The sequence below is a fragment of the Crassostrea angulata genome, chromosome 2 (genome assembly GCF_025612915.1).
Source record: "Crassostrea angulata isolate pt1a10 chromosome 2, ASM2561291v2, whole genome shotgun sequence".
Classification (NCBI taxonomy): Eukaryota; Metazoa; Mollusca; class Bivalvia; order Ostreida; family Ostreidae; genus Magallana; species Magallana angulata.
This window is the reverse complement of record NC_069112.1, coordinates 25,955,198-26,201,048: the sequence shown is the minus strand read 5'-3', so window position 1 is coordinate 26,201,048 and position 245,851 is coordinate 25,955,198. Positions and strand designations below refer to the sequence as shown.

The 245,851-nt window shown below is 31.8% G+C and overlaps 11 protein-coding genes, 1 long non-coding RNA gene and 3 pseudogenes across 13 annotated transcripts; 6 read left to right on the top strand and 9 right to left on the bottom strand.

Annotated features, from left to right (window-relative positions):
- Positions 1-11,071: 11,071 nt before the first annotated feature.
- On the top strand, positions 11,072-18,072 carry LOC128174086 (multiple epidermal growth factor-like domains protein 11). Its single transcript, XM_052839723.1, has 7 exons — positions 11,072-11,298; positions 12,277-12,531; positions 14,836-14,973; positions 15,780-15,920; positions 16,230-16,364; positions 17,729-17,863; positions 18,044-18,072. The coding sequence occupies exons 1-7, from the start codon at positions 11,106-11,108 to the stop codon at positions 18,070-18,072; spliced, it is 1,026 nt and encodes a 341-aa protein (XP_052695683.1). The 5' UTR covers positions 11,072-11,105.
- Positions 18,073-29,484: 11,412 nt separating this feature from the next.
- Positions 29,485-53,505, top strand: LOC128174085 (laminin subunit beta-1-like). The gene is made up of 11 exons (XM_052839721.1): positions 29,485-29,551; positions 30,295-30,528; positions 31,632-31,886; positions 33,297-33,434; positions 33,899-34,039; positions 39,264-39,398; positions 40,733-40,867; positions 46,377-46,511; positions 52,801-52,938; positions 53,033-53,065; positions 53,180-53,505. Exons 1-11 carry the CDS (start codon positions 29,485-29,487, stop codon positions 53,452-53,454), a joined length of 1,686 nt encoding a protein of 561 aa, XP_052695681.1. The 3' UTR covers positions 53,455-53,505.
- Positions 53,506-56,650: 3,145 nt separating this feature from the next.
- LOC128172933 (laminin subunit beta-1-like) lies at positions 56,651-78,530 on the top strand. The gene is made up of 11 exons (XM_052838669.1): positions 56,651-56,717; positions 61,305-61,538; positions 62,661-62,915; positions 65,210-65,347; positions 66,148-66,288; positions 66,602-66,736; positions 72,894-73,025; positions 77,265-77,397; positions 77,903-78,042; positions 78,137-78,169; positions 78,271-78,530. Exons 1-11 carry the CDS (start codon positions 56,651-56,653, stop codon positions 78,528-78,530), a joined length of 1,668 nt encoding a protein of 555 aa, XP_052694629.1.
- LOC128172932 (zinc finger MYM-type protein 1-like) lies at positions 70,306-72,793 on the bottom strand. The gene is made up of 2 exons (XM_052838668.1): positions 72,387-72,793; positions 70,306-71,820 (listed from the first exon to the last, which is right to left on the bottom strand). Exons 1-2 carry the CDS (start codon positions 72,611-72,613, stop codon positions 70,443-70,445), a joined length of 1,605 nt encoding a protein of 534 aa, XP_052694628.1. The 5' UTR covers positions 72,614-72,793; the 3' UTR covers positions 70,306-70,442.
- A 7,340-nt stretch (positions 78,531-85,870) lies between the features above and the next one.
- LOC128172931 (receptor-type tyrosine-protein phosphatase alpha-like) lies at positions 85,871-103,453 on the top strand (annotated as a pseudogene).
- A 16,970-nt stretch (positions 103,454-120,423) lies between these two features.
- Positions 120,424-122,908, bottom strand: LOC128171790 (uncharacterized; annotated as a pseudogene).
- On the bottom strand, positions 120,787-121,341 carry LOC128174084 (uncharacterized). The gene has a single exon (XM_052839720.1). The coding sequence runs from the start codon at positions 121,339-121,341 to the stop codon at positions 120,787-120,789; it is 555 nt and encodes a 184-aa protein (XP_052695680.1).
- Positions 122,909-133,123: 10,215 nt separating the features above from the next.
- On the top strand, positions 133,124-138,234 carry LOC128171761 (uncharacterized). Of its 2 annotated transcripts, XM_052837540.1 has the most exons (6): positions 133,124-133,768; positions 135,046-135,592; positions 135,750-136,001; positions 136,108-136,659; positions 136,844-137,062; positions 137,497-138,234. In XM_052837540.1, the coding sequence occupies exons 2-6, from the start codon at positions 135,047-135,049 to the stop codon at positions 138,004-138,006; spliced, it is 2,079 nt and encodes a 692-aa protein (XP_052693500.1). In that variant the 5' UTR covers positions 133,124-133,768; position 135,046; the 3' UTR covers positions 138,007-138,234. The 2 variants fall into 2 exon arrangements, with proteins under 2 accessions (XP_052693500.1, XP_052693499.1); XM_052837539.1 differs by lacking the exon at positions 133,124-133,768 and having other exon boundaries at positions 134,817-135,592.
- An 11,175-nt stretch (positions 138,235-149,409) lies between these two features.
- Positions 149,410-154,809, bottom strand: LOC128174083 (uncharacterized). Its single transcript, XM_052839718.1, has 3 exons — positions 154,524-154,809; positions 153,237-153,410; positions 149,410-149,651 (listed from the first exon to the last, which is right to left on the bottom strand). The coding sequence occupies exons 1-3, from the start codon at positions 154,807-154,809 to the stop codon at positions 149,410-149,412; spliced, it is 702 nt and encodes a 233-aa protein (XP_052695678.1).
- Positions 154,810-162,717: 7,908 nt separating this feature from the next.
- Positions 162,718-166,484, bottom strand: LOC128171791 (uncharacterized). Its single transcript, XM_052837581.1, has 3 exons — positions 166,199-166,484; positions 164,672-164,845; positions 162,718-162,992 (listed from the first exon to the last, which is right to left on the bottom strand). Exons 1-3 carry the CDS (start codon positions 166,482-166,484, stop codon positions 162,751-162,753), a joined length of 702 nt encoding a protein of 233 aa, XP_052693541.1. The 3' UTR covers positions 162,718-162,750.
- A 9,610-nt stretch (positions 166,485-176,094) lies between these two features.
- LOC128174082 (uncharacterized) lies at positions 176,095-181,402 on the bottom strand. Its single transcript, XM_052839717.1, has 4 exons — positions 181,315-181,402; positions 179,224-179,487; positions 178,891-179,070; positions 176,095-176,336 (listed from the first exon to the last, which is right to left on the bottom strand). Exons 1-4 carry the CDS (start codon positions 181,400-181,402, stop codon positions 176,095-176,097), a joined length of 774 nt encoding a protein of 257 aa, XP_052695677.1.
- A 15,945-nt stretch (positions 181,403-197,347) lies between these two features.
- LOC128171798 (uncharacterized) lies at positions 197,348-213,377 on the bottom strand. The gene is made up of 4 exons (XM_052837587.1): positions 213,275-213,377; positions 211,210-211,383; positions 206,198-206,326; positions 197,348-197,463 (listed from the first exon to the last, which is right to left on the bottom strand). The coding sequence occupies exons 1-4, from the start codon at positions 213,375-213,377 to the stop codon at positions 197,348-197,350; spliced, it is 522 nt and encodes a 173-aa protein (XP_052693547.1).
- A 6,759-nt stretch (positions 213,378-220,136) lies between these two features.
- Positions 220,137-223,931, bottom strand: LOC128171792 (uncharacterized). The gene is made up of 3 exons (XM_052837582.1): positions 223,646-223,931; positions 222,125-222,298; positions 220,137-220,424 (listed from the first exon to the last, which is right to left on the bottom strand). The coding sequence occupies exons 1-3, from the start codon at positions 223,929-223,931 to the stop codon at positions 220,183-220,185; spliced, it is 702 nt and encodes a 233-aa protein (XP_052693542.1). The 3' UTR covers positions 220,137-220,182.
- Positions 223,932-228,175: 4,244 nt separating this feature from the next.
- Positions 228,176-233,911, bottom strand: LOC128171794 (uncharacterized; annotated as a pseudogene).
- A 1,250-nt stretch (positions 233,912-235,161) lies between these two features.
- Positions 235,162-237,840, top strand: LOC128171815 (uncharacterized). The gene is made up of 3 exons (XR_008242145.1): positions 235,162-235,241; positions 236,266-236,366; positions 237,370-237,840. It is a non-coding gene; the product is annotated as an uncharacterized LOC128171815 (long non-coding RNA).
- Positions 237,841-245,851: the final 8,011 nt, after the last annotated feature.

Sequence of the window (245,851 nt, the reverse complement as noted above, 5' to 3'; positions counted from 1 at the left end):
GATAATAGAATAACGAAATTCTGTGTGAACTTTTTGAACTTTTCAATGACATCACGTGTATAATCACACGAGCTTATCGTTTGACGGTATTATTGTTTGGTTTCATTATTGTAAATGCAACAAGAAGCCTTTGGGCCACATCGCTCACCTGAGCAATACTAGGCATGATAAAATCAGCTTAATGGAGTCATAATAAAAAATATCTTGACAATGTAATTGTGTGTATTTAGGTCTTGTATAAATAAAAATTCATTTTCCCCTAATACATACTTTTATTTATAAGCAAGTCCCTTTTCTACTTGAAACATGATGATTGTATAGTCATATCGCATGTTGAGCATTGTGATTCTTAACAAGATTCTAAACAATTATGATATACTAGTTATATTTATCACATTCAATATGTTACATAAAGGACTCCCCCCCCTCCCCGCCACACACACACACAAACAATTTTCTCATATGTGCATAATATATAGTATATGCAAATTAGGCCTACATTATATTCGTTTTCCTTATTACATGGTGAGAAATGTGTACTTGTATCCCCTGTATCTTGTTCTAGTGTCTTTGTAAATACATTTTGTCCAAAAAAATCAATTTTATATAATCAGCAATTTGTCAAACGTTTTGCATATTAGTAGACCATATATAATAACATTTCCGTTTTTTTGTAATTTTAAATGTTTCCTTTGTAAAAATGGATACCCAATGGGGCCCCACCCTACACAACTTTGTTTAAGGGTGTTTTGTGCCTAGTTTGGTTAAAATTGGCAAAGTGGTTCTGAAGAGGAAGTTTAAAAGGGGGGAAAACTACGTACAGATAGACAGACGGTCTGACCTACGACAGACAAAATGTAATCAGTTAAGCTCAATTGACCTTTCAGCGCAGGTGAGCTATAACAACAACCGTTGTCTTGATGAGTCCGGTCGATTTGCCTTTCCCAAACGTAAATAAATGTAATAAACAGCAATGTTAAATCAACAATCAATTATTATTCAGAATGAGTATTCTTGTTTTCAAAACGCCAAAATTATAAGAAAAAAAATCCTAACAACTTTAAAAAAAAAAAATAGATATTTGAAAAACAGGGTTCTCTATTTAGACGCATGGTAAAGCAAAAGCTTCTAGCATTCTTTTTTTTATTTCATTTTTGTTTTTTGTTTGTTTGTTTTGCCGTTTGTATGTTGAAAACCTTACATTCCAATAGCAACCTTTAATCAAAGATGCCTAAACATAGGAGTAACAAGAATAAGAATACAAACATTACTTCATCATGATTTTATTGGCCATTTAGGCCACGGCTGCTTACAGTAAGGGAGCCAGGCATCAATTATTGCCCTTCTTGGCATCCCCAAACAATACAAACAAGAATGGTGAGCCTTGGTAACAGATGCTCACCTGCTTAATCACTTAGTAAAGATTAAAATGCAAATACAATGTCAAAAAGGAAACAGTTGAGCACTACTGGTGAACCATATAGACCTCTGGATAGCTCCCATTCCTTGTAAACTTGTTTACAGCCGTGACGATTGGGTTGGTGGATGATCAGATGGAAAAATGAAGAATGTTTCTCTGAAATTATATCAAGAAAAACACCAGAGAGTAGTGGAACTGGGTATAGCAAACGGTTAACATTTAAATTACATAGAGAAAAAATTGACGGGTTTTGGAGGGAGTTGTGATTTTTTTTCAAGAAGACTGACGAACTTGCGTATGACGTCACATATTTGGTTGAGGTTACTAATATCCGAAAGGCCAAAGAGCCTGAGGACACTTAAAATGCTAAATTCAGGACAAGAACCATTTGAATCTCGAAACAAGCTTATTGGCCCTTCGATAAATGGATTTAACCTTGGATGGTTAAATCCTAGTATCAAAGATGCCTAAGCATAGGAGTAATAAAGATAACAATACAAACATTACCTCATCATGATTTTATTGGCCATTTAGGCCACGGCTGCTTATAGTAAGGGAGCAAGGCATCAATCATCGCCTTGTTGGGCATCCCCAAACAATATAAGCAAGACTGGTGAGCCCTGGGAACAGATGCTCACCTGCTTGATCACCTAGTATAGATTGAAATGCAAATACAATGTCCAAAGGGAAACAGTGGTGCACTACTAGTGAGTTAAATAGACGCCATGAGACTTTGCCAAAGCATAGGCTGCCCAGTAGGGCATTCCTCCAACCGTTAAGCTTGGGCCCAATAAAGGATAAAGTCAATATGAGAAAAAATTTACATGAATACCATATAAAAAATAACGAGTTGTAAAAGATAAAATCAAAATGGCAATTATGCCACAATAAAATGAAATAACTTGCCACAAAAAATTGTAATAGATGCAAAATCTAATACTTAATCATGTGACCGAAACAATAAAACAAAATATACTAGGTGTGAAGTTACAATATCATATACCTTCAATAGTCTATGAACAAATAATCTATGACCCAACAATTAGTCATAGCGCACCATGGCCATTTTTCCCAACTCTAGGTGACACTTGGACACTTGAATCATTCAAAAATGCATGCAATGCCTGATTCAATCTATACAAAAACATGTCATTTTCCTTTCCAGAGAGGTGGTGTGAGGATTTTCCTCATACCGCATACATTTTGACACATTATGTGGTCATATGTGAGAGAAGAGTTTGTTCTTCTACAGCGTATGGTTACAAGAACGTCATGTTTTGGTAAACTTTTAATCATTGTTGGTGTTTAGAAATATATAATTTCTAATCGATTTTTCAAAATGTAATTTTAATTTGTAAATTTGTTGCTGTCGAAAGGGAAATAAGCTTGCTATCGTCTGAATAAGCTTGCTTTTCCTGAAATAGGTATTATTATTTACCGAAGAAAACCTTTTTTTTTAAACTATGTTGATTTTCATATTGTTAACCAATTAAAATTATCGGACTTAAGATTTAGCTTAGAGACTTAAATTACATTTATAGAGGTGTTCCAAGTTTAAAATGAGGGGAATCGATCGTAAACTGTTTTGATGACTTTTCACCAGATAGCACGGAAACTACTTCACGTTTGTATATCTGTAAAATAGCATTCGTTGTAATTTTACATAAGATAATCAAAGACGTATAAAAGTCATTTATATGTTTTGTTGAAGCTAGTAAATATATATTTATCTGATATTCACAAGTTTATTTACATTTTTACAACGATTCCAATAGTTACTGTGGATGTATTTCATTAGATTTGTGGTGTAAAGTCACATTTTTTTGCTGGCAAAATGCATCTGTATTTGAAAGGGTGAACATCAAACAATTGCAATTCTTTCCTTCAAATGATAATTCAATTTTGACACTTGCTTTTAAAATTGCAAAATTTCTTTTCTGATAAGTGTCATGCATTATAATTTAAAATGTATATACACTCTTAAAGTATTGGAAATATTTTGCTTAAAGGCACTACTTTGTTGTCTTACCGATTCTAAAAGTAGTTAAAATGATATACCTGTTAACGTAAAGTATTATTTAAAAGAAAAAATAATGAATCGCCTGCAGATACGATATACTAATTGGAAACGCCAACGTCGTTTTCAAAAAATAAAACCACTTATTAAGTTTGCCTCGTCCTACTAAAATTTAAACATCCCAACATATATCTGAACAAAGTCAGTACATAATTTGATAAATAATGATTTATCTTCACATATTATTGTACATGTACAGATACGTTTGACGTTGAATTTCTTGGCTAACCCATATACCACATCATACCAAAATACTTTTGTTTTATCTATAGCCCCATATTGATAAATAAAAAAATGATGACTTTCAAATCTCGCTTTCGTAACATTCATGTCTTTTCGAAAAGTTTGTAAAAAACAAATTTTATCTACAAAAAGGTCAAAACTTATTTACAATTGTCTCTCGTTTCATTCAAATTGTTGTTTATTCGTTTGAAAAATATAATACATAAACGAAAAATAAACCAAACTAACACAAACAGTTTTCAACGACATTAGCATTCTATACATACATTGTACATGTAACTGTTAACAATTCAGAGTGGTGAAGACCATGCATTAATGGAAGGAGTTTGTATATCCGTAAGAGCATACTGCATTGTTTAAATTAATGTAAACCATTTAGTTGTTTTTTATTCATTCTAAAATATAACTGAAATTTCATTTGAGTGAGAAAGGTACAGCCTATTTAAAGTTTAAATGAAAACTTTCATATTATTTCGACATTGACTTGGCAAAGAAAACGAGGAAGGTAAAACGTGTCTACTTGCCAGAAATAATAGGTGCAGAGCGCACCATTTTTCCATTTTCATGATTGCTTTTCAAATTGAAGACACTTTGAAATTTTAACCAAGCGTATCAACATTTGCGTTTTACTTGTGGAAAATTTATTTTTGAACACGATCGGTGACTTTTGATGGGCCAATTCACGCTTGGTATATGTGTTTCTGTTAAACATTATCTAAATATCAACATGTACAAGACGTCGAATTTGATGTTCACGATCCTTTGTTTATTGTATGTTGTAGGACTTTTGGGTGAGGCAACGGTGGGCGGTCCTTGTAAGTGAATTATTCATTTCTTATTCGTTCCAAATTGGTTTTAAAAATCAAAGTACTGAGAGTAATGAAAGACGGGGTCTTAAAAGTTTGAATTTGTAATTGTCCACACTTGTTTTCCTCGAATATGTTTCCAAAAATTTTGTGTTTGAATAAGTTGTTTCAATTTAGTATGTTTAAATTCGGCTTTTTGCAATTGCCTGATACTTTGTCTAAATTTTACTAATTCCCAGCCGGGACTGTTTTTCAGAATTGTAGAAAATTGACACAACGGTATTTTATATAAAACATCTACAACTAACCGGGAAAAACAGAACAACTATATTTTGGTAGATAATTTAAATCATTAGATTTATTTTAATTTTGTGATCCAAGGGAAAATCCACAAGTCGGACGGTATATGTTATACAACGTTTATGAAAACTCCGAAAACACTCAAACTGTTGAATTACCGAACAAAGTTAACATTTGTATTCTGATAACAAACACAGGTACCTGACGTTAGAAATATTCCTTTTTACAATAAGATCATTCCAAGTACTATAGCAATAAATAAAGTTGGTCACGGTAGCCATTTTGATTTTTTAGACCGACTTATCTGTCACGATTTTCTTGTAGCGATTCATATAAAATTTATAGGTAAAAATAAATTCGTTCGCCAATTACTACTTTTTTTTAGTAAACTCGTGCATCATCTACACGAATTACGATACAACCGTTCCTTTCGTTAAAAATCATACTTCAAAATCAGTCAACTGCTTTTAAGGAAAATTGAGACCAAAGGTGAATGAATCACGTCATATTTTGGGGTAGACCTTTCCTGATTGACTGTTATTGATGTCGTTAAAAATGAATCAACAGAATAATAAGGACATTAACTGATAAATGTACAAAGATAAGTCAGTCAAAGGACTGGTTAGACAAAAAAATAAGAAAAATGTCCAGATCAGATACTTAAAGTGCTAATGAAGGAGAGTTGGTTTCATGTCTATGAAAAAAATATTCACATGACGGTAATATGTTTATTGACATTGTTATTTGTGGGTTAATCACATTTTTACTAAGGTTTTCAGTGTAATTTTGAAATGTGATTGGATAAAAGAGAGGTCTAAAAAAAGGTCTAATTGTTGTCATTAATCAGTAAACAAAATTAATGTTGGTATACAAAGAATTGTCCTTTTTAGACCTTTAACCCAAAAGTAATTCAGAAGACACAGTTCTTATTCTTTTTCAAAATATTCTCCGTTGTGCTCAATACACTTAATATGTCGATCAATCCATTTTTGATACACATTTTGAAACCATGCCTGATCTTATCGAGCGAGAATTCGTAATGTCTCCTCTTTCAATTCCTCAAAATCTGAAAATCGTTGACCCCTTAGCTCAGCCTACAGATAAGGGAACAGAGCAAAATCCATCGGTGCCAAGTCTGGACTGTAATGTGGGTGACTTATTCTGGTGAATCCGAGTAAGTCGAGTTCTAGCTTTGTCTGTTCAGCAGTATGACTCGGTGCATTATCCTGATGGTAAATTTTATTTTACTTATTTGCAGCCAATATTGGTCCTTTTTTCTTAGTGCATGCATAAGATCCCGTCGCACAACCTTAGAGTAATAGGCGGCATTAACAGTTTGTCCAGAGGGAACAGCATGGGTGAGAATCATGCCATGTCTGTCCATAAACATGATGAACATACTCTTACCGACAGATTTTGAGACTTTTGCCTTTTTTGGTGGTGGTGTTCCCGGTGTTTTCCAAACACTTGACGCTCGCTTTCCCTCTGGGTCATAGTAATGAAGCCAGGTTTCGTCTGTTGTTATGATACGATCTAAGAAATTTTCCCGGCCTGATCGAACACGGCGAAGGAATTCCCGGGAACACAAAACTCTCCGTTGCTTTTCTTCTTCTTTCAAAAGTCGAGGAACCCAGCGTGCACAAACCTTTTGCATCCTTAAATTATCAGATAGAATGCGATGAATGGATGATTTACCAATCCCCAAAATTTCTTCCATCTCCCGCACTGTCCGACGTCGGTCATCACGAATAGTGTCATTTATTATTTCCACTACGTTGTCGTCGATATCCTTTGGTCGGCCTATTTTTTCCTGCTTAGTTTCTTCATACCCATCCGTGTATCTCTAATGCCACTTAAACACCAGAGCACGAGAAACATTTCTGTGAGCTTCTGTTAGTTTTAACTTTTTGTGGGTCTCCGTTGGTGTCATTCCGAGCTCTTTACAACAATAAATCACGTTCCGGTGCGCCGCCTCTGACGTTGACGCCGACATTTCTCTTCAACCAAATTTATCGAACCGTCGCAAAATACATCATAAAATCTTTAAAAATTACGTCATAATTACGAATGTTTATGGGAAATTAAACCACGATTTTAAAAATATTCTTAGATATTTTATGTTTAAAAAAGCGTTTAGTGTTTACTTTTTTAAAAGATCATTCTTTTCATAGGAAGAATTTAATTTTGTCATTTTGGCGTTGCGCCGCCTCTCAATATTTTTACATTAAAAACGCTCACTTAAAGTATTTAAAGTTAACCGATTTTGTTAAACTATTTTATTTTTCTTTAAAATATTGTCCTTTTTAATGTGTACAAGTTTCATTTGTTTGTGACTTTAATTTACGGGAAAATACCGCTTGTCTACTTTATTTTAGGACAACCCTCGTATATGCAAAATTAACGCTTTTAACAGCAAAATTAACAAAAGTTGTAGGAGATTGTCATTTCAGGGATCTGTGTCCTTTTCATTTTCATGCGTGTCTTGGAAAAAATGAACTTAATTTCGAAAGCGTTTTTCGAAGAGCTACAATAAAGGATTTGTAAATCAGATCTTAAAACTACGATAAAAATTTGTATTTTTAATCTTTTTAAAATTGAGATAAGTACTATTTATTTACATGTACTACCACACAGTAAATTGAAAATTTAAAACATAACAACCATGCATTATCTCTGAATTCATAGGTTTAATATTGGTGCGAGATATTTACCTATGGGAGAAAGATCAGCTGAGTTTCTGATGAGAGACATTAAGATATTGATGAATAATTCTTTTTAATCATGAATATGACTGGTTTTGTCCGTTATAAAGTATAGAAAAAAGTGTAAACTTATGCCTCATATCATTAAAAAAATATTATATATTCCAACTAAGCCGGACAACATAAACATTAACATTTAACTTGGTTCTTCAATCGATAAGATTGTATATATTATTTTATCTATTGGTCACACAAAATGTATAATCTTTAATGATTTTGCTTACAATGCATTGTTCAAAATCTAAATTCAGTTTAATTAATTAAAGAGTCAATAAACGAGAATGCAAATTTAGACTTGTTTTTATTTTCTATGTACAAAATTCCTTTAGAGATGAACAGCAGTCATACCGCAAGTTGACTCAAAGCCAATGAAACACTTATTAAATATGTAAGACATCTGTGTAAAACCTGTCTAGATTTTAATCTTGGCTCGCGCATAAAGTTCGGTATTTTTCAGGTGATAGATTGTTAAAATAGAATTCACAACCTTCAAAAATGTCACATTGCGTTTGGGAACTTTACTTTCGATTCAACCTTCAACCTCTTTTATTGATTAATGAGCTGGTCAACCAACTGAATCGTCGACGGCGTTGTGCATTCAGTTACGTAACTCATTCCACAGATCGCTACAACTATTGAAGCAAGAATATTTTGATCAATAAAGCTATTTGTTTGTTTTCTTTATAGAATTTAATTTATACATAGATGACTTAAAACGATTTAATGCGTGTTTTTAAAGTATATATTTACTGAAATGCATAAAAAGTTTCTGCACTATTTTCTTACGCGTAGACTCAATTTATGTGTTCTACGCGTGCCTTCCGGTTTGAGACTTCGGCTGACAGTAAACTAATAGACGGGGCCACGTGACCCCGTCTAAAAAGCCGCATAGCTTATCAGTTGCTCAAGGACGGTATAATTTTAATACCGACCTGGAATATTTAAAAAAAATTTATCTTAGCCTTCTACCCTGGATTCAACAAACATGCACCGTGTCAACGTAGTAATCCCAAACCCCTTGAGGACACAGGTATAAGGATGTAATGGTCTGTGTCAGGAACAACCACTGTTAGACACTTGATTTTTTTGTTTGGTGAATTTCATGGAGTGCAAGATAACAGGATTGCGGACACATTTTACCAGCGAACAGTACATTTTAAAATGTAACATATTAAAATTTTAAACTTCCTAAGCTTACACAAAAATGTGTTACAAAAAATAGCTTTATCTTGTATAACTATAAATTGGTCTTTCCGTTTTCAAATATGTGCTTGTCTTTATCTAAATTCAATAAATCAAATTTAGGTAATATCCTTTTGCAGATATATCTCTGTGACTTGTACGTTTTAAAGACCAATCGACACTGTAAAGAAACGATACCCATTTGCCGCTAACTCCGTGGCCAAACATTTTCGCAATGAATAAGGTTGTTTGCAGAACACTTTCATTATCGATGTTTACAGAAGTCTTTAGTTTTTGAATGGTGTTTGTGGAATGCCGTTATCCAAACAGTATAGCTCGTAAAACGTAATAATAGTTGTCTTTAATTTAATTCAAATCTATATTTAATAAATGAATAAATACCTTAAAATCTATATGACTAATATAGGTACTATTGAAACCGAATTTTAATCATTCTTACCATTTTATAATGTTGTTCATTTGTGACAACACGCTTGCAATGAACGTACAGCCACCGAGTAAACATTTCACATCAAGTCAGTTTCGTACATTTCAATTTGATTGTGAAATGAGTTATTCTTATGAACCTCACCATATAGTAATTCTTGGTTCGTAAAACTAATCTCTCTGATATCCATATAACTATGAAGTATTTATTAATGATTTTTTAATACATTTCTGTCGTAGATCATCAGGGTTTTTTTTAAAGTCAAAGACTATCCATAAACTTGGAACTGACATTGTAGGTACTCTGAAAGAGCAGATCGTGCTTAGAATTTGTGGTTTATTCAATAAGTGTACACATGAAAGGGGAATCGCGTTTTATTTCCCTTGTTTATAGGGGCAGGTCACGATTTTGGTTAAATCCTTTTTTCTTTTTTTTTCATTTACAATGCTTAAGGAATGTATTTCTAAATTTTAGAGTCAGCAGTAGATTTATAAGCAAGATAAAGGGCTCATAATTATTTGAAATGTAAAGAAGGATCATGTCCTGTTTTTGTTTACTTCGGTTCAATATACCAGTTAAAATCTTTTTTTTTCAACCTGAGTTTCTCTGTTTTAAGTCATTTTTATCTTAAATAAACAGTTCCTTGCGTATAATACATTCACTTAAGGACAAAAACTTAAGTTTTCACTTTCATTTTGAATCACTTTCAGCATTCAAAATGTACACAAAAGTTTTATTAACATTGCAAATAATGATAAGCTTTATATCTCGCTTATAATTCAAAACAGAGCACTCAAATTCTGGTTGCCTTTCAAATGCTCTTCTTAAGCATTGTAGACAAAAAATTTGGGAACAATTTTTTTGACTTAAATCTTGACCATGCTCCTTTAAATCAAATATAGACCGTGATACTTTAAGGTATTTTTCATGAGTCCTTTATTATGAAGATGCTCCTTTCTGCCTCATGCTGTTATAAGCAGTATTGATAGCGTTAATTTTATGCAATCAGGTCCAATAGTGACACAACCCGGAAGTAAAACATGAACACTTTCCTCATACCGCATACATTTTGACAAAGGATGAGATCGTATATTAAAGTAGAGGTTGTTCTTCTGCAGCTTATGGTCACAGGAGCGTCATATTTTGGTAAGCTTTACAATTTTTAAATCAAAGTGTGTGTTTAAAAATAAATATATTTAATTATTCGTTCATTGATTTGTCAAAATGTAATATTTATTTGTTCACTTGTTAATCATGATTTATATAATTTTTGCTCTCGAAAGGGACAATAAACTTGCTATGTCTGAATAGTTAGTAAATATTTTTTTATACCGAAAACTTTATATGTGATATATAGATTTTCTTAATGGTAAACGATTAAAGTAATCGGACTTTCAATTTAACGTAGCGACTCGATTTACATAAGAGGAGTTCCAAGTTTAAAAACGAGGGAAATCGAATGGCTCCGGTGAATAGTTTTGATGACTATTCACCAGATAGCTCGGAAACTATTCACGATTGTATAAATGTATAACAACATTCGTTTTAATGTTACATAAAATATTCAAAGACATATATTAAATATTAATATTTTCATGTAATGTGCAGTGCAAATGTGTAAGCAAAATGCACTGTCTTCACCCATTACATCAGACAACATCAAAATGCATTTATACCGAATGTTATATTACCTATAGAATTTTCATGGACCTAATCGAAACGAAGTCAATAACCATCTTTTTGTTCTGCATTACAGACTTTGATTAGTACATGCAGGTATATATAGTTGAAGCATGTTTTTTGATATGAATATTTTGCTGTTTCAGTTAATCTAGTTTTCGAACAAGGGTTAAAAGGAAATGCCACAATGGGTGCAGATCCTGATCAATCAGCCTGGAACGCCAATAAAGCTATAGATGGCAATCCATCACAGGACTACAAATCAAACTCCTGTGCTATAACAGATGTTGAAGGAAACCGTAATACTTCTATATGGTGGAATGTGTGGTTACAAAAACAATTCAACGTAGCATATCTTGAAATATATTTCAGATCTGACAGTGAGTTTACAAAGATTATTTTGATATTAGTTCATAAACGAATTCATATATATATATACATTTGCAAATATTCTTCCTTATATCAACCTTCAGAGCAGCGATAGCGTTCAATTCGTTATGTTATTTGCAATTATGTTTCTTTACATAAACCTCCAGAATAGCAAGCACATTCAATTCTGTGTAAACTATTTCATAACGTCACAATGATAATCGCACGCGTCTATCGCTTTACGCTTGGATTATTGTAAACATAAAATTTCGGTAATTTTGTACGTTCTGAACAATTTGCCAATCTCGTACATATAAGAATTTTAAAAAGTTCAACAGGATATATATATATAAACTTGGTTAGTACATGATCAATTTTTTTAAAAAAGCCCTTTGGACATCACATGATTTTATTACGAGACCAACCAAGTTAATGATAAACTTTTAAAATTGCAAAGTACAATCATTGCCACACACGCTTATCTTATGTGTAGCCCTCCGAGCTGAGGGCTTTTTAGAATATTTGTTCATGCATTAATTAAGTTCACACCTCGGTATATTTTTTTTTTACTTGTATATTTTTCCTTAAGTAGGCCTATATCGTAAAACATTACTTGCTGAACCTAAAAAAACGACCCGCATCAAGTGTGAGTCTGCTTGTGATTGCGTTTCAATATTGTACATCTTTACGTCATTCTATGAAAGACGGGCCTTTTATTCTGATTTTAGTCGTCGAGAATCAAATACTAAGAAATAAAATTATTTTCTTCCATTGTTATACGAGTAAAGCATAGGTTAAAATGCAATTCATTCAAATAAAAAAAAACCAAGTATTCAAAGCTAAAATAAAAAAAAATTCATTCAATTTTATTACATTTGTTTAGTCGTATGCGTTCAATGAGTTTCAACCTTATTTATCTTAATCATTAGTTAATGAAGTATTTACTTATTCCGGTTTGTTATTATCAACAATAACCATTTACTTTCAAGAATATGCAAGATCAGCTGGATTTTCTGTTTACACGTATGTCCCGCAGGATTTTAATCCACTGCAAGATCCTAAACATCTTGTATATCATCAGGATCCCAAGTCTGGATGTCCAACGTCTGTTATGAATGTAACCGTCAACAACGTAACACAAGGGATCGCATTTATCAACACACGTCCACCGGAATATATATCTACCTGTCCAAATGATAACACTATGTATACTGGGATAGAAATATGTGAAGTTAAAGTCATGGGTCAGTTTTGTATAAATGCTAAAATCTTTATTTTTTTCGTATCTTTTTTTTTATTTGTTTTATCCTTAAAGTTGTTCATCATATATAGGACAAGGGGATATAAAACATGAACTTTTTTAAAATAACAAGCTGGCAGTGAATTGTATGTATTATATAATCGTTACTTTATAGATATAGTATTTCATACTTGTACATACTGTATCATATACACCCATCTAGAACCATACACTTATATACATAACAATATGTGCAAAATAGCTTGCATATTTTTTTTTAAATTGCACCACTAATAATTATAAATCTGGAATTCATTTTATTTCTAAGGTCTTCCATTTCCAACTGGATATTTTTTTTTTGCTTTCGTACTGCTTTTTTTTTTTATATTTCTACACATCGTATCTAGTTAAAGTCTTACGTTCTAAGCGTAGACCTTACTGTTTTCGCACTCTTAATTTTTTTTCTCAAATTTTGGGCACGCGACCTCTCGGAAACATTTCAAACGTTCTCAAAACTTTTCCACAAAAAATTAGAATTGATCTTAACTTTCTAGGTTTATGAAATTTTCGTTGACATCATTTCCGATATTGTATTTTTATGACCTGTGCACAACTAATCATACAAATTGTTCGAGACATGACTTTGAAATTGTCATGAAAGGTAGACTATAGATTGAAGATATGCACTGTTTAGTTGTTTTACGCCACTGGTGCCATTTCTTTGAGTTCGCCTTGGCACGAAAACTGGGTATTGATTTTTAATCAAAACTGTCATACGTTTTTATATGTATTTTCTTAAGTTGATATTTTGTTAAGACATACATAACAAAAATGGTAGAGTATTAAAAGTTCTTTCCACCAAAATGAAAAAGGGGATGACATTTTTAATTAGGGTCGAAGAGACTCGAAAGTTCTATTTCCAATAAATATTAAACGATCAAGATTTTGGTATGTAAAAAAGAAAAGCTTATGACCGTTATAATAGTTGTTTGAAAAAAAACAACCCAGATATTGGCACGCCCATTTATGACGTTATAACAGTTTGTTTTTTGACCCAATTTCTCTAGAGAAGGAATCATATTCTGTTAAACATTGTAAATGGAAAAAATGCCTGCATGAATGATGTTAACTGATTTCACTAATTATAACACCGATTTGTGTCCCCTTAAGGATTCTATACGGGTCGCCCTTAAAATATTCAATCATTTATATTTAATTATTGAACAACAATTTTAGATAGATGTAGGACAAAACATGTGTGTATTCTGGAGACCTTCGTATGATATCATGAAAAAGTGGCAAGCCTCTTTAATTTGGGGCCAAGAGACTCAAAAATCTATTACAAAAACGATCAAGATTTTGTAATACATTATGGAAGCACAGTTGTTGATCGTAACAATATATGTGTGGTGAAATCATTGCCCACTCATTTATTACGTAATTGGACATTTTTGGGGATTAAAGTCAGCTTTAACTTTGACCCAGTGTATACATGCGGTATAGAGCAATGTACTTATTGTAAACTGACCATTACACTTTTATAACATTCGAGCAGCCCTCATGTTTACGATCATTGTTGACATCTTTACCAATTGAATCAATACATGTATACTAATAAATATTTAGATCATACTTTTTGTGTATTATGTGATGGACACATTGTATTCAAAACGTTGAATTTCAATAAATATCAAATAAACTTCTAAGTGTTAGTAAACAACATTAAAGGCACACTTTAAATCTTTATAATGCTGCTCTACGCGAATCAAATTTTGTTGATCACTAAAAAAAATTACTAAAGATTCCTAAGCAAAAACATAATCGAGACCATGTCCCTTCAAGAGTATAAGAATGTAAAACAAAAATCCTTTTTAGCACTGTCGTAGACTTTAGAACCTATTATGGCACAAGACACATGTTGAGAACTTGTAGTATATGACTTCGACACCAGTCCAACATATTGATATGCCCACTTGTCACAAGACTGTGATTTTGTCTGCTTTTGGCTTTCCCTTATTTTTTATTGTTTGGTTCAGTTTCGTTAAATTTCGTTTGTTCGAATTTTTTTGAAGTTAACAACACCATTGCTACTTCCAAACAATACTTTAGAACTACCAAAATTTGTATTAGAATTAAAATTTAAGAAAAATAATAAAGGTCATTTTTTGCTGATAAAATCTCGTAAAGCTACTATGCATAATAAACGGAAAATGCAAGCAATGAATCAATATGAGTCGATATTAGAACTTGATTTTCATTTTCACCTTCATTTTCAAAAATATTAATATTAAACTGTTTACATTTGTAGGTTGTGACTCCATTAGATATTCACCCAGCTGCGAACTACTGTGTCCAGATAAATGTAAAAACCATCACTGTGACGCATTTAATGGATCCTGTATTCATGGATGCTCTGATCCAAACGCTCTCACAATTGACTGCATTGGTATTTTTTTAATTACAAAAGACCAATCTTGAATGCGTTTTATGTTACATAAATAAATCTTTGATATTCACAATTTGGAGACAAAATGTGTACCAAATCAAATTGAAATATATCTTATCCTTTATAAGCCAACTTTTTTACATCGACTTTGATTTTTTTAAATTTTACCTGTTATTAATTTGTTTGCAACGATTATTAATCGCGATAATGGAAACCACAATACCATAGTATTAGTCTAAGGTATTAAAAAGAAATTTAACAACGTCAATGCCACATATACAGCACTCGGAAATCAGTTACAAAATATTTCTAAAGATAGAATATACACACTATCTATAAACTATCTATAAATAAAATTATACCAATTCTTTTTTTTAAAAAGTGTCTTTTGCAAACCTTTTACAAAAAATCGTGATATATTTTTTTTAATTTTTATTTTGCGCAGCTAGTTATTTCGGAATAGTAATACCGTACATGTATATATATATATATATATATATATATATATATATATATATATATATATATATATATATATATATATATATATATATATATATATATATATATATATATATATATATACCACTTTTTCCATAAAGAAACAAATCATGACATATTACTTTTGACCTAATATCCCACTCAGTTGTTACTTCAATCTCACTCGAATTTTTGAAATATCGAAATGTTTAGGGTTAAAAGGAGGGGGGTATGTATAACAAGGTGTATAAATTTATGCAAATCATTTAATACAGTTCACAATTTATTAGATATTTGCTTTGTGAATTGATGTTTATATATTACAGTATGCCCTAATGGAACATTCATATTAAACAAATCGTGTGTAGACTGTCCTGGTCATTGTAAAGATGGAGAACATTGCAATAAGTTGACGGGGATGTGTGATAACGGATGTGCTAATCACTGGAATGGAACTTTCTGCAATAGTATGCATCAATATTTCATTTAATCTATGTCAACAATTCCAATTATTTCATAATATGTATTTAATGTTGTATATTTGTTCTAGGAAACCGCACACGACACGCTTTTCAGTGAGATTCCGTTATCGAAAAATCTAGAGTCATTTGCACATATTTAAAAATTTATTATCAATCAAATAATCGAGCAATCTGAACAAAATAAAAAATATTCTTTTGGGAAAATGTTAAATTCTTTATTTATTCAATATCTTTTTAATTGTATGCCTTGTGTTGTATATCAGCAATAAATATTAATACATCTATTTGTTTTAGTTTGCTCCGATCACTACTACGGCACTGACTGTAACACTCCATGTGGACACTGTAAAAACAACGGCGTGTGTGACAAAAGGACTGGTTCCTGTCCTAATGGGTGTCAGAATCACTGGCAGGGAGAGAGGTGTGAGGGTAAGTGTGAAATACTGTAAGAATCCAAATTGTAATGAGAGAGATACGGGCTTCGTGGGGCTTGACACATTCATAGAGGTCTTAGTATAACAAACACTTTCATATGTCATGTAACTGCAACAATGTACCTCGCTACAATTTGTTTGATCTAATTTTACGGAGATGGCTACAATACTGGAGGATCTCAGTAATGGAGTGCAGCTGAAATTTATCTGAAAAGATCCTTTTCTGTTATATTTCGTTTCAATGAAATTATTGTTTAAATCATGCAAAACCAAAATACATGTAAATTGTATATAGATCAAAACTAAATCCAACATGTTTACTAGTCGTCATTTTCTTCAGCCATGGAAAGTCCGCGAAATATGATAGAGGATAAGCTTGGAGTTTGAAATAACCGACCCCATACGTTAAGAAGTACTTCTTAATGACGTTGGATGCTGCATGTCATGCAGTTGAGCTATTGCAATTAGACTTCCTCCGTCGTCGTGCGTAGTGTGTTGTGCATAGTGCGTTTACATTTTTATTACATTTTTAACATTTTCTTACAAACTGCATACCCAATTGTTATAATTTTTGTGTAAAGCATCTCTATGGTTAGAGAAACATAATTTGTAAAATTCATAGCTCGACATGTACCACCACGGAGCGCTATTGGCGGGGCGAAATATTCAAAAAGTAGAAATTTTCAAAAATCTTCTTTACTTCAACACATGTGGGGAAAAAACTACATGCATGATAATGACGTCCATGAAGGCCTCTACCTACAGTGTGAAATGTATTGCCTCTTGGGTGCGGATTGAGGCCCTAGGATGGGGCTTATACATGTATGGCTAACTAGTAAAAGTGCAATAATTCTTAGAAGATCTCGTCTACTCCCATATGTAGTTGAGAAAAACTAAATGCATGGTGATGATGCCCATGAAGCTCTTTACCAAAATTGTGAAATTTGTGGTCCCTGGATCAGGGTTAAGAGTGGCCAAATTGGCTACATCTTGAAATTCCAAAACAATTTGGTATTCCAAATAATGCTGGAAAAGATTACAAACGGTATAATTGGAACAAAGAGAAACAATCCTGCATTTTTCAACTTATAGATTGGAATATTGAAGAGTCAGCTAGCGATCCAAGACATTGTAATGTTGGTTAGAAAGATAAATAATGTTGATTTACCGGAGAGTTGGTTCAAAATGGTGCAGCAATTGTTTAGAAATATCTCTATTGTTTATGGAGATGAAGCAGAAGTTTTCTGATATGATGGAAATAATAAACTATTCAAAAATTTGAAACTATTTAATAGTTATTATTTACTATCCCCTCGGTTGTACATCAGCAATGACTTTTATTACATGTAATTGTTTTAGTTTGCTCCGATCACTACTACGGCACTGACTGTAACACTCCGTGTGGACACTGTATAAACAATGGCGTGTGTGACAAAGGGACTGGCCGATGTCATGGTGGGTGTTCGATTCACTGGGAGGGAGAGGGGTGTGACGGTAAGTATGAAATACTGTGGGCACCCAAATTGTATTGAGACAGATACTGGTTTTGTAGGGCTTGACAATTTCATAGAGTTGTCAGCATAAAAAACACTTTTATTAAACCCAAAACACATCACATGTCATGTTACTGCAACAATGTAGTCCCCTTTAATTTGTTTATCTAATTTTACTAAGATGGCTACAATTCCGTAGAATCTCTGTAATTGTGAAAATTAATTTAGTGCAGCTGAAATTTATTTGAAAAGACCCTTTTCTGTTAAATCGGATATGGTTCAAAACCAGATCCAACACATCAGCACGTTTACTAGTCATTTTCATCAGCCATAGACATTCTCACAAAATCTGATAGAAGATACGCTAAGATTTTAAAATGTCCCTCCTCATATGCTGAGACGTACATCTTAAGGACATTGGATGCAGCATTTCATGCAATTGACCTATTGTAATTAGTCTTCTTCCATCGTCTTGCATGGTGCGTGAACAGTTTTACATTTTAAACATTTTCTTAAAAACTGCATAACCAATTTTTACTATCTTTTGGTGTAAAGCATTTCGTTGGTAAGAGAAACTTAAATTGTGAAATCCATGGCTCTACCACCCCGAAGCGCTATTGGATGGGCGAAATATCTAAAAAAAAAAATAGAAATTTTCAAAAATAGTTCAACACATATGGGGAAAACTAAATACATAGTATTGACGTCCATTGAGGGCTCTATCTAAATTGTTTAATACATGGCCCCTTGGTCTTAGAAGATCTTCTCTTCTCTTATATATATATTTAAGAAAACCAAAATGAATTGTGATGATGTCCATGAAGCTCTCTACCGAAATTGTGAATTTCGTGGTTCCTGGATCAGGGTTCAGAGTGGGGCCAATTTGGTCATATATTGAAATTTTAAAAACAATCCTGTAATTGAAATCATGCCGAATAAGATCACAGAATGTAAATTGGAACAAAGAGAAACAATCGTACATTTTTCAGCTAATGAACTGGAATTTTAAGAGTGAACTAGTGATCCAAGACAGTGCAATGCTGGTGAGACAGATGAAGACTGATGATTTACCGGGGTGTTTTTTGAAGAATGTGCAGACATAGTTCAGAAATATCCGCACTGTTTCCGCAGACCAAGTAGAAAGTGTCTGATATGGTGGAAATCATAAACCATTTGAGATTTGAAAATAAAAAAGCATGCTTACGTGTAGGCAATGCATTGATTGAATAGAAGTGTCGATTCCGCAGGTGCGGGTTGCTTTTGTAGTTTGTTGGTTTGTCATTTCTTATATACATAATTAAGTGTGCACAAGTAAATTTAACAATGAACATAAACAAAAAGTAGTGATCAATAAGGAAAATATCAACAAAACCGGCATGATCCTTCAATGATGGCTACCGTCATAATCCGCATGTATCATCAGATTAAGCATGTTATTGTTTATACATAATAAATTAAGCGATTTGATTTATCGTAAAAAGTACGTAAACGAAACTAAATTATTGTTAATGATCATCAGTGCGTAAAATAAAGGAAATTTAGCCAAAGCGTCTTATCTATAAATTTGACTCTTGCATTTTCATGATTATTTTGTGCAACCCTTGATTTTTCTTAGGATGCTTATGGTTTTCACGGACCGATCAATAAAATGGTTAAAACTGTATCAGGTAGATTTTAGTCCTGTCAGTTTCTGTACAGCTGTGAATTACAATCTATTTTTGTAAGAAATAGAGTTAATCATGAAAATATATTGTCATCTATTGAGTATGATTCCCTTTATTTCTTTCTGAAACATAATTAATTCATAGCTCTATGTAAACAGACAGGACTGAAATCTACACGTCCTTTCTATCGATTTGTCGAAACCTTCAGCGACCTAAGAAAAATCACGGACTGCACGAAGTAATCAAAATGAAGTCAAATTCAAATTCCCGTAGAAGACGATTTTGCTGTGTCTTTTAGCTAACGTACTGATCTACATAAACATTTATTAAGTGTATTTTTATTTAAAATAAAAACAATAAAATGCGTTCTTTGATGATTAATGCGGGTTATGAAGGTAGCGGCCATTGCAGTACAAATCACTTAACATGCTAATACGGGTTATGTATCTGCAATGTCGTTACCTCCATCACCTGAATCAATCACCAAAGACAATATTTTATTGTTTAGATAAGCCTATAAAAAATCATAAGGCATTTTAGATATAAAAAAAAATTCCTTTTAAAGTATTTGATTCATGTTAAGACCTGATTTTTGTAAAATTGAATATCAATTTTGTACTCAATACTTTATTAATTTAAAGCATTTTGGAAAAGAAAAAGATTTACCGTGATAAAATTTCCAAAAATATTATTAACTAAGTAATTAGCGATTACTTAACAAAAATTGCACTAAGGTCTATGAGCACAATCACAAATGCTTTGGCGGAAAGGCTTATTTTATCATTAGGAATAAAAAAACAATTAAAAGAAAAAATTCATACCGTATATGTTTTTAGAATTAATTTTTATAGATTAAAAGCAAAATAGGGGGCAACTCTTCAGAAAAAAGAACAGGTAATTAATTAGGACACATCCCGCTATTACATATTGACCCCTAAGCATTAAAATTATTTTCAAGTATACAGAGCATCAAGCCCATACATGTCAGTTTTGCATCCAGATTTCTTGAATTTGAGGCTAATACGGATCGGATACCTTAAATAAACTGTCCACATTTGTGTTGTTGTTACAATACAGCGAGGCATGTTATTCTGTTATTTTATGAGAAGTGTTTATAACTAACAAAAGAGAAGAGAATAAATCAAAAATAAATCAGAATCATATTGCTTTTAAATTTCAAAAATTAGCTAATATTTATTTTAAACCTGCTTCAGAGCTATAAAAAATACTAAAAGCTATATCCACAAATATGAGAAAAAAAGTATGTGCAATAAGTTAATCAAAAGTATGAATGTTTCTCTTTTTGAAAATATGTACTTAAAATTGTGAAAACATAGGGATTGAATTTAACCATCTTTGTACCTGCATTTTCTAAACATGTTTGCCAATCAGGTTCTCGCCATCTTAAACTACTTTGATTTACTTAAAGGTCGGGGAGAAAATGAATATTTGATTACTTTTGATATCCTTTATTTATATATTAAATCATATTTTCGGGGGGGGGGGGGGGGGTAATTTATCGCTGCAGAACTGTAGATTTATCTGGATATTTAAAATGTTTTGTTCTTTTTTTGTTCATATTGTATGACATTTACAATTGTAGACCAACACCAAAATTTGACGTTTTTGAAAAGCTACTCAAAGAAGTGATAACCTGTCTAAGTAGAATTGTCATAAAATGCTTAAAACACAGAAAAGCTTAGATATCTCTGTATGTTTGTAATAAAACGAAATGTCTAATTGGAATTGGACAAAAATGTTTGTGAAATTTTGACCTAAAGGGCCCCTTTTTTACGGCAATCAATTAAACACTGTTCGACCAAGTTGAATTCGTCATTCAATAACTGACATGAAGCTTGTTTGTTTTCGTATCAAAAGTATAAAAAAAAATAGCAACAATATGAAACAGCATTCATCAATAATTACACATTGATTAATTAATTAATGATTTTCCAATATGAGTCATTTTTTACTTTTATTTATGATGAAAGTATGTATGACATTAGTATTGTTTGACGTGTGGCATGGATTTCAATTTGTTCGCTTGATTAGAAATGCAAATACAAAAAAAAATAAAAAAATCAACCAAAAAAAAAAAAAAAACCAACCCCCCCCCCCCCCCCACAAAAAAAAAAAACCCGACTCACCCTAAAAATTCTAATTATGAATGCCTCCACTGATGTATATCATAAAAATTCTCTAATTAATATAAGAGGAGCTATAAACCGCCATCTTCAAGATATCAATATAAATATTGATATAGTGAGGAACAAAGAATTTAAAATGGCTAATCGAGCACTTGATGGTTTGTTGAAAGAAAGAATGATGTCCGGAACTTCCCTCCCCACAAATCACAAAGAAATCATAGAACCAGCTGACCTTCCAAAAATTTTCACTTACTTGAAAAAGGGCTCCTCTTCTCCAGTCATTCTGAGACACGCTGTTTGGTTCCTCACATCGATTCATTTCTTGTCAAGGGGGCTGGAATTGGACCACCAACTCAACTTAAAGTTTTTGGAATTTAAAAATGATGAAAATGGCGAATACGTAACTTTATCACACGACACACAGCAGAAAAATTTCCAAGGTGGAATCAAAAGTGCAGAAGCACCATTCGACAAGAGGATGTATGCTGATGATACAGAATGCTGTCCGGTTAAAATGTTAAAACTATTATTAGAAAAGACCCCTCTGATGCCACATCACTGTTCAACCAGTATGATAAAGCTGCCCTGGCCAATTCAGAAAGAGCAGTTTGGTTCACATCCAAGCCATTATCCAAACACACCTTTCAGAATTTTTTACCTGAAATGCTGGTGTTGAAAAGAGGTACACGCCACACTGCATCCGCGCCACAACTGTTCAACAGCTTAATGACTCGGGATGGGAAGCACGTCATATTTTGTTTTTATCAGGCCACAGAAACGAATCTTCATTACGATCCTACAGCAGGACTGTCTCAACATCCCAAAAAAAAGAGCCCTAAGTACGACATTATCTTCACTGAAGACACAAACCTCGTCAGTAATCATGTGCGATGCGCAACATGCTGTAGTTCCTCGCCCTGCTATCCAAAATGAACTTATTCCCGTAGAAACCACCACTGCCACTTCTGTTTCGTCCCAAATGTCATATCAGCTGTCCATGCAGTCGGTCACACAAACTTCTGGATTTTTCGCAAATTCAACATTTACAAATTGTAACTTTCATTTCAAATGAAGATATTTACATCCGGTTGGCAGTCATGCGCAGATAACGACGCGTGAAAATATAGTTCTCAATTTGACATTTAAAATATTCCTTACATTAACATTTTAAGGGAGATACTGTTTCATCGTATCATTTTTTATATTAACAAATATAGTCTTGACTATCTATGTGAGTTGAAAAATAAAAAAAATACATTGCAGTCTTAACGTTTTATCTAAATGTCAAGGTCTAATACAGGGGATCTCCAAGGGGTAAAATGCAAATATAAGTAATAAACAACGATTATTTAGTGAACATGGCGTTATGAGTAGCAATTGCTCTGCTGGCATATTTACCATGATGCGCTAGCGCGCATCATGGAATATGCCAGCAGAGCAATTGCTATCCATAACGCCATGTTCACTAAATAACGTTGTTAATTTCTTAATAAATATTACGTTTCTTTAAATACTTTATCTAAGCAATGTCATAATCAGGTATTCTTTATAAAAAAAATATTGATTGAATAGACCTATCAGCAAATGAAAAAAGAAAACTAACCAAAACAAAACAGCACAAATAATGATAATTATGACTAATCAAATATACTTATTATGATTTGCTAATTATATATATCAAAAACGCAGAAAATCAATCGAAAAAAATATCTTTGATAAGCAAGTTATCGATCTAAGAAATTTATCCTTTTTTGGGGTCTTCGCCGTGTTGGAAAACGGTGCGAGCAGTCAGGTCAGTCATTTACATGTTACACCAGTACATCGTACATGCCGTTTACATATTACTTTTTCGATATTTTTGATATTTTACTCGATTGTTTTCTTTAAAACTGATGTAAAACCGCACGACAACAACTGGGCAACATTTTATTAAAATGATATTAAAGCAAACTTTAAGATAATGACCAATAGGTTACTTTTTTATTTGACGCAGTGGCGGATTAAAAGGGGGCACCCGGCGTGCTCATTTCCTAAAATTGTGAAAATAATGTATAAACATACTCCTTCTGGCAAAGAAAATGTACAAAAGCCAGTCTTAATTATCACTTTTCTGGAAACTTGAGGTGTTTCTCTACATTATACAGATTTCAACGGTGTACATGTACTATGAACAAAACATGTGTGCTCAATTGTGTAACGTACAAAGAAAGCGCATTTAAGTTACGCCATTTTAAATGGGACCAGTCACCCAACTTTAAGTAATTGGTTATACTTTGTATACTTCCATGTTAGGTATGGTTTTCTATTTTTTAAATTTCATTTACATCGTCTTATTGAATTTTATATTTAAACTGACAAATTTACAGCCATTTGTAAGAAAACTTCTAATATATCTGCGACGCACAGGGTTTAACAGTATGGGATTACCGTACTGCAGGCCTCCAATCAACAAACCTTTAAAATTGTAAGTGATTTTATTACTATGAAGTATCAATGCAAGAAGAACAAAATTCTGAGTTTTAAGACTTCATTTTTACTAAAACAAAATCTATACAATCCATGAGCTCTGTCCCCTGAACCCCAAACAGGGCTTTGCTCTAGACCCATTGGAGGCCTTAGGCGGCCCCCAGACCCCCTGCCTTAAACAGGTGGGGCACCTGTTTTAGCCTAAAAATCTGGATCCACCCATGCTATGCTATATTTTCGTTATCGACATAGGTATGCAACAAACTTTATCCCATGAATAAATTGTTTTAAAAAGAATAATCGGCTTGCTATACGGTTTTCACTATTGTTTAGACAAAAAAAGAACAACAATTGTAAAACGATCATAAATTTTAATGTGTTTCCTTAATTATATACTAATCGTACTTGGTGATATCGGAAGAAACTCATAAACTCATATTCGGTAAGCCGAATTTTTGGATTTGGTTAATCTTATCAGTATAAATCGCATAATGCTATCAGCAACCAAAGTGTGATTATCATAGTAAAAAAAACGAACACAACTTTTTTTTTCTTTGTATGTTTCTTCTAAACTACATAACTGATATGTTGCATATTTAGTATGCCAGGACGGGTTTTACAATGCTACCTGTTCTGCTAAATGTGGTCACTGTATCAGAGAAGAAATTTGTGAAAAACACGATGGGACTTGCATCAATGGCTGCAGTCAAAACTTCAAACCCCCTCTTTGTCAAGGTATGATGTAAATGAGTTCAAAGATCCATTGATCTTGCTTTACATACAAACAAACGAATAGCAAACTCTTGCTTTCAGCATGTCAAGACGAATTTTTAAACGTTATTGCATCACGTTTAGTTTTTTTTTTATATAGAATTACGTTGTAAAAATGAATAATACTAATCAAAGAAAAAATGACAGAGTATCAAATGGACAGTGAAAAAACATATAATTTATTTTTTCTTGGAGATGTAGGTCATGTTAATCACATGTGTAATACATAAAATCAGGACCCTAGATTTACTTTGAGCGATAAAGAAATTTAAGCGATCGATGTTCGAGCCATCAAGAGTTTCCTGTATACATAACATATTTGCTCAAAACTATCTTGTATGGACATATATTTCTATCAATTTCCAAGCAACAACAACAAAATTTCAAACAATTAAAAACGTATTATCAACTTCTTGTTTTTGACTTTACTTAACAATTTGCAATATAGTATAACTTCTTTTTTTGTAATGTCAGAATGTGTTTCCTATAAATATGGCCCAAACTGTGGATTTGATTGTGGACATTGCAGAGATGGTAAATCGTGTGCCGCAGATAACGGAGTTTGCACCGAAGGTTGCAATTCTGGATGGATCGGTGTTCTTTGTGTAACAGGTAAATTCACAACATTGAATCGAATTGACAGAATGGTAAACTCAATACATTGTCTTGATATCTACTTTCACACTAGTAAGATCGTTTTTGAGAGCCAAAATTAATGCGCCTGAATTCGACAAATAGAGTAAGTATATAAAATAATTAAAACTAAATTCTTATCTTTTCCTGAAAAAAATTGCATATATCAACCAAACATAGAATACAACATGTTACTTTTTTTTCTTAGAAAACAAGCTAACAACAACAGGAGTAGCAATCATAGCAAGTGTCTCAACAATGTTAGCTATCAGCCTTTTTGTAATCTTCTTCATGGCACGCCATATCATAAAAAATAAAACCAGCAGACACCATACAGACGCATTTGTGCCAGAGAACAAAACATCTCCTCAGACGTACGTCGACTTATCAACTGTGGATGAGAACCATGCGTACTCAACGTTAGGTTCTACGGTATCGGATACTCCATATAACGTGATTAATAATCAACGTAACAATATTTAACCACGTTTTTATGTTCCACGCTGCGATGGAAACTTTGACTTTATCTTTGAAAATGCTATAGAATTACACTATCTGTATTAATGGTAAATCTTTTCAAGTGATGTTCAGATAGCATGTAGCATTTTTCTCTTCATACTTTGGAAAGTGTTTTGTTCAAAACGTTATACTAACATTTGCAAAGATATTTCCTAATATGAAATTATAAAATAGGACGTCACAATAAAAATCGTATGCGCTTATCGTTTGACTGCATTATTGTTTGGTTTTATGGAGAGGGCTAAACTAGGCTGTGCCTTCTGCCAAATCACCTTCAATATTTTGTATTGAATCAAAAATGCTTAAATCAAATCACACTTTGACGTCTTGTGAGACCAACGAATAGTCTAGGGGCCAAGGCTAATCGGTTTTATAGAATCGGCAATTTGTCAAAAGGTTTGCATATAAGTAAACAATATATCTTAACATTTCAGTAGATTAAAACGTTTCCTTTGTAAAATTGGATCTCCAAATTAGTACCACCTTATTTAAGATTTTGATTTTAACGAACCTTAATTTACACTATCTAAGGTTGCTTTCATTTAAGTCACAGCTCTTTGGTAAAAGGTTTTTTTTTTCTCTATACATGTATATACTTTAAAATGTGTCCCATTTCAGATTTCCTAACTGTCTTGTTTCTATGAAAAAGATTTTTAGTGATTTACTCAAAATATTCTTTTGTAAAATTCAACTCCCATTGTGGCCCCATCCTACTCCCAGGGATCATGGTTTGAACAAACTTGAATTTACTCTACCTGAGGATGCTGCCAGATAGGTTTCAGTTTTCCTGACTGATTGGTTTCTGAGTTTTAAAAAAAAATTACTCTACATATCCCTATGTAAAAATTTGACCCCCATTGTGACCCCTCTTTACCCTACCCTTTATTTACACTAGCTGAAAGGATGCTTTCCTGACCAAATGATCCTTGAGAAGAGGATTTTTCAATATTTCTCATCTTTTGTAATTATTTCAAATTATCCTCGTTTGAAAAGTGGTCTATTTTCAGAATTTTGCCCAAGGGTGTTCCGTGACAAATCTTGTTGATATTGGTAAAGTGGTTCTGGAGATGATGTTGAAAATGTAAAAAAACAAATATCAACAGACGGACAAACAGACAGACGGACAGACAGACAGACAGATAGATAGAAAAAATGTAATCAGAAAGGCTCAATTGAACCTTCAGCTCAGGTGAGCTATAAAGACTGTTGTGTTAATGATTCTGATCGATTGGCCTTTCTCAAACGTAAATCTAAGTAATAAACACCAATGTTAAAACACAATGTTTGAAACAAGTGTTATAAAATCAATAATTATTCAAAATGAATATCGTGAATATTCTTGTTTTCAAGACCCCTAAATAAAATAAAAACTTCTCGCAATTTTTTTCGCAAGCAAAACATTATCATACGATGCTTATTTTTAAAAAAAAAAAAATCAATATTGAGTTACTACGCTTACATTACACAGTAGTATACTTGTGTTTATAAGAACTTTGAGAAAGGCACAAGTATTTTTAATCATAATCTTCATGGCATTATTTCGTCAATACACTCAATTTAAGAGTTTACCTTAGAATCATATTTTATTCTATTGATTTCTATAAAACTGTCAAGAACATTAGAATTTTATCACCGACCAAGAAAATTACAATAAATATTCTTAGCCATCTATCCTGGATTGAACCAATAAACATGCACCGTGCGTCAACGTCTTAATCCCACACTCCTTTAGGACACACGTAGGAGGATATAATTGGTCTGTTCAAGCAAAACTCAAGTTTGACACTTAAATCTTCGTTTGATGATTTCAATGGAATGCAAGATAAAAGGATCGTGGACACATTTCACAAACGAACAGTACATTTTTAAATGTAACATATTTAAATTTAAAACACCCTAAGCTTACACAGAAAGGTGTTACAAAAAGGAAGCTTTATCTTGTATAACTATAAATTGGTCTTTCCGTCATCAAATATGTTCTTGTCTTTATTTCAATTCAATAAATCAAATTTAGGTGTTATCCTTATGCAAATATATCCCTGTGACTTGTCCGTTTTATAGACCAATCGACACTGTCGTAAGTCTTTAGTTTTTGACTGGTGTTTAAGGAATGCCGTTATCAAAACAATTTAGCTCGTGAAAGGGAAACAAATTTGTCTTTAATTTAATTCAAATCTACATTTGATAAATACCTTTAAATTTATATGACAAATATAGGTACTACTGAAACCTTGTTTTAATAAATTTTGATTTAAATAAGAAAACTGTTTTCAATTTTTCATCAGTAAGTTAAATACAATGTACTTGTATTGTCTCTAGCTAACGGACAACGCTGTAGTTTCTGAAGTTGTTGTTACCAAATTTTATTCATTCTAACCATTTTATCATGTTGTTCATTTAAGACAAGACGCTTGCAAGGAAAGTACAGCCACCGACTAAAAGCTTTTCACATTAAGCCAGTTTCGTACATTTCATTTTGATTGTGAAATGAGTTATTGTTATGAACCTCGCCCTCTAATGCGGCTTGGTTCGTAAAACTGAACTCTCTTAAATCCATAAAACTATGAAGTATTTTTTAATTACTTTTTTTAATACATTTCTGTCCTTGATCTTCATGATATTTATCTCGTCGAAGACCATCAATAAACTCGGAACTAATATAGTTAATGCTCTAAAATGATGTTGCTTAGTGTCTGTACTATATTCAGTACATGTACACATAAAGGGGGAAAAACGTTTGAAAGGGCAAGTCACAATATCGGTGAAATTCTTTTTTTTCTGGTTTTATCATTTACAATGCTTAGGGAATATGTTTCTAAATTTGAGAGTCAGTAGTAGATTTATAAGCAAGATAAAGGGCTCATAATTCTTTGAAATATAAAGAGAGTCGTGTCCTGTTTTGTTTACTTCGGTTCAATATACTAGTTACTTTTTTTTCAACCTGATTTTCAACCTGATTTTCTCTGTTTTTTATCTTAAATAAACAGTTCCTTGCGTTTAACACATTAACTTAAGGTCAAAAACTGGAATTTTCACATTAGCATTCAAAATGTACACAAAAGTTTTGTTTACATAGGAAAGAATGATAAGCTCTGCAACTCTTTTAAAACTCAAAACATAGCACTCAAATTCTGGTTGCCTTTGGAAATGCCCTACTGCATTGTAAACATAAAATTTGGAGAAAAAAATGTTTGACCAAAATCGTGACCATGCCCCTTAAAAGTATTAATCCGGAATAGACACTGATGCTTCTCTTGATTATTCATGAGTCTATTATTATGAAGTGGTTCCCATCTGCCACACACTGTTATCAGCAGTGTTGATAGCGTTAATTTAATTCGATGCAATCATGTCCAATAGCAACACAGTCCGGAAGTTAAAACACGATGAATTTCCTCATACCGCGTACGTTTTGACAGAGGATGTGGTCGTATGTGAGAGTAGAGTTTGTTCTTCTACAGTTTGTGGTCACAGGGGCGTCTTGTTTTGGTAAGATTTGGAAATTTTTAACCCTATTTTCGAAATCTTAGTGTGTGTTTAAAAAAAAAAGTTAATTTATTTTCTTTTAATCGATGTGTCAAAATTTCATTTCAATTTGTCAGCTTTTTAGTCATAAGTTGTACAATTGTTTCTGTTGAGAGGGACAATATACTAGCTATCGTCTGAATACTCAGTAAATGAATATTTTATTATACCGACAAAAAACAAAAAAATGTGGGCTATATGTAGATTTACTAGATAGTAAACAACAGAGTTCTCGGGCAATAATTTTAACTTAGTAACTTGGTTTACATAAGAGGATTTTAAAAATTTTAAAAATGAGGGAAATTGAATGTCTTCTATAAGAAAAAAACATTTGATGACTATTCACCAGATAGCACGGAAACTGTTTAACGGTTGTATACATGTATATTGTAGAATAACATTCGTTATAATTTTACAAGAAGAAATATTTGATAACGTATATTATATATTGATATGTTCATGCAGTTTACGGTGCAATTATCTAAGCAAAATGCATTGTTTTGCCCATTACATCAAACACGATGATCAAAATATATGTATAACAAATATTATATTAACTATAGCATTTTAATGGACCTAAATGAAAGGAAATCAATAACCATCTTTTATATGATTGTTTTTTTTACATAACAAATTTTTATTCGTACTCGTATATGCAGTTAGATGTAAATGAAGCATTTTTTATCGTTTATGTTTTGCTGTTTCAGTTAATTTGGCTCTCGAACAAGGATACAGAGGAATAGCCGACATGGGTGCAGATCCTCAAAAACCATCTTGGAACGCCAGTAAAGCAATAGATGGCAATGTCGCACAGGACTACAATTCAAACTCCTGTGCTATAACGAATACTGATCAAAACCGTAATACTTCTATATGGTGGAAAGTGTGGTTACAAAGGCAATTCAACGTAGCATATATAGAGATATATTTCAGATCTGACAGTGAGTTTACGAAGAATAATTTAATTTTTGTTGTAATGCATCATAAACAAATTCAAATATTTACATTTGCAAATATTCCTCCTTAAATCTTTTTTTTAAGCATCGATAACGTTCCATTCGGTATATTTACATTTTCAAATCTGTCTCCTTATATGAACCTACAGAATAGCGAAAACGTTCAATTCTGTATGAACTTTTTCACAACGTCAAAATAATGCTCGCACGTGCTTATTGCTTGTAGCGTGGATCATAAACATAAAAACTCGGTAATTTTAACAATTCTGAACAATCTCAAGCGTAAATATAAGTAACAAACAGCAGTGTTAAAAAGTTCAACAGAATATGAACTCGGTTTTTACTTGATCAAATGTTCTGAGAAGCCCTTCGAGCCTCCGGCTAAAGAAGAAGATTTGCTCATGTAATAATATTAGCGCATATGCTTATCGATCGCCGGTTTGATTATTATTTACATTTAAATACGATTAGTTATATAATTTTGAACAATATTATCTTTCAAACATAAATATAGGTTATAAACAGCAGGTAAGAAATTTCACCGTGATGTGAACTTTATTTGTTCGTGATCAAATCCTTAAAGAAACCCTCGTGCCTCTGGCTTCTTAGACGAGACCATTATTTCGGTGATTTTTTTAAGTTGTTGCTTTTTCATTAGGCCTATATTGTCAAACAATATTTACGACACACGAACAAAACATATTAAACCATTTGACATTGCGATCAAATTTTGTACAAATTACCGTCTTTTTAAAAAAAAATCGCCTTATATAGATCTTAGTCGTTGAAAATAAATAATAAGAAATGAAACTATTTTCTTCCAATGTTGTACGAGTATAGCATAACTTCGGACAGTTTACCTCTATGAACCGTGAAATTCGGTTATATCGCATAGCATAGGTCGAATTTAAACTATTTCTAATATAAAAATAACAAAGAAATATAATAAACCAATTTTATTCGATAACAATTCATCTTTTTGGTCGTATGAGTTAAATGAATTTCAACTTTGATTATCTTTATCATCATTTGATAAATTTTTTACTTGTTGAGGTTTTTTAACGTAAGCATTAACATTGATTTTCAAGCATATACAAGATCAGCTGGATTTTCTGTTTACACCTATATTCCGAAGACGTTTTATCCTCTGCGTGATCCCAAACATCTCGTATATCATCAGGATCCCAAGTCTGGATGTCCGGCGTCTGTTATGAATATCACCGTCAACAACGTAACTCAAGGGATCGCATTTATCAACACACGACCACAAGGATATACATCTACCTGTCCAAATGATAACACGATGTATACTGGGATAGAAATATGTGAAGTTAAAGTCATGGGTCAGTTTTGCATAAATTGTTACATCTTGGAATGTTTGCTTTTTTCACCTTTACTTGTTATCTTTTTATATCATACATGTAGGCCTATATCAGACATGGAAATACAAAACATAAACCTTTTTACAGATAGCAAGTATGCAATTTGGTGTTTGAATTATGGGTTATTTAAACAGTAAAATGATTCCTATGGTACATGTAGGTGGCCACATTGCAGAAAAATACATGCCGGTAATCCACGTCAGCATTTATCAACATTGCCAGAAATTGCAAGCAACTTGAACAACTTGCATATGATCGACAATCACATAGGATAATTAATTATATTTGTAAAGCGTGTCAGTCGCAAAATACATAATATGAGTGTATACGTAGCTTTCCTTTATTTTAATTCGTGGAGTACATAAACACATAGTGTTCAACATGAAAATGGGAGTCATACGTATGTCTTCGGTTAAATTCTTGTAACTGAGTAAGTTTTCGTTAATAATGTCGTATACCGTCACATACACATTTTATGAACTAACCAGTACAGGATTATAACCTAAAAGCAGCGTTCTTTCTTACATGTATGAACACTGTTGACATTTATAACCAAAAATTAAATATTGTTAAAATTGTTTGAATCATCTATTGATACATTGTTTTCAATTACTGGATTTTGATTACTATCAATTCAACATTAACAACACTTTAAGGCAAACAATTTAAATTACCTTTACATGTACATAATGGCATAGTACGCAAGTCAATTGTGGTTGATAATTAGAAAAGCTTTACTAAGCATCATAAATAATTAAAAATGAAATCTAAAATTGTGACTATATCCTTTCATGGTATACGAAAGTAAATAAATCCTTTTGAAGCACTGTCTTAGATTAGGGAGCAATTTTATGTTATTTGCCCATATTGACAACTCGTAATGCATGTCTTTGATATCAGTCCAACGTGTGGATTAGCGCTCTGCATACATGTATACGACTTTAATTTTGTTTAATTTGGTAAGGTCTTATTTCCTATTGTTTGGTACTGTTTCGTTATTTTTTTCAACCTGGTTTTACAGTTAACAACAAAATTGTCATGTTGTTTTAATACCAGTTTTTGTATTCAAAAAAAAATCTTGGTAAAACAAAATTTATAATATTTTTGTTTGTAGTACAAAGCTAGTTAGCGTATCTTATAAAAATAAAATATTTTAAAATGAGTCAAAACTTTATTTGGATTGTGTTTATAAAAAGTTTAAAGCAATCAATTTTACCAAAAAAAAAACATTGCAGTTGTGACTTAACAAGTTTTCTCCTGGCTGTGGGCAATTTTGCACATTAGAATTACGAGGTTTTATATTATAATTAAATGTTGGTAAATAATAATGATAATAATAATAATTATTATTATTATTATTTACATTTGTAGGTTGTGACGCGAGAAGATTTTCACCTCGCTGCTTGTCTCTATGTCCATATAAATGTAAAAACCGACATTGTGACGTATTTAATGGATCCTGTATACATGGATGCACTGATCAAAACGCCCTCACACTTGACTGCATTGGTATTTTTTTTAATTACAAATAACCAATCTTTAATGCGCAAACATTAATTAATCTGTAATATTTACATTTTAAAGTTTATCTTAAGTATCTATTGTAAACAATCTTCATTTACATGTAACATCGGCTCTGTTTTAAATTTTATTGGAAATTTACTTGTTCTTAATTATCGCAATAATGGAAAACACAATGCCATAGTCTTAGTCATACAGTTAAGATCACGAAATGGATTTTTCACAAAGTCATTGCCACTTATACAGCACTCGGAAATCAGTTTCTTTACAATATGTTTGTAGAGAAAGAAGGTACAAAATGTCTATCAAAATGTTTTTACCCATTTTTGTATATATATATATATATATATATATATATATATATATATATATATATATATATATATATATATATATATATATATATATATATATATATATATATATAGTATATATATATATATATATTACAGTATGCCCTAATGGAAAATTCATATCAAACAAATCGTGTGTAGACTGTCCTGGTCATTGTAAAGAAGAAGCACCTTGCAATAAGTTGACGGGGATGTGTGATAACGGATGTGCTAATCACTGGAATGGAACTTTCTGCAATAGTATGTATTAATTATCAATATAATCTATGTCAACTGTTTCAATCATTTTCTTATATGTTTGTATGTTGGATATGTTGATTTTTGAAACTGCACTTCAGACAATGCTAAAAAAGGTTCTGTTATCCATAGAATCCAAATTGTAATGAGACATATACGGAGGTTGTAAGGCTTGAAATTTTACAACGGTACGGTGTCAGCCAAACAAACACTTTCATTTATACACAAAACACATAACATGTGATATAACTGCAACAATGTAGCCTCCTCCAATTTGTTTATCTGATTTTACGGAGATGGCTACAATTCCGTAGGATTTCTGTAATGGCGCAATTTTTTTTTTTAGTGCGGCTGATATCGACCTGAAAAGATTCTTTTCTGACATATTTAGTTAAAATAAAATTGTTTGATTCATTCAAAACAAAATACATGTAACTCGTATATAAATCAAAACCATATTAATCAAACAAGCATGTTTACTAGTTGTCATTTTCAGCAGACATGACAATTCTCGCAAAATTTTATAGAAAGTACGCCCAGAGTTTTAAATACTCCTCACTATACGTTGAGAAGTACTTCTTAAAGGCGATTGATGCTGCAAGTCATGCAGTTGACCTATTGCAGTTGGTATTCTTCCGTCGTCGGGCGTGGTGCGATGTGCGTCGGGCGTTAACAGTTTTACATCTTAACATCAATTCTCTGTAAAGACCAAAATATAACTATAGGGTTATGGCACACACCATCTCAGATTTTCATGAAGCTTTCTCAAGTGATTGGTACCCATAAGGTATGAGATTATCCACCATCAAAATAATGCCTATTACCTTCGTTGCCATGGTAAGCAATTTCATTCATTTAGGGCCCAAATACACAATTTTTAAGTTTAAATAAGGTAAACTCAAAGTCACAGGATAGGCTTATTTATAAATTTTCAAGATATTTCACACATTATATACATCGTACAAATATAGATGTACATGATGCAAGAGAAAAAAAATCTCCATGTCCTTGTTCATTTTAAAGCTGGTGACTCAAAGATGGTCAACATTTCTTATTTTTGATGTTTTAATTTTCACCCTGTATTTTTGAAAGTCTCTCAAAAATTGCAGGCAGAGAAACAATAAATCAATTGCAAATTGTAAAACATTATATTTGTATAAAATATTATTTATAAAAACCAGAGCGGGTATCTTTCTCGTTTTTGTTTATTTTTCGTCCAAATTTTGGAATTTGACACCTTCCCACTCCCTAAAAAATTTATAAAATATTTTTTTTAACAATAACTATATCATAAAACTTCTTTAGAAATACTTTTTCTGCTTAAGTAAATGAGAAACTGATTAAATATTTCAAAATATTTTAAGTTCAATGTATCAGGATAAATATAATTTGACTTCATAAGAATTGTTTCTATATGGGTTTTTTTTTGCAAAGGGCAGATAACTCCAAGCAAGAAAACCCTGTAAAATGGAGACTTACTCTTAATACACTAAAACTTAAATCACATGCTTTCTCCACCCCATTTGATCTATATTTTTCCAACGTCTGCTTTTGATATGTTGTTGTGACGTCTTTTTTGTACTTCAATACAGAAGAGTCAACAAAGGGAAGTAACTTTAAGTTGGATTTTGAGGGAAAGCGATAACTTCAAATAGTTGTATGTGAAAGGCAGTGAATATACCCAAGCCAATTTTGGTTGTATTTATTAGACCAAGGTCTTATCTTATTTTAAATGTTTATCCCAATTTGCAATTGCCTGCTTAAATTTAAATTGTTATTATTTAATGTGCCTGTGTTTCACTATTTTATAAGCTAAATATATGAAACACAAACCAATGGTATTGTTATCTGTACATTTCACTGATATCAATGTATGTGTACAAGTACATTAATTACTTGCTTATAAATTTAAACCAATGTCATGATCAAACCTTCATGCATTTAGGGAGCATACCAGTTACTTATATAATAGTACTCAATATGTCATTTTGGCCAGAAGCAAAATGTTTTAATGTCGTTGCTATGGAAACTGAGTATGAACTGTCAAAAATATACCGACAGAGAGTCTTCATATGGAACATTCTTTCAAGTCAGAGTGATAACATTCAATTCCATGATAGTGCGTGGCCACGTATTTTTGGTATTTACAGAGAATTGATGTTAAATATTTTCTTTAAAATTGCATTAACAATGGTTACTATTTTTGGTGTAAAGCTTTTCTATGGTAAGAGGAATCTAAATTGGTATTGTCGGGGCGGATTATACAGAAAAAAATGTTTTAAAATCTTCTTTACTTCCACACATATAGGGAAAAAACTAAATGCATGGTTATGAAGTCCATGATGGCCTCTACCTACATTGTGAAATTCATTGCCCCTGGGGTCAGGGGTCGGGGCCCTAGAATAAGGCTTATATGGCTTTATAGTACAAGTGAAGTAATTCTTAGTAAAACCCTTTTACTCCCATATATATTTTAGAAAAAAAAACTAAATGCATGGTGATGATGTCCATGCAGCTCTTTACCAATATTGTGAAATTCCTGGTCCCTGGATCAGAGTTCAGAGTGTGGCCAATTCGGTTACATATCGAAATTTTAAAACAATCCTTTAATTCAAATCATGCCGAAAAAGATCACAGAATGTAAATTGGAACAAAGAGAAACAATCGTACATTTTTTAGCTCATAATTGGAATTTTGGTCACATATTAATTCCAGAACAATCATGTAATCAAAATAATACCGGAAAAGATCATAGAGGATAGTATTGGAACAACAAGAAACAATCGTAATTTTTTTTCAACTTATGAATTGGAATTTTGAAGAGTCAAATAGTGATCCAAGTACAAGGCTGCTGAGACAGATGGAGAATGTTGATTTGCCGAGAAGTTTGTTCACAAGTGTGCAGCAATAGTTTAGGATTATCCCCATTGTTTATGCAGACCAAGCAGAAGCTGTCAGATGTGGTGGAAATCATAAACTATTCAAGAGTTGAAAATCTAAAGCATGCATACATGTAGGCAATGAGTTGATTGAATATAAGTGTTGATTTATCAGGTGGGTGGCTTTTGTAGTTTGTTGGTCTGTCGTATTTGATACACTTAGTTTAGTGTACACGAGTATATCTTAACACTAAACATAAACAAAACGTTACGATTAATACCTTAAATATCAACATAACCCTAATCCCGCAATGATTGCTACCGTCATCATTCGCATGCATCTTCAGAAATAGCATTTTATTGTTTATACATGTATCTAGTATATTAAATGATTGAATTGATCGTAAAGAGTAAGAAAAAAAAATATTGTTCATGTCCATCAGTGTGTAAGATAAAGGAAATAGCCAAAGCGTCTCTTATGGGAATTTGAGTCTGGCATCATCATGATTATTTCGTGCAACTCGTGATTTTTCTTAAGTTGCTGATGGTTTCGACGGATTGATCCATAAAATGGTAAAACCTGGTTCATGTAGATTTTGGTCTGATCGGTTTCTTTACAGCTGTGAATTACAATCAATTTTTGTAAGAAATAGAGGTAATCATGAAAATATATTTACATCTACTGAGTATGATTCCCTCTATTTTTAAGGGTAACATAGTTAATTCCTAGCTCTATGTAAACAGTCACAGCTGAAATATACACGTTCTGTTTATCGATTGGTCGAAACCTACACCGACCCAAGAAAAATCACGGACTGCACGAAGTAATCATGATGAAGTCAATCTCAAATTCCCATTGAGACGATTTTGTTGTTTCTTTTAGCTAACGTTACATTAACAGTTTTTTTTAATGAAATTTACTTATTATTTACAATAGAAATTTGTTAAATGAAATTTGTAAGGCCACATTTATTTGATACTCTGTTACTAATTTAAAGCATTTTAGAGTAGAAAATGATTAACCGTGATAAAATTTTCAAATATATTATTAACTAAGCAGTGATTAATCAAGGAACATTGCAATAAGGTCTATGGGGACAATCACATTTTTCAAAATGAAAAAAAGGATATACAAAGAATATCAATAAATGCTTTGGTGGAAATTTGTATTTTGTTCTGTTTGATTTGTTTGTTGTTGGTTTGTTGTTTTTTTGTTGTATTTTTTGTGGGTTTTTTTGTGGTTATTTTTTTGGTGTTTTTTTTGTTAACATGTAGCTATTTTATAAATTGCATTCATGTTTATTTTTTAAAAAAATAAGTTCTTTTGCTTTTTTCAAGGGAGGTTTGATATGATATTTTGATATTTCGTTATACAATTTTATCATTTTAAAGATAAAAGTCCATGCTAAGAGAATTGCCATATGAATTTTTTCCATTATTGTATATTGATTGTATTTTATTTATTGTTGGATACAATTTACGTTTTCGTGAACAAAATAAACTTGAAACTGCTTGAAATTGTGTTGTTTTTACATATATTAGAAACATTGCTGAGATTTGGTGAAAACAAAGAAAAAAAATAAAGTTTCAATAAGTTCTGGTTTTCAAAAACATTTTGTAAACAATATGTATCCATTGGCAAACAAGTTATGGAGATAAACTATGCAGAAACTTGAAGTTTCAGTTAGTTTAGGTGAAAACAAAGAAAAAAAAATAAAGTTTCAATAAGTTCTGGTTTTCGAAAACATTTTGTAAATAATATGTATCCATTGGCAAACAAGTTATGGAGATAAACTATGCATAAACTTGAAGTTTCAGTTAGTTTCAATTGCAGAAAACCCTTTGTAAAGTTTCAGCACTGAGGAAACTTAACGAAACTTGAAGTTTCTGTGCTGAAACCTGTCGTAAACTTAAAGTAATCTTAAGTTTCCGCAAAGTTTCCAAAAGGTTTCCATAGCGCTAAAACCAGATTTTTCATCTAGTGTGACTTATCAAATAATGATATGATGATTTACTAATCATATATGTCAAGAATGCACATAACCAATCGATAAAAATTTCTTTGATAAGCAAGTTATCGACCTGAGAAATTTATCCTTTTTGGTCTTTGCCATGTTGGAAATCGGTGACAACAGTACGGTCAGTCACTCAAAAGCAGAGCGACGTACATGCCGTTTACATACCGCTTTTTTTTTTATATATTTTACTGGATTTCTATTTTGTAAAGCTGATGAAATATCGCATGACAACAAAGGGGCAACCTTTTTTTTAAAATGATATTAAAGCCAGCTTTAAGATAACGACCTATAAGTTATTCTATACTTTGACGCAGTATCTATTTGTTTTAGTTTGCTCCAATCACTACTACAGCATTGGCTGTAACACTCCATGTGGACACTGTAAAAACAATGACGTGTGTGACAAAGGGACTGGTTCCTGTCCTAATGGGTGTCAGAATCACTGGCAGGGGGAGAGGTGTAACGGTAAGTATGAAATACTGTAAGAATGAAAATTGTAATGAGACAGATAGGGGCTTTTAAAGAATAGACACTTTCATTACGGTGTCAGCATTACAAACACTTTCATTCATACACAAACCACATATCGTGTCATGTAACTGCAACAATGTAGCCCTCTCCAATTTTTTTTTTTTTGATTTTACGGTGATGGTAAAAATTCCGTATGATTTCTGTCATGGTGCATTGCTATTATATTGCGTCTTCAATTTATCTGAAAAGATCTTTTTCTGTTATATTTCGTTTCAATAAAATGATTGTTTAATTCATGCTAAACAAAATACATCGTATATAAATCAAAACTTAATCCAACAAATTATCATGTTTACTAGTCCTCAATTTTAGCAGCCATTAAAGTTCTCGCAAAATCTTATAGAAGATATGCTTAGAATATAATATATTCAACCCCATACGTTGAGAAATACTTCTTAAGGACGTCGGATGTTCCATGTTATGCAGTTGACCTATTGCAGTTAGTATTCTTCCGTCGTCGGACGTTTTGCGTTGTGCCTCGTGCGATAACAGTTTCACATTTTCTTAAAAACTGCAAAATCAATGGTTACTATTTTTGTGTAAAGCATCTTTATGGTAAGAAAAACGTAAATTGTGAATTCATAACTCTGCTACTCCAGATTGCTATTGGATAGGCGAAATATACAAAAATAGAGATTTTCATAAATCATCTTCACTTCCACACATATGGAAAAAACTAAATGACATCCATGAAGGCCTCTACCTAAATTGTTCAATCCATGGTCCCTTGATCTGGGGAGGAGATTATATGGCTTTATATGAAAAGTGCATTTATTCTTAGAATGTATTCTCTACTCCAAGATATATTTGAGAAAGAAACTAAATGCATGGTGATGATGCCCATTAAGCTCTCTACCAAAAATTGTGAAATTCGTAGTTCCTGGATCAGCGTTCAGATGGGACCAATTTGGTCATATATTGAAATTTCAAAACAATTCTGTAATTTAAAACATGCCGAAAAAGATCACAGAAGGTAAATTGGAACAGAGAGAAACAATCGTACGTTTTTTAACTTATGAATTTGAATATTGAAGAGTGAAATAGCGATCCAATACAGTGCATTACTGGTGAGACAGATGAAAAATGTTGATTTGCCGAGAAGTTTGTTGAAGAGTCTACAGAAATAATTTAGGAATATCTTCACTGTTTATTCAGTCCTAGCAGAAGCTGTCTGATATGGTGGAAATAATAAACTATTCGATAGTTATTATTTAGTATGCCTTTGGTTGTATATCAGCAATAAATATTGTTAACTGTATTTGTTTTAGTTTGCTCTGATCACTACTACGGCACTGACTGTAGCACTCCATGTGGACGCTGTAAAAACAATGGCGTTTGCGACATAGGGACTGGCCGATGTCATGATGGGTGCTCGATTTACTGGGAGGGAGAGGGGTGTGACAGTAAGTATGAAACTGTGGGCTTTAAAGGGCTTGACACTTTCATAGAGGTGTCAGCATAACAATCACTTTCATTTATACACAAAACACATCACATGACATGCAACTGCAACAATGTAGCGCTCTACAATTTGTTTCATCTAATTTTACGGAGATGGCTACAATTCTGTAGGAACTCTGTAATGGCGCAAAACTATTTAGTGCATCTGAATTGATCTTTAAAGATCCTTTTCTGTTATTTCGTGCTAAACAAAATACATGTAAATCGTATATAGATCAAAACCAGATCAAACACATCAGCATGTTTGCTTGTCGTCATTTTGAGCAGCCATGGAAACCCTGAAAAAATCTTATTGACGATACGTTAAAGTTTTAAAATATTCCTCCCCATATGCTGAGAAGTACTTTTTAAGGATGTTGGATGATGCATTTTATGCAATTGACCTTTTGTAATTAGTCTTCTTCCGTCGTCTTGAATGGTGCGTTGCCAGTTTTACATTTTCAACATTTTCTTAAAAACTGCACAAGTTTTACTATCTTTTGGTGTAAAGCATTTCGTTGGTAAGAGAAACTTAAATTGTGAAAACCATGGCTCTACCACCCCGGAGCACAATCGGATGAGCGAAAAATACAAAAATAGAAATAACCGAAAATCTTCTTTACACATGTGGGGAAAAACTAAACACATAGTAATGACGTCCATGAAGTCCTCTACCTAAATTGTTTAATTCATGGCCTGTTGGTCTTGGGTTGAAGCCTTAGGGTCAGGCTTATATGGCTATATAGTAAAAGTGCATTACTTCTTAGAAGATCTTCTCTTCTCCCATATATATTTAAAAAAAAAACCAAAATGCATGGTGAGGATGTCCATGAAACTGTTTACCCAAATTGTGAAATTCGTGGTTCCTGGATCAGGGTTCAGATTGGGACTAATTTGGTCATATTTTGAAATTTTAAAAACAATCCTGTAATTCAAATCATGCCGAAAAAGATCACAGAATGTAAATTGGAACAGAGAGAAACAATCGTACATTTTTAAGCTTATAAATTGGAATTTTTTAAAGTGAAATAGTGATCAAAGACAGTGCAATGCTGCTGAGACAGCTAAAGACTGATGATTTACCAGGGAGTTTGTTGAAGAGTGTGCACAACTTAATGATTATTTCGTGCAAACCTTGATTTTTCTGAGGATGCTAATGGTTTGGACGGACCAATCAATGGCATGGTTAAAACTGGATCATGTAGATTTTAGTTCTCTCAGTCTCTATACAGCTGCAAATTACAATCAATTTTTTTAAGAAATAGAGGTAATCATGAAAATATATTTACATATTATGTGTATGATTCCATCTTTTTCTTTCGGAAACATGGTTAATTCATAGTTCTATATAAACAGACAGGACTGAAATCAACACGCCCTTTCTATCGATTGGTCGAAACCTACAGCGACCTAAGAAATATCACGGACTGCACGAAGTAATCAAGATGAAGTCAGATTAAAATTCCCATTGGGGATGATTTTGGTGTTTCTCTTAGCTAACGTACTGATCTACAATAACATTTATTTACTGCATTTTGATTTGAAATATAATTAATAAAATGCTTTCTTTGATGATTCATGCGGGTTATGAAGGTAGCAATCATTGCAGGTTTTGTATCTTTTCTTCAATGTCGTTATCTTCATAACCTTCATGTCACCAAAGACAGTATTTTATTATTTAAATAAACCTATGAAAATTAGAAGGCATTTTAGAAAGATTTTTGTATTTTATGGTATTTCATTCATGTTAAGACCTGATTTTTCGAACCTTGAATTTCCATCATGCATTAACAATTTTATTAATTTAAAGCATTTTTAAGAGAGAAAAAATTTACCGTGAAAAAATTTCCAAAAATAATTTTTACTAAGCAGTAATTACTTAATGAAAATTGCACTAAGGTCTATGAGGACAATTATTAATGCTTTTGTGGACAGGCTTATTTTATCATTAGGAATACAAAAACTATTTAAAAAATAAATTTGTTACCATATAATTTTTTTAAAACTATTTTTTATAAATTAACACAGGGCGAAAAACAATCTTTAAGTAAGTCATTAAAGGTGACTTAAAGGTGGCGTAAAGGTGGCCTAAGAATATACAATCTGTAAGCCACCTTTAAGTCACCTTTAAGTTGAGCTTATAGGTCCTTAATGTCCATACTTCTTTATGTCACCTTTAAGCCATCTTTAAGCCACCTTAAAGCATTTTTCAGTGACATTTACGCTCCCTTCAATTTGTCTTTACACCATCTTTACGTTCCCTTTAAATAAATTTGATCAAGCTGAACACATTCATCTTGAAAACATAATTCTTTTTTTTCACCGGTATTTTTATGAGAAGTGTTGATAACTAATGAAAGAGAAGAAATAAATAAAAAAAAAGCATCATCATATTGCTTTTAAATCTTAAAAACAGCTATTTATTTTAAATTTGCTTCAGAGCTAAAAAAAAAATTATATCGACAAATATGGGATAAAATATCGATGCAAAAAGTTAATCAAAGGAAAAACATTTCTCTTTTTTGAAAAAATACACCTAAAACTGTAGAAACATAGGCATCGAATTAGCCTATGTTTGTCTCTGCATTTTTTAAAAATGTTTGCCAATAAGGTTCTCGGCAGTTTAAACTACTTTGATGTGTTTTAAGGTTGGGGAGAAATTGAATATATGTTTGCGTTTAGTATTCTTATTATATCATATTTTCTGGGGTTTTATTTATCGCTGTAGAACTGTAGCTTAGTCTGGATATTTAAAACGTGTTGTTCTTTTTTGTTCATATTGTATGACATTTACAATTGTAGATAATTATTAATTAAGTTTTCTCCAAACAATTAATAACGATAAAAACAAGTTTTCCTTTTAAAGGAATGATCGGCAATAATGATGTACATGTATTGATAAGCAAGAAGCAATCAACATGATCAGTTTGATGTAGAATAATTTAAAAAGTATTGTATTTAAAAAAAAATATAGAATATTTTGAATCTTTACACCATGATTTCATATTAATTTTGAAATACTAGTAAATTTTGGGAAAGCCGTTCATAAACTCCTCGTCTAGTTTAATATTTTTAACGTAATTATTAAATGTTAACGTATCTTCTTCTCCTTCAGAATACTGAGTTAGGCTCTAAAAGAGGATTAACACGTATACAAAGAAAGAGTTGTATAAAAATAATTTATTGCGACTGAAAAACATTGAATGCCATCATAACTTGCTATTGAGGTCGCATTATAATGTAACCTTGTTTATAAATCAAGCCGTCTTCCTAGCTACTACTATGCAGCATCAATTGATCGAGGTCAGTTCATGGAGCATCTTCTTATGATTGAGGTCAGTTCATCGAGGTCAACTGCATTACTGAATGAACCTTTTGATCGAAATTCTTACGCGTGAGACAAAATGTGCATTCTTGAATTAACAGTTCGAACTGTATTTTATGTATGTTTGCATCTCGTAAGGTAAATGAATTGAAATAAAACTGAGTATATGTTATATAAATACTCAACAAAACTTCAAGTTTTTATAAGAACTACTTGTGCAAGCGGAATGTGTGCGCACGTGGAAGCATTTGCCGGATGCCTCATATGGACATATTAGTGATCGGCTGAAGCCGATCACAAAAAAACAATACAAAACGTTACTTCGCAGCGTTTTCAACAAGCTACTCAAAGAATTGTTAACCTGTCTATGTAGAATTTTCATAAGATTCTTAAACACAGAAAACCTTAGATATCTCTGTATGTTTGTAATAGAAAAATGTCTAATCAGAATTGACAAAAAAGTGAGTTTGTGAAATTTTGACCTAAGGGGCCCTTTTTTTACGGCAGACAATCAAACATCGTTAGATCAAGTTTTGAATTCGTCATTCAATAACTGACATGAAGCTTGTTTGTTTTCGTATCAAAAGTATAAAAAAAACAAAAATATAAAACAGCATTCATCAATCATTGGTATTGTTTGACATGTGGAAAGAATTTCAAATTGATAGCTTGATAAGAAATGCAAATACAAAAAAAAATCCAAAAATCAAACAAACAAACAAACAAACCAAATCCCCCCCCCAAAAAAAAAACCGACTCACCCTAAAACATCTAATAATTATGTCTACACAGCCATGTGATGGTATCTAAAAATCGGCATCCAATGCTTATTAATATTACGTTTCTTTAAATAATTTATCTAGGCAATGTCATGATCATGTATTTTTTATTAAAGAAATATTGATTGAATAGGCCTAACAGCAAATGAAAAAAGAAAACAAACCAAAACAAAACAGCACAAATGATAATAATTATGACTTACATGTATCAAATATAGATATTATGATTTGCTAATATATATATATATATCAAAAACATAGAAAATCAATCGAAAAAAATATCTTTGATAAGCAAGTTATCGACCGAAGAAATTCATCTTTTTGGGGGTCTTCGCCGTGTTGGAAAACGGTGAGAGCAGTCAGGTCAGTCATTTACATGTAACACCGGTACATCGTACATGCCGTTTACATATTACTTTTTCGATATTTTTGATATTTTACTGGGTTTTTTCTTTAAAACAGATGTAAAACCGCAACACAACAACTGGGCAACATTTAATTAAAATGATATTAAAGCAAACTTTAAGATAATGACCAATAGGTTACTTTATTATTTGACGCAGTGGCAGATTAAAAGGGGGCACCCGGCGTGCTCATTTCCTTAAATTGTGAAGATAATGTATGAACATACTCCTTTTGGCAAAGAAAATGTACAAATGCCAGTCTTAATTATCAATATTTTGGAAGCTTGAGGGGTTTCTCTACATTATACTGATTTCAACGGTGTACATGTACTATGAACAAAAACTGTGTTTTCAATTGTGTAACGTATAAAGAAATGGGACCAGTCACCCAACTTTAAGTCATTGGTTATACTTTGTATATTTCCATGTTAAGTATGGTTTTCTATTTCTTAAATTTCATTTACATCGTCTTATTTAATTTGATATTTAAACTGACAAATTTACAGCCATTTGTAAGAAAATATCTAATATATCTGCATTGCACAGGGTATAACAATATGGGATTACCGTACTGCAGGTCTCAAATCAACAAACCTTTAAAATTGTAAGTGATTTTATTAATATGAAGTATCAATACAAGAAGAACAAAAGTCTGAGTTTTAAGACTTCATTTTTACTATCTATAGAATCCATGAGCTTCGTCCCCTGACCCCCCGCCTGGGCTTTGCTTTAGACCCACTGGGGGCATTAGGCGGCCCCCAGACCCCCTGCCTTAAACAGGTTGGGCACTTGTTTTAGCTTAAAATTCAGGATCCACCCATGCTGTGCTATACCGTTTTCATGGTTTTGTTCTAAACTATCAGCAACCAAAGTGTGAAAGTAAAAAAAAAACGAACACAACTTTGTTTTTCTTTGTAATCAATGTTTCTTCTAAAACTACATAAGTGATATGTTGCATATTTAGTATGCCAAGACGGATTTTACAATGCAACCTGTTCTGCTAAATGTGGTCACTGTATCAGAGAAGAAATTTGTGAAAAACACGATGGGACTTGCATCAATGGCTGCAGACAAAACTTCAAACCCCCTCTTTGTCAAGGTATGATGTAAATGAGTTCAAAGATCCATTGATCTTGCTTTACATACAAACAAACGAATAGCAAACTATTGCTTTCAGTATGTCAAGGCGAATTTTTAAACGTTATTGCATCACGTTTAGTTTTTTTTTAATATAGAATTACGTTGTACAACTGAATAATACTAATCAAAGAAAAAATGACATAGTATCAAATGGACAGTGAAAAAAAATATAATTATTTTTTTCTTGGAGATGTTGGTCATTTTAATCACTTGTGTAATACATAAAATCAGGACCCTAGACTCACTTTGAGCGATAAAGAACTTTAAGCGATCGAAGTTCGAGCCATCAAGCGTTTCCTGTATACATAACATATTTGCTTAAAACTATTTTGTATGGATATATATTTCTATCAATTTCCAAGCAACAACAACAAAATTTAAAACAATTGAAATTTTATTATCAACTTCTTGTTTCCAACTTACTTAACAATTTGCAATATAGTATAACTTCTTTTTTTGTAATGTCAGAATGTGTTTCCTATAAATATGGCCAAAACTGTGGATTTGATTGTGGACATTGCAAAGATGGTAAATCGTGTGCCGCAGAAAACGGAGTTTGCACCGAAGGTTGCAATTCTGGATGGATCGGTGTTCTTTGTGTAACAGGTAAATTCACAACATTGAATTGAATTGACAGAATGATAAACAAAGTACATTGTCTTGATATCTACTTTCACACTAGTATGATCATTTTTGAGAGCCAAAATTAATTCGCCTGAATTCGATAAACAGAGTAAGTATATAAAATAACTAGAACTAAATTCTTATCTTTTCCTGAAAAAAAATGCATGTATCAACCAAACATAGAATTCAGCTTGTTACTTTTTTTTCTTAGAAAACAGGTTAACAACAACAGGAGTTGCAATCATAGCAAGTCTGTCAACAATGTTTGCTATCAGCCTTTTTGTAAACTTCTTCATGACACGCCATATCATAACAAATAAAACCAGGAGACACCGTACAGACGCATCTCTGCCAGAGAACAAAACATCACCTCAGACGTACGTTGATTTATCAACTGTGGATGAGAACCATGCATACTCAACGTTAGGTTCTACATTATCGGATACTCCATATAACGTAATCGGAGACTCACATCACAATATTTAGCTATGTTCCTATGTTCCACGTTGCGTTTGAAATTATCTGTGAAAATGGTAGACAATTACACTATCCGTATTAGTAGAAAATCCTATCAAGTGACGTTCAGATGGCAGGTAGCATTTTTTTCTTTATACTAAATAAAATGTTTAGCTCAAAACGTTATATTAACATTCGCAAATGATTTCCAAATATAAAATTATAGAATAAAAAATTGTTCAATTCTGTGTGATTTTTTCAATGACGTCACATTTTTTGACGCACGCGCTCATCGATTGACTGCATTATTGTTTGGCTGCATTATTGTAAATGCAACAAGAGGTCTCAGGGCCACATCTTTCACTTGAGCAACAATGGGCATGATAAAAGCAGCTTAATGGAGTCATAATATACAAAATCTGGACAATGTATATTATGTTTAGATCCTGCAAAAATAAAAAAAAGAAATAGTTTCGCCTAATACATTCTTAGATTTATAAGCAAGTCCATTTTTAACAAGCAACATGATGATTTTATAGCCATATTTTTACTGAGCGTTGTGATTCTCAAAAAGATCCTTAACAATTGTTAATATATGGGATATAAACCTACCTCAAACCCTAACCCCTTGTGAGGTCCAAGAATCATCTAGGGGCCAAAGTCTAATCAATTCTATAAATCAGCATTTTGTCAAAAGTTTTGATATAAGGAAGCTATACATTATAACAGTTCATTTTTTTCAAAATTAAAATGTTTTTCTTTGTAAATTTGGATCCCCAATGTGGCCCCACCCTACTCCTAAAGATGTTGATTTTAACGAAACTAAATATACACTATCTACGGTTGCTTTCACGAAAATTATGGCTTTTCTAGGCAATTGGTTTTTTTTTTCTTTACATATTCTTATGTAAAAAATGTCTCCCCTTTCAGCTGTCTTAACCAATTAGTTTCTCTTAAAATTTTTTTTACAGATTTACTCAAAAAATTATTAAGTAAAATTCAACCCCCATTGAGGCCCCACCCTACTCCCAGGGATCATAGTTTTTAAAATAAAAGTCAATATACTCTACCTGACAATGCTGCCACATAACTTTCAGCTTTCCAGGCTGATTGGTTTCTTCGAAGATTTTTTTTTAAATTGACTCTACTCCCCATGTAAAAAATTGACGTCTTACATTGTGGCCCTACCGTACCCCAGGGGTAATTAATTTCACAACTTGGAATTTAAACTAGCTGAGGAGATGCTTTCACATAAGTTTTTAGATTAGCTTTCTTGAATATTTTTCCATTTTTTCAATATTTTTTAAATATTTTTCTTTGAAAGGTAGGCCTTTATTTTCACAACTTTGCATAAGAGTGTTTAGTGCCAAGTTTGGCTAAAATTAGTTAAGTGGTTCTGGAGAAGATGTTGAAAATGTAAAAAGACGGACAGACGGACATACAGACAATGTAATCAGAAAAGCTCAATTGAGCTTTCAGCTGTTTGTTTCGCCGATTGTGTGTTGAAAAACTTACATTCCATTAGCAAATTTATAATTTGGCAAAATACGATCCGTCCCATTGTTCTTGCCTTTTGCTTGTCAGCCTGGTGAACCCTTTCAAACGCTAATTAAAAATAAATCCTGCCATGAAATGATTATTAATTTTAACCATTATTGAGTTACTTAGCTTAAATTACGTAATGTCATAATTGTGTTTATAAGGACTTTAAAAAAGTTACACACATTTGAAATTGTAAGGACCGAATTGCCCAATTTGATCAAAACACTCAATGAAGGTCCAAATCTAGTTAATGGTTTCAGAGTGTCCTTTTGGTGATGGATCCATTATGACGTCATAATTCATTTAAATAATAGTTTTCCGTACTTAACGGCTCTTAAGGAATCATGTAGAAAATTAAAAAAAAAAATTGACATTTAATGTTAAATCATGGAAAAAGTTATCCCGATACCTATATTAAATTTGACATCATTTTAAAAAGGACGTCAAGAGCTTCTTTCGTTTTGTTTTTGGAAAGACTGTAGGCATTCTAGATACATGTATATATTATTAGTCAAATATGGACAAAACTCCGAAATTTGTTCCTTATTTCCTTCATATTTCATTGATAATGACAGTTTAAAACATTCTTTTTTTCATTGTGTTTACCAAATATTTTCGCCCTGGTACACCCTATCAAGCAAACTATTGTAATGAAACATCATGGAAAGAATTTATGTCTTAAATTTTATAAACATGTAACCACCTTTCATTTACTACATTTCGACCTTAAAGGGTTTACCTTAGAATCAATTTTAGTTCTTTTGATTTCTAAACAGCTGTCAAGGACATTAAAATTTCATCACCGACTGAAGATTAAAAAATAATCTTAGCCTACTACCCTGGATTCAACAAACATGCACTTTGCGCGAACGTATTAATACCAAACTCCTTGAGGAAACATGATGAGGATAAATGGTCTGCGCCAGCAAGACCCGTATTTTGACGCTTGAATCTTCGTTTGATGAATTTAATGGAAAGAAGATAAAAGGATTGCGGACACATTTCAAAAACAAACAGTACATTTTAAAATGTAACATATTAAAATTTAAAACATCCCAAGTTTACACAGAAATACGATGCAAAAAAGGAAGTTTTATCTTGTATAACTATAAAGTGGTCTATCCATCATAAAATATATGTACTTGTCTTAATTTCAATTCAATAAATCAAATTTAGGTAATATCCTTTTGCAAATATATCCCTGTGACTTGTACGTTTTGTAGACCAATCGACACTGTACAGAAACGATATCCATTGGCCGGAAACTCCGTGACAAAACATTTTCGCAATAAATCAGGTTGTTTGCAGAACACTTTTATTATCGATGTTTACAGAAGTCTTTAGTTTCTGACTGGTGTTTGTAAAATGCCGTTATCCAAACAGCTCGTGAAATGGAAATATAGTTGTCTTTAATTTAATTCAGATCTATATTTGATAAATTTCTTTAAATTTATATGACTAATATAGGAACAACTGAAGCCTTTTTTTAAATTTTGATTTAAATAAGAAAACAGCTTTCAAAATGTTTATCAATAAGTTAAGTACAATGTACTTGTATTGTCTTTAGTTTAACGGACAATACGGTATTTTCTGAATTTGTTGATACCGAATTTTAATCATTGTATCATGTTGTTCATTTAAGACAAAACGCTTGCAAGGAAAGTACAGCAACCGAGTAAACATTTCACATTAAGTCAGTTTCGTACATTTCATTTTTATTGCGAAATGAGTTATAGTTATGAACCTCGTCATCTAATGCAGCTTGGTTCGTAAAAACTGAACTTTCTGAAATCCATATAATTTATGAAGTTTTTATATATTACTTTTTTTTAAACATTTCTGTCCTAGATCATCAGTATTTTTATCCCTTCAAAGAATATCCATAAACTTGGAACTGACACAGTAAGTTCTCTGAAATGCGCAGATGGTGCTTAGTGTTTGTGGTATATTCAGTGCATGTACACATGAAAGGGGAAACACGTGTTATTTCCCTTGTTTAACGGAGCATATACTTTATCACACCAAAATACATTTGTTTTATATATATAGCCCCATATTATTAAATTAAAAAAAAAAGACTTTCTAATCTCACTTTTGTAACATTCACAACATCTTTTCGAAAAGTTGTTTTGAAAAATTTAATACATAAACGAAAAATAAACCAGACTAACATAAGACGTTTTCAACGACATTAGCATTCTATACATATACTGTACATGTAACTGTTAACAATTCGAAGTGGTGAAGACCATGCATTAATGGACGGAGTTTTACATCTGTAAGAGTATACTGCATTTTTTTAAATGAGTGTAAACAATTTATTTATTTTTTAATACTTTTAAATTAAAACTAGAATTTCAATCGAAACATTCACAACATCTTTTCAAAAAGTTGTGTAAAGAAAATAAAATATCTACAAAAAGGTCAAAACTTATTTACAATTGTCTTTTGTTTCATTAAAATTGTTGTTTCTTCATTTGAAAAGCATAATAAATAAACGAAAAAAAAAACCAAACTAACACAAGAAATTTTCAACGACATTGGCATTCTATACATATACTGTACATGTAACTGTTAACAATTCAGAGTGTTGAGGACCATGCATTAATGGAAGGATATATCTATAAGAGCGTACTGCTTTTTTTTAAATGAGTGTAAACCATTTAGGTTTTTTAAATTCATTCTAAATTAAAACTGGAATTTCATTTAAGTGAGAAAAGTACAGCCTTTCTAAAGTTTAAATGAAAAATTTCATTTCGTTTCGAAATTGACTTGGCAAAGAAAACGAGAAAGGTGAAACGTGTCAACTTGCAAGAAATAATAGGTGCAAAGCATATCATCGTTCGATTTTCATGATTGCTTTTCAAATTAAAGACACCTTGATTTTTAACCACGCGCAGCCGCATTTCCTTTGCTCTGAAGTGCGTTTTACTTGTGGAAAATCATTTTTGAACACGATCGGTGAATTGTTAAGCAAATTTACGCTTGATATATGTGTTTCTAACTCGCTGTTAAACATAATCTGAATATCAGCATGTATAAGAGTTTTTAGACGTCGAATTTTATGTTCACAATCCCTTGTTTATTTTATGTTTTAGGACTCTTTGGTGAAGCAACGACGATTGATCCTTGTAAATAACTTACTCATTTCTTATTCGTTCCAAATTGGTTTTAAAAAATCTGCATATCTTATCAGTTGCTCAAGGACAGCATAATTATAACACGGACCCGGAAGATTTTAAAATAATCTCAGTCTTCTACCCTGGATTCAAATACATGCACCGTGCGCCAACGTCTTAATCCCAAACTCCTTGAGGACACAGGTACCAGGATGTAATTGGTCTGTGTCAGCAAGTCCCCTAGTTTGACGCTTGAATATTCGTTTGATGAATTTAATAGAGTGCAAGATAAAAGGATTGCGGACACATTTCACAAACGAACAGTATATTTTAAAATGTAACATATTAACATTTTAAACATCACAAACTTACACAGAAATGTGTTACAAAAAAGGAGCTTTATCTCGTATGACCATGAATTGGTCTTTTCGTCATCAAATATGTGCTTGTCTTCTATTTCAATTCAACAAATCAAATTCAAGTATAACATCTTTTTTGTAATGTCAGAATGTGTTTCCTACAAATATGGCCCAAACTGTGGATTTGATTGTGGTCATTGCAAAGATGGTAAATCTTGTGCCGCAGAAAACGGAGTTTGCTCCGAAGGTTGCGATTCTGGATGGATCGGTGATCTTTGTGTAACAGGTAATCCTCAACGTAGAATTGAATTGACAGAATGGTAAACAAAGTACATTTTATTTTTATCTACTTTTACACTGGTATAATCATATTTTGACAGCTAAACTTAATGCACCTGAATTCGACAAAAAGGGTGAGTATAAAAAAAAGATAAATGAAATAGTTCGCCTATTTTTTTTTTAAGAAATATTGCATGTATCGACCAAATATGGAATAGAGCTTGTTTTTTTTTATATCATTTCATTAGGAAATAAGCTAACAACAACAGGAGTAGCAATCATAGCAAGTGTCTCAACAATGTTTGCTATCAGCCTTTTTGTAATCTTCTACATGTCACGACATATCATGAAAAATAAAACCAACAGACAACGTACAGATGCATCTGTACCGGAGAACGAAAAAGCTTCCAAGACGTACGCCGATTTATCAGCTATGGATGAGAACCATGCGTACTCAACGTTAGGTTGTACGGTATCGGATACTCCATATAACGTGATCAGAGACTCACATCACAATATTTAGTCACATTTCTATGTTCCACGCCGCAGTCAGAACTTTGGAAATTATCTGTGAAAATGGTATAGAATTACACTATTGGTTTTAATAGCTAATTCTTTTTAAGTGACGTTCAGACAGCAGGTTCAGTTGCTACTGACTGTTTACTGAAATGTGTGGGGTCGGTAATGTCTATAGAAGGCGAGGCGAAACTAAGCCTTCTATGTACTTGCATATCCCACAAATTCCTGTAAACAGTCAGTAACAAAACTAATAAATGTTTTGCTTTGTCGAGGACCCAATGATTTGATATGTAAACAAACAAAAGATAGTATATAACAATTAAATTCATAGCTTAATTCTCTAATTTTTTACTTTCCTTCCTCGTCAGCCGTCTGTGCAAACCTGGATGCTATTGAAGGATCGTTTTATTACGTCACGGGCAAACGGGGATCACTCTTGATAATTTGGGGCTAAAAATTAAAGGTATGGTCGAACGTTTGTGTAAAAATTCAGCTCCAATAACGTTACGTCCGCCATGTTGCGTAAAAATGTTCACGCTCGCCGTGTTAAGAAATGTATCAGCCAATCACGTGACGCAATTCATTCAATGACGTCGAGACAACCTAGTCCGAGGCAAAACAAAATGTTTTGTTAAAAACTTTATATTTACAATTGCAAATATATTTCCTAATATGAGATAATAGAATACCGAAATTCTATGTGAACTTTTTGAACTTTTCAATGACATCACGTGTATAATCACACGAGCTTATCTTGACAATGTAATATTGTGTATTTAGGTCTTGTATAAATAAAAATTCATTTTCCCCTAATGCATACTTATATTTATAACCACGTCCCTTTTCTACTTGTAACATGATGATTGTATAGTCATATCGCATGTTGAGCATTATGATTCTTAACAAGATTCTAAACAATTATGATATACTAGTTATATTTATCATATTCAATAGGTTACATAAATAACAGCCCCCCCCCCCCCCACACACACACACACAAACACTTTTCTCATATGTGCATAATATATAGTATATGCAACTTAGGCCTACATTATATTCCTTTTCCATAAGAGACAATCTATTACATTGTGAGATATGTGTACTGGTATCCCTTGTATCTTTTTCTACTGTCTTTGTCAATAAATTTTGTAAAAAAAAATCAATTTAATAGAATCAGCAATTTGTCAAAAGTTTTGCATATTAGTAGACCATATATAATAACATTTCTGTTTTTGTAATTTTAAATGTTTCCTTTGCAAAAATGGATCCCCAATGTGGCTCCACCCTACACAACTTTGTCTAAGGGTGTTTTGTGCTTAGTTTGGTTAAAGTCGTTCTGAAGAAGATGTTTAAAAAGGGGGAAAAATTACGGAAAGATAGACAGACGGTCTGACCCACGACAGACAAAATGTAATCAGTTAAGCTTAATTGACCTTTCAGCGCAGGTGAGCTATAACAAAAACCGTTGTTTTGTTGATTCCAAACGATTTGCCTTTCCCAAATGTGAATTTATGTAATAAACAGCAATGTTAAATCAGCAATCAATTATTATTCAGAATGATTATTCTTGTTTTCAAAACGCCGAAATCATAAGAGAAAAAATCATAACAACTTTAAAAAAAAAAAAAGCCAAAAAAAACCCCAAGATATTTGAAAAACAGGGTTCTCTATTTAGACGCATGGTAAAGCGAAAGCTTCTAGCATTTTTTGTTTTATATCATTTTTGTTTGTTTGTTTTGTCGTTTGTATGTTGAAAACCTTTCATTGCAATAGCAACCTTTAATCAAAGATGCCTAAGCATAGGAATAACAAAAATAATAATACAAACATTACTTCATCATGATTTTATTGGCGATTTAGGTCACGGCTGCTTACAGTAAGGGAGCCAGGCATCAATTATTGTCCTGTTTGGCATCCACAAACAATACAAGCAAGAATGGTGAGCCTTGGGAACAGATTCTCACCTGCTTGATCACTTAGTATAGATTAAAATGCAAATACAATGTCAAAAAGGAAACAGTTGAGCACTACTGGTGAACCATATAGACGACTGGATTGCTCCCATTCCTTGTAAACTTGTTTACAGCCGTGACGATTGGGTTGGTGGAAGATCAGATGGAAAAATAAAGAATGTTTCTCTGAAATTATATCAAGAAAAACACGAGAGAGTAGCGGAACTTGGTATAGCAAAAGGTTTAACATGTTGATTATATGGAGAAAAAAGTGACGGGTTTTGGAGGGAGTTGTGATTTTTTTTTCGAGAAGACTGACGAACTTGCGTATGACGTCACAGATTTGGTTGAGGTTACTAATATCCGAAAAGGCCAAAGAACCTGAGGACACTTAAAATACTAAATTCAGGGCAAGAACCATTTGAATCTCGAAACAAGCTTATTGGCCCTTCGATAAATGGATTTAACCTTGGTTGGTTAAATCCTAGTTTCGAAGATGCCTAAGCATAGGAGTAATAAGAATAACAATATAAACATAACCTTATCATGATTTTATTGGCCACTGCTGCTTACAGTTAGGGAACCAGGCATCAATTAACGCCTTGTTGGGCATCCCCAAACAATATAAGCAAGAATGGTGAGCCTTGGGAACAGATGCTCACCTGCTTGATCACCTAGTATAGATTAAAATGCAAATACAATGTCCAATGGGAAACAGTTAAGCACTACTAGTGAGTTAAATAGACGCCATGAGACTTTGCCAAAGCATAGGCTGCACCACCAGTAGGGCAATCCCTCAACCGTTTAATTAGCTTGGACCCAATAAAAGATAAAGTCAATATGAGAAAAAATTTACATAAATACCATATAAAAAATAACGAGTTGTAAAAAATAAAATCAAAATGGCAATTATGCCACAATAAAATGATATAAATTGCCACAAAAAATTGTAATAGATGCAAAATATGATACTTAATCATGTGACCGAAACAATTCAACAAAATTTTACTAGGTGTGAAGTTACAATATCATATACCTTCAATAGTCTATGAACAAATAATCTATGACCCAACAATTGGTCATTGCGCAGCAATGGTCCATTTTTCCCAACTCTAGGTGACACTTTGACACTTGAATCATTCAAAAATGCATGCAATGCCTGATGCAATCTATACAAAAACATGTCATTTCCCATTCCAGAGAGGTGGGGTGAGGATTTTCCTAATACCGCATACACTTTGACAAAGTATGTGGTCATATGTGAGAGAAGAGTTTGTTCTTCTACAGCTTATGGTTACAGGAACGTCATGTTTTAGTAAACTTTTAATCATAGTGGGTGTTTAAAAATATATAATTTCTAATCGATTTGTCAAAATGTCATTTTAATTTGTAAACTTGTTGCTGTCGAAAGGTAAAATAAGCTTGCTATCGTCTGAATAGTCAACAATTAGGTATTTTTATTTACCGAACAAAACCTATTTTCTTCTGGAAAATATGTAGATTTTCATAATGTTAACCAATTTAAGTTATCGGTTTCAAGATTTAGCTTAGAGACTTAATTTACATTTATAGAGGTGTTCCAAGTTTAAAATGAGGGGAATCGATCGTAAACTGTTTTGATGACTTTTCACCAGATAGCACGGAAACTACTAGTATATATGTAAAATAGCATTCGTTGTAATTTTACATAAAATAATCAAAGACGTTAAAAAGACATTTATATGTTTTGTTGAAGCTAGTAAATATATATATTTCTTATATTTACAAGTTTATTTAGATTTTTACAACGATTTCAATAGTTACTGAGGATGTATTTAATTAGATTTGTGGTGTAAAGTCACATTTTTTGCCGACAAAACGCATCTGTATTTGAAAGGGTGAACATCAAACAATTCCAATTCTTTCCTTCAAATGATAATTCAATTTTGACACTTGCTTTTAAGATTGCAAATCTTCTTTTCTGACATGTGTCATGCATTCTAATTTAAAATGTATATACACTCTTAAAGTATTGGAAATATTTTGCTTAAAGGCACTACTTTGTTGTCTTACCGATTCTAAAAGTAGTTAAAAGGATATACCTTTTAACGTAAAGTATTATTTAAAAGAAAAAATAATGAATCGCCTGCAGATACGATATACTAATCGGAAACGCCAACGTCGTTTTCAAAAAATAAAACCACTTATTAAGTTTGCCTCGTCCTACTAAAATTTAAACATCCCAACATATATCTGAACAAAGTCAGTACATGATTTGATAAATAATGATTTATCTCCACATGTTATTGTACATGTACATGTACAGGTAGGTTTGACGTTGAATTTCTTGGCTAACCCATATACTCATCATACCGAAATACTTTTGTTTTATATATAGCCCCATATTGATAAATAATAAAATGATGACTTTCTAATCTCACTTTCGTAACATTTACAACATCTTTTCGAAAAGGTTGTAAAAAAAAAAGAAATTTTATCTACAAAAAGGTCAAAACTTATTTACAATTGTCTCTCGTTTCATTGAAATTGTTGTTTACTCGTTTGAAAAGCATAATACATACACGAAAAAAAACCAAAAAAGTTTCCAACGACATTAGCATTCTATACATACATTGTACAATCATGTAACTGTTAACAATTCAAAGTGGTGAAGACCAAACATTAATTGAGGGAGTTGTGTAGCCGTAAGAGCGTACTGCATTTGTTGAATGAGTGTAAACCATTTAGGTTTTTTTATTCATTCTAAAATATAAATAAAATTTTATTTGAGTGACAGAAGTACAGCCTATTGAACGTTTAAATGAAAACTTCCACATTATTTCTACATTGATTTGGCAAAGAACACGAGGAAGGTAAAACGTGTCAACTTTGCCAGCAATAAAAGGTGAAGAGCACATCTTCCTTCCATTTTCATGATTGCATTTCAATTTGAAGACCCCTTGAAATTTTAACCAAGCATAGCAACATTTCCTTTGCTCTTTTGTGCCTTTTACTTGTGGACAATTTATTTTTGAACACGATCAGTGGCGTTTGTTGAGCGAATTCACATTCGGTAAATGTGTTTCTGTTAAACATTATCTGAATATCAACATGTACAAGACGTCGAATTTGATGTTCACGATTCCTTTTTTATTCTATATTTTAGTACTTTTTGGTGAAGCAACGGCGGTCGATCCTTGTAAATAACTTACTCATTTCTTATTCGTTCCAAATTGGTTTTAAAAAATCTGCATAGCTTATCAGTTGCTCAAGGACAGTATAATTATAACACCGACCCGGAAGATTTTTAAAATAATCTTAGTCTTCTACCCTGGATTCAAATACATGCACTGTGCGTCAACGTCTTAAGACACAGATACCAGGATGTAATTGGTCTGCGCCATCAAGACTCCTTGTTTGGTGCTTGAATATTCGTTTGATGAATTTAATGGAGTGCAAGATAAAAGGATTGCGGACACATTTCACAAACAAACAGTACGTTTTAAAATTAACATATCAAAATTTAAAACATCACAAGCTTACACAGAAATGTGTTACAAAAAAGGGGGCTTTATCTCGTGTGACCATGAATTAGTCTTTTCGTTATCAAATATGTACTTGTCTTTATTTCAATTCAACAAATCAAATTCAGGTAATATCCTTTTGCAAATATATCCCTGTGACTTGTACGTTTTGTAGACCAATCGACACTGTACAGAAACGATATCCATTGGCCGGAAACTCCGTGACCAAACATTTCGCAATAAATCAGGTTGTTTGCAGAACACTTTTATTATCGATGTTTACAGAAGTCTTTAGTTTTTGAATGGCGTTTGTGGAATGCCGTTATCCAAACAGTATAGCTCGTAAAACGTAAATATAGTTGTCTTTAATTTAATTCAAATCTATATTTAATAAATGAATAAATACCTTTAAATTTATATGACTAATATAGGTACTACTGAAACCTCTTTTTTTTTTTTTTTTATAAATTTTGATTTAAATAAGAAAACTGCTTTCAATTTTTTATCAGTAAGTTAAGTACAATTAACTTGTATTGTCTCTAGTTTAACGGACAACGCTGTAGATTCTGAATTTGTTGTTACCGAATTTTAATCATTCTTACCATTTTATCATGTTGTTCATTTGTAACAACACGCTTGCAAGGAAAGTACAGCCATCGAGTTAAACATGTCCCAGTTAGTCAGTTTCGTACATTTCATTTTGATTGTGAAATGAGTAATTGTTATGAACCTTGCTATCTACAGTGGCTTGGTTCGTAAAACTGTGAAGTATCTATTAATTAGTTTTTTTTATACATTTCTGTCCTAGATCATCAGTTTTTTTTATCCCGTCAAAGACTATTCATAAACTTGGAACTGACATTGTAAGTACTCTGAAAGAGCAGATGGTGCTTAGAATTTGTGGTTTTTTCAATGAGTGTACACATGAAAGGGGAATCGCGTTTTAATTCCCTTGTTTATAGGGGCAGGTCACGATTTTGGTTTAATCCTTTTTTTCTTTTTTTTTCCATTTACAATGCTTAAGGAATGTATTTCTAAATTTTAGAGTCAGTAGTAGATTTATAAACAAGATAAAGGGCTCATAATTCTTTGAAATGTAAAGAAGGATCATGTCCTGTTTTTGTTTACTTCCGTTCAATATGCCAGTTAAATTTTTTTTTTTTCAACCTGAGTTTCTCTGTTTAAAATCATGTTTATCTTAAATAAACAGTTCCTTAGTTCCTTGCGTATAACACATTCACTTAAGGACAAAAACTTAAATTTTCACTTCAGCATTCAAAATGTACACAAAAGTTTTATTAATATTGCAAATAATGATAAGCTATATAACTCGCTTATAATTCAAAACAGAGCACTCAAATTCTGGTTGCCTTTCAAATGCTCTTCTTAAGCATTGTAGACATAAAATTCGGGGAAAAAAATGTTTGACTTAAATCTTGACCATGCTCCTTTAAATCAAATATAGACCGTGATACTTTTAGGTATTTTTCATGAGTCTATTATTATGAAGATGGTCCTTTCTGCCTCGTGCTGTTATCAGCAGTATTGATAGCGTTAATTTTATGCAATCAGGTCCAATAGTGACACAACCCGGAAGTAAAACATGAACACTTTCCTCATACCGCATACATTTTGACAAAGGATGAGATCGTATATAAAAGTAGAGGTTGTACTTCTGCAGCTTATGGTCACAGGAGCGTCATGTTTTTGTAAGCTTTACAATTTTTTAAATCAAAGTGTGTTTAAAAATGAATATATTTTATTATTCTTTCATTGATTTGTCAAAATGTCATATTTATTTGTTTACTTGTTAATCATGATTTATATAATTGTTGCTCTCGAAAGGGACAATAATCTTGCTATCGTCTGAATAGTCAGTAAATATTTTTTTATACCGAAAACTTTATATGTGATATATAAATTTTCTTAATGGTAAACGATTAGAGTAATCATATTTTTAATTTAACGTAGCGACTCGATTTACATAAGAGGAGTTCCAAGTTTAAAAATGAAGGAAATCGAATGGCTCCGGTGAATAGTTTTGATGACTATTCACCAGATAGCTCGGAAACTATTCACGGTTGTATAAATGTATAACAACATTCGTTTTAATTTTACATAACATATTCACAGACATATATTAAATATTAATATTTTCATGTAATGTGCAGTGCAAATGTGTAAGCAAAATGCAATGTCTTTACCCATTACATCATACAACATCAAAATGCATTTATACCGAATGTTATATTAACTATAGAATTTTCATGGACCTAATCAAAACGAAGTCAATAACTATCTTTATTTTTTTTCTGCATTACAGACTTTGATTAGTACATGCAGGTATATATATATATAGTTGAAGCATGTTTTTTGATATGAATATTTTGCTGTTTCAGTTAATCTAGTTTTCGAACAAGGACTCAAAGGAAATGCCGCCATGGGTGCAGATCCTGATCGATTAGCCTGGTACGCCAATAAAGCTATAGATGGCAATCCATCACAGGACTACAAATCAAACTCCTGTGCTATAACAGATGTTGAAGGAAACCGTAATACTTCTATATGGTGGAAGGTGTGGTTACAAAAACAATTCAACGTAGCATATCTTGAAATATATTTCAGATCTGACAGTGAGTTTACAAAGATTATTTTGATATTAGTTGTAAAGCCTCATAAACAAATTCATATATATACATTTGCAAATATTCTTCCTTATATCAACCTTCAGAGGAACGATAGCGTTCAATTCGTTATGTTTGCATTTGCAATTATGTTTCTTTACATAAACCTCCAGAATAGCAAGCACATTCAATTCTGTGTAAACTTTTTCATAACGTCACAATGATAATCGCACGCGTCTATCGCTTTACGCTTGGATTATTGTAAACATAAAATTTCGGTAATTGTGTACGTTCTGAACAATTTGCCAATCTCGTACATATAAGAATTTTAAAAAGTTCAACAGGATATATATATATATATATATATATATATATATATATATATATATATATATATATATATATATATATATATATATATATATATATATATATATATATATATATATATATATATATATATATAAACTTGGTTAGTACATGATCAATTTTTTTTTCAAAAAAGCCCTTTGGACAACACATGATTTTATTACGAGACCAACCAAGTTAATAATAAACTTTTAAAATTGCCGTTTTGTTTTCTTAATTGACCTTTTTAATCAAAGTACAATCATTGCCACACACGCTTATCTTATGTGTAGCCCTCCGAGCTTAGGGCTTTTTAGAATATTTGTTCATGCATTAATTAAGTTCACACCTCGGTATATTTTTTAACTTGTTTATTTTTCCTTAAATATGCCTATATCGTAAAACATTACTTGCTGAACCTAAAAAAAAAACGACCCGCATCAAGTGTGAGTCCGCTTGTGATTGCGTTTCAATTTTGTACATCTTTACGTCATTCTATGAAAAATGGGCCTTATATTCTGATTTTAGTCGTCGAGAATCAAATACTAAGAAATAAATTTATTTTCTTTCATTGTTATACGAGTTTAGCATAGGTTAAAATTCAATTCAAATAAAAAATAACAAGTATTCAAAGCTAAAATAAAACAATTTTATTTGATTTTATTACATTTGTTTAGTCGTATGTGTTCTATGAGTTTCAACCTTATTTATCTTAAGCATTAGTTAATAAAGTATTTACTTGTTCTTGTTTGTTAACATCAACAATAACCATTTACTTCCAAGAATATGCAAGATCAGCTGGATTTTCTGTGTACACGTATGCCCGGCAGGATTTTAATCCACTGCAAGATCCCAGCCATCTTGTATATCATCAGGATCCCAAGTCTGGATGTCCAACGTCTGTTATGAATGTAACAGTCAACAACGTAACACGAGGGATCGCATTTGTTAACACACGGCCACCGGAATATACATCTATCTGTCCAAATGATACCATTTTGTATACTGGGATAGAAATATGTGAAGTTAAAGTCATGGGTCAGTTTCGCATAAATGCTAAAATCTTTATTTTTTCATATCTTTTTTTTGTGTTTGATCCTTAAAGTTGTTCATCATATATAGGATAAGGGGGTATAACACATTAACTTTTTAAATATAACAAGCTTGTAGTGAATTATGTGTATTATTTAAGTCTTACTTTATAAACATTGTATTGCATAATTGTACATATCAGATACACACATCTAGAACCATACACTCACATACATAACAATATGCACAAAATATATTTCATTTCTAAGGTCTTCCATTTCCAATTTGGATTTTTTTTGCTTTCGTACTGTTTATTATATTTGTAAACATCGTATCTAGTTTAAGTCTTCCGTTCAAAGCGGTAGACCTTACTATTTTCGCACTGTTTTATTTTTTTTTCTCAAATTCTGTGCACGCGACCTCTCGGAAACATTTCAAACGTTCTCAAAACTTTTTCCACAAAATATTAAAATTGATCTGAACTTTATATGTTGATGAAATTTTTGTTGACATCACTTCCGATATTGTAATTTTTATGACCTATTTTGTACACAACTGATCATAAAAATTTTCCGAGATATGACTTTGAAATGTTCATGAAAGGTAGACTATAGATTGAAGATATGCACTGTTTAGTTGTTTTACGTAACTGATGCCATTTCTTTGAGTTCGCCTTGGCACGAACACTTGTTATTGACTTTTAATCAAAACTATCATGCGTTTTTATCTGTACTTTCTTAAGTTGATATTTTGTTAAGACATAGATAACAAAAGTGGTAGAGTATTAAAAGTTCTTTCCACCAAAATGAAAAAGGGGATGACCCTTTTAATAAGGGTCAAAGAGACTCGAAAGTTCTATTTCCAATAAATATTAAACGATCAAGATATTGGTATGTAAAAAACAAAAGCTGATGACCGTAATAACATTTGTTTGAAAAGACAACAACAGATATTGGCACTCCCATTTATGACGTTATAACAGTTTTTTTTTTTTAGGTTTTTTTTGGGGGGAGGGGGGGTGGGGGGGTTAGAGTCCTTAAATTTTGACCTAATTTCTCTAGAGAAGGAAACATATTCCGTTAAACATTGTAAATGGAAAAAATGCCTGCATAAATGATGTTAACTGATTTCAATAATTAAAACACCGATTTGTGTCCCCTTAAGGATTCTATACGGGTTGCCCTTAAAATATTCAATCATTTATATCTAATTATTGAACAACAATTCTAGATAGATGTAAGAACAAACGTGTGTACTCTGGAGACCTTCGTATGATATCATGGCAATCCTCTTTAATTTGTGGCCAAGAGACTCAAAAATCTATTACAAAAACTTAAAAACGATCAAGATTGTGAAATGCATTATAAAAGCACAGTTGTTGATCGTAACAATATATGTGTAGTGAAATCATTGCTCACTCACTTATTACGTAATTAGACATTTTTTTGGGATCAAAGTCAGCTTTAACTTTGACCCAATATATACATGCATTATAGAGCAATGTACTTCTTGTAAACTGACCATTACACTTTTAGAACATTCGAGCAGCCCTCATGTTTACGATCATTGTTGACATCTTAACCAATTGAATCAATACATATATACTAATACATATGTAGATCATACTTTTTGTGTATTATGTGATGAACACATTGTATTCAAAAGGTTTAATTTCAATAACTATCAAATAAACTTCTAAGTGTTTGTAAACAACACTAAAGGCACAATTTAAACTCTTTATAATGCTGCTCTACACGAATCAATCGTGTTGATCACTAAAAAAAATATTACTAAAGCTTCCGAAGCAAATACATAATCGAGACCATGTCCTCTTAAGAGTATAAGAATGTAAAACAAATCCTTTTTAGCACTGTCGTGGACTTTAAAACCCATTATGTTACAAGACACATGTTGAGAACTTGTAGTATACGACTTCGATACCAGTCCAACATGTTGATATGCCCACTTGTCACAAGACTGTGATTTTGTCTGCTTTTGGCTTTCCCTTATTTTTTATTGTTTGGTTCAGTTTCGTTAAATTTCGTTTGTTCGAATTTTTTTGAAGTTAACAACACCATTGCTACTTCCAAACAATACTTTAGAACTACCAAAATTTGTATTAGAATTAAAATTTTAAAAAAATAATAAAGGTCATTTTTGTTGATAAAATCTCTAAAAGCTACTATGCATAATAAACGGAAAATGCAAGCAATGAATCAATATGAGTCGATATTAGAACTTGATTTTCATTTTCACCTTCATTTTCAAAAATATTAATATTAAACTGTTTACATTTGTAGGTTGTGACTCCATTAGATATTCACCCAGCTGCGAACTACTGTGTTCAGATAAATGTAAAAACCATCACTGTGACGCATTTAATGGATCCTGTATTCATGGATGCTCTGATCCAAACGCTCTCACAATTGACTGCATTGGTATTTTTTTAATTTCATAATCTTGAGTGCGTTATATGTTACATAAATAAATCTTTGATATTCACAATTTGGAGACAAAATGTGTACCAAATCAAATTGAAATATATCTTATCCTTTATAAGCCAACTTTTTTACATCGACTTTGATTTTTTTAAATTTTACCTGTTATTAATTTGTTTGCAACGATTATTAATCGCGATAATGGAAACCACAATACCATAGTATTAGTCTAAGGTATTAAAAAAAAATTTAACAACGTCAATGCCACATATACAGCACTCGGAAATCAGTTACAAAATATTTCTAAAGATAGAATATACACACTATCTATAAACTATCTATAAATAAAATTATACCAATTCTTTTTTTTTAAAAGTGTCTTTTGCAAACCTTTTACAAAAAATCGTGATATATTTTTTTTAATATTTATTTTGCGCAGCTAGTTATTTCGGAATAGTAATACCGTACATGTATATATATATATATATATATATATATATATATATATATATATATATATATATATATATATATATATATATATATATATATATATATATATATATATATATATATGTACCACTTTTTCCATAAAGAAACAAATCATGACATATTACTTTTGACCTAATATCCCACTCAGTTGTTACTTCAATCTCACTCGAATTTTACAAATATCGAAATGTTTAGGGTTAAAAGGAGGGGGGTATGTATAACAAGGTGTAAAAATTTATGCAAATCATTTAATACAGTTGACACTTTATTAGATATTTGCTTTGTAAATTGATGTTTATATATTACAGTATGCCCTAATGGAAATTTCATATCAAACAAATCATGTGTAGACTGTCCTGGTCATTGTAAAGATGATGCACCTTGTAATAAGTTGACGGGGATGTGTGATAACGGATGTGCTTATCGCTGGAGTGGAACTTTCTGCGATAGTATGTATCCATATTTCATTTAATCTATGTCAACTGTTCCAATTATTTCATAATATTTTTGTAATGTTGTATATGTGTTTTAGTATACCGCACACGACACGCTTTTCAGTGAGATTCCGTGATCGAAAAATCTAGAGTCATTTGCACCTTTTTTAAGGATTTAATATCAATCAAATAATTGAGCAATCTGAACAAAATAAAAACTATTCTTTTGGATAAATTTTAAATTCTTTATTTATTCAATAACTTTTAATATGTATATGCCATCGGTTGTTTATCAGCAATAAAATTTTATAACATGTATTTGTTTTAGTTTGCTCCGATCACAACTACGGCATTGACTGTAAAACTCCATGTGGACACTGTAAAAACAATGGTGTGTGTGACAAAGAGACTGGTTCCTGTCCTAATGGGTGTCAGAATCATTGGCAGGGGGTGAGGTGTGACGGTAAGAGTGAAATACTGTAATAATCCAGATTGTAAAGAGACATACACGGAGTTGTGTATGGCTTGACACTTTCATAACGGTGTTAGCCTAACACCGACTTACATTAATACGTACATTTAACGCATTACATTTCATGTAACTGCACAAGTGTAGCCCTCTGTGATTTGTTTTATCTGATTTTACGGAGATGGCTACAATTAGAATCTTGAATGTTCTAAGAATATTTTAGTGCGGCTGAAATTGGTCTGAAAATGTCCTTTTCTAGCTGATATGCCTCTTTTAGATTAAATTATTGTTTATATAGATTCCGATATCGAAAAATCTAAACCAATAGGCACCTTTTTACAGAGAAGCAAGCAAATAATCGAGTTATTTGAAAACCAAAAAAAGAGTCTTTTCTGGATAAATGTTAAATTGTATATTTATTTAATTACTTTTGATTTTTTTATTTTTGGTTGTCTTTTTATTATCACTTTATGTATTCGGTTGTATATCAGCAATTAATAGTATTACATGTATTTGTTTTAGTTTGTTTCGATCACTACTATGGCATTGTAACACTCCATGTGGTCACTGTAAAAACAATGACGTGTGTGACAAAGGGAATGGTTCCTGTCCTAATGAGTGTCAGAATCACTGGCAGGGGGAGAGGTGTGAGGGTAAGAGTGAAATACTGTAAGAATCCAAATTGTAAAGATTAACATAAGGAGCTGAGTATTGTTTGACACCTTAATAACGGTGTTAGCGTAACAACGTCTTACATTAATACGTACATTAAACACATAACATTTAATCTAACTGCACCAGTGTAGCCCTCTCTGATTTGTTTTGTCTGATTTTACAGAAATGGCTATAATTAGAATCCCTGTAATGGTCTAAGATTACAATAGTGCGTCTGAAATTGATCTGAAATTGTCATTTTCTTGCTGATATGCCTCTTTTAGATAAAATTACTGTTTAATTCACGCTGAACAAAATTCATGTAAATCATATATAAAGCAAACCCAGGTAAAACACACAAACATGTTTATTAGTCGTCATTTTCTGCATCCATGGAAATTCCCACTTAATTTTATAGACGATACGCTTGAAGATAAAAATGTCCCTCCCCATACGTTGAGAGGTACTTCTAAAGGACGTTTGATTTTGCGGCCAAAAGCATTGTTGTTGTAGTATTGTTAGGTCATCTGAGTCACTCAACTGACCTTTTGTAAGTTGTTGTGTGTCGTGCGCTGTGCGTTAAAAAACTGCGTACCAAAGGTGTAAGCACTAACTCTGGTGCAGGCATATAAAAGTTTAATGGCAAAATGCCTTCATTTATGGATAAAGATTCATCACTCTTTAAACATATATATTCTTGTTACTTATAACGCTCTACGAGAAAATTTGATTTTATGTTATAGATATTTGCTACCGATGCATGCTTATGAAAGAAGCGCTATGTTTCGTTACCAATCCATGATTACATACATGTATTTAGTTATTTTTGTTTAACCATATAAACGGATTTAACCATTATCTCTTATATGATACATTACTCTAACAAAAGCATATACACAATCAGGAACTGTTTGATATGAACCTTGAAGCAAAACCAAAAACAAAGCGATGCAGCTTATAGTAAATAACTTCGTAATATAGCCCCAAGAAGTTTTTTTATTGATTTCATATCGTAAAAAAAAAGAATATGGGTAATGTCAAAATTAAAAAACATAATAATCTATTGCCACAAGCCTCATTTAAAATGACAAATGCATTAACATAAAAATTCAAAGTACTGAAGTACTGTTAGGAGTTGATTTTATTGATTATTATCAATTTTAAAATCAACGATATGTTATTTTGCCTGGCAAGTAGTTTCTAATCTGTATATGAACTACGCACACTTTTATTATATAAATTCTCGAATTTTTTCAACAAGAGTTTCGAGAAAACTCCATATGAATCATGTTGTGTAATACTTAAAGATTGTAAGAAAGATTTGAAGATCTGAAAATTGTACACCTCTGGATCCCAGCAATATTGAACTCTAGTCTCGTTCAATCAGACGCTCGGCTGTCACCGTTCATCTCAGACTACCAAGAGAGACTCTCTGTTTTTCGGAGATTTACGGAGACAGCCGAGCATCTGGTTGAACGAGACTATATTAAACTCTGGTGTAGGAATACATGCAACTACAAAAAAAATGTTCGTACCATATTAAATCTGACTATTTTAAGGTATTTATAAATACGTTTCTTTTGAAAAACAACGGTACAGCATTCAGTACACTGAATTTATTTATTATTATTTTCAAGATCTACGTCTTGTCAGCGGTGATGATTTGTGCTTAGGTCCAAACACTGTTTCACTTTCGGTTTGCCAGAGTAACTGCGTGGGAGAGTTGATTAAAATCAACTCCCAAAAAGTGTTCAGTTATAAAAACTTATAAGAGAATTATAAAAATACAGACAATTCCAGCTTTGGTCACATATGTCATAACCATTTAATTACCATTTTACAACTTAGGCGGTCAGCGGCGTAGCGTGACCCAAATATAAGTGTAGGCAAAAATTGTAGCCCAAGGCTTCACTGACGCGCGAAGCGCGGAAGGGGGTAGGTGCGGGAGGGGGTACCCCCCTCCCGCCGGGGGGGTTAGGGGGGCCTCCCCCTAGAAATTTTTTTAAAAAGGACGCAAAAATACCACTTTTGAGAGTAAAAAATTGTTAGTTTCAACAAATTAGTAATGAGTGTTTTTACGGAATATTATGTATATTTAAAATATTTTATTTTCTATTATCAATCACTACATTCATTTCGAAATAAAAGCAAACTAAACTTATATGTTTCGTTATTGAAATATACACCGTATCATTAACCATACTCTGCATGTTTTTGTAAACAAAACCAACAACCTATATCAACTTCTTTATAAGTCATAACTGATACGCCACATGTACATATATTTCTAGGAGTAATATGTTTTTAGTGATAAAAAAACTTCTTGGTTAGCTTTTCGTGGGTTCCAGACACAGTTTACAGCAATCGCATGCATGCAAAAAAAAAAGTCGATTGATATTACATATGTTTACTGTAATATCATTCGGCGCTTTTTAGCGTCAATAAAGGTTCTGATGGCTTCGTCGTAATCAAAATTGAAAGTTTTGTGGACATGCATCAGCGCAAGGCCAGAAAACCTCTCCTGTCCCATAGTGGCCCGTAAATACGACTTTATTCTCTTCATAGCACTGAATGAGCGTTCAGCAGAAGCTGTGGAAACGGGCATTGTAATGAGGATGAGCAAAACTTTATAGATGTTTGGAAAGAGGACAGGATTGGTATGTTCAAGGGTGGTTGAAAGGTTATCAGGCTTAACATCAGTCATCTGCCATCTGGTTTTCCATCTTTTGATTTCTTCATCCAGTTGGTTAAAGTGCGGAAGATGGACAGCGTAATGTTGAGCAATATCAGCTTGTTTTTGGTTTGTGAGTTCTTGAAGTCTGGAAGGGATCAGTGCCTGTGCATGAAATCTATTCTCTGGCACAAGAAGGCGATCAGTGATTTCCGCAACCAAGTGGTCAAGGAACGGATAAAACACAGCCCGTTTATAGTACTGGGGAACATTATCTGCTGGGACATTAACCCTGTGTCGCTGCCTTTGGGCATTACGTGGACTCTGTATTACTACATCATGCTTATTAGCAATAGCTTCAGCCTTCGCATACAACTAATCCCACACGGTATCATCATTCCTTTCAGATTGTAGGAGCTCTTTGACAACATTAGCCTCCTTAACTGCTTCGACCAGATCAATGGATTTCAACTGCAACAACTTCGACAACTGTGTTGTGCTCTGGATGAGATGTTCTGCCGTAACCAGACAAATGATAAAAGGAAACGAAAGCATGTTGTTCAAGTGGGATTGGGCTTTCGTGTCTCCTTCGTCGATGAGATTGGATAAAGCATCAACGACCACGTCAAAGCTAGCTAGGAACGTGTAAAGAGCATCACCTCTAGCTGACCAGCGAGTCTCACATAGCTCCCTCAACTTTGTCCGCTTCTCAAGCTCATGTGGTGTTGCCTCTAAGCTAGTTCGGAATTGGTGTGTACGTTTTGCAGAATACGAAAATGCAAAGTTTATTTCTTGCACCGTGTCCATCATGTTTCTTATCATCATTTCATTCGATGCATGTATAATGGCCAAGTTTAAGCAGTGCGCATGACAGTGAACATAAATTGCCTCTGGATGTAGTTCTCGAATTCTAGCTTGAACTCCTTTGCGACAGCCTCTCATGTTTGACGCGCCATCATATCCCTGACCTACCATATTTTCTACGCTTATTCCAAACTCTCGCAGTGCCCTAAGAAATAATTCTGCAAGGGCTTCTCCTGTTGTAGACTCCGCTTTAACAAATCCAAGAAATTCCTCCCTCATGACATTTTCATAATAAAACCGAACGCAGATAGCTACTTGTTCAGCAGTGGACCTGTCTGTTGCTTCATCTGCAATTAAAGAAAAGCATTTAACAGAGTTGCATTCATTCACAACTTTACTTCTAATCTGTTGCCCAAGGTGAATGACAATTTCATTTTGAATATCGGGACTAGTATATTTCATAACAGTGGAGGGATTGCTTAGATGTTCTGCTAGGTCTTTGTCGTCTAGTGCCGAGAATGTCAAAATCGCGTAAAAATTACTGTCGTCCTGGGTATGCCCTCGAAGTGGAATGTTTTGCGATCCACACAAAGCGATAGCCCTCATTATTTTCCGGAGGATTCCTCTGTTTTTCTGGACAGTTTCGTGGTGTTTTGAAGAGATCTGGTCTATGTTGCTCTTTTTTTGTTGGAGTTCGGTTGCCAGGAAGTGATCTGCCAAGGACATACAGTGATTATGGGGTGATCCATATCGAGTGTGCCTTAATATCAACGAACCAAAATTTTTCCAGTCAGATACAGGTGTTCTACTAAACGTTTTTTCTTTAGGATCATTGGAAAAAAGAAAGCAAGGCGCACAGTAAACGGCGTCTACAGAAACTGAATACCTCATCCAAGAGTTCTGAATGAGAACATCTTTATTTAGTCGTCTCATGGAACTGCCAATTTGCCTAGAAAAAAAATACCCCGTTTAAAATTTTACGATTCATGTTCATCTTCTATTATATACATAATCAGACGGTGTATTGAAAACAATTTTTGGTTATTATAATTTGCTTGTAATTCACATTTCCGGTACTTGTTCTATTCATTTAGTACTAATTATGAAATTCAAAATAATCTAATATTAGATTACACCTCCTGGAAAAACCCCCATATAATTTCGGCCTAAGAAACATGCAAACAAACAAAAATGAACCATTACATATCTTCCTTTTTGAATACGGATATTTTAAATATTCTTGATTAATCATAAGCCTATCTAATATATTATTTTTAAACAACGGACATTGTTCCCGATGTTAAAATCTATGAGCGGATTTAGTGGGGAGATGAAGTTGAGGACTCTACCTCTTTTCTTATAAAACTGTTTTATGTCTGGATAGTCACCCCTTCCCATGAAAAATATCTGGATCCGCCCATTTTGATAATGTACAGTTTACGTTTGATGTCAAAAGTTAAGTTATAAACTAAGTGTGTGTGAATTTTAACATAAATATACTAAATATATACATACTTGGCCGGGAATGAAACATCAAAGGGTTCCCATTTTGCTGTTAGAAACTCGACTTTCTCTGTATCAGTCATGGATAACGGCTTCAGAGAGTACGGGTCTTTGTATGGGGTTGTAATCTTGATAGATTCGGAGGGCCCAGCACTCTGGGTAACTGGTTGACTGTCAATCGGAGTTTCATTCTCCAAGGATTTAGTTTTTGGATAAAAAAAATCGTTAATTTTTTGCATTTTCCCTCGAGTTTAAAAGAAATTAAATCGGAAGTATAATTCTAATGCTAATTAAAGAACCGACCCTGTGCAAGTATGACAATTACTGCTTTCGATTTGTTTTATAATTTTTTAACTAATCAAAGTTAATGTCAACTTTGTTTTAAATTTAAAATTGTACACAAATTTTAAATTTTGCTTTACAAAATTGCCTTTTTGCCTTATAGTACGCTACGCCACTGGCGGTTGGCGAAAAATAAACTGTTTGATTTTAATTTTTCTATATCAAATTTTATTGAAGAATGCAGGGATGGATTTTACAGTAGTTCGTGTACTGAAGTTTGTGGTCAATGTGTAAATGGATCAGCCTGTAATAAAGATACTGGATATTGTACAAAATGCTTAAACAACTTTATACTTCCATTTTGCAAAGGTATATTGCTTTACGTTTTCCTCAGATTAACACATCGAATTTACATACCATTTGCATTTTTGCTTGAATTTACTTGAATTTTGTACTAGTTTAAGATTGTTTGTGATTGTTTTTGGTATGCTAAGATGGATTTTAACGACAGCAATTGTAGCACCGATGTTTAAATGAGACAACTTGTAAGTAATGTCACAATTATACATTCTTTATAAAATAAATATTGACTGAATAGACCATAACTGCAAATGAAAAAGAAACAAAGCAAACCAAAACAGCACATATTAGAATAATAATGACTTATCAAAAAATGATTTACTAATTCTATATATCAAGAACGCAGAAAACCAATCGAAAAAAAAAATCTTTGTTACAAGTTATCGACCGGAAAAATTTATCCTCTTAAAGTCTTCACCATATTGGAAAACGATGACAGCAGTAAGGTCAGTCACTAACATGTAATACCAGTGCATCGTACATGCCGTTTACATATTGCTCTTTTGACATTTTTTATATTTTACTGGATTTTTTTCTTTATAACTGATGTAAAACCGCAAGACAACAACGGGGCACATTTTATTGAGATGATATTAAAGCAAGCTTTAAGATTATTACCAATAGGTTATTATATACATTGACGCAGTGACATATTAAAGGGGGGGGGGGGCACCCAGCGCGCGCCCTTCCTAAAATTGTCAAAATTATGTAATAACATACTCCTTCTGGCAAAGATAACGTACGAATGTGAGTCCTAGTTATCAATTTTTTGGAAACATGATGGGTTTCTCTACACTCATTAGACTGATTTCAACAGTGTAGTATTAACAAAACATGTGTGTTCAATGGTGTAACGTACAAAGATATTGCAATAAAATTACGCCCTTTCAAATGTGATTAGTCACCCAACCTTAAGTAATTTTTTATACTAGGTATACTTCCACGTTTATTATGGTTTCATTTTTTTTAAAATTTCATTTACGTCGTCTTATTGAATTTGAATTTAAACTGGCAAATTTACAGCCAGTTGTAAGAAAATTTCAAATATATTTGCAAGGCAGAAGGTTTTACGGTAAGGGACTACCATATTTCAGGCCTACATTCTACAAACCTTTAAAAATTGTAAATAACTTTATAACATTAAAGTACATTCACAAGAAGAAAAAGAGTCCGAATTTTAGGACTTAATTTTTACCCTAAAATCTCTAGAATCAATGAATTTCTGGGGGCTTTGCCACCTGAGCCCCAACTAAGGCTTTGACTTAGACCGAACGGGGGCCTCATGGTAGCTCTCGGACCGCATGCCTTAAACATGTGCCCCCTCTAACTTAAAATTCTGGATCCAACCATGGTATGATGTATGTTCTTTATCGAAATAGGTATGCAGGAGAGTGTAATAATATTTATACCATGGTTATATCGTGTTAAAAAGAATAATCGGCTCGCTATTTGGTTTTCACTATTGTTTAGACAAAAAAAATACAACAATTATAAAACAATCAGAAATTTTTATGTGTATGTTTTATTATATACTAAACGTACTTGGTGTTTTCGGATGAAAATAAGAAATTATCTCATAAACTCAATTTCAGTCGGCTAAATTTTTGGCTGTTGATTGTGAATATGTTTACTTTTTTTCGAAAATAATAATTTAAAGGAGGTTCAACAAACATTTAGTTTTTCATACTAAAATGGTTATGATTGGATTTGGTTAATCTTATCAGTATAAACCGTTCATGTTTAAACAGGTTAGCATCATTTTTTTTAATTCAATTGAATTGTAATGTTAAATAGTGTAATGTGGGATATTACGGGGATATATGCAAACACTGTGAAAATGGAGAGACGGGTGATAAATACAAAGTGATATGTTATCGTGGTTTTGTTCCAAACTATCAGCAAGTGTGAAAGTAAAAGAAACGAACACAACTTCCCCATTTTTAAAGCGCTAAGCATAGCTGCAGCGCTTTTTGTTGCCAGATTTTTAAACCTACTTCCACTTTCGTTTTTGCGTTTCCTATATATCGCCACCTACTGGCGGATGCTGAAGAAGTCGTATCATGGAGAAGTCGTGCTCTGGAAAAATCAAAATTATGCAATTGGGAGAACTTTATTATCTTCAAGTTATCCTGCATACAGATGCATTTGTTCTACCAGTATTAAATTAACAATAAGTTTTATTTAAATGTCATTATTATATATCAGATACGGGTGCTACAAAAGCCATATCAGGATGATTTATTTTGAGAAAAAAAATGGATGTTATATGTATTTTTTTTCTATAAACTCAATTTCAAATTGAAAGAAAAATATTTCTGAAATGTTGCATACAGGAAAGCCTAAAATAATGTTTATAAAAAGCACCACAAGTTATCGTGGAAAGGGCCCAGTGTTAATCGAAAAATGTTGTATATAAAACTATTGCATTTTTATATAAAACATGGTGTTCATAACTTTAACATAGTACATTTAAAAACACTCAAAACCTATTGATATTGTAAAAATTATTCCAATTATTACTAAACACCTAATACATTGTTTTATATTTATAACATATACAATAAGTTGTGTTTTAGGTGTTTAGTAATAATTGGAATAATTTTTACAATATCAATAGGTAATAAAAACACTGTGCAGTATGGACAAATTACGCAGTAATAAAAACACTTAGTAACAGTAAAAATTGAAAGTGATGTGTAAGATTCAACATTGCTATGAATTAAATATAACTTTCAGATATTTAAATGAATTCGAGTATTATGAGATAACTGTACCGATTATAGTGGCATATATGAAATGAAACTTCTTGCCAATTCAATATTGCTTGATAGCGTCGAAAATATACTAAAAGTTTTCTATTTGAGTTCAGTTTTTCTAAAAGAACCCGTACTCTATTACATGGTTACGGGTTTTCATTAATGCGACCTCTGTTACGCTGGTGAAAACAGTTCTTCCATCTAATGGCAACTTCTCTGGGCTTTCCGGCAGACCTTATATGTATTGCAGGTGTCACCACAGTATTAACGTTTACTTTATATCCCTACCATAAATGCTCATCTTTAGACACAAATTATAAATTCAAAACAAACTTCTACAAAAATCCTTTTTGATATTTTTTAAAACAACACTTCTTCTCCAATTTAGTATCAAAAACACAAGCAAGGCACAAGCGTTTTTTATTTTTTTCGTCGAAGTTACACGTGTGCTTGAAAAGCACAAGACCACAAGCCAAGAACTTATCACCCCTCTTCCCATAAAAAACAACACACATCCCAAAAATGACTTAGCTCGCATTATTTCAAAACGTGAATAGTCAGATATCTTAAACATTTGTTATTCATCCATAAAAAGGTAGCCTCTATCGCAGGCGGAAACGGCCCAAATTCGAAGGAGGATTCAGGAATGGTTTTGCCTCAGCTAGGTTTTGACGTGAACCTAGTACGGTGAAATTCTGTTGTGACATCTGCATAGGCGTCCATGACAACATCCTTTTAATAAAACTTGTTAAAAACACGAAACTTTTTACGTCTGATGAGATGTGAGACTTCATCAAATTCAATTATAGACCCTAAAATATACCTCAGAAGAGACCGTCTAGTAGATGCTTAAATGAAAAGAAGCGACTCCATTTTGATATTCTAACATCAGCGAATGTTAATACATTAGGGGTCTTTGCATGGTGTATTGTAAAATAAGGCCGGAAATACTGTTCAAATACCAAAATTTATATTTTGAAGAATAAATAACATGCCCTGCAAGGCAGATCTGTAATGCGGTTAGTATTGAATTCCTTTTGTCATAACTTTTTGGCTTTTTATTTTGCGATAATATTGGTATCGTAATTTGCCACTTTGTTTTAGTGTTCATTAATTTTTTTTTTCATTTTTTGGTTTGGAAGTTGTCAAGTCTAAAAACAAAGAAAAGATGAAAATTATCAAGTAATTTAAACATAGATATATATCAATCATCATTTGATCGTTGTTATTGGTGACAATCTTATTTTACTTAATTTTCTTCATAAGAGGCATGCACTCTGCAACTCTGCTTAACAGTTGCGATATCTGTTTTAAACTAACAAGCAATATCATTACAAAATTACTACAAATGATCTCGATTTCCAGAAATTGCTTTAATCATTAAAAAAATATGCATCCTATAACTGAGACATATCCAAATTCTACATCATTTCTGAATTCTGAGTAAGTGCATTTTTGCTAAACTACAAAAGTGATACATTGCATATTTTAGTATGTCAAGACGGGTTCTACAATGCTTCCTGTTCTGCTAAATGTGGTCACTGTATCAGAAGAGAATTGTGTGAAAAACATGATGGTACTTGCATCAGTGGCTGCAGTCAAAACTTCAAACCCCCTTTTTGTCACGTTATGCTGTAAATGAGTCCAAAGATTTTTGATCTTGCTTTACTTACAAACAAACGATTAGCATCTTAAAGTATTGCTTTCAGTATGTTAAAGTGAATGTTTAAACTTTGTTGCATCAAGTTTATAGTTTTATTGAACAGAATTAAGTTATAAAAGTGAATAATATCAGTCACAGAAAAAGGTTAAGAGTATCAAATGGACATTGGAAAATAATTCTAAAATTCATTTTCTTGGAGAAGTTTGTCATTTTAATCAGATTTGTTATACATAAATCGGTACCCTTGACTCACTTCGAGCAATCAAAACTTCGAGCGATCGAAGTTCGAGCCATCACGAGTTACCTGTATACATAACATATTTGTTCAAAGCTATCTGGTATGAAAAAGTGTTTCTATGAATTACCAATCTACATAATTTCAAACAATTGAAATATTATTATAAATTCCTTGTTTCAAATTGTTTTCAACAATTTGCAATATAAAATAACATCTTTATTGTAATGACAGAATGTGTTTCCTACAAATATGGCCCAAACTGTGGATTTGATTGTGGACATTGCAAAGATGGTAAATCTTGTGCCGCAGAAAACGGAGTTTGCACCAAAGGTTGCGATTCTGGATGGATCGGTGATCTTTGTGTAACAGGTAATCCTCAACGTTGAATTGAATTGACAGAATGGTAAAGAAAGTACATTATATTTTTATCTACTTTCACACTGGTATAATCATATTTTGACAGCTAAACTTAATGCACCAGAATTTGACAAAAAAGGTATGTATAAATGAATAAGTTTTTATATTTTTCTCTAAGAAATATTGCATGTATCGACCAAATATGGAATAGAGCTTGTTTATTTTATATTATTTTATTAGAAAACAAGCTAACAACAACAGGAATAGCAATCATAGCAAGTCTCTCAACCATGTTTGCTATCAGCCTTTTTGTAATCTTCTTCATGGCACGACATATCATGAGAAATAAAACCAGCAGACACCGTACAGATGCATCTGTTCCAGAGAACGATAAATCTCCTCAGACGTACGTCGATGTATCAACTGTGGATGAGAACCATGCGTACTCAACGTTAGGTTCTACGGTATCGAATACTCCATATAACGTGATCGGAGACTAACGTAACGATATTTAGCTATGTTCCTATGTTCCACGTTGCGATTGAAACTTAAGAAATTATCTGTGAAAATGATAGACAATGACACTATCCGAATTAGTGGTAAATCCTTTCAAGTGACGTTCAGATGGCAGGTAGCATTTTTTGTCTTTATACTTAAGAAAATGGTTAGATCAGAACATTATATTTACATTTTCAAAAAATTTCCTGATATAAAATTATAGAATAACGAAATGTTCAATTCTGTGTGATCTATTCAATGACGTCACATTTTTTATCGCACGTGCTCATCGACTGACTGCATTATTGATTGGCTGCATTATTGTAAATGTAACAAGAGGCCCCAGGGCCACATCCTTCACCTGAGCAACGATGGGCATAATAAAATCAGCTTAATGGAGTCATAATACAAAAAATCTGGACAATGTATATTATGTTTAGATCCTGCATAAATAAAAAAAAACATTTTCGCCTATTGTATTCTTATAATTATAAGCAAGTCCAATTTTAACATGTAACATGGTGATTTTATAGCCATATTTTTACTGAGCATAATGATTCTCAAAAAGATCCTTAACATTTGTTAATAAATGCGATATAAACCTACCTCAGACCCTGACCCCTTGTGAGGCCCAAGAATTATCTAGGGGCCAAAGTCTAATCAATTTTATAAAATCAGCATTTTGTCAAAAGTTTTGATATAAGGAAGCCATACATTATAACTTTCATTTTTTCTAAATTAAAATGTTTTTCTTTGTAAAATTGGATCCCCAATGTGGCCCCACCCTACTCCTAATGATTTTGATTTTAACGAAATTAAATATACACTATCTACGGTTGCTTTCACGAAAATCAACGCGTGGCTTTTATCTTTTTTTTTTGTACATATTCTTATGTAAAAAATGTGTCCCCTTTCAGCTGTCTTTAGCAATTAGTTTCTTTTAATTTTTTTTTTTTAGATTAACTCAAAACTCAAAAAAAAAATCAAAAGTACAATTCAACCCCATTGGGGCCCCACCCTACTCCCAGGGATCATGGTTTAAAAAAAGTGAATCTACTCTGGGGATGCTGCCACAAAAGTTTCAGCGTTCCTGGCTGGCTGGTTTCTCAGAAGATTTTTTTAAATATACTCTTCTCCCTTTGTGGCCCTACCGTACCCCAGGGGTAATTAATTTTTCAACTTGGAATTTACACTAGCTGAGGAGATGCTTTCACAGAAGTTTTTAAATTAGCCTTCTTGAATATGTTTCCATTTTTTTTCAATAGTTTTTAAATATTTCTCCTTGAAAGGTGGTCATTTATTTGCCAACTTTGCATAAAAGTGTTTTGTGCCAAGTTTGGTTAAAGTTAGTTAAGTGATTTTGGAGAAGATGTTGAAAATGTAAAAAAAAAAACCCAGACAGACGGACAGATATAATGTAATCAGAAATTCTCAATTCAGCTTTCAGCTGTTTGTTTCGCCGTTTGTGTGTTGAAAAACTTACATTCCAATAGCAACCTTGACAAAATACGATCCGTCCCATTTTCCTTGCCTTTTGCTTGGCAACCTTGTGAAATTTACCCTTTCGTCTTGTTATTTCAAACGCTGATTAAAAACAAACCCTGTCATAAGATGATTATTAATTTTAAGCATTATTGAGTTACTAAGCTTAAATTACATAACATTATAAATGTCTTTAGAAGGACTTTAAGAAAGTTACACACATTTGAAATCGTAAGGACCGAATTGCCTTATTTCACCAAAATACTCAATTAAGGTCAAGAACTAGTTAATGTTTTCAGAGTGTCTTTTTGGTGAGAGATCCATTATAACGTCATAAATCGTTTGCCGTACTTTACGGCTCTTAAGGAATTATGTAGAAAATTAAAATATTTCTTGACATTTAATGTTAAATCATGGAAAAGGTAATAACGATATCTATATTAAATTTGACATCATTTTAAAAAGGAAGTCAAAAGCTTGTTTCGTTCCGTTTTTGGAAAACTGTAGGCATTCTAGATTTATTTTATTAGTCAAATATGGACGAAACTCCAAAATGTGTTCCTTATTTCCTTCATATTTCATTGAAAATGACAGATTAAAACATGCGTTTTCAATGTGTTTACCAAATATTTAACCCCGGTACACACTATCAAACAAACTACTGTAATGAAGCATCATGGAAAGAATTTATGTCTTAAATTTTATAAACATGTAGGCACCTTTCATTTTCTACATCTTGACCTTAAAGAGTTTACCTTTGAATCAATTTTAGTTCTTTTGACTTCTAAACAATTTTCAAGGACATTGAAATTTTATCACAGACCTAAGATTAAACGAAAATCTAAGCCTACTACCCTGGATTCAACAAACATGCACCTTGCGTGAACGTATTTATACCAAACTTCTTGAGGACACAGGATGAGGAAAAGACCCCTATTTTGACGCTTGAATCTTCGTTTGATGAATTTAATGGAATGCAAGAAAAAAGGATTGCAGAAACATTTCGCAAACGAACAGTACATTCTAAAATGTAACATATTAGAATTCTAAATATCCAAATTTATACAGAAATGTGTTACAAAAAAGGAAGCTTTATCTCATATAACTATAATTTGGTCTCTCATTCATCAAATATGCGCTTGTCTTTATTTCAATTCAATAAATCAAATTTATTTAGGTTATATCCTTTAGCAAATATATCCCTGTGACTTGTACATTTATAGACCAATCAACACTTTACAGAAACGGTATCCATTACGCGGTATCAGGTGACAAAACCGGGTGGGGGGGGGGGGGGGTGGCAATGAATTTGGTTGTTTGCGATGAACTTTCATTATCGATGTTTACAGAAGTCTAGTTTTTACTTGTGTTTGTGAAATGCTGTTACTGAACCAGTTTACCTCGTGAAACGAAAACATAGTTGCCTTTGATCTAATTCGAATGTTTATTTGATTTGATAAATATCTCTAATTTTATATGACTGATATATGTACTACTTAAACCTTTTTTAAATTTTGATTTAGATTTTTAAGAAATGTTTTCAGACGTAAACCGCTGTATTTATCAGTAAATTAAGTACTTGTATTTTCTAAAGTTTAACGGACAATGCGATATGTGCTGATTTTGTTGTTACCGAATTTTAATCATTATTAACATTTAAGCATGTTGTTTAAAAGAGCATGCCTGCAAAGAAAGTACAGCCATGACTGGAAGTGTTCACAGTTGTTTAGTTTAGTACATTCCATTTTAAATGTGAAGTGAGTTATAGTTATGCACCTCGCCATCTAATGCGGCTTGTTTTGTACAAAGTATACTCTCTTAAATTCATATAATTATTAAGTGGTGCAATATATTTTAAGTCAATTAATAGATTATACATTTCTGTCCTATATCTTAGGATATTTATCTCATCAAAGACTATCCATGAACTCGGAACTTTTACTCTAAAATGATGTTGCTTAGTGTTTGTATTATATTCAGTATATGTACACATAAAGGGGGAAAACGTTTTATTCCCCTTGTTTGAAGGGGCAATTCACGATTTTTGTGAAATTCCTTTTTTTTGGTTTTATCATTTACAATGCTAAGGGAATAGGTTTTTAAATTTGAAAGTCAGTTGACTTTTTATAAGCAAGATACAGGGCTCATAATTCTTTGAAATGTAAAGAAGGATCGTGTCCTGTTTTGTTTACTTCGGTTCAATATACTAGTTAAAATCTTTTTTCTTTTTTTTTTCAACCTGATTTTCTCTGTTTTTTATCTTAAATAAACAGTTCCTTGCGTTTAACTCATTCACTTAAGGTCAAAAACTTGAATTTTTACTTTAACACTCAAATAAGCTCTGTAACTCGCTTATAACTCAAAACGTAGCACTCAAATTATGGTTGTCTTTGGAAATGTCCTACTGAAGCATTGTAAACATAAAATTTGGAGAAAAAATTGTTTGACCATGCCTCTTTAAAGTATAAATCCACAATAGACCTTGATGTTTCTCTTGTTTGGTCATGAATCTATTAATATGAAGTGGTTCCCATCTGCCACATACTATTATCAGCAGTATTCGATGTAACCGTGTCCGATAGTGACACTACTCGGAAATTTAAACATAAACACGATATTATATCCAAAGAAAGTTTTGCATCTTTATTATATTTACCAAGATAGTATTATCATCGAAATTGTATGACACTAAATATTGAAATTGATACATATTTTGTAACCTCATATTCATGACTAAGTAAAAAAAATGTTTAAACAAGCTGGAAACATTATCATTTTGTAGTAAACTTTATCAACTACAGGTTTATGTTAACATAGATTTGTTTTCGATATAAGAATAAAAGTTTTATCCTTTTTTTTTCTTGTTTTTTTTTTTCTTGTTTTTTGTTTTGTTTTTTTTTCTATAAAATCTTCATGAATGAATGTTATAACTTGATTATTCATCAAACAATTGCAATTCTTTCCTTCAAATGATAATTCAGTTTTGACACTTGCTTTTAAAACTGCAAATCCTCTTTTCTGAGATGAGTCACGCATTCTAATTTAAAATGTATATACACTCTTAAAGTATTTGGAATATTTTGCTTAAAGGTACTAATTTGTTGTTCTTCCCATTCTAAACATTGTTAAAAGGATATACCTTTTAACGTAAAGTATTATCTAAAAGAAAAAAATAATGAATCGCCTGCAGATACGATATACCAATTGGAAACGCCAACGTCGTTTCCCAAAATCCATTTATTACGTTTGACTCGTCCTACTAAAATTTAAACATCCAAACATATATCTCAGCAAAGTCAAGTCAATAGATAATTTGATTTATAATGATTTCTCTTCACATATTACTGTACAGGTGCGTTTGATGTTTAATTTTTGGCTTACCCATATACATTTTTTATACCACACCGAAATGCTTCTTTAAATTTATAGATAGCCCAATATTGATAAATTTTAAAAAATGACTTTCTAATCTCACTTTCGTAACATTCACAACTTCTTTTCGAAAATTTGTGTAAAAAAACAAATTTAATCTATAAACAGTCATAACTTATTCACAATTGTCTCTCGTTTCATTAAAATTGTTGTTTATTTGTTTGAAAAATATAACATATAACGAAAAATAATCCAAACTAACACAAGACGTTTTCAACGACATTAGCATTCTATACATACATTGTACATTTAACTGTTAACAATTCAAAGAAGTGAAGACCATGCATTAATTGAGGGAGTTTTATATCTGTAAGAGCATACTGCATTTTTTAAATGAGTGTAAACCATTTAGTTTTTTGTAGTCATTCTACAATATAAATGAAATTTCATTTGAGTGACAAAAGTACAGCCTATTTAAAGTTTAAATGAACACTTTCATATTATTTCGACATTGACTTGGCAAAGAATACGAGGAAGGTAAAACGTGTCAACTTGCCAGAAATAATAGGTGCAGAGCAAACCATCCTACCATTTTCATGACTGCTTTTCAAACTGAAGACACCTTGAAATTAAACCAAGCGTAGCAACATTTTACTTTGTTACTTTTGCGTTTTACTTGTGGGAAATTTAGTCCCTGTAAGTGACTTATTCATTTTTTATTCGTTCCAAGTTGGTTTTTATAAAATCTGCATAGCTTATCAGTTGTTCAAGGACAGTAATTTTATCACCGACCAGGAAGGTTTTAAAAATAATCTTAGTCTTCTACCCTGGATTCAACAAACATGCAACGTGCGTCAACGTATTAATCCCAAACTCCTTGAGAACACAAGTATGAGGATGTAATTGTCTGTGCCAACAAGACCCCTAGTACTATTGGCCTTTTAATCATCGTTTGAAGAATTAAATTGAATGCAAGATAAAATGATTGCGGACACATTTCACATACAAACAGTATTTTCTAAAATATAACATATTAAATTTCTCAACATCTCAAGCTTATACAGATATGTGTTACAAAAAGGAAGCTTTATCACATATAACTAATATAACTATAAATCTTTCTGTTATCAAATATGTGCCTGTCTTTATTTTTATTCACTAAATCAAATTTAGGTTATATCCTTTTGCAAATATATCCCCGTGACTGGTTCATTTATAGTCCAATCAACACTTTATCACAAAAACGATATCCATTGAGCGGTGTCTCTGTGACAAAACCGTCTTTTGCAATGAATTAGGTTGTTTGCAGAGAACTTTCATTACAATGTATCGATGTTTACAGAATACTTAAATTTTATACTGGTGTTTGTGTGATGCTGTTTATTGAACCAGTTTAGCTCGTTAAACGAAAATATAGTTGCCTTTGAATTAATTTGAATATATATTTAATAAATATTTCTAATTTTATGACTAATATAAGTAATACTAAAACATTTTGTTTTTGAATATTTAAATTTAGATAAGAAAAATGTTTTCAAATATTTATCAGTAATTTAAGTATTTGTATTTTCTTTTGTTAACGGACAACGCGGTATGGTCTGAATTTGTTGTTACTGAATTTTAATCATTCTTACCATTTGATCATGTTGTTCATTTAAGACAACACGCTTGTAAAAACTGAATTTTCTGAAATCCATATAATTATGATGTGTTGAAATATACCTATTAATTACTAGATAATACATATCTGACCTATATCATCAGGATTTTAATCCCGTCAAAGACTATCCATAAATTTGGAACTGACATAGTGAGTGCCATGAAATGAGTCCATGCTGTTTAGTGTTTGTAGTATATTCAGTGCATGTACACATAAAAGGGGAAAACGTTTTATTTCCCTTGTATAAAGGAACACGTCACGATTTAGGTTTAATTCTTGTAATGTATTTGTAAATTTGAAAGTCAGTGGTTGATTTTTAAGCAAGATAAAGGGCTCATAATTCTTTGCCATGTAAACAGGGCTCGTGTCCTATTCTTTGTTTGCTTCGGTTCAATATACCAGTAAAAATCTTTCTTTTTTTTTCAACCAGTTCTAAATCATTTTAAGTTTAAATAAACAGTTCTTAACGTTTACATTGTAACACATTCATTTTGAGTCAAAACCAAGAATTTGTACTTTTCAAAATATAAGCAAACACTTTGTTTACATAGCAATAATGATAAGTTCTGTTACTCACTTATAACTCAACGAATAACACTCAAACTTTGATTGCCTTTTGAAAATGTCTTACTGAACCATAAGGTAATGTTTGACGAAAATCGTGACCGTGCCCGTTAAAAAATAAATTTACATTAGACGGTGATGCTTCTTGGTATTTGTCATGAGTCTATGAAGTGGGTCCTTTCTGCCACATACTGTTATCACCAGGTTGATAGCATTAATTCGGTGTAAGCATGTCCAATAGCGACACAGCCCGGAAGTTAAAACATGAATACTTTCCTCATACCGCGTACGTTTGACGAAGGATGTGGTTGTGTGTGAGTAGAGATTCTTCTACAGCTTATGGTCACAGGAACGTCATGTTTTGGTAAGCTTTGCCAATTTTTAATCATAGTGTGTGTTTTAAAAAAGACATTTTTTAAATCGATTTGTCAAAATGTTATGTTTATTTGTTAACTTGCTTTAATCATGAGTTATATAATTGTTGCTGTCGAAAGGAATAATAAACTTGTCATCGTCCTGATAGTCAATAAATAATTATTTAATTATACCAAAGCAAACCTTACTTGTTGGCGATATGTAGATTTTATTGATATTAAAAAATATAAATTAGCGAATTAGTTAACTTTTGAGGGGGTTTAAGTTAAAAAAAAACCCCAGAGAAATTGAATGCATCTGGTGAATATTTTCTGATGATTATTCACTAAAAAGCACGGAAACTATTTCACGGTTGTATACCTGTAGAATAACATTCGTTGTCATTTTACATTAAAATATTCAAAGACATATAATAAATGTTAATATTTTTATGTAAGGCACAATGCAAATCTGTAAGCAAAATGCATTGTTTTCACACTTTACATCATACAACATCAAAATATATGTATACCAAAGGTTATACTATCTTTAGAATTTCCATGAACCTAAATGAAGCGAAATCAATTACCATCTTTAATTGAATTGTTTTTCTACATAACAGATTTTGATTCGTATTAGTATATGCAGTTACATATTACTGAATCTTTTTTTTTTTTGTTATGAATATTTTGATGTTTCAGTTAATCTAGTTTTCGAACAAGGGCTCAGAGGAAATGCCGCCATGGGTGCGCCACCTCAAGTGAAAGCCTGGTACGCCAATAAATCAATAGATGGCAATGTATCACAGGACCACAAATCAGACTCGTGTGCTATAACGGATGTTGAAGGAAACCGTAATACTTCTATATGGTGGAAGGTGTGGTTACAAAAGCAATTCAACGTAGCATATCTTGAGATATATTTCAGATCTGACAGTGAGTTACGAAGAGTAATTTAAATTTTGTTGTAACCCCTCATAAACTAACTCAGATATTCACATTTGCAAATATTCTTCCTTAAATCTACCTTTTGAACAGCGATGACGTTCCATTCGGTAAATTTACATTTTCAAATATCTTTCCTTATATGAGTTACAGAATAGCAAAAACGTTAAGATCTGTATGAAATTGTTTTTAACGTCACAGTGATAATCCCTTGTCGCTTCGATAACTGTAAACATAATATCTTTGTAATTTGAACAATTCTGAACAATTTACTATTCGCAAACGTAAATATAATAGCATAAACGTGAAAAAGTTCAACGTGATATGAACTTGGTTGGTACGTGATCAAATCTTCTAAAAATCTATTCGGGCATTTCAGAATATTCCCTCATGTGCGAACCAAATTCATATCTCGATTTTTTTTTTAATTTGTTTTTTTTTTCTGAAATATGCCTATATCGTAAAACATTACTTGTTGACGCCAAAACAGGACTGGCGTGCAAAACAAATCAAACCACTTGACGTTGCCTTCAAATTTTGTTAAAATTCATGTAATTCTGTTAAAAATGGGCATAACATGTATCATCTGATTTAAGTCGTTCAAAATCAAATATTAAGAAATGAGATTACTTTTGTACAAATGTTGTACGAGTATAACTTAGGACTGTACACACTTTATAAACAGCAAAGTGATATCGCATAGCATAGGGCAAAATTAAATTTTAAATTCATTCCAATAAAGAATAACAAAAAAAGTACTAGTATTTTCTAAGAATAAAAAAAAACTATTGGATAGCATTTCATCTGTTAAGTCATATGAAGTCATATGTGTTAAATGAGTTTCAACTCCAATGATCTTAATCATCAGTTAATAAAGTATTTACATGTTTTTCTGACGTAGGCATTAATCATTTCTTTTCCAGCATATAGAAGGTCAGCTGGATTTTCTATTTACACCTATATCGGGGAGACATTTAATCCACTGCATGATCCCAAACATCGTGTATATTATCAGGATCCCAAGTCTGGGTGTCCGACGTCTGTTATGAATGTAACCGTCAACAACGTAACTCAAGGGATCGCATTTATTAACACACGACCGCTGGGGTATACATCAAGCTGTCAATATGATAGCATAATGTATACTGGGATAGAAATCTGTGAAGTTAAAGTCATGGGTCAGTTTTGCATGAATGCTAAAATCTTCATTTTTAGGGTTTTTCTTTTTAATTTTTTTGTTTTATCCTTTAAGCTGTTCATCATACAAATGTATAAGACAAAGAGTTATAAGAACTTTAACTTTTCAAAGATAACAGGCTGGTAGTGAATTGTATGTATTATTTAATTGTTACTTTATACACATAGTATTGCATACATGTACATATCATATACACACATCTGTAACCATACACTTACGAGCTTATACATAACAATATGCGTAAAATATGTCGCATAGTTGTTAGAATTGCATCATTAGTAGTTATTACTGAAGTATGTATCTTTTAAGGTCTTCTGTATTAAACTAGACACATTGTTTTTTTTACTGTTAATGATTTTCATTTCCAAATGTTGTGCTCTCAACCTCTCGGAAACTATTTAAACACCATCAATGATTTTTTCATAGATGATAAGAGGTGATCTAAAATGTCAATGTTTTTTTTAAGTTTTTGTTGTCATCACTTCCGATCCCGATATACAGCTGATTTTGTAATTTTAATGACATATTTTGACATATAAAAACAATCAGAAATATCACTTTTGAGTTGTACGGAAAGGTAGACAATTTTGAAGACATGTACTATTTCGTTGTTATATGCCATTGGCGCCATTTCTTTGAGCTCGCCAAGGCACACAAAAATGTGTACGCATTTTAAAATCGAAATTTCCAGACGTTTTGTTTTGTATCTTTTTATTAGTAGATATATTGTCAAAACATATAGAGCAAAAGTGGTAGAATATTAAATGTTTTTCAAACAATATCAAGAAAAAGGGACCGCCTCCTTTATAAGGGTCCAAGCGACTCGAAAACTCAATTTCCAATAACGTATCAACGACAAAAATTGTGTTATGCATTATATATATATATATATATATATATATATATATATATATATATATATATATATATATATATATATATATATATATATATATATTTGTCACCGTTAAGGATTCAAAGGGGTTGCCACTAAAATATTCAATCACTTGTAACTAAAAATAAATGTACAAAAAAGCCACATAGATGTTGGAAAAACATGTCAGTATTCTAGATACATGGTATGAAATGAAGAAAAAGTGGCCGGCCTCTTGAATTAGGGGTCAATAGACTAAAAAGTATATTACAAAAAACGTAACACGATCAAAATTTTGTAATGCATTTTATAAGTTCATTTCTTGATCTTAACAATATCTGTTTGGAAAAAAATGATTGCCACACTCATTTATTACGTAATTAGATTTTTCCGGCTTAAAGATCATAAACTTGGACGCAATATGTCTATAGAAAGAGTCATAATTTGGTAAAAGAATAAAACTACATTGACAAATTTAATCGATTCCATTACTCGAAACACCAATGCCTGTCTCAATTAAGAATATATAGGCCTGGTCCCTGAAATATTCGATCTTTGTATCTAAAAAAAGAAAAACAACTTAAAATAGATAAAAAACGTTAAATGATTGTATTCTTGAACCTTCTTCTATGATATCAAAAAGAGATCGACCCTCTAATTATTGCCCAAGAGACTTGTAAAGTATATTACAAGTAACGAGAAAAAAAAGTATTTAGATTTTGTAATGCATTTAAAACCAAAGTTTTTGATCGTACAAATCTCTATTTGAAAACAAAAATATATTTTTTCACGCCCATTTATGATGTAATTAGGGAGCTTTAGTCATTATTTGAACTTGGGAGAAGGGGGGGGGGTAATTTTTCAAATAAATCGTTTTTTCATAGTCTCATGAAACACTCACTATTGGTAACGAAATAGTATCTACATGTACATATTATTTTTCAAAAATTATTAAGCCGCTTTCAACGATTTTTTCACAGATAATCCAACGTGATATGAACGGAATATTGTTTTATTACGTTTACTTCGTCATATCATGTAAACTGACCAGAACACAATTATAACCTTTAAGCAGCCCTAATGTATACGACCATTGTTGAAATCTTCATCAATATAATCAGTACATGTATATTGGTAAATATTTAGATAATAATTTCTGTGGGTATTGTGTGATAGATACATTGCATTTAAACGCTGAGTTTCAATAACTATCAAATAGACTTCTAGATGTGTGTAAACGACACTGAAGGCAAACTTGAATTACATCTACGTGTTACAATGTTGCACAGCGCTAATCAAATTTTGTTGATCTATAAAAAGGCATGACTACAGCTTCGTAAGCCAAAAAAGAATAATCTTGACCATGTTCCTTAAAAAATATAAGAATGTACATAAATTCCTAATAAGCACTGTCGTAGACTTTAAAACACATTATGTTATAAGACTCATATTAAGAACTTGTAATATAACTTTGATATCAGTCCAACATATTGAGACGCCCACATGTTATAAAACTTTGATTTTTGTATGCTTTGGCTTTTTTTTAAATTTCTTATTGTTTGGTTCAGTTTCGTTAAAGTTTTCTTTGCTTCGAATTTGTTTTGCAGTTAACATCACCATTGCTACTTTTGAACAATACTTTAGAATTACCCAATTTTATATAAAAATGAAAATTTGATAAAATAATGAAGGTTATTATTAGTGATAAGGTTGTACAAAACTGCTATGCGTAATTACGGAAATTGAAAGTTATGAGTTAATGTGAGTCGATATTAAAACTTTATTTTTTTTAAATGTTCATAACAATCATTTTCAAAAATAACGATACTAATAATATACACTTGTAGGTTGTGATTCAAATAGGTTTTCACCTGGCTGCAAGAACTTATGTCAAACTAAATGTAAAAATCAACACTGTGACGCATTTAATGGATCCTGTATACATGGATGCACTGATCCAAACGCTGATCTCACACTTGACTGCATCGGTAATTTTTTAAATTACAAATAACCAATCTTGAATGCGTAAACACAATTAAATCAGTGATATTTACAATTTCGAGAAAAAATGAGTACAAAATCTTGTTTGAAATATCGTATGTATTACCGTAAATCAATATTTTTTTTTTTTTTTTACATCGGCTTTAATTTAAATTTTATCAGAAATTTACTTGTTCGCGGCAATTAACTATCGGGGTATTGGAAAACACAATGCTATAGTCTTAGGCAGTTTAAGTTTAGATCGCTAAAAGGATTTTTTTCACAACGTCAATTCCACTTATAGAGCATTCGGAAATCAGTTTCTTTTAAGATATATTTGTAGAGATAAAAGGTAAAGACTGTCTATAATAATAAATTTGCTTATTATTATTAAATGGTGTCTTTTACAAATCTTCTACAAAACAACGTGATATTTTATTTTGAAAATTGTTTTATTTTGGGGCATGAGTAAGTTCGATATATGAATGACGAATATACATGTGCAACTTATATCAGAAAGAACTAATGTCGTTAAATCAATTACAATAAAATTGTTGAAATTTTATCAATCTGATTAGGGTAAAAAGGGTCGAAACATTGTTTATATTACAGTATGCCCTGATGGAAAATTCATGTCAAACAAATCGTGTGCAGACTGTCCTGGTCATTGTAAAAATGGAGCACCGTGTAATAAGTTGACGGGGATGTGTGATAACGAGTGTGCTAATCACTGGAATGGAAGTTTCTGCAATAGTATTTACTAATGATTTATATAATTTACATATCTGTTAACTGTTGTAATTATTTAAATACATGTTTGTTATGTTGTATATGTTGTTTGCTTTGTTGTTTTTTTTTAACTGCACACAAGACGTCGTTCATATTGATTCCGTTATCGAAAATTCTAAACCTAATATCACTTTTTTAAAGATTTTAAGCAAAGAATCGAGCAGTCTGAAAAAAAGGAATTATTTTTTGATAAATGTTTGACTGTTTCTCTATTTTATTACTTTTTTGTTTTTGTTTTTGTTTTTTTTTATAGTTTATGATGCCTTCGGTTGTATATCAGCAATAACTAATTATTACACGTATATGTTTTAGTTTGCTCCGATCACTACTACGGCACTGACTGTAACACTCCATGTGGACACTGTATAAACAATGACGTGTGTGACAGAGGGACTGGTTCCTGTCCTAGTGGGTGTCAGAATCACTGGCAGGGGGAGAGGTGTGACGGTAAGGATGGAGTTCTGTAGAAATCAAACTTGTAAAGAGACATATTAGAAGCTGTGTATGGTTTGCCACTTTCATAATGGTGTCAGCATAACAACAACTTTCATTAATACATAAAACAAATAGTATGTCATGAAACTGCACCACTATATCTCTCTCTGACTTGTTTTATCCGATTTAACGGAGATAGCTACAATACGGATCTCTGAGATAGTCTAAAAATTATTTTTAGTCCCGGTGAAATCGATCTAAAAAAATCCTGTTTTCAGCTGTTTACGTTTAGAGGTTCTTCTTAGGGAAATTTGGTGTTTCGACCAAAAGCATTTTTACTGTAATAGTTGATTTGGTCACCTTAGTCAATCAGGTTATCTATTGCAATAAGTATTTGTCCGTCGACTTACGTGCGCGGTGCGTTAACAGTTTTAGATTTTTAATTTCCTCTTTAAAAATGCATACACAAAATTTAAGCATTTACTCTAGTGCAGGCATTTAAAAGTTTAATGGCAAAATGTCTTAATTTTTTAGGTACAGATTCGTCACTTTACTAACATGTATATCCTTGTTATTTGTATAGCTCTACGATTAAATCCGTTATTTTGCTTTAGATATTTGTTAGCGATGCATGCTTATGAAAGAAGCACTATGTTTCGTTTACAATCCATGTTTACATATTTAAGTATTTTTTTTTATAAACGATACAAATTTTAACCAATTTTCTCTTATAGTGATACATTACGCTAAAAAAAGGATAATATACACAATCAGGAACAGTTTGATATGAACTTTGCAACAAAAACTAAAACTTAGCTACAACGCCCTGTGATGTTATTGTATTATTGATTTCATATCTGAAATAAGAAAAAAAGGAGTTGGGGTAACGTCACAATCTAAAAAAAATCTCCCTTTCCCGATAAGACTCATCAAATGACAAATGCATTAATATAAAACGTGTTAAGTTATAAAAACACAGGCAATTGCAGCTTTAGTCACATGTAACATAATCATTTAATTGCTATTCTTTTTAACTAAGGCAGTTGGCAAAAAAATATAATGTTTGATTCTAATTTTACTAAATCAAATTTTATTGAAGAATGCAAGGGTGGATTTTACAATAGTTCGTGTACTGAAGTTTGTGGTCAATGTGTAAATGGATCAGCCTGCAATAAAGTAAATGGACATTGTACAGATTGCTTAAACAACTTTATACAACCATTTTGCAAAGGTATATTTCTTTACGTTTTGCTTAGGTTAACACATTGAATTTACATCCCATTTGCATTTTTGCTTGAATTTGCTAAAATTTTGTAGTAGTTTAAGATTGTTTGTGATTGCTTTTAGTATGCAAGGAGGATTTTTACGACAGCAATTGTGGCGCTGAATGTGGAAAATGATTCAATGAGACAATTTGTAATGACTTCACAAAGCTGACAAAATTTAGCTTTTATATCACGAAAAACAAAATCTTTCCGTTCAAAACTACAACAATAAAGGTTGACAGTTTCACTTTTAAATTGTATCTTACAATTTAAAATATGTATTTAAGAAATTAAATAGAGGTACACTGTACATTTGTAGATTGCATTGAGGGTTATTATGGGAAAAATTGTAATAAAATGTGTTCAAACTGCAACTCAAGCGCACCAAGCTGTAACAAAGACACTGGAACATGTTTCTTTGGATGTAATGATGGGTGGGAAACTCCTAGTTGTGCTGGTTTGTACAACATAAGATGCCTTATTATATTGCTTTATTTTCAATAAAAACAGCAAGGAATTACAGTCCATAAGTGTCATTTTTATTCAATCAATCGCAACGAAAAACATTAACAAATTGTGTTATAAAACATTTTTTAACTGCTTATTAAATCACACTGACATTTTTATGAAAATGGAAGTTAAATACTTGCCGTAGAATTATTCTAAAGGCGTGTATTGAAAGTTAGCATGGTGGTTCTTTTTAGTACAAGTACCCCTGGGACGCATTAAGCCTGAGTCCAATTCTGGTGCAGTAGCTGGAGGGGTGGTTGCAATTATTATTGTATTAGTGGCTGTGGGCGTTCTTGGTGTTATTTATACACGGTAAGAATTTCCAAGCATTATAAAAAATCTAAATTGTTTTTTTCATAGTACCCATGCAAAATATACATTTATATTGATTAACATTATTAAGTTTTAAAATATATTTTTTTTACATTAACATCGTTAAGTAATATGTTTCTGTATTTCATATCCCTTTCTTTTGTTACGATGTACTTTTTTAAGAAGTTGTTTTCAATGTTATATTATCCCTTAAATAGACGTAGAAGAGGCATGAAAAATGCGAGCCAAAAAAAGGAACAATCAAAATCAAATATTCCTCATTCGAAACATTCTAGTAAGGAAAGGAAGTATGCTGATTTTAAAGGTAAAATCAATAAAAATTAAGTGATTACAAATTGATCAATAATATGAAACGAAATACGGCCCACCAAAAGATAAAATTATTAATCAGAAATTAGACTCTAAAATAAGATGGTAAGCAGTCGTCCAAAAGAGATGCAGGTGAGATTTGTGTATAAATGGGATTGGTTATAGATCAAAATTGTCCATTTCATGTACCAATCTTCAACAAATTATACCTGAACAACAAATTGGAATCAGTCAAAATCGATAGGGTTTCTTGTAAAAATCGAAACAACAGGATAATTCATTTCACGTTTTTTTTAGTTGAACACAAATTCGTTTTAATGAGTGCATGATTGAGCCAATTCAAACGAGGTATCGACAATCTAACTAAAGAAGGCAATGAAGCATTTTTTTCTAAACATGTTTACTAAAAAAATGAATCAACTTTATTAACAAAATAGATAAGAGTGACGCCATATAACAATCAATTTTCATTTTTAAACAACCTATTATGGTATTAAAAAATGAAGAATTCTGCACTGTAGATAATTTGAATGATACATCTCCTGGTGAATATATGAACGAGGCATTGGTAGAAGATGACGGGGATTACTATAATACAGCAGAAGTCAACACAGCTATTCGTCTTGAAGATTTACAGCGTGTGGTGTCCGAAAAAAGTGCCGGAGAAAATAACACATTTCAATCTGAGTACAAGGTGCATGTAATAGATTCAATTCAATTGCAATATATAACCATATCTACTATTTAAATCGGAAACTAAAGATTAATCTTTATCAATGAGTAATGTGCCCTCTTGAAAGTGTTTGATTAAGACAATCATTGTCGGCATTATTGTATCCTATTTATCGTATAGTGAACGTATCATTATGAAAGTTGACAAGGATAGGATGGGATGCAGGATGCAAGGTATACGGTCGAAATAATTAAGTTAAATTCTACCCCATCCAGTCTTATCCTATTCTGCATTCCGTAGCCAATCAGATTCCAGTATATATTTCAGAGTTACTTTGCAAAACGAAAATAATGGAATAACTAATTAAAAACATACAAAGTAACCTACCAAACAATTATTGATAATGTGATATATTCACAAAACAGTGGAGAAAATTGATGCGCGCTACATTTTTGTCGATTCGAAAATAGCGAATATGCAATGACTGTAAACATTTAAGGCTTCATAATACAGTGTGAAATTACTACATAAATGATTTTAGTTTTCGTTAAGTAAAGACGTTTTAGTTTAAAACAGAAGAATTCATTTGAGGAAAAAGTGGACATATAAATTATAAACAACAAAAGAAGAAGCTTACGTAGTATGTGTGTGACTATTCACGATTCTTTTATCTTCGATGTTCGATCACTTATACCCCTGCCCGATGATAAATTGAACAGATTTAATTATGAAGTACTATTAATGCAAATGATCCTATAGATCCAAAGTAAATCCAAATGATATAACAACAAATGCGATATATTTTTAATGATTCATAAAGTAATTGCAATTTACCGAATCGTGTTTACATTTTTCACAGAAAGAATCAGCCGATTACCAATTAGCTCACATGGTTATAATATTATGAGGAATAGATCGATTTTGATTTAAAAATCTTTGTTAAAACGATATGTAAAAGCTCTTCGTCTGCTTTTCAATATTTATAACACATGTATCTAGTAAAAACAAAAATCCATAACCTGTTTGTTTACTTGAGTTTTTACACTCCGCGTACGATTTAATTATACCGATGCACAGGTAAATATATTTTCTCGTTTTGAAGATTTGTTGATAGACTATTTCGACTTTTTTTATCATTTAATTAGTCAAAATGTTGTCGATAAAAGTATTTTTTATCACAACTTCTCTTTTATTAATTCCTATTTCTAAATATAGATGGTATGGTAGAGAATAGATGATAGGATAGGATAAAGCTTAATTGCAGGATAGGATACAGAAAACCGGCTATAGGAAAACAGAGACAAGTTTTTCACCTTTCACGTTGGCAACACTGTAGTTTCAGGAAAAATTAAGAAAACAAAAAGTGACTTCTCGTAATTTTACTGTCAAATTCTTTTACATGATTCTATATTTCGCATCAAATTGCAATAATATAAATTCCGGAAAGCCTTTTGTTTTATATTGCTTGATATACTTCACGTTTGTTGATAAAAAGAAATTTTCTTTAAAGTATGTTTCTAATAATATTTGCATTCAATTTGATTATTACTTGCAAAGCTAAATCGATAGTGCTTTTTTATTTGTTTTGTTTTGGGGTTTTTTTTGGGGGGGGGGGGGGCGGGGGGGGGGTTGTTGGTAAATGATAACCATTTATTTAAAGATTCTGATTTACGTTGTTTAATATTTTTGTTTTGTAATTTTGCAGAGACTTCCAGTTGGAAATACTTCTTTATGTAAGGAAGGAATGAAACAAGAAAACATGGCAGAAAACAGATTCAAAACTACCTTCCCATGTACTATTTTTTCTTTATAAATTAATTTTTACTTTCATTTGTATAATGTATCGTGATTTTTCTTTCATGAAAGCCAAGCTGTAAAAATACCTTTCTGTTGATATTTTTTATGTAGACGACCACTCAAGAGTAATTCTGAAAGAAATTTGGAATGAAGGAGATAACGATTATATCAACGCTAACTTCATAAAGGTGGAATATTTGTTAATTTTATCATTGAAATTTGTCTGAATAACTTGATTTCGACAAAAAACGTATACAATTATTTATACATGTTTACGTTTTATTTAGGACTATAAAGGCCAACGAATGTACATAGCTGCCCAAGGTATTTCTGTGTCTATTGGTTTTTTTTCATTAAGTACTTCTTGTTATCAAATGGGAGTGGCTCATTAATACGATTAAATATGATGTATTTGAGACCTTAAAATGTGTTCTTAAGATGAAAATGATAATGACACCACCCATTTCTCTGTTCTATACAATATGTAGGTCCTAAGAACAACACCCTGACTAACTTCTGGAGAATGGTTTGGCAGGAAAACGTCAGGTTCATTGTCATGCTAACGAATATTATCGAAAACGGGAAGGTATATCCATTTATATAACGAATGTTCATTAGTAAAACAAAACATTTTATTTCTTTTCTTTTGTTTATCTATTTTTTATTTTTTATTTATCTATATCTTATTTTTTTTGTTGAATATTTTTAGAATTTTATTATTATTAAAATGCAAAATCTGAAAAGCAGATGTAACCTTTTACCTTTAGAACAAATGTACCCAGTATTGGCCTACGAACGAGAAAATACTAGAAGTTGGTCCATGTAAAATGAAGCTACTGAAAGAACAAGTTTACGCATTTTATATGTATAGGAAATTTACAGTCCAGAATACAAAAGTAAGATGATTTTTAAAATAAGTTTTCTTTTGAGAATCGTTAATTATATGCACTTTGCATTATTTTTTGGCACTATTGTTTACCTAAACAAATAATTTGCTTGCAATATAATTCGTAATATCTGCACATTGTGCCAAGATCATAACAGTTTTTTTAAGATAGTCGAATACTAACATTTATTTCGACACTGGGCTCGCATCGTTCACAGTCTTCTGAAAAAAGAACGATAACCCAATTCCACTACACTGCTTGGCCAGACCACGGGACGCCAGAAGAAATAGGATTGGGTCAGTTCCATAAAGCAGTCACTACAAGATATCAACCAGGGGGACTGATGTTGGTTCATTGCAGGTCAGAACCAACATTGGTTTGCATAAATGAGTTTATTAAAATGGTACTGTGGTGTCTCAAAGTAAGGGAAATGAGTTTGCAAAATAATTATATCAAAGATTATAAACAAAGGATTGAAAACACTCAACGCCTTTTCTTTTTGGCGAAATAGAAACATTGTTAATTACAAGGCAAATCTTAAAATATACTAGTATAAATATTCAGATTTCGTTTACTCAGTTTGTCAATCACTGGTGTCATGCTACCTACAAAAACTCAACGACGGAAATAATCTTTGGCAATATGACTATAATAGGGTGACTTAAGAACCATTGATGTATATATCAACAACAAAATAGGAAAAACCGAATTAAAACAAATATTTGTTTACATACACATACGATTTATTGTTTTATTGTTTCACTTTTTAAGCGCTGGTGTCGGGCGGACAGGAACATTTTTAGGTCTGGACTGCTTGCTAAAACAAGGAAGAGAGACAGGGGAAATCAATGTGTTTGAATTTGTTAAACAAATGAGAGAGGACAGAATGACCATGGTACAAACAACGGTGAGAAAATAATTCTAAATAAGGAACATTGTTTTAAAACATGGTACATGTAAATGCGATTTGTTGCGATATGGTTTCCTATAAATACCCATGTAAATAAATACTCGTTATTTTTTTTTTTCAGAATTAATTTACGTACAAAAAATACGTATCTATCTGAAAACCATTTGCAATATACAACTGTGAATTCTTTAAAGAAAAAAACCAAATTCTTTTCTTTACTTGTTGAAGTATAAAAAGCTAATACTTATTTTTCTCAAAGATAAATTATGTTTTGTTAAGAAACAAAGACAATCAGATAAACCACGACGTGGAAAACACTTTTCCACAAATCAAATATCTTTTTTAAAATGAAACCCTTAACAAGTATGTATGCATATAAAGATATAAAGAAGTGTGTATTAAGGAATGAATTTAACTTCTTCGTATGTTAACGATATAACATGACTTAGGGCAGTTCACACTTCCTAAACCACAACGCGGTTTATAAATAAAAAGCGAAAACTGTCCCAAGTTATGTTATGCTCGTTTAACATACGCATAGATTTTAAGAAAATCATAATAATTTAATTTTCTACGACTACAGTCATAAAAAAGACCCATCATTTAGTAAAATAACGATTTGCACACGTTCACACCTAACGTCAAGCGGATAATATATTTCGTCCACGTTTCCTGTTGTGACTTAGGCATGTTATGTTTTACGCTTAAATAGAACTTGTTTAGCCCATCAAATGTTTAAAGTGTGACAATCAGAATTAAATTATTTCTTTATAAATTACAAATTTAAACACTTATCAACTGCATTACTAAAATTCATCAATTGCATTAATATATAAGTGAAAACAAAATTTATTATAAATCAGTTGTTTTATAAGACGAGAATAATAATAGCTTTGTGGTAGGGTAGTTGCGGTTTTATTTTGAATCCATTGCTGAGCTACATGTACAACAATGGAAGCGAACATTACATGCATGTTATAGTTCAATCTAACGATGAACTTTTTTTTAATATTGCAATTGTAATACATATTTTAGATTATTAGCACACTTTAATTTTTTTTTGTTTTTATTTTTCCTAGGACCAGTACATATTTCTTCATAAAGCATTGCAGTTTGGATTCGAAGACAAAGATACGGTTATACGTGAGAGTGACATACCGACCAAATTGATCACATTGTTGCAGGACTCGTCACCATTAAATCAGAGGGCTCTATACAAAGAATACAAGGTACGGCCTGATTATTATAAGATAATGTTAAGTGTTTCATGTCTATGAAAAATAAAACAAAGATATGCATATGTATTAGATTTTGAATCCTTGCAAATGTATTGTGAAAAATATAATTAATATATACACGAAGTATAAAATCAAAGTAAAAGGGACCATTTGTGTGTTATTGCTAAATGAGGCTCTGTGTACATTTCTTCATATTCATAAATGGTCTGTAATTGGTAAAACTACCCATGTGTATAGCTCATATTGAAAAGTTGGTTATACAAAAATATAATATCATAGAATATATTATTTTAGTTCCTGCAAAGTGTGAAACCAATTTTTGAAGACGAAGACAAAAAGGACGGAATGAAGCCAGAAAATAAAAACAAAAACTCAAACATGAATGTCATACCTGGTTTGTTGTTCCATGAATTATAATTTAATAAATTTCAGATAATGTTATAAGCTATTGGCAGTTGTTTATGCACAACTATAATAAAGGTACTATATACGTTTATATTTTACGTTACGGTATGTTTGGTATATTTGACCAGGCTTAGAATATTCGTGTACTTTGCAGCGGTTGACTATTTTGTTTTTATTAGATTGAAATTTGTACAAAAATGAAGTGTAATTACATATCGTAGTGTACAAAAAAGACTCCAATTGGCTGTTTTTCATTGTTTTAATTTTCCAACTTTAAGAATATAGAATTCTTATAATGGTTTTTGTAACGTGGCAGTTTTTTTTTCTTTTATTTAATTTTAGTTTCCAAGTATCGTCCTTACTTGACGTCATATGTAAAAGGGAGAAACGACTACATAAACGCAGTCTGTGTTCCTGTAGGTCACAACGTTATATAAACATACTATTCTATTAAAAAAAAATTATTATCACAAAAAAACAAACATTTCATACGTATCTTCCTGTATTTAGTAAAACATGTTTTAAATTCAACATCAGTAGTTACTTTTAACACAGATTTGCTGTATTATATCAAAGTCTCGAATGCACCTGCTATGATATTAATTAATATCAATCTATTTTTCTTTTAGTCTTTCTTGAACCGTGGTGGGTTTATACTCACACAAGCCCCTCTTCCAGAAACAACTGTTGATTTATGGACACTGTGTGTAGATCATGATGTCAAGGCAATTGTTGTACTAACTGAAAACAGAGAGGTATAGTCTTTAATCTACAGATGTCAACATGTATTTGTTGAGCGCAGTATCAGGGTGTTCTAGTCATTGAGCATGACCAGATTGCCTCGTTACAATTCAAATCATAATTTAGATAGTTAGATATCAGTGTCTTTTTTAGGAAATACAATGGATTCCAAAGAAGGGTTGTTCAGGCATATATGCTCCATATACTTTAACTTCCGGTAATGCAGGAAGTAGTATTAGTGGAGTTACACAGGATACATTAGCTATTCTCAAGGACGTGAGTTTGTGTTTGTTTTTAAAATTTCAATATTGTATTGTGTTCATAAAAAAACGGAACACAATGTGTTACATTGTTTTAGGATAACTACTACAGACTGATAATAAATAAATTGAAATAAATTGAAACATACTACACTGAATAACCAATCTGTAAATTACTGAAATTGCACATTTAATAACTCAGTTAAAATGTAATGAAATCATGTTTAATGTAACACAGGGTATCAAACAGGATGTAGATGTTTTCCATATACCTTTTGAATATGATAATGCCATGATAAAAGGTGTAGAATTGCTGCTTGAAAAGGGAAAAGAAAGCGAGTTTACCTCAGTCGTCATCAGCAAGTAAGTTGAAGTAAATGTTAATTAAAACTGTCGTTAACAGAAAAAAATGGTTTACACCCAAACAAAAGGCAAAAAGAAAACATCGTTCACAAGCTTACGTTTGTTCGATTCGAAAATTCAACCTTTTACATTTTTATAAATTAAGAAGATCAAAGAATAAAACATTACTGAAGTTTATTTTTTTTCGTTTCCATAATTAAATGATATTTTGATTGAAAACGAAAAGAAATATCATTGATTTATTATACACTTCCAATCATTGTCTATGAAATATGTTATAAATCATCGCTTTAGATAGTTGACACACACTTGAGCAATAATGACGATAATTCCTATCACATTTGTATAAGTATATTGTCTTTTTACACATATCGGATGATTCATGCTCTTCAGACGCGTTCTCTTTTCTGCACATAACCATTTCTGTTGATTTGGATCGCCCTTTACAATATAAAAATGTTCATTACAGGGAAAGTGTCAGTCCAACTATCTTATGGTGTGTTTAATAAAATGCCTTTTAATATTCATGTATATAACTAATAGAGAGGTGTCAGGTGTATTATGTTATATTCTATGATTTAAATAACGCCAATGTATATTTTAGTTGTTATCTTACAGGGACGGTGCCGGCCCTTCTGGTATATTTTGCACTTTACATAATGTCATCCAACAGTTACGTATTGACAGAGAGGTAGACATACTGTCTACAGTGAGACTGATCCACACAAGGAGACCGGAAGTCATCACTAAGCTGGTGAGTAGGGTGATCAGCTGATATGTAACCAACAAAAATCACACACACACACACACACACACACACACACACACACACACACACACATATATATATATATATATATATATATATATATATATATATATATATATATATATATATATATATATATTGTTGTGCTGTTGTGCTATATATATATATATCGATTTATTAACTAACATTTTTTTGTCTGTAGGAGGAATACAGGAGATGCTATGAACTCTTATCGCTCTCTGTATCAGATGATGGAATATATGCCAATACGTGATCACCGCCGTTTAAAACTACCCAGGTTTGGAACAATACAAATTACATGATCAATTTAAAAAGAATATTGTTGTGCTAAATGTTTATGCTTATATATCAAAACTTGATTAATTTAGTAGGTGTCAGTATATATATAAACACAAACTAAAATTACAATTATTTGTTAAATAAATCGGTGGTTTATAAAACATTACATAACAATGAGACAAATTTAGAACGGGAGTTCTGCCCTTAGCATAAAAAATGTATGTTAAAAATAGTGAGTTTGGAAAAAAATAATTTCAAAACATCTTGAACTAAATTATACTTTTAATTACTTCTGTATGGCAATAATTACACAAACTATTTTGCTCAAATTTTAAAGGATTCTATGTTTTATGAAGACGTATGACAACACAAAACACTGGATCTACTTTTATTCGAAAAGTATCTTAAAATAAAATGTAAATTAAATATAAGCATTCATTGCAACTTTTGTAAATTGCTATTATCACACTTGTATACGATACCCAGTCTAACAATATTAAACATTAAAAAACTGATCGTTGTATTTCCTTTGTTTTCATTGACAAGTACGTGAATACCTCCATGCACAAACCAACTCCAAAAATTGCAAGTTTTTTGACGGTGTATTTTTTTTTATTTTCTAACAGGAGAATTTATAGCGACACGCTTTGTACTTAACTAATCGTTATTAAACTGATGATGTAAATACCTTAAAAATTATAGACAGATATAAAATAAAATGCTTCAAAATCTGATTTTGACGGAGAGCCTTCACAAGGGTCTTCTTCAAGTTTAGCGTGAGATGTAATCAATCAGGATATGAAATATTTTATAAATCATTTTCTTTGATGTGACATTATAAATTCAAAACAAAATCTATATGTATTTATGTTAAAATCTTCGTCTACTAATGTTTACTTACAATGTTTTGTTGCTATTCATTTTCAGACTTTTTTCCCCTTTCCTCTGCAGAGATGTGAGGAAATCTCGACGTTGCTTTTTGTTCTGATTCAGACACAACAATGTGACGTCAATAGTCAACGGACAACTACTCTAACTTTTACAAATTATAAAGGGCAACTACTTCAAATATTGTAAAAACTTACGGCATGCAGTTATTGTACAATATATAATGAAATATCGCTTTGATACTCTTTGATGTTTTCACAAACACTTTCACAGGCATGTTGCATCAGTCTTACGATTTAAAAAACACTTTCTGTTCAGTGTAGCTCTAAAGTAAGAAACAGAAATGCATATGCATGTAGTGTGATGTGAGAGTCCAGAGATTTTCCCATAAATTAACAAAATACTGTTTTCGTGAATATCGTACGCAACCAATATGCTTTTCATTTTACGGTTTTGTTACACTGGTGCAATAACAACAGGAATTCTGAGAGTATTCCATAAGCAATACACGTCCCCTTCCAGTTTGTAGAAATTTGTGAAAACAATGCACTGTTATGCAGAATATCGTTTCTCACCGTCTTCTGTAACCCGAATCGACAGACCAACCCGATAACGAACCTAATTGTAATTATATAAAAAAAAAACCCTGTCGATTAAATTGACAACACAATGCTTGACACAATTTTACAGAACTTATTTGTTTGTGAGAAACAATAAAAGGTATTGTCCAAACAATGCACGATATTAATTCTGACTACATACTTTCCTCGTTTATTTAATACACACCGAACCCTATATCGAACCCAAACATTAATAAATTGGAAAATTAATTTTCTCGAAACATTACAAAAGTGTAAATTTGATCTGTTGTTTGACATTTTGAAGCTGTTCAGCAAATTTCATATTATTTCTCAAACGCAGAAAGAAAAAAAGTGTGGAAAACTGAAGTAATTCAGACAGACGGACGGACGGACGGACGGACTTCGAGGAAAGCTATAGTCACCTCCGGTGAAAACCGGTAGGGGACTAATAAGAAATGTGCATTTTGTCACGCTATGTATTTTTTTTTAAAATTGGCTAAAGTCTGTCCCAAGTCATTGCATCATTCACATTTTAAATAAGCAAAACGTTAGTCGAGGATATATTTAGACAGATTGTAGTTTATTTTATGTGATTGTCAATTGCCTTATCAACTACATTTCAAAGTTACGAGCGCATTCATATGGATACTAGTAATTAATATATCCATCAAGGTGAAATTCAACGTGACAACTACAATAACAGGTAAATTCTTTACTTAAGTCCCTCTCAAAAAGAAGTGCAATTATCTGATTATTAATGAGGTTTACTAGAGTTCATAGAGCTATTTTATATTCATCATTAAAGTACATTATGAACATTATGGTAACTAAAGTACATCGAGTATCGTTTAGTTAATTATAATATCATTTATCAAGGAGGTGCACACAAGTTCCTTGTTTAATAATCTTTTATGTTGATATCTGTGATGTTTATTGTTCACCCCCCCCCCCACCAACAACAAAAAATTTCAAAAATGCCCATGTACATGTAGCAGTGCCTCACGGCAAATGGCTAATGAGGGTTTTTCCCATTATTGCTGATTTCATGCAAACCCATAGAAAACCTGCTACTTATATAGTTTCACCGTTCCATTTTTATTCATTCCAGTCATATCTTATTGCGAACTATAATATTTGTGTTAATATTTTGCAATGTTTGACATCATGTTAATTATTTCATAATATATTTATATATAAATAAGAATCGACTAAGAACCTCAAAAGGGTAAAAACCATGTGTAAAATTCATGAGTGAAATTGCTCTGAAGCATAGTAGGTGTTAATAAGTATAAACACAATATATTTCATTTGCACAAATATGATACTGGTGTAAAGCAGAATACTGACCCCCTGGAATAATGCCCATGGGTCATAATTTGACGTAAAATAATGACTACCCTTTTGCCTGAAAAATAGGTCATTTTCATTAAAAACGAGTGCACCCTACGTAAAAAAAAAGTGACTACAATAATGAATTCCTTATAAATTTAAGCTTTTCAGTATCATTTTTGTTACACGTATAAGCCTTTTATTACGAGCGTAAACACATTGAAATCATTTCGAGATATAAGTCACTATATAATAAAATTACGTTTATTTGCGATTAAAGAGTAGACTCTATATTGTTCATGGATTTTACTTGTACTTGCATTGACGATTTAAATGTTACCCTTCTATAAAACTGTGTACTGGATATGCAAGAGCAGATGTTTGTCAAACAATGCCCCAATATTTAAAAATGTCTTTAATACTCTTTAAAGACCGGACAATTTGTAACAACAGGTTTTCAGGCGGCACGAGTTCCATGTCGAAAATGACCCGTCTAATCGTTGTTAAATCCTTTTTATATTTAACGATATAATTTATTTAACGATTTCATTTCGAAGATGTATAAAAAAAAAGTTTTTCGGTTTGGATCCCGCTTACATACCCACTGTGATTTTCTAGTTGTTTTTTTTTAAATATTTGCTAAGAACAAGCGATCGATCTGCAGATTCCAAACATGCCCTATATTACTTGTAATATATCATCTCTCTTTCTGTATTTTGTCTTTCATATTAACTGAATTAAAGGACGAGAGTGCACAAGGCTAGACAAATCTTCAGCACCCAGAATGCTGAAATGGCATAAGTATAGGCCAAAAAAAATGTACTTTTAAAAGCGTTCTTCGATATATATGTAATATAAAACTGCATTCTCTGGCAAATTAACAAATATGAATTTAAACTTTGTATCAATCATCTTTTTTAATTAGTTTATTTTCTAAACACGACACTGTTAGCATGATCTCATTCCTGTGCTAGCGCTACCTTTATGCGACATTGTGTATACAAAACATGAACATTACGTATCTTTGAATTAAATTACGGTTTTCCTATCTTTTTTCACTCGTGATGTCTAAGAAGGTCAGTCCTTGAAATGAATGGGGTTTTTTTTTATCCAAAAACTATTTGTCAAAATAGTTGAAAATATTTTTAAAAGCTAAAAATTTAAAAACATTCTTAGAATGATTTTGACAGAGACATTAACGAGCGTCAATTTTGTATAATTTAAATGTGTACGATAAGTTAATTAAACAGCTTCGTATAAATACTGCATACATTAAATTGTCACGTTGACAGATCTCGTGAATCAAAGCAGGGTTCTATTAAAAGTGGGTTTTAAAATATTCTTAGAAATACATCGTTATAAACAATGCTTGTTTTTATTCCTTTCACAACAAGGCCATTTTTGTAAAAAAAAAAAAAAAAAATATAGAATATTTTTTTCACCGTCTTTTTTTTTTCACGAGATGGTATTCACATCTTTTATCGTGTTTTTCCTTTTTCTTACTAAAATATGTTGGGTTTTGTTAATGTTAAAATGGTTGTAAAATATATTTTATCTTATTTGATTTTGGATCGATATAATGTCATTCATATCATTTGTATACTGATGGAATATTTATTCAACATAAACGCTACATATGTACATGCAACAATGTAAGAGATTCGAGAAAGCGGCCTTGTAATGCCACATAATTTATGTACTTTAATTTTGTGGCATTTATTATGAACAATCGTTTTGTTAATCACAATATTATTTATTGTCATATTTGTTGCATTATATTTTAATGGTTTTTTAATTGTTTAAAGATTAACTTGGAACACTTCAGACTTTTATAAACAAATCTATATTTTCAGTACATGCATGTATCATGTGTTTCTTTGACATTATGACTGAACAATTTTTTTTAATTGCTTGCTGTATATTAATTTATACAAAAATAATGGTTATTTTCGACATTAAATCAATATGTGTATATCTTCATTAAAGGTGTGCTTGACTAATCTTATTATTTACATTTTTGTCTCCTTAGTTGTTAAAAAAATAATGTGTTTTTTATCATAATCGAAAATAATTATTTGATATATTAGAGATGTTTAACTAATTAACTATAGTTGTATTGTTATTTCTGAGAAAAGCAATTAGTCAACAATGAAACGTAATGTACCGATTGCTAGTTGTTTTTGAATAATTTACGCAGTTATCATTTATTAGGTAAATTCTTGTTAATATTTAAACATGCAGAAATATTTCATTTATGCACAATAAAACTTTACTTTTCAAAGCATTCCCTTCTCTGAAAATTTACGTAAAAACCTGGGGCATTCAGTTGGCAATATCGCTCACCTGAGCAAAATATCGTTTAGAAGAAGTACTAAATGTATTACTAGACAGTTTGGCTTTGCTATGTTACATTACATTTTAATTCTATGGTACATTTTATGCAAACGTTAAACATTTTAATCTCAAAACTGTTCAGCCTTTTTTCATACTAGATTTTTTTTTGTTCAATTAAAATCTTACCTTGATTTTAATTGAACAAAAAAAATCAAGTATGAAAAAAAAGCTGAATAGTTTTGAGATTATATATATATATATATATATATATATATATATATATATATATATATATATATATATATATATATATAATGGTCCGCTTTAGTTATTAGAGCTTTGTGCCGTTATCTTGTATCCCTGTAATACATATGTCTAATTTGTTTCGATTTATATATAGCTTTATTAGATTGCTTCTCTATGTCATTTCTGTTAATCAAGGATGCTATTGCAGAGAATTTCGTTTATTAAGGCTGGTTTCTTCTCGGAAATGTTTCGGTTAAAGTAATTTTTTTCTCTTGAAATCATTAGTTCAACACCTTATCTGATCAAAAAATTAAAATAAGATATGTTTACTCCCTTTTCATACCACGTTTACAACCAATATCCATTTTTGCATTTTTAATACATATTTCGGGTATAAGTAACTTTAAACATGATTTTGTTTAGTATGAGAAATCAAATAGATGTGATCATTTTTATTGATACTCGGGAGAAAAACGACATTTTGTTAGGTAAGATTTCTAAATGATAAATTAAAAAAAAACTAATACGACATTTGAAATAATTTAACAATTTTGTATTTACAGTCCACAATCTCAAAAAAGTGTAGCTGTAGGTTTGTTGCACCTAAAAGAAATCGGATGAACGACCTGGGGCTGCGGTGCATCCCATAGTAAATAAAAAATGATATTTACGGCGCCGAAAATATTGCGCTAGGGTTTGCAATAACAAGATTTTCCGTTGGAAACGATAAACAAATAACGATTAAAAAATGACGTATAATTTTCTTGAAAAGTTTGTTTTCAGTTCTGAAGGTTTCATCGAAATCGGTTTTCGAGAAAACGTCCATGTTGAAACGGAAGACCTTAAAAATAGAGTAAATGAAACAAAACAATAACAATAGTGTCTTTCGTTAGAAATGAAAGACCTTACTAATAAAAGAGAAAAACACAAAACAAACAACGATAGCATCTTACGTTGAAACAAAATACCTCAATAATAAAGGAAAATAACTAAGCAGCTGCTATAACTAGTATGTCTTTCGTATGAAACAGAAGACCTTAATGATAGAGGAAAAGAAACAAAGCATTTACAACGACTTGCATTGAGAACAGAAAATAACACTTTTCCAAGAAATTATAGACAGCAATTAAGATTAATTATAAGAACGTTTTTTAATTGTTTTATCTTCCGTTGCCATTATAATTCATTGTTAATGACATTTTGTGTCGTTTTATTCTGTAAGTCGGACCATATATAATGACCCTTTCTTGTGCAAGTTGAGAGGACAGTTAAGAGACAGTCAAAATAGAAAAAGGTAGGTTCTTGGCTGTTGTTTTTGTTTTTGTTTATACTAATATTTTTTTTAACGTTTTCATTTTTTCTTTCTATGACAATAGTTATTCGGCGCGTAATTTTTCTTTTGGCGAGTAAATATAAACTTTTAGATGTTGAATTGTTTTGTCCTTTATTAAGCTAAAATGTCCAAAGTATCTTAATGCTTTCGTTCGGTGAATATTAATTTCCATGGTAGGTTTTTGACCATGGTTTCCTTATAAGCTAACAAAACTGAATATGAAAGGAACAATACAAAAAAGGAGCTGTAAACTGATTGTTTTGGTAACTATAAGAACCAAAAAAAAATTTTTTTGGATCCAGTTTGAGTAAAACCCTAGTATAACTTCAATGACCCTTTAGGATGAAACATGTTGTATCAAATTATCTTTTCATGTTGCATCAAATAAAATTTTAAGTGGATCCAGTTGGAGTAAAAACCTGGTAGTTCTTTAAGGGCCCCTTGAAAAGGAAATATCTTGTGTCCAAAAGTACTAGTCTTGATATTGGTCTTCTGTCCTATAAAATCAGACTTTGTTAACATTATTTTCACTTGTGATGTCTAAGAAGGTCAGTCCTTGAAATGGATGGTTTTTTTTATTGTTTTTTATCATTTGACAATATGATAGTTAAGTAGGGCATTTCTACAGGATCATGTCTGAGCTTATACTATTTTTGCTAATATTTAATTAAAGTTTTAAACTGAAATGTGATGTTGGTTTTGAAAATATCATTTATGCAATAGTTATATTATGTCTATTCTGGTTTGTGTGTTTCCGTCACTTATTGACGAACATTAACGAAAATACACATACTTGTTAAAGAAGTACAATTGAAATCGATACGAAGGGTAAATTTGATATTATTTTACATTAACACTTCATCTATTTTTATCCGAGAAAATTAACATAAACAAAATAAATTTCTGACGGAGATTAAAAATAGGCAGTGTTTACATTACCAGTCAGGAGTACCCCAGGACTCCTCACAATTTTTCAACGTTATGATTCTTATGGCTGGGACAATACCGTACTTAGCCGATTCGGTACGTATCACCTTACCTGAGGTGCGATATGATACATGTTAATATAACCCATAATCAACACTACTAGACATCCTCTTGAGGTTTAATCCTCTACTCTTTTAAAGTATGAAGCAAACAAGGACCACATAAACTAATTAACAATGTTGTTTAAGAGCGTTCAATCGTAGTGGCTTTTTTTAGTTTTTATACTTTATGAGTCTTCTCTAAAAAAGAGCTTTATATAAAAATAGAGAAAATACCAAAATTTAAAAGGTGTATTATTATTACTTATTAGGTTTGCTACTGACTGACTCTAGAAATATATTGGATTATTCAATCTTTTAGATGACAAGGCGAAGCCGAGCAGTCTATGCGATTGATCAACCCAATATATTTTTGTAGTCAGTAACAAACTTTATACATGTACGTGTTTTGTTTTCCCGAGGACTTTCAAGTGACACATTTATTCACAAATAGCGATGATCTATGCAAACCCATGTACGAGATGCCTAACATTCAATTCATTTAAAGTCTTCAAAATTATCAATATCGCCTTTTACATACTCTTTTAAAATATTCGCTTCACCCGTGTTTACTTACAATTATTTGTTGCTATTCAATTTTAAACGTTTCTCCCTTTCTCTGTAGAGATTTGAGCAAAGTTCGACCCTCTCATTTTTTTCTACTCCAGATACAACAATGTGGCGCCAATATTCAAAGGGCAACTATTCTAATATTTATAAAAAAATTTCAAAGGGCAACTATTCCAACTATTTTAAGAACTTACGGCATGCGGTTTCAGTATTAAATAACATAAAATATTGAAGTGTAAAGCCTCGGCCTATGTCGGCCATATTGCCTAATATAAATTCTCACCAAACTAACATAGAGATATATGAGGCAGTCACGTGCTGTGTTGAAAGTGAGACATTTTCGTCTAAGGGAAGAAAACGGATTTTTTCTTTACTTTAAAAGTTCATGGTTAAACAAGTCATATCTGTTAATTTTAGTCAACTCTGATAGTTGACTTGTTTATCATCCATACTCCTCAATGAATTGTTGGGCAAGCTTGATTTATAAAGAATATTCTAACCTTGATTTACAAAGAATATTGTAACCTTGATTTACAAAGAATATTCTAACCTGATATCGAACTATGAATACCTAATTCTGAAAAAATATGTTGTTTACCAGTTAATTTGCATTAACCGAAAATAATTTGCTTATAAAAGGAAAGCTATGAAGCATATTTTAAAAACTCGTCATTGCACCATGTTACTTGATGATTTCATTTAAGGAATAAGGAATCATTCTTTGAGTAGTATGAGGTGATAATTTCGGTCGGGGCGTGATCAAATCCAATAAAGCCCGAAGGGCATTATGATAGAGTTGATCACACACCTACCGAAAGTATCACCTTATAATATTCAAAGAATGATTCCTTATTACTTATATTCATAATTTTAAGCCATTTTACGATTAAATATTCAAATATTAATAAGCAAACCCCGCTGTGGCGCCCAAACTGTACGTCGTTTGAAGTCATGGGTTATACAGTACAAAATCGATACGTAGTGTTATCACGGGCAAAGACAAAGGAAAATGTAAATGTAACATTATGAATGCTCAGGGGCCACATTGCTGATGAACCTGACTTACTGTAATATATTCAATCTTATATATTCATAGTGTGAACTGTCTAGTTAAACATTTTAACAAAATTATGAATAAGTTAAATCCGTTGACATTTTCATTAAACAACATAGCATTTGTTAGTGGCATAGTTATTTGTTTTGCATAAGAAAATCATGGAGTTTTCTGGTACTTCACAATTTCCAGCACCACTGCCCATAGAATATGTTCATTCAGATTTTTTGTCCGATCAATCGATCCCTATTTACCAACAACTTATATATGTGACATTTTATACGTTGTAAAGTTATTCTTATTTCAGAGTGTCATAAATATACAGGATGGCAGCAATGAGGCTCTTTTTACAGCTTGTTTTAGCTTTCGTATTGTCTGCAAACCATAAATCTGTAAGTTGTCATACATATATTTTCAAATATTACCATTTTGGTTTTTTTCATTAAAATAGTATTTATTGAATTCTATCTATGGTCATGTATTTTTCATACTGCCACGTCCAAGTTTCTTAATTTTGTATAATAATGATTTTAAAAAGTCATGTACAGTGTAATTGTAATATGTGCAATAATGCTTTAAGTTTTTGTCTGAACATCATGTTCTTTTTATTATAATTATCATTTTTTTTTAGGAGAAGGGTGTTGTTACTCTTAAAGTGGATTAATATTTAACTCATTTTTTAAATAAAAATATCACCATCTTTTAATTTTGATTTATGATTGATAAAGAAAGTTTGTTTCTATATTATTTTTGCTTATTTTATATTTTTAGTTGCATTTTTTTGTTGAACTTCGATTTTCAATAATATTATCAAGAATAGCAAGGCAATTATTGACTTTATAGGTACAATGAATGCCAAAACAAAACATTATAGTACAGTTATGATCAACCTAACAGGAAGTAAACCCCAACTAAACCCTGGGTTTACTTTACTCTAGGTTTACTCTAGGTTTACCCAAGGTTTACATCGGTGGACCCGAAGGAAACTGAGACTGAACTCAGAGAGTAAACCCCGATCAAAAGTATATTCCTGAAAGCAGACGCTACATGTGTATTTGAAAAATACAAGGGGCAGACATTACAGGCAGTAAGATGAAACACAGATTTGCTTCACATCTCAGTGCGTACACACCTCAATGTGCGCACAGTGGACCCCCCAAGCAAGCCTCTAGTTAACCTAAAATAAACCCCGAGTAGACCCAAAGTAAACCCCAAGTGGACAAATTTTCAAAACACAGACCAAGAGTAAACCCCATTTAAGCCTGCAAGTAAACCTGGGGTGTAGTTGAGGTCTGTTCTGTTGTAAGGTTTGGTCTGATCGGTACTGTTAGTTGATCTATTACTGAAACCTATTAAAAAAGTTTATAAAAATGTAATTTCTTTAACCTCCGGAACAATATGAAGTTATCATTGTTACTCATTGGAATCTTTTATTCAATTTTTCTCTTTTTACAAGATTGTACATGGGTTGCTTGATTTTTCGATCTTAAAAGCCAAATTCTAGCGGGTTTTTCTTTCTTGCAAGTTAAATAGATGTAAAGAATATACGTAGTTAGTGTATTTTAGAAATAATCATATTGTTCATAATTTGAATTTATTTATTTTGTGTTAAAGGAAGCTAAAATTGTGCGAAAACTCGGGAAACCTGCTCTACAAACATTATCAATGTATGAAACAGTTTCCTGCTTTACGGGTGTGTTCAATGGACCAGCTGATACAGAGTTTGGCTTTAAAGGCGCCGTATTTAAGGTCAAAAAAGGTCGGTAAATTAAAAAAAAAAATTATATATTTTTAAATTCACTTAAAGTAGTTAGAATTTAGGTACATGTAAATGTTTAAAAACATTTAATGCATCCACAGTTAATAGATATGAAAATAAAACTGTTATTTAAAAACAGTAAACAAATTGAATATGACAACTGATATAACAAAAATTAATATAAAATAAGATAGTGAAACAAAAAAATGTGAAACTTGTAAAATTTTTTACCAAATTGTAATTTCTCTTATTAAGACTTGTAGAACCCCCCTCCCACCTCTTTTTTGCAATTTTTCAAATCGGACTTGTTTTTATATATTAAATGTACATTCAAATATATTTTAGATCTAGTTACATTTTTTCTAATGACAAATGCATGAACTGTATATAATAAAGAGTGAAATATGATCATCAAAATTGTAAAACTAAAGTACAGTATATCGTACCATAAGATGATAATTCTGTGCCACATTAGAGAGGCATGGTTTTTTTTTTTTTTGGTTTTTTTTTTACTTTTGAATTGATTGCCTTTCAATTCAAAGATAGTTCAACATTGTAAATTACACTAATAGCCAATTTCTTACTTAAAGAGTTTCTAATATATTTCAACAAATGCACAAAAAGACAGACTCCCCAAAATTATCAGTTAGTTTAAAATAAACTGAAACCGATTTAGGAATATGACTGTTGTTTTTTTTTCTATGCCCACAGTAAAATATTTGATTAAAATCGCATGAACCCCACTTGAGACTTTGAATTCTCCTATGACTTTCAATCTATTAATTCCTTTATTACTTAAACTGTTAGGAGATGTAATCAAAATGTGTTTAAGTTGTTTTGAAAAACAAAGCTATATTTTCATATATTTTCATTTTTGAGTCAAGTAAAGCATGGGACATATGATAATTTATAGCATGTAGTTGAAATGAAAAATACATATGTCAATAATTATCTAACTAGCTACAAAAAAGATAAATCCATATTCTCTCTCTCTCGCTCTCTCTCTCTCTCTCTCTCTCTCTCTCTCTCTCTCTCTCTCTCTCTCTCTCTCTCTCTCTGTGTTACATAACTGTTACCTTTTTTCTGAGGCATTGGAAAAACAAATTTGTGATAAATCATGTATATCCTTATTTAGTATACAAAAAAGAAGTCTAAAAAAGAATAAATAACAATAAGTTTTTGAAGAATGTTAATTCAATATTTCAAATTTTAACTGCATTTCAAGTAGATTGATATTGATTTTATTTAAACAGGGATATTCAGTTACATTTAAGAAATGTGTTGCAATAAACATGTTGTTGATATTTTGTAGAAAAAAACAACGTTTTAACAGCCCATTATAAAACAGATGATGTCTGCCATTTAGTCATGAAGTCAAACTCCACGAAAGAAACCGTGAAAGTTTTAATTTTCCCGGAAACGAAATCACGCACACAGATTACATTTCCTATAAACGACTGCCAAATTGGAATAGAAAAGTATGAGCATGGAACCCAAACAATATACAAGGCTAGAGTAAAGAATTGTGACGGATTTCATAAGTATTGGTATATTATCCTTCTACCATCGGGGTCAGTCCGTGTTGAGTGGGATGCATTTTATAGCTATAACCCCAAATACGTCAAAACATTGACCAGCAACGACAAAGATACTTATTCCATCATCCTAAATAATAGTGCATTGAAACATGACGGAATTACCATTAGAAAATTTAACTTTCATATTTCACACCGGCTTATGGATACATCTCCTGATGATATTGCTGCAATTTACTCGTTGATTTTCGAGATCTGAATACAAATCACCATCGTGAAGGCTCTTCAGCTCAAAAAACTCTCCTTAATTAGTTAGGCGTATCTGCAATTTTTTTTAAAATACCTTAAATCCTTCTGAAATGTAAAATAAAATTTATCACAATTGAACAAAATATTATCATCTCATGAACCACACTATAATGTGTTTTCTAAAAAGTCCATACAATATTATGTTCAATATGTACTACTGAAAATAAAGTAGTTCATTCTCTAAACATTGTTTTGAGTTCTTTGTTATTTACAGACTATTATCTACGTTTATCTAGGTGAGAACAAATCAAACTTTTGTTCTTTAAGCCGCTGGTAAATTTGAATTTTAAAACTTTTTAGATTGTTAAAGTTTAAAAATCTTTGATTTTTTTTCACTGTTTTATTTAACAGGTTTTAGATTTCCAAAAGTTCTAAAGTTAAAATGTCCCTAAATAAGAATAGTTTCCATGATTATTCAATTTCAAGTTAAAATAAAATGTTCTGTTAACCAGCATTTATTTGTGTTCGAGGAAAAATCACGAATTCTGTGAGGGTGTCTTCGTCGTGACTTTTTCTCGCATTGAACAATTATTTGCCAATGAAACACCTTAGGAGTGTGGGTTGTTGCTACAATCTGATAACTAAGTTAGAGTATAATGAAAGTAAACTCAAACTCTTCATCGTTTGAAGTTTGAAAAGTAACGTTTTTCTATGGAACGCCATAGCTGCCTTAAGGTTATTTCCATATGATATGAACTGGTATATCTATGCTGTAGTAATGTAATTATATGCAGTGGTAGCATCAATATACGCAGCGACTAACACCATTACATTCCTGGTAACTTCATTATATACTGTGATTAAATCATTTAATTCAGGTGTAAAATCGTCTTCCCACGATTTCGTCTGCTTGAGATCAATCAACATTACTGCGAGGCCGGTTGTTCCTTTTCCAGAATAATTATAACGAACATATAGGCCTCTACACTTTCACGGTAACACGGCTGTTCAGATTTGGTAACTATGATTTTTAAATTTACACACGTACATGATCGTTCATCAGAATAAACATCGTAAAGCAACGCAAAGCTATGTAATGCATCAACTCCTCCGGCGCATTCCAAGCGGCAGATCCACCATTTACTGATTACATCACTGGCTATCTAGTTACCACTGCGTTTAAAGAAGTCGCTTATACATACTATTCTTTGTCGACATATCAACTATTTTCGTCCACCATCGCCTCTCCTTGTATGGTTAGGTCCAGTTGCATACTTCAGCGATCTCACATGAAAACTAGATTAGATTACAAAACTAGTGCATAATATCACAAGCTATAGCATGTATTTTCCTTTTGTTTTCAATTCATTCGGTTCAGATTTTAACTCATTATTTGTGTTTAATCCATAAAATTCAGCTCAATAGCTCTGCATCAGCTGAAGGCGCATCCATTTTGAATATTGTTGCTGTTGTTGTTTTGTATTCATACGCGCCGCTTCATTTACATTATTTACATTTTTGATCAATGACACTTCACATTTTTTGATTTGAAAATGTTTTATAAAATGATAAGAAATGAAGATAATAATTTTTCTATTGATCGACGCAGGAAAGAAAAAATTGACCGGAAAACTTTTCCATCAATGCGCGTAGCGCAAGTTTTCCAGTAAATTATTTCTTTGATACGTTGATCAATAGAAAAAACAAGTTGCTGTCCTTTAAAAAAGGACTACAATACGTGGACCATTTGCATGTATTTCCAACGAAAACGTGAAAGCCTTAAGGTAGCAAGGGACAGTTTCGAATAAAGTACCCGTCAATATTTTTGTAAAATTGAGAGTTGCTGTACTTGAAGGCTTATGAGTGTTGCTAAATTTCATGAAATGATTTTTAATGATTATCATTAGGTAGAGGGGTGTCTCTTGATGAAATTGATATGCAATATGTAGGCCCCTTATGTTAGGTACATGAGAATCAGAAGTAAAATGCGAAACCTGCGGCTATGACTGTTGTGCTGACTTTGCACAGTGAAATTGCAAGTTACAGACGGGAGGTAAAATAACACGAAAAGTAGGTGGATGGGACATTGTAAACTATACACCGGTAAGTTTCTGACATGTAATAGTGCAACATGCATGCGGTACGGAAGGTCAACCCTCTGCAGGGAATTAGCTGGGGGGGGGGGTCTAAAAAGCTGAAAAATCATGAAAAATTAGCAAAATATGAAAGGGTCAAAATCTCATAAAAACCAGCATGTGGAGAATTTTACAGGTTTGGATTAGTAATTTTCTTCAGAAATTGGTGATTGGCCTTATAACGAGTGAATTAAAGGTATTTGTGCTGAATGGGAACTGAGGAAATTCTAGTTACAGAGTTCTGAAGACATGCATCCCTTGGCTACAATGAATTGTATCAAAAAAACTGTCCCCTGCCACCTAAGATTATCAGAGATTCCACCGACTCTAGCCCTCTGCTTTTAACCACTAAATTTGTACGTTGTATTACGTATACATGTATGTATAGCCTGACTTTTTCTCTTAGAATTTAAAGGATTCTTTCTTCTAAAATAATTATGATCTATTTATGAATGAAGGTTGCATGTATAGTATCAGGCATTCGATCGGTGAATTCTACTATTTGCGCACACATTACGATTCGCACTACTTTGTTAACTATGCAGTGACAGCTTTGTGTAAATTAAAAATTTCATATTCATATGATGCATTTTTCTTGAGATTTAAACTTTTATACAGTGACATAATTATTCGATCATACTTAAACGCTTAAAAAATTTAATCGGGAAGTACTCTAGCCTCGCCTACTATAAAAGTAAAGTAAAGTTACTTGTGTATTCGGAAAACAACAAAACATTGCAAATTATGTTATTTGATGCATGTTGTAGTTTCGGCATAACATTAACTTATTTCATAATACTGATAGTTCATATCACATGCCAATCATTTTTCTTAAAAGGAATACTTTGTTTCTGTACTATTTACCGACAACTTTACAATTCCGTCGTTTCGATTGACGAGTTATCGCTCTTGAATGCAGGTATAAACACTTCCGGTAGAATTGAAAGTAAGCATAATTAACTCAAATCCCCGCTATAATTTGAACCAAACATTATGCATTTAGATAGTAAAACAACGATAGAAGATATTCTTAATTACAAGAAAACCGATATTCAGTCGTATTTAAAGAGTAAAGGTAAAACAATAAGCGGCACGAAGCTTGAACTGGCGAGAAGAGCGTACGAAACAAACAAGGATGAGGATGTAAATATTAAGTCTGTTGCCAATTCTGAGCCCAATCTAGTCGATGAAAAAATAGTTTCAATAGACTCTTTAAAAACCGGCTGGACTTCTGAAATACAATTAATTCCAAAAATATCTCACAATGATGTTGAAAATTACCTATTACACAGCAGTCACAGGACGGAAGACAAGGAAAAGATGGAGTGTTATCGTCAATTTATCAGAGGTTTTAACTTTTTTAAGGAAGGATACGTACAAAAAATAATGATTAACTTAATTTCCGAAGAAAGCAAATTTTGCTATATCCGTTCAAAATGCAGCCCATCTATGAAACAGGGAATGTACAACCAATGGATATTAGTGTCACGAGATTCTCCATGCACTATAACAAAGGCATATTGCTCGTGTCCTGCAGGGTATAGTATTGTTTATTTTAATTTTTTGAGAATTTTCCCCTAAAAATTAATACTAACGTCATTTTATGTTTAAGTATGTAGTAACCAATTGAATTATACAGTTGTTTGTTATCACTAGTATCAGCACATATTATACATGTAGCTATATGTATACATTTACACCGCATATCATTATTAATTTAAGGCATTTAAATTTTATTGACATGTTACTTTAAAACTTTAAATTCTTATCAAAATTATCAATTTCAGACTTGGTGAGGGGTGCACCCATATTGCAGGCCTTCTCTTTTCCCTGGAAGATATAAACGCAACAGACAAAAATGAAGAGCCATGTACATCAAAGCCCTGCGAGTGGTCAAAGCCAAGCAAGAGAAAGCGAGAGGCGGACATGGTGAAAAACATTCAATTCAAAAAACTTAAATATGGTAAAGAACCTTCAGAAAAATCAAGATGTGAATTCCCCCCTCCTGTACCAAATGATTCTTTCAGAACACAATTGTGTTGTAAGTTGAGCAACATCAATTCAAATGCTGTTTTATTGCAAATGATAACACCTGAAAAAAAACTGTGAAGTTCATAGCGATTTAAATGTTGCTCGATTTGAAGAGGTGGAAACCTCTGAATACATAAGTTACAAGTCTGACAAATACATTGATATCAAAGAGTTGATAAGCCCCTGTTCAACAGCTAAGGAAGCAATAGAAGCAATATCTAATGTATCTCTTGACATAATTAAAGAGTTAGAAATTAGAACACGTGGTCAAAATCAAAATGAAATGTGGAAAACTGCAAGTAAATGCAGAATAACTAGTTCTAACTTTCTTGATGTATATGTCCGTAAGGATTCAACATCCCCTGAAAAACTAATCGAAAAATTTTGTCTGGAGCCTGGAGGATGTATTAAAGATCCATGGAACATGTTATTGAATTCAAGTACCCGGTCCTGATGAAATATTAAATTAATGGACATTTCGATGTAAACCTTATATCATTATCAATGAAATCTATTATTACTATAGAAATATGTACTGGTATTGCAAATTTTATTTATAGATACATATGTGAACAATGAAATTGATTAAATTGATAATGATATGCAAATTCAATAAACACATGTACAAAAAATTTCATTTGTCTTCTTATTTTCATGTTTGTTACATAAGATTTTATCAAAAATGCACATTTTAGATTTATAACAATGAGATGTGTGCATGTTTTATTTATAATAACATGATTATCACAGATACAACATATATCCTAGTACTTAGTCCTACTTTACAAGAGGTGGTAAAAGATTTGTCAGAGATGCACACACACAAAAAACTTCATCTACAATGTCACATAAGCTTATTGGTATAACTCCTTGCAGAATACGAAAGTTCTTGATCTGCTCCATTTTGCGCTCAACATGTATGCGTGCAGATGCAATCCTCCTGGTGCTTTCAACTTCCTTCTTGGTAAATTGATGTTTGGTCAGAAAAGGAGGGCAGTACAATTTAACTCCACGTTGTGATAAATCGCCCATAATATGTATAAATCCTTTGTCCACCATAACAGCATCACCCTCCTCTAGGAGATCATATAGTCCACTTTCTCTGGTTATCTGGGTATCCGATACTGATCCACCCCAAAGACGAGATACAAAAACTACTGCTCCAATTTTGTCGATGCCAATCAAAGACTTCAGTGTATTATGGCCCTTGTAGTTGGAAAAAGTCTGACTCTGGGTTTGTAGAGATGAAGGAGTTTGAACAAATATTTCTGTACAGTCCAAGACAATACGAGTATCTCTGAACTTCTCAAAACACTTAGGAATCGCTTTCATCTCTTTCAATGGTGGTAAAAACACAATTGTCTGCAAACACTGACACATTAACTGAATCCATGCCTTGAAGATCCTTGATATTCTTCCAGACGAAATTTTAAATCTAAATTCCAAATCTTTGACCAAGCCTTAATCGCATGAGAACCATAAAAAATTCATCCTCAATTCTAAGCTTCCTCTTGGCTCCCCCTTTCTTTGCATCAGTTTCTGTTTTCATAGCTGAAGAATCCAACACAAGCTTGTCTGCTCCTTGTATTAGGCTTTCAAATAATGCTTTATATGTGCCATAATCAGGGAGTCCAGTATAAAACAACATTTTGTCATTATTGTCCTTAATATCGTCAATGGTTATCTCTGGGAATTCACACTTCGAAAAGTTGTCCAAAGTGGATGGCAGAATATCCTTGCTAGCTTTGCTATCAGTAGGATCGATATCTAAATTTCGATGTTGGGGGGATGGTCCTTTCACTATTTGATGTACAGAATAACTGAAAAAATAAGACAATTAATATTAAAATTTTCAATTCAATTTTTCCAATAGTAACGAACACTTGATTTTGTGTAAACTTTTCAACTACCATAGTCAAAGGATCATATTTCTGACATTCTCAGAATAATTGCATAGTTATGCTCATTATCTGACTTTTATAATAAATAATAAATATAAGTAAATAACACTGTTAAAATGTTCATTCAGGTTATTATGGTTACAAATATGTGTACTTGATTTTTTAAATAGAATATTTTTTTATATACATGATAAAGTATAACATGTTATTATGATACAAAGTGTTACAGTACTCACTTGTGGTCATTGACATCTACTGCCTGGGCTGGACTTTCTATGTTCAACTTATTACTGTTCGTTGACAGTCTTACTTTACTGATTTCACTGTCTTGTGAGGAAGGAAAAGGGTTGGAACTTGGTTGTTCCAAGTCCTTCCATTTCCTTCAGGGAAGTGGTCAGAATACACCTGAATTCAATGAAAAAGTTCATAATCAATAAGCATTTGGAGAGAGAGAGAGGGGGGGAAGCATGGAAGTGGGTCTGATTTGTTGAGGAAAGTGCGTTTTTTTATAACATGTAAGGTGGCGGCGATTTGTATGTGCCTCCAATGAAAAAGTTCATCATCAATAAGCTTTCGGGGAGAGAGAGAGAGAGAGAGAGAGAGAGAGAGAGAGAGAGAGAGAGAGAGAGAGAGAGAGAGAGAGAGAGAGGGGAGGAGGCAAGGGGGAGGGTCCTGATTCGTTGAGGAAAGTGCGTTTTTATAACATGTAAGGTGGCGGCGATTTGTATGTGCCTACAATTTACTGAGAGAAATTCTAACCTGAGTTCGCTTGGGATTAAAGTGTTTACGGCTTATAGCTCTAAGCCACGCAGTGCGAAGGTGTTGTTTCTTTGGTAATTCATGCAGTTTTACCGGTTTACCAAATCTACCAATACGCCCAGAGACATTGTGACAGTCTTTAACGGCACAGTAATTTTTCCCCATGTTATTGTTTATAACCGGAAGTGAACAATACCTGCATTCACGAAGGATAACTCTTGCATGACTTGACTATCGAAAATCGGGAATTACAGCGCCTTTGAACTTATTTGTGCATATGGCACGGAATCCCGATCCCGATTCAGAAAAACGTGTGCTAGCCTGGTTCCCTGAGCTACCCATTACGCACAGGAACCAGGCTAGCTCATGCGCAGGCTGAATTTTCCCCATAGCATCCGGTTTAACCTCGCTTTTATATTTTCTGCGTGGACCTCAGGGTCCACGCAATTATTATCTTCATTTCTTAATTACATTTGCAAATATGCTTCTTTTAATGAACCTATATAATAGTGAAAACGTTCAATTCTGTATGAACGTTTTTGTGACGTCACGATGATCATAGCACGGGCTTATCGTTTGTCGGTTGGATTTTTGTAAACATAAAATCTCGGTTATTTTAACAGTTTTGAACGGTTTGTCTTGTTCAAACGTTAACGTAAATATAAGTAATAAACAGCAATGTTAAAAAGTTCACCGGGATATGAACTTGGGTGGTACGTGATCAAATCTACTGAGAAGTCCTTCGGGCTTCACAGGTTTTGATCACAAAACCATCTAACTTCATATCCTGGTTAATTTTTTAAATTGCTTTTTATTTCTTAATTGTTCAATCGTTGTGCGATGTGCAGCTCCTTGGCATTGGGTGATAGCTTCAGTATATACCGTACTAAATTCATGTTATGGTTTGTTTAAATCATTATAGAGGGCGAAGCTCTCCCTATAGACAACACGTGTATATATATGTCTGTAATGATGGTGTTATTGTAGATAAAGACAACAACTCCAACGTAGGGTTCTCTATTATGACTTTATATTATATCATAAGCTCTGAAATATTTAACAATACATGTATCACAATGATTAATTTATCAATATCACATCATCATAAAAATAAAATAGATCACACATAATATATCATTGCATTGTATAAGAATCAAAACATCCATTTCATGATTTTGCCAAGCACAGTTTACAAGCAAGAGTTATTCCCCTTATCACAGTGCTAACTGATATATAAAGAGTTCAATAATATTTATCCTGTGTAATTAATAATTTAGATAGTTATTAATGTTTAATAGATAAAACATATTAAACTTAACTTAGGCAATAAGTATCAAATCTGATATTTATTTATATATATGCATACCTATGTGTGACACAAAGCCTAATTGATCTGCATCTGCATGATCCTTCTATATTCTTCAGGTATGGAATCTATATACATATAACAATACTCTTAAAACTACATTTAGGTTATCTAGCTTAAGATTGTTAAAATAACTATAATGAGTGTTGCTCAAACACTAAGTTTTCACTCATGATAATTTACATTTAAATAGATTTACATTTCACTATATATCATTGACTTATCTAGCAAATATAATATACTTTATTAATAAGCAGTAATCTTAATAGCATAAAATATAAAACAATTACTTACAGTCTATAGATTTCTTCTTGGTCTTAATATAAATACATCTGGTCAGTATGAAGATCAGATCAAAAAGGACAAAGCAAAGAGAGGGAATTTAAAGGACCAATGAAATGGAGAATTCAAAAATAAAATTGACCATGTGATAATAATTAACTAAAACAGGTTTACACTGACCATAATGACCATTGTGATGTCATACTATATAAATAACTGTAGCTATTTACATACTGTTAGGTTGTACATAAAGTTGTTTATATTGACAACTTTTATAGTAAATACTGTAAACTTATAATTTATAGAACTATTAATTAATAATTTCATGATAATGAAATTATGACTTAATTAATATGAAATATCACCCTATCACATGCTTCCCCTCTTCGTGAAATGACGTCCTCGTCATTTATTACTTATCAAAACAAATATCTACGAGTAATTTGAATTACTTTTAAACCTTCATGACTGCAAGAAAACTGTAAATAAAATATCCTAAAAACTATAAAAACGCACTATATCTCTCCTCATAATTCTATAGACTTTATCACTAATTTAGTGATAAAGGTAGTCTGCTCTTATCTTCCAATCTGGTTGTTTTGTTAATACCTGTTGATTTACTATATAATCGCCACTTGTAATCCATGATGTTGTGTTTTCTTTGCTCTCTGAGATCTCCTTGGTAATGGTTCTGTCTGCTGTTCATAAGCTGGATTTTCTCTAGAATTGGTATTATCCAAATCATTATCATCATCATCATCATCTTCTTCAGTATCATCTTCAGCATCATCACTATCTGTAGATGTATCTACTTCTACCGGTACTTCCTTTATCTGAGTATCTTCTTCATTTCTATCTTCTTCATCATTGTTATCTTCTTCATTGTTGTTATCTTCTTCATTGGCCAATGAATTCTCTATTCTCAAAGCAACAGTATCGTCGTTGCTATGTGCAATGGAATCTGCTTCATGCACCATTATCTCCTCACTGTTGGTATCTGAGTCAGAATCTTCATATTTTGAAGCATTCAATTGAGATCTTCTTTTCATTTTGATTGATTTCCTTGGTGCTGGCTTTGGTTTTTCTTCTAGCAAATCAACATGTCCAATTGGAAGTAGCAAATTTCTATGTAAAGTTCTTGATTTTGAAAAGTTATTTTCCTTTTTAACTATGTATACAGGAATGTCCTTGTTAGGTTGACTAATTACAATGTATGGGTCTTCTTCCCACTTGTCTGACAACTTATGTGGGCCATCGAAAGCAACTATCTTCACCAGTACTTTATCCCCGGGTTGAATAACAGCACCTCTTGCTTTGATATCATAGTTTTTCTTCTGCTTTTCCTGAGCAATTTGGATAGATTTCTTTGCCAAATTGTATGATTGTTCTAATTTAGATTTCAAAGATTTTATATAAGTGTTGAGATTTTCTGGTTGATTTTGTTCTTCTGTTCTGAATAGTAAATCTATTGGAAGTCTCGCTTCTCTGCCAAACATTAGAAAGAAAGGTGATTGACCTGTTGTTTCTTGCTTCATAGAATTATATGCATGAACTAAACTTGAAATATGTGACTTCCAGTCTTGTTTTTGTGAATTCTCAAGAGTTCCCAACATCTTTATTAAAGTCCGGTTAAAGCGTTCTGTCAATCCATTGTCCATTGGATGGTATGGCGTTGTTCTAGACTTGTTAATGCCCAATATATGACAGAGTTCCTGTATAATCTTAGATTCAAAAGGTATTCCATAGTGGACTATGAAATGGTTAAACAATGCCTCGGCTGTAGTTTTGGCAGTTTGATTTCTCGTAGCTATAGCCTGAGCATAACGAGTGAAGTGATCAGTGATGACCAACACATTTTCATATCCTCCTTTTGATTTCTCTAGTTTTAAGTAGTCCACACATACAAGTTCCAAAGGCTGTGAAGTTTTTATGTTGGTAAGTGGAGCTCTTTCTGTAGTTGGTGTTTTTCTGAGAAGACATCTCCTGCAGTTGGATATGAAGTGTTCAATATCTTTCGTCATGCCATACCAGTAAAATCTATCTCTGATTAGACTGGTAGTCTTCTCGCGGCCAGGGTGTCCCATGTCCGTATGAAGGTGGTACAGTACTGTTGGAATACATGATCTCGGTATAATGATCTGTGTCTTCTTATTTTCATTGACAACTGTCTCTCTGATCAATACACCATCTCGTAGTCTTAGCTTTTCAAAATTCTTGTGAAGTAAAGCATGGTACTGTACATTGTTGTATGGTAGATGATGTTTCTCTGGCTTATACCCATCTCGCACATATGGTATCCAGAATCTTAGTACTGGGTCATTGTACTGATGACGACAAACATCAATCTCTGTTTGATCACTCAAATCCGGTTGGTTGTCAACTGCTGATGAAGATAGGGATAAGCATTGTATATATGGACCATTGTTTCCAATTGAGTTGCATATGGTCTTTATGGAATCAGATGTAATGATTTCTTGGTTTGGTATTCTGCTTAATCCATCTGCATCTGCGTTAAGTTTTCCAGGTCGATACAGAATCTCAAAATTAAAGCTGGCTAGATCTGCGATCCATCTCTGGCTCGCTGCATCTAGTTTTGCTGATGTTAATACATAAGTGAGCGGATTGTTGTCTGTGTACACTTTAAATGTGCCTCCATATAGATAATCTCGGAATTTTTCACATGCAGCCCACTTTAATGCCAAAAACTCCAATTTATGAACAGGATAATTCTTTTCAGATTTTGACAAACTCCTGCTTGCATAAGCAATAACTCTCTTGAAATTATCTTGCGTCTGATATAATACAGCGCCAATGCTTGATGATGAGGCATCTGTATGTAACTCGAATGGTAATGAGTAATCTGGGAATCCTAAAATTGGATAAGTAGTGAGTTTCTCCTTTAGTTTTCTGAATGACTGTTCTTGTTCATCTCCCCATTTCCATTTGTCATCTACTTTTAATGTCCTAACACCTTTTCTTGTTTTCTTCTTAGTATTAGGAAGGAGGTCATTTAATGGACGAGCTATTGTTGAAAATCCCTCAATGAATCTTCGGTAGTATCCAACAAAACCCAAGAATTGGCGAACTTCATCTGAATTTCTTGGTTTCGGCCAATTCTGTACCTTGCTGATCTTATCTGGGTCTGGCTCTATCCCCTCCTCACTGACAATATTTCCTACATATTTGACTTTCTTTTTAAAGAATTCGCATTTCTTTGGTGATAGCTTCAAATTTACTTCCCTAAGTCGCTGAAAAATCTTTTCCAAACGTTCTACATGCTCTTCATAGGTTTTGGAGAAAATTATCAAGTCATCAAGATAGATGAAACATATGTCTAGGTGAAGTCCATCAAAGCATTCTTCCAAAAGCCTTTGATAAGTGGCAGGAGCATTGACAAGACCAAATGGCATGCGATGGTATTCATAAAAGCCTAAAGGTCCAACAGTAAATGCCGTTCTCTCTTTGTGCTTTTCATGTAACTCAACTTGATGGTAACCACTCTTCATGTCCAATATGGTAAAGAATCTATTTCCTGCCGATGCATCCCAAATTTCCTCTATACGTGGCAATGCGTAGGAATCTTTCTTTGTTCTCAAGTTCAGTTGTCGATAGTCTACGCACATGCGCAATTCATTATTCTTCTTTCGACAAAGGACAACATTACTCGACCATGGCGACTTAGATTTCTTTATAATTCCTCCTTCTAACAGCTTTCTTAAGTGATCTTTAACCTCTTCAAACATAGCAGGTGGAATACGTCTTGGACGTTGTTTGAATGGTGTGTCGTCATGAAGATCAATCCTATGTTTTACAATGCTAGTATGTCCAATATCTATATCTGACTTGGAGAAAACATCCTCATACTTCCTCAATAAATTCTCTGCTTGTTGTTTCTCTAAAGTCGTGAGTCCCTCATCTTCAATTGTAACTAAACTCAGGACATCTTTTGCTTGTTGGAGATTAACACAAGGTATAGCTCTTTGATCTGGTTCAAGTTTTACAGGCTGCAACTCACACAAGATAGATTTTGGTGGAACTTGTACTGTCCTGGTAGTGATATTATCAATGTCCACTCTTATCACATGATTTGCTGGATAGCAGTAGTCTGTAAGTGATGGTACAATATCCAGGTCTGATGGAATAACAGAGCGAGATGTAGCTTGTAGAACTGCTGTTGTAGATTGATATGGTATTGCTTTATCAATGTATCCAGATATTGAGACTGTTGAATTTGGTGGTATAGAAATACAAAAGTTTTCAGCTGATTTTACAATTCCAAGTCTATTGTTGTTGCGAGCAAGTTCTTTATCTCGTATGGTCATGCCTCTAAAAGCTAAATACCAAGGCGTAAACAATGCAGCTTCCTGCAGATATCTGTCTCCGTATTTGTCTTTGACAACATCTAGCATGTGTTGTAATATGTTGGTCCCAATAAGAAGTGGTACTTGGCTGTTGTAATTGCTGGTGGATACAACAAGTAATGGAAAATTAAGTGGCTGTTTCAGTGATTGTGGTATTCCAGTACTTTGGATATTAGCCTCGATGTAACCATAATATGGCAACTGTTGACCATCAGCGCATTCCACTTCTAAAAGTTCTCTTATTGGGTGGAGTTCTAAATGACGAAGGTGGTTTGTATAAAAATCATTGCTGACTGTTGAAACAGTAGATCCAGTGTCAATCAATGCTCGAACTAAGTGTCCTTCTATACTTGCTTCAACTTCAGAGGTATTTCCTACTAGTTCAAGTGGTCTACTCTGGTAAGGGCGTTTCTTGTAATGACCTATCGTCTGCCCCGCAACGAAGGTCTTCTGATGTTTAAATTTCTCCGGCTGTGATCCATACGCACAGTACATCTACGTGCTATATGGCCAGGTTGTTTGCATCTATAGCATATTGGTTGTCCATCTTCGGTCTCTTGTAGATTAGATCCTTGGTCACCATAGCCATACTCATATTGGCGGTAATATCCTTGATTATATCTTGGACTACGGCTATAGTTACCATATGAACTTCTGGATTGGTAGTTTCCTCTACGGTATTGTTGTTGCTGATCCTTATGATCCCAACTTGTTGGTTGTTGTTCGAATCTCTTGAACGTACTTCCTTGTTCAATAGCACTGACTTTGGTGGTAAGCTGTTGAATCATTCCTTTGAGTTCCTTGATCTCATCTTGTGTCTCAGGTTCACTCGATGTTACAGCTATGTTTGATTGTGCTCTTTTCGTTACATGTTCTTTTTCTACAAGTCTGATTTCCTTCCTAAGTTCATCAAAATTTGTGAGTGCATCAAACTTGTATCCTGTGATATCCTTAATCCATTGATGCAATCCATTCCAGAATTTGGATCTTAATTTCTCATTAGCATCTGCCTGTGTCGCAACTCCTTTAATGACCGCTTTTCTATAAATCTCTTCTAACCTACAACTCCAACTCATGCTATCCTCGTCTTTTGTTGTCGAGCACTGTAAAATTGTTCCATAATTGTTTCTCCTCGTTTTATTGTTCCAAATACACTCTCCATCTTGTCCAGTATCTGAGTTACAGTGGCTCCAGAACCAAGTCTCATTGCAACTTTTCCAGCATCTCCTCTTAGTGATCTTCTAATTGATTGAGCGATAGATTCCTCTTTGTATTTCTCTTTAATTAAACAATCCACTTCATATCGCCAAAGATCATAAGTAGTGTCGTTCTTGCTGCCGTCTCCAGAAAAGCAAGAGATCTTTGGGATATAGGAGCTAGTGTTGCTTCCTGATGCTGCTGATTTAACAATTTCAGTTTGTTGTTCTGTTTTAACATTAACAAACTCCTCTTCATTCATTTGTGTGACATATTGAGTCATCCATTGTTTGAAATCTTGAGCAGAATCAGCTTTTGGTTTTACATTCAGTTCTTTAAAAACTGACGCAATTTGATTGAGTTCGTCTGGGGATAATTCTGCCATGCTGAATTGTTTATGTTTCGATTTCGGAACACGGTTTGCTAGCTATTTTCAAAGGATTAAATTCAGAATCGGTGTTTCGGATATTTATAACTTAATATTCTAAATTAAATTTCTAATTAAATATCTATGACTACTACTAACTGATAACTTAGCTAATAACTGAAAATAAACTATCTTAATAAAATCTTAATGTTAATTTAAGTGAATAACTAGATTAATAAATTGATTGACTTGTAATAAACCTTAATTGAATATACTGCTTAATAAATATTCTAGCTTATAAGAATAACTACTGGGTAATAATATCTAAAAAAATACCTTAATGTACTAAATGATTATAAAATTATAAAAAAAATGAAAAATATCTAGTACTGTAGTACTTAAATTAAATAAAAGATACAAAAATTTAATTAACTTTATAAAAAAATAATTACTTTCAATGAAAGATAACTCTCAAGAAAATGGCAATATTTGGCTTGTGCACTCAAGCGTGACAAAAATTTAAACAGGAAAATATTACTTGTATCTCAATATAGTTCTTAAATGATAGTGTTTTAAATAATTTCAATGCTCAAAAAGAAAATCTTTCAAATAGAAAAAATTATGATTACCAAATAATTAATGAATATGAAATGAAAAATGAAATGACAAATTTGCTGAAAATAAGTGCTAATTATAACACTTAAAAAATAACTGTGATGTTTATGAAAAAAAATGAATATATATTACAAACTAATCTAGTCTAAGTCTCTAAGATGACAAGAATCTAAATTAAATACCAATGAATACTTATTACAACTCAAGGGGAATTCAGACGTCTGAAACTAATTATAAGGTAGACAAAAAATGTGCTAAGTAATCTTAAAGATTAACTTAAAAAATGTTACATGCACCAAAAAATTCTACCTTACCGTGCTGGCAAATCTTGAAACAATGAAAAACACATACAGTTCAATAATTTGACTGTCAGAGGTTCAATGGATAACACTGAAGTCACTATCTTCACAATGTGAATGATCCTGGTCCTTGACAGGGATCCTAGTCCTGGGGTTGATCCTCAATCCTGGTCCTGATAGGTCCCTTCTGGTCCGGTTGATGGCTCCTCCTGGGGTTTCTCCTAATCCGTCCTAGGGTTCCTCCTGATCCGTCCTGGGGCTCCTCCTGGTCCGTCCTGGGGTCCTCCGGGTTACGCATCCATCGTAGGGCGCATCTGCTTCAGTATGTATGTCCAGCCAGTCCCAACGTGGGCGCCATTGTAATGATGGTGTTATTGTAGATAAAGACAACAACTCCAACGTAGGGTTCTCTATTATGATATAATATAAAGTCATAATAGAGAACCCTACGTTGGAGTTGTTGTCTTTATCTACAAAAACACCATCATTACATGTCTAAAATAGAAAATACATTTTATATCTATGAAGTTGAAAAACATTTCCTAGATGGAGGAGAAAAGAATATCCTCACGCACAGTGACATCACCGGCATCCATGTTGAATTTGAATCTCGTACTAACTTCACGTTTGATGATAATTTATTGAGTGAAAAATACATTCAAACCTACCTAGTGTGCTCTTGAAAAAATAATTCCTAATCAAGAAAACAAATTTTCGTTTCCTACAACTTTCAACAGTTGCATTAGATCCGATCAAATTTTCAGGACATCTGATGGGACAAAAAAAACGTGTTTCAACAATAAAGCAGTTTTAATTCATTGTTATTAAAATAACATCATGTATTTGAATTAAATTTGCTTTCTGATTACTTTTTGAAAACACAATAGACGATTTTCCTCCAACTTTCGATTTGAAATTTCGGGGTTTGTTTATGTTTCATCTCAAATCGTAGCCTAACATACTCATACCCAGGTCATTTCGTACCCAGAATTCAAATAAATTATTAAAATCAAAAAAAAAAAGTTACGACCAATAACTAATTCAATGGAAAACAAAAGATAATCAAAACTTAATTTTGTAAATATCATAATCTTTGACAGACACGTAAAATATTTCCCCGTTCTAATCCCCCCCCCCCAAAAAAAAATGGGTAAACTATTCGTATATGATTAAAAAATACAATAAATGTTTAAATTCCGCCAATCTGCCATAAAAATAAAAGCAAATAGGGAGATTATTGGAGCAATATGCATTATAAATACTTGAAAATTATATATTATAGAAAGAACTTATCTGCATTCACAATCATAAATATGCATTGCACACTAAATGTAAAACATTTGTCAGACAAACTCAGATTAAATTATACACCCCGGTATATGAAGGACACCATTTGCACGTTATGAATATGATGTGAATTAGCTAGGGTACTACCTCAATTCTCTAGTTTTAATGCACAAATCAATCATTGAATGTTTAATAATTCAGTGTTTTGGTGACAAATTTCAGTGAAGTTAGGGACCAAAAATAATCTTAATATCTGTCCATACAAGTGAAATATTCTCGATATAAATTGATTTTCTTATTTTAAAGAAAATATACGTCATTACTCTTTAATTCATGCTTTATGCATACATTTAACATGCTTAAAATAAGGGAGTAAAAAGTTAAAATACTTCATGCTGAGAATATTATCCTGAGATCTGCGATGTAGATACTACATGTAGCTGCATCCAGAGAACAACATATCTTCGTAAACAAAATACACCCACTTTCTTGATTGATGCATCAATCTTCTTGTTTGAAATTTTTTCGCCCAGCAGAAGATGTTTACAATTCATGTTTTTAATGATATTACAATGACAAGCGTTTTGAAACTGAGTTATCCCGACAATAAACATTGCACTTTCTCTTCTTTGTGATTGGTAGAAAAAATACATGATGTGAAAGAACTAGGTACGGTTTCCTTAAGAATTTGCACGGTTTTTATGGGAAAAAATATCTTGCGATTCCGATAAGTTGTCCGCATATAATATAAAGAGGAGGTCATAATAACTTGTAATACCATGTTAGAATCGGCACATTCATGCGCATGCGTAGGAAATGATCCATCAAAGTAACGTCGATATGCCATTTTATGGCCTTTTTGCTGGTCAATCTGATGTAAATGAGTAAAATTGAACACCTCCGACCTCGTCGCCCGGAACGATTTTCCGTACAAGAATAGTTAATTGCAAGATGTACTTATCCTGAAAGTTTCGTCCCGGGCGACGTTGTCGGAGGGGTTCAAATATCAATTTAAGTTTTATAGATCGTCGCCAATCAAAATGCAATTTAGAGTAACCACTTCGCGTATTTCGTCTATAGAAGCGAAAATGAGGTCAAATTTCGGTCAAAAATCACAAATATCCATTTGTTTTTTTGTGTAAGAGCATTTTTATCTGTTAATTAACACAATAATAAAAACACAATCCGGATAAAACCGAGTCATTCATACGGAGGGGATGCCATTTTGGTTGTTATGGATGCTGTAAACAAAGCGATGTACATCAGATGGTTCCAGAGATGAACTGTTCCACGATTCGTGGAAATTGCAGACAATAAGCAGCTAGGTAACTTGGTTTTTATAAATCATCGAATTGTTCTATCTTTGCAACGTTTGTATTCTTATTTAAAGGATATAACGCGATAACGTTATGTTTTTATCAATCACGCTCAGACACCATACACACATGCACAATATATATAGGTCCTATAATTGTATGATATTTTATCCATTTGCCGGGGATAGAAGAAGGTAATTGATTTCTTTATTTTCTGTAAATGATTGTTGTTAAGTATTATTTTTTTTATAAAGATAAAATGCTTTCTATTTCAAGCCTGCAATATGTAAACATGACAAGTAGAAATTAACTATCGTCTGCGTGAATATACATGTAAGTGCCCCGATAAGTACATGTATACACTCAATGAAACGTGAATCTTTGTTGCAAACTTGAATCAATTTATCTCATCATATTTATGATATCAAAATTATGTACGATGGGGATATTTAAGTCTTATGCTACAGGTACAGTGTATTCACAAGTGCTAAATATAGATCTATATCACGTATAGTCTGTACCAAAAGTTTCGATGGATACAGAGTGGTGCAAAAGTTACAGTATTTACTTTATACCGGCGGCATTTCATTCGCATATGAAGCTTTGCTATTATTTAATAAAATGATATCATTACAATAAATTAACAGTTTTAGATACATATATCACAATATTAAAATCTGTTGAAAAAAAATTATGGGTTTTTGTTACTTACAAAAACTTTGAATGTCTTTTGTGAACGGGGGGGGGGGGGGGTGTACTAGAATATAGAGCTGATAGGCAATATTAAACTTAAATATTTAAGCATACGATTTATTTTACTGATTAAAAAAAATGATTAAAAATGAATAATTGAATATATCAATATTCATAATTATTCATGGTCTTCAGCATACCCTCAGTACATGTATAAGTTCTGCATACCAGCCCATTTTTTAAAAAAATAACTTAAAGATATGGATTTTAAGCATGGGTTTGACTTAAAAATCCCCCCCCCCCCCCCAAAAAAAATAAATAAATAAATAAATAAAAAACAATTCAGCTTTTAAAAATTTTACTTATTCTTTGTGAAAAAAAAAAGTCATGGCAGAATTTAAACTCATGACGCAGGTTGGTAGATGGAAGCCATATTGTGATGTACTTAAGCTGTCATAAAGATCATAATTCACAGGGTGTTGAGGATTCTTGAATCAGATTTAATATCTATGAATGTATATTGGAAAAAAAATCAGAAATCAAATGTGTGTGGTTAATACTAAGCTTATTAATATCACCTTTTGTTTTTTAAGGATGGATGGGAAACAATATAGATGCGTGCTTTGTAATAGAAAGGCCCCTCCTGATGAAAGACGCCCAGCTAGTACATTTCTGGTAATATTACGCAAACATTTTTCCTTAAATGTTGAGGAAACAGATGTTCTCTGTAACAAGTGTCGTCACAAGTGTCGGAAAGTCAAAGACTCAGTGACAAGGGAATCTGTGTTGCCGAGAATAGCTCCCCAAGAGGAAACAGAGGATCCAACATTTGCGTCACCCAAGCAGAAGCGTCCAAAACATGCATTCCCAAGTCCCCCATCTGTACCCTTGCCTATTCCATCATCATCACAGAGCCATGGTTACTGCTTTGTTTGCAAGAAACCAGGACCAAAGCTTGTGGCTGTTTCCCATCATGTTCGGCTGTTAGTGTTTATTAGGAGAGAAATCATCATTCCATCTGGAGCAAGATGCTGTGTGCGACATCTAGAAAATGGGAAAATGGTTGATGATGCTATGCAGCAGATCAGGACCAATGAAAGCACAACGCTCAACAAAACATTCATCCTCAGTCTCATAAAGGTATCAACAATTTGCATGAAATCAAAATACATGATAATGTAAAACTAAAGTAATGATCAATGATTAATGTTGGTGAAGAGGAGAATTTTGATGGTGTTGATGATGACAACAATGATGATGTAGCATGTAAACGATGATAATAATTTTCATTTTGTAGGACTTGCGAGAGAAGGCATTCCAACAGTCAAGGCTTGACTTTGATGATGAAAGCTGTATGGATGACGATGAGTATAGAGTACTGACTGGATTTTCTCGACGGGAATTTCACGACATTGTATCGTCAGTTACCAGCATCAACTCAACTAGAAATCGGAGCAAGAGGACATGTATTGCCATCCTCCTGATGAAACTTAGATCAGCTCTTTCTAACAAACTGCTTGCTGTTTTGTTTCATATGACTAAATTTCAAGTAAGAATTTTATAATTGATATGAAAATCAAATATTTTTACACATGTTTTTTTTATTATTTGATATATAAAGGCGATTTTCATTAATTAAATATGATATATTCCAGGTTCGCCGAGCTATAGTTTCTGCACGAACTTCACTTATGAGAGACTTTGTGCCACACAATCTTGGATTTAACCACATAACACGCGAGGAGGTGATCCAGAACCACACCCGACAACTGGCCAGAAATCTCATGACTGAAGATGTTACATCGAATCCAGCAATTTTGGTTCTCGATGGAACATATATCTATATACAGAAAAGTTCAAATTTTGCTTTTGCTCGTAGATCATATAGCATGCACAAACACAGGCCTCTTGTGAAACCCATGATGGTGGTGACAACGACTGGGTACATTGTGTCAGTTCTTGGCCCCTATCTAGCAGACAGTAAGAACAATGACGCCAGCATACTGAGGCACATGATTTACCATAATGCTGAGGAACTCAGGAACTGGCTTCAAGAGGAGGATGTGTTTGTAGTGGACCGTGGCTTCAGAGATGCCCAAGATGTTCTGGAAGATGTTGGGATAAAGTTAGAGATGCCAGCATTTATGAAACGGGGAGAGAAGCAGCTCTCAACTATTGATTCTAACTTATCAAGAGTAGTGACAAAGGTAACTCGTAATAATATTTATTATTTTTTAGAAATAATATACCTATGTAATTATATACTATTGAGTTAATTTCAAAATATTTATTAATCTTCATGAACACAGGTAATTCAAACTGAATTGTGAATGTACATCTGATTGTTGAATATTAGAAGATTATTTTATACATGTATTTCTCACTCTTCAGGTGCGATGGGTAGTTGAAGCATGTAATGGACGCCTGAAACAGTGTCAGTATTTGTCCAAGACCTTGCCAAATTCCCAGATCCCATTCATTGGTGACTATGTTAGAATTGTTGCAGCACTCTGTAACAAGTATAGGCCTCCAATTAGTAGATCATCAGAAGAAGATGAACAAGTTGCTGCCAAAATGCTCCATCTTTCACAGAGAGCAAATACACTACAGGTACTTTATATATGTTTGTTATATATATATTTACATGTGCCAGTGTCTTTGCCTGTGATAACTCTACGTATCGATTTTATACTCTATAACCCATAACTTCAAATGACGCCAAATTGAGGGGCCAGCGGGGTTTGCTTATTTATATTTAAATATTTAATCGTATGATGGTTCAAAATTATATAAATATAAGTAATAAGGAATCATTCTATGAATATTATGAGGTGATAATTTCGGTCTGGGCGTGATCTAATCTATCATAAAGCCCTTCGGGCCTTACTGGATTTGATCATGCCACGACCAAAATTATCACCTCATAATACTCAAAGAATGATTCCTAATAATCCTTGAATAATTTCGTCCATGTAATGACATAATTAAATCTAGTTGTAGGACAAATTCTGACTTTTGTCATATATAACTAATTTTTTTTACAGGAACGTGTTGAAGGTGAGGGACTGGATAGAAGAGGAATGCGCTGGTCAAAAGTGGATGTGGAGAATGTAGCTCCAGATTTTCCATGCTATGATGAAAGTGAACTGCGCCAACTTACGCTCGGGGTGTATCAGCTGCGCATGGCCCTCTCCTATGCTCAGGAACACACTGACGCAGACGGTGGATTTGAAATCCTCATCAATGACGAGATTCCTGGATTGTTGTGTGCCAAAATTCAAAGCAGACATATATCCGCAAAACAGTACAGATGCTGGGTCAGTTTTGGTGACGGAGTGGTCGATGGATGGTTTTGCAAATGTAAAGCTGGCACCAGAGTTGTTGGGATGTGCGGCCATGTTACCAGTGTTATCTGGTATCTCTATTTTGGACGATATCAGAATTCACTAAAGGGGGTTCGAAACTGGACTGCATCACTGGAAGACGCCTCTGACATCCCTGCCATCATTGATGAATCGGACAGTGATGAAGATGAAGGTTGTGTTGAAGAGTGAGAGAAGAAAGAGGAAAGTAAGAAAGAAGTTGTTTTGTGTATGAGAGAGAGAGAGAGAGAGAGAGAGAGAGAGATAATACATGTTTGGAATTGGTGTGCCTCAGTGATTTGAACTTTTGTTACCAGGGTAGTTGTCATTATTTGTGTATTTAAGTGTTACATGTATAATGTATTTGTTATTTAATTTCCTTGTTCGATAAACTTGTTTTCTTCATTTTAGTGTCTTTCTTTGATTTTTAGCTCACCTGAACCGAAGGTTCAAGTGAGCTTTTCTGATCACCCGTTGTCCGTCGTCCGTCCGTCCGTCCGTCCGTCTGTCTGTCTGTCCGTCCGTCTGTAAACTTTTCACATTTTCAACTTCTTCTCAAAAACCACTGGGCCAAATTTAACCAAATTTAGTACAAAGCATCCTTATGGAAAGGGGGTTATAAATTGTAAAAATAAAGGGCACAGCCCTTTTCAAAAGGGAGATAATTGCGAAACAGTAAGTATAGGGTGCATGTCTTTAAAAATCTTCTTCTCAAGAACCACTGCACCAGAAATGCCAATATTTACACAAAAGCTTGTGTATATAGTGAAGATTCTTAATTGTAAAAATCGTGACCCTCGGACCAAAACTGGGGCCCCAGGCGGGGTTCAAAGTTTAACATAGAAATACATAGGAAAATGTTTTAAAAATCTTCTTCTCAAGAACCACTGCACCAGAAATGCCAATATTTACACAAAAGCTTGTATATATAGTGAAGATTCTAAATTGTATAAATCGTGACCCTCGGACCAAAACTGGGGCCCCAGGCGGGGTTCAAAGTTTAACATAGAAATACATAGGAAAATGTTTTAAAAATCTTCTTCTCAAGAACCACTGCACCAGAAATGCCAATATTTACACAAACGGTTGTATATATAGTGAAGATTCTAAATTATAACAATCGTGACCCTCGGACCAAAACTGGGGCCCCAGGCGGGGTTCAAAGTTTAACATAGATATACCTTAGGAAAATGTTTAAAAAATCTTCTTCTCAAGAACCACTGCACCAGAAATGCCAATATTTACACAAAAGCTTGTATGTATAATGAAGATTCTAAATTGTAGAAATCGTGACCCTCAAATCAAAACTGCAGCCCCAGGCGGGGTTCAAAGTTTAACATAGAACTACATATGAAAAATGTTTAAAAATTTTCTTCTCAAAAACCACTTCACCAAAAATGCCAATACATACACAAACGGTTGTATATATAGTGAAGATTGTAAAAATCGTGACCTCTGAACAAAAAGTGGGGCCCCAGTAGGGGTTTAGATTTTAACATATATAGGAAAATGTTTTAAAATCTTCTTCTCAAGAACTAGAGTGCAACTGTTGGGAATATTACTATGCATACATGTACATCCTTAAATAATGTAGATTCAAAAAATTGTAACTCCCGGACAATTGATGGGCACCAAGAGGGGTTCAAAATTTAAACATTTTAAACTTCTCAAGAACTACAATGTTTTAGTTTGTGGAATTTCTATGCCTTCGCTCATGTAGATTCCTAATTGGTAAAATCGTGACCCCCGGACCAATACTGGGGCCCCAAGATGGGGTCAAAGTTTATTATAGAAATATAAAGGTAACGTTAAAATATCTTCTTCTCGAGAACTACAATGCCTCAGTTTGTGAGATTACTATCATGCATACAACCTTGGATAATGAAGGTTCGACAGTTTTAAAATAGTGACCCCTGGACTAATACTAGGGACCCAAGATGGGTTTAAAGTTAAATGTAGAAGTACCGGTATATATGGAAAATGTTTAAAAATCTTCTTTTCGAGAACTACAATGCATCAATTTGTCAGATAACTACGTAAGCACCCTCAAATAGTGTAGATTCGAAATTATAAAAGCTGTGACCTCAATCTAATACTGGGGCCCCAAGAGGTGTTCAAAGTTTAGCATAGAAATATATAGGGAAAATGCTGAAAAATCTTTTTCTAGGGAACTATAATGCTTCATCTTGTGAGATAGCTATGCAAGCATCCTTAAATAATGTAGATTCCAAATAATTAAAACTTTAGCCTTGGACAAATACTGTGGCCCCAAGAGGGGTTCAAAGTTTAACATAGAAAGATATATTGAAAATGTTTTTAAAAAGTTTTTCTCGAGAACTATAATGCTACAGTTTGTGAGATTATAATGCAAGGATCCTCAAATTGTGTAAACTCTAATGTAGTGGAACCAAGAGTTATCTTTCTTGATGTTCTGTACAGTCTGAGAGTTATTTCTCTTGAAGTGGAACTCTGCTACGTTCAGTTTTTCAGGTTGTGTACGTGCGGTCCTACCGCAGTGCTACACATTTTCATTCCTATGTTACTGTTTATGTTGTTCAAGCCAACCATAAACCTCGGACCATAACTGGGTCCCCAGAAAGGGGTTCAATGTTTAAAATAGAAAAAGCATATGCTACGAAATGTAATGTTACAAGGAACTGCTGTTCAGGTGAGCGATGTGGCCCATGGGCCTCTTGTTATAATTTTGATAGAAAATAAAATCTCATCTTTTTTTAATATAAGTATTTATAACAATGAAAAAAAACTTGAAAGAAAAAAATCAAGTGCAAAAAGGTCAAATGCAATATTAAGCCTAGTTTTACGTTTTTTTAAGACATTGGTAAATGGTTTTATGTTTTAGTTCAAAAATACTTTTTTATAATCCAATGTCCATACTATAAAATATGAAATAAGATATTATTTTTACTGTTGATGAATTTAAATTCTAGCTTAATGCGCTTTGTCAGGCAAAAATCTGCATTCCTGCGATATGACAAAGGCAACTTAACATGCACTTTTCAAGGGTTCTTTGTAATTCATGGAATTCAAATCTATATTTCTATAAAGTAAAGATGTCCATTAAACATCTGATGCATTTTCATCAAATTTCATAACCGGGCAGATTTCAACCAAAACTGTACCTAGTTCTTTACATTAATTTTCAAAGCAATCGAAATACGAGTATTGTCTTTTAATGCGATTAAAATATAATTTTAACAATACCAACAAGTTAGTCTGGCTGGGTATTTGGCCAACCTGCGTACCCACTCGGTTATACTTTACATAAAGAAGTATGCGAAGATATAAAACACCGCACTTCAACTTCGGAGTTTTACGTTCAAAATTCAATTTTAAAAGAAACATTAGAAACGGCTTGCAATCAGTAACATTTTCAGTGTAGTCATTTTACGATTCATTTAATGCATGCGCGGATCTAGAGGGGGAGGGGGAGGATTTCGCCCAAGGAAAATTTATATCTCTTAAATCTACATAAAAATACCAAAAATTTGCCTCTGTTCCCCTGCGCGCATGCAATGGTTTCCTAAAAATGGTATGCAGTTGTAAGATACAATTGCTAACAAATTTGTACGAAACGCTGCATGAGAAAAAAAATATTTACATCGCATTCTATTAAATTGATTTTTATCTGCAACAACTTTATGAAAATTAGCACAGGAACTGCAACACCTTCTTTGTGGAATTAAAAATACAAAAATATATGCACAATGAGCTTATCTTCTTTGAAGGGGAGACATGCATGTAATACTAAGTACCTCATCCGTATTTGTAAACAGATTAATAAATGAAAGGTTTCTAAAAGTGTAAAAGCAAAAGGCTTCTAAAACATCCCCCACCCCCTCCAGATAATGTATTAAGGGTCTTTAGATTTTTCAAAGTACTTTTACGATTGTCTTCTTTTTTTTCCTCTCTGTTTTCAGTTTGTTTGTTGTTTTTTTTTGTTTTTTTTTTTTTTTTCGGGGGGGGGGGGGGGGGTTGTTGGGGTTTTTTTTGTTTGTTTTTTTTTTTTTTGGGGGGGGGGGTGGGGGTTGGAGTGGTATATAATTGCTTTTAATATATCTCTGCGTAGATTTTCTGTGAAAAATTACATCAAATAAATTTGCAATTCTATCTGCGAAATAGGTTCCGTACAATCTGCCGCCAGTGAATTGTCATCGAAATTATCCACTGACAGCAATCGATTTTTCTCTCGTTTTTGAAGTAAAAACACCTCTGGTGCTATCCAAACCGCTACGTTAAAATCAAATTCCCGTAACTCTAATTTATTTACAATTAAAAAAATTTGGGTCGCCGTCAAATGAAGTTTTCTTCAGTATAATAAAATAATAATTTACTTACTTTTTAAACGATAGCCTCGTGAAATAGTTGCTGTCACATACGTGAAAAGCTCTGCATTTGTTCAATCATATGGCAACAATGAAAAAGATGGCAGATATTTTGTACCATGGTTTTCAAGAATATGACACTCAGTTTAGGGTTTAAAAAGTCTATCAACTCAGCAATCAGTTAGTAATCAGTAGATGCACAATTGTGGTAAGTTTTTATACAGTCACCAAGTAAGCATTTAAGAAATACATAGTTGTTTCAAACTAGCCCAAAAAGTTCTCGCTTTAAATGTGATGGCTTTAATTTTCAAGGGGTGTGCAATTGAATCAAGTGCGCTTATTTAAATCAATGTCGCAAATGCAGCGGTTCACATCCCATCCCATCAGAACTTGCTTTAAAATATGTCACCCTCACACCGGGACATCTACAAAAACTCCATTTATTCAAAATAATAGTTATCACAGGAACGACCAAAACCAGTTTAATTCAAAACCACTTCCAGCAGGGGTAAAAATGTAAGTTTACATCACCTTCAGCGTCAAGTATTGGACTTCGGCAGAATACCAATCCATCTACCTTGTTTAGATCAGTTATTACAAAACTACCCTAATGTTGATAATGCTAAATGTTTGTCTAATGGGGTAATGTTTGGATTTGACTTTTTAAAAAAAACAATGAAGATAGAAAACGAACAGAATACACTAACATGCTTTCTACTGATCAATATGTTAATGAAATCTAACACAAGGTCGACAAAGAAATTCAGCTAGAGAAGGGTATTAGATATGTGGCCCGTTTCACTAAAAGGCATACGCCCGTCGTAACCTTACGCCTGTCGTAAGTCCGGACTTAAGGATTACGTTTACTCAGGGTTTGAGATTTCAAAAAATATTTTTACAAAGTTCAATATCTGAAGTCCAAAGTTGTTTTAAAACCACAAAATAACAGCGCTATTAACAAATATTGATATTTATATTCATGATTTGTTTATCTAAGGAAGATATGCTTCGACAAGGGTAGATTAATATTGAAACAGAGAAAATTCGGACTAATTTTTTCATTTTCTTATTTTCTCTTAAAAACTTTCTGTTGCAATGTTATTGCAAAAGGTAAGTTTCTATATGTTTTTTTCATATCATTTTACATATTTAATGGTTGTATTTACTCATCTATAAATTTATAACACTGGCTGGCACGCGATCGGAAAAATCTGTAAAATGCATAAAATCGATTCAAGATAAAATATCTCGAAATTTTGATCATTGACCTTATATAATAATAATGTCAACATAATACAGACAATAAAAACAGTTTTAGGCAATCAATTGTTTGGAACTCCTGTTAGTCAGTTTTTTGTAAAACTCGATCAAAAATTAAATGGGTACAATTTTGGAAATTGATAGAGGAAATTCGGACTAAATTAAACCTAAAATATGAGCTTCAAACGTTTCATTCAAAAATAAAATTAGTAAAGCTATTTATATTTTATCATTTCCCAACCTACAAATTGTTTTATTATTTATAATAATAACAAAATAAAGAAAACCTTGAAAATGGTGGACAATTCTGACAAATTTTGACAATTTTTTCAAAAAACATTCAGAGGTCACAAGCAGAAAAAGTAGGTCAATGACCTAGTATTTTGAAAGTGAAAAATAGCACCACCATAGTGGGGCTACAATGTAGAATACGTAGTTTTTCGTTCCTATTATTGGATTTTTTTTCGCCCTTGAGTAAACGTAATCCTTAAGTCAAATATTTGGACTAAGGTCCGTTTCATTAAAAGGCGGAACTTTGCGTCCGTCTCAAGTTAAGACAAAAATCTACGCCTTGCCAAAGGTAGTCGTAACTTATGGCGTAAACAGGAATTGACTGCTAATTCTGTTGCTGAGAATATCGGTGCTGACCGTAATGTTAAAATTGCACAATTTGTCATGTAAATTTTATATATTTCATATGAAATTGAGAAAATACAGAGTTTTGTTAGGTGGAACCAATTCTCGAATAAAAACTTTCTTACCATGTTTTATTCACCTTCTTTATATTTGCACTTGCAGTTTACATGTTAAAATGACATATTTAGACAACCGATATATAATTTTCATTCGATTGTTTTTATTCAATAATTTGATTTACGTTTCATATTTTTAAGTAAATTGGGCAATGAATAATGCACAAAATATACATACATGATGCACATTTATTACAAAGGTATATTTGTATTAGAAATGTCTAGCATTTCAAGCATTTAACCCCCCCCCCCCCCCACTTCCACGCAAAATATGTTGTGAGTGGGATATTTTGAAATTTAAAACTCATTAAGCGAATTATATACTTTTATATTTTCCTCTTTTTTTATTTCATTTTTGGTGAGTAAAAGGTGTTAGCTTAGGTAGTTAAACTAAGGTTAATCACATAAGTATTATTTTTCAGTATTGTTAAAATATAAATACCAAAATATGATGAAAGCTCCAACTATGTTTTAGAGTCGTCAAAGGTTCCTATTTTTTTAAATATTAGATAATGTATTTATCATACAACCGACGCAAAACACTGACTCCAGATATATTTTATTTCGTAGGTTACATACATCTACTCTTTATTTACTTCAAAGATAGTGTGCTGGCTCTATTTTTATCTGACATTGTATGAACGGAACATGGACATTACGAAATTGTGGTCCTTATATAAATGGTATAAGATATTTACTCATAATCAATAAAAAAGCAAAACACTTTTTACTTAAAGGCAAATGAATTAAAAATAAAACGCCGTCTATACCATTCGAACACCCTCTCCATGGAGAATGGTGGACTATAATCCTCCGCCTATCACACTGAGCTAGGTTGACACAAAGTGAATAAATTTAGCTTTTTGACCATCATTTATCAAGTAAAACTGTTTTGGTGAAAATCACAAATTTGACCCATTATAAGTATAAAATCCATTTTAATAAATCAATAATGAAAATCAAAATAGACTTATTCTTTAAATAAGTGTAATTTTGGGATGGAGTCAGGACCCATTCATACCAAATTTTGCAATTAAGAACAGTGGATGACCCAAGATTAAGGCAAAAAACGATGTGCAGCTTACATGTAATTTGGAAACCATTACCTGTCGTGTTTATAGAATGTAAGCGCAATGTTGACATCCATCGTGAAATTTATAATGAAAACAATGCATACAAGTCAAAAACTAATATTATAACTTGAGGTGAAATTCTTTTGTCTTCATTGCTCCGAGTGGGGGATATGCAACGCCTTGTACGCCCCTGTTCTTTATATGAAGCCTCGTTCAATATACTAAACATACATGTAAGTGTACTTGGGAAGTTTATGTTGAGTCCACCATACTTCTGACACAATGTACATCTGTACCTCGGATCTGATAACTTTGGTGAAACATTTACAAATTAACGTGCATGCACTTGTGGTTTGAATGTACCCTTTCATTTTAATAATTCAAAAAATAACAAATTTCAGAAACAAATTGTGTAAAAAAAAAATTAGACTTGGAATTCATCAATTATTTCCTAGGTCATTTTTGCTCCAAATTTTACATTGACACAAATCTAAATATGAAAGTAATAAATATATTTATCAGAGCCTCTTCGGTTAATATTGTCCAATCCATGGTTAAAAAGCTCATTACTGCATTAATTCGCTATATTTTCTATTTTTAAACAAATTCACTGATTTTCTTTCAATGATATAGCAAGAAGAAACCAGAAATTTAATATAAATATATTTATACTCGGGCCATAATTGACGCATGATCAGAAGAGAAATTCCAAGGGTGTTCGAAGCATGGTGAAATCACCGTAGATATCGATAACAAAATAGTTTTGTTGAATTAATAATTTTGAATGAACATATAGTTATTCCTTTCTACTCTTTATCATCTGTCTGCGCATGTGCATAAGCTCGTTGTCAAGGACGAAAGACTGACCTTAACTTAGTCCGATACTAGTATTTACGGCCAGGAGTACGCTCTTAGTAAAACGCAGTTAACGCCGGACTAAATTTTGGCGTACCCCCTAAGGCCTAACTTACGTTTCGTCGTATCTTACGCCTTTTAGTGAAACGGGGCCCCTGTTCCCTTTCTCCTTTTTTCCTATACGTTGTAACCCCATTGGTATTCTACTTAAGATTTAAATTATTTTTATTGACTATTCAAAAAACATCCAGGGTTATGACCTAACGTCTTATCTCCCCCCCCCCTTCCAAAATGGTAATCGATTTATTAGAGTATTTTACGGGATTATCTTATGAACTGCAGGTGATACAGTCGGATTAGTTAAGTGGAGATTTTTTTTCTAGATTTATTTCAATTTGATTTTAAAACACGTGCCCACATGACACTTATGCTAAGTAGTTCAAAGTTAATCACCCCCGTGTCGTATTTGAGATCATTTTAGACATGTCTTAATCAAATTGAGCACGACAGACATTTTTCCTTGATTTTTTTTAACATCCTAGGGTTGAAATAGGATTGTGTAATTAAATTATAATAATAAACCATTGTTTTCATTAGAAAAAGCAAAATTCCAAAAGGCTTACTTACTGTAAATTCCTAATTAAACGCGAGGAATTAATATCCGCGTAAAATCGCGAGAAGCCCGTCTCGCGAATTCTAAAATCTCGCTTTTAATTTTCGGACAAATGTAAAGTCAAGGAACTATGATAATATTTCGGCATTCGCGATTTGATGTTCTCGCGATTTGATGGAAAATCGTTGAATCGCGGAATTAAGTACTCGCGTAAAATAAGGAATCTACTGTATCTAATTTCTATTCTTAAAAAAGTCACTTTAGGTTAAGGGAGACAGTATTAATTATTTTACCTTTAGGTTTTCTTCACTGTATAAACGTAATTCAATATATTTTGCTTATTTCCTGAGAATTGTCGTAAAATTACTGATTCCCTGCAAATAGGTGCGTAGCTTTGAAAAACTGATACACCCCTATTTGGGACACTTAGTTATTTCTTTAAACCAAAGGAAAAGTTCCGATATATTCCGAATAAAACCATGAATATTCATAACCATATCATTTAATTCTAGTTCCAACGGCTTTTTGATTGACTGCACGTATTCATTTTTTTGTTTAGCATAACTTGCCTATGTCACAGTACATCGTGCATGCAATTTAATTAATATTTATTTTGACGTTATAACTTGCTAGATACACGAAGAATTGAATTTATTTGAACTTTTGTATCGGTATATTAAAACTGTTACAGTATTCCATTGAGGGAGTCAGCAAGATTCCAGTTCCCCTCAATATAGCCTATCTATAGACTCGGAGAACTGGAATCTGCCGACTCTCTTAATGGTATCATTAACTGTATAATGAAGTATGTTTTCTATTGTGTGACAAGGGTTTTGTTTTCAAAAATCGTTTATTATTATTGTCAATATGATATTTATTTCACATTCATGCAGACATATATGGTACAGTTTATAAACAACAGAAAGCACATTGATAAAACGTACATTTGCGATTAATTTGACGATATAAAACCAATTTGAACAACAAACGTGCATTTAATGGAAAAAACGGAGTAAAATACAAAATGCACAATCATGTATAAAAATAATAATAAAAAAATAAAATATGTTTATTCAAACCGATATCTAAAAATAGAAAAGAAATACCATGTCAACGGGTGAAATCGAGTCATGATACAAAAAAACTGTAGATATGCGGTGCATGTGACTGCGGTGAAACCAACTGAGCAATTCAAACCCTACAAGTGTAACACATGTATTTTAACCACTATGACGCAGATCTGTTTTAAATTGTTTTGTTGGGATCTTTTTTGCATATTTTGACCTAAGGACCGGGTGCCCCTTAAAAAAAATCATATTTAAATGTGTTCTTCCTTTGATTAAAACTTATCAAAATATTTTAGTTTTTTAAGGACAAACCTGCCTTCATGAATATCTATACTAAAATTTATGCAGAAATGAACTGTTTATTGCCAAAATGATGTTTTAGAAAACTTGGAAGGTTACTTTGATAAAATCAAGCGCAATATTCTAGGTTTTAAATGAAAATTCGAAAAATTAGGAAATATGTGCAGTAGAGAATATCAAATGAACCGGAAATCGATCTCCCACGTAGGACATTTCTTTGGTTACAAAGGTTGTAAACGTACTATCATGTGTGCTTTTAACTTGTACATGTATACAATGTAAACTTCTAAAATTGATGGTTTTTTATGATAAACAGCGCAAATGTTTGAACATTTTGTTTAAAAATTATTGCACTACGTATTAATAAAGATGGTTGAATGTCCACATATTTTATAGATAAAATATATGAATTTGATGAATATTAAAAAATTCCCCAAAAAACAATATTCCTCTGTTACCTCGATAAATTTTCAAAAGTAAATTAAATCATTTACGAGAATATATAATTGTACAAGTATATCGAATCAACCCATTCAGTTAACCTTAATTGTACGTATTTAGAAGGATATCTTTAAGATATAATTATTGGATACATTGAATGTTTTTGCAATGTCTAATCCTCGTAGACTTTTAATTATTCGTAGTCGCGTCCTTTAACCCAATTTGGGAAAAGTAATAATTTCAACAACAACAAAAAAACATCGTTTTTGATAAATATACATTGATCAGAGCAATTTTAGGATAATAATTCGCTTGCTTGAATTGAGGTGTCCGAGACCTTTTTTCAGAAACTTAACAATTGGCCATTGCTCACTGATATTTGACATGGGCGACATGGATGATGAATTTTGAAGACAAAAATGTTATTTTTAGGCATGCATATTACTGATGGTAAAGTCATGTAACGTGTAATACAAATCGACGAGAAGAAAATGTATGAAAGTCATTCAGTCTTTAAAAACGTTATTGCTTATTTACGTTTGTTAAAAATAGCCATTTATAAAAATTTCACATGATATTTTCTTGATATTTTATTTTTTAGAATAGAGTTTTAGTCAAAATAAGATATCTTAACTAAGATACGTCTGAGATAGCTTTGATTTACATCTTAAGATGTAGAGTGGTCATATGATATGTCTTAATGTATATCCTAGGATGTATCTTAAGATGGATCTTAAGATACTTTCATGAACATGGCCCAGCGCTTTTACGTTAAACAAATGTAGCTATATAACAAACAGTAAGCGCGAGTGTAACGGCATTCTGCCTTAGATATAGGGGGGTGGGGGTCCAACATATTATAGATGCAAAGTTCTGATCATTCTTATCATGTTAATTATTGAAGGATAACACACGATTGTATTCGCATGAATAATGAAATGGGCCGCCGTTATGAAAATCAGTACATTTAAACGATGTAGATCCTTCGGCCCGGAGATGTACTTCCCCCGGCTTATTACTCATCCTGATGGGACAGAATCCAGGTATTAAAGTTCCGTCATCAAACTGCCACTGACCTCCAACCTTTTCTCCTTGGACCCACACATGAATGATTGAATTATTTGCAATTGGTACTAAAATTAAAAAAACAAATTCAATATGGTTAGTTTTTATCATTATCATTTTAATTCTACTTCAAGTATGAAACGAGTTAGATAGTCTAGAAAGATATGTGACATAGTGTTATCTCGATATTCATTAATAAACAGTCTTATTATCGTAATGACGATTAAAAATATATGATTATTAAACATGATATACATTTTAATAAATTTATTTTCGTAATAATTGACTTCTGTTTTATGTGTCTAATTGTTTTTGGTATCTTTTCGCTTATTTTGGAAAATGTATTTTCATCAACACCATAATGGGAAGTGAACATAATGTTGTGGTCATATGATATTGCTATTTAATCAGAAAATATTAAAATCTTTACTGATTAAATATTCACAGAATTATTCAAAATAACTTTTAAATCTTGATATTTAAACATTACAAAACCAGATCATTATCATTTCTTCGACCAAAGTTTGCAATATACTTTATCACATAAACTATATTGTCCTTCACCATATAAATCAAAAGCCGAAACAAGTCAGTTAGTTAAGTACATTTGTATTTGCGTATCGTATTTCATGATCAGCGTACACAAAAGCCATATAAATTAGGTAAAATGTGATATAAAGTATTCGTTTATTAAATGAAACCATTATCCACGTGCAAGTTAGTTAAAAATGAATATATGAGCAGTGTATATCAAGCATTTATCGTATTATATTTACATTTACCAAGTATTTATTACTCTATTCTTTACGGAAACTTATAGTTAATTTATAGCTTTATAGAAACAGCCAGACTGAAATTTACACGCCCCATTTATCGGTTGGTCGAAATCTACAGCGGTGAAACTGATAAACAAAATTGACAGGGCTGAAATTGACACGCTTTATTTATCGATTGGTTGAAACCAACAACGACCTAAGAAAAATCACGGACTGCACGAAATGATCATGATGATGTCAGACTCAAAGTCTTACAGGAAACGATTTGGCTGTTTCTTTTAGCTAACTTACTTATGTACATTAACAGTTATTTAGTGAATTTTACTAACTTTTCATAATTAATTTAATAATTAGTTAAAAGAAAAATGTTATGTTTTTTCTGCAATGTCGCAACCTTCATATCCCGAATGAAGCACCAAAGAAAGCATTTTATTGTTTAATTGACACATAATAATAAACATACTGGCGTCAAGAAAGAGAGTCACATTGAATGAAAGGGGTCAACCTTTCCCAGACTTAAATAAAAACAATTATCTCTTAGTTTTCTTTAAATGAATATACGATACGCATTTCTCTCCTTTACATTCAAAATAATTTATTTTTTTAGACGCTTCACAAATTAGAATAAATGTAATTTCACCAATCATGTACAGTATACATGTATTATGGAAAAATAAAATGTGGAAAACTGAAATTCTTTGGAACATGGTAACAAATTTACCTGAATCTTGCAAAATTAAATCGTGTGTAGGAAATTTGATTACATAAACATTAACTCGCATGTTTATAACATCGTGTAGATTATACATTTTCTTCATTTTTTTATACCTAATTTTCTTTAAATTATGATAAAACTTACTATAAAAATAGTATTCGTTGTGGTAACAAAACAATTCAAAGTTTCCACTGTACTTTAAAATGTTATGCGCTAAACTCTTTCGTAAATATAATAAAACGATAAGTTGCCACTGCATAATAGATTAACGAGACCGAGTCTTTTACATGTATTTCTACCATTGAGTTTCTTATAAAAACTTTTGCAAGAATTTTACTTTCGGTATTTGTTAATTTTAGATTTGAATATTTCGATATTTAAGGGGATTGTCTCAAAATGTATCAGTTGAACTATTTTATACCTTTCAGAATGTCTTCAAAAGGTGCAAATCTTTTACATTCACTCACATTTTAATATTATTTTATTTCTTTGCTATATTTGTACCTTAAAGATTTTTTGGAAAGGGTGTTAAATGCCAAAAAAAAGGGATTTTAGAAATCATTAACTACTTGTTTGATCCAGGGATCATATAAAATTGTTTTTTAGTGACCCACAACTCTTTAATTAATTTAAAATTTTGTAGTCTTTTCGGCTAAGAAAATTTTCCAAGAAATAAACTATTTATACTGCTTTTGACTTTGTATTATGCATGCCAATAAGTTCTTCATTTAAAGTTTCTTAGATCATTATTTTTAAGGTCATGTACTAGAATATCGAGAAATATATTAGTTGAATAAAATCACGACCAAAAAGATAGTTATTTCATTGCCTCAACGAGAGAATGAGAAAAGCTGTGCAAAGCCAAGCACTCTCGAAAGTACTAGGAAAAAACAAACAATTATACAATGTACATGTAGTCCTACTATAGTAATGGCAAAAATCACTTTCAAACCATAGGGTAACTTGCCTACTTTTCTTGCTAGTATCTCCTTATTGTTTATTGAAAATAAATTTCTCAAATTTTATGTTATTTCCAACATGATCATTGTTTGCAAATTCTTACTGAATATAAAAGTTTTAGACAAGTGGTAAACAGTAAAAATGTATTTTGCCAAAAAAAGATTCAACTTCAAAGTATGATTTTTATTAAATTAATTTTCTCTATATATTTTTTTAAAAAGAAGAAGGTACAGTTTCTTTCAATATTGGCCCTAAAATTCAAAAGTTTAAATTTCATAAAAATACACACGTACCATCTTGAACATGTGTGTATATAAAGTACCAGGTTAAACACTTTTATCTTGTTTCAATGAGTAGTTATGACTTAAACATTTTGGCATATTTTTAAGATCTAATAAAAAAATTGAAAATGGCACATTTTCTCATAGTTTTTTAAATAGGAAAATGTGTCTGCAGCCGTCGCCAATAATGAAATTAATATATTTTATGTTATATCACATGATAAAGTTATAGTGCGAGTTTCATTGTGGGCGACAGCTGCGGACATATTTTTCTATTCAAAAAACTACTAACGAATTGGTGTCTTCTGCTCAGTTTTATGAAAGTTACGGGAAAATGCATTGTTTATGAAGTCACAATAAAACTTGAGGAAGTCTAATCGGGTAACTATACATATATTCTTAATTTATGGGTACTCTTGTGTAAATAAACGTTACATTTCAATTTCTTGTGATATCTTTAAAAATCACTCTAAAACAGGTCAAATATGATTGAAACTGTACCTAGTTCTTTGACTTATTTTTTATTTGGTTCATTTGTATTTCAAAAATCTTACTATAAGGAACTCAAAACCATTAATTATTTTTGATTGCTTATATTGTCTGCATTCTGCAGGCGGGGGGGGGGGGGGGGGTATATGAAAAGTTTCATTCAAAAAATCATCAATTTTGAATAGATGCCATCTGGAATTGATTTTGTGTAATTTTAATTTTTTGTGCATCGCATACCCACGTAAAAATGTCATTGATATTTTATGACACAAATAGTGCATAATAATATATTATCTCTCATTGACACTTTTGTGATTTGAATGCTTCAAGTATTTTTAAGCAAGCAAAACAATGCGCAAGTTTTAGTGAATTTTCTCTGCTCAAAATAAATTATAAAATAAATTAAAATGCCGTAAAATAATTTAAACATACCATGATAATCTTTGAATATGTCGTATTTTTCCTGGGAATCAATCTTTATGAGATTGGTACCTTCAGCTTGACAGTTGGCCTGAGCTGTTGAATACGAGACAGGCACTGGGAAATATTTCAGACATATTTGGTATGGCATCAAATAGTAAGTCGCATAACCGTCAGCACAGGGCACTACAAAATACCAAGCTTATATATTACTACTTAAATTAGAATATATAATTTTTTAACCTTAATATGATACAACTTTTTTAGAATCGTGAGAAAATTGCCCAATGAAAAAAGCACTGAAATCCGGGTCTAAATATGTTCACAAAAACATTCACCAAGGTATTGTCAAAGACACACACTTTCTAACTTTAAAAAAACGAGTGGTTTTCTTTTCATAATATTCCTACTCAAAGTGAACTTTAACCTTTTTTAGAAAATTGTTTTTATTCAATGCCTGTAATTGAAAAATTAAAATTGACCTGGATTTTTAAAATATATCTATACACTTATTGCAATTGCACACACCATTGTCATTTGAAGTTTTTGAAAAAGGTAAATACAGTTTTATTATGATATATCGTTTTATTTCAAGGTGGAATAAACATCATCACAAAATGGCTGACCTCTGATCGAAACCACCTTTCGTTATATTGGAATGATTTTATCGACGGCGATTCGTAACTTACTCCATATCCTAGTGGATACAGTGTCGGGTTTCTGATCCGTATATCCCGGGTTCGATTCACGCAGAGACTTTTGTTGTTACTTACTGAATTGAATTTTTTAAATATTAATTTTATATATTCAAACCAAATTTTTATTATTATTTGACATGTATACAGTATATATATCATTATATTTTATATTATTAAATAATTTACTGTTAATTTCGCAAAGCGTCGAGTATTATCTGATGATCAGCGCCTGGCAACAACATAAATTCATTATATACCCTTGTCCATTTAAAAGTTCTGATTACAAGACCACCTTTTTTAAAATAATTTGTATGACTTTTAGTTATCTAACAATGCTACTTTTAAACTTTTAAAACGCGCTAAAATAAAAAAAAAAACTAAAATAGAAACGCCCTTTAATGCGTACAATACTAAGTCATAAGTTCTAGAGAGTGCAAGGGGTTTATAATCAAATGAATATCTTTATTCCAGTAACTTAAATGTATTTTTATACTTTGCACGCTAAAGGTAAACATGAGATTCACTTTTTCTCTATTTTTATAGACTAAGCTTCAAGTCAGTTTCAAAATATTTTTAAAAACAATAAAATACTTACATGTACGTGGGACAAATGACTTCCAATTTGGGCCAGCTATGTCACTCCCCGTCATATCGCTGCAGCACATACAAGTTTGCGTAGTCTCATCGTGGCTGATCATGACGATTATATCCATTGTGATCCCGCATGCCCCAAGACACCTTCCAGCACTTTCTATATTTGCAAATTTGTGACATGACGTTTTCGGATATTCTTTTGTTTTCACACCGTAAAAACTATCGAAGCAACTGGCCGTCTGGTTGTACAAAATAGTAATGATCAGAAATACTATGTATGTCGCTTGAAACATAATATTAAGCTATAATCTTAGGTCTATTTTTATGTGCTACCAATACGTTTGAAAGTGAAGATTCTGAATACAAGCTTATGGTTTTTAAATGAATTGTCGTTACGCTACATCGATGCATCAATAACAAAATCTATTTATCAATTTTTTTTGTATGTAAGTGATAAGGCAGTTATACCATTAATGTTTTAAATGAGCATCTTGTGATGTAATTCTGATTGTTATCATTTCTTAGGATCCCCTTGTGGAAGCAATTTATACCTCAATGTATTGCGTAGTTTGACTTTTCTCAGTGGCATATGAATTTAATTGGTGCTCATTATGGTTGAGTTGAGAATGTAAAATTATTGGACACCACTGTATCTTACTGACAATGTGAAAAAATAGATGATATTTCAATGGGGTTTGTTTTGCATTCAAACAGCAATTGATTAACAAGGTAATTAGTATGATTGTTAACTATTACCATATGCATTTTTAAAAGAAAACATGGCCTAAAATGGTTTGAAAAAGCCCACATGTCGTTTATCGTAACAAAGGACCGGATATAGTTGGAATGACTGTCTTCAAAATAATCAATATGTACCGGTGTTTGAAAAAGATAATCTTTGAACGTTCCACAAGACACAATGAAAGTAAAACGGCATTGGCAATTAATGTATTTGTTAATCTATATCAATTATTATTGTTTCGGAACAATAGTATTTGAAATATAAACATTATGAAAATTTTCTGTTCATTACGCATTTATTACATAGTTTTTCAATATTTTTATGATATAAAAAAATACTAATCCATATAATGCCTGGACAGCAGTCTTTTCAGTCTCTTCTTTTACCTTTTGATTATTTTATTTATTAATTAATTTATTTATTTATTTATTAATTCATTTATTTATTTACTTTTATTCCATGTATCTTTTTGAATATTTTTTTTAAATTAGAAAACAGTGGTGATAATTACTTAATAATTACTGAACTTAAGATACATGTATGATATAGGGTAATAAATGAATGATAAATGTTTGAGTATATTAATTGTTTAGTGTGTATAACTAAGAAACAGCAATAAATGTAAAAAATAATTATAATCTTTCAGATTAGTATACGTGATATGTAACGTCAAAAAATCTTATTATAAACAAACTCTTTGATTTGAAATTGGCTGCATGATCGTGGCTATTTTATTTAATGAAGAATAACTATAAAGGAAAATATTCAATTCTTATCCAAGTATTTAGGATGTTTCTTAACAAAGTAAGAAAGCACGAATAAATAACAGGAAGACCTGATTGTAATGATAGGTGACAAACCAACATCTATACCAGTCATTATTAACAGACCACGATGAGAGTAAAATCGTACTAATCTCTTAAGGCATAGAATTAAAAAATGAGTTTAACCATTATATAATTGCATCGGTACCATTTTTGCATCTTGGATAAATATATAGAACTGATGCTCGTTAGTTTTGAAATCAATCTTACACGTCTGAGTTTATTTGATCTTATCGATAAAGTAGCGAGTCTCAACTGTTTACTTTTATTCTCTGTTCATATATTTATACACAAAATTGGTATTTATTAAACATGGTATCTCATATATATGATTACGCCAAAACCTTCTGTCTTTTTAAAAAACATTAGCGACGGTTTCACACAATAAAAATTTGCTTAATATTATAGATTGGCATAGTTTGATGTAATGCCGAGGGTTGTTTCTTCTAAGAATCACTTGTGAAAGCGATTTTTACATTAAGGCATTGCGTAGTTTGACTTTCCTCATTTGTATATGGTTTTAATTGGTGCTCATTATTGTTGAGTAAAGAATATAATATCATTAGAGTATACTGTCAGATTATTGACAATGTGTAAATGATAGACGATATTTTGATGGGTTTTTTAAGTCAATCATACAGGTCTAAGAGTATTCGATCAAATCAATAACGTGTAGATTATAAATATTTTCTTTTTGTTTTTTCTATCAAAACCCACAAGGTAACGAGTCTCAATTGTTTACCTTTGTTCTATGTTCATTTTTTTATAAACAAAATTCAAACAAATCCCTATGTTAGTACCTATAAATAATATAAATTGTACATTTTTGTTCCAAAACTGACAATTGTTTTTAGTATATTTTCATAAGTTATTGTTATAATTATAAATTCAAAATTTTGTAAATTTTAAGTATGGAAAACATTCTTGAAAACAACAGGTAACATCGCATGGCATAAATCAATTTGTCTAATTCAATTGCATTTAATAAATATAAGAAAATGAATTTTAGAGAAAAATATATTAATAAAGTATATGTAATATGTTGTTGTTGTTTGAGCTTTGCATCAAGTAATGTAAATTTTGAAGAACTTTGCCTGTAAAATCCTTTTTTCGCGTACTTTTTTTGATATATTGTAATGAATGATACATAGAATTTAATTCAAAATAACTTCATCCATATATCTGAACATGATTGACACATTCAGCGAATTTCTTAAATAGGTATATTATCAAAGAAATGATATCCATCAACAAAACTTTACAAACCCACGATTATTTCGATCTTGATGAGCAAGAAGGGTTCAGATAACCATGGTTTCATTGATTATTGTTCATACGTACACATTTAAATATATGGCTTAATTGCTTTTGTTACTGACATAATTGCTACCCATATAAGCTCTTGCTGAAAAAGGTCAATAGAAATATAAATTTAGTTCAATGTTTATTGCTTATCATGATGTGTACTTTATTCTTTACTGTTGTTGAATCACGTGGTGCCATTTTTAAGAGCTCACTATTACTCAAAAACTGGGTACGAATTTTGTTCCCCTTTTTTTGTCCACAAGAAATCTCAGCGATGGTTACATAGAAATTTGAAATTTTCAAAACTGATAGAAAAAATAATATCTCGAGGATTTTTTTCTTAATTTTTTTCAAAGTTTATTTCCTGTCATCCGTTTCCTGTCCCGCAACAAAAAGCTTGTGACATTGAGATCTCAAAAATCATAGGAATGTGAGCATTCAGACTTAATAGGATTATAGACCTATACTAGTAGATGTTTTTCAACTATTTTGTTTCGTTCGTCATTACCTCTGGTCGTTGCCGAAAGCACTTCAATTTTTTTTATCAATCTTTCCATATGTCAACTATCCGATGTTAAATAAGCAAAAAAAAATCTACTTCCGGTGAGATATCTCAAATATCTCAGATAGCTCTTTTTAATAAATCCACGAGATCTTAGAAAGTCAAGGGATCAATTCACGAAACTTATACGGATGATAGACATGCGTTCATCTGCTTTTATTCTGTCAACTGTCACTTCCAGTCCTGACCGGAAGGGTTCAAACAAATCAATATGATTAAAAGTTTAACTTTTTTTCTTTGACAATTTTGGTAAAATTGATTAACAATAAAGAAGAAGAGTCTAATGTTCAAGAAATACTAACATTTTATTTTCACTGAGCATTTCCGTTTGTTTTTTTTTTCCTGTCAAGAGACAAAAAAATGACTCTACTAGATCTAAAAAAAAAACGATGACGACTTAAACAACCACACTTTGTTGGATAATAGTCCTCAGTATGTATCCATATTTATTATTTTGTTTGATTCTTCGTCACTTCTGATCGTCATCGGAAGCACTTATAACATTTTTTTTTTCTTATTATATTTTTTTTACATGGAATGAATAATTATATCAGTACACATTCTTATAAATGTTAACTATACAATGTTGAATAAGCAAACATATCTTCTTTCGGTGAGATATATCAAATATCTAAGGTGCATATCCTTTCTAAGAAATATGATACCCGCGAGATTTTTGTCACTGTAATTGATTGAGACATAAAACTTTGATAAATGATAGACAATTGATAAAAAATGTGTTTAACGGGTTTTATTTTGTCAATCGTCACTTCCGGTCCACACCTGAAGGGTTCAAACTATTCATGTTTTTAACATGTTTTACAGATTTTCATGGGTGGTTCATCTAGTATGACAAACAGTGATGAAAACTAGGCAAATGTACACAAAATACCGGCTTTCATTTTCACTAATCACTTCCGTTCACCAGTCTCCGGTCTTAAAACAAAAAATCTAATTTCACCAGGATCTGAGATTTGGCAGAGAGTTTCGATATTTCATCGTATCATATAAAACAAAGCGGATTTTAATTTTGATTTTGATTTTTTAAACAAATATTTATACTCAAAGGTTTCAAAATCAGTGATATTGGTATGTATGAGACAAGGGGGCAAATAGCTTAATAAGTAACTCGATTTTGATATAACCGAATAAAAATACACATAGTTGTCATTTGATAGTTCGTTAAATAACAAAAGAAACTTTTTTTTAAAAAAAATATTTCCAGAAAAGAGTTATAGATACAACGCCTTAACTAGGGTTATGCTATATAAAAGTTTTGAAAAAAATATTATGCATATGATTTTTGATTTTGTACGTAACAAATCATCAAGGTAAACAATTGTTTATGTCACCAAAAAACCCAAACGTTTCATGGCTTTATTTCTCGGTGACCAGTGAAACTACTATTTACAGTGATAAGATTCAAGACGGATGGCAAATAAAAATCATTTAAGAACATTTTAGAATTCTATCAAGGAATCAATTTAGACCAATAAACGTCATTTTGCTCTCACAACTAAGATACATGTATGTAATTTATAGTATTATAATTTTAAACTCAAAGAATAGCGTACAATGTAATGCCTGAATTCCTTTCTTCAAATGAGGTAAGTTTTATGGAGTTTTGAAAAAGAGATCTTTAATATCAACGCAAGTTACTCAAGTTTTTAGACTGTATACTTCATAAAATCAATGACTCAATGCTTATATTTACATTTTTTAACTTCTTGTCTTGGGGAAGGTCCCCAGCACAACAAAACTGGGAAATAGGAAAGGAGGACATCTCAATCAACGATATTTATAAACGTATAGGTATTATCCAACACGCTGAATTAAAATCCAGTGACCGAACAACAGACAACTGTAACAAAGGCAAGAAAACATACTTTGCAGTACCGAATGACCTATCTCATAATACGGATCTCTAACTCTTGTTAAACTCTTAAAAAAAATACTATCACGAATATGAATTGTGGAACAATTTAAACCAACTAAATTTACAACATTTAAAAAAAAGATATCCAAGGTCTAATTTCAACAATGTCAGATATGTGGAAGGATATGCTTTTTTTATTGAGAAGTGGGTGAAAATCATGCTACAGGGGGAATCGAACTCATGACTTACAAATGCGTAGTATATATTTTTTTCTTTTTTCTTTTTTTTTTCTTTTTTGCTTAACAAATTTACTGCAACTAGGTTTTTGTTGAAAAACAAATTGAATCAATTACCCAAGTTGAGGTAAAATCTGTAATAATATTGTTTGCAAAAGATAAAAAAAAATAATATCAGATTAGGGTTTAGACCCCAAGATAATTTTGCAATACAAAAAATGACCTATCTACATGTATTTTTTTAATCCCCTAAATTTACTGAGTAACTATATACTCAAATTAATATACAGCGCATTAAAAGTAAAGTTTGGGATGAGGTGGGTGTGTCAAATATTTTGTTGATAGATAATGATATAGCGGTAATATTTTGTTGATAGATAATGATATAACGGTTATGTTTTGTTGATAGATAATGATATAGCGGTAATAATATTATGCTTACGGACAGTTACGGACCGTATTAAAACAAGTGACAATATACATGTAGCTTATTTTGATTTCGATGAAATAATACTTAGAGGTAGGAATCCATCGTGAAAAAATTTAAGATTTCGTAATAGTCTAAAGGTTGACTGAGAGATGGGTGAATTTTAATAACTTGACATCTGCAACGCCTGGGTGAAATCCACCGACCATCGACATGAAAATAACGAACAACTGAGTAAAATTAATTATAAAAGTTTGTATAAACATATACAGCATTCAACACAATATTAATAATATGCATTCCTTGACTTTTTATTACTGCTCTTGCTAGGGATGTACCACAGTTACATAGACAAGTGGAGTTATGTAGTTAGTATAAGACACGGGAAAAGATTTTGTGCCAAAAAGTTACTGTGGAATCATTAAAATTCGTTGGGTCTAATTTTCGTGGATTGCTTAATTTTTACAGGTTTGTGGGGATGTTATGCCTAAAAAAGGATATAGATTTAATTTAATAATTCCTGGAGGCTGTTAAGTTTTGTATAAATGTTACGCACGAATTCCTCGACAACTGAGCAACCACGAAATCTAATGATTCCAAAGCATTTGCATTTGAACATGTTGTTTATGTTATATAAATGGTACCTGTTTTGGAGGGGGGTAGCTGTTGAAATTGACAATGCCGAGAAAATCCTTGTTTAACGATACGAAGTGGAGTCAATTTCAATTGTTACTATCCCAAGCAGGCACGATTTTTTTTCTATACTTCATTTTTTAATTGTATAGAAACTTTACCGTTGAGGTAAATTCACGTATAATTCACGCGCATGTAACGATTTCTTTTATTATTATTTATCATGTTAAATACTGAAATCTGTTTCCCTTAGCGTTAGCAACACACTTGGCAACGGGCAACACAACGAACTGTTACAGGCGCTTAAATTATGCACGGACGGTTTGCCATAGATTTCACGTCATTCCTTTATAAAAGCAGTTAAGTTTTCTTTAAAATGAAGACATTCAGTATAATAAAATAAATAGTGGCTTTTTGGGAGGGTAAGAGTTGAAATTGACAATCCTCGAAAACCATTCGCAACCGAGGTTGACATTAGTTTTCTCGGGGTGTCAATTTCAACTCTTACCCTCTCAAACAGGCATTATTTATATAGTATTACCCGTTGCTAAGTGTGTTGCAAATGTTTAGGGTAAAATAACGGATTATAAGCTGCGTCTAAACCATAAACGTATAATAATTAATTTTGTGTGTGACTGCATTACTTAATTGAAAGAATACAAGATAAAAGATCGACACACAATGCATTGCCAAAAACTAAAAAAAGATCAGCATAAAGAAATGAAAATCGTAAGTAAAAGACATTTTCGAATAAAAAGGAAAAACATGTATCTTACTAGGATTAATTGTTTGATGTATCATCCCAATCAAATTGTCGGATTTATTGGATTTTAAAATGATTTTATCGCAGGACATTTGTATTTTTGTATTCTGCTAAGAAAACGTACTATTATACATTGTATGCGCTTTTAATTTGTATCTTATTTATATGATAGGAATGAAAATACTAAATATTTTTAGTTCAAAGTTTCTTATGTTTTAGTTTTAGGTGAGTAAAAACTCTACAATATAACTTATATTACGCCATACCATCACTATTAAAAAGAATTCAAAAAACAGTTGTTGCATTCTTCCGAATGATTAATTTATTGATAAATTATCAAAATTTTGATGAATATGAAAATTTCAAACCATGTTTCCTCTGAAAAATTTTCAATAGCAAGTCTTATCATATACAAGAATAAATAACTGCATATTTTTTTCTGATTAATCCATCAAAAACATTGCATGTCGGTATTAGAAGGGATTCATTTAGACGTAATTTTCAAAGTTCTTTCAAGTCGTGCTTAATGTCAAATCCATAGAGACTTTTATTTATATGAAGTTGCGTCTTTAAACACGATATGGTTGAATAAAGATTTCAGAAGAGAAATCATCATTTTTAATAAATCTGCATTTATAAGAACAATTTGAGGCATTTTTGCATGTTTAAATAACAAACAAAATGTTCAATGAATAATTTATTATTTCAATTTACAACAAATATGCAAGCAAAAAAGCAACACATTTACGTTAAACAAATGTTGCTATATAACAGACAGCAAACAGGCGAGTGTGGCAATATTTTGCCATAAATGTTCCTTGACATAAACGTATCATCAATTCAATGTTTCAATTATTGTTCTCAAATTAATTATTGAATGACGACAGAAAATGGTATTCGCACGAATAATTACATAGACGGGCGTTCTCAGCATCACTACATTTAAAAGAATTAGAGCTTTTGGCCCGCATATGTACTTGATCTGCATTATCCCCCATTCTTATTGGACAGATGTTAGGTATCGGAGTTCCGTCATCAAACTGCCACTGCTCTCCAACCTTTTCCCCTTGAACCCAGACTTCAATTTCAACATTTTTGGCAATTGGTCCTGAAGTAAAATTAATTCAAAATAGTTATTTTCCAACATTGTAATTTGTATGCTACTATGAAAATGTAAAAGTGACTAGATAGTTTGGAAGGACGTGTGGCTTACTATTTCTTCAATATTCACTCATATATACATGTAGTTGGTATCTTAATGTCGATCATCCCCCACAAAAAATCTCTAACCATTGACTCAACCTTTGTATTTTGTAACAAATATTTTTATCAACATTTTTTTGAAAAAGGTACAAAACTCTGTAGTGATATATTTTTGCTATTATATTCCATGTTATCAAAACTATATTCCCTTACGATCCACACATATCGTATTTTAATATCAGCGTAAACAAAAGCCATATGATATTAACTATTGTGCAGTATATTGGAAAAAATAGCATTTATTTTTTTCCATAGAAAAAAGGTGCCTTTATTTCATATATTTGAATTACTGTATCTTGTATGCAAAATAAAAAAATTAGGTCGGGATCGGTTCGGGGGGGGGGGGGGGACTTTTAACTTACTGGGGTCAGGTTTGTCCTTTCAAATCATCCCTCTGAGATAATAAAATCCAGAAAAGGTGGGCAATGTATTTTCAAAAAATTTAAGCTCGTTATCTGCATCTGTCAAAATCCCACCCTCCCTTCCCTAACAGTCATATTTTCCTTTTCCTGCTGTTGTGTTTTTTACGTATTTCAGGTCATTAATGAGGACGAAGATGTTCGATTGTGAGAATTTTTTTAAGACAGTTCGAATATTCGTCGTGGCATATACCCGTGTTTCGTTTGCACACACCAAATCAACTGGTGCCTATGAATTGTTGTGCTGACTTGTTGAAAAACATTGTGACAATTGATTTGTGCATGTTAAGTTGCTGAACTGTCAAACCAGTGAATTGTGTAAAATTGTACTTGTCTTATTATCTAATTTTCATTAAAACAATAAATCAACAGCACTTTTGATAAGCTTCGTTTTTTTCGGGTTCTGTTTTACAAAAATCTTACTAACAGAAACTCTGCTGCATTAACATAACATGAGTGGGGGTGAAATGAGTTAAAAAAGTGAATAAAATCGTAAATTTGTTATATATATAACTCTTTATATATATATATATATATATATATATATATATATATATATATATATATATATATATATATATATATATATATATATATATATATGCCATCTGGATTTGATTTTGTGTAACTTTATTTTTTTGTGCATCAAGTACTTATCCTGAAATGTAATTGATGTTTTACCGATAAAAAATGTGTATAATAATATAGATTGAAAAATGCTTGAAAGGTAATAAAGCAAAAAAGATTTTTTGAAATTTTATTTATTTTCTTCTATTCAAAATAAATAAATCTTTGTCGTTACATATTTTCGACAAATAAGTATGAACAAAAAATTTATAGTTATGAATAACATTGTCATTTTGTCTGTTAGAACAATTTTGACTTGAAATTTTTAACAGTTAAAAGAATGTTTTAGAAAACTGAAACCCTGAGTTTAGGGTAATCTTAAGTTGATTTCATTATATCAAAAACATTTTATGTATATATATAATTAAAGAAACATCAAACCAAAATTTGTCTGTTTCTAAAAATTTTGTTTTTGTAAAACAATCACATCACCTTCCATATAATCAAATTTAAATACCTTTATATAATTAATACATACCATGATAATCCTTGAATATGTCGTACTTTTCCTGGGAATCAATCTTTATGAGATCGGCGTCTTGAGCGTGACAGTTGGCCTGAGCTGTTGAATATGAGACAGGTCCTGGGAAATACTTCAGACATATTTGGTATGGCATCAAATAGTAAGTCGCATAACCGTTAGCACAGGGTACTACAAAACACACAGATAATATATCACTACTTTTTAGTGATTTTTTAAGCTTGCATATGGTACAACATTTTTGAATCGCTAGTAAAAAAAAAGGGTAGTGAAATCCGAGTCTATATCTGAAACAAAAAAAACAAATTTACCAAGTTATTGTCAATTTTACAAACGGATCTGTTTAGTTCTTATAATTCCTATTCTTTTACAGTTTACGACGCTCTTTTATGGAATAATCTATCTCTATTTTAACATGTCGCCAAACTTTACAATCTTATAAATATGCATACCTCAGAAAATATTTTCATTCGGCGTTGTAGTAATAGCCTGTATTTTATTTTCATTCAAGCTTTATATAATGTCTGGCTCTACGCTTGGCAATTACATGTACTTTAAATCACATATAATCTACATTTATTCATCTCTCAGAAATATATGTGTTGTATGTTCTATCAGTTTCTGCATATAGTTGTCTGTAAATACGTTTCAAGGACCACAATGTGCACTAGTGTTTTTTAGCTAAATGTGTTATCCTGTATACGTAAAAATATAAGCCATAGTAGTAGTAGTAGTAGTAGTAGTAGTAGTAGTAGTATAGTTAAAAGTGAATTTCAACCCTTTTTAGAACATGTTTGTGTCCATGAATTAAATTGAAAATCATTAACCTGAATTTTAAAGAAAATACACTTATTGCACACCACTGACATATGAAGTTTTTAATTACTGTATATTAAGTTTATTACGATACAGCGTTTTAATAATATTCACAGCCATATAGTTTTTAATTACTGTATATTCAAATTATTGCGATACAGCGTTTTAATAATATTCACAGCCATATAGCCTTATTAAAGCACTATACATGTAAATGTCAAATAGATTGAATTTAAGATACTGATATTTACAAAGTAAGTATTATTCTAATTTAAAGAAACATGTTGCATATATGTTAATGCATTCAAAAAAAAATAAGAGAAAAAATATCGGGACGAAGTTGTGGGGAAAAAACCATAACATAAAAACAAAACTAAGTTCTTTTTCAATATTCATAACGTAAGTAAATTGGTATCCATTGGCATTAAAAGTGTATTTTTAAGTATTAGTTACTGGGAAACATAAGAGGTATATTTTTATTCATTGATACACATAACTACTGTATAACCTGCGTTGTCACAACCTTTTGCGAAGGGTTTATGATAAAAGACACGTTCTATTTCAGAATACTAAATGAGTATTTTAATACTTTACACGTCAAAAAATAAGAAGCGTCTTACTATTGATTTACCCTAAAAAGGTGTAGTTTCAAGTCACTTTCAAATAAAATATCTTTATGATTAAAAAGAATTAGATACTTACACCTACGTGGGACATAAGATTTCCAATTAGGACCAGTTATGTCACTTCCTGTGATGTCATTGCAACACATACAGGTGCTTGTAGATTCATCGTGGGTGATCATGACATTGCGATCCACCGAGATTATGCATGTTCCTAAACAACCGCTCTTACTTTTGATATTAGAAATTTGGTGACACGAAGATTTCGGATAATAATATGTCTGAATGGCAAAAACATTCATGAAGACCGTAGCCTCGTTGCGAATAATATGCACAACCAGAAATAAAGCTGCATATGTCGTTAGTAACATTTTGTTATGTTATGAACCACGCATAAATAAAAATATGTTTTTATTATGAGAAATGCAGGCTTTTAAAACAAAATACTTTAAGTGCAGATTGAAACTTCCAAGCAGCATTTTATAGTTTTATGAGTAATTGTTCAGAACATTTAACTTTGAGGGGTTTTTTAGCTATGCAAACGTTCTGTCCGTTAAGTACTCAAAACTAAATATTTTTAGACTCTATAATAATTAAATGTTTCAAGTTTATTGACGTTTTCTTTGATTAAGCAGCATATATCTTTTTTTACTTCTTTTATATTCGTGGGAAATATAATAGAGTAAAAAACAAAATGCATGTGAAAACAATCTCAAATTTTTTTTTCAAATATTATTACCTAAGCAAGGTAAACATTAAAAGGGGACCATTGTCTTCTTGTGTTTAATTACATCACATTGTTAACATACATCTTTAGTAAGTTTAAATTTTTTATATCTATTTTTAACACTTTATCAACAAATTTTTCCAAACTTTACCAAACTTATTGTTAAACATGAAGACTGTTTTCTGCAAATTAAGAACAAAATCGTTAGACAACATAGTAAACAAAATAATATTGATGTTACTAAAAAGAAAAAAAACTCTGCAGAATTTTTATTCATATATAAAGTACAACTACAGAGCTTAGAATCAGTGTTCGCTAAAGCAAAATGGAACGAGAGGCATCTTTATTGAAATTAAGAGCGTGCATGTATCTACATTAATTTTTATAATGTTTGAATAAAATGTACATTTTGTTTCAATTGATCCTTAACTCCCCAAATGACAGCGCAGTAAAAAAAATGTTCAGCACTGAGCTTATCAATAATACTGATAAGATATTTTTTCTTTACTTTTGAAGCAAAACCATAGACAGTTATATTTGCTAATGACCTACGTACTAAAAGATTATCAGATAGATAAAGAAGAGATTTGAATAATTTTGGCTCATGTACAGAAGAAGACAAAAGTAGCTCTAATGTCAAATAATTTTTGCGTAGTGATTCAAAATTGTTATCTAGATAATTAATCAGGTAAGACAACAGTGGCGTGTTGACGGTACCCCCGGTAGCTCTAATAACATATTGAGTTTTGTTGTTGATAGATCGGTTATATATTGACAGTTTGACAAGTGGAAGGGTTGACATGTCGATAAGTTGACAGGTCAACGGATTGACAGGTTGAAAGGTCGATGGGTTAAAAGGTCAACGGGTTGACATGTCGATGGGTTGAAAGGTAAAAATGGTCGGCAGGTTGGCGAGTCGATGGTCAGACAGGGCCACGGGTAGACAGGCCAACGGGTAGACAGGCCAACGGGTAGACAGGCTGACATGTCGACAATTTGATATGTTGACGGGTAGACAGTCTGACAGGTCGACCTGTCAGTCGTCGACCTGTATTGATAGATAATTGATGATTTACTTTTATTGACCATTAATGTTTTGTACTGACCTTGACCTTTACTCTTTTATGTTTTCATGGTCATTGATACGGAAGCCCATTAGCAAGGTGAATGAAATATATTTGGCGCCCGCCACTGATTTCTTTGGCTTATGATTATCTGGAGGCTGCCACATAAAATCTCTAGTGGCGGCTAGATGAAGTTTTGGTCTTTCGTCAGCATGCATTTTTGTGAGATTGCGAACTGCTCTATTGAAGCACACTTGATACACTGTTGTCCCCATATTAATACCAATGAAGGCATCTATTCCATCTATATTTCCTTATTGCTTAAATTTCTAAATATTTTTTGTTCAGATCTACGATCATAGTTAGTATATAATTAAATATATGTGTCCAAATAAAAAAATGTCCGGAGAGAGCTTTTCATTTCCCCAAACTTCAGTTATATATGTACATGAACAGATATTTGATTCTGAGTATTGCATACCTAGGCACACATTTTGATTTATTGTAGGGTTTTATTTGGGTGTGTTATCCTTGGAATTTATCAGATTTTATGCCTTTTTAGCCTCAGGCAAGTTAAGAGCTAAGGCCTTTCTTTAACCGAAAAGTTGTGTTTGGCAATCTGTTTTTTGCAGTGGTCTGTATGACTATATGAAATTTGGAACGTACTTAAGCTAATACAGGTAAATGTACAGCATGTCCATCTGTGGTAAAAGCTAATGGATCATGTGGTTGTCATTTATTGTAGAAGCAGAAATATTTGTTGAGGATTTAATTTCGTTATTTTCGTTGGCAGTATTAATCAACAAAATGAAATCAATGATATATTTTTCACCCAAGTATGAATGAAAACAAACATATTAAAATAAGAAGAAATTAAATACCAACGAAATATTATTTTGTTCAAAAACAACGAAATATTGACCCAACGAAAATATTTGTTTCTACAGTATAGTAATTAACATTCAAAACAAATGCATTCCTACCACTTTATCACTTAAAATGACAAAATATGAATTTCATCATATTTTTATTTTAAAGTTACAATATATAACATCGTCATATTTAGCAGACTGAAAGCTCATCTGTAAACGTAGAAGCGCATGGTCATGACTGTGATCATTATTTTCTTATTTTGTTTGTTTATATTGCTTAAGTAATATATTTCTGGTGATCAAGCAGAATTCGAGAGTCAGTTGTGAAGTTAAAAACACGAAACAGAGGTTACCATTGGCTTTTAAAAAGTGTGTGTAAAAAGACCGTGTCATGTTGTTTACATTTGTTAAAAGGGGAACAGGAGGTTGCAGTGTAAAATTAATTGTCAATGAATTTTTTGCCTTTTTTTAACACATTTACATTAAGATGTCCACTACAACATATATCATTTTCCTGACTACTTTCTTACCTTGCAGGAAAGATATTTTGCTAAGAACTCTTCTCTTTTTCTGGCATTATGAATCTTTTTAACATTTTCAATTTTGTGCAATAATTATTTTATTGGATAGAATTTAATTGCAAATCATATTCATTAATTTTGAGAACTAAAACAAATTTCAAAATTGTTTACAACATGTTTTTTTTACATAGCAATATCATAATTTTATCGAAATATTGCTGAACTCAGCACTTCAAACTTTGAAGTTTTTTATTCTAAATTTGAACAAAATGTGATAGCACATAAAAAATTGTCAATGAAATTGTTATAAAATTTTCATATATCAACCTTATCTGGTGCTTTATAACTTACGAGGGTTGTTTGGAAACTATTGAGACAGTTTCTCTAACTTCTCTGAGAAAAAAAATAAACCATTGAAATATCATAAAAAAGTTAACCAGGATATCATTAATTTTTCTGAACAATATCCAGTCAATGACATCATTAGATCATTTCTGGTAAGCTGACAAACTTCCTTACGTCCAGTGACCCGGCGCAATCCGAAACTTTTCCTTGTTTCTATGTTTCATAAGCCTCACAATCAAACAGAAAACATGAATTATTTTTCATTTCTCGCCTATTTATTTTCAAGATACCAAAGTTTAAGTGTTTCCTCCATTTTTGATTTTTTGTGTGAAAAAACCGAATTATTTCTACCCACAAGTCAGCTTTCTGTGAAACATCTGTTAAATTCTGTACATATACAAGAACTATTGACATCAGTTTTTGTGTAAAAAGTAGTAGATATTTAGTCCGTTTGTTTTAAATCTAGTTAAAAAGTAATTAAAAAGAATTCAATAAAATGAAGCCCTAGACTCCTTTATATTGTATTGTTCTTGTTTAAGCAATTACTTGGCCTGTAAAGGTCTTATACCGTGTTTCCTACCATTTTGATGTGTATTCGCTGCGCCGCCTTGACGTCAAAATTCAGTAAACCGTCTTTGTCAGATTTCTATTGTTTGGTACATATATGTGTACTATCTCTGTATTTCTACTCGAACACTAGTGAAACTTGCACACAAGTTAGTGACAATGAATAGCAAAATGAGCATATATAATTTAATTTCCTTTACTGTTCATTGTTGGTCCACCGACACTTAGTAAGTATCTGTGTGAGTTTATTGATCTCCGAGTTTATGCCGCCTGTGTCGGGTACCCACAGACATGTTTATGTATGTTGTTGTAAACAAAAAAAAATAAATATTTTTTAATATGACTTTGTTTCATTATTTGTTTAGGTTTCGTCAATGTTTATTTCAATTGTAACCAAAATTTGTCACTTAGAAATGAAAATATTTATGGTGTCTCAATAATTTCCGAACAACCCTCCTATAAAGTTTTGACGGCAACTTTCTTGGCATTTAACATAACTATTACAAGAGAAATCACCCCTACCCCTTATTCTGGAATTCTGACCTTTTGCGACAAAATCTGTTTGGAACCATAACAAAGGTAATGCATTATTTACATTTATCAATTAACATAAACAGATCATTATCAGAATATATACCTGATTATATTAACAGCTAAAAATTTTGTAGATTTACTTTTTAAAATGAAAAAGGTTAAATATCTACCAGTTCATGTTTTGATTATGACTTCTTAAGAGTCGTTTACTACCTAAAAAGATCTATCAAATCCTGTATGACGTCTTAATAAATAAAAGATCAAACCAATATTCAGTCAAATCAGTTATGATGTCATGATAGATTTAGCACATCAAATCATCATTGCAATGATAGTCTTGTGATATGTATCCTGTTCCCCCTTAATATTCCAGTCAAAGATCCTTTACAAGCTTTTTTGTGATTGGCCGATCACGGTTGTGTCCATATGAGGCATCCGGCAAATTGTATTGTTTGTGCGAGAATTGCGCCTTGCACTTCTTTAATTACTATGCAGTGACAACCTCTTTTAAATCTTGAATTACACATAAATTACTAAAATGTTACACTTATCCGTTTGCCTTGAAAATGAAACATTTAAATACAGTTAAATACATTATGATTCAAATCACGTTTTTATTTACATATGCATCTGATTATTTATAGGAAATATAATTCGCCAACTAAGAGTAAAGCTTATTCATGCCTTGCTATTTCGGATATCAACAAAACAGTGCCATTTAGCGTAATACTTTCCTATAAAAGGAATGTATGTCTTTCTCTTTATTCTTTTTGAACACACTAAAGAGTCTGGTTTTAACGTTCATCACATTCATTTCAAGTCGTAAACTTAAGTTTTCTTTCCAAATCACATAATGTAAACAAAAACATGACCTGAGTTTTGTTTACATAACAAAGAAGTGTAATTTTTGTATACCGCCTACATCTCAACGACTGACGCTCAAATTTTTGGTGGCTATTAGATATGCATTAACAAAATTGTAAACAGTCAAAACGGAAAAAAAAATTTGGCCAAATTCGTGACCATGCCCCTTTAAGAAAAAAATTCTAACAGGCGCCTGTATTTATATTTAAAGATAACTAAGACAAAGTTTGATGAGTTGTTAAGGTGACACGGGACAGTTTTTTTTAATACAATGATAAAAATACAATAAGAAACTGTCATCCATCTCAAAAATCCATAAAACGAAATACAAATTCAAAATAGGGCAACACGGACCTCTAAAAAGATAGAGGTAGGATCAGATGCCATGGAGTAATGAGCACCCTCTGCTGACTGGTCACACCCGCCGTGTGCTCTTCATCGTAATCGGGGAAAAACGGAGAAGGTGATTAATTATGGTCTAACAATTTGTATGACAAACGTCAGTCTGCATGCGACCCTATAGAAGATTGTATTTGCTGACAAGGTCGTTGTATCGTCCATAGAACTTACGAAAAGATGACTTCAAAGGAGACTATTGATAGTCCTGTTTTATTAAATTGTTTGTCAGTAGCTTGTCTTGCAATTCATTGTAGCAAGGGGATGTGTGTCTTTTAAACTCCTTAACTAGAATATCCATAGTTCCCATTCACCAGAAGTACCTTTAATTCACTCTTTATAATGCCAATCACCAATCACCAATTTCTAAAGAACATTATAGATCAAAAGCTTTTAAAATGTTCTACAAACTGGTTTTGATAAGAATATCATAATGTCCACCCCTATATCATAATGCCTCCAATCTATTTTATGATAGTCGACTTGGAGTTATATGGAGTGTTATGATATTTAATTTATTAAGATCCTCGAGATCTTTGTTCCAACATCCCAACACTTGGCGGGTGCCCTAGCCAAGGTGTTTCCAAAATGTCTCATCCTCTACATTGGGAGTAGCCCGAGTCCCAGTCTGTATAAAAGAGGAGGCAGAAAGACAGCTTCCAGATGACTACTCTTTTAATAATTGAATATGACATTTTAACAATAAATATCAATATTAATTACAATAAAGTTTATCAACATTAATATTTATTACAAAAATCTCTGAAAATAAAATATTAGTTGAACCCTCTGAATCTGTTAACTTTACTTTTGAGAATGCACGCAAGCGTTATAATTTATCTTACCTGTATAAAAGAGGAGGCAGAAAGACAGCTTCCAGATGACTACTGAGAGCTGTGTTTCCCGCACCCCCATTCTATACACACGGACACTACGCTACAACATTCTCCTCCTAATAAGTAAATGCGATCAAGTGCATACTAATGATCTGACGCACCGTGGTCAGTAGTAGCGTTTTATTTAGATTTCTGACCCGGTGTCGACAGGCTCATCACTGGACTTAATAACACATTTCTCCATGAACATAAATAAACATACGCTATCTATTTAACGCATGTACTTTAACCAATTTCTATAGAATTTCTGTTATGATAAATTCCCCCCACTAACAAAAAATCTTGTCCTCAAGATTAAAAACATTCAATATAATTTTGAATTTATGCGGATCTTCGCTGTGATTCAGGTGGCTCGTACATATATATCTACAACGAGAAAAAGAGAATTAAAATCATGCAAGAACATATTTATAAAATCCTAACACACACAAAAAGATAATGATAATTTACACCACACAATAACATACTTGTATCATAAGGAGCCATTATTGTAATGTATTGACAACTTTTGGCTTAGGCCTTTTATTTTGGTAGAACCGCCAGTCTCTAGTTTAGTGTTAATTAAAACATGATAAACTAAAACCGATAATAATCATTTGACCACATACAATTTTTAGATTTGTCGTAACCAAATTATGATTCAAGGTTCAAAATCAAAGTCAAACGCTTATATATCACATTCGTAGAAAAGAACACGTCGTCAAAATAAAAATTGTTTTTCAGCAGGTAACCGTATTGGCAAAATACAATTAAAAACATCGAAAAATTGTACATTAAGCTCAGTATGCGTCCCAGCAGTAACCATTATAATTTTCCTCTATAACAATTGTAAGCTGCGAAGACAAGATACTATAGACAAAAATATGTTATAATGTTACAAAGAATTTTGTATATCAACAATTCTATAATGTTATTTGTCTTCATTCATTTTATATTTAACTTAATTAAGCATGTTATTAACCCTTGATTTGTGTGTTCCATAAATATTGATAACTAATTCAGGATATATCAAAAACCAAACCACACGTATGTTGCACCGATTTGAAAAAAAAAATTAAAAATTTAAAACAAAACCTGTTAGAATTATAAAAGTATTATTGTTAAAAAAAATAATTTAATGAACTCTTTCATATTTTGCAAATTTTTCATGATTTTTCAGCTTTTTAGACCTCCCCCAGGTGATTCCCTGAGAAGGGTTGACATTCCGTACCGCGTGCATGTTGCACCATCACATGTCAGAAACTTACCGGTGTATAGTTGACAATGTCCAATCCACCTACTTTTCGTTTTATTTGACCCCCCGTCTGTAACTTGCAATTTCACTGTGTAGAGTCAACACAACAGTCATAGCCGCAGGTTTCGCATTTTACTTCTGATTCTCATACACCTAACATATGGGGCCTAAATAATGCATATCAATTTCAAAAGGTGACATACCTGTAACAAATGATAATCACTAAAATCATTTCATGAATTTTAACAACAGTCATAGGCCTTCAAGAACAGCAACTCTTGATTTTAGAAAAATATTGATATGGGTACTTTATCCGAAACTGTCTCTTGCTACCTAAAGACGCACAAATGACATGGCATTAACATCGACTACTGTCTTCGAACAGTATTTATATAAAGGGGGCTTTACGAACAAATATTTAATTGAGTTTAATCTACTTTTCATACTAAAACGGTTAATGATCTATAAAATTGGATAAAAGAATTTATCTTGCAACTCTATAAAATATTTCAGAGGAAATCAATTATATTATTTGTACATAAGTATACTAAATTATAGGGCTGGGTACATGCTTGATTTGCATTGGTGAGGATTAGAATTTTTTGTTGTTCATTTTGTGAGATTAAATTAATATAAATTTAGCATACTTAATATAAGATCAACATTTGTTGCAATGTCAAAACAAAATAAACACAACAAAAATAAATGAAAAAATTAACATTCAAATAAGCTTAATTATTTGTGTTTTATCTACGCAAACCAAAAAATAATTTGCTGGCTTTATCGGATTATGAATTTATTGCATTAGCATTGGATGCGGTTTACTGGTCACCAATATTATTTCATATAGATCATGAATCAAATCCTTAGGCTAATGCGATTTAAAAACAAGAACATAACAAATTGCTTTTAGATAGCATTTTGTTATAAATTGTCATGCAACAAAGGACATTTTCAGACAATTATGATCACAACATGTAAAATTTCATGAAGAAACGTTTACAAAATGGCTGAGTTTTATATTAACCGATTAATTTTTTTCTTTGTTGATTTGAAGTAATATTAAGGTAGTTAGCATTGCATAAAATTTCATCATCGGCGTTAGCGGTAAAATTATCAAACAATGCAATTTTTGTTATGTTAACCGTGAAATAAAATCTATATTTTGCTAGGTAAACGTACTTTTATAGGTATTCAATGAAAAGTTTCAAATTCGATGGGTTTTTTAATGATCATGCAAATGTATATATATTTTAAGATAAAAGTTCGTGTATTGTGTTTTAATTTGAGATTGATGAATCTCTGTATTTTAGCTTATATGACGGCATACCAATACCATTAAAAATCATGAGACAGTTGTTGTATTCCCGAATGTCTTTATTTTATTTCAAATGAACAGATTTTCATAGATAAAACATACGACTTTGGATCAATAAAAATGAGGATATAACTATGGCTTTTGTAACCCGAATAAATTTTCAACAAGAAATCAAATCATTTTAATTGCAAAAGATATCTCATTATTTCATTTTTTGAAAAACTCGAATGTCCGTACTGGGAATTCTTTTAGATAAATTTATATAGGTATTTTCAACTCGTTTGTAATGTAAAATCCTGGTAGACTTTTATCTATACCTAATCCTGTCCTTTAACCCAACATGGTTCAATAACCATTTCAAATGAGAAATCATCGTTTTTGGTAATGAACAGTTATTAGAGTAATATGATATATTTTTGCATGTTTATATGCTCATCAAGCAAAATATGATAAACGGAAAAATTGATGTACAATATTTCAATCTACAATAAATATGCAAAGCAAATAAGCAGTGCTTTTACATTTAACAAATGTATCTATATAACAGACAGGCACATTCGGGTATGGCGATATTTAGCCGTAATTTTTCAGTGACATCAACATATCATAAAATTATTGCAGAATTTCGTTTATTGATCTCATATCAATTATTGAAGTAAAACAGACGACGGTATTCGCACGAATAATGAAATTCATCGTTGTTAAGAGCATCAGTACAATTAAACGATGTAGAACCACGAGCCCGGAAATGCACTTCCCCCGGATTATTACTCATTTCGATTGGACAGAAACCAGGTATTAGAGTTCCGTCATCAAACTGCCACTGACCTCCAACCTTTTCCCCTTGAACCCAGACTTGGAGGGATGCATTGTTGGCGATTGGAACTAAATTTAATTTATTAAAAATATTGGTCATTATCATTGAATAAGATCGTAACTGGCGATTGGTACTAAAGTTGACATGATTTAATTTTTTTATTTTTTAACAGTATCATTTGTATGCTATCTATGCTACTATATTAAAATAAAAGACTCAAATTTTTGGTCTTTAATACCGAGAAATCGGAAGAAGACTGTCTTTTGTTTCATATATTTTAAACATCATTGGTACTTGAAGATTACCAATTTGCTTTTATTTTTTCTCAGTTAAGCTTCGCTAATTAATAATCAACGAAAATTCCTCAAAAAATCCCGGAAATCACCTGGATTTTTTGGATTTTACAACCTTGCGCTTGCGCAATACATTCACCCTAACGGGATCTTTAGTTTATGTTTCCACAATATCACATCGGCATGAATAAACTCAGAAATGATAATACAAATACGGGTAAATTTTCATTTGACTTTTGCTATATATTCTGTACATAAATATTGATGATTTCTTGTGAGAGAAAGTATAAAATAACAAATATACATTTCAACTAAGTACTTACATTTGTCTTCGTGATGACAAAAATATTTGATTACATGCAAAAAAAGTTACATTATATTTGTTAGGAGAGTGAAGATAGAATATGTTTTATCGTTAAATGAATAATGTCCTACGGACACAGTTTTACAAAGATAATACGTGTACGTTGGTGAAAAGGTGTTGAATTTTTCCATTCTTTGGATTAGAATTTTTAGTTGAAAGGTATTTGCAGTCTCAAAAAGGTTTGTTGTGATGAATTTGACTGTTATTTTCAAGGCAACTTCATTAACTTTCTCAAAAATCGTTCCGGAGCGATTTTCTGCTACATTACGGGTATAAGGGAGGCATTCTAACTGTGGTGAGGTCAGGTGAGGGCCTTTCCCGAAACACAGTTAGATTATTCAAACTAAAGAAAGTGTAGTGAAATTAATAGCATTATTGTAGGCTTATAGCTTTGTTATGTAAATGTCAATAATAAGGTGTGTCGATGTACCTATTTCGTAAATGTCTGATATGCAATGTCAACCCGTGCACGCACGGGTCAAAGTCTAGTTTTGTAAATATAAAACAGACTAGATAGCATGGAAGCATTTGTGACTTACCGTTTTTTCGATATTGAATAAGAATACATTGTTTAGTTATCTTAATGAATATTTAACATTTTGACAATTAAAAACAGTATAACCTTTGAACAACATTTTTTTAACAATTAACTTGATCTTTTCTGTATCTTGTCACGCTTATTTTAAATGAAAAATATATTTTTATCAACACCATTTTGTGAAGAGAAATAAATTGTGGAGGTATAATGTTGCTTAAAACTTTTTTTTATTATTTTTTTTTTTAGATTAAGTCCCACTGTTGTAATGCTGATGCTAAAATTCACTTTTAAATGACTGGAAAAATTATCAACTTTTCCTGCTAGTAGCCCCGGAATGTTTCTTTAAAATCTCTCAAATTTTACGGTCATTACAAACATGATCATTTTTTTAAAATTATTACCGATTATAAAACTATTTGAGGGGTAATAAACTGTAAAACCGTGTTTTGCAAAACTTGATTCAACGTCAAAGTTTGATTTTTACTAACTTTTTACTAAAAATGATAGATGAGATCTAATTTTTTTTTTTTTAAATTAATGTAATTTGACTTAATTTTTATTAGCTTCATTTGTATTTAGGAAATCTTACTTATTGGAACTCTACACTAATAATAATGATTACTTACTGTAAACGTGTTATGTTTAGCATGTACAATCTTTGGCGGAAAATAAATTATGAACAGTTGGCGTAGATTTGAATTAGCGTATTCCTGAATGTGACTATTTTAATATAAACATGCATGGCATTTAGCAATGTACTTGATTTAGCGGAAGCTGCATTCCACCAAGAACGCTAAATAGATTACACAGCCAAATGTCATACGTTCACAGTATATTGTCGGCATTCTGTTGGGATGAAATGATATGAGAAATCTTTTTAAAAATCATCAATTTTGAATACATGCTATCTGGAATTAATTTGGTGAATTTTTTAAATTTTCTTATTGCGAATCACATAGCTATCTCAAAATGCCATCAATATTTTACCAACCAACAATGTGCGAAATGATAATTTAAATTTCATTTAAACTTATCTTTTTTATTTGATTGCTTTTAAAAATTTTCAAGCCAAAAAAAAACATGAAAATTTACGTTAATTTTTTTTCTATTCAAAATAAATGTACCTTTGTCGTTGCATATTTTCTACAAATGAATATATGAATATTATGAACAGCATTGTTAGTTTGTCTGTTAAAACATTTTTTAAGCTGCTGAACGTTTAAAAGAATGTATTAGAAATTTAAAACTAAAACCCTAAGTCAAAAACAATTTTGTGTATATATAAAATTGAGAGATAATATTTTTTGACAAATGCTACAACTTTATCATGCCGAATTTCGTCTATTACTTAAGATTTTGTTTTCGTAAAGTAATCACATCACTTTCTATTTTAGTCAATTAAATACGGTTACATAATTTAAACATACCATGATAATCCTTGAATATGTCGTACTTTTCCTGGGAATCAATCTTTATGAGATCGGCGCCTTCAGCTTGACAGTTCGCCTGGGCTGTTGAATAAGAGGCAGGCACTGGGAAATACTTCATACATATTTCGTATGATATCAACCTGTAAGTCACATAACCTTCAGCGCAGGGCGCTGGCACTAGAAAACACGAAGGTTATATATCACTTTTAGCAGAATATAATTTTTTAACCTTATCATGATACATTATTATTGAATCGCTAGAAAATTGCCAAATCCAAACAGCACTGAAATCGTAGTCTTAACCCATTTTGATGAAAAAAAAATACTTACATGTGACATAAGATTTCCAATTTGGACCAGTTATGTCACTTCCTGTGATGTCATTGCAACACATACAGGTATTTGTAGATTCGTCATGGCTGATCATGACGATTCTATCCACCGAGATTATGCATGTTCCTAGACATTGGCCCTTACTTCTTATATTAGACATTCTGTGACACGTAGATTTCGGATAATCATTTGTTCGAACAGCAAAAACATCATTGAAGACGGTAGCTTCGTTGTGAATAATATGCACAACCAGAAATAAAGCTACATATATCGTAAGTAACATCTCCTTATCTCTAATGAACCACGCATAAAGAAATGTTTTTATGATGAGTAATGCAGCGTTAAATATAATATCTTTAAAGTGCAGATTTAAACTTTGAAACAGCCTTTTATACCTGTATGAGTAAATATAGATTGGGTTTTTTAAGTTATGCAAACGTTCTATTCATAAGGTACTCGAAACTAAATATTTCTAGACTTTTCGATGTTTAATGTCTTAAGTTTATTGACGTTTTCTATGAAAAAGCAGCATTTTTTTCCTCTCTTTTTTTACTTTGGTTATATTCGTGTGAATTTTTCAGAGTGAAAGATAAGATGAATTTAAAAACAATCTTAAATATTTCTCTCAGATATTATAACTAACGCTAGGTAAACATTAAAATGGGACCATTGTTTTCTGCTGTTGAATTACATTACATTGTAAACATAAACCCTTAGATTAATTACTTTTTATATTTATTTTTAACACTTTATCAACAAATTTAACCAAACTTTATGTTAAACTCCATTAAGACTGTTTTTCCAAAAAGCCATAAAGGATAGCTTAAAAACAAAATCGTTAGAGATATCGATAAAAAGGAATATATTGATGTTATTTAACAGAAAATACTCAGCAAGATGTTTTATTATATATTTTTGTAATCAGTGTTCGGTAAAAAAAAAAGAAAGAAAGAAGGACGTATTTTTTTTTATAAATTGAGAGTATACATGTATCTACATACATTTTTATAATGTTTGAATGAGAAGTACATTTTTTTCAGAAACTTAAGTCCCCAAATGACAGAACAGTAAAACTAAATAAAAATGTTAAGCACTTAGCTTTTCAACATTTATAAATCATGTTTCTTTTTAATTTATAAAGCGAAGCGATAGACGGTTTTCCGTTAAGAGTTATCGATGCTAATAAACAGATTATCAGATAAATAGTAAAGAGATAAAAATAATTAAGTACAGAATAAGACTAATAGAATCATTCATTATTACGAGTGTGGGATAGTGAAATTCCACCGAGGGGATAAGATTCACGGTCTAGGACGAGGCTTTGCCGAGTCCTAGACCGTGAATCTTGGCCCCGAGGTGGAATTTCACTATCCCACACGAGTATATAATGAATGATTATTTTTCTCGCAATATATTACCTTAAAAATGATGTTTGACAACTTTCTGTTATGACTTTCAAAAGATTACTTTTAGTTTATTCCTCCGCGTGCTTCAAATAGTGCAAGTCAAAATGAGAGCATACGACAGTTTTTTTAATTAAAAATATGATAAATTGTAATTAATTAAGCAACACAATTACTTAATGGATAATCTCAATGCACCAATTTGCATTTCCCTACAGCAGACAACGTTTGTTTATGTTTTAAAACGGCGTAGTAAAACACAGTGTAAGACAGAAAAATCTCACACTGCTGTCTCACACCGGACAAACCGATCTCACACCGGTGATAATGCGAGAAAAAATCATCTCTAACGTCAAAAAATTTTTGCTTTGTGGTTCAAAGTTGGTATCTATATGATTTATCAGATTAGACAAAAGTTGCGTGTTGACGGTACCCCGGTAGTTCTTCTGACAAAATTAATTTTGTTAAAGGTTTTTTAGTTGTACATGTAAAAGGACAAAACAGTAGTTTTAATGTTTTGACAAATAAATGATAAAATATAGATCGGATATTTACCGACAGCCTGACAAGTGGAAGGACTTACAGGTTGGCATATCGATGGATTTAAAGGTCCTTGGGTAAACTGCAGGCATGTTCACGAATCTATCTTAGGACTATGGCGTGTCCTAGGTACGTCTTCGGATACGTCTTAGTCTTAAGTCTGTTTCTGGAAGCTCTCCTAAATTTAGGACCTCGCCATAAGTACGTCCTAAAGTTCGGACAGCATACACCATGTCCTAAGATCATCCTAACTTTATTTTAAAGATGGCGGCAGCGATTGTTTTGATGCACATCGCTCACAGAAATCGTGAAAGGATATTCAGAGACATTGATAACCCTCTAGATTACTTAAATGAAGATGCTATCGTCGGTAAGGTACCGACTTTCACGTCCTCTGATCATCAATCTTTGCAATATGTTTGGGGATAGACTTCAAATACCTACTGCAAGATCACGTGCACTGCTTGTATCATTGCAAGTCATGGTTGCATTAAGATTTACGCAACAGGCAGCTTTCAGGCAGTGATAGGGGACGTTCACAACATATCAAGAGCAAGTGTAAGCCGCGTTATAAGCGACATGAATCAATGTCTTGTGCAGATATCACGAGAAAACATATGTATGCCAGTTGACCACCAACGACTCTCTAAACTGATGCTAGACTTCAGTAGAATTTCCAATTTCCCAAACACGGTAGGGGCTATTGATGGGACGCATATACGCATAAAATCCCCATCTGTAGACAAACATTTATACGTTAACAGGAAAGGTTACCATTCAATCAATGTGCAAGAGGATTGTGATAGTGATTTGATTTTTCTAAATGTAGTAGCTAAATGGCCCGGCGGGACACACGATTCACACATATGGAGAAATTCTTCCATACACGACCTCTTTGAAAACGGAATAATAAAACAAGGATGGTTACTCGGAGACAGTGGGTATCCGTTGCGCCCATGGCTACTGACCCCGGTATTTAATCCGACCACGGGAGCGCAAGAGAGATACAATTCAGCGCACATAAGAACAACAAATGTTATCGAATGCGCCTTTGGAGTTTTAAAATCAAGATTTAGATGCATTGATAATAGTGGTGTTACTCTTGTTTACAGTGCACAAAGGGCTTGTAACATAACTGTTGCATGTGCTGTTCTGCATAACATGTGCATTAGACATCGAATTCCACTACCAAATGACGCTATTCCATGCGACAATGGTAGAATTTGAATTGACTACAGAGGACGGTTTAAAGATGGCGCTGGACTGCGTGATCAGCTAATTATTGGACGATTTTCAATGTAAATTATGATTATAGGTATTTGTAAATATCAATTAATGTTTGTATGTTTATTTTACAAAGCTGTAACTCTAATGTTGCAGACAATGAATTACAAGTAAATAAACTGTTGTAAATGTATCAATATAATTTTCAAATACAGAATTAAAGTAAGTTACAATTTATATATTTGACAAATTATTCCGCATATAAAAATATTTCACTGATTTTGATCCGTGACACTGAATGATACACCGTATTTTGCCAAATACACTTGGTGGCGTTGAAGTTCCAAATGAAACCTTTGCTGATCCAAATATAGCCTTTGTTCATCAATAGCGAGTCTCCGTTTTTTGATTTTCAGTTTTTCTTGGGCAATTCTGTTCTTCTACCTCCAGGAGCTGTTGCATGTGATTTCCCCCTGATGAAGCGCGTGTTGGTTTCCTCTTTTTCTCTGCTGACGCTTCCACTGATGGCTGATTGTCTGGTTCTAGTGAAATATATCAAAATAGATATAAACCAAAGTATTAAATGATAGAGGAATGTGTTTTGCAAATTCTTTAAAATACACTACTACTTACCATCTAGAGTAGTACGCGCAGCGTCAGCATTCGTACTCGACGTGTTTGAATCTGATGACTGACGCTGTTCCTGTACAAATTAAAGATATGATGGTTGTTGAAAGTGCAAATACTATAAACTAATAAACAAAGTCCTCTTTATATGAATTTCAATATGGTCAAATTTAATTGCAGTACTTACCAATGCTCACAAAATTTCCGTTTTGTTCCAACCTTTGTTCCAAGCTTTCTTCTTCGTGTCGCTTGTATACGAAGACCACTTCTTTCTAACTTCTTCAACAGTCCGTGTTTTGGCGGAGGAGTTACAGGAATTTATTCTCTCACAAATACTTTCCCAAGCCCTCCTCTTAGCTGCATTGGTCACGACGTTTGATAGTTTGCTGAATATTATGTCTTTGGTTTTTTTCCACCTCGTCCAAAAGAACTTGTATTTCGGCACTAGAAAATTCGGGCTTCTTTTCTTACTCATGACTGAGACAATAATGCAGTTCATAAAAGGATTCGTACCGTTTTGGTCCGTGTGGGCCCCAAGAGGGAAAATTATTCACTAATTCTACTGCTTGGCCTCTAGTCCGAAAAGCCTTTTAATATTGTTTTCATAGATACATTTTCACAACGATTAGTTTCGTGGCTCAGTGGTTAAGCGTAGCGTTTAAGTAACTGTAAATATTTCAATGTTAAAAGCAGTGGTTTGAACCCCGCAAGACTCAATCAATTTTCATTTTGATAACAGTTGATTAATAAAAAATATTGCAAGAGCTTATTAATCTTTATAGTGATAAATATTTATTGTTAAAGGAATTTTTTAAACATTAAATAAATGTCAAAGTATTTTTGGTTTCAACAATTACACTCTTCTGTGGGAAAAAAAAATACCATGCAGTGAAACATATCACAATATATTATTGCCAAAAGAAGCACGAGGTTTCTCTATTACTTTAATCATGTGAGTTGTTGTGTAAAAATATATTTGAGTTGACTTGAGTATTTTTTTTTTAATTTCATACCTATCGCTATTGACTTACTTCTGGCTAAAAAAAAAAAACCTGTACATCAACTTAACTCAAATTTTATAATTCCTAGCATCATAAATGAACACTTAACCCACACAAAGTATTAACGTGCAAAGTTTTACATGATTATCAAAATATAGACACTGTGATCAAATGAATAATGATCATAACACAATTTAGGATATCATAACTTAGGATGTTCCTAAGATACCGTCGAGTTACATCTTAAGATGTGTCCTAAGTTGATCTTAGGATGTTCCTAACCTTTTTTCTTAAGTCATATCTTAGGAACACATTAAGGTAATATCTTAGGAAAGTGTCGTGAACATGCCTGCTGGTGTATAGAGCCATCTTACAGAAAGGAAGAATAAACTCCGGATTTTAACTATTGATGGTCAATCTCCCAGGGTTCAAACGCATCAAATGGTAATGCACACAGTGCGAACACAATCACCTAGATCCGCGAAACACACTGCATTATTACAAGTGTAATATATTTATGTGTATAAATCAATAAAAAAAGTTATTCTGTTTGGGAGAACTTAGCATGTATTTTGTATACTAGAGCACGTACATGTGATTTTTATCTAGAATTGGGAACAGTTTAATATCGCTAAGAAAACAAGTTTTCATATCCTTGATTTGATTTGTTAATTCAGATAATGAATTTAGATTCTTAAATTTTGTATTTCGAATTTCGTATTTTAATCTCTAATTTCGAATGAACCTTCTTTTTTTCAATCCTTATATACAGTGTATACCTTGATAATCCTGTGATTATCCTAAGAATGCTTGAGTTCGCGGAATGTAATAGGTTAGATAAGAAATTCAACAGTTTATACATGTATGTATGCATGTTCTGTACTCTACGTCAATCACGTGCATGTGAAAGTACACCATCGTGGAAGTTCAATGTTTTACTTCTATACCCAATATCTGTTTGCGCTGTGGTAAGGGCTATCATTACTCGTTTGTTCAAGCGATAAAATTAATGATTATAATACAATAAATGAAAGGCCAGGAAAGACATTAAGTAAAGTAAACATATAGATTTTAACTTAAAAAGACAAAGTTGGCAATTTCTGCTTTAGCTAAATATACATTACAGACAATGCAGGTAAATTTAAATTAGTTTTGTATTTGATGATGATATCGTTATGCGATTTTTTTAGCTCTCATCTAATTATAGGTTAACAAATCGAAACATAATATAATGGCTGAAAGAAATTGTAACATATTATTTCCATCTTTTAAAGGCAAATTGCTACTTTCAACTTCGGTCAAACATTTCATGTTTTAACATAAACACCACAGGTAGTCCAATTGTAAACATGGTCTGTATTTGAAGTTGTTAAAGTTTTATGACTGGTAGAAATACACAAGTCGGTATATCGAATAACAATTCATTAACGATCCAAACTTGTCGTTTCTACACGATCTATGCAATCGGCATGGACAATACAAGGTCCAGTCTCCAACTGATGATCATTGTGGATAACGACTAACTTATAAATAAAACAGACATACAGGTGTAAATAAATAGAGTTACTCTTGACACATACAATAATTAATTTAAAGGATTACTCAAGATATATAATTAGTTCAATAACAGGTGACATCTTAATGTCCGGCGGTGAAGGTCTAATTAGAAATAATTAGCACTAAATTAAAGAAACAGTATGTCACTCTAAATAAGTGTTTCTCACACGGTGACAATACCCTCTCGCCCCCCGAAACACCTCCTCGTGTTTCCGATGGTTCTTTGCACTCCCGGTGGCACTTCCGGTACATGAATGGGCAATCGGAAAAGCATGGCGAGGATTTCGTGTTTGGAAACTCTGTAAACTCTGTTTAGGTAAAATATTAGCCAAATAGGGGCTATAAGGAGAGTATATCTATACTCTTAAAATATGGATTTTTGTGTGATCTGATATGACCTTGACTCTTGATCTACGAATATCATTCGAGGTCATTGCATATTCTTTGATCCAAGGCATCATGTGGGTGAAGTATGAGCCTGTTTGGAGCAAAGGGAGAGAAGATATACTCCGGACAAGGATTTTTTAAAATATAATTCTGCTATGACCTTTACAGTTTCTTTTCACTGAAAATAGGTTCAAGGTCACTACACACCCTTTACTCAAAAGCTCTGCTTATGTGAAGTCTGAGCCAAATAGGGGTTAGTAGAAATTATATATGCTCTCAAAAAAGGATTTTTGCATGATCCGATATGATCTTCACCCTTTACCTAGAAATTTCATGCAAGGTCACTGCACATCGTTTAACCATAGAGACACTCTGTGAGTATAAGCCAGATTGGACCAAAGGGAGAGAAGATATGCCCCAGACAAGGATTTTATATATATAATTCTGCTATGACCTTAACCTTATACCTAAAAACTTGGTCCAAGGTCACTGCACATCCTTTACCCAAAGGAACCCTGTGGATGAGGTATGAGCCAGATTAGGTCAAGGGGAGAGAAGCAATGCTCCGGTCATGCCATCTAAGATGGACAGACTGACAAACTGATCACTAGAAGGCGCCCACATAAACATGCTTTTTTATCTAATTTAAAATAGTATCCATGCTATCTGCCCATGGTGAATAGTCATCAAAACCATTCATCAGCAGAATTTGATTTCCCTCCTTTTTAAGGTGGTATGGGACATCTGCCGATATTAATGTGGATTAAAGTACTATATAATTGAAAAATTTTCACCGGTTTAGAATTTTCAAATTTTACAATATTTAACCAAAAAATAGCTTTTAAAAATATTTGAAAAGGTAAAAATTGTAAAACCCCCAGCGGGATTCGAACTCATGACTTACAGGTTCCTAGTAAACCGCTACGGAGTTAGGTGACCATTTTTGAAAAGAAACTACATGTACTTATATAATTACACTTTATTTTATTGTTTATTTCGATAAACAATACGTCACAACATGGAAGTGTCCCATATCACCTTAAACTCGGAACACCTCTGACCTAATAAGATCGCCGTATTAAATACAAAGTTTGATTTAACTCTAATTTGTTTATCATCAAGAAATTCTGCATCGCTGACAAATAAAGTTTTCTTCTGTATAATTAAATACCAATTAACTGACTATTCCAACAATAGCAAGTTTATTATCCCACTCCACAGCAACTATTTCCCTTGGCTTTGCCTCATGAAATAGTTGCTGTCTTGGGGGACAATAAACTTGCTATTGTCCTCATACCCAGTAAAAACTAAATAGGCATATAATATCCCATCCATCTACATTTCATGTTATATAACCTCCCGTTTGTAACCTTCAATTTCACTGTGTAAAGTCAATACATCAGTCATAGCCGCAAGTTTCACAATTTATTCCTGCTTCTCATGTACTTAAAATTAGAGGCCTTAATATTTCTTACCAATTCCAACAAGAGACATCCCTGTAACTATTGATAATCATTAAAATTCATTTCATGAATCTACGCAACACTGATAAACCTTCAAGTACAGTCACTCTCAATTTTACAAAAATATTGAGGTACTTTATCTGAAACTGTTCCTTTTACCTTTAACTTAGTACACTAACATTTTTATTCTAAGACGGTTTGTCTTAGAATAAGAAAGCTAATGCAATTCTGAGAAAAAAGAATACCACATATTGCCAATTCCATTGAGGTTTAACAAAAATATGGCCATTTAAGTGAACCCACTATTTCCAATTTCCTTTAGTAAACACAGATTTACAGGGTTCTCCATAGTAAAACATCTTTACCGGACCTTTTAGAGGTAAACTGTTGTTCAACCACCTTTAAAAAGAAACCTTATTCAATATAACATACATCTACATAATAATATCATGATACAAGCTCCATATCACTTTGAAATACCCTTACATGTATACCCACCCCCCATCTTTTGATTTTCATGAAAAGTCATGGTTTGAAATGTTTTACCTAATTTTATGAAACTTGTTGCAATTTCCTTGAGTCATTTCTCACACATATTTGAAAACAATCATCAATGATTCTAAAATTTGATCTTTATTGGTTTATTGTATGATTTTTACAATTTTAATTAACAAATAAACAGCTGTCCTGCTTGTGATTTCTTGTTTTCATGAAAAAAAGTAAGCTAACAATCATATTTAGTAAATATCTAATCTATTCTGATTTCTAGTCTCCTTCTAACCATGCTAAAACAGTAAGTTACAATCTACAAGTTAGATATCTGCCTTAAATTAAAATTAAATTCAAACACACCCAGGTAGCTGGAGACAGAGTTGATTTCCATTAAAAATGTTCAAATTTGACATGTTTCTCTACTTTTTTTATGCATATATAACTATATGAAAAGTAGAAATAGGTTGTTTCTTGATCATTTCAAAAGTAACTATCATAGCAGATGTTTTTTCAAAGTCAAATGTACATTTACATACCTACATGTAATCTTAATGCAGACAATTGGATTGGGGGGGGGGTCAATTATGTAAACACATCTAAATATCTTGATGAAATAAAAAATAAAGGAAACATAATTGCATACTTTTATTGAAAAACAAATTTTCACAGCAATCATGAATTTCTTTAAACAGCCTTAATTTTGTTTTCATAATTTCTTATCAAACAAAAACCACAACATGGCATGATGCTTTCTTCAAGTTCCATTATCATTCATGCATTATCGTATTTAATTTGAATTACCGGTAAATAGTCTGTAGAACACAAGGAATATGCATGTGGATAGAGGTGACAGGTTAATCTCAAGAGCTGACCCACAATAATCAACAGGTAAAAGCCATGTAGTGCAATGTGGTAACAAGAGTCTGTTTTGAGCTGAAATGAAAAAAAAAAATTAGCTGTGTTTACATACATATATTTACATTCTACTGTGTTTTTCCATTAAATTCCGTGATGTTTAAATGTCTATAAATGCAACACCTATTCACTGCGTATGAATTTACGAGTAATTTACATAAGTAGTTCTCAAACAGTGATTTCTATGTTATCAGTTAAAAATGTATTTCATGAAATGAATGTTGTCAAAACACCATGTGTTTCAATTATTCAACAAAAAAGGTGACTTTACTGTTAAAAGCAACATTACAAGAGTTATTTATCACGGATTATATTTTCATGCTCGTCGATCTCATCTCAACAGTCTTTGTGAAAACCAGTTTAAACCGATTTTACAAAACAGCTGTTCTTGCTGTTACTTATTCACTCCAACCGTGATCTGCACTTTATATCGATTTATCTAAGTAAACAATTGATTTCTTCAGTAAGGGAATGTAAATATAAGCATTAAATGATTTGTTTTTGACGTCGTGTCAATAACTGCCGTCAGGTGAGCAGACAAATTATCATAACGCGCTAACGCGCGTTATTCAATTTGTCTGCTCACCTGACGGTAGTTATTGACACGACGACGTCAAAAATAAATCATTCAATGCTATAGTACTAGTAATAGCTGTGTTTACATTAACATATTCATATTAATTCTGAAAAAAAATACACTGACCATGCAGTGTAATAAGTATGACATACCCCAATACATGACATAACATTTAGGCAGTACAAGATCAAAAATTGGCATATCAAGTCATAATACAATATTAAAAAATTTTCATAGGTATAGACACTTATCAAATTGAGAGAGAGAGTTTGAGAGGGAAAGAGAGAGTTTATTACTTGTAGTGCAACAGTCAATATTTCAATTCGTAAATTACAAAGGAATATTACCCACCGAACAGCGTCAAAGTACATGTATTAGCTTCTGGTATACCATTTTTTATCAATTCTGCTGGGGGGTTGTTTTTTGCAAATAAATTTAGCGAGGGTTTCTGTTTCTTTTCTTATAAATTACATGTTTTAAAAACAATATTATGTGTAATAAGCATAAAAAATGTATGAGTAAACTTAATGAAGAATTTTTAATAGATTATTTTTCACAGAATATGGTACATTACATGTATGTCAATCTTTATAAAACTAGCGTATATTCCGTGCGCCATAAATTGCAAGTTTTTTGTAAATATCATTTACTTGCATGGTAGGTATATATGGTCTAACCCAAATTTTCCTCATAAAGCTACAGCTGTATGTACCACATATAAATATATGTTTTGTCACAAGTATACATTTTAAAAAAATACCCAAATTCCAACAGTTGAAATAAACTCAACTCATTCTCTGATAAGTTCATTCTGTTTTGTGCGTGCATATATTATTTGTCTGCTGCAACAGCAGCCAAATAGCGGTAAGCTGAATCCACTAATAAGAAAGTTTGTTGTTTAGGAGCGGGTAAATTTTTTATGCGACACTGTCAAGAAAACCACACCAAATAATATCAAGAAACATAAATATTCACTTAAATGTATTGTGTTGTAAAGTAAAGGTTTTTAACACTTCTTGCATCTTGCAAAACATGTGATGACCCTTAATCATCTGTCATATATCTGATATATATGTACAAGATGGGAGAAATAACGACGGAACAAACTGGGATTCGAACCTGGCCCTCTGAATCTCTAGTCAAGTGCTCTACCAACTGAGCTACATGTATCTGGCTCCGGTATTCAAACCAGTCTGACCGTCACATTCCTCCCCCCTTAAATGATCTTCACCCTCGAAGATCACCCCTGGCATGAGTTAACCTGTTAGTTCCACCAGCAGATTCTATATTTGTTAATTTGTGACATGACGTTTTCGGATATTCATTTGTTTTCACACCATAAAAACTATCGAAGCAACTGGCCGTCTTGTTGTACAAAATAGTAATGATCAGAAATACAGCGTATGTCGCTTGAAACATATCGCTGATATTTTGGTATATTATTTCTATTTTAATGTGCTAGCAATAAGTTTGAAAGTGAAGATTCTGAATGTAAGCTACCGGTTTTTAAATGAATTGTTATTACGATACATCGAAGCGTCAATAAAAAATCTGTTTATCAATTTTTTGGGGGAAATGATATGCCAGTTATACCTTATACCATTAACATGTTTTAAAATAGCATCGTTTGATGTAATTCTGATGGTTATTCTTCCCAAGGATCACTTTGTGAAAGCAATATTTACGTCCATGTATTCTCAGTTGTATATGGATTTAATTGGTGATCATTATTGTTGAGTAAAGAATGTAAAATCATTATACTACACTGTCATCTAATTGACAATGTGAAAATTATAGACGATATTCCAATGGTTTTTCTGCATTCAAAAAGCAATTGACTCAAAAGGTTATTAATATTATTTCCTATTACCATATGCATTCTTAAAAGAAAACATGGCCCAAAATGTTTCTTTTAAAAAGCCCACATGTCGTTTATGATAACAAAAGACAAGAGATGGTTCGAATGACTGTCTACTAAAAAATTAACATGAACTGGTGTTTGAACAACAAATTATCTTTGAACGTTCCACAAGATACTATGAAAATCGGTATTTGTAGCTGTTAATATATATCATTTGTTAAGGTACAGGAAAATAGTTCTTGCAATAAAGACATTATGAAGATGTCCTGATCGTTATGCACTATTACATGATTTTGGGGTTGTTTTTTTTAAATTTGCATATACTTAATGCACAAAATTTTATTTATCTATATAATGCCTGGACAGAAGTTTTTTCAGTCGTTCCTTTTTTGCCTTTGATTGTTCTTTTTTTTATTTTTTACTATCATTTCATGTATTTTTATTTTTTTTTCTTTCAAAATTTTTCTTAAAATTAGAATTATTGCGATAATCACAGAATATATTATCAATATAGATATGGAATCTCGTGTTCTTTCTAAAACTTCGTAAAGGTTGGTCCTATACATCTGCTACTTTTATGAAATTGCTTATCAGAAGGATAAGGTATGCGATATTTATTCATCTTTGACTAAAGTTTAAGTACTTTAAAATGAAAAAAAGAAGACATTGCTGTTGATTATTTTGATTATTGATCAGATCATTAGTATTGCATAATTTGACTTCACAGAATAGCTACAAATAGAGCAAACAATCTTATAAACGATTCGTTTGCCTTGAATCATTATCTATGCTGAGGAGGCTGAAAATATTTAGACAATAAAATGCTTTTTTTAGTGATTCATGCGGGTTATGAAGGTAACCATCATTGCGCTATGATGGGTTATGCAATTTTTTCCTTTTACCAAAATAATAAATTGTAAGTAAAACGTAAGTTAGATTAATTAAAATATTGTTAATGTACATCACTAAGTTAGCTAAGATATACAGCCAAATCCTCTCCTATGGGATGTTGTGTTTGACATCCTTATGATTATTTCGTGCAGTCCGTGATTTTTCTTTGATCGCTATAGGTTTCGACCGACCAATAAACTGGAAGTATATATTTTAGTCCTGTAAATTTATAAATAGCTATGGATTTCTATAAGTTTGTTCAATAAAAAAGGTGATACCATTGGGTAGATGTAAATATGATAAAAAAAAAAAATTGTGTAATATAAAGGTATTTATATCAACGCATCTTTTTATACAAGTCTTGTACAAATGAAGCTAAATCTCAATTCCTTCATAGATATAATCTTTGTTTCTGCAATAAGAAACACGCCATTTTAACTATAGCGGGATGTATCGTTTCCAGACTCAGCTAAGGTTTGCATGCAAACGTCAATTAACTTATATACAACTGCTTTTATTTTTTAACCATTTAAAGCGTTTTGTTGGACTTAATTGTTCTCAGAACGTAGCAATCATAAAATGAAAGTAGTTTTTTATTTCATTACATCATTCGCATGCTGTTTAACTCTATACATACTTAACTTTACACAACATATATACATGATATTTTGTAATAAATGAATGATGTATGTTTGAGTCTACTTATCGTTTGATGTTGAACTAAGGAACAGCAATAGATGTAAATAAAAATGTAAATCTGAAGGTTTAATATTCGTGATATGTAACGTCAGTTCAAAAAAATCTAAACTATAATCGTAAGCAAACACTATGATCTAAAACAGTTCAATGGTTGTGGCTATTTTGGTAGATTTTATTTAGAGCTTTGTATAACTATGAAGGAAATATTAAATTCCTTTCCAAATTACCTAGAATATTTCTTAACTTAGTAAATCTTTACGCTGACGGAAGCACAATAACATTAATATGAAAGACCTGATTGTAATAATTGGGACAATTCAGCTTCCATATTGGCTACAATTAACTGACCTCAAAAAAGCACAATCGTCCTAATTTCTAAAGGCAAAGAAATCAAAAAATGAGTTATTTTTTATGTTATTGCATCGGTATCTTTGTTGCATCTTGAGTAATGGTATCGAACTGATGCTCGTTAGTTTTGAAATCAATCTGACACGTCTGAGAGTATTCAAATCTTATCAATAACTTGTAAATTATAAATGATACGTTTTTGTGTATCATCAATACCCACAAGGTAGCAAGTCTCAACTGTTGACCTTTTCTCTCTGTTCATATATCTATACACAAAATCTTTCTGTATTGAACATGGTTTCAAACAAATCCCTCAGCTAAGACCATCCGTCTTTTTAAAAACATATAATTAAAATTCGCTCAATATTAAAAGATTTGCATAGTATGATGTAATGCTTATTGGGTTTTTTTAGGGGGCACTTAAATTAATGTATTGCGCAGCTTGACTTTTACCAGTTTTAATTAATACTCATTATTTTTAAATAAAGAATGTAAAATCATTAGAGTACACAGTATCTTATTGACAATGTGTAAATGGTAGACGATATTCCAATTATTTTTACAAGTAATCGATCTCACACGTCTGAGTTATTAATTTGAGAGTTATTTTTATCAATACACACAAGGTAGCGTGTCACAACTGTTTACTTTTTTCTATTCATATAATTATGCCAACAATCTTTACATATTAAACATGGTTTCGAACAAAAGCCAATGCTAAGATCTTCTGGCCTTTTTTTAAAGCAGTAGAAATGGTCCCGCACAATTGCTCAAAACTAATAAAAAAAATGTTTTAATTATCTATGTTCATTCAATACATATTTAAGATGTTGATAACGTGTTTTTTTTTTCAACAATATGCACATATAAGTAATTTAAATTTTTGTTCACAAAACTGACAATCGTTCAAAGTATATTTTTATAAATTAATATTATTATTTGAAATTGGAAACTTGATACACACATAAGAGTTTAATAATTTTCGGAATGGTAAACATTTAAATGAAAACAACAGATAAGAGCAAAAGGCATACGTCAAATTGACGAATTTAATAGTCTGAGATAAAATGTTTTATGAGAAAATGAATTTTGGGAAAACATATATCTTTAAAGTATATGTAATGTGATTTTTATTGCTTCAGCTTTTCATAAAATAATGTTAACTTTAAAGAACAATGCCTGTTGAATCATAATTTTTGCAAATGTCCTTAGATTTTTTAATTGATGATACATAAAATTTAATTCAAAACGTCTAAATGTATAAGTTTGAACATTATTGACACATCCAGCCAGTGTTCTCAACTTGGGTATAAGTTATCAATGTTTGCCATGAACAAAACTGTTCCAACCCAGGATTACTGCAGTATTTATCTAAAGAATGTTTCTTTCTTGATTGGTCAGGGAGGAAGGGGGCTGGGTGCATTAATTACTATTTATACGTAAACATTCAAATATATGAGTTAATTGCATTTGAAACTGCAATATTTGCTACCTATATCAGCTCTTGCTGAAAACAAACGTCAAAAACATATACATACGGTTTTCTTGCTTATCATGATGTTCACTTAAGTCATTACAAGAGGTTTTCTACTCCTAATAGCTTTTATTTTAAAACAATTTTTTAAACTCAATAAAAGCTCTCACAATCAGCAATATTAAAATATATGTGACAAGGAGCCAAACAGCTGAATCACTTGCATGTAAATCTAATGCCTTCCCTTTTTGTGCTATTCAAACGGTCTTCTATAGCATAGAGTATATCCGCTTATATCTTGCTTGTCTCTGTAACCAGTAGTAACGCTTCGTGTTATGACGCCACTGTAACTTATTTTTACCATAATTATCACCATACATTCTTCCCGAGTTTTTCGTGTATTTGCTCACTTCTTGTTTGTCTCTCAAACTCTGTAATGTGCAGCAAATATCACCAATACTTCATCTTAGATGAACACAACCTGTCTCTTTCAAAGCGAGAAGTTTGCTACAAATTATGACTATATAAGCCAAGAGATCAAATAAAAGGGTCTAATTTTTTTCGCTCTAGGCATCCACAAAGTTTTTTAAAAAATTAAAAATGTGCAAAACTGATACATTTTAAGCAAAATCCCATAGGGTCCTTCGTTAAAAATTAACAAACTTTGAAATGACCCCTTAAACAAACGATGTGATAAATGTCTTGGTTTTTTTTTATCTTAAAGTAATTATTATATGTAGGAACTTTCATTCAAAAATCTAGGACAGAACAAATTAAATAAGACCCCGCCTTGTTAATTCAAATACACGCTAACTTTTTGAAAAATGACTTTCCGTCAAATATCGTATTCACTGAATGAATTAGGTTCGCAATACGTGTATACTTTTTGTGTTTGATATATTCAACAAAAGATTTTTAGAAATACGGACAATTTAAAACACAAAAAATCATTTGATCAACACATTGGTAAAATGTGAATAGAATGAATATAAATATATCACTAAAAAAATAAATTTTAAAAAAAAGTTTATTTCTACGGAAGTCATAGTTTGCATTTCATGATTCACAGCAAAATGAACCCAACCCCCTTTTGTATATACTTGACGAAAAAACCTTAAAGGTAACTTCTAAGTTATAAATTCCCATACGAAATTTGTAATACATCACTAACTTCAACTTAGTTGACTTAAATTTTATCAAAAAATTTATAACATATACATGTACCTTAACACTTTCATAACTGATAAATAAACCGAAACTGAAAATCATTTTATCATTTTAAAAATTGGAGTTTCGGAAGCGTTGTTAAACTAAATGTAAAATCTAGAGTAATTTAATTGTCAACTGTGTCAGAAAAATAGAATTACAAATTCAACATTTAATTTTTGGTATTCAAAAGTAAAGCATTTAAATATCAAACTTTAAAAAAAAATCAGAAAAAAAGATTTTTTTGAATTTATTGGCTTAAATTAAATACATTAGGGATTCGGAAAACTTTTTTTGAATGGCAAGTGGGTGAAAACCTCTAGCTCCAGCAGGAATCGAACTCATGACTTACAAGCTAGAAGTTTATGCTTTTTCATGCTGCACAAACTCACCGGAGCAAATGTCTGTCCCAAGATATTTATGCTGCATGATTTAAAAAAAATATACAAATACCTGTGAAAGAAGTGCAATTGAAATCGATAATAAAAAAAAATTTCCAAAATATATTCATTGACACATTATCGTTTTCACTCGGCCAAAATCCACATAAACGCAGATATATAATGGGGAATTTGCATTTGCATTTGAACATTATGTTTATGTTACTTATAAATAGTGACTGTTTCGGAGGGGGTAACTGTTGAAATTGACACCCCGAGAACTGTTATTTCCCAAAAAAGCACTATATATTTCCTCTACTGAACATATTAGTTTTATAGAAAAAAAATTTCTGCTGACGTAAATTCAACAGCAAACCGTACAAGCATTACTTACGATCATGTAGCAATACGTTGTGTTACCCAGTGCTAAGCATATTGCCAATGCTGAGGGCAAAAACAGGATTATAAACTGTGTCTTAATCCATCGTATTTAACATGAATGCATATTCTGAACATAGTTTTTGTGTCCTGCTTAGTTTAAGGTGGGAAAAAACTGTACAATTTAACTTTTAATAGGGGCTTAACATCACTGGTTGAAAAAAAATCACGAGACAATTGTTATATTCTCTTGTTATAAAAAAAGTTTACCTGATTAATCCACTAGAAAACGTCGAATGTCGATATTTAGAAGGGATTCATTAAGACGTAATAATTAAAGTTTTTTCAAGTTGTTTTTTATATCAAATCCTCAGAGACTTTTATTTATATTTGATCGCGTCTTCAAACGTAATATGATTGAATAATAGTTTCGACAGAAAAATCAAGGTTTTCTATAAATGTATATTTATAAGAACAATTTTAGGAATTTTAGCATGTTCATATAATAAACAGAATGTTTGATGAATAATTTATTATTTCAATTTACAACAAATATCCAAGCAAAGAAGCAACACATTTACGTTAAACAAATGTAGCTTTATAAAAGACAGACACACGTCAATACAACAATATATTGCCTTCAATTTTCAGTGACATCAACGTATCATTAATTCAATGTTTTAATTATTGTTCTAGAATTAATTATTGAATGACGACAGAAAATGGTATTCGCACGAATAATTACATAGACGGGCGTTCTCGGCATCACTATACTCAAACGGTGAAGAGCTTTTGGCCCGCAGATGAACTTGATTTCCAGGGCCCCTAAAATTTATAGGACATATGTCAGGTAATGGAGTTCCTTCATCAAACAGCCACTAACCTCCAACCAGTTCCCCTTGGACCCACACTTCAATTTTATCCATTTTTGCAATTCAAACAGAAATAAAAATAATTGATAAAGGTCATTTTTCAACACTGTAATTTGTATGCCACTTTGTAAATGAAAAACGAGCTAAATAGCGTGGAGGGATATGTGGCTTACTGTTACTTCAATATTGACTTATAAAAAGTTAGTATTTTAATGACGACATTTCCCACAAAAAATAATGAAAGTTAATCAAGACTTCATCTTTGAATAAAATATATTTTTTAATAACCGACTTGGCGTTTTCTTTATCTCGTCACGATCATTTTAATAATTGAGGTCAGTTAATCGAGGTCAACTACATTACTGAATGAACTTTTCGATCGAAATTCTTACGCGTGACACAAAATGTGCATTCTTGAATTAACAGGTCGAACTGTATTTTATGTATGTTTGCATCTCTTAATGAAAATGAATTGAAATAAAACTGAGTAAAATGTTATATAAATACTAAACCAAACTTCAAGTTTTTATAAGAACTACTTATGCAAGCGGAATGTGTGCGCACGTGGAAGCATTTGCCGGATATGGACACAATAGTGATCGGCCGAAGCCGATCACAATAACGGTTTAAGGAATAGTCTTCATATAAAAAGGTAACCTTACAAAAGTCAGTTCAAGGATGTCTCTAAAAAACACTTTTCTGATGTCCATGCTGTCACTGCACAATCTACCATGAACAGTGTATGGTTTCCGCGTGTGCGATGTTAAAATACAACACAGAACAACCTTTCAAGAATGAAAGTGGTTAGGCAAAATGCCCACTTTGCTTGTCAGTACCCTCAAAATGATTGTTGAAAATTGTTGAAATTCTCTAAACAAATATTCCAACATGATTTTCCATTTTTTACTGATTATAAAACTATTTATAAAACTGTTTGAGGCGTTGTAATCAGTTAAGAAGTATTTTGCAAAAATTGATTCAACGTCAAAGATTGATTTTCATTTAATTTAAATTTTCATCCATCTTTTTTTGTTATATTGGACTTATCTTTGATAGGCTTCATTTGTATTTCATACATTTTACTCACAGGAACTCTACACCATAAACTTTTGATGATTACATTTATTTATATTGTCTTCATTCTGTTAAGGTGTAATTATTTAAAAAGGTTAATAAAATCGTAAATTTTGAATACATGCCATCTGGAATTGATTTTGGAAAATTCTAATTTTTTGTGCATCAAGTACATATCCTGAAATGTCATTGATATTTTACTGATACAAAATGTGCATAACAATATAGACTTAAATGCTTAAAAGATATATAAGCAAAAGGAAAATTGGAAATTTTATTCAATTTTCTATTTAAAAAAAAATTACCGTTGTCGTTGCATATTTTCGACAAAAACATATGACAAAAAAATTTAATTATGAATAACATTGTAATTTTGTCTGTTTGAACAATTTTGACTTGAAATCTAACTTTTATATAACTTTTTATATCTATTATTTACATTTTAACAATAAACCAATCTATACCTATTGATTAACTTGAATGAGTCTCTTTTGTTAGAGTACAAAACCATGGTTGGAAGATGTCGAACGATCTAAAGATTTATCTATTTGAATATCGCATTTCGTCAGGTGTTTCTATCATTTAAAAAAGTCCTTACATATAGAAAGAATAACATGCAGTCAACCTCTTGTTCAAATTTTCATTTACAACAAAAACAATTTATGTGTGACTTCAAATTTAACATACAAATAAATATTATACAAAATATAGCATGGTTTAAGCAATATTGATTCTACCAACTCTTCATTATTTTTTCTAAAAAATCCAAAAAAAAGTGTCACAACAATTTGAGTCAATTGGCATCACGAAAATACTCATACAGAATTGAACGTTTTAGCTATTCTCTAGGTTCTAATAAGGTACATGTTTGCATAAGTAAATATTTAGTCTTAATAAGAGAAAAACGAACAGAATACCAGCTGTTGCATTCGGACTGCGGTAGCATCCAAATCTCAATATGTCGTTCTTGTGATAGCTGTATATGAGTGACTCTCGACTGTACTCGCACAAATAATAAAATAAGTCTGCGTTTGAGCCATCATAATAGTAGATATCTGTACTACCGTGAACACGAGTCCGGACATGTACTTCTTCCGGTCCCCCGCTCAGCATAAGGTTGGCATCGGAGAACCATCATGAAACTGCCACTTACCATTGACCTTTATTGATTCTATCCACACTTGTATGAGGGTATTGTTGGCAATCGGAAGTTTAATTAAAGTAATTGAGAAGAATTGAGAATGATTATATTTTTCACGTGCATTATGTATACATAATAGGTTATATGGTCTGCTCTCATATTTTACTTACATATTTTTTATAAGATGACTTATATAATGTTTAGACATCTATATAGTGGCCATTGATACCCACTCAATTCAAGTTTATATGCGTATCTGGTAACGATTACTTCAGAAAAAAAATGAATTAAATCAATATAACTATGTGAAATAATACATTGTCGTGATAAATTGTCGTCTTAAATATTCTTGAATTTAAAATGAGCAGGTTTTAGCACTACGTAAATAAACATTACATTATACCATTAATAAAAAAAAAATTGCATTATTTAATCTTGTGATTGAGATTTTAATTTATTGGTATACCGGGTATATTGTTCAACATCATACACAAATACATGTCTATCAGAAAGGCATATTCTTTTTTCAAAAGTAGAAACACTCTTTATTACGAGTGTAGAATACTGGAAATCCACCAAAAGGGACAAAACGTACGGTTTAGGACCGACTAAAACGAGGCTATGCCTACATCTCATACTGATAACCTCATACCAAAGAAATCGATCTCACACTGGTAATAATGCGAGAACTTATTATTCAAACTGTTTTGTATGATTTGATGTCGAACGGTTATAATGTCTAAACTTTCAGTTCTGCTTTCGTTATGAAAACGTGGTGTGATTGAAGACTTGTATGAAAACATGTTTGGAAAATGTTTAAGGAAAACTATTTGTCGAACACAGTTTGTGTAATCGTTTCAGAAATTCTTTAAATAATGAGACGTTTAATGGCGAGTATATATGAAGGATAACCAGCATTGTGATATACTCATAATTCATGTCAGAAATTGTATTTGTAAAAAAACATGAACCTGCATGCAAAAGACGTAACCATTTTTTTTTTAGAAAACTTCTGTATTTTAATCTTTCCAAATTTTTGAAGACTATGTACAAGGTTCATATTGTTGCGTGCTGTCAAAATTTAACAATTAGTCAAAATTGATGGTTTATGTGAACATTTCTATAGAGAAGGGTGTGTCGTCTGGTATTATCTAGCGATGTGTGTAGACTTGGACATTCAAAATGATAATCAACTAAAGCATAAAGTAAGCTCGACGCACGTTTGATCCTTGTTTTTGTTTTTGTTTTTTTTTTCTTCTATTTTATCTGTCGATATTATATCAAAAAATTAAAATTCTGTAAAAATCTAAAATGTGTAAATCAAGAGGGGGTGAAGTGTTTGTTACATGAATCCATATTTGTATCATTGTGTTAAGCATTGTTTAGGATTATGTTATTTAGATGACCGCAGATGGCCATTTTCCACGCGATGGATCTTATCCGCCAATGTTCGAAGGATAATACGTAATTAGGTACACGAAAGTCAGGGGCTATATTTATATTTAAAACATATATTTTAATTTTATTTTTTTATATTTGAATGCATAAACAAGGATCTTGCTATTACCTGTCTACCAAGTCTTCAATATAAACCAATAATAGACTAATAGTTTTATTTTTTATTGACAAGTGGGTGAAAGCCTCCACGCTACAGCGGTAATCAAACTCATGACTTACAAATTCGTAATATGTTTTCTTATGCTGAACAAATTCTCTGCAAGTAGGTTTTTGTTGAGTAAAAACTTCATTTAAACAGCCATGATGAAATGCATTCTGTCATATTTTGCAAAAGACGAAATAAAGATGGAAAATAAATATATCAAATAGGGGATCAGACTGCAAGCTATTTTTGCAATACAAAACTGACCTATCTATTTTGATCTCCTCAATTTACTGAGTATTGATATATATCAAATCAATATGCAGCACAATAAAAGTAAAGTTCAGGTGGAAGTGGGTGTGTCAAATACTTTCTTGATAGACAAAAATAAAGTTAAAATGATCTTATGCTTACTTGTCAGTTATAGACTGTATCAAAACAAGTGACAGTATAGCTTAATTTTTTTGGCTGAATGAATACCATCGAGTATGGATCCACTGTGCAAAATTAAAGACATCTTAAACATAATAGTCCAAAGGGTGATTGAGATATGGATGAAACTACATAACTTGCAATCTGGAAAAACACACTGATCGTCGACTAGGGAAATAACGAACTATTGAGTAAATTAATTATAACAACATATATAAATTACAGCATTTAACACTTAAAAGCAATTTTTAAAAAGGATTTTTGATGAACATTCTATTTCATTGCGTTACGCTGTTAGGTTTATAAATTGGTAAAGAAAACCTCGATAAAATTATACTTGATTTTAATGGGTTTTTTTCGATAGGAAATAAGTTAAAATATAAGGGTGTCAAATTCCACCTTGATATTGCCAAATAAAGCTCTACCCTGGATAGGAAAAATATCAGTAATATTCATTCCTTGACTTTTTATTACTGTTTTTACAAGTGACGTCCCATAGTTGCGTAGACAAGTGGCGTTATGTAGTTAGTAAAAGACAATGGAAAATTTGCATTAAAATAATGTACATGAACTTGATTTTGTGCGAGTTAAAATTAGCAAAATGAAAGCATAATAGATACATGTAATAGCTTTTCAAATATCTTGCATGGCTATTCTTTTTTTTTTCATTGGAAGCATGTATCAATTATTCTAAAAAAAAAAAACTTAATTTTACTTTACGCTCCAAACGGAATGTACATATTCGGAGGATACATGTTATTTTATTTTCCTTTTACTTTAGTGCATAGATATTATTGACATTTGAAATTATTCCCAATTATTTTAAGAAAATACAAGTTATAAGCTTCAAAGTGGAAAAGAAAACAGTAAAGTTTTAAATTGTATTGGCTAATTAAGATGGCAAAATCAAAGGCATTTCTGTCATTTTCTAGAAACAGAAAAGGAACAGTTTTAAGGCAATTATACTGTCACATTCAGAAGATTTTTTTTAATTAAAATAAACACACATGACAAAGAAGTGCAATTCTGAAATTGTAGAAAGGATTATATCCAAGATATATATATATCCGAGAAATCCGGAGAAAAATCACAGGTCAAAACTTTGAAAAAAAAATATAAATGACATGTTATGCCTCGAGATCTTGTTCCGATGCTTTGAATGAACTCGTCCATTGATACATAGGGATGCGGTCAAATAAATAATTTTAAAAAATTGTTTAAGCATCGAAAATTCTACACTTAAGATAAACAGTATAAGAAAGAATATATATTGAATTGACAGACAAACTATTTGAAACAAGTGAATTTCAAAAAAGTTACACCTTTTTAAAAATATATGGATTCATCAAATTGATTGAAAAATCGGGTTACATGAAAGAAAACGCCTCGTTTTGGGGGTCTAGTACATAAGTAAATATTTCATCCGGTACATGTGCTTTAACTTAAATCCAAACAGATGATTTTTCAAATAATGGTTATCATATAACTTAAATTCTACCAAAGTAGACATTAGATAATTACTACCCACTTTTCCACCGATCAGGAATGGCTATCTTTTTTATATCAGGGCAAAACACGTGCATGGTGAACTTCACTCACTTGAAACATCTTGCCCACTGTTACTCGTTGCATCCCTTAAAACATTTTTATTATTTATAAATTGAATGTTGACAAATCAAATATGGATCGCGTTATTTTTATGAAAAATCTTGATATTGCTAATTCCCATTACCTGACTGTTTCGGAGAATGCAACTGTCAAACCTTAGTTATTCCTGAAGTCATGACAAAAAAATCTCGTTTATTACTATTGTCTATATAATATTTATTTCATATTTATGCACACATACATGCTACAGTTAGAAAGAACAAAAATCACATTGATAAAACGTATTTTTACTTTTGATTTTACGATATAAATCCAATTTGAACAGCAAACGTGCATTTAAGGAAAAACGAGTAAATTACAAACAGCACAATCCTGGTTTTTTAAAAAAAGTTTTTATTCAAAACGATAATTTAAAAAGAAAAACCATGCATAGCAACTGAGCTATTCAAACTTTACAAGTTATCACATAAATATAAACTACTATAATACAGATAAGTTTTAAAATGTTTTGTATGATTTTTGCAAACTTCAACCTCGGGGCAGGGTGCACATTAAAAATCCTATCTTAATGTATTTCTTTGATCAAAATCTTATCAAAATATCTTAGTGTTTTGGTAACAGGCCTGCCAGGATGAATATATGTGCCAAAATTCATGCAAAAATGGACCAGTTACTGCCAAAATGATGTTTTAGCCAACTTTGAAGGTTAATTTGATAATTACAAGCGCAATCTGCTAGGTATTAAATGAAAATTCGAAAAATTAAGAACTATGTACTGTAGAAAATATCAAATGAACTCTCTTTTTCTTTAAAGTGATTCTTTTCGGGAAATCAATCTCCCCTATAATTTAATTCTTTTGTTATTTACAAGTGATCCTTTATATCCGCTATGTAAATTAACTATCATGTGTGCTTTTTATCTTGTAAATGTATACAATGTTAACTTTTAAAATTGATGGGTTTTTATATGAGAAAAAACGGAAATGTTTAAAGATTTTGTTTTCAAAGTTAATGCGCTACGTATTTATATAAGATTGATGAATCTTCACAGATGTTTATAGATAAGATTTATGAATTAGGTGACTATAAAAAAATCAAAGATTACTATGTTTCTATGTTAACCTGGATAAAGTTTCAACAGTAAATTCTAATCATTTTGTATAATATATAATTGTAAAAGAATATCTCATTAATCCATTCAGAAAATAAGAATTAATCGGGTAGATTCTAGGTGTTTGCAATGTCGAATTTTCGCAGACTTATAAGCTGTCGCATCCTTTCACCCCATATAAAGAATAATAATTTTTTTTAAAAATCATCGTTTTGGATAAGTGTACACTTATGAGAGCAATTTGAGGTACTTCTGCATGTTAATATATTCATCAAGCTAAACACGATAAACGGAAAAATTAATGTATGATCTACTACAATTTACAATAAATATGCAAATAAGCAGTGAAGATGTTCATGAAGCTCTCCGATAATAAGATATGTCTCAGAATTTTCTTGGGACACATCTTATTCTAAGACAGTTTCCCAAAGCAATCCTAAATTACGACACCTCTTATTAATTATCTTTAAGACACCCAAACAGCTGTCTTATCCTAAATAAACTCACCATTAAATATGTGGGTAGTGAACCACCACGTTTTAAAATAAGAGGAAACCGATATCTACATCGTGGTATATAAATAAACAAACCGCTTAATATGTACATGTATTTGGAGGTTATGTGAAAATACACCATTTCTGAAATTTTTGATATACTGTACCTACCTATACAGATCTGATTTAGTACTATTTGAGCCTTTTACGTGTGCTTACCTGCGCTCATCCGTGGGGGGGGGGGGGGGTGGTTACGAGGAATAGTATTTTACCAGCTGGTATTGGGTGTTCAAGGCCTATTTCCAGTAATTTTACAATGTGAATAAATAATTTTGAACTTTAAACACCCCTACCCCTCCCTTTCTGGATCCGCGCATGTGATTATGTAAAAAATGAATATACATTTATGGGGCCACTAGCGGTTGTTGTGATGCAATTTAAAGTCAATGAACACATAATAAATATTATGACGTGTTCATATGTACATACACACCATTGTCTTCATTAACTTGGGCAAAACATGCTTGTAATCAGTACAGTGTAAACTGCATAAAGAATATTTCTCTACATTTCCTTTAAAAATCTCACTGATATTTGACATTGGTGATGAAATTTGAAGACGAAAATGTTTCTTTTTTAGGCATGCATATTGCTGTTGGTATAATCATGTAATGCGTGATACAAAATCGAAATTGATTAAAGTCATTGGTGGATAAAATATCATATTAGTAACACGTCTTTAAAAACGTAATTGCTTATTCATCTTTGTTTATAATGGGCTTCATAAAAATATTTTCACATTATATTTTGTTGACTTTTTATTCTCTAGAATAGAGAGTTCGTCAAAATACGATATCTTAACTAAGATACGTCTAACATCTTCATTTGACATCTAAAGATATGTCTAAGAGTGATACTAAGATATGTGTTAAGATATATCGTGGGACATGTCATTAGATGAATTATATGATAATTTCATGAACATAACCCAAGCGATATTACGTTGAATAAATGTACGTATATAACAACCTGACAAATCCGAGTGGGCGACATTTTGCTTTATATTTTGTGGGGCATTAACATACCTAAGATGCAAAGTTCTGTTAATTGTTGAAGGATAACACGCGATAGTTTTCGCATGAATAATGATATAGGCCTCTATTATAAAAGTCAATGCAGGTAAACGATGTAGAACCATTGGCCCGGAGATGTATTTCTCCCGTTTTATTACTCATGTCGATTGGACAGTATTCAGGTATTGGAGTTCCGTCATCAAACTGCCACTGACCTCTGACCTTTTCCCCTTGGACCCACACTTGAATGACTGAATTATTGGCAATTGGCACTAAAATTAAAAAAAAAATTAAAATGGTTACTTTTTAACGTTATCACTTTTATGCTACTTTACAAGTATAAAACGGGTTAGTCTGGAAAGATATGTGGCATACTGTTACCTTGTTATTGACTTATAAACATTGTCTTACTGACGATTAAAACTATATGACTATCAAACAAAACTTAACTTTTGAATAAATTTATTTTCATAATAATCGACTAAATTTGAAATGGAAAATATTTTTCTATCAACCCATTACGTGAAAAGAACACACTTTTGTTGTGATATGATGTTGCTTTTGAATTTAAAAAAAGAACTATACACAGAATCATTCAAAGAATTATTCAAAATAGCTTCAATAATTTTCAATGTTTAAACTTTTACCAAAGCAGATCAATGTCATTTTTTCGACCAAATATGCTATATACATGTTCATATAAACTACTATAGTATATTGTCTTTCATCGTATAAAAAAAAACGAAAATTTCTTTGCATTTCCTTTTGAACCTCACATGTCGTATTTTAATATTAGCGTAAACAAAAGCTATTTAAGATTAATAAATTGAGGTGAGTATTCGTTTACAAACAAAACCTTCACCCACATGTGATTTTAATCGATACAAAATAGAAACAAGACAAAAAAATCCATTTGTTTTTAAACAATGGTTATCAATACTTTATACTTTGATTGAGACATGAGTTCAACCGAATGATATGTATTGCTCGAAACAATACAAAATAATAGAAAGGCAGAGTTACTTTTCAAACATATATTTAACTATAAAATTCTATGCATTAGTAAAAGCTTTAAAGTGAAAAGTTTCCACTACATATTGAATAAACGGAACCGTATCTAATTATATCTATCATTGATATTTTGATAAAAAAAAAACAAAAACAAAAAACAACAAAAAAAACTTGCATGAACTTCTGTATAATTTAATTTTATATTTTAATTATCTAAATCTACAATTTCGGTATTTTAGGGGATTGCTTCAAATCAGTTATTCTATTGTATCCTATTGAAGATGTGTCAAAATTTGCAATTTTTTTTTACATGTTACCCCCTACAGGGATGGGGGGGGGGCAAATGTAATACATTTACAGGTTGAACTATTGTGAAATATTACAAAGTTAATAAAAAAACTTCTTATTTGATTTCTATTAGTGTCATAACTATCATAAAATTGCATATTGTAGTATCTATTTGGTAAAAAAAAAATGTGTTTTTTTTTAAGAAATAAAACGATTTAAACTGCTTGTGTGTTTCTTTGCAATGTCAATACATTCTCAATTACTGGTTTCATATGGTCATAGCTTTTTCAAGTCATATACTATCATTAGTATGTTGCGGAAAATATAAAATTTGAATAGATTCACAACACGCTAGATGGTAACGTGACCCGTCTTTTAGTTTACTGTCAGACGAAGGCTCAAACCGGAAGCCGCATGGAAATCACATCAATTGAATCTACGTAAAATAAATGAGTACAGAAAGTTCTCATGTACTTAAGTGAATATAATTTTTAAAATACGCATATTAAATCTTCCGAGATCTTCTATCTATAATTCAAATTCTAATTTAGAAAACAAACCAATTGCTTTATTGGTTAGAATTTTTTAGCTCAGTTGGAGCGATTACACATATTACTTGGCCTTTCAGTTAGCGGACGACTTTATTAAATCGTAACTCTCATCATTGTCAGTAAAGTTCACCATGTATTCTGCTATCTTTAAAAAGATGTAAATTTTATATTTATTATTCTATTTTCTGAATACTAAGCGAACTTCATGTGTGAGCTTTACATCTGAACGGAATATACACAAATGTCTAACATATTTAATTATTTAATTTTTTCTCTCGAAAGATTTTAGTCTACTTGCGGTAAGAACACTGTTTATATCTATGAAAATTACGGAATTTTATTATAGAAATTCAAAATAACGATAAGTCATGATTAACCTTCTTGTTCATTCATTCTTATGTAAAAATTAAACTGAATTTGAATTTTAGAATACATTTTAAGCAAAGTTAATATAGATTACACATTAGGGTTGATCAGTTCATGAAACCGTCCCACAGGTATTAGATAAACTTTCTGATTTCGTTACACCAAAATTTACATCCCAAATCGTAGCAGACGTGTAGTATTCATTTCGTGGTCTTTGGGATTTTATGCATTTATTTCTTATTTCATGCAGATTTTCTGTTTGTAAAAAATGCATTGACCTGTTTATTTGATATTTTTTAAGTCCCCTGACTTGAAAAAAGTGCGTAAAAGTTGCATCACGACAGAGTAACACAGCGAGGCAATATGTACGTCCATGCAAGTGAGACCTCTACAGCAAAATACTTTTAACTGTTAATATACGGCTTATAAAGGAGTTGAAAGGATAGCAGTGATAAAAAGAAAAATAAGGCGGACAGTGCCTTATAACGAGCTGTGTTCATCTTAAATCTTCAAGTTATATGCTTCAGCTGGAATATATTTGTAATTGTTTTACATGCTATGACATGGCTGTAGTTTATAACAGAACTTAACACATTTATAATTAATATAAAAATAGTTCCTTCATCAGCGTCTTCATGTTAAACATCGAATACTAAGCTAAGCTTTCTCCATTGATGAATATCTCAAACCAAAATCTATACTTATAAATGAAGACAGCTTGCAAATAAACTACAAAATGCCTGCACCAGAGTAACTTCTTACATCTTTGGTATTCCAACACGTGTGAGATGATGTCCGTAAGCTTTAATTGAATTAACTGATATGTTATCATGATGGAATTAATAATGAAAAAAAAAGCCTACTTCCATTTTCGATAAAAGAGCGTGGTTGACACGGTTTAGCGGATCAAAGTCAGGGGTATATATGCTTGCAATGAAATAATGTTAAATGATTACGTAAAGAGTGAATATATCTACTGGCAACTTATTTAGAATGTACACAAAAGTTGGAAATCGACATTGTTAAATAAATAAAATGACACAATTCGTTTCTTGAAAGGGCGATTTTAGTTTGGATACTTATTCGCTTGCGAAGAACGCCCTCTGGTGTAAGAATGGGATAGAACTTTCCAGAACGGGGTAACAAAAACGCGGGTTGATGATTGTCGAAAAGAGTGGGATGAGTTCATCATGTACCGCGGTCAGATACCTTAAATTGGAATCGATTAAAACAAAAAGTTAATAAATAAAAAAGGCACAATTCAATGCGATTTTTGTTTTGATGGAAATAATTTTTCCAGAACGGGGTTCCCAGAAACGGGTTGACTAATTAACATCATCGCGGAAAGTGTAGGGCAAGTTGACCATCGGGCAGATACTTTGAATCTTATAACTTTGGTTTAAGTTAAGCAAACAGAAATGCAAAACCTAGCATGTTTTAATCTCATACATGTTCATACCATGACAGATTTGTTGTAAACTTACACACATTAATGAACAGACTATTGTGTTCTTGGTTATTATGGATAAACGATGTAAGCATAAAACGGGGAAGTTTAATGGGGATGACCCCTCTGCCTAAATTGTTTTCTCAAACTAGTCTTTTATCCGAAATTCTTAATTTGGACAGTAATAAAAACCATAATGAAAATTGACCTTAAGAACCAAATTTGGTGAGAGATGCAGTAAATACCCACTAACTGGTTTGAAATAAATAAAAATTTTAAAAAGTTTCTTTGATATCTTTTTGAACAGTACATGTATATATTATACATTTCAGTTTCCATTTTTTATCCCTGCCCGCTCTTCTGAATATCCAACCATGCAGTTTTGTTTTATTTTGTTTTGTTTTGTTGGGTTTTTTTTTTGGGGGGGGGGGGTTTGGATTTTTTTTTTTCTTTTTTTTTTTTTTTTTTTTTTTTTGCTACAGGTTTAAAGAAGTTAAGAAAGAATCGGACAACGTATATACAAAATTGAAAAAAAAACAATGGTTCAACATATTACCATATATAAGCATCTTATCTTATTAAGTAGTATGTCATATTAAGGTATAAAATGTTGATACCCGCGCTTGCGTGGGATATCATCTAGTTATACCTATTTCATTATGCATAGTTCTTATGTTATTTAACTTGTTGTAGTAAATAGTAATACTTTCAGTTTTTATTTTACAATGTAGTTACATGTATACGAAATTTAAAATTCACAGTTTATATCGTAGTTTTGAATTAGAAACACACTGGCAGTTCTTTTTTTCAAGACATGCATGAAAGTTTGCGCTTAATAAACGACATCCCAGTTAATTGTTTGGTAACCACTTTAGTAAGTATCAAAGAGTATAATAAAGAAACACTACAGTTTGATATGACGCATACCCTTAAAATGACAATTTCCCAGATGTTTGTTAATGTTCCTATTTAAAGCAACAACTTTGCAAATATTTCATTTCAAAATCAATAAAATCTGGTTTATTTGCTCTCAAATTAACGATTTTTAACCATTGTATTATAAAATATCGCTGTCAATGAAGCAAAACGACAAATAAAACTCTTTTTTTTTTATTCAAATTAAATTTACCTTTGTCGTTGCATATTTCTGCATAAATTAAGACATGACTAAGAAAAGCCATATTTATGAATAACATTGTAATCTTGTCTCTTAGAACAATTTTGACTTAAGATGTTGAACGTTTATATGGATGATTTGGAAAAAATGAAACCCTGCGTAAAGGTAAATCTTTACTTGATTTAGTAATGTTGAAAACAATTTTACGTATATATAAAATTAGTATAAAAAAGCAAAACAAAATATTTCACAATTTTATTAAATAATTTACCAAGCTGTTATAAACATCTTTAACAAAAGAGTTCGTTTTTGAAAAACAATCACACCACCTTTCATTTAGGCGAATTAAAATGTGATTACATAATTTAAACATACCATGATAATCCTCAAATATGTTGTACTTTTCCTGGGAATCAATCTTTATTAGATTGGCACGTTCATCATGACAGTTGGCCTTGGCTGTTGAATACGAGACAGGCACTGGGAAGTACTTCAGACATATTTGGTATGGCATCAAATAGTAAGTTGCATAACCATCGGCACAGGGCGCTACAAAACACAAAGCTAATATATTCCAACTTTTTGCAGAATGTAATTTTTTAACTTTAATATGATAACACATTTTAAAATATCTAGAAAGTTGCCCGATGAAAACGGCGCTGAAATCCGAGTCTTACTCTCTGCACACAAATATTTACAAAGTTATTGTCAAAGACCAAATCCTTCCAGCTTTAAGGAAACGGGTGTTTTTCAGTTCATGTTATTCCTAATCAAAATTGATTTTAATCCTTTCTTAAAATATTATTTTGATTCCAAGTCTGTAATTGAAAATGATTAACCTGAATCATAATACATATAAAGGAGTTGAAAGGATAGTGGTGATAAAAATAATTCTAAGTGGCGAATTTTAATGAAAATTGGCATGAACATAGACGAAACCTAACCAAATAATTGAGCAAAGTAATACTGTGGTTTCATCAATATTCGTTGAATACCAATTTTCGTGGATTTCATTGTTAAGTTGATCCACGAAATTAAATGTTCATTAAAATTCAATTTCAACAAACATTTTGTATTGATAGGGTCATTGGCCACGAAATTACGTATCCTTGAAACTGTGGTTTTCAGAAAATCCACGAAAATTGATACCCACGAAAATTAATGAAACCACAGTATTACAAAATAATGAAAAGTTTGTTTATGACTGTACACAAATAAGTCGGTGGTCAGAGTACCCGGCGCAGGCAGACACTCGGAGTTTAAAAAACTGAAACATCTGCAATTTAAGTGTTGTAAGCCCTACAATTCATGATAAAAGAAATCAAATTATGTATGTTCATTTTGCTATTTACTGTGACTATCTTTTGTTTAAGTTTTACTAGAGTTTGAGGTGAAACACGGAGAGAGTACTAAAATTTTTACCAAGCAATTGAAAATCTAACTGAGACGTTTTATTGAAGTTTGACGTCAAGACGGCAAGGCGATTATACAGAAAATTGGTGTGAAACTCGGAAAAGGCCTTGTTTGGCCAAAAAATTGCTTAAATAAAAATTATTGGATTAACAAGGATCAAAAGCTTCAGTTAATCGGGTTGTTTTAGTGATTGTATAACTAAGATTAAAACAAATGGATTAAATACCAGGTACATTTTTCGCACAAATTGATTTTAACAGTTGTAAGATATATACAGGATGAATATGAAAAGTTTCACAGTAAGTAGTTGACTTTTGAGAAGAACTAACTCATTTTTCACAAAAATTCAAGAATGGAAAATATATCTAACTGTTGCCATTTTGAAAAAAGAATAGATGGAAAATGAAAAATAGTTTATGTTTTCCGTTAGTTTGTAAAGTGTTTATAACAAAAAACGAACGAAAAACGTTTAAATGACGTTTCCGTTAGTTTGTGGTTGCGCCGGGTGATTGGATACTGGTAAGTTTGTTAGTGTACCAGAAATGACCAATTGAAGTTATTAGCTTCAAATTGTGTACGTTAATAAAAGACGCCCTGTTCTATTCCCTTGAGATATTTCAATGATTTAATTTTTTTTACAAGTGAGTAAGAGTAAATGTCTCAATAATTTCCGAACAACCCTCGTAATTCAATATTTGAAACGTAAGTAAACTGTTATCCATATATATTAAAAAAGATTTAGAATATATTTCTATATATTATATACTGAGAAATAAAAAATGATATGATCATTTATTTATAACATATATACTTTACATAACCTGCGTCGTAACAACCTTATGCAAGGGGTTTATAATCTAATGAACATGTGTTAGGCCTCCTCCAGAATATTAAATGTATTTCATACTTTACATGTCAAATATAAAAAAGAAAATAATACTGTTTTTCCTAAGAGGGGTACAAATGTAGTATCACATCACTTTCAACAAAAACGTTTTCTGATTAAAACAAATAATAAAATACTTACATGTAGGTGGGACATAAGATTTCCAATTAGGACCAGGTATGTCACTTCCTGTGGTGTCATTACAACACATACAGGTGTGTGTAGATTCATCGTGGTTGATCATGACTATCATATCCACTGTGATAATACAATGTCCAAGACATTCGTTCTGGCTTATGATATTAGGAATTTTTTTACACGAAGATTTCGGATACTCCTTTGTTTTGATACCGTAAAAGGTCTTGATTTTTGTTGTTTCAATGCCAATAATACTAACAACCAAACATATCACAAGAGATACCGTTGGTAACATATCTTTATTCCTGGTTTACCGTATAAAAGAAATATTTACGTAATTAGCCGCCTCTGCTGATACAATGATAGTGAAGTGTTATACTTATAGGAATTCGTTTATGATTGAATGAGAAAACGTAAAACATCACGTGATTTAGAAAAAGAAATTTATGAGAATAATTTTGTTTATGAAGTAGTCTTATAATTACATTTTTTTTTATTCTGTTTGAACGTTTTGATTTTTGATTTATTGCTTTGACAAAAGAATTTTCCATTGACTTAACTTTCTAATGTTCATGTAAAATTAATTATAATGCTGTATATAATGGATTGTAATGCGGTCTTTAATGTTTCATAATTATCAAGGTGCATCATACCAAAGCAAGGTAAACAAATAAAACAATGTTCTGGTATCGAATTGCATGACATAAATTGTATAATTATCTGGAGGTTATATAACTTTTTATATCCATTATTTACATTTTAACAATAAACCAATCTATACCTATTGATTAACTTGAATGAGTCTCCTTTTGTTAGAGTACAAAACCATGGTTGGAAGATGTCGAAAGATCTAAAGATTTATTTATTTAAATATCGCATTTCGTCAGGTGTTTGTATCATTTTAAAAAGCCCTTACATATAGATAAAATAACGTGCAGTCAACCTCTTGTTCAAATTTTCGTTTACAACAAAAACAATATATGTGTGACTGCAAATTTAACATACAAATAAATATCATACAAAATATTATTGATTCTTCTAACTCCTCATTGTTTTTTCTAAAAAAAAAAAAAAAAAAAAAAAAAAAAAAAAAAGTGTCACAACAATTTAAGTCAATTGGCGTCACGAAAATACTCATACAGAATTGAACGTTATAGTTATTCTCTAGGTTCTAATAAGGTACATGTTTGCATAAGTAAATATTTAGTCTTAATAAGAGAAAAACGAACAAAATACCAGCTGTTGCATTCGGACTGCGGTAGCATCCAAATGTTAATATCTCGTTCTTGTGATAGCTGTATATGAGCGACTTTCGACCGTACTCGCACGAAAAAGGAAATAAATCTGTGTTCACGCCATTTTGGAAGTATATATCTGTACTACTGTGAACACGAGCCCGGACATGTACTTCTTCCTCTCATGTTGATCCAGCAAACGTTTGGCATTGGAGAACCATCATGAAACTGCCACCGACCATCGACCTTTATTAATTCTATCCACACTTGTATGAGTGTATTGTTGGCAATCGGAAGTTTAATTAAAGTAACTGAGAAAGAATTGAGAATGATTATATTTTTCACGTGCATTATGTGTACAGAATAGTTTATATAGTATGCTCTCATATTTTACTTACATATTTTTATAAAATGACTTATATAACGTTTTAACATCTATATAGTGGCCATTGATACCCACTCAAATTCAAGTTTATATGCATATCTTGTAACGATTACTTCAGAAAAAAAATTAAATCAATATAACTATGTAAAATAATACATTGTCGTGGTATATTATCATCTTAAATATTCTTGAATTTAAAATGAGCAGGGTTTAGCAATAGGTAAATAAACATTACATTATTACATTAATATAAAAATTTGCATTACTTAATCTTGTAATTGAGATTTTAAATTATTGATATATATTGTTCAACATCATACACAAATATATCAGTAAGGCATATTCTGTTTTCAAAAATAAGTAGTATCATTCTTTATTACGAGTGTAGAATACTGGAATTCCACCGAGAGGGACAAAACTTACTGTTTAGGACCGACTAAAACGAGGCTGTGCCTACATCTCATACTGATAACCTCATACCAAAGAAATTGATCTCACACAGGTAACAATGCGAGAACTTATTATTCACACTATTTGTATGATTTGGTGTCGAACGATTATAATGTCTAAACTTTCAGTTCTGCTTTCGTTATGAAAACGTGTTGTGATTGAAGACTTGTACAAAAACATGTTTGGAAAATGTTTAAGGCAAACTATTTGTCGAACAGAGTTTGTGTAATCGTTTCAGAAATTCTTTAAATAATGAGACGTTTAATGGCGAGTATTTATACAGGGTAACCAGCATTGGTATATACTCATAATTCATGTCAGAAATTGTATTTTACAAAAAATAACATGAACCTGCATGCAAAACACGGAACCATTTTTTTTTTCTTTTTAGAAAACTCCTGTATTTTAATCTTTCTAAATTTTTGAAGACTATGTAAAAGGTTGATATTGTTTCGTGCTGTCAAAATTTAGCAATTAGTCAAAATTGATGGTATCTCTGAACATTTCTATAGAGAAGTGTATGTCGCTTGATATTATATAATGATACCTGTAGACTTGGACATTTAAAATGATAATCAGATATCAAAGATAAGCGGGAGAATTTATGAGTTATAAGTGAACGTCTAAATCTTACACCAGATGATGTAATTCATAAAGACACAGCTTGTGACGTGAAATCAAATAACCACATTTACTGAAATGAATATTACTTCTTTCGACATGCAATAATATGCAAAATCCCTATTTCATGTCAATTTTTTTTTCTTTATCAGATGATCAATCAAAAGTAATTCTCTCGGAGAAAGTTTACCTATGTATATTGAAAAAAAACCCGGGAAAATGTTTATAAAATAGGCGGGACACCATGGTGTAACGATTTTAACGATTTAACGATTTTGAATAAATGTGACAAATTGGCATATTCGTTCGGATTTTGGGGGTTACATGTACATAAAGTAAGCTCGACGCACGTTTGATCCATGTTTTTGTTTTGTTTGTTTTTTGGCATTCTTCTATTTTATCATACATGTAATTATATATCAAGAAATTAAAATTCCGTAAAAATCTAAAGAGTGCAGATCTAGAGGGGGTGAGGTGTTGAAAAACACGAATTCATGTTTGTATCATTGAGTGAAGCATTGTTTAGAATGATGTTATTTTGTTGATCGCAGATCGCCGGTTCCAACGCGATAGATCTCCTCGCCAATGTTTTAAGGAGAAGTTACGTAATCATGTACAAAAAAGTCGGGGGTCTATAGGTCGAATCAAAATGCTTGCAGTTTTCTAACAAATTGGTACAGAATATATGCTTGATCGTCTTTATCTATATTTCAATCATATATGTTGATTTTAGTTTTTAATATTTAAATGCATAAACAAGGATCTTGCTTATGTCTGTCGTCGCGTGTGTAGGCATCGCAGGTAAACTGTTAACTAAGTGAAAATACAGAAATATAAAGATCTTTGGGTTTTCATTTAATCAAACAAAAGAGGAAGATTCATGTACAGTTCCAAATCATTGATGGCGACACACATAAACTTCACGTCCTTCTACATTAAGGTAGTCTAAGCGTGCGAAGCTCTTGTACAAAATAACCACAAATCGTTCTAGTCGATTAACGCGCCATAACTCTACACGGCAAAGTGCGAGGAATGAGTTACTTAAATTCATTACACGGCTTACGTTTTAAAATGTTGAAATTATTGTACCATGTTGAAAATGTAAGCACTAACTTCAATTTGTACAATACAAACTCATTCTTAGTCTACGATATTGCATGTTTAAGTCCTGCTCGCTTACAAAAAATGTTAAATGTTACATATAGATGTTCATGTTCATGGCGCTTTCCCTTTAATGCACAAAATCCAGCATTGTAAGGTTAGGTAAGGGAAGGTCCCCAGCACAACAAACCTGGGAAATAGGAAAGGAGGACATCTCAATCAACGATGTTTATAAACGTATAGGTATTATCCAACACGCTAAATTAAAATCAAGTGACCGAATAACAGACAGCTGTAACAAAGGCAAAAAAGCATACTTTGCAGTATGAAACGACCTATCTCATAATACGGATCTTAAACTCTTGTTCAACTCTTCAAAAAAATACTACTACGATTATGAATTGTGGAACAATTTAAACCAGCTAAATTTACAACATTTAAAAAAAATATCCAAGGTCTGATTTCAACAAGGTCAGATATGTGGAAGGTTATGCTTTTTTTATTGACAAGTGGGTGAAAATCTCCACGCTACAGCGGGAATCGAACTCTTGACTTACAAATACGACGTATATGGGTTTTTTTCTTTTCTCTTTTTTTTCTTTTTTCTTTTGTTTTTGTTTTTGTTTTTTTGTTTTTTGTTTTTTTTACAAATTCACTGCAACTAGGTTTTTGTTGAGTAAAAATTTGAGTCAATTACCCAAATTAATGTGAATTCTGTAATTGTATGCAAAAGACGAAAAAAAAATATCAGATTAGGGTTTAGACCCAAAGATAATTTTGCAATACAAAAATGAACTATCTACATGTATCTTTTTTAATCCCCTAAATTTACTGAGTAACTATATAATCAAACTAATATACAGCACATTAATATTAAAGTTTGGGTGGAGGTGGGTGTGTCTAATATTTTGTTGATAGATAATGATATAGCAGTAATAATATTATGCTTACTTGAAAAAATTTAAGATTTCGTAATAGTCTAAAGGTTGACTGAGAGATGGATAAATTTTATTAACTTGACATCTGCAAGGCCTGGGAGAAATCCACCGACCGTCGACATGAAAATAACGAACAACTGAGTAAAATTAATTATAAAAGTTTGTATAAACATATACAGCATTCAACACAATATTAATTATATGCATTCCTTGACTTTTTATTACTGCTCTTGCTAGGGATGTACCACAGTTGCATAGACAAGTGGAGTTATGTAGTTAGTATAAGACACGGGAAAAGATTTTGTGCCAAAAAGAGTTCAAGTTACTGTGGAATCATTAAAATTCGTGGGATCTAATTTTCGTGGATTGCTTAATTTTTACAGGTTTGTGGGGATGTTATGCCTATAAAAGGATTTTATAACCCTAATTTAATAATTCCTGGAGGCTGTTAAGTTTTGTATAAATGTTACGCACGAATTCCTCGACAACTGAGCAACCACGAAATCTAATGATTCCAAAGCATTTGCATTTGAACATGTTGTTTATGTTATATAAATGGTACCTGTTTTGGAGGGGGGTAACTGTTGAAATTGACAATGCCGAGAAAATCCTTGTTTAACGATACGAAGTGGAGTCAATTTCAATTGTTACTATCCCAAGCAGGCACGATTTTTTTTCTATACTTCATTTTTTAATTTTATAGAAACTTTACCGTTGAGGTAAATTCACGTATAACTCACGCGCATGTAACGATTTCTTTTATTATTATTTATCATGTTAAATACTGAAATCTGTTTCCCTTAGCGTTAGCAACACACTTGGCAACGGGCAACACAACAAACTATTACATGCGCTTAAATTATGCACGGACGGTTCGCCATAGATTTCACGTCATTCCTTTATAAAAGCAGTTAAGTTTTCTTTAAAATGAAAACATTCAGTATAATAAAATAAATATTGGCTTTTTGGGAGGGTAAGAGTTGAAATTGACAATCCTCGAAAACCATTCTCAACCGAGGTTGACATTAGTTTTCTCGGGGTGTCAATTTCAACTCTTACCCTCTCAAACAGGCACTAATTATATAGTATTACCTGTTGCTAAGTGTGTTGCAAATGGTTAGGGTAAAATAACGGATTATAAGCTGCGTCTAAACCATAAACGTATAATAATTAATTTTGTGTGTGACTGCATTACTTCATTGAAAGAATACAAGATAAAAGATCGACACACAATGCATTGCCAAAAACTAAAAAAAAGATCAGCATAAAGAAATGAAAATCGTGAGTAAAAGACATTTTCGAATAAAAAGGAAAAACATGTATCTTACTAGGATTAATTGTTTGATGTATTATCCCAATCAAATTGTCGGATTTATTGGATTTTAAAATGATTTTATCGCAGGACATTTGTATTTTTGTATTCTGCTAAGAAAACGTACTATTATACATTGTATGCGCTTTTAATTTGTATCTTATTTATATGATAGGAATGAAAATACTAAATATTTTTAGTTCAAAGTTTCTTATGTTTTAGTTTTAGGTGAGTAAAAACTCTACAATATAACTTATATTACGCCATACCATCACTTTTAAAAAGAATTCAAAAAACAATTGTTGCATTCTCCCGAATGATTAATTTATTGATAAATTATCAAAATTTTGATGAATATGAAAATTTCAAACCATGTTTCCTCTGAAAAATTTTCAATAGCAAGTCTTATCATATACAAGAATAAATAACTGCATATTTTTTTCTGATTAATCCATCAAAAACATTGCATGTCGGTATTAGAAGGGATTCATTTAGACGTAATTCTCAAAGTTCTTTCAAGTCGTGCTTAATGTCAAATCCATAGAGACTTTTATTTATATGAAGTTGCGTCTTTAAACACGATATGGTTGCATAAAGATTTCAGAAGAGAAATCATCATTTTTAATAAATCTGCATTTATAAGAACAATTTGAGGCATTTTTGCATGTTTGAATAACAAACAAAATGTTCAATGAATAATTTATTATTTCAATTTACAACAAATATGCAAGCAAAAAAGCAACACATTTACGTTAAACAAATGTTGCTATATAACTGACAGCAAACAGGCGAGTGTGGCAATAGTTTGCCATAAATGTTCCGTGACATAAACGTATCATCAATTCAATGTTTCAATTATTGTTCTCAAATTAATTATTGAATGACGACAGAAAATGGTATTCGCACGAATAATTACATAGACGGGCGTTCTCAGCATCACTACATTTAAAAGAATTAGAGCTTTTGGCCCGCATATGTACTTGATCTGCATTATCCCCCATTCTTATTGGACAGATGTTAGGTATCGGAGTTCCGTCATCAAACTGCCACTGCTCTCCAACCTTTTCCCCTTGAACCCAGACTTCAATTTCAACATTTTTGGCAATTGGTCCTGAAGTAAAATTAATTCAAAATAGTTATTTTCCAACATTGTAATTTGTATGCTACTATGAAAATGTAAAAGTGACTAGATAGTTTGGAAGGACGTGTGGCTTACTATTTCTTCAATATTCACTCATATATACATGTAGTTGGTATCTTAATGCCGATCATCCCCCACAAAAAAATCTCTAACCATTGACTCAACCTTTGTATTTTGTAACAATTATTTTTATCAAAATTTTTTTGAAAAAGGTACAAAACTCTGTAGTGATATATTTTTGCTATTATATTCCATGTTATCAAAACTATATTCCCTTACGATCCACACATATCGTATTTTAATATCAGCGTAAACAAAAGCCATATGATATTAACTATTGTGCAGTATATTGGAAAAAATAGCATTTATTTTTTTCCATAGAAAAAAGGTGCCTTTATTTCACGAGAAAATATTTGAATTACTGTATCTTGTATGCAAAATAAAAAATTTAGGTCGGGATCGGTTCGGGGGGGGGGACTTTTAACTTACTGGGGTTAGGTTTGTCCTTTCAAATCATCCCTCTGAGATGATAAAATCCAGAAAAGGTGGGCAATGTATTTTCAAAAAATTTAAGCTTGTTTTCTGCATCTGTCAAAATCCCACCCTCCCTTCCCTAACAGTCATATTTTCCTTTTCCTGCTGTTGTGTTTTTTACGTATTTCAGGTCATTAATGAGGACGAAGATGTTCGATTGTGAGAATTTTTTTAAGACAGTTCGAATATTCGTCGTGGCATATACCCGTGTTTCGTTTGCACACACCAAATCAACTGGTGCCTATGAATTGTTGTGCTGACTTGTTGAAAAACATTGTGACAATTGATTTGTGCATGTAAAGTTGCTGAACTGTCAAACCAGTGAATTGTGTAAAATTGTACTTGTCTTATTATCTAATTTTCATTAAAACAATAAATCAACAGCACTTTTGATAAGCTTCGTTTTTTTCGGGTTCTGTTTTACAAAAATCTTACTAACAGAAACTCTGCTGCATTAACATAACATGAGTGGGGGTAAAATGAGTTAAAAAAGTGAATAAAATCGTAATTTTTTATATATATATATAACTCTTTATATATATATATATATATATATATATATATATATATATATATATATATATATATATATATATATATATATATATATATATATATATATATATGCCATCTAAATTTGATTTTGTGTAACTTTATTTTTTTGTGCATCAAGTACTTATCCTGAAATGTAATTGATAAATTGATGTTTTACCGATAAAAAATGTGTATAATAATATAGATTGAAAAATGCTTAAAAGGTTATAAAGCAAAAAAGATTTTTTGAAATTTTATTTATTTTCTTCTATTCAAAATAAATAAATCTTTGTCGTTACATATTTTCGACAAATAAGTATGAACAAAAAATCTATAGTTATGAATTACATTGTCATTTTGTCTGTTAGAACAATTTTGACTTGAAATTTTTAACAGTTAAAAGAATGTATTAGAAAACTGAAACCCTGAGTTTAGGGTAATCTTAAGTTGATTTCATTATATCAAAAACATTTTATGTATATATATAATTAAAGAAACATCAAACCAAAATTTGTCTGTTTCTAAAAATTTTGTTTTTGTAAACCAATCACATCACCTTCCATATAATCAAATTTAAATACCTTTATATAATTAATACATACCATGATAATCCTTGAATATGTCGTACTTTTCCTGGGAATCAATCTTTATGAGATCGGCGTCTTGAGCGTGACAGTTGGCCTGAGCTGTTGAATATGAGACAGGTCCTGGGAAATACATCAGACATATTTGGTATGGCATCAAATAGTAAGACGCATAACCGTTAGCACAGGGTACTACAAAACACACAGATAATATATCACTACTTTTTAGTGATTTTTTAAGCTTGCATATGGTACAACATTTTTGAATCGCTAGTAAAAAAGGGTAGTGAAATCCGAGTCTATATCTGAAACAAAAAAAAACAAATTTACCAAGTGATTGTCAAATTTACAAACGGATCTGTTTAGTTCTTATAATTCCTATTCTTTTACAGTTTACGACGCTCTTTTATGGAATAATCTATCTCTATTTTTAACATGTCGCCAAACTTTACAATCTTATAAATATGCATACCTCAGAAAATATTTTCATTCGGCGTTGTAGTAATAGCCTGTATTTTATTTTCATTGAAGGTTTATATAATGTCTGGCTCTACGCTTGGCAATTACATGAACTTTAAATCACATATAATCTACATTTATTCATCTCTCAGAAATATATGTGTTGTATGTTCTATCAGTTTCTGCATATAGTTGTCTGTAAATACGTTTCAAGGACCACAATGTGCACTAGTTTTTTTTAGCTAAATGTGCTATCCTGTATACGTAAAAATATAAGCCATAGTAGTAGTAGTAGTAGTAGTAGTAGTAGTATAGTTAAAAGTGAATTTCAACCCTTTGTTAGAACATGTTTGTGTCCATGAATTAAATTGAAAATCATTAACCTGAATTTTAAAGAAAATACACTTATTGCACACCACTGCCATATGAAGTTTTTAATTACTGTATATTAAGTTTATTACGATACAGCGTTTTAATAATATTCACAGCCATATAGTTTTTAATTACTGTATATTCAAATTATTACGATACAGCGTTTTAATAATATTCACAGCCATATAGCCTTATTAAAGCACTAAACATGTAAATGTCAAATAGAATGAATTTAAGATAGTGATATTTACAAAGTAAGAATTATTCTAATTTAAAGAAACATGTTGCATATATGTTAATGCATTCCAAAAAAAATAAGAGAAAAAATATCGGGACGAAGATGTGGGGAACAAACCATAACATAAAAACAAAACTAAGTTCTTTTTCAATATTTATAACGTAAGTAAATTGGTATCCATTCGCATTAAAAGTGTATTTTTAAGTATTAGTTACTGGGAAATATAAGAGGTATATTTTTATTCATTGATACACATAACTACTGTATAACATGCGTCGTCACAACCTTTTGCGAAGGGTTTATGATAAAAGACACGTTCTATTACAGAATACTCAATGAGTATTTTAATACTTTACACGTCAAAAAAAAAGAAGCGTCTTACTATTGCTTTACCCTAAAAAGGTGTAGTTTCAAGTCACTTTCAAATAAAATATCTTTATGATTAAAAAGAATTAGATACTTACACCTACGTGGGACATAAGATTTCCAATTAGGACCAGTTATGTCACTTCCTGCGATGTCATTGCAACACATACAGGTGCTTGTAGATTCATCGTGGCTGATCATGACATTGCGATCCACCGAGATTATGCATGTTCCTAAACAACCGCTCTTACTTTTGATATTAGAAATTTGGTGACACGAAGATTTTGGATAATAATATGTCTGAATGGCAAAAACATTCATGAAGACCGTAGCCTCGTTGCGAATAATATGCACAACCAGAAATAAAGCTGCATATGTCGTTAGTAACATTTTGTTATGTTATCTATATTGAACCACGCATAAATAAAAATATGTTTCTATTATGAGTAATGCAGGCTTTTAAAACAAAATACTTTAAGTGCAGATTTAAACTTCCAAGCAGCATTTTATAGTTTTATGAGTAATTGTTCAGAACATTTAACTTTGAGGGGTTTTTTAGCTATGCAAACGTTCTGTCCATTAAGTACTCAAAACTAAATATTTTTAGACTCTATGATAATTAAATGTTTCAAGTTTATTGACGTTTTCTTTGATTAAGCAGCATTTATCTTTTTTTACTTCTTTTATATTCGTGGGAAATATAATAGAGTAAAAAACAAAATGCATGTGAAAACAATCTCAAATTTTTTTCTTCAAATATTATTACCTAAGCAAAGTAAACATTAAAAGGGGACCATTGTCTTCTTGTGTTTAATTACATCACATTGTGAACATACATCTTTAGTAAGTTTAAATTTTTTATATCTATTTTTAACACTTTTCAACAAATTTTTCCAAACTTTACCAAACTTATTGTTAAACATGAAGACTGTTTTCTGCGAATTAGGAACAAAATCGTTAGATAACATAATGAACAAAATAATATTGATGTTACTAAAAAGAAAAAAAACTCTGCAGAATTTTTATTCATATATAAAGTACAACTACAGAGCTTAGAATCAGTGTTCGCTAAAACAAAATGGAACGAGAGGCATCTTTATTAAAATTAAGAGCGTGCATGTATCTACATAGATTTTTATAATGTTTGAATAAAATGTACATTTTGTTTCAATTGAACCTTAACTCCCCAAATGACAGCGCAGAAAAAAAAATGTTCAGCACTGAGCTTATCAATAATACTGATAAAATATTTTTGTTTTGATTTTTTACTTTTGAAGCAAAACCATAGACAGTTATATTTGCTAATGACCTACGTACTAAAAGATTATCAGATAAATAAAAAAGAGATTAGAATAATTTTGGATCATGTACAGAAGAAGACAAAAGTAGCTCTAATGTCAAATAATGTTTGCGTAGTGATTCAAAATTGTTATCTATATAATTCATCAGGTAAGACAATAGTGGCGTATTGACAGTACCCCCAGTAGCTCTTATGACAAATTAAATTTTGTTGTTGATAGATCGGATATTTATTGAACGTTTGATAAGTGGAAGGGTTGACATATCGATAAGTTGACAGGTCCACGGGTTGACCGGTTGACAGTTCGATGGGTTAACAGGTCAACGGGTTGACTTGTCGACGGGTTGTCAGGTAAAGATGGTAGGTAAGTTGGCAAGTCGATGGTCAGACAGGTCCTTGGGTAGACAGCCCGACGGTGTACAGGCTGAAATGTCGACAATTTGATATGTTGACGGGTAGACATTTTGACAGGTCAACCTGTCAGTCGTCGACCTGTATTGATAGATAATTGATGATTTACTTATATTGACCATTAATGTCTTGTACTGACCTTGACCTTTACTTTTTTATGTTTTTGTGGTCATTGATACGGAATACCAATAACAAGGTGAATAAAATATATCTGGCGCCCGCCACTTATTTCTTTGGCGTATGATTATCTGGAGGCTGCCACATAATTTCTCTCGGAGTGGCTAGATGAAGTTTTGGTCTTTCGTCAGCATGCATTTTTTGTGATATTGCGAACTGCTGTACTGAAGCACACTTGATATACTGTTGTCCCCGTATTAATACCAATGAAGGCATCTATTCCATCCATGTTACCTAAACAATTAAATGTCTTAATATTTTTTGTTCAGATCTGTCATCATATTTAGTATTTAATTAGATGTATGTGTCCTTATAAGAAAATGTCCGAAGAGAGCCTCGTCGGTGATAAGGTCAACGGTTTTGATTTTTTTTTTCATTTCCCCAAATTTCAATTATATATGTACATGTACAGATATTTGATTTTGAGTATTGCATACCTAGGCAAACATTTTGATTTATTGTAGGGTTTTATTTGGGTTGTATTATCCTTGGAATTTATCAGATTTTAGGCCTTTTTTTCCTCCGGCAAGTTAAGAGCTAAGACCTTTCTTGAACCGAAAAAGTTGTGTTTGGCTATCTTTTTTTGCAGTGGTCTGTATGACTATATGACTGTATGAAATTTGGAACGTACTTAAGCTAATACAGGTAAATGTACAGCATGTCCATCTGTGGTAAAAGCTAATGGATCATGGGGCTGTCATATATTATAGAAGCAGAAATATTCGTTGAGGATTTAATATCGTTATTTTCGTTGGCAGTATTAATCAACGAAAATAATTCCATGATAAATTTTTATCCCAAGTATGAATGAATACAAGCATATTAAAATATGAAGAAATTAAATGCCAACGAAATCTTATTTTATTTAAAAACAACGTAAATTTGACCCAACGAAAATACGTTTATCTACAGTATAGTAATTAATATTCAGAGCAAATGCATTCCCACCAATTTATCACTTAAAATGAAAAACTTTGAATTTCATCATATTTAGTTTTTTTTATCTAATAGTTACAATAGATAACATCGTTATCTTTAGCAGACTGAAAGCTCATCTGTAGACGTAGAGGGACATGGTCATGATTGTGATCATTATTTTCTTATTTTTTTGTTTATATTGCTTAAGTAATGTATTTCTTCTAGTGACCAAGCAGAATTTGATAGTCAGATGAGAAGTTAAACACAAGAAACAGAACTTACCATTTTTGTTGTTGTGTAAACAAGGCTCGTGCAGTGTTGTTTACATTGGGTTAATATAACAGTCAAAGTTTCTTTTAATTCTATATCTTTATTCGTTTTGAACATATTAGATAAACAGTTTCTAACGTTAAACACATTCATTTTTTGGTCTAAAACTGTAATTTTCTTTTTTTATCTCAAAATATTAAAAATTTTACCTGAGCTTTGTCTACAAATATTGAACTCAGTGAGTTTTGTATATCGCTTATATCTCAACGACTGACGCTAAAAATTAAGTGGCTATTAGATATGCCTTAACAAAGCGTTGTAAACGATAAAAACGGTAAAAATAAATTTTGACCAAAATTCTGATCATACCCTTTAAAAAAAAAATTCTGATAAGCGTCTGTACTTGTAAGATAACTAAGACAAAGCTTGATGAGTTGTTAAGGTGGCACGGGACAGTTTTTATACAATTCATTGTAGCCAGGGGTTGTGTGTCTTCAGAACTCTGTAACTAGAATTCCCTCAGTTCTCATCCAGCACATATACCTTTAATTTACTTTTTATAAGACCAATAACCAATTTTTAAAGAAAATTACTTGTCAAAACATATAAAAAAAAATTTACAACAGGTTTTTAAGAGATTTTGACCTTTTCATATTTTGCTAATTTTTAATGAATTTTCAGCTTTTTAGACCTACCCCAGCTTATTTCCTGCAAAGAGTTGACCTTCCCTACCGTGTGCATGTTGCACTATCACATGTCAGAAACATACCGGTGTATAGTTTACAATGCCATTCCACCTACTTTTCGTGTTATTTTACCTCTCGTCTAAAACTTGTAATTTCACTGTGTTAAGTCAACAAAACTATATGTAGGTTTTGCATTTTACTTCTGATTCACATACATATTGCATATCAATTTCAATAAGATACATTCCACTAACTAATGATGCTCATTAAAAATCATTTCATGAATTTTAGCAACACTCATAGGCCTTCAAGTAATGTACTGTAATTTTTATGACGGCATATCATCACCGGTAAAAAAAAATCACGAGAGAGACGTTGTATTTCCGGATGTTTTTTTATTTCATTTAAAATGCACATATTGATAGAATATATGAATTTGATGAATATAAAAATCCCTTCTGAGAATCCGGGCGTACTTTTGGTAATGAAATCGTTAATGAGAATTTATAATTCTTTGTAATGTCAAATCGTTTTATTTATACGTGGCCGCGTCCCATAGCCCTATATGGTTGAATAATCATTTTAAAAGAGAAATCATCGGTTAAAACAAATATACATAATGATTAATTAGAACCATTTTAGGTATTTCCGATATTTATATTTTTATCAAGCAAAACATGATAAACAGAATAAATGATGCATGTTTTATTAATTCACTTTACACTGAATATGCGAGCAAAAAAACAGTGCTTAAGCATTAGACAATTGAAGCTTTATGACAGACAGACAAACACGAACTTAGTAATATTTAGCCATTATTTTTAGAGGCATCAACATATTATAAAACCAAACTTTCGATTAATATTCTCATGTTAATTGTTGAAGGTTAACAGACGACGGTATTCGCAAGAATAATGATGTTGAGAGTTATTAGGATCATCAACACAGGAAACTGATGGTTCTATTGGGGCCCTTAGATGTACTTCCTCCGGGTTACCACTCATGCTGATGCGACAGAATCCAGGTATTAGAGTTCCGTCATCAAACTGCCACTGACCACCGACCTTGTCCCCTTGAACCCAGACTTGGAGTATTTCATTGTTGGCAATTGGAACTAAATTCAATTTATTAAAGTAATGGTCATTATCATTGAATAAGATCATAACTGGCGATTGGTACTAAAGTTGACATGATTTAAAATTGTTCTTTTTTAACGGTATCATTTGTAAGCTATTTTGTAAATATAAAACGGGCTAGATAGCATTGAAATATATGTGAATTACTGTTACTTAGATATTGAATTATGAAACATTGTTTTGATTTCTTCATAACTAATAATTAATGTCAGTTAAAAATGGCAAAACCTTTGAATAACTTTTTTTTACAATAAACTTGGTGTTTTCCCTATCTTGTCACGCTTTTTTTTTTTTTTTTTTTTTGGAAAAATACAATTTATCAACATTGTATTTTGTGAAGGTAGAAATTGTTGTGGTGGTTTAAAGGACAAATCGCATGTTTTTTAATTTTCGGAATTTTTTAAATAAAATCATTCTATACTCATTTAAAATGAAGTTTATTAACGTTTTCATAAAATATTCTGCCTAATTCGTGAGTTTGAAAGCGATGAAATTCAAATGTCGCGATATGCATATTTTCTCTCTCCATCTACCCGCCATGATGTGTCACGTCATATGCGACCTCGAGCGAGAAGGTGCTGTTAGCCATCTTTGTAATTGGATTAGATTTTAACGACAATTAAACTAATTATCACCTATTAAATTGCCGATAACGGAACATGATGGTGTTCTGAGCCTCCTGCGGGTGATTTAGCCACCGAAAATGGGGATTTGGACTGTTGTTTTTTTTAAGTTTCCCTTACGAAAGTATGCGAAAATCTTGTGACAAATAGGGGTCTATCTGTTGACGAGAGGATTTATAAATAAATATTCGATTCATATATTATTAATTATATGGTACATTTTTGTAATTATAGTCGTATTCATTTCTCAAAAAGAAAAAAATAGAAGTTTATGCACAGGGGCCTGTGTACAAAACGCAAGTTCATAGGAGAAAAATAACGAGAGGGGACGCCATTTTGGATACCGCCTCGCTTTATTAGCTGTTTTCTTTTTCTTATTGTTAAACTATACGTTCATGTATGCATCGGTTTTGTATACATGATTTCTTCATTCATACATGTAGCTCACCTCTGCAGAAATCAAAATTTTAGTACGGTAGGTGAGATTTCTGTGAGTTTTATTTTTTGTGGGAGAAGTCATGAATCGAGTTGTCGATATTGATTGTTTACGCGAGAAATAGACAAAGTTTGTTGATATACATTTATACGTAAATGGATAAAAAAAATACGGAGATGGAATCTTACAGAAATAAACAATAATTAAGGAAAACGTACTTGCCTACTTTTATCATCCAGTGTACTAAAGAGTAAACAACCTTAGAAAGTTGTGATCAGTTACTGCCGAAGAAACAAACTTCTTGTGCACCACAGTTTTACAATAATGAACATTCTGAGTCGTTAGGAACGCCAAAAACCAAGACTGTTGTAGATTTTAATAAATAAACACGTTTAGCAGATTTATTTGAGCTACAATCCTTGCTAAGTTGTGTTTAATATGTATACACGTCGATCAATTTGATCGTCATTGCCGACTTCATCGTCGCTTTTTCGGCAATATCATCGTTTTTTATCCGTACTAGTAGCTCAAACATGTACGACTGAATAATAAGATTCTTTTAATTTAGTCAGCATGTAAAAAAAAACAACTTATATGGTGATTGAATGTCAAAATTTAAAGAAGATAATGCTAATCCTACAATTTGTTTACAATCAGCTGTTCGAAGAAGGTCGCATGTGACGTCACTGTACCACGTGACACGCTATCTAATTAACGAGTTTTTAAACGATCGGGGCTATAATTTAAATTGATAATATGGCTAATTACCGCTTTTATACCGTTAAGAAACTGTTAGGAGTAATTATTAGATACACAAGGAAGCCAAAAATTGTAAAATGTCGTATACTTTATAAACATGCGATATGTCCTTTAATGTTGCATTAAATATAATTGGGGTTTTTTTTAATCAATCATACTTTATTTCCTCTGTTAAGAGATATGACAACATACAACTAGCATATGATTATATACAATTTATATATGCACACACACACACACACACACACACACACACACACATTACATGTACACATACATGAAAATGAAAACAAGAGAAAAAGTTATTTACAGTGTCCCATGGGGTAATAGCCTTGAAGTTGATCAGGTAGTAGCGGAAGTGGCAACTGTTATTGATCGGAAGTATGCTGCCGCTGTCGCCCGAACAAGATTGAAGTTCAGAATGTGGAATGATTTATTGTCCGATTCATGATTTGTACGACGCCCGAGAAGTACATGAAATAGGTCGTTTTCAGAAAGACCACATAATTCCGCGCATAATTCTATGTTGAAACAGTTTGTTATTATGTTCCACCAATTTTCACGTATTACCACAGTAGCTGGGCAGACACAAGAAGAATGTTGAAACACGTCGACAAAGGATTTACCGCACAGAATACATGAATAGGGATTTCCATTGAAACTTACACTTGTGCAGAGTTTACAGATGAACTTGCAGAGTTTGATTTCCGAATAGTTTTCAGGTATATTCCAAATCGAGGAGGGTTTTGACTCTCTGAAAATTTCTGTGAAAACTAGGAAGTCAGGGTCATGAGACATCCGCGCTTTTCGTTGAGAAAGGTGTGAATTAGTAACATTGTTGTGGACAATTTTCTTCCAGCAAGGTTTCTCGGGAAAGATTCCGTTTTTTAGAAAATCCCACAAGTAAACTGTAAGGTTGTAAGATTGGAGAACCTTTATAATATCAGGAATAAAGCCAAACTGATTTACGGAAAGATCGTGTAAGTAAGAAAATAATCTCGTTAGAAATATCCTTTTTGTTAACGTTTTTAGGTCTAAACGACAAAGTCTCCCAAAGAATAAAAGCTTCCGAACGTCAATCTCTGCGTTGATAGGTAAGACATCAAAAAAGGATTCGCACATGTCTGATCTGCACAGTTTTGGTAAATCCAGCGAGTTCTTACAGACAAAGTGTTGAAATGCGTTTAGTGTGTTTTTGTCTGTTAGAGACAAGTTGCACCAAAGTTCGCATCCATAAAGCACTGATGGGAGTACAATTTTTTTGCATGGATGGGATAACGTATTAGGGTTAAGAAATGGTGTGCCAAGATCGGATAATGCAAAGAAGGATTTTCGTCCTTTGTTGCATGCTTCGTTTATTCTATCCGAAAGTTTACACTTGTGGTTGATTACGATTCCTAGATGGTTGTAAGATTGTTCACAAGACACTTTTGCAGGACCTAGATGCCAGTTTGTGTTATCTAGTTTAGCTTTTTTAGCGCGAAACTGTAGAACACATGATTTAGACGCATTAAATGTAAATCGCCACTTGCAGGAATAGTTGTATGCAATATTTAACAGTGTTTGTAGCGCAAGCGGAGAAATACCAATTAGAGCCAAGTCATCTGCTAAGGAAGTGCAGCTGCTAGGTATATTGAGTATACCTGTGTTTGGACTACCGGACTGTATGGCATGGATGAGATCATTATGTAGACAAGATAAAGGAACGTTGATAGTATGCCACCCTGTCGAACACCTTGTTGTACGGGAAACCACTCTGAACGAGTTTGATTTACGACAATTGAGCTTAGGGTGTTTTGGTGGCATTTGTTAATGAGAGACCATAATTTGCCCTTAATACCAAGTTCATATAGTTTAAACATTAGTCCAGGCCTCCACACCGTGTCAAATGCCTTGCTGGTGTCAAGAAGACATACGAATACATTGCTTCCTTGTTCTAAGTTATGTATTATTGTCTCTTGGAGATTAAATGACGCTGTCAGACAACCTAGTTCCTTCTGAAAACCCTGTTGTTGAGAATGTGGAAAATCTTTAGTTTGTAAAAAATTAATTCAACGTCAAAGTTTGATTTTTATTTAATTCAAATTGTCATCTATCATTTTTTGTAATTTGACTTATTTTTGATGAGCTTCATTTGTAGTTAGGAAACCTTTCTAAAAGGAACTCTACACCAAATATTATGTTTACCTACTGTAAACGTATTATATTTAGCTTCCACAATATTTGGCTTAAAATAGTTTTTGAACAAGTTCATGTGGATTTGAATTAGTGTATTCCTGAATGTAACTATTCTAGTGCATATATTCATGGCATTAAACAATGTACTTGATTTTAGCGGAAGCCGCCTTCCACCAAGAACGGTAAACAGAATACACAGCCAAATGTCATAAGTTTACAGTATATATTGTCGGCATTCTGTTGGGGTGAAATTACATGGGAAATAAAATAAAATCATCAATTTTGAATGCAGGCTGTCTGGAATTGACTTGGTGTATTTTTAAAATTCTTCTTATTGCGCATCACATAGCTATCCAAAATGTCATCGTTATTTTACCAACACCCAATGTGCAAAATTGTACATAAAATATCATTTAAACTAATTTTTTGGGAATGCTTTGCTTTAAAAATATTCAAGCAAAAAAGACAATGAAAATTTAAGTCAATTTTTTTTTATTGAAAATAAATTTACCTTTGTCGTTGCATATTTCAGAAAAATGAACATATAAATAAGAAAACTATAATTACAAAACGCATTGTTATTTTGTCTGTTAGAACAGTTTTTGACTTAAGATGTTGAACGTTTAAAAGAATGTTTCAAAAAAACTGAATTCCTGAGTAAAGGTTAATCCAAATTGATTTAATGATATCAAAAACAATCTTTTATATATAAAAATTAAAAGAAAAACATAATATTCTTTTGATAAATGCTACAACTTTATCAAACCAAATTTTGTCTATCACTAAAGATTTTGTTTTGGTTAAGTAATCACATCACCATTAATTCAAGCTAATTAAAATATGGTAACATAATTTAAAACTACCATGATAATCCTTGAATATGTCGTACTTTTCTTGGGAATCAATCTTTATGAGATCGGCACCTTCAGCTTGACAGTTGGCTTGGGCTGTTGAATACGAGGCAGACACTGGGAAATACTTCATACATATTTCGTATGACATCAACTTAAAAGTCGCATAACCTTCAGAAAAGGGCACCACAAAACACCAAGCTAATATATCACTACTTTTAGCAGAATATAACTTCTTAATCTCAATATGATACATTATTTTTGAATCGCTAGAAAATTGCCAAATGAAAACAGCACTGAAATCCGAGTCTAAACCATTTTTGGCGAAAAAAAAATTAAATGTGACATAAGATTTCCAATTTGAACCAGTTATGTCCCTTCCTGTGAAGTCATTGCAACACATTCAGGTGTTTGTAGATTCATCATGGCTGAGTATGACATTGCTATCCACCGATATTATGCACGTTTCTAGACATATGCTCGTACTTCTTATATTAGAAATCTGGTGACACAACGATTTGGGATAATCATTTGTTTCAAGGGCAAAAACATCAATGAAGACGGTAGCATCGTTGCGAATAATACGCACAACTAGAAATAAAGCTACATATGTCATTGGTAACATGTCCTTATCTATTATGAACCATATATAAAGGAATATATTTTTATAATTTGAGTATTGCAGGCGTTAAATATAATATACTTGAAGTACAGATTTAAGCATCCAAGCAGAGTTTTATAATTGTTTGAGTAATTGTTCAAAAATTTTAAATTGTGTTTATTTTCAAAGTTATGCAACGTTCTATCCGTAATGTACTCGAAACTAAATATTTTTAGACCCAAGGATGTTTAAATATTTCGATTTCATTGACTATTTCTTTGACACAGCAACATTTACTTTTTTACTTTTTATGTTCGTGGGAAATTTATAAGAGTAAAATATAAAATGGATGTGAAAACAATTTTAAATACTTCTTTCTGATATCAATACTAAAGCAGGGAAAACATTAAAACGGGACCATTGTCTTCTTGTTTTGAATTACATCACATTGTGAACACACACTCTTAGTTTAATTACTTTTTATATCTATTTTGAACACTTTATCAACAAAGTTAACCAAACTTATTGTTAAACTCCATTACGGCGAAGTAGAAAGCCGTAAAGGATAACTAGAAACAAAATCGTTAGATATATTGATAAACAAAAGGATTTTGATGTTATTAAACTGAAAATACTCAGCAATATTTTTTATTATATATCTTAGTACACAGCTAACCATTTGTGTTCGGTACATCAAAAAGGAACGAAGGGCATCTCTATCAAAATTTAGAGTATACATGTATCTACATAGATTTATTTTAATGTTTAAATGAGATGTAATTTTAAAAGCTTTAGTCCCCAAAAGGCAGCGCAGTAAAAATTGATAAAAATGTTCAGCACTGAGCTTATCAGCATTACTGATATTTCAGGGTTTTATTGTCAAACATAAAAACGGAAAGATAGACAGCTTTTGCTAATCACTTACATATTAAAAGATTATCAGAGCAATAAAACAAGAAGTAAAAGATATTTCAAGGTCATTGATACGGAGTTACTTTAGTGCGAAGTGAAAAAAAAAATATATAACGCGCCCGCCACTTATTTATTTGGCAGCCAGCAGAAAGAGGTGGGCAAAATTTGGACATTGTCAAAAAATGGTGCCGAAGTTCTCACCAGCTGTTACAGTGTGGCGTGAAATAAGCAAGTTGGGTTTAACTCCATTAGTTTCTGTGAATGGAAATATATCCACAATCACACACCTCACAGCCTTATTAGCATAATCGGAACCTTTCTGGTTTTTATATTCCCGAGAGAATGAAAAAACCCGAGAAAGTCAAAACTTCGTATATCTCGGGATTTTAACGAGACCAGTCTCATACTCGTGAAAATCGAGAGAGGAGTTTAAATGGAAAAAGTAAGTAAAAGTTTGTGTATCTTATATTGGCAAGCTTTTAAATTATTTAAAGTTGCAGAACAATTGTTTATTAATGTGAAGTCGAAGTTTGGGGTGATTAGCCTTATCTCTTTAAATTTTGTTCAGCATGAAACAGTCTGAACAGCAATCCTCGATTTTGTCAATAATCTAAACCGTGCTAAGGAGTAGTCTTTCGTCGGTAAGAACATACTTACTTACATTGTTAAACTACTCAAAAACTCTTTTAAAAGCCTACAATGCATTAAGTCTAGTACAAGTGTTACAAAAATGTCGATAATTAATGGTCGTTGTGAAATGTGACTTGAAAGACATGTTTTAGTATGAAATGTGTATGCAGGTGTATTATAGTCAGTTTTACACATATTGTAACGTAGCATACGTTAAAAAAAAATTGTATGTTTTTCCTAGAATATTGTGTTTGTGTCAATCATGCTTTCATTCATTTCCATACAGAATTTCCTCGATATCTGTATCTCATTCAAACTGTTAACTTTATGTCTTATTTATCTATTAACGATGAGAGTGCTACTGTTTATGAATCAAGGGTCTGCATTTGTTATGTAAATATAACATTATACGATTGAGAGTATGAGAGAGAGATAGACTCAGAGAGAGAGAGAGAGAGTGTGTGTGTGTAATTACAGTGTACCGTACATGTAATTGTTATTGATTGCCTAGCTTCCATGAACCATATATATATTTCAATAATGCCACATTGCACTAGAAATATTGCTGACAAAGATGTTAAGAGAGATCATGGAGAGAGAGAGAGAGAGAGAGAGAGAGAGAGAGAGTATGAAAAGCCACAACAAATTTTATAGTTATATGTCATTTCCCACTTAATGAGTTGTTATAGCTGTTATCATGGTAATGTTTTGACCATGTCTCAGATACTGCATGTGCCCATAAAAGAGTGTAATCTAGGACACACCCTTTTGTTTGATAATGACAGCATTTAGCTTTGTAATGATAGCTAGTGTATCTTTTTCCTTCTAATCTACAGGTTTACCTGCGGCTTCCAGATGATCTGAAGATCAGGAATATAGAAAATATTGTCAATTTGATATTGCTAATGACCCAGTCAAGTCTGCTGAAGCCCAGAAGGTACTTCTTTGTCATGTAATAAACTTACAACTTGTTTTCCATATGTAGATACATTTGGTTTAAGCTGATTGAAAGCCAAGCAAGGTCATCTAAATAGCTACAATGTCTTGTGTAAAAGAGAAAGGTTTGTATGGGCATCTTGTTGCAAATCTGCTTGATTATTAGCTGCAGATCTGTAGCTCTCTGGTTGAAAAAATTTGGATAGACTATCCGAATTTTTTCAACCAGAGAGCTACAGATCTGCAGCTACTTGATTATCTGTATTTTAAGGGGTGGGAACCTCTGAAAGGAATACCAGGAGTTTGAAAATATTATAAACTTTAAGAGATGTGTTTTACACTCTCTGAGAAAATGGGATTTGCAGAAATCCCATGAATTTCTTATGCTGGAAATATGTTTTTCAGATTAGTTTTTGTTATTGACACAATCATATTTTGGTGTACATAGAATGTTGATAGTTGAAACTCATACAGACAATCTTTCTGTCCACTGGATATCTAAATATCTTTGAAGTTACACCATTGAAGTTACACATTCATTACATTTATCATGTGTGTGCAGAATTGATTGAGCCAGGTTTCCTGATGTTTCCTGATGTTGTCATATAAGTGATACATTGTACTGCTTTAAAAAGTATATATCACTTGTGACTTACTGGTATATTAGTACATATTTCATTTGTAAAATCATTTGACAAATTTAAAGTGTTTTGTAGTACTGAAATGCTTTTATGGCTTTTAAAATTACTGAAAGTACATGCACATGATGCAACTATCTTTTGACGCTGTATATATAACAAAAAGAAACTGTCAGCTGGATTTAAAATTAGTGGCAAAATGATGTGATACATGTATGTACAATATTAGAAAAGATTACATTGTTAGTAATTGCACATTCCATAAATAACTTCATTGAATATATACATGTAAGTATTTGATGAGTGCACAATGTTTGCAAAAATTACATGTAATTCTCTTAACACTTTATGTTTATTCTATTTTAGTTTCCAGACCATGACATTAATGAATATTCCTTGAATGGAATGCATGAGGATTAGAATGGGACCTTATTCTGCCTTTTTACCAACTCACACCATCTTTTCAAGATTTATGGAGCCAACCACAGAAGAATTTGTTCTATACACATCATTCATAACATTCTTATTTATGTTGCAAAACTTTAAATGTTACTGGATGGATTGTGTTCACATAATGAATACCAGCAAACTTTTTATCGAGTGCACTTAATTCGTATTTTTCCTACCCATCCATCTAACATATGTTTTTATATTACATATTCATATACATGTTACATAACATTTTTGGAAACAGCTATTTTTTTAAAATTGGAATTTAGCCTTACTATTTTATACAAATTTTTTTTAAAGGGACTTGGACACGATTTTAGATCAAAATTTTGTTTTCAATTTCTTTATGCATAAAATTATTTACTTGCTTTTTTTGAATAATTGACCATAATTTGAATGTTAGAAGTCAAGTTATAAGATAGATTCAGGGGTAAGAATTTATTGTTATGTAAACAAAGCTCGAGTCTTATGTTTGTTTACGAATAATATAAAGTATGAAATTACCATACTGATTCGATGTGATCATAAATGATATTATTAATAGAAAAAAGCAAAATTTGAATGAAACTTACACCAATAAAACACATATGAAAATATTAACAAGACTCGCGCTTTGTTTACAAAACAAAGAATATTTAATTCTTTATCTTTCTTTTAACTCAGTATTTGACTTTCAAAATTAGTATTATGATTTTTTTAGAATGATATATGCAATTTCATTAATTTGTTTTTCATTTTTAAAAAAGTTGTGTAGATTTATACATGTACCTACAAGCAATATACATTTAATATTCACCAGGTACATGTACCAGCCTGCTATATAATAAATGTACTTCTTTCATGCCTTTTTCATGCCTTTTACTCATTGTTATATGTATTATTTATAATTAAAATACTTTGAAAACTTTTCTCAATTTATTTATTTTAATAAGATTAAGAAACGGACTATAGTAAATGCACGTTTTCAAGAGTTGTCTCTCTTGGGGACAATAATGAATGCTCCCCAGGGTTCATGACCCTGAATATTGAGTAGGCTGTGAGGTGTGAATCAAGTACTGTGAAATTTTAGGGGAGGGATTACATTTCTCTAATATTGTGACAAACGATTTACCGTATGTTTTACAACATGACATCGCTAGACCGCACACTGCTGCCTATACCCGTGACTGGTTCACACAGAATCACGTGACCGTAATGGAATGGCCCGCCGCTTCCCCGGTTTTAAATCCGATAGAAAATGTTTGGCAGAACATGAAAGATTCAGCCAGAAATTATCACTGACTGGAAAGTTACAATCATGGAAACGTGGATGGGTCTGGACCCAAATTATATGGATAGTCTGATAGACAGTATGCAACGAAGCATCGCTCAATGTATAGAGCGACACCGGGGGTCTGACTGATTATTAACATTATGCTTTTGAACTCAGTGGTTCTATATTCATTCGTTTCAAAATGATGATAATGTTGCAAATTGATAAAATAAAACGACTTAAATTGTTTTGCACTTTACTATATATGATTTGATATGTGTCCATATAAGAAAAACTCCGCAGAGAGCCTCGTCGGTGATTAGATCAAAGGTTCTTTTTTTTAAATTCCCTCAACTTCATCTACATTGTCAATTAACTTTTTTGCCTTTTTTAACACATTTACATTAAGATGTCCACTACAACATATATCATTTTCACGACTACTTTCTTACCTTGCAAGGAAGATAATTTGCTAAGAATTATTTCCCTTTTCTTGCATTATGAATCTTTTTAACAATTTCAATTTTCAGCAATAATTATTTTATTTGATATAATTTATTTGCAAATCATATTCATTAATTTTGAGAACGAAAACAAAAAAAAAATTTACATAGCCATATCATAATTTTATCAATTTATTGCTGAAATCAGCTCTTCAATTTTTTGAGTTTTTGATTCGAAATTTGAACAAAATGTGATAGCACATAAAATATTATCAATGAAATTGTTTTAAAATTTTCATATATCAACCTTATCAGGTTTATAACTTACGAGGGTTGTTCGGAAACTATTGAGACAGTTTCTCTAACTTCTTTGAGAAAAAACATAAACCATTGAAATTTCACAAAAACGTTTACCAGGATATCATTAATTATTCTGAACAATATCCAGTCAATGACATCATTAGATCATTTCTGGTAAGCTGTCAAACTTCCTTACGTCCTGTGACCCAGCGCAATCCCAAACTTTTCCTTGCTTCTCTGTTTTATTATCCTCACAATCAAACTGAAAATATGAAAAAAAAATTTCAAGATATCAAAGTTTAAGTATCTTCTCCATTTTTTATTTTTTGTGTGAAAAAATCGAGTTATTTCTACCCACAAGTCAGCATTCTGTGAAACATCTGTTAAAGTAATTCATATAAAGTACATATATAAGAAATATTGACATCAGTTTTTGTGTAAAAAGTAGTAGACATTTAGTCTGTTTGTTTTAAATCTAGCTGAAAAGTAATTAAAAAGAATTCAATAAATGAAGCTCTAGACTCCTTTTTATTGTATTGTTCTTGTTTAAGCAATTACTTGGCCTGTAAAGGTCTTTCGCCGTGTTTCCTACCAATTTGATGTATATTCGCTGCGCCGCCTTGACGTCAGAATTCAGTATACCGTCTTAGTCTGATTTTTTTTTGCTTGGTACATATATTTGTACTATCTCTGTATTTCTACTCGAACAATAGTGAAACTTGCACACAAGTTAGTGACAATGAAAAGCAAAATATATAATTTTGATTTCCTTCAAAGTTTATTGTTGGTCCACCGACACTTAGTAAGTAACTGTGTAGGTTTATTAATCTCCGAGTTTATGCCTGCGCCGGGTACCCACCGACATGTTTATGTACTGTTGTAAACAAACAAAAAATTTTAATATGACTTTGTTTCATTGTTTGTTTAGGTTTTGTCAATGTTTATTTCAATTGTCATCAAAATTTATCAATTAGAAATGAAAATATTTATGGTGTCTCAATAATTTCCGAACAACCCTCCTAAAGTTTTCACGGCAACTTTCTTGGCATTTAAGATAGATATTACAAGAGAAATCACCCCTTCCCCTTATTCTGGAATTATGAACTTTTGTGACAAATTCTGTTTTGAACCATAAAAAAGGTATTTACATTTATCAATCAACATAAAAGGATCATTATCAAAATATATACCTGATTATATTAACCACTAATAATTTTGTAGATTTTTTAAAATGAAAAAGGTTAAATATCCACCAGTTCATTTTTTGATAATGACTTCTTAAGAGTCGTTTACAACCTAAAAAAAGCTCTATCAAATTCTGTATGACGTCATAATAAATAAATGATCAAAGCAATATTCAATCAAATCAATTATGATGCCATGATAGAGTTAGCACATCAAATCATCATTGCAATGATAGTCATGTGATATGTATTCTGTTCCCCCTTAATATTCCAGTCAAAGATCCTTTACAAGCTTTTTTGTGATTGGCTGATCACGGTTGTGTCCATATGAGGCATCCGGCAAATTGTACTGTTTGTGCAAGCATTGCGCCTTGCACTTCTTCATTTACTATGCAGTGACAACCCCACTTAAATCTTGAATTACACATAAATTACTAAAATGTTACACTTATCCGTTTGCCTTGAAAATGAAACATTTAAATACAATTAAATACATTATGATTCAAATCACGTTTTTATTTACATATGCATCTGATTATTTATAGGAAATATAATTCGCCAACTAAAAGTAAAGATTATTCATGCCTTGCTATTTCGGATATCAACAAAACGGTGCCATTTAGCGTAATGCTTTCCTCTAAAAGTAATGCATGTCTTTCTCTTAATTCTTTTTGAACACACTAAAGAGACTGATTTTAATGTTCATCACATTCATTTCAAGTCTAAAACTTAAGTTTTCTTTCCAAATCACATAATGTAATCAAAAATATAACCTGAGTTTGTTTACATAACAAAGAAGTGTAAGTTTTGTATACCGCTTACATCTCAACGACTGACGCTCAAATTTTGGGTGGCTATTAGAAGTGCATTAACAAAATTGTAAACAGTCAAAACGGAAAAATAAAATTTGTCCAAATTCGTGACCATGTCCCTTTAAGAAAAAAAATTCTAACAAGCGCCTGTATTTACATTTAAAGATAACTAAGATAAAGTTTGATGAGTTGTTAAGGTGACACGGGACAATTTTTTTAATACAATGAAAAAAATACAATAACAAACTGTCATCCATCTCAAAAATCCATTAAACGAAATACAAATTCAAAGCAGGGCAACACGGGCCTCTAAAAAGATAGAGGTAGGATCAGATGCCATTGAGGAATGAGCACCCTCTGCTGACCGGTCACACACCCTTTTAAACTCCTTATCTAGAATATTCATAGTTCCCATTCACCAGAAGTACCTTTAATTCACTCTTTATAATGCCAATCACCAATTTCTAAAGAACATTATAGATCAAAAGCTTTTAAAATTTTCTACAAACTGGTTTTTATGAGAATATCCTAATGTCCACCCCTATATCATAATGCCTCCAGTCTATTTTATGAAAGTCTACTTGGGGTTATATGGAGTGTTATTAAGATCCTCGAGATCTTTGTTCAAACATCCCCACACTTGGCGGGTGCCCTAGCCAAGGTGTTTCCGGAATGTCTCCTCCTCTACATGGGGAGTAGCCCGTGTCCCAGTCTGTAAAAAAGAGGAGGCAGAAAGACAGCTTCCAGATGACTACTCTTTTATTAATTTAATATGACATTTTAACAAGAAATATCAATATTAATTACAATGAAATTGATCAACATTAATATTTATTACAGAAACCTCTGGAAAAAAATATTAGTTGAACCCCCTGAATCTGTTAACCGTACTTTTGAGAATGCGCGCAAGCGTTATAATTTATCTTACCTGTATAAAAGAGGAGGCAGAAAGACAGCTTCCAGATGACTACTGGAGAGCTGTGTTTCCCGCACCCCCATTTTATTCGCACGGACCCTACGCTACAACATTCTCCTCCTAATAAGTAAATGCGATCAAGTGCATACTAATGATCTGACGCACCGTGGTCAGTAGTAGCGTTTTATTTAGATTTCTAACCGGTGTCGACAGGCTCATCACTGGACTTAATAACACATTTCTCCATGAACATAAATAAACATACGCTATCTATTTAACGCATGTACTTTAACCAATTTCTATAGAATTTCCGTTATGATAAATTCCCCCAAATAACAATAAATATTGTCCTCAAGATTAAAAACATTCAATATACTTTTGAATTTATGCGGATCTTCGCTGTGATTCAGGTGGCTCGTACATATATATCTACAACGAGAAAAAGAGAATTAAAATCATGCAAGAACATATTTATAAAATCCTAACACACAAAAAGATAATAATAATATACACCACACAATAAAATACTTGTATCATAAGGAGCCACTATTGTAATGTATTGACAACTTTTGGCTTAGGCCTTTTATTTTGGTAGAATCGCCAGTCTCTAGTTTAGTGTTAAGTAATACATGATAAATTAAAACCGATAATAATCATTTGACCACATACAATTTTTAGATTTTTCGTAACCAAATTATGATTCAAGGTTTAAAAATCAAAGTCAAACGCTTATATATCACATTCGTAGAAAAGAACACGTCGTCAAAATAGATATTGTTTTTCAGCAAGTAACCGTAAAAATTGTACATTAAGCTCAGTATGCGTCCCAGCAGTAACCATTATAATTTTCCTCTATAACAAGTGTAAGCTACGAAGACAAGAGACTGTAGACAAAAGTATGTTATAATGTTACAAAGAATTTTGTATATCAACAATTCTATAATGTTATTTGTCTACATTCATTTTATAATTAACTTAATTTAGCATGTTATTAACCATTGATTTGTGTGTTACATAAATATTGATAACTTATTCAGGATATATCAAAAACCAAAGCACACGTATGTTGCACCGATTTGAAAAAAAAAATAAAAATTTAAAACAAAACCTGTTAGAATTATAAAAAAAATTATTGTTAAAAAAATTAATTTAATGAACTCTTTCATATTTTGCAAATTTTTCATGATTTTTCAGCTTTTTAGACCTCCCTCAGGTGATTCCCTGAAAAAAGGGTTGACATTCCGTACCGCGTGACTGTTGCACATCACATGTCAGAAACTAACTACTTTTCGTGTTATTTTACCTCCCATCTGTAATTTCCAATTTCACTGTGTTAAGTCAACACAACAGTTATATCCGCAGGTTTCGAATTTTACTTCTGATTTTTATGCACCTAACATATGGGGACTAAATAATGCATATCAAACTCAACAGGTGACATCCCTCTAACTAATGATAATCATTAAAATCATTTCATGAATTTTAAAAACACTCAAATGCCTTCTAGAACAGCAACTCTTGATTTTACAAAAATATTGATATGGGTACTTTATCCGAAGCTGTCTCTTGCTACCTAAAGACGCACAAATAACATGCTGTTTAACGTCGACTACTGCCTCCTAACACTTTTTTTATATAGGGGGCTTTACGAACAAATATTTAATTGAGTTTTATCTACTTTTCATACTAAAAGGTAAATGATCTAAAAAAAATTGGATAAAAGAATTTATCTTGCAATTCTGAAAAAAATATTTCAGAAGAATCAATTTCAATTATATATTTGTATACCAAATTATAGCGCTGGGTACATGCTTGATTTGCATTGGTGAGCATTAGAATTATGTGTTGATAATTTTGTGAGATTAAATTAATGTAAATTTAGCATACTTAATATAAGATCAACATTTGTTGCAATGTCAAAAAAATTGAACACAACAAAAATAAATGAAAATTGTGAAAAAAAGACCTTATCGAATAAAAAAATAGAAAAAAAAATGTATTCAAATAAGCTTAATTATTTGTGTTTTATCAACGCAAACCAAAAAATTATTTGCTGGCTTTATCGGATTATGAATTTATTGCGTCAGCATTGGATGGGTTTACTTGTCACTAATATTATTTCAAATAGATCATGAATCAAATCCTTAGGCTAATGCGATTTAAAAGCAAGAAGATAACAAATTGCTTTTAGAAAGCATTTTGTTATAAATTGTCATGCAACAAAGGACGTTTTCAGACAATTATGATCACATCATGTTAAAGGACTATGTGCGGTATGGTCAAATATCTGCCCCCGATTTCAACCAATTTTTAAATAGTATCGTATAAAAATAAAATCTTCACAAATCATTGTATAACGGATGCCTTTAAATTTAATAATGATTTTAGTCATCATTGCTCATTCGCTGTGTATCTATGACGTCACCTAAATGGCCAAATTCCCGCAAATTTGCAATCAAATGAAAATATTCTCATTTTGGCTCTATATTATGCATTCAAAAGTATAGAGCGCAGGTCTGCTCAAGTACGATTTTAACATACATTTTTCTTCAGATTGTTAAACACATTATACTAAAATATGGTACTTGAGCAAGCATGCGCTCGATGTTTTCCAGTCGAAAAACCATCGGAAAACACCCATATTTCGCTACAAAACATCAATTTATCAAATTAATGCAATCTTCATGACGTCATTTCTACATTATGACGTCACTTTTGTGATAACCTTTTACACCTGTTTCTCTAATATAATTTTAACTATCTTTCACCTTATTTTTAAAGCTCTTTCTAAAACTTTGATTTTGGGGGCAAAAAATGCAAAAAACCGCACATAGTCCTTTCATGAAGAAACGTTTACAAAATGGCTGAGTTTTATATTAACCGATTAATTTTTTTCTTTGTTGATTTGAAGTAATATTAAGGTAGCTAGCATTGCATAAAATTTCATCATCAGCGGTAGCAGTAAAATTATCAAACAATGCAATTTTTGTTATGTTAACCGTGAAAAGAAAATCTATATTTTGCTAGGTAAACGTACTTTTATATGTATTCAATGAAAATTTTCAAATTCGATGGGTTTTTTAATGATCATGCAAATGTATATATATTTTTAGATCATAGTTTGTGTATTGTGTTTTAATTTGAGATTAATGAATCTCTGTATTTTAGCTTATATGATGGCATACCAATACCATTAAAGATCCTGGGACAGTTGTTGTATTCCCGAATGTGTTTATTTTATTTCAAATGAACAGATTTTCATAGATAAAACATACGAATTTAGTGGGGAAAAAATGCGGATTTAACTATGGCTCTTGTAAACCGAATAAATTTTCAACAGTAAATCAAATCATTTTAATTGCAAGAGATATCTCATTATTTCATTTTTAAAGACTCGAATGTCCGTACTGGGAATTCTTTTAGACAAATTTATATACGTATTTTCAACTCGTTTGTAATGTAAAATCCTGGTAGACTTTTATCTTTACCTA

What these genes read in the sequence shown, in the direction of transcription:
- LOC128174086 (XM_052839723.1), top strand. Translation starts at nt 11,106, where the DNA reads ATGGGTGCAGATCCTGATCAATCAGCCTGGAACGCCAATAAAGCTATA. An exon ending in GAATGGAACTTTCTGCAATA is followed by an intron (nt 15,921 to 16,229) that starts GTATGCATCAAT and finishes TATTTGTTTTAG; the next exon opens with TTTGCTCCGATCACTACTAC. An exon ending in GCAGGGAGAGAGGTGTGAGG is followed by an intron (nt 16,365 to 17,728) that starts GTAAGTGTGAAA and finishes TAATTGTTTTAG; the next exon opens with TTTGCTCCGATCACTACTAC.
- LOC128174085 (XM_052839721.1), top strand. Translation starts at nt 29,485, where the DNA reads ATGTGGTCGTATGTGAGAGTAGAGTTTGTTCTTCTACAGTTTGTGGTC. An exon ending in CACAGGGGCGTCTTGTTTTG is followed by an intron (nt 29,552 to 30,294) that starts GTAAGATTTGGA and finishes TTGCTGTTTCAG; the next exon opens with TTAATTTGGCTCTCGAACAA. An exon ending in GCAGGGGGAGAGGTGTAACG is followed by an intron (nt 39,399 to 40,732) that starts GTAAGTATGAAA and finishes TATTTGTTTTAG; the next exon opens with TTTGCTCTGATCACTACTAC.
- LOC128172933 (XM_052838669.1), top strand. Translation starts at nt 56,651, where the DNA reads ATGTGGTCATATGTGAGAGAAGAGTTTGTTCTTCTACAGCTTATGGTT. An exon ending in TCTCACAATTGACTGCATTG is followed by an intron (nt 65,348 to 66,147) that starts GTATTTTTTTAA and finishes TATATATTACAG; the next exon opens with TATGCCCTAATGGAAATTTC. An exon ending in GAGTGGAACTTTCTGCGATA is followed by an intron (nt 66,289 to 66,601) that starts GTATGTATCCAT and finishes TATTTGTTTTAG; the next exon opens with TTTGCTCCGATCACAACTAC.
- LOC128172932 (XM_052838668.1), bottom strand. Translation starts at nt 72,613, where the DNA reads ATGCAAAAAATTAACGATTTTTTTTATCCAAAAACTAAATCCTTGGAG. An exon ending in GATGTTTCATTCCCGGCCAA is followed by an intron (nt 71,821 to 72,386) that starts GTATGTATATAT and finishes TTTTTTTTCTAG; the next exon opens with GCAAATTGGCAGTTCCATGA.
- LOC128174084 (XM_052839720.1), bottom strand. Translation starts at nt 121,341, where the DNA reads ATGAAAGCGATTCCTAAGTGTTTTGAGAAGTTCAGAGATACTCGTATT.
- LOC128171761 (XM_052837539.1), top strand. Translation starts at nt 134,966, where the DNA reads ATGTATATTGGAAAAAAAATCAGAAATCAAATGTGTGTGGTTAATACT. An exon ending in TATCAAGAGTAGTGACAAAG is followed by an intron (nt 136,660 to 136,843) that starts GTAACTCGTAAT and finishes CTCACTCTTCAG; the next exon opens with GTGCGATGGGTAGTTGAAGC. An exon ending in AGAGAGCAAATACACTACAG is followed by an intron (nt 137,063 to 137,496) that starts GTACTTTATATA and finishes TTTTTTTTACAG; the next exon opens with GAACGTGTTGAAGGTGAGGG.
- LOC128174083 (XM_052839718.1), bottom strand. Translation starts at nt 154,809, where the DNA reads ATGTTTCAAGCGACATACATAGTATTTCTGATCATTACTATTTTGTAC. An exon ending in TTGGAAGTCATTTGTCCCAC is followed by an intron (nt 153,411 to 154,523) that starts GTACATGTAAGT and finishes GGTATTTTGTAG; the next exon opens with TGCCCTGTGCTGACGGTTAT. An exon ending in CATATTCAAAGATTATCATG is followed by an intron (nt 149,652 to 153,236) that starts GTATGTTTAAAT and finishes TTTTAATTTTAG; the next exon opens with TACCAATTGCAAATAATTCA.
- LOC128171791 (XM_052837581.1), bottom strand. Translation starts at nt 166,484, where the DNA reads ATGTTACTAACGACATATGCAGCTTTATTTCTGGTTGTGCATATTATT. An exon ending in TTGGAAATCTTATGTCCCAC is followed by an intron (nt 164,846 to 166,198) that starts GTAGGTGTAAGT and finishes TGTGTTTTGTAG; the next exon opens with TACCCTGTGCTAACGGTTAT. An exon ending in CATATTCAAGGATTATCATG is followed by an intron (nt 162,993 to 164,671) that starts GTATGTATTAAT and finishes ATTTTACTTCAG; the next exon opens with GACCAATTGCCAAAAATGTT.
- LOC128174082 (XM_052839717.1), bottom strand. Translation starts at nt 181,402, where the DNA reads ATGGTGTATGCTGTCCGAACTTTAGGACGTACTTATGGCGAGGTCCTA. An exon ending in AACAGACTTAAGACTAAGAC is followed by an intron (nt 179,488 to 181,314) that starts GTATCCGAAGAC and finishes CGATATATGTAG; the next exon opens with CTTTATTTCTGGTTGTGCAT. An exon ending in CATATTCAAGGATTATCATG is followed by an intron (nt 176,337 to 178,890) that starts GTATGTTTAAAT and finishes AATTAAATTTAG; the next exon opens with TTCCAATCGCCAACAATGCA.
- LOC128171798 (XM_052837587.1), bottom strand. Translation starts at nt 213,377, where the DNA reads ATGATCAACCACGATGAATCTACACACACCTGTATGTGTTGTAATGAC. An exon ending in CATATTTGAGGATTATCATG is followed by an intron (nt 206,327 to 211,209) that starts GTATGTTTAAAT and finishes TTTTAATTTTAG; the next exon opens with TGCCAATTGCCAATAATTCA. An exon ending in CATGAGTAATAAAACGGGAG is followed by an intron (nt 197,464 to 206,197) that starts AAATACATCTCC and finishes GGGGCCCTGGAA; the next exon opens with ATCAAGTTCATCTGCGGGCC.
- LOC128171792 (XM_052837582.1), bottom strand. Translation starts at nt 223,931, where the DNA reads ATGTTACTAACGACATATGCAGCTTTATTTCTGGTTGTGCATATTATT. An exon ending in TTGGAAATCTTATGTCCCAC is followed by an intron (nt 222,299 to 223,645) that starts GTAGGTGTAAGT and finishes TGTGTTTTGTAG; the next exon opens with TACCCTGTGCTAACGGTTAT. An exon ending in CATATTCAAGGATTATCATG is followed by an intron (nt 220,425 to 222,124) that starts GTATGTATTAAT and finishes ATTTTACTTCAG; the next exon opens with GACCAATTGCCAAAAATGTT.